Below are 262,752 nucleotides of genomic sequence, written 5' to 3'. Positions count from 1 at the left end.
TTGAAGTAGTTAAGGATTAAGAGACACAGTGTTTAACACGTTCGCTACCAGGCGGCGCATATTTGCGCCGCCCGGGTCACCGTAACAGACCAACGTTACAAAATGTGGTTGTTCTACACAGACCGAGAATAATTGGTGTGAGACTAACCACAGACCAAGGATAAAATATTGTTGAATTGAGCTATAGTTCAACAAAATAACCTAAAATGTACGTCTGTACTGTTCTTATTTGATATATTGCTGATTTGCGTAATTTTTACGGCGGCGCATATGTGGGACGCTCGGTCTATAGCATCAAAATCTTAACACAGACCAAGTGTCCCATATATGAGCCACTATTTATTTGCTCAGTTACTGTAGGTTTTAGGGTAAGTTTCAATCAAACATGCATATCTTATTATGAGAGTATTTAATTTCATGGTACAAAAGCTCAAACAACAGAGTCATATAAATATAGATCCATTTAATGTTTTATAATACATACCTTATTCGGCTATAGGCCTACAAGAATTTTAATTTTAGAAATAAAAAAAGTAGCATATAAGAAAATAAAGTTTATTTTATTTCGTGGTACCAAAACACAAATGGGATTCTTTTTACTCTACAATACATAATACACGACTTAACCCATATCTTATAACTATCTTACAAAATAAGTGAACATTTATATAAGTTATTAAATTTACACAAATATTCAGAATGTACCACGTTACATTATATTTAAGTGCTCACACATTCATATTCTAATTATTGTGCCACTGGTTATAACAAGTTGGCATGCATAGGCCAAACGGTTTGTTATTTGAGTCTCTGCAGACGGAGCAGGTATAAAATGTTTGCTTCCTCCTCTGGTTTCTCTCTCTGCAAACATGGCATCTCAGACGCTTGTACAGCTTCACGGGAGTATGGGCAGACTGTGAAGAGTGGCTGGAGCGAGGATTCCTTGGCATGGGCTCTATCTGAATGTAATTTTTTATTACGATGTCCCTGAACTTCAGGTAGGTTGTTTTGGTGGCAAGCCTTGAGAAAATGTAGACACCGTTCGACAGGGAGACGTCTAGCAGGTGGAAAAAAATTTAACAAAACTTAACCTCAACCCTAGTTCAGAAGAAAGAAGCCCGTGGTGTGAGGTTTTCAACAAGAACAGTGTTGGCTGCAATGAACAAGTTTATCAACTGTGCGGGACGTAATTTTTAAGATATCCAGAGACCAAGCGTCCCACATGTGAGCCAGACATCCCCATAGACCAATACAAAAGTATCAAGCCTCTAAAATAGACCAGTGAATTTTCAAGGCAATAATAGTGGCATGCAAACAGCGGCGCAAATATGGGACGTCAGTCTATTTGAGGTGCCCCAAGCGGCGCATATTTGGGACGCCGGTGCACGGGTAGAAACCGCGCGGCTCATATTTGAGCCGGCTGGTCTATGGGTATACGAATTTTCTTCACATGGTGGTAGCGAACGTGTTAAATAGTCCTCTGCTTCTAGCGAGTGTAAAGGAGATTCTGTAGCAAATTTTGCAGTGCAGTCTTCAGAGATATCCCATTCTTGAGTCACAGCTCTGGTGGGTGGTGGTTGTGGCTTTTCCTCCTCATTTAGGACGGTTTTCTTTCATACATCAAATGAAGGTGATGACTTAGGAGATTGTAAAGTCAAGCATGTCTTATGTGGTATTGATGGATATCTCCATTGTTGGAGAGTTCTGTGCTGTCCACATATAACACCACTTCTTGGATGTAAAGAACAGCAACTGTGAGAATTCACAAGATCTAGAATGCTCTGCAGCTTTCTCTCCGTCCAAGTACAGCCAGGGCCCTTTTGAAGGAAACGTAGGATGTTACTGCCAACCTATCTGCTGACCTTTCTTGCAGCATGAGAGTGGCGTCATCTACATATATAAGAGTTTTGCACAGGTCTCTTAAGTACCTGTTATGTTGTTTATACACAGGGTAAGCAGAACTGATCCCTATGGTATGCCTCGCTGTACTGGGAGAAGATGGAACTGAACTTCTTTTGCAATTTCTGTAGTGGTGTTTTTGAGTTCCATCAGTTGTTTCCTGCCCTCCAGATAGCTTCTGAACTATTTCATTGCTATATCAGTCATGCCTAATGACTCCAGTTTCTTAGCTATTCATTCTTGGCTATGGCAGTCAAATGCCTTGCTTAGGTCGAGTAAGCTGGCTGTAGTCAAATTGCCTTCTCCTAAGCTGTCATTTATAGTTTTGACCAATGCAATCATTGTTGTAGTGGTTGATTTACCATTTTTGAACCCATGCTGGTTGTCTGTAAGCAGGTTGTTTTGGGTACAATGATTTAAAATTCTATTTGCTCTATTTTTCACACACTTTTGAAATGGTTGAGATAAGTAAAATAGGTCCTTAATTGCCAACTGCAGTGGTGTCTCCTTTCTTGAATTTTGGATAGACTTTGGACACCTTTATGTTTTATGGAACGATTCCTTCTCTAAATAATTTATTGAACATGGCTGTAAGAGGTGTAGCCAGGTGTAGTTTACTCATGAAATACTGCTGAATGAGCTTCGTACAAATGAACCCAATGATTTTAAGAACTTTGTCAGATTAGATACAGAGTCATTTGATCAGTTATTGCAATTGGTTGAGCCTCATATTAGAAAAAAAGATACTGCTATGAAAGATGCTATTCCCCCAAGCCAACGTTTGTCAATAACTTTACACTATCTTGCTACAGGAAATTCGTTTGAAGACCTCAAATTTACAAGTGCTATTTCTCCACAAGCTATTTTGGGAGAATTGCTGTTGAAACCTGTGATGCTATTACCACGATGCATAACTACCTAAGACAAAAAGCTACAAGTATTTACATTTGTAGAGGCAATGTTGATACAGAGGTCCTCGAATCGAGCCAAATTGTTAATGGGTCCTGGAGGGACGTTATTCAACCAGTAGCACTACAAGGTATCCGACATCGGAATGCAAGTAACTATGCTAAATCTGTGAGAGATCAGTTTTGTGATTACTTTAATAACGAGGGTGAAGTTTCTTGGCAGTATAACTTCATATGAAACACTATAGGACCCTATTATAACTGTATGCACAATTTGTTCACTTGCATAATACAGTAATAAACAGTTGTACTACTTACCCGTGTTGTATTTAATTCATTTCCATCTATCTCTTCATCGTCTAACATGGTATTTGTGGTTCTTCTAAATCAATCAAGAATTTCATTTCATCAAAGTACCACAATGTAGGCTCAAGTACTTCGTCTGTACCAGCACCACTTTTTCTTTTTTCAGAGTTTTTTATGCGTCTGAACTCTTTCCGGAAATTAGTTCGAAGAGAATTTATTTTCTTCACCAGTGCCTTCCTGTCAGCTTCCGGATATCTTTCGTTGTACTTCTGTAGTAGTTCGTCGTACTGCTCGTTTTTCTTTATCCTGTTTGAATAATCCTTCCACTTATTATCCCACAATGCCGGTAACGAATGGTACACTTCAATAACCTCCAATAAAAACTTCCTTTCATCAGTGTTCGCCATCGCTGCCTCAGAACTAGACTGGATCAGAACAAGATAACCACCCGAGAATCCACAGGATATTGCGCAATACTGCTCATACACAGCTCAATATTTTCAAGATTGTGCAATAGATTTATAAACTTTTTGACTTCATTCAATATATTACACAACCAGTTTTTGGCTTTCAATATAACTCATACACGGTCAATATTATTGTGCAATATAAATATTGCACAATAATATTGACCATGTATGGGCCCCTTTAGTTCTTATTTTCCCAGTTGTGCTCTGTTTTAACCACCTGGAATGAAACACTGAAGATATTCTATTTAGTTTTTGTTTAATTTATTCTCACGTTTTTACCTTTTAAGAAGTCAGATGGGGTCTTTGAGGAGACTTTGTGTTATGTGTTAGCTCTAGTGGGATTGCTACCTTTGTTTAACTGCCTTTCCCTACGAGTTGTTCTTGTAGTGCTTTGAGACAGGTCTCCTTTCTTCTTGGTAGGTCTTCAGCTGAACTAGATCCAATAGGAAAGGCTTAGAGTGGTTGTACGGAGGTGACTCTGTACTGTAAATTTGTGTTTTCTGAGTTTTTCTTTAATTTAAATTCTTGTTTTGTAACTCTATTTGTACATTCCTATTGTTTCGTTTTTACCTATTTTTATCATTAGTTGTTTTATTTCTCTTCATTTTCACTCTCCAGTATTTTGGTTTTTTTCTTTAGCAACTTCTAGCTCTGAACAGTGTTTTTCATCGCTAATGTGTTGCTCTAGTATGGAGTTTTTAGTATCAAATCATACACTTATTGCTTCAGTTTACTATTTTCTACCAACAGTGCATTTCCCGCTTCGGCAGCCAGTGTGAGTGACGTTTTTAAGTCGTCAACCTCCTGAATATTTTGTTTTTTTGTTTGGAATGTCACCAATTGTGCTTTGAGACTGATGAGTTGTAGCATTTTCCTTGGTTTCCATCCTATTTTGCGTGTTTAATGGTAATATTTTGTAGGTAAGATTAGCCTCCTTCAGAGCCAGATTGAATTTCATATTTCTGTAGCTGTCTACTAGTGGATTTCTGTAGATGAAATGAAATATGTCTTTATTTTTTGAGGCAGAGTTGGGGTTGCTTAGCCCTGTCCTACACTCAACCTCAAAATAATATGAATAATACTAACAACACAACACAATATAAAGCTACTAACAATACTGTAAATGTGTATATTTTCTAAGTAGAGAGCCAGGTTAGATTCTTTAATGTCAGCCGTGGTGTTGTCTCCAAAGAATGTAACCTTGTACTATAAAGGTTTGCTTTATTTTCAACTACATCTGTTGATATTCTGGCTGGCTTTGCTAAATTGAAAGCATGTGTTCTTTAATTTACCAAATACAAGAGGGCAGTCCGAGCACTCATTTTTCTGTGCCTTAATTTATAGCATTGGATGAGTTATATTTTTTGTAACTAATACAATCAAAGTTGTTTTCCAATGTTGCCTAGGCAATGACATGGTGCATTGCGTCAATGAATTTTGGAACTTGAGTGTGTTTATTTCTATTCATCAGCCTTAAGACATTGGTATTCACATGGATTAGCTTTTCTTTGTTGATTACAGGAGCTAATAAAATACAATGTAAATATATAAGTGTATTTATTTACATGCACATAAAAACAATGAAACAAACATACACAACAAAATAAAACATCAACTGAACCAGGTAACTTAAGACTAGAGTTTAAACAACTTATTAAAAATATGAAGCGATTATCTGTTTGTAAAAATAATGATCAGATATGCCTGATTTCACTGTGAACTGGGCATAACCATATTAAACAAACATGTTTAAAATTTTGCGCCTAGGTCCCTTTACACTTCTACACAGTCTACAACAATACACATTAACTAATTAACTAGAAGTAAATTAAATCACAGTTTGTTCTTGTATAGGGCAATTCTGGGCTATTGTTACGATTATGGTGGTGTTACATATATGTAAAGTATACAAAAACATTAAACTTTTATAACATCAATATTGATATTTGAATTACTAAACTGTACAAACCAATACCAGATATACAAAACAAACACTACTATTTTTCATACATATTAAAATTACCTATAAAATGTTCTCATAAACCTTAAAAAAAGTTATCTTGTTTACGATAGAAAAAATTCTTCAAATTTAATATTATTATGAAAATTTAGTATTTAAAGTTAACATAATAACCCTCTATCTGGATTTCATGTTTGTTTATAGTATTACAGATATAATCAGTTTATTTTAAAGTTTTCCTTTGGTGGGAAGTTGAAGGAGGGGTAAGCTCTAAAAAGACAACCTGTTTCCTATCTCTTTGAAAGGTCTAATTTGTAAATGATCACACTACAGTTTGTATAGCATCTACAGCTACCGATGTACTAACATTGTGTGGTACAAGACAATGCAACATAGATCATAAGAAAATAGGTGTACAATAGTCAATGGCTACTGAAAGAAATTCACAAAAAATTATATGAATTGAATTTTTCTGAAATTGTATGTCAAGCAACACCTTTATTATTTTTACTTTTAATATTCCAGCAGTGTTAAAAAAGGGTAGAGATATTGTAATAGACCTTTCTTACAAATTTTTAGATCTTTTAAGCCACTATTGTGACTATTTGCTAGTATTGAAACCATGCAGCAGTGACGATGTGAAGGAATTTACCTAATATCAGAATAATTGATTCACAAAAACTTAAGATTTGGTGCAATAGTTGACATTATTATTATTCTATGAACTGTCTGTCAGGAAGGCAATAAAAGATCTGAACTAGAGCATCCAGCATACTGTAGTTGAGTCACGAGACGAACCCTGTCCCAGTACACGGTGCAGCTATGTCTTGTAGTGGTATTACCTTATTTTGCAGGCACTTAAGTCAGTAATTATGTCTGCAATATTAGTGCACACGATTATAGTTATAGGCTCAAGAGAGGCGAATAGTGCCTTGAATTTGCTGGTATACACAGAGACCAAGGGTCATCTCGTGACTCGCCTACAGTACAGATCTTGACTGAAAATCAAACCTGTGTTTTTACTGTTTATAAAGTCTTTTACACAATTATTTTCACACAAAAAGATTAATACTGGAAGGTTGAAAACCACGCTAAATGTAAAAAATTAGATATACCAGGAAAAAAGAAGATATTGTCAGAACAGAATAATTAAGTTAGAATGGTCTAATTGGATTTTTATACTATAAACATCTTTGTTGAGTTCATATATTACGATGACAGTTGGAAACATTTTTATTTTGGGAAAATACTTTTTTGTAAATAACTCATTTAATGTACAACCATGATTTTATTTATTTAAACCCATTCACCCCTATCTGAGTGATGCTTTCGCGTAATAGACAACATAACTTTACAGTAATCTACAAGTGAAAATAGACAAAACAATTTAAATAAACCAGCTTTCTGCCTAGAGGTATTGTACCATTGAATTTACATAAACCTTCTTTTTTGTATATGGTATAGAATTCCCTATTTTTACTAGCAACAAATTATGGGGTTAAATAATCTCTTATACCTATTGAAATTCAGTAGCAACAGATAAAAATATGTAAATACTTAATGTTGAATAACAATACATGCCTCGGAACATATATTTTTAGCGCTCAGCTATCTCTGCCAGACAGAGGGTTAATAAAAAAAGTCAATAAATGAAAGTACAAAAATTAAGCACAAAAATAAACATGCTGCAGTGGAAGCTCTGGGCACTCGTAGTTTCAGGGAAATAAACAGGTAAAACAAAACTTAGAAAACATTGCTTTGTTTGTAAAACATATCCCCTAACTATTTTTGCTCTCAAAGATTATTGGCTTGAAAATTTATGATCAAGTTATAAAATTCTAAAGTTATTATATTAATGTCATAAGCACCTTGTTTTTATACAAATGTAACATATGTTAAACTAGCTAACCAAATTCGATCTACTGTACTAATGATAAGTTTTCACAGGTAGCATCAACCATATTCTATTTTGTGCACATAAGAGACAATTTAATTTATTGCTAATAATGTTTTACAATTTATGTGTAGGAATAGACCTTATACTATATTAAAAAAAGAGGAGACACTGACTTTTTTGCCTTATTATGTCCACCCTCATAGGCCACTAGCCTGTGCGAGGATCTTATCAAAGTACATAAGAGAATCTGTACAGTACAAGGTAGACAATACTGATAAAAAGTGCTTTGGTCAGAGGCAGGATTTGAACTTATGGTATTTCAAATTCAGATCCTAAGTCTGATGCCATAGACCATGTGGCAACCAGTTCTCCCATGATTATGATGGTATACTATAATAAAGAACTAATTTAGTAAAATAAATACTAATCTCAACAACATCACATAAAAAATAAAGCTGTTTTTACTTTAACTTTATATTTTGCCTCAGAGTAACTTATTACTTACTTAATAATGATTAACATAATTAGTCAATGATTATTCATATTTACATACTTGAAGTCATAAAGCTGTATTGCAATGAATTAACAGTAATTAGTGCTCAACACATTATTTTAACATGCCTAGAAAAAATTAAATTGAAGTAACATAAACAGTACTGCAAGATCTCAATAATAAATAATAGAAGATTAAGAGTTTGATTATATTACTTTTATTTAGTCAAATCTCATATATGGGTGTTTGGTCCGTCAGTATTGAGTGAAGGTTTGAGCAGTTGAAATTCTTTTGAAACATGACTATTATTATTGTTACATGATCTACTTATTTTTTTAAATTGTTTTTACGTTGAATAATTAAATATATCAATCTAAGTTTTTGTGTAAGTGTTTAAACCAAACATCCACAAATTATTAATATGGGTGAATGCTTAGAAATTTTAACAATATACTGAATTAGATACTACTATTATTTATCTCTAAAAGAACTCACAAACTCTTACAAAAACAAACAAATTCTGCATCAAATAAACATATTTCACACAAATATAAACCCAGTGTTTTGTCTCACAGATAGTCAAAAACAGCTATAACTTAGTAAAAGCAATAAAACTATAAAGGGGTGACAAATCAGGTTCATTTTGACTTGTGAAAATGTATCAAACTTGGCTTTATTTTGTCAATATTTTTTTGTTGGTTATAACATGTGTATTTCCACAATCTGTAATCAAAAACTTATTGGCAAATTAAGGAGAATTAACCTCTTTAACTCTTAGTGCACATGGTCCTGGATATGTTTCCACTCACGGTGTTGGAAATACAGCTTAAATACAAGAAGAGACTATTAAATTGTGTCACATAACATATATAAAATAACTACAAATAATTTTTAAAAATTCTGCATTTCAATATAAAAAAATATAAGGTTTTTACAATAATCACAATACATAAGTAGCAAGTTTAAGCTGAATAACTATGTCAGTAAATATATATTTTAGAAGTATTGATAAATAAAAATATCAGCCACATACAGAAACAAAATTTTTTACTCCCCTCAAATACATACTAATATAAAATACTATGGTTACTTGCTAGGGCGGAAAATAAATTCTATAATTCATCTAGACAAGAAAGACATGCTGCTGACCCAAAAAGCAGTGGAAAAAATTCCTGATTCCTGGAATCACAGACTGTGTGCGATAAAGGGCTACTTTTACATTACTACACAGGTTTGGTGATAGCCTAGTGCATAAGGCATGAGAACAGTTTGAACCATTACAGTAGCAATGTTCATTATACTTCATCTGCAAACTAAACAAGGAGATGAAATAATCATGTACATTATTGGAATACTATTTACAATGGTGTAAAACGTATGAAATATAAATTCTGGTTTGCCATTCACAGTTTTGTCTTGATAATATAAATAATTCTAACCATTTACATCATGATATTCACTGTTTAAAAATATATTTTCTATTTAACATCCAGGTGGCCAAAAGGAAGCATAAATATTTCAGTCAGTTGCCTCTTTAATTCAAGTCTTACTCTGTCTAGAGAACCGTGGTCCCCTAAGGATTATAGACCTTTACTATTACATACAACACTGTTCTACTACTATCGACCTGCCTTGAGTCATCCATCAACTGCATATAGGTACTACTTTCTTTTTATTTAACGCACTTAAACAATTTCATGAAATGTGTTTTCTCCAAGAAAGGCTAAATAGAAATAAGTCTAAACACAGCTGTAAGTGCGCCATGTAAAATTATTAGAATTATGATTTTAATATAGCCTTATAAGTTTAGAAGTTAGCTTTATTATTTCATAAGTAGATTATATTTGGAGAGGACTTATCTTCTTTATTTTGATATGATGTTGCAAATTAATAAAATTAGCTGAATTAAATAAGAATAAATCAAAGTGATCAATGCAACACAGCTGATGATTGACCATTAGAGTGAGTGCACGTAAAAGAGCACTTGGGCCCCTAATCTCAGGGTCCAGGCTCTCTTACTGGACAGAGTATCCGTACAAAGAAAACTTAAGGCGGTGCAATCAATTTTGGGGTTGGGAAAGTATTTTTTTTTTTAATCAAATTCAAAGCTCTTTATTAAAATAATTGCACTGAATACAGAAAAAGTAGAAACATCGTTTGTTCAAGGCCAAATAAAAATGGTTGAGGATAAAAATGTTAAATTTTTACAGTAAGTACATGTGTTGCAGTCAGAAATTAATATATATTTTAGCTATACAAATATTTTAGAAGATTTTCTTAAATTATACTGAATAAAAATGTTTTTTCTTAAGACATGAATAAATGAAAATATTTCACTCCCTGAAGCTATAACTCATGTTACATACTGTAAACATTTCATATATGTTTCTTCAGCCATTTTTATTTAGGCCTAATTACAAAATAACCTAAATTTCATACTTTGAATGTTTTTTAAATTTTATGTGCATTGGTCAAAATAAATGTTTTCTACTTTCTCATATCCAGGAAAGTTATCTCAAAGAGCTATAAATTTATCATACAAAATTTTTCCAATCCCAAAATTGATTGATTGCATCACCATAATATGTAGTTTTACTCATTTTGTTGTTATTATTGTCAGGTTATAAATAAAACATTTGTACAAATAAAAGTTATGAAAGTTAGTAGTTAACATTTTTAATTGTTTGAAAACACTATGTCTAAAATTTGTTTTACATGATTAAATTAGTTAAGTAATTGATAAAGTTAAACCTATCATATAATAATATTGAAAATGGTAATAAAAAAATTAAACATAAATCATTATATGCAAATATGTTTTAGCATTTTTAACTGTTTCAATATATCCAAAAGAGTTTGCATGCTATACAGTGGAGTATTTATGTCTAAAATGTGGCCAGAAGGAAAATTTTATATTTACCTAACATTAACATTCATAGCTTCATAGTTCACCTTCCTCTTAGAGCAGCGTCTGGAATCTGATTGCTGTCACAGACTTGACTCCTGAAATCTGGAGTCACATTTGTCTGAAGAGATCCAAAAACATCACTGACGAACTCTTTACAACGTTTAGACATCGGAGACCTAGACTATAAAATAACTCCCTCAGAAATCATATTTGGTAGTATCTGTCAACAGAGAATGCCACCAAAAACCTCTGAATAAGATCATAGTAGTGTTTTAACCCATTGCGGATCACTGATGAGCTGGGCTCGTCACGCAGCGGCCGGGCCTAACGGCACGGTGACGAGCTCAGGTCGCATAAGCGGTTTGCTTTTAAATTTCCCTCCGAATAGTTCTGTTAATGTCTGTTAGATCGGGCGATCGTCTTCACTTGTCTACTAAGAGTGTTTAACAACGGTCTACGTTTAGAATTTTCAAAAGTTTTATAGATATCCTACAGATCGCAGTTGTATGTCGTTGAAAAATCATTCATATGAGTTTACTCTCTGCTTTTTAGCGCTTCTGATTGGGTGTTTTCCTAAGTTGTTATTATAATACTTTTGAGGTTAATGACACAATTAAACGACGCAGACGTACATGTTGGTGGGTTTAGTCTAGACAATGGCCGGGATGTTGCAATCGATTCGCCCGAGCCGCTTTATTTAGACTATGATTCAGACATCATCCCTGCCACGCCGTAACCTTGCTCGCGTGTTATCGTTCCTACATCACGGATAACCCAGCATGCCCATGTTCCATCTGAACGAATACCTTTGCAGCTGAATTTTCTAGTATACAATAGCGAGAGATACGATGTGGCGCACCATTGCTGTTCGTGCGGCCGCTGACCGTGAATTAATTCGCGCCCGCTGGTGCCCGCGCGCCAAAAAAATACGATCCGCAATGGGTTAAGCCTTTATACTCCACTGTGTCGATTAAACTAACAGATCAGTAATTAAGTAAACAACAACTTAACCATCAATTTAGCCTGAGCAAAATTGTGGGATTCCAATTCCTTACCTAACTGCATAGGTACATAAATTTGTTCAGATTTTAGAATCTTTATTTCCTATTTTGGAGATAATACAATTTTAAAATCTATAAAACATAAATGTTCTGTATGGACCTACATTTATAAAGCACTTCATCTTTTAAATATTAATTTATGTAGTATGTTTTATGAAAAAAAAAATAGAACTGTACACTGTTTGATTAATAACCCATGTTTCCATTGGTTAATAAGAGGGATTAATAACATCCCTGACTACATTATGAATCAGAAACAAAAAAGTAATACTGAAAATTAATTAATTTATAAGTAAATAACAAGGAAACCCAAAATTTTAACTTAGTGAGTGTCCATTATGATCGGAACACCTGACAAAAGATTCGGCCACAGAGCCAGTAGTGTAGGGGAGGTTTGGGGGGCAAAAAGGGTCACGTGGCATGATGGAATTTGACGAAAGCGATAGCAGCCAGCTCCTTACATACCTCCTCTAACACCACCACACTTTCGAGTAGACTGCAGTACTCTTCCCTGAAAACATCATAAGAAAACAGGTTAAATACTAAAGTTCACATTTGTGATTTTAAAATTGTTTCAATTCTCAATTTGTATCCGATTGTTGTTACTGTACAAAGTACGATTTTTAACAATCAAAACACTTTTAAAAATTGTACATATTAGTGTAATACATTTTGTTTGTAAGCAACATTGCAACAAACAAATGCAAGTTACATGGTATATTACTATTTGACTAAAAATCCTTTCAAAACTATGTTTCTACACTATTATGGATTTGATTATGGCATGACATGACAACAGGACTCTTTGTCATGGTTTAATGCAGCATAGTTTTGGTTTATAAAATGGAGAGATTAACTTCAATCCCCAGATTAGTTTACTCCCCATTTTAAAGGAGTATAGGTCACTGAGGATAGTTGCCTCTATTAATTTATAGATTGTCATTACAATAGCTACATATATTAATTCAAACTAACCACATAATGAGTCTGATTAGTAAAGGTGTTCAAGGTTGACATTTTTAAACGTTAGATTGAACAAATATGAGTCCAAATAACTTTTTTTGTTGGATATTCACACTGCAACAGATGTTGGACTGAGTTTTTCTTTGGATCATAAATGTTCATCAGTAAATAAATGACATTAATAATGCAGTAATTGAAAGTATGACAAAGAGATGACTAAACAATGTTCCTCACTTAAACCAACCAATTATTGTTTTAGCATATAATTCAATAACATTGATTTTAATTTAGTTTTGAAAAATTGTTACTAATAAAGGGTGTCTTATTTTACTAAGTGAAAATAAATTAGCTTTCTCTAACATAACCTGAGGACCAATGGCTTAACGGTTACTTCCAAACTACCACCAATGGCTGGGCAGGTGGACTGCTTGTAAGGATAGGATTGTTTAACGGTCACCCATCCAAGGAGCAGCCACATTCAAGATTCCTTGACTCGGTTATTATGTGAGAACTGCTGCTAGATTGCACCAATGACAACACAATAATTTTGGTTTACTGAGTACATATTCAAACACTATACTGATGACCCATTGACAACTTTCTGTACAGTTTAAATAAATTTTGCAATATTTTTCCAGTCACCATGATCCAATTTGATATTTTCTACATACATGAAAACATAAAATAATACAATATTTCTTAAGTTTTGTGAGGCTTTGAATTTTTAAGGAAATACTGTCAGACCCAGATAAACTGAACAAAAATATCAACATAAATCAATAAGAAGGAGAGATTTAAATAACCCTAACTTGAGGAGGCTGAACTGCTCATATTAAGAAGCAGTAGTTTATTCCCCATTTTAAAGGAGTATAGTTTTATATTGTTTTCAAATTTAAAGTAGCTTGATAAAGAATCTTATTTGAGGTCTTATAAAAAAGAGATTTGAAAGTAGTTTGTCTTCTTTGAAAAACTTGTGTTTTTTCCAAAAGAAAATATTTGTCACTCCACATAGTGTAAACTATGTAGTAACCAACCTCTTGTCTTGTGTGTGGCCCAGCAGCCGGTGCCTAGTCTCCTGCAGCAGTCCCTTGTAGCCGGGCAGGCTAGTGACCTGGGCATGTAGCCGGGTAGCAGTGTCACTCAGAGCTGCCAATAGACAGTCTGTGTCCGGTCGCCGTGGTACCCCAGTGTTCAGCAAGTACTCGTGTAGGTAAGGGTGTGGCAGCAGTGCTAGTCGGGATATCACAGCAGTCAGTTGTAGGTTCACTTCATATGCCTGATAACAGCACATTTCTTGTTTGGTAACAGTAGCTTCACATAGTAACCACTAATTATAATTAACTTTGGACATTAGTGTGTGTAATATGATTTCCAAAAAGTTTATCTTCTGTTTCACAGTTATTTATGAAACATACTAAAATTTTTACTTGTGGCAAAATACTAAATATATTTTTACTGCATTGCTGTTGATGTTTTATAAGTGCATTGACATTTTGAATAATCAGTAGTCCATAAATAAAATAGCCCTGTAAATATTTATATTTTTTTCTACACAAAAATGTTGTTCCTGTGTATAACTCTCTGATATGCTATAGAATGGAATGTAAGGCTCATTGAGGAGAGTGGTGCAGGTTTTTGCTATATATATAAATTACTGCCTTAGAATGTGAGTTTTTAGTGAGGTGGGAGGAAGATTAGAAAGACAATTTAATAAAATCATAATATACTTAATTTTTTCAGTACATCTACATTTAATAACAATATGAATAGTAAAATATTCAAGAACTCCAAAGTAAAAATAAAACATAATTTAATTTTGAATCAAAATTTAAATATCAAAATGATGTTTATAAATACAATGAATAAATCAATCAATCAATTATAAAAACCAAGCCAAAATGTAAATTTATCTATCAACACTAATGGTTTTATATATTAAAGCACTGACCTGGTTCGGCAGATCTCTGATCCTGTTAAAGATCATGCGGAGAAAAGGCCCCTCATAGAATTGGCGAGCGTCAGCCTCAGGCCGAGAGTCAGAGCTTAGGTTATCATCTGACACCGCCTCTATGGGCCAAGAGAAGCCAGCACAAGCTGCCACCACCAGCGAGTACTGACGCTGTGACTCACTCACATACTGGTGGTATCCTCCTGTCTCAGCACTGGGTGCAGACCGGAGCATCGGCGGCACCACGTTCAAGAAACTGCAACACTCTCACAATTACACTAAACTTTACAACAATAGGATTTCATAAAGGAAAACTTAAAACTCAATGTCTTAAACTCTACAGGAAAATTGGAAACAATATTTTAAGCCATTGACTATTGAAATTTATTGCAGTGTTAAATGAAGTGTTAAGAAAACCTCCTAATTAAATATGGCTAATTAAATACTAGGTTGTGTGCTTATACAACGCATATTATTGAAGTATTTAGACAGTATAAAGTTAATAAAATCTCTTGAGAGTAAGGTTTCAGAAGATGAAATGCTTATCCATCAGATGTGGAAAATAGGTGAAAGAATATTTATGTAGAGAAATAGTTATATTCAGCATAACTTATCTATTACGAAAAACTTGTTTCTTAAGTTAAAATAACTTTATTATGCATATGTCAACAAAATTAAAGGAGCTCTTAGTCTGTCAAGCATCTTTAAGTTGTCCTATAACACTATTGTTGTTTAAAATTATAATTACAGTTGAACATAGGTTTACCTGTGAATGATTTTGTCTATGTGAGATGGTGCCATAGTTCGGCTTACAAGTCCATTTGGGTCTGTTTCTGGAAAAAATGTATGCAAACTGAAAAAACTATAAACATTTTATTTAGTAGTTAAGTTATATGAAAGTTTGCTGATTCTTCACATAACGGGAAAAGTTCACACACAGGGTCTGTTCAATATGTATTGGGACTGGGTTTGCTGTATCTTCAACGGAGAGGTGGAGAGGGTCCCCCACCACTCAGGGGGACCAATCTACCTGACTACCTAAGAAAGCTTCCAGAGAAGAACTTCAAGACCTCCTTAAGAAGCTGGCTGCTGGAGCATCCATACTAGTGTCCAGGAGTTCCTTCAGTGGAGGACAAGCGCTTTGTAATTTACATACACTGACTCATACACTGATTGTGACAAACACTGACCTTTGTTCTATTCTCTAAGAATATGTTCAATAAAGATATATTCTATTGTATATTCTATTCTAAAGCTCTGCCGAGAAAACCTGGGCATCGAGCTGCCAGCAGAGGCCATATGTCGCTCCCATCGTGTCGGTAAGCAGCTGGAACCAGCAGCGGATGGACGAATACGACATCGGCCCATCATTGTCCGTTTCATCAGCTACAGATTTACCGGCGGTTGGTGTATGACGCAAAAAAGAAGTTGAAGAGCACAGGAGTCCACCATTCGCGAGGACTTAACATCTCGTCATCTGGAGCTGTACCGGAGGGCTGTGGCGCTGTAATGGTGTTAGAAACACTTGGACTAGAGATGGCAGAGTGTTTGTGGGTCGACGGAACTGGGGGGAGGGGTTCGGCGACTCGGCTGTCGGATCTACCCGGCAACAAATCTGCGCACCTCCAATAGCTAGTAAGTTTTAACATATGCAGTACATAATGGTAGTCTGTATGTGTATATGTATGTATATATGTATATTATGTGTGTGTGTGTGTATATATATATATGTATAAATCGATATGTTTAGTTTATTTATTACATGTATATATTTATTTTTTCATTTAATAATTAAGGGTATTATTAATTTATATAATAACGTATTAACTCCTTATTTAATCAGTTTTATTTGTTTTTATATTAATTGCATGTAATATATATATATGTATATATTTTTTTTTATTTAAAAATTAAGGGTATTATTAATTTATATAATAAAGTATTAACTCCTTATTTAATCAGTTTATTTAGTTTTTATATTAAATATTGTTTATTTTGTTGTTTCTGGTTATATGTTGTAGAACTGAATATTTCATCGAATTTAATTTTTTATTTAATACTATTATAGTTCATATTGGCTATTTATTTCCTTCTCAGAACATTTGCTTTTAATTTTATCATTGAAAGACATCCTAAATTGATACTATTAACATTTTGTACTCATTAACTTTAAGGAGCCGAAATTGTCATGGCATGTGTTTGGTTAATGTATTAGGCCTATTGCGTAGAATTAGAGTATTGGTATGTGTGTGTGCGTGTGTGTGAGTCAGTCAGTGTCGCGGCTGCGGTCCGGAGCGGGTCGTGTCACGGCGCCGTTGATTGTGGACCCGGGATAGTGGGTCCACACAGTCCTCGCCACGCCGGTCGCCTCCCCGCCTTCACCAACTCCTCCTCGCCTCCATCCACAGCTGATGTCCTCTCTTTTCCTTATCTCCCTATCCTAGACATTTGAAAGCCGCTCATATCAATGCGCAATCGCTGAGGGGGCATGTTTATGAGCTTAGAGAAATTTTTGGGCCTTCAACAGTTTGATTTAATTGGAATTTTCAGAATCCTGGCTTAAGCCGAGTATTCAGTCAAGCGAAGTTTTCCTTCCCGGTTATGTTTTGCAACGGAACGATAGAACAGGAAAAAATGGCGGAGGTGTTGCAGTGTATAATTAGGGAGGGCTTAAATTTTAAAACCAGCTTCTTTTTTCGCCTTCTGAGTACTCGGCTGGGCCAGAATTTATGTTTATTGAAATTGGTTTGTCTGGTTCGGATGTACTACTACTGGGAGTGTGTTATCGCCCACCCAGAGTTGGACATATGACAGATTTTGAAAATGCTCTCTTGCACCACATGCACAGATATAGTCGTATATTGATCATGGGCGATTTTCAACACTGATTTGATGAAAAACAATCAACACTATAACTACAGACAGCTGACTTCCATGTTTGACTCGTGTAATCTAAACAATACTGCCACTGGAGCCAACTCATCACACTGCCGAGTCTGACACACTTCTTGACCTCATGGTGGTTTCGGAACCACAAGATATCGTCCTTCATGCGCAGCTTCCAGTCCCTGCCATAATCAAAAACATGACCTAATCTATTGTGTTTTATTCAGTAAATATACCTAAGATTAAAACTAGGTTTTATCAAGTATAGAGACTTTTAAAAACATGAATGAGGCTGAATTTATGTCCGATATTTTATTGCTCCCATGGCATAACCTAGAGAATCTTGACTCTGTTGATGACATGGGTGGATGGTTTTTAATAAACAAATTTTATCTGTTTATGATAAACATGCTCCTTATGTGACAAAACGAATAAATAAGAGGCACCCAGTGCCATGGATGAGAAAGGATATTCTTAGCCTGATGGCCCATCGCGATAGCTTATATCGAAGAGCGAGGCGCTCTAATGACCAGATACTTATGGATCAGTACCGTTTAATTCGAAACAGGGTTAAACAACTTCTGCGTAATTCCAGGCTGAGATATACTCGAGGTCTTTTTGAGAATAGGAAACAGTCGTCAAGCGACTTATGGCGTAAGGTTAAAAGCCTTGAAATAGGAAAACAACGTATTTCACAGCCAGTTCTTATACCTCTGAATGAGTTGAACCAATTTTTTACATCTTGTAGTCAAAGTTTCAGTCAGGAAAAAGTGGAGAGGACTACTTAAAACATCTTCAAAACCTACCTCGCCGTAGTTGTGGTTTTATCCTGAGTTTACTTTTAAACCTGTGATACAAGGTGACGTGTTGAAAGCTATACGCCGTATTCGCAGTAATGCTGTTGGGTACGATGGCATCCCAATACGCCTCATAAAGAATATTCTATTTGCTGTCCTTCCAATAGTCACATTTATTTTCAACACGTCTCTTAGGAGTGGTATTTTCCCATCACAATGGAAAGTCTGCTTTTGTCCGTCCTCTTAATAAGATTTCAGCACCAGTATCATGTTCAGATTATAGGCCGATAAATATTCTTCCTGCATTATCTAAAGGCCTAGAGAGAATTGTGCACTGCCAATTCACTGAATATCTATCTTACAACAACATATTTAGTGACTATCAATCTGGTTTTCGGGACCAACCACAGTACAGAAACTGCACTTTTAAAAGTGACGGATGACATTAGGCTTGCTATGGATCACAGACAGGGCACAATTCTCACTCTTTTCGATTTCTCAAAAGCTTTCGACAGCGTAAAACCACAAAGTATTGCTAGCTAAACTAAGGCTAATAGGGTTTTTCTAGTCATGTATTAACTTGGCTGAGATCTTATCTGTCAGGGAGACGGCAGTGTGTTAAAGGTGGATGACATGACTTCGGACTGGGAAATTGTTACTTGTGGGGTGCCACAGGGATCGATTCTTGGTCCTTTATTATTTGTACGTACGTGAACGACATTCATTCTGTACTTAAACATAGCTCATATCACATGTATGCTGATGACCTGCAAATCTATTCACACTTTAAAATTGACTCCATTAATGAATGTATCACCAAAATCAATAGTGACATTACAAATATCGTTATGTGGTCCAAAAATCATGGCCCTGAGACTAAAACCATGCAAAAACGAAACCAATCATTATTTGTCACTCTCGTTTACGAAACTCAATAAACTTCAATACTATTGAAACGTTAACTGTAAAATGGTAACAGCCTGCCATACTACGACAAGGTGAAGGATCTTGGTTTGACTATAAACTCGACTTTGACTTGGACTGACGCTGTTGCGGAGATTTGTAAACGGGTTTTCGCATCTATTCACTCACTGAAACGTTTACAACGATTTTTACCAGAACATATCAAGCTGCTCTTGACTAAATCACTCGTACTTCCACATTTCAATTACTGTAACTCCGTGATCAATGATATGACCATAGTGCTGAGTGAGAAGCTGCAAAGAACTCAAAACTACTGTATACGTTACGTTTACGATGTGAGACCGGGAGCAGCACATCACACCGTACTATATTCAGTCAAATATTCTAAAATTAATAGATCAAAAGATCCATCAAAATTTTAAAACTAGTTCATTCAATATTGAAATTTGGTTTTCCAAGATATTTTTTCTGAATATTTTAAATCTGTGTCTCATGTAGGTGTAAGAAGCACTCGCTCTGGCTCATACATTTTGAGAATGCCTCAGCACAGGACTGCAGTGTTTGATAAGTCATTCCATGTAATGGCTTGTAGGTTGTGGAATGCCCTTCCCCAAACAATTACTTCCATCGATAGCAGTTCCCGGTTTGTGGCGAAACTGAAAGATATGTACCTTGAGCGGTTAGCTGGGGGCAGTTCCGGTCTGAGATGCTGTGGGCGTGACACTGGCAGAGGGATTGAATGTGAGAATTGTGTGTGAAAAAGTTCATTTAGCAATAAATACTTTAATTTAATTTGTATATTAAAAATATAAATTTATATTATGTTTTAAGAATAGTAAGAGATGGTTAATTTATTATTGTGTTAAATTTTAATTATTACACGTTATAATATTGCATTAATTTCACCACTTTGAGTAAATGTAATTATTTCTTTATTTTATTATCTTTATTATGTTTTGTTTTTATTCTTAAATACTATTTATTTAATGTTTTAAATATTACATTGCAACAGGTTAAGTGTAAGAAAGGGCCATGCGGCCCTAACTTTTGCCTGTAAAAATAAAGAATTTTTCATTTCATTTCATTCATTTCATTTCATTTCATTTCATTTCATTTCATTTCTATTCTATTCTATTCTAGGTGCACTTTAATTCAGTCACCTGAAGATATGCGTTGAGACAGGAGGTGGGTTTTTATGACGTGAGTTTTTTTATGGTGTCATCACACATAGAGTTATAATAGATGAGAAATGTTATGCATAAATACGGCAATCATTTAAAATTCTTATTTCAAAATGAAGAGCATCCTAATTTTTTTCTTAATCTTACTGAAAGAAATTCTTTTAAACACATGTATTGTACTCACAATGTATAAAATCTTTATTCCCTGTAAGTTATTGTGGAATTTACAATATTTCAATCTGAGAAATACATAATAAATATATTTTTTGTTTATTTTTACAGTCTAATGATAAAATTGCACATTCTTTTGCATATTATCTATCATATTAAACTTCAAACTTCTTATATCTATTGCCACATTACATCTCTCTGTCATATAGAAGTTACCAGGACTCTCACGATGCCTCTCCCGCTCATCCTCTTCATCACTCCAGGACTCGATGTGGTTGGGTGACAGTGTGTTGTCGTAATAGCCTCGGCCCTCTACGTACGTCAGCAGCAGACAGTGTATCACATGTTCTATGTTCTTCTCCAGGACTACCTGCACACACACATAACATTTACATATGTGATGGAATTCTATAACGGTTCAATATTGGTATAGAAAAGTAATATATTTCAATTCTTTTTAATGTAAAATTATTAAACTACTTCTTTCAGAGTATGTGGAATACAGTAAAAAGCCCATTCAACTAATTTATACAGAAAGTATTGTCAGAAAATATTGAAAATTGTCACTTTAGATCTTAACTTGAAGAGGCAAGGTAAATACAATTGGGTGTTAGAAAATAGTGGACATCATATTATGCTACAGTATTGTTGAAATCAGTTGGTATAAGTACTGTAATGGGCAAAATTACTGAAAATCAAAATAAAAAGCCACGCAAATATCTGACCTTCAGTCAGTACAGCGCCTTTGTACTATCCAATTCTACTCGTTAGTGAGCACGATTAGTTCATCTACGAACTATTTGCGTTACATTTTTTACTGATCTTTTGCTTTGTGTAAGATTTTTCAGTTTTATTTTGTGTTTGGTACTATGATTGATAATAAACTAGTAGAGAGGTTACAAAAAGAATCAGAAATAGAAGATAATTCAGTCTTAGGTGAAAATCTGTCTGGTAATGATGAGGTTGGCAAGATCATAAACAGTGACCAAAGCAGTAAAAATGAACAATCGGCCGAAGGAAATGTTGACAACCATCATTCTTACTATATTGGTCATGACATCATAAACAAGTGGAATATTCACGAGCCCAACCAGAGAAATAGCTGAGCTGATTGGGGAAGCTAGAAATGCTACAACAGTCTTGGAAGTATAGAGCATTTTTTCCAATTTAGGTTTGAGAGGAAATAACACAGTACACTAAAGATGAAGGTAGGAAAATTAGACTAAAGTACAGTTGTGAATCACATGTAAATTATACTAATTTGAAAGCAATAACTGGATTGTTTTATTTGAGTGGGTTAATTTAAATCTTGTATATATAACAGATCTTAGAGCAATTGATGGAACTGCACCTGAAATATTTCTGTTTGTTATGAGCCACAGACGATTTATCTAATGAGCTCTGTGCTTTGATAATGCACAAACAAGAGTGAGAAGACAAGCTCTTGACAAACTTGCATCAGTAAAGGGGCTTATTTGAAGGGTGTGTCCAAAAATATAAATACTCCTACAGCATTGGGGAATACCTAACACTGGATAAAATGTTGGATTACTTCAGGGGGCCTTTTCTTTTAGGCAGAACATACGAAGAAAACCAGGAAAGTATGGTTTGAAGATGTTTACAAACGAATGCTAAAATGTTTTATATGAATAATTTAGAGGTGTACTGTCCAAAACAACCACTATTTCTTGAATCCACAAGTTATTTCTTTTTATAATAGTACCAAGGGAGGTGTCAATGTGGTTGATGCATTGAAGTCCTATTATTCAGTGGGCAGAATATCGTTTAGATGGCCTCTGCACATATTTTACTCTATTCTTGATATTGGTGAAATCAATGCCCTATTCATACTAAATGGCAACACTAAATACTAAATGGAGAAAAGCTCTCTCAAAGAAAGTTTCTCAAAACTCTGACCCTAGACCTATGATCAAGTGACCTTCTAGCAATGACCTGAAAAATGATTTCAACAGAAGAACTAAGACCCAGAGAATGATAACAAACATTTACATTCATGTCGATCCCTTATGTGCCGGGATTATCGGAAAAAATTAGAAGAGTAGGCACAAAATAAGAGCCGTGTTCAGAAAGTAAGTAGTTTTGTTCTACTGCTGCTATAGCACTGCAATCGGTGTTCCGTTCATGCACACTACTCGTCCTTGTTCACTGGTTATCGACTCACGCTATTTTAGTTGTTCTACGTTGTGTTTTCAGTTTTCTCTGAACGTTTAAAATGTTTAAGACAATTAGTGATCCTGCTGATTGTGAGATTTGTTCTGTAAAGATTATTGAACGCAAGGAATGTGAAACCAGCTGAAATTTATCGTCAACTTCGAGATGTGTACGGGGAAGATGTGATGAGTGAAGGAATGATGAGAAAGTGGGTTAGAATGTTCAATGGCGGTTGAACGAATGTGCATGATAGGAATCGGAGTGGTCGGCTTTCTTTCGTCACCAATGATCTGGTACGGGTAGTTGACAAAAAATCCAAGAGAACAGACGTTTCACTATGACAACGCTATCTGACAATTTCCAACAAATTTCATGCACTCTTTTGTACAAAATTGTTACGGACCACTTATGTTATCGCAAGCTGTGTTCCCAGTGGATTCCAAAAATGCTCACTGACCTGCACAAGACCAAGAAACTCGGAAGTGCTTTGACTTTTCTCACACGGTACAGTGATGATGGTGAGGATTTTTAAAATAAAATTGTAACAGGGGATGAAACTTGGGTCCGTCATGTCACACTGGAATCCAAATAGCAGTCAATGGAGTGGCAATCCCTGAAGAAATGAAAATTCAAGACGACAATGTCTGCACAAAAATCATGTGCACTGTCTTTTGGAATCGGAAAGGTATTTTGCTGATTGATTTTCTCCCAAGAGGTGAAACCATTAATGCGGCAAGGTTTTGAAAAACCTTAAGAGAACTAAGGTGGGCAATTCAAAACAAACGGAGAGGAATGCTCAGTAATGGAATAGTGTTGCTCCATGACAATGCTCGGCCCCTACTGTTGGTGACACTCAAACATTGGTTTGACAATATCTTTGGGAGCAGTTCGATCAAGTGCCCTACTGCTCATACTTGGCACCGTCTGACTACCACTTGTTTCTGCACATAAAGCGCGATCTAGGCGGCCAACGTTTTAAAACCAACGATGAAGTGAAAACTGCCGTGGAGTCATGGCTACATTAGTTGGCGAAGCTTTCTACGAAGAAGGTATAGACAAATTGATCACCCGCTATGACAAGTGTTTGAACATCAGTGGAAACTATGTTGAAAAATAGTTTAAGGTTTGGGCTTTCATGTAGAAATAAAAGTGTTGAAAAAAATTATTTTACTGGTTTTTTTTAAACGTTAATTGCTTTCAGAACACAAAACACTCTTAGACAAAATCTCATAAAAAAATAGCACACAGGAATCAAAATGTGGGAATTAAAGAACATAAAGAAAATACGAAAAAAGGACTAGTAGACAAATCAAAATTGTTCCACATTGCTGGTCTAAAAACGATCACATGAAATGGGATAAAGCCAAAAAAATACAACGTAAGGAGAATTTTTTAATGCACTTGTTGAGGCTTCATACATAAAATTAACAAACCAACTGCTAAATCAACCTTCAGTTGAGGTTAGACCACTTTGGGTACCAATCTTAAAAAAAGAGCTAACTAGGAAACCAAAAAAAGTTTTTGGTTTCCAACAATTAAACAAACTTCAACCAACAAAATTCGTACACACCATGACACTAAGGTCTAGGACCAAAACGTAGCCTGTGTGATGTAAGATTGTGATTCTCGTACTCGTAAACTGTGCTCGGGACTTGCACTCTGTGAAGTGACAACGACTGGGCTGGACTCCAAGTAGCTTTTAGGTATGTTTGAACCCTATTCTTTCCCTTCTTATATTCTTTCAGTTCTTTATTTTTGTACATTAATACCTTCCCCACATGACGAAGAGGATAGATTCCAATCTTCGAAAACGTTGTGTTATACCTTTTGTAACATATAACAATGGCAAATTTTTTAAACAGGAATTATGAAATAAATTAGGTATGTGCAGTGTTTTCAAAACAAAGGTAGACTTTTCTATTTATCGTCCATTCAAAATCTTTCCTTTTCCACAATTTTTTTTATTTAGATGTTTACAAGCAGCAAATATTTTCTGAAATGATAATTGAGACCATAAGTACCTCAAACAGCCTCAGTGCCTCGAGACTGACCGCTGGGTCTCCATGACTACAGATGTCCAGCAGAGTCTGACGCGTGCGACAAGTGACTACTCCTGGCAACTCCGGACCTCTGCCCTCCCCTACCAGCCACTCACTCATCTCTGTCCACAACACATTATAGAAACATATATAAAAAATACAGTATCAAAAAATTTGTATTCATACAAATAAATTATTGCAATACATACCATCGGGTTTAGTTTTAAAAAGTATGACATTGTGGTCTAATAAAACTTTTTGAATAAATTAATTACTCAGATTATTTGTTATTACTGATTAATTTTCAATACTCTTTGTGTAAGCAAAACATAATTTGAACACCTTAGTACAATTTAACCGTTGTATTGAATTAACAAATTATGCCTATCGGAGTTAAATTTGCTATTTAAAAGTGTTTGTTTTCCAAATTTCAAACATGGTACAATCACCAAATAAGTTATAGTTAAACTAAAAATTACGGATAGGTCAATTCTGATACCAATATTTTCAAAGTATTTTAGGCCTATTACAAAATAATGAATAAAATGAACTGAAGTGTTTAAAATATGCTTGGAAAGTCACAATTCAATATAATGACTAATGATGTGTTGAGGCTCAATCTCAAATCCACTGAATCTTCGAATAAGTCTATTCATGGACAACAGCTGATCAGCATTATACAAATTACTGACTTTTATAACATATTGTTGTTATACTTTCTGTAAAAATAATCGTAGATATATAGCCAAATTAAAAACCTACCTTATTTTTAAACATACTATTTTGTTTACAGTTCTTATTTTCATGCATCACCGCAAGTCTGCTGCATATCTTTGTGGACAACGTCTAATCGACAGTACTCAAATTACTAATTGCTAAAACGTGTTTTTGTTGTATGTTGTGTATGAAAACTTCTTGATAGATTACTAAATTAATAAATTATTGTAGTTTAGTAAATAATATTTAACTTGCATAAAACCTAATTTCTATGTTTGTTCAATGCCACTCGTCCACTGTGTCTATGTACGGACATCCGCCACTCAGGGGTAAACAGACGCTCACTAATTTTTGTCTATATTATAATTTGTATAGTTGTATAAACATGTCATCTATACAAATATATTTTTCTTTATATCTTAACCCCTCGCACGCCACTAATAAATCCATCGATTTCTCTATGACATAAAAAAATCTATAAAATATATTTCTCTTTAAGTTTAAAGTTATTTTTTATTATAAATAGGCTATAAGAAGTAAACTTAAAAAGCTATAAAATAGGGTATTTTAGTTAAAACTAGCATATATATTCATAAAAATTAAAAATAACGAATTGCCATACCGTTAATTTCATCTAAATTCAAATTCACGGTACAATCACTACTAAAAGCGGACAATTATATAAACTATTAAATTTTAGAGCATTTCTTATTTAAGGCTTCATAGATCAAGTTTATCATCTGGGCAAACTATGAATATATTTGGTTATGGCTCTGTAGGACATGCAGAACAGACGAGCAGGTGGACGAAGCTAGACAAAGGGGGCACCTAGGTCATTTATAAATACTTCCTTGCCAAACGCAATAAGCATGGAGCATGCACCGGCCATGAATATATTTGGTTATGGCTCTGTAGGACATGCAGAACAGATGAGCAGGTGGACGAAGCTAGACAAAGGAGGCACCTAGGTCATTTATAAATACTTCCTTGCCAAACGCAATAAGCATGGAGCATGCACCGGCCATGAATATATTTGGTTATGGCTCTGTAGGACATGCAGAACAGATGAGCAGGTGGACGAAGCTAGACAAAGGAGGCACCTAGGTCATTTATAAATACTTCCTTGCCAAACGCAATAAGCATGGAGCGTGCACCGGCCATGAACTAAAAAACTTTCCAAGAGACACAATGTATAATATCGGATATACTTGTATTGGGCATTTTGGTCAAAGTCTGCCATTCCAATATATCCGTCTACGACGTGGGATGGGTTAAAATGTTTTATAAAGGGTAAGGGTTGTCTTAAATTTTTTGATTGGCTACTCCTATTTATCAGATTTGCTTTAAATGTAACAAAACAAAATCATATAGTGTATAATATTCTTTACAAATAATACAAAAATCCATATTGTATACAGAATTTAGAATCAACAACTCAATTTTGGTAACAGATTTGGATTGGAATTCTTTTGATTTTGGGACACTCCTATTAAAAATATTCTGCTTAGAGAATATTTGTTATTAAAATGTTCTTAAACATAAAGTAATATTATTCTAACTTGTATAAAATAAATTAAGGGGACACTTTATTTTATTGCTGAAATTAAACAAAGTTGTGTATAATGAATTAATTTAAACCCACATTACAAAAACTAGTATTTCTCAAATTTCACTTTAGGTTTCCTCTTCTCATACACGTGGGAAAGAAAGAGTTTTACTACTTCTGTGACTACTCTATACACATTGACTATAACTAGAAGATATTCAAAATAGTACAATTCAATAAAAATTGAAGCATGTGGTACATTTTTTCTACTGATAATTTTTTTGTAAAATAAAATCTACTTCCACCATACTACTTGACCATTATCATTAAGACATCTTAACAAAACCTATGCAGAAAGGGTATGATAACCAATAATTATAGTCTGCTTAAGTTGAGCAGCATACAGAACCTAACTAACACAGTCAATATGTTAATAAACATGTAGAATTTAATGCATTGTAATTGATAATAAAATTGGTTTTAGTACTTTTCCATAAAGTTAATTTAGTTTTCTTTTATGGGCCATCTTTTAATCTTAAAATATAAAAATAACAATACATTTTTCCAATATTCTACACAGTAATACTTTGTCTTAGTATTATTTAAAGTAAATACTGAATATTGCTTTAGAAGGTTGAATATTATTATTTAGAGGTTAAGAGGAAGAAAGGACTTTTACGTTCTAATTTCGCCTCTATAAATAAAGACATTTTTCATTTCATTTTGATAATACTATAATAGTGGGTGTAAAAAATTGCACAGAAAATGTCAAAGACATATATTCTTTCTTATCTAATTTTCCCTATGTTATTTAGTTTGTTTATTACCATAGCTAACATCTAGTGGTTCATATCGTACAATGATATTTGTATTTGCTACCTTTGACGAGGTGTGTGGAAGTGATGACCTTGAAACACTTGGTGAGCAGAGCAATAACTAGACTGTTGGGTAGCAGTTCTGGCTCAAACTCTTGCTCTAGGAACAGTTCCCTGACAGACTGTGCTAGTGCCATCCCTATACTTGGTCTGCCTTCTACTGCCACCTATACAGTGATCACATATTATACATGTACCACATTAAGCTAGATTTTGTTGTTTGATTCAACACATTACACACACGTATGAATTCTTCAATTGGTTCAACTAAAATGGAGTGATACTGTGTTGGAGGATTCCTTCTGAGCAACTGTACAACAATAAATGTAATTTATGTGAGGATAATGGTTTATTACGGTAATCAGAAACCTTACACTATAATGTTATTTGGATCAATATTGAACTAAGAAGTAAACCAAATAAACTAGAAACTAGGAACAATCCAAATGAAAGTGCCTTAATATAGTCTTTTATGAACCACTCAGATAAGTCCTTTTTTCTGAGTATTTTTTTAAATTTTCTGCTAACAAGTGAACACTTATTATTTATAATGTTACACTGCTAAAATTATACTTAATTCATTTTCTATGTTCTATTATTTTCTCTCCTATTCACAATATACAAGAACGCATTGTGACAAAAAAAATGTATACAATATATGATGTGAATGGAGATATTTGGACCAAATTGGGCTTGCATATGTATTATTAAATACTCTTTTATTAATTAAATATTACATTTATTTTAAGTTTTTGTTAATAACCATGTTTTTAATTTTTAGTAAACATGACTAAAACAATGATATAGACCAAATGGATTGTCTGATTTTTATGAAATCCAGCATGTAAGTCTAATTTCTAAATATTCCCAGTAATTATTATAGTTATTAACCTTTCCACTGCAGGCTATTTGCTCACAGCCTGTTTTAAACCTGCCAAGCAGTTTTAGATATTTCACATAAAAATGTATATTGTTATTACAAATCCTATAAAACTAGAACTTTATTTATTGTTTTTTTAAAGAATCTTAGTATAAGAAATGGAATTAAAATGCCAGCGGTGTAGTGGCAAGTTTTCCAGTATGGGAACACTAGGTACATTTGACAAATTATAAGGAAATGTGAATTTATATGATTTCCTAGAATGCCTACAATAGCTAAGAGCATAAAATTAAATGTATCTAAGCTCAAATAATAACACTGAGTCATCAGGAAGTTTACATTAACTTTAAAAAAATTAGAGAAAAAAGAAAATAAAGAATTAGTAATCTTATTTTTATGGATTTTAATTATTTATTTTACAATACATTATTAAACGTTATTAAGAATTGTTATGAAGGATGAACTAACTTTAATATCATAAACCTCTTTCTTCAAATGAAACATATATTCCAAAAATCACAAGGAGAGAGGTAAAACAAAAATATAATTAATTATTGATAAATAGTCAGTAAATACATCCTTTTCCACTTCTTTTCTGTCAGGTTGAGCTCATTGAGTTCTAGTGTCATCGGCTGAGCGGTGTTGTCATAGCCATGTCCTGACATAATCCTCTGGTTTCCATGTCCAGGATGTTTGGTCCATTCAGTTTGATAAACATCAGCGCTGATACATTGAAATTGGAAGCAGGGAAATCCAAACAATCCCTTGACATTACATGTCATGAAAGAAATCAAGTTTGCTCCTATCTTGGCACTAAGTATTCTAGAAATTTAAAATAATTTTGAATTAAAACCCCCAAAGAAAATTCCAACAATCATGGTAAAATACTATAAAGCTTCAATTGGGTGGTTTTAGTCAGACCTGATCACAGAAGTCGAGCCATCCTAGAAACGTAGCAGCTTGTCTACAACCTTCGCAGCTCTCCTCCACCTCTAGTGGGATGGGAGTGTCCAGCCTGCAACAAGTTAAAATTGTCTGATCATGATAATTTATGCCTGAAAAATTATAATCCATAGCCCTCCTTTACCTCTAGTGGGATGGGAGTGTCCAGCCTGCAACAAAGTTAAAATTGTGTGATCATGATAATTTATGGCTAAAAAATGATAATCCATAGCTCTCCTCTATCTCTAGTGGGATGGGAGTGTCTAGCCTGCAACAAAGTTAAAATTGTCTGATCATGATAATTTATGGCTGAAAAATGACAATCCATAGGTCTCCTCCACCTCTAGTGGGATTGGAGTGTCTAGCCTGCAACAAAGTTAAAATTGTCTGATCATGATAATTTATGGCTGAAAAATGATAATCCATAGCTCTTCTCCACCTCTAGTGGGATGGGAGTGTCCAGCCTGCAACAAGTTAAAATTGTCTGATCATGATAATTTATGGCTGAAAAATTATAATCCATAGCTCTCCTTTACCTCTAGTGGGATGGGAGTTTCCAGCCTGCAACAAAGTTAAAATTGTCTGATCATGATAATTTATGGCTGAAAAATGATAATCCATAGCTCTCCTCTACCTCTAGTGGGATGGGACTGCTACAGGTCATATTTTACACGCTTTTCAATACACAAACTAAATAGAAATACACAATATTATTAAAAATCTCAAACAAAAAACTTCTGCAGCAACAGACATTTTTTTAAAGTATGTAAACACTGCAATGAATCACTCACAATCTCTCTTACAAGAATTATTAACAAATCATTGAGTCAAGGTTAAATTCCCAAAGGCCTTACAACTTGCAAAAATGTACCCTAAACATAAAAAATACAATAAAACAGTCGTATTGATAGACCAAAATCAATAATTCCAATATTCTTTGAGAAGCCTTATGGACCATTATGAGATGTCCAATTTATTTAACGACAGACAACATGGTTTCATCAAGGAAAAATCAACCACAACAGACATCATTGACTTTGCAGAGTACACCATTGACAATCTAGAAGAAGGAAAACTTGTTACAAGTCTCTTCCTAGACCTGAGCAAAGCATTTGATTGCTTGAGCCATGAACTCATATTACCAAGATTGAACCAAGATAAGGGTTCGAACACTATCTTGAAGAACGGAAAAAATAATAGAAATCAAGCACGCATAAAGTGGAGTTACAAAAATAATCAGATCATTACCTCTACCTGTAAATCGAGAAGTGTCCCAAGGGTCCATATTAGTACCAGTACTGTTTATACTGTTCATAAATAGCATACCAGAACATCTTGAAAATTTTTGCACAGTTTCAATGTATGCCGATGTCACCACCTTGCTCCTGAGTGTTCATAAAGATGATCTAGGTCTCGTGTAAATCAGTCAACATTTATATCACCTAATAAAAGGATGGGGTGATTTTCTGCTTTTGTGTCTTCTAGCATCTCTGAGATTAGACTAAGTGCAGGCTGCCAGATGAAGGTCTATAAATTCCTCCAATATATAACTGTTTTTATTCAACGTTAGCTTAATCATAACCATTTAACAGATTAATTATAGATATTATTTTGTAACAGGGATTGTCTGTCAAGTGGACTAAGTTTTCCTCAACATATATTGCTACCCCTCCTTTAGTATGGTTAGTTCTACTACAGTAAGAGACTAAGTATAACCAGGTTTAATATTTTGTAAAATTTCGTTTTCGAGTCCATGCTCTGTAAGTAGATTATTGGCTGTAATTCTTCAAGAAAGTGAGAGAGTCTGTTTATTTTTCCCAGTAGCTGTTTTGATATATAAGTTATTTTTAGGTTAGCCTGTTTGTGTGATAAAGGGAGTTTACACAGATTCTGGTTTTGTATTTTTGTTTGAATGTTTGTATTGTCCTTGGGTGTTTGGCTAAAAATAATTTCTGGATGAAAATTGTTAACAATTTTTTGTTTTGGTGGTGAATAATCAACCTGAAAATGTACTTGCCCTTTCACAACTATCTTATGACTATTGAGTACTGGAGTATCTGGAGTGTTTACATTTTGTTTGTTTACGAGTTTGTCTTGCTCCCCCACTCTTCTGTAAAGGCTGGTCAGTTATCAGGTTGAGAGTCTGTGTCACAAGAAAGCTTATAAGTTTTTTTGTAGTTTGTTTGGCTCCTCTCTCTTCTTTAATAGATTTGTCAGATGTAAATAGGTAAAACTGCTGTCTTATGGTCTCTCAATTTCTTTACTTACAGTGAAACACTGAAATAGTTGGATTTCCAAGTTTGATTTTCCCAAGCAGTTTTTACTTTTTAGATCTGGAACATGTCTTTAACCCTTTTCATGCTGTAGACGGATATATTTCCTATGATAGAATTCAAACGCCAAACACAATTATATCTGAAATTATACATTGTGTCTCTTGGAGTACATTTTAGTCCACAAAAAGCCTTCAAAATGGCAAGCTTACAATCCATGCTTATCGCAGTTGATTAGAAAGAATATTTAGATGACCTACATGCAAAATAAACCTATATAAACAATTGCAATATGTTTCAAAAATTTTTTTTAATAGGTGGCACAATTTTCACACAACTCGAGAAATTGTACATTTTTAAATTCGAAAGGATAGTCCAATAAAATAAGAGGCTAGATTATATTTCCTTAAATTTGGAATACAAAACACAATTCAATCTTTGATTGTTATCTGATATTTTTAAAACGTTGTTGTATGAAATTTGCAATGAATATTTAGGTATACTTTAATTCCACTGTTTAATTAGTTGCCTCTTTCTTATAGCACTGGCATAACTTACAAGCATTTTTCTTTATTATTCTTATTTCAAACCTTTAAATTACTTTCTAACTGATCATTATTATTGAAGAAAGTTTGTTCATTATATGCATACATTGTATGATTGTATCCTTTTATTACATTTCTGCTAAAACGCAACTATTCTCATAAATATAACCATTATAAATAAGCTTCAAATTAAAGTTGAAATATTTTTCCACAGTTAATAGTTTACATTAATTCACCATAAAATAAGTTCATGGAATAAGTTAAGTTATTAAAATACTAACACTTGTGTTAATATAACCAATTTTATTAGAGGTATTGCTGACTGACCTGTTGAATGCCAAATTATTTTTTTACTATGATACATAATGTAATAAAGTGTTTGATACAGCAAACATCATTTTCAAATATAAGATAGCAATACCATTGAGTAAAAAATATTTATTAACAAATTGAGTACAGCCTGCAAGTTTACAAATATGAATTAAATCTATTTATTTGCACTTAGTAAATATTTTCTTTACCTAAATACAAGTTTATAATATTTGTAGCCAAATCCATACTAGTTTGGCTTAATTTACTATGATATTAGCATTCTATGAAAGATTATTAAGTGATTTCAGCATTAAAATACAATTACTGAAATTAATTTTATCTTAAGAAATTAAAAGTGCATTCTATTTTTTACATATTTATGTAAATTAGATGTATAATATCTGTTAATAATGTTGGTGTGAGTGTTGTGGTAGAATTTGTAATTGAGCTATTAGGCTTAGACTGTTAATTACCATTCAGCAACTGGTGAACGATTGAACTGAATAGAATTTTGCATGAGTGTCTCATGGGGCTCATTAGACTCTGAGCAAAAGTGTGGTGAGGCAGAGCCAAGCAGTTCCGACTAGCACTGACAAAACCCGAATATATGTAAGACACTCTCGGGTGCTTGTGAATTTTTCGGGTTGGCAAGGGATTAGTGGAGGGAGGAATAGATGGAGGAAGACATGGTTCAACTCTGGCCATAAGTAGCCTACGTGAACCATGTCAAATAACGTACACTGGCTATTCACAATCATCCTGTAAAGATGATACATCTTCAGAACGTTTCATAATAAAGGGTATAATATAACTTATAATCACATAAAAAACTGACCTTTGGCTGAATTACAGCATTACCGCTTTTGCCAATCAATACTCACTCAAAGAATCAGAAAATCGGTTTCCGTACATCTTCCCTAACATTCGATTACACAAATCACTTGGAAAACTGCTACTCACCCCCAGGTAGCGTGCATGTCATCTATATGATTTGGATCCGTGTCTGGTGGTATTTCTAAGTATTGGGCTGTTAATTTGATTGCCAAACTCTCGCAGAGTGGTGAGTGCTGTGCTATCAGCTGGGCGAACTTGTCATCTGGCACTGATGTCACAAGCATGATGGCCTGACATGCCTTCACACGCACTGCACTGTCCTGTACATGTAAAGATCCTGTACTGAAGTATTAGAAGAAAATTTCATGAAAGAATGCTTATCCATGTTATAAAATTAGCAAGTTTAGTGAATATTTCTGAGCCAGTATAACATTGTTTCTTAAGTAAATGATGGAAATATTTTTCATCTTGCATGCAATAGAGTCTGCAATTCTATTTTACACAATAGAAAATTCTCTATTTCTTTGAGACAGCCACTAAAGATTAAATGTTAGAGTGTACATCTCACTCACAGCGCTGTTGATGTAACTGATGAGAGCATTCAGAAGAGGGAATTGTGGTAAGGAAGAATCGGGGTCATCAGGCGGGGGCTGTGGGGGCGGTAATGTTGTTGTTTCCACTTCCACAGGTACTAACTTGGGCTCCTCAGCTAGGGCGGGGGTGACCAAGGGTCGAAACAGGGGATTGTTGGGGGGTGGAGAACTTCTGGTATGGACCATTGGAAGATCGGCAGGAACAATATTCGCAGAACTGGTAAGAGTCTTGAGGCTGGAAGAACTGTGGTTACTGGTAGTACTGCACTCACTTAACTTGCGCTCTCTCAGTTCCCACTAAATAAACAAATATTGAAGTCATCATCATTAATTTGTTTGTCTAAGACTTTTTTACACATTTGCAATCTGTAGATTATGTAGTACTTAGCAAATGTGTGATTCATTCAGCAAACAATCTTGAAACAGCTGTGATTAACCACTACAGTAAATGTAAACAGTAGTTCTAGAAAATATTTATCAATAGTTATATTCAGATTGTTTTGAAATATCCTATCTAATACAGTTGTAGGCTACATAAGATAACGTACACACAGAACTACCACGTTATAGACCATAACACCCCTCATTGAAGTTTATAGCACTTGCAATGGTTCATACTGTACATTTCACTTAATCTCTTGTGGTGTGGCCAATAATTGTGAAAACTACTATAACACAAAATAAACTTATGTGCTGCAAGGAAGACATTCTCCCAGAGGAATTGGTCAGTACTTATGATATAGAACTCTACTGTAATCTATAAAACAAACTCTGCCTGTAGAGTTTTTAAATTCAATGAATAAAACAACAGTGTACAAGAATGTTCACATAACAGTTGTGATAAAATACTGGAAGATTACTTTTGGAATGTGTGCTACTTCATTTTTGTCACAGACAATTTTGATCTCGTCCAAGAAATTGTGTCCATTGACAGATGAATATAGCTATTGCCTCTGAACTTGGAATTTCACATGGAAATCTTCACAAAATTCACTGTCCATGAGGATTCTAGATCACACTCAATATTACAACCTGGATAAAAGAGTATTGATAACGGGGGATAAGAGTATTGATAAAAGAGTATTGTAAGGGTATTGTTATTTTATTGAATCATTTCTGTTTGTTTTCTTCAAAACACCAAGTGTCTCAAATAATAGTTCTCAACAAAAATACAAAATTTGATGTTGGCACTCTGTTTTGAAGACAACATTTCAAAAGCTGATGAATGACCACAGTTCTTTGTTAATTAACATTACAAGCTTTTGATACTAGTATTGAAAATACTGTCAGACAGCATTATTCTTTACTTCACCAGGAATGTTACTATTTGCAGGAAGGAATATCTCCCATTCAGTGAATCCATGCTTTGATATGTGTAACAATTCCAAGAATTTTTTTTCTAGTTAATATGCTGAATTTACATCTTTAATCTAATTGACTTGTAAAAGATTATAGTTACTCTTTGAACATGACCTGTAACTTACATCCTTTTAGATTCATTAATCAGTATATTATTTACAGCTATGTGAAACAAATGCATGTGATGATATCAGTATTTTTGCTTCTGCTAATCAATTTTAAAAAATAAATTAAATGCATAAAGCCTAATATTTTCATACTTTAGCAATTTGGACTTTTACCTTACCTGATTCATATAGACATAGACGAGGTGGGGATGTTTCCGCAACTGTGCAGTCAATGCAAAGAGAAATTTTATCTCATCTGTCTCACTTGGAGTTGGACAATGGCCATTACACATCTCGATAAGACGCTAAACATAACAAATAGGAAAGAGAACCTTAAAATGATATCTAGTCATATATTACATCCTAAAAACAATTAGCAACAACCCAAAGCTGTCTCCCAGGGAGGTTTCACTTCTGGCTGGTTTAAACTTCCAGTTGAACCTACACTGGGTACAACAAAAATCATTGTATCAGCTAAATCTGTGCAACCCTATGGAAGTCTAGGAGCGGCACATCTCTAACTGCAAATGTCGAGATATTGAGATGTAAGGGTAGATCGATAGGTCTAGTCTACTGCGGGAGATGACTGTTGGAGTTGGTAGGTCTCTCCACGTGTTAAGGGACTGTTGCTAGACATAAGGGCGTGCCATCCTCTGTCTGCTTTGACTAGAGGAGCTAGTAAAGAGCTGGCTTCTCCTTCTTCCAAGGAGACATGACTAAGATTAATGCCCAAAATCTTTCCACATAGATCTTGAAAGGAGGCAGCCCCGACCCCTAACCTTGCCCATTCAGAATATCCTGTCACTCTAGAAGCAGCACAAAGGTCTTTTTAAGACTAAGTGCAATTTCTTAGCTTCTTTTCTAAGAGAACAAAAAGAAGAAAGAAAACAACTGAAAGCTTTAAGATTATATTAGTGATAATGACACTGATCAATAATAGTGATCAATTATCAAGGTACAAAGCCATTGAGACTACTTCTATCTCAAAAGTACACGTTTTATAGCCCAATAACATAATGCAAAATTACTTGGCACAATATTGGGGTTTGTGATTGTTAGTAAGTTTGAGGAATTACTTCTAGGCTATTTAGGATAGCCACAACTAAATAGAATCACAAAATTAGAGGTACAAAATATGAATCTATAGGTACACAAAAAGTACTGTAGTATTTGTAGGAGATATATGTGTGAAAATACTAACTTGACATATCACATTAAACACCTCTTTTCACGTAATGGTGACAATGATTATGGCTATTTCTTTACCCATATGAAAAATATTTACTGTATATTATGTGTCAGAATTGTAATATTACATAATGTGTTGTAATTCTAAACCTGTTCACTCTATTACTGAAAACATATTTTTAAAATAAATTTTTCTGAGATACTCACCTGTAGTGAAGGGAAGACAGCATTGTGGGCCAGTATCGGAGCTTGCAGGTGGGTGAGAGTGTTTGTAACAAACCGGAGTACATACTGACGCATACCAGGAGGGTCGTCACTCACAGCCAGTGTCGCCAACAAATCTAGCAGATTGTGTTTCAACAGGTACTCCAGGCAGGGACCAGTGCTGCCATCTGCTATAGGACTAGTGTCCTCCTTCAGTAGGATCTAAATAAAGCATATGGTATTTGCAATAAATGGTATTTCCTTAGGGTTTTCCAAACAGCTATGAAATGTTTGATCGTCAAATAATTGTATCTTAAAATATCAATTTCCTAGCCAGACAAGTGTCAAATTCAATTGCATTTCAATAAATAACCAAATATTTCTATTTATTATTTCTTTATTTCATATTTTATACACTCTATGCACCTGAAAACAAAAATTATTGTACCAATGTTAAAAATAAATTAACAGCTATTTATTAAATATCATATATTTATTATTTCTTTAATAATTCTAATTTCAATACATAATTTCATAGACAACCAATTCACTCGTTCCTTTTCTCATCTGTAATTGACTCTTTTTCACAAAGTAAAAATAAAACCACCTGTTTTCTTTTTGTTTGTTTCTATGAGATAAAAGACTTAAGAACTTAGTCAAGACATGGAAAAAAATGAGAGGTCTTGTTATTTATTTCAATTTGTATAAAAGAGAAAAAGAATATTTTAAAATTTAGGTAGAATTTAACGTTATTTAAAAAAAGAAGTATGTCTTAATGTTTTTCCTATTGAATTTGCTCAGAAAATCATTATTTTTCCAAATATTTTACAACAATTTGAAAAATTCAATTTATTTATTTACCTGACAAGTTGAAGTAGTGTAGTCATTGAAGCGAAAAAAAACGGTCTTACCTCCGAATTTTTTTACTGTGAACCGATTTGCATGAAATTTTGGAATTAGGCTCATCTTACCCTTAACTTCAAAAGTGAAAATGATCTGAACTCCGCCTATTATTTTTAAAGGGGTGTAAACAACCCCTTAATGGAAAAATTGACATTGAGCCATTTTATCGCTAGAAAACATGTCTAATAGTAAGTGGTGAAATTGTAAACTGTTTTCTAACACAATTACCTCATATTTAAATCATTTTCGACCCCTTGAAAATCTTACAACCCTTGCAAACAACCCCTAAATTGAAAAAATCACAAAAACATACTTTGGTATGACACAAAAAATGTAAGTATAGAGTAAATAATAGTTTATATTCTCTAAAATAATTATCAAATTTTTAGCCCCCTTTCAACCCTTGAAAACTACCCCTTGATACAAAATTGTTAAAAACGATTTAAATATTATCCCACAATCTCGAAAATGATTATCATATTTTAAAGTTTTTCTACCCTTAAAACTACCCCTAAATTAAAACAGTGAATATATGATTATATATTAAAAAAAATTAATTTAGAGTAAAAAATTGCCATTTGTTGAATAAAATATTTACAAATTATATAAAATTCACTCAAATGTGTTATATATAGCCTGCATATAACGTTGGTATGTATTCATGCCTACGTTTCCAAAATATATGAGCCATATTATGTATATAGATACACATTACAATAGATACACATTGCTCCAAATATTCACACTCCAAAATGTTCAGTTACTAGGTAGAAAAAAATATGGATAAAAGTTTTTGGACCATAACTCCTTCAATTTTCATGCTATCACAATCTATAAAAAAACCACTGTAAAGGTAATTAAGAGAGCTACAACATCCTTTATTGCAATATATAGTAAAAAACCTTTTTCTAAAACGGTGAAGGGTTAAAAGGCTTAAGAGAGGCTGTGATTGCGCTGCCACACGCTCTTTAAACAATCATATCTCCGTCAATTTTTGTTTGACATAAAAAACAAAGAGACCAAATTGTTTGTCAGAAAAATACATAAATTTGTCATCCCTATACTTTTATACGTATCTGTCGTCATTTTTTAGATATAATGAAAAAAGGTTTTTTTTTTAATTTGAATTTTTTTTTAATCGTGACTTTTTTGAAAAATATGTGTCCTGAAACAGCCAAACTGATAAAATCTATCAAAATCTTCATAATAAAGTTGATTCTAGGCGGAATACGATTACTTTTAATTTTGGTGGAAATGGCACTTATGAAACCCATTGATTTAAAAGAAAAAAACATTAGATGCTCCTCTTATTTGCAATACAGCTCACTTATTTTACGTGCAAAAGACTTTTAATAGTGCTCATTTTAAAGCTTATTTCAAGCACTACAAAACCCTTTTTTATTAGAACGCCTAAAATGCATCTGCTTGCCGCTAGATGGCATTGACCACATCGATTAAATTTCAGACAAAATAAAAATCGGCTTTGATCTTTAATATCTGGCTTAATATTGCACTTACAATACTTTATAAAAAACCAAATTGTTCATTTTTTAACCTGGTAAAGTTTTGTTCTTTATACAATTTTCGATAAAACGTTTATTTTTGGAGATATTTGCAAAAGACCGATGAAAAACGTGAAAAAATTGTGAATTTTAAATTGCCAATAACTTAAAAAGTATTGGATTTTTCGAAAAACTTTATAGAAGATTTTATGCTTAAAATTAGACCTTCTATCGATATCCGAGGTTATTTTTAAAAAGAAAAAATGCACCCCTGAGAAGGGGTGGCAACCACCCCCAGAGTGGTTGCGGAGTTTAAATCATTTTCACTTTTGAAGTTAAGGGTAAGATGTACCTAATTCCAAAATTGTATGCAATTCAGTTCACAGTAAAAAAATTCGGAGCAATAATGCTTCAATGACTGCACTAAAAGAGCTGTTGAGCAATGTGTTAGCCGTGATGAATGAAAAAGAAACAGTAAGTTATGATTTAAACTATCATGGAAAACTTCTTGTGAATATTTTAATTTTCAAGAAATTAATTCTTAGAAAGGATGGATCTAAAGATTTACTATGCCTAGGAGTACGACAGGGCCAACTAAGCTAGGATAGCTGCTTCCACACTGTCACAATAAAAACATTCTTCACTGCCACATAAGAATATAAAAGTTTATTTATAAAATAAGTAGAAATACAAGAAATGTATGCCTAATTGCACATTATCTATATTCCTTTTTAATTATTAATATGTATAACATGGAAACAATTTCATAATTTCTTTGCACATGCACTTATTTTAAATCAAATTTTGAGGAAATATCAGTATAATATGTACCAAATATAAACTGTCTTAGTTCAGAAAATGACAAACTTTTTATCTTTATAGGTATGTCTGAATCACAGTGGATCACTTATATTGCTATCCTTAACACATTATGTATATTTCCTTATCAGCTTGCATTGGCGTAAATACCAATGACGGGCACTGCCCATCATGCTAAATTCATTATGTTGTAGTTGAAAAATATTCTTGACATTGATTATTTTGGCATTTGTCTATACTATTATATTAATTGTCAGTCTATTAAAACATAACAAGTTCAATTTTGAAGCTGGCTAACTCTCTTGAAATCGATCGTTGTATACTGTTTCATCTGTTGATTGTTTGTTTTGATTTTTACTGTCTAAAACAGCGAAATAGCGAGGCAAGATCGAATTCTACTTTCTGAGTTTTAGTAATTTTGTAGAGAACATACTAAATGAAAGTGAAAATGAAGTAAGTGATCATCATCATCAAAAACTAAATACTGAATCTACAGAATTTTTTGTTGTGTGCAAATTTCTCAAAAATACTTTTTTGACACATGTTACCAATAAAACCAATGAATATGCTAATAAGAGTTTGGGCATATACCTAGCTGCTGGAGATATCCATGATGTCCCTGTCTCTGTGGATGAAATGAAATCATTTTTTGCTATTATAATATTGATGGCACAAAACCAAAAATATATTATTGGTCTACAAGATGTATTGTTCACTCCTCAATATATGGGGAAACTATGGTTCACAACAGGTTTTCTACTATTAATAAAAACCTACACTTTTCTTCGTAATAATCCAAATGCTAAAGGTTAGGCCTACAATAGATTTGTTTTTGGAATAATGTACATAAATATTTAAACTAGGGCAGTCCATATGCATTGATGAAAGCTTTCAGAGGTAGGCTAGCCTATATCTAATTCAACCATTTCAAGAGACCCTGGTTCAGAGTCAAGATTTATGTGATTCAGTAACTGGGTGTTGTCACACATTCAAGATTTATACTGACAAGAGACAATGAATACAGATATGTTTTAAGTAAGTAAACAGGCAGTACTAAATTTGTGTAAAAGTTTACTTGATGAGGATAGAATTTGATCATTGATAACAGGAATAGCTCTCCCAAACTTTTTCATGAGTTTACACATAAAACAACTCATACCATTGTTACACTAAGAGCCATTAGGAAAAATTTCCCTAATGAATTAAAACCTTCTAAGCTAAAAAAAAGTTATTCCACATTTTTGTCTAGTAATAAAATTCTTTGCTTGAAATGGAAAGATAGAAAAGATGTGTCAATGCTCTCAACCTATCACAAAAGCCCAGATTTTGAAGAAGTGATTTCACAAAAATCACTTCTTCAAATCAAGCAAATCAGAAGCAGGAAAGACCCAAAGAATATATTGAAACGCAATGTTGTTGTACAGTACAATAACTCAATGAGTGGTATAGACAAACAGGGTCAAAAACTGTAATCCTTTCCTATAATGCGGTTTAGTGTAAAGGGGTATTAAAATGTTGTTTTATCTCTATGATGTTGTTTTATTCAATGCTAGTGTAGTTCAAAAACTAGTCACAATAAAAAAAGAAACACCTATCAGATTTCAAGTTAAATTTTGCAGAGCAAATTTTGACAACTGTTTTGTTTCCAGTAAAAGCAAGTAGAGGTTGACCATCAGCCAGTGGTGATACTCCTGTGATACCATAGAGTAGAAACTGGGGCCATTTTATTAGCAAAATACCTCTTTCAATTAAAGATAGACCTTCCAAACTCAGTAAAATATGCAATGCTCATGGGAAAATATCAGAAATGGTTTTTGAGTGCAAAAAATTTAAATTGTCTTTCCATATGGAACAATGTTTTGAATCTTTCCACACAAAACCTAACTACTAACTGACATTTATATTCATATTGTATATTCACACATTCATATATGTAGAAAATACACATGTTTTTGCAAATATATCTAAACAAGAAAGTAAACTTAAATATAAGAATAAAGTAGAATTTTAACATGTTGTATGGTAGTTTTATATTTATAAATTACTCTAAGCACTCTCTCATGTGCCACTGAAAAATGAATTCGGTACTGAGTGAAAAGATTTTAATTTTAATAGGTGGTCAATGAATTAATAAATGAGTTAAATGAGTATTTTAACACTAAAAGATATATTTTTTATCACAGAACACTGTTTTTGCAAAGAAACTAACATGAAGGGGAGAAAGGTGACTCATACATTAATGAGTTAGAATGTCAGTTCATGAGTGGGCTTATAGAAAATGTCAGAACCATGTAATGATCAAATGGTGCTAATAAAGTTAGTAACAGGTATCTTGGATAGAAGTTTATCTAAAAATCTTCAACTTTAGGAAGATTTAAAATTGAACAAGGCAGTTCAGATGGAGTGTCAGACAAAGGCACTTTAAAATCAAATCCAATTTGGAAGGTGATAGCAATGATAGTGGCATGGAGCTGATGGAGAAAAAAATGAGAATCTTATGGGAAGAGGAGAGTAACTCTACAACATAGTATGACCTCTCATACTTCTTCTACTGGGTTTTATACCAGTTGTGGTTATCATAGAACATATACACACACAAAAATGCCTGGTTAAAATAAATAGCTAATAATATATGCTATAACTGTGGTTTAAAAAATTGTAATAAAGTCTGTACAAACCGATGAAGAGTCAGCAATCACAACAAGAGGGGGAAATTATGTACTTAGTTATGTTTCAATGGCTAAAAATATTAACTCTATGTAGAATTAAAAACCGTTCTTTGTACAACTTAAAGTTAATAACGATTACTTTTAAAATGAGCACAAAGCACAAGGTTCATAGAAGTGAGGACTCAGGATAAAAAGGACCTCTGTTGATAAAAAGGAACATGAAATACGTGGCTGAATGTTTTTAGAAAATTCAATTTTTAGGAATTAATGCATTTTAATTGATTACATCTATTAACTCTTTCCACCTGTGTCGAGTGAGATCCAACATTGCCAAATTGTTGTTCTGATCAGGTGTCGAGCTTAATCTAAGACATACGTACTGTATCTGTCTGGTTTCTAATGTAGTTTGTTATTTTACCGTTAGAGTGTATGCATAACTTCTTTTATTTACAACCGTTCAAAAAACAGAAACCCTCACTGTAAGATGGGCCTATGAGAAATGTCCTACTTTTATTCTAGGTAAGAAAATCATGTTGTGACAACTGTAAACCTTTTTTACTGGTTTGGAACAGATCTATTTTCAAACCACCACCAATAATAACCTTTTTTCATTTAAATTTTTTTAATAAATTGTGAATTTTTAAATGACCACATCTCCATGCAGAATTTTGTCATTTTACTCCAATTTTAATTATTTTTCCATTATCTAAAAGTTGTATTCATAAGCAATCCAAATATACAGATTATATACATACGGATAATTCATTGCTTGTTTCAACATGTGTAGCACTCCTGCATTAGTTTTTAATTAACTTTAAAAGTTGCTGTGCCATACATTTTCACCTCCTATCTACAAAAACTATTTAGTAATAAATTTTAATGATGAATTTACATTGTGTTTAATTTTTGCTTAAAGTTTTATTATTGATAACAGATGATTTGAAAGGAAAATAGTATTTCAGGCATTCGTCAATATTATATTTTAAAACAACATATAAAATGGCAAATGTCTAAAATCCTGCTACCCAAGTTTAAATTTTTATTCTCAAATCCATGTTTGTTTACTAAAAAGAAATATAATTTGTCTAATTTAAAAATCATTTTATTAGGGGATTTTATTTAGTCCTCTGACATTTAAGTGGGTAACATTGCATTTAGACTTGTTAATAAAAGAACATATAGATCTATTTGTTCTTTTATTAGTTACAGGCTTATTTCTTTAGTGCTGTTTTTCTCTACTTTTCACTAGGCATGATTCAACTTTGTACTTATCCCTGTTTTTCCATTTATACCTATAAGCATTTCGGTTATACTATTTTATCTATACAGGAGAACGCAATATATGAAATTTATTAATAAACTGAATAGGATATCTTTGCCTCTCCAGTTCATGTGAAGACCATGTCTGGTAAAGGAAGACTTGTCCATTACAGAACTCTTGTCTTAACAAGTTACCAACTTGCCTCCCACACCCAAAAACATAACCCTTCATTGGTTCAAGACAGACAACAAATATCATACTTATCAATGCATAGATAATAAACTAAGAACACTTAATTGACAATTACAATACGTAAGTACAAGGGCTATCCAGAAAGTAGATTACGTTTTGATATAAACAAAAACAAAGAACAAGAAAGAAATTGTATTATATACATATGAAAGAGACATTAAAATACTATTTTTCAAAAGTCACCATAAAAATTTAGGCACTTATCATAGTGGTAAACTAGTTTTTAAATTCCATCATTATAAAATTCTGCCACCAGGTTCAACTATGCAAGTCAGGTCTTCATTGCTGGAAACAGGTGATAGTCGCTGGATGCAAGGTCCGAAGTGTAAGGCGGATGTGAAAAGGTATTCAGGACTTCTCGAGTCCGATTTGCTGTGTGTGGTCAGTACCCATCTTGCACAAAATTTATGGTAACTTAACTTCAAATTAGCAATTTCGTGTAACAAACGCCTTGAAATTTGAGGTAACTAAGTGAGAGTTCTGTTATTGTGATCTGGCAGTCTTCTTTAATGCTCTCAATGAGTTTGGAGACAATTTCATCAATTACAATGTTTTGCCGGCCATTTTATTCGTTATCATGCACATTAGTTCAGCCATTTTAAAACCTAATGCACCACTGATGCACTCCACCTTCAGTAATCATATTGTTCTCATAAACTTCACAGAGTTGGCGATAAATCTCAATTAGTTTATTGGCTTAACCAACAAAACCCGTATTAACGACTTCACAACTCCTGGGATTTCAAATTGTGTGCCATACATGTTAAACTGCGATTTTAAAAGTACAAGGAGCGACAGTAACCTCTCATTAGCATGGCTGGATGTCCACTGAACAGAAAAATGCCCTGACATCAAAATGGTCTTGATAGTCCCGTCCTTAGCGGCTAAAGAGCGAAAAGTAATCTACTTTGTGGACAGCCCTCGTATAATTTAATTGTGGACAAGCAGATTTAAAGTATATGTATACTGAACCTTCTCTAGCTGATCTAGATGGGCAGGAATGTTTGTCATTTCAATAGCCACCTTACTTGTAGTAGCAACATCCAGATAGTGCTTCATCAAACGTTTCCAATGGTACACAAAATCTTCATGAAGAGGAGCTGGTGGCGCTAACTACAAATAAAATAAATAAAATTTGAGAAAGAGTTCCAGAATAAAAAATAAACAATTGAAGATCCTAAGGAAAAACAAGATACAAGGTCTGTTCAATAAGTATCTGGAACTAGTTCCAAAAAATAAAATAACTTAATTCCAGGTATCATTACTTTAACTTAAAAATCTTCAAAATAATTTAGTTTGGCGCATTTGCCACACGTCAAAAGCCCATTAGAAGTCGGTTTCCGGAATACTGTTGAGAACCTTTGTTTTCGCCTCTTGAACCGCCTCAATAGAGTAGAACCGAAGTCCTTTGAAATTCTTTATCATTCGCGGAAACAAGAAAAATGAATTGAGTTGATGAATTGTTGTCTGGGAGACCAACAATTCATCACCGCATCAGTTTTTCTTTCTTGCTAAAGATTTTCAGTGCCAGTTTCGCACAAGCTTTTCTTACAGCGATTCTCTGTTACAATGGTGTGGAAGGTTACGACTGAAAGGCCGGTCTCCTAACTAATACAGGAGATGGTTAAACGCCTGTCAGGGTCCTAAACTGTTATCACTTTAGCCACCTGAACATCAGTTCGAGCGGTTATCGGGCGTCCGATACAGTGGCCACCTTTGACAGGCTCCCGGCTTTCCTCATTTTATGTCACTCAAAAACTTTTGAGCAGCTTATGGCATCATCCTCATAAGTATGTTTAATGAGTTCTAAAGCCTCGGACGTGGATTTCAAAACTTGACAGCGTAGCGTTGCTTGACGGTCTGCTCCATGCTGGCGCGATGACACCATAAAAATTACACATTACAAAAATCCACCACCTGTCTCAACGCATGCCCTCGACTGAATTAAAGTGCACCTGAGTAGTGGTAGACCCCTCTACCGAGGCCAAATGTTCGGTCACCCCTCCATGATGGTACAGCGAACCAGTCCTGATACTAATTGAACAGACCCTGTAAGTTCAAGAAATTACATTTATACATTATGATGTATACTATCTCTGATAATGCATATTAAATTACATTAAAGTAATGTAAGGAGTCACTGAGATACAGCCGTTTTTGAAAGGTTGGATTTAGTTTGATCCAGTAATGTTTTTTCTACAGCCTTGAATGTTAAAGTTTATTTTTTATAAGAAACCATAAGAATATATTTCATCACCTAAAGAATTTACTGATTGTGAATTATTCCTTTCTAATTAGCATCTTTAATTGGTTTTTTATCTTTGTTTATTTTTGAGCTAAACATAACATGTTGTATTATTACATTACTAATGTAATTATAATACAATACAAATACAGAAATTGTATTATTGTCTTCTTGCACATGTAATTTCAAATAAAACTGTGCAAGTTACATTTGAAAATAACATTTTGTTACTGATTTATGATTTTTATGATTATTGTGGGTTTTCAGAACTTGTATACTATAGTAAAAAATAAAACAGACCATAGAAATTTGTTATATTCATAACAGCACAATTCATCCCGAATACAATGTCATGAGGTTCATCGAAATTTAATAGAAAATAGCTTTGTAATAGTCACAAGCCTATATAGGCTCTTGGTGTTCAACGCTTGTGTGGAGCTTGGCTTTACATAGGGCCTTGGTGTTTTAGGAACACACCGCTAATTTTTTTTGCATTTTTTCCAGAGCCTATATATAGGCCTAGGCTTCTGGCAGTGAAAGGGTTAAAGTGTGTTGCACAATAACACCCAGAAACCAATTTTTAACTAAGTGTAAAACCATGAATAAAGTATATTCAATATTTGGTTAGAAAAACCCTCTTGATTAGTTAGGTTAAATATTCACTAGGAAATTATTATTAAAAACAAACTCTGCCTAAGTGTTTTAACAGACTTAGGCTTAGGTTAAACTACATAAAATATTCAGTCTATCCATCATAATATTACCTATTAGCTATTTTGTGATTTGTAATGTATACGTATTGCAAACTAACCTTATCAGTAAAAACATTATTGAAAATGTACGGAAACTAACACATTAGAAATTATCGCAAATTAAAACTATAGCAATAGGTAAAGTTTTGCTACTAGGCCTATTATAAGTATTTGATAATAAGTCAAAAATACTAACTAAATGTTTAAAATCGTAATCTAATTATTTTGACTTGGAATACTCACAGCATCAAACGCGTTTTGCAAAACAACTGAGAATCGGTTCATTTTTATTTTGTTTGTATTCGAGTTTAAAAGTGTATAAACGTCAAACTGATCATTACATCAAGTTATATAAAGAATTGATAAAATAAAAATGTATTATTATTGTTATTATAAATTTTGTCAGTAGTTTAATAAACTAACAGACGACGAGCTTTATCACAAAAGTCATATACAAACATCAAGGCCTTCTAAGTGAGCTACGTGTTCATTCTCCGTAAAAGAACTTTATTTACAAAACTACTATATTAGATACCGCAATTTATTAACTGTACAGAATGTCCGAAAAAGAATGCCGGGATTTTGAACGGCTGTTACTTAAAAAATAATTAATACAAGTAAATCGTTTAAACTTCAAATTGGATTTTAAATCAATAACGTTTGTTTTCCGTGTGGCATGAGAGGAAATGTTGACCATTGCATTCGCAGAACAGCAACAGGTGCGCGGTGGCATCCCGATATTGTGATTGACATTCTCAGAGCCAGTCCCGAGTTCGATATTTACGGCGCAACAGAAGACACACCAGTGTGTTCTGTGGTATATAACGCGCCTGAAAGCGGATAATTGAATTTTGTTGCTACCGCTTTCACCATCCCATAATCCGGAAAAATAAATGAATTTTTTTACCAAATTTTAAACTTCAAAAATCACTGTTTATTCCATGGGTTGATTTAAAAACTGTTACGATTCTAAATAATTTAAATAGAAGAACACTTCTGATTTAAAAGATGATGTTAAACTACATAGCTTAAGGAATTTAAAAAGTATTATAATGAAACAACAGAGAATCAGATGTTACCGAGTCAGAGGCCTGATCTAGACTGCCTTCCATCACACGCAAGTGCTGAATCTGCATTGTCAGCAGTCTTGCTGCTGCCTTACAACAGCTGTCAACGCTGCTTCTCGTTTAATAATTATTATGTCTTTAGTTAAATATGAAGACATTTACATGAATGATGAAAATATAAAGCATAATTTTTGTATAACCTATTATATATAAGTTTAATTTAATGAGCAATATTATTTGAACTATAATTCATATTGGGTACAGGACGTTACAGTACGCAGAATTAAAATCGATTGTTAGTATGTAGCGTCAGTTTTAAATTACGTATCGAGGTAAAAATTCGCTGGGTGATAAAGCAATTCATTGCTGGTTTAACCAGTCTCGTGACACGGGATGTGTGTGAAAGGACATTGAACAGTAAAAGTGATGACAGAGTCGAAGAAAGCCTACCAGCTATTGAAAAATAAAAAAGGGGAAGAAGTCATTTTGATGCAAGACGCTGTCCGCCTCATTAACTTCGGGAATTGTGTGACACCTTAACAACAGATTTCCAATTGGTTGGATTTTCAGAAGTGCGCACATTCCCTGACCTCTCAGAGTCCAGATTAGACCCCACTGGACTCTTTTGTAAAATTACGTGAAGAAAATGGTTTATGCTGTAAATATTCGTGATTTGGCACATCTCCGTGGGTGAATTTCGGAAACGATTACAACTGTGACACCAGATATGCTACATAACACTTGTCAATAAATCGAATATCGCTTTGATATCTGCAGAGCAACAAATGGAGCTTATATCAAAACGTATTAAGGTATGAAAACAAAACTTTGTCTTTTCTTTTTAATTTGTCGTGTAGTTACCTTAATAGTTTTTAAGCAACGGCCTTTCTAATTCCCATCATTAATTTGACCATTCTTAAAAATAACAAAAAAGGTAAAGGTTTTGGCAATATCTTAACAAATTTTAGATTCTTAAAAATAATTAAGAAACCAAAGCATGTCACAGTGAGCTCTGAGATATGTATCTATAATTTTATTACAAACATTCCTGATAATCTTTCAACAGATAACATTGTAGAATCATTGGTATCTTACGACTGTATTATTAATGTTAATACACACACATATTTTACAATATCTTAAACAACAAAAAATGAAAATGACACGCTCAATTAATTCTCAAAACTATAATAAACTTGTTTACAGACTAAAAAACGTAGTGACGGAGATATTAATTTGAAGTATAATATATCGATTAAAGTAGGACTGAAGCTTCTTGGGATATATTGACACTCATTTTAAGATTTGTTACTCTCTGTAAGTAAACTAAAGTAATGAAATAACATTAAGTGGAAATCTGTTTTTGTTGTTGCAGAAACCACGTTCTCGTAAGAGCAGACTCGTCCTACAGGGTGATGCCATAAAAATACAAGGTCTCTCAATATAGGCATAATTAAGAAACTAAAGAGTATTATGCGTCACACTTGACCTCAAGGATAATAACATAAATATCCCCTTAGCTATTGGCAGCACAATTAATTATCCACGTGAGTTGTTATGTCAAATTTGACTACAGAAAGTAACAATGCTTATGGCAATGTGTGTTTTTGATTCTTTAAAATTTAAAAATAAATCTAGTATTAGCGTCCTATCTTTATTATTTATTCTTGCTGTTTTGAAATGAATATAGGCCTATTCTTATTTCGAAAATCCTTTCGCTCTTCATCCTACTGGTCTTTAAAGTAATGAAAAATCCCATTTTGGTTTCTAAATTTGTGTAATATTAAATGTTATAAAATATTTAAAAACTTTTACTATAAATTTAAAGACGAACAAAAACCCCGTTTTAGTTCTCTTTTGTCAGAAGTAAGTTTCTCTGATCTGTATTATATATTTTCTTGATTGGAAAACAAAACAAAATGAACTATGGAACAAAACATACTAAGAACGAAATAAATTACAAAGTCCATAGTTTTAACCCTTTTACGTATTTTACTGACGTGGTAACAAAGCACTCTTTTTTCCTATCTCATTGATACCTCTTGGCTTCGGGAAATCCCATGCCGCCTTAACGTATTATTTGATACTTCGTGTAGGAGTTTTGAAAAGATCTAGGATAACTTCTCGCTAAGGGTCCATCAGGCATCCTAGGATGAAGCATCTTATCCAGATTACATTTATGTTACCAGTCTGCAGAGCGTTATTTTGTTTGAAATAAATTTTTTAATTGAGCTCAAAAATTCAAGCCATTCTTAAAAAAAGGAAAAAGGCAAACTTAAAATTGGCGTAAATATAATTCAATCGAATCAGCGGTGGTCATAAACATGAAATGCCTACTAAATTGAGTTCGAAGCAGCGGGTAGTGCAGATATGAGACGATGTAGTCTAACTTGTACAGTACTGTACATTTAAAGACTGGTATGAAACTGATCTAAGTTGTCTTTTGACAAAGTATGTGTATGTATTTTTGGTTGGGAGAGAGGTAAAATCAGCGTTGGAACAAAAAAATTTTTTTTTGATTGGAGTAAATTAAAATTACTATAAAAATATACACGTGTTAACATATTTTCTTGATCAAGCTCAACATTGGCGTTGGAAATAAAATTCACTCAAATCAGAGGTGCTCATACAGGTACAAAACCTTCGAAATTGCGTGCGAAGTAGCGGGTAACTGGTAGTTACATTATAAAACTCTTGAGAAATTCTGTTAATCAAGAAATGTAACCAGAATTTGAAAATTTTCAAGCTGCACATATTTATCTCTAACTAGTTTCTAAACAAATGAAGTAGAAAAGAAGAAAAAAATCTCAAAGATTTTATTCTTGAATACTACAATCAGCTGTGTAGCGGTTAAAAATAGTAAACATTTGACACTAGGTAAGTTTACGTGGTCTCGGCTCTCGGTACGTCAAAGTTGAAATCGGGCATCGAACTGAAATTTCAACATATAGGCCTACAATGGCTGGAAAGAATACAAAAAATCCTCTGTTGACTGGTGCAAGTATAAGTTTTCCGTTCGAAAATTTTGCTAACAACACTATTCTCGTTCCTGTTTCCCAAAACGAGCCGCCCTTGATACCAGAAGGTGAGATACCATATTGCATCAATTGGTGTATTTCATAATGATAAGCGTGCTAAATTGTAAGTTTTTATTAAGAAAAAAATCTTAGTTGTACTGCAACAAATTATCTTAAAGAATGCAATGGAATAGTCATTAACTCTTTCTGATATTTCATTAAGTAGATCTGGAAGGGTTGAATAGGTTAGGTCAACACTGTTAAAACATTGAAAATTGTCCATGTTGCAATTAATGGGTAGATTAAGATAAGCAGACCTGGTTTTTTTTATTGACATTGTCAGCCGATAATACTAAATTGTAATCATCAATATAATAAACTGGTACTAATTTTTGAACAATAACTTTATCAACTTTTCATATAATAAACGTATTGTCTTTTATAGACAAAAACAAAGTTGAAAGCTCGGAAATTAAAGATTAAAGGTCTAGGTGGCAAATCACGAATTTGATGTTATCAACGTATTCTGCTCATCCTCCTGAACAAAAAATATATATGGTTTTAGGGGGTACAAATGACAAATAACATGATTTTAGAGGGCATATACATAAATAGTTAAGTTCTTAATGTTTTAATGTTCTGTTAGTGTGGTGTGTCTGGATATCTGTAAATATTATCTGCAGGTGGGACTGATAGCGTATCTGTTATCTGAGCGCTCTGGGGCAGAAGTCAGAGATAACGTGTACTGTAGCTTGGATCGAGTGAGTGCGTGACAATCATGGATCAACCATCCACTAGCTCGACCAATCGTAGTGAACTGATGTGTAGTAAATATTATCTACGGCTGGGACTGATAGCGTATCTGTTATCTGAACGCTCCGGGGCAGAAGTCAGTGCTTCGCTAGATATCGTGTACTGTACATCAGTTGTGGTAGTTTGGATCGAGTGAGTGCGTGACGATCATGGATGAACCATCCACTAGTTCGACCAATCGTAGTGAATTGGTGTGTCGGAGTGTTTTGTCGGGTATGTTAAGAGGTTACGTTTCGATCGAAACGAGATTATTTAGTTTCTGTACATTCTGTGGAACACACTAATGGTAAGTGTTCTCTATTAATGTCCTTTTATATACGTATTCATATTAGGGGTAATCAAGATTTATTAAGTTTTTTTACACGGTACATAATTGCCTTTCCATTACAGTTCAATTTATATTTCTGATCAGCTCCTCTAGAATTTGATATTTGACTGATAAGTACTATCTCGAGGGATGTCTTTCTTTCCGAAGCCCGTGCTGATGGCCGAAGGCACTCGTCTCATTTCGATAACAACTAATTAATTTGTAGCTCGAAATTTAAGAAAAACATTGTTCTTTCGGATCAAAATTCTGCTCATTTCAGTATTATTTTTCATTTACATTTGCAAAGATGGCACCGCATCCAATGACGTCATCACGAGGTTGAATCATGGTCACAAAAGGTCATGTGGATGTAGAACATGGAAATATTGCTCCGCGCTTGAAAAGTTGTTCCATTTTTTATGTTCTAGAACTTCGTTATTTCTCATTTCCACCCCGTCAAATGTTATATTGTTTTGTTCTGTAGGACGATTCCAATAAGTTAATAATGCGAAACTCGTATTTTGCCGTTCCGGCCGTTAATGTGACAATTACCGAAAGTTCATAGAGGAGTGTAAAACGAAGTTTAACAAATCAGCCAACCTGCATGGAGATCATCTATGTGAGTATTTGTACAGAAGAAAAGTTTGGTTTTCTAGAGAGGATGCTTTCAACAATTTCTTGAAAGCGGTTAATCATTACTACCCAGGAGAAAACAAATTGTTTGCATGTTTCGTATTTTCTGTCATAAATGTTTGTTAACTAGTTATAATTTCTTTATTATGTATGAGTTTTTCTTATTTCCTTTTCTAATTGTTTGTTTGCTCTTTATATCTTCTTTATTATTTATGAGATTGTCACTATGTGTATTATATTGGGGTAAAGTATGATAAGCGGACCCAGTTTATTATATTGAAATTATCAACTATATTGAATTCTTATAGACATTGATGTAATCATCGAATCTTAATTAATCTGAACAATACATAAATTTCTGTAACAACTGTATACATATTTTCATATTCCAAATACATAAGATGGTATTCCTCTTCTGTACGTTCTTGTAAAAACCTCAGCCATAGAGCATCATCAACTAACTCATTGTTAGGTTTCTTTGAATTAAAATGAGATGCAAGAACTTTGTCATCTCAATCTGAGTACAAAGAGTCACAATGTATTTTCTGTTTTTACGCCAATCATTTACCGTGCTTGTACCGACACCAAGTTCCCTACAAATACTTTGAACCAATTAACCTTTGTACACTCTAGTGTTTTCAGCCGTTGTTCCATTGTCACAAAAGTATGCTTACATTTAGCACTCATAACAAAAATCAATCCAAAACATCAGCGCACATGCATCAACACGAAACACACACACAAACATTCACTCATGAAAAGAATACTGTTGTAGGTAGTGCTGACCTATAATTTAAACAAACTAACCTATTTAAACAAAGGAATGAGCGTTGCCGTCTTAGATAAACTTGTGACAACCTGTACCCAGTCGTGTACCCAGAAAATCACTATGTTTTCTGTCTAGCATTAATAGAATTCTGATTAGTACAATTATTTTATCCTGTTTGTATAATCAGGAAAAATAAAAAATGTATCAAATCTTTGTAATGTGTTTATTGCTTATTATTACATGTAATAACATAAATATAAAGTACAACACATTTTTCTTCAAGTTCAAGTATTTACAGTGGAGTGAAATATTATTTTATCATTTTAAAAACATTTCAAGTTAACCAAACTATAAATTTGTTCCGCAAACACTACAGTCATCACTAGGACACTGTCATGAGTGCATAGTGAACGTGCTAGTCCTGCGTTGTCTGCGAATACAGAATATGATGGCACAACAAATGAGGATGAGTAGTACCAATAACAGGATGCAACCCAAGACTATTGCTGTAATTGCTCCTGTGGATAACCAGACTGAAACATATTTATTTTGCATTAGATTACTGTTGGGACTTTCTATTGTGAGATTGAGCTATTAATTAATGTTGATAATTTGTGTTTGGCACAAAATGGTTTGGTTTGTCTTAATTTTCCATATTTCAACAACAACTTGATTTGTTTATCTTAATTTCATACTTGTTTTAGAATGTTCTATAATTCATTACAGTATATTGTAAGTACTGCTTAATCAATATCAAACAATGTTTTATTGATCGGCCTAGTTTTATTTTTACTCTTCGTTTGATTTGTTAATCACACAATTTTATTGTAAATAGAGTTACAAAATATGTGTATAGATTCTTTTTGTTAATCTCAGTTACCATTTTGAGTTATTTTTAATCTTACCTTGATTTTATGGTATGCAAATATATATGGAAAAGATTACCATAGTTAATATCAATGGAGGTCTTGTACTGATTGCCGTTAAGGTCTGTAGCAATGAGATCCACTAGGTTAAGGCAGCACGAGGCACTGTACCGCCCACTCACTTGGTCTTTAGTGCCAGACGTGAAGTCCGATGTGAACATAAATCCTGCTGGAACAGTTATCACAGAGAGCAGCCCTGCACAGCAAAGATTTCACCTTTATTAAGTTTCTCTTGGATTTATCTTATAAATTCATTCTGTCAGATGAAAAAAAACAGCCTTTCTTCTGACAGTCATTTCATTTCTTGTTGAGAGGCCATTTCTGAGTGTCTTAGAAGAGTATTTTTTATAAAATAACAAAATGTAGAAACCTAAACAAATACATCATGTTATATAGTATTAATTTCAGAAAGTGTCATAAAATAGTGTTTTATGATTAGTTTAAAATATGTTCATTATGTACGTAAATTATTTTGTTTACTGGCAAAATTTGTTGAAAAACATTCCTCCTGGTAATAAAAAATCAGGGGTAGGTTTTGGATGTCAAATATAATGTGGTGTGTAACAAACATTAAGTTTTTATATTTCATAGAATTTAAAATAAAATACATATATAATGGAATACATGTGTGATAAAGTACAAAATTGTTTTAAGTATGTATTATAGTGCATTACATAACAAGTAATAAATTATAGACAAAACATAATGTGACAGTCTTATTTTTATCATAATTAATTGAAAAAGTTATTTTGACCAGAGTTTAAATTGTGTAATTAAAAAAAAGTATTTATTGTGTTTATTTTTATTTGTCAAGAAATATATTTTAAGAAGAAGGCCATGTTTTAGAAAGAATAATTGTGAAGAAATAAAATATCTTAGACAGCCATTAGGTATAACAAATCATACAGAATAAGTAGAGTAAAATGAAGTTAGAACTAAATTTGAAAAAGCGTATAAAATAAAAAAAGTTAATATTCTATGATGTTGATGGTATGTGATTGACTTGAAATAATCATTCAAACAATCACTATTGAATTTAAGCAAATAATGATTAAATCAGTATTTTGCAATAATTAAAGCCAAATGCCACTAAATGACTCATCACAAAATCATGAAACTACAGAACTGATTTACATGGAACATGGTACTCATATTTTGTCTTATTACTTAGGTGCTTGCTGAAAATTTCACAGCTTCACTTTGGAAATAAGGGAAAACCTCTGATACTTTTAATAACAATGTTATAACATTCACAATTGTTAAAACATTAAAATTAGTGTTTTCCTCATAAATCATCTTTAGACATGCTCAAGACAAGTTTTTTTTGCATGTTTCCATAACTAAGTTCAATTGGGAGAACTGTGAAAACCACGATATCACTCACACAAACTGAACAATCTTTTGTAAAAATTAGATAACGAGGCTTGAAGTGTAGATTGAAAATTAAAAACAATGATGATTGTAATGATACTTGATAATTACGGGCCTGGTCCAGTGGTGAAAGTTAGGGTGGGATAACAGTGGCTTATTTTAATGGCTCGCACAGATTTTAGCGGTGTTTGGGAACAGGTCAACACCAACATGTAAAAGTTCCTGTTAATACTATAATTGCAACCACAGCAGGCCTCTATTGTGTATAAAAAATCATGATTAAAAATACAATAATTACCACAGCATACATGCACATGCCAGTTAGTCGATTTTTTACACCTGTTGACTTCATGGCATCATTGACGAGGATGAAAAACACCTTGTACAGTTATAACAAAAGATTACAAACGTGGGATAAAGAAGATAGAAATTTTATAACATGGAATTTTAGGTTTCCAATAGCACCTCAGTGATATTAATATATGGACATTTTGCATTATAACAATTTAAAAGTGAATGTTTGTTAATAAGCTGGAAATCCAATGCTTTCCAGAGAGAGTGTTCACTGAGATTTTTCCACTATTTTCTTTACTTTACTCATAATGTTACCTTTACAGACTTAGTATAGGGTTTTCATTGAAATCTGGGGCTACCAGAAAGAACCATTAGCAAGGTTCTGTGTGGTTAACAAACCCTATCTTGCAAACATTTCTGTGCAATATAATCATTTAGCTAATACAAGACTAGATAATACTGTTATCTGGTTTATTCATAGTAACTTCCTGTAAAGTATGTTTGCAGCATCTTCGGTAACATTATCATAGTTTGATAATCTTATCTGTTTTAGCATATGAGTACTATATAGGTGAAAATATTTGTTATGTATATAATTATACATTGGATAAAGTTTGTAAATTATTTGATACTTCTTTACTACTTTATACAACGGTATAAACAATTTACTTGTATTGTATTATTTGAAGTAATTATTGTTGAAAGTGCTAATCAACTCCTGCAGCGGCTTAATTTAAACCACTTATTACTGTCCACACTTTTTTGTGTTTTTCTTGTTTTATTGTAAAAATAAATAAATAATTTTTTATAACTCTGTTTACTGTAGATAACAAATTCAGACCTTATTCATAGTACAAACAAATTAAAGCCTAGTAACTCATTTCCATTTGAATGGTTTGCTCTTTTAAATTGAAAAACAACACCCAAAAACAACCATTAGTTGAACAATAAAAATGTACATAAAAAAGCAAGTGGTGCTGTCATTTTTGGTAACTAGACATAGTGGTAGTTCAACTGAATGAACTCTTTGCAGAAACTCCATGCAATGGAGATCAACCAACTCATTGTACAATCTCCTTAAAGATAGCAATGTAAAAAGAGGCACGTTTCTTTATGTTATCACATAAAAATTGATTTTAATCAATTGTAATAGAATAGGATTAATCCAACTACTTGGGAGTGGGATTTTGAGGGTAATTTGATGCTGGAATGTATCATTTGAACTTTACACTAGCCTCTTCAATGTCTAGGTTGCCATTGGCTGGAGAAAGGATTAAATGAAACAGTTTATCAATAAAAAAGGTCAGAATCTCTGTGGTTCATACTCAATATATAAATGTATGACTCTTATTTGTCATAGTTATTATGGATTATTGATACTTGTTAAGAAACATTTGAAATAAATTAAACGTCTTTTATCCATTACATGCATACTCCAGCAATATTAATTTTAAAATATCTTCCGAAGTATTATAGAGTCAATTAGTTCTAGAATTGGTTCTCACCTACGTTCAAGGTAAACAGAATCTGCGCTCTAATTATTGTGCAATATTTGGAAGGAGACATTTATCTTTCTGTTGTTGACAGCAGTGCTGAGGGTAAAAATGCCAGAAAGTCTTAACATTCATTACTGGCTTCAAAATCTGCTGGTAGTTGTTTCTCACATAATTTTTTGGCTTTTGAAATGCTGTCTATAAATCACCATGAAAATATGCAATTCTGCATTGTTTAGATGCCAAAGTTGATGGTGTTTGAAAAATTGTGCATGTGGTATCATTTGGATGACTATTGATGCTATTGCCTCTTAACCTGGAATTCTACATTGGAATGTTTATTATTTTATTAAAAATTTAACATGCATCACATATTTATACATATGGTTCAGAAAATGCTATTTTCTTAACAAAAAATGTGAGGGCAAACCATAAATATGTTCAGGAACATGTGGTTGCTGATAACGATAACAGTTTCTTCAACAATTTGTGAAAGACAATGAATAATTAAACCTTTAACTGCTGCGTTCCTGGATTAATTTATCAGGTCCTCACTGCAGATTTCGACATAAGTAACAAAAAATGTAAGGTGACACATTTCTGCCAATCACAGGAATAGAAACTTTTCCTTCAGCAAATCTCTGCTTGAATGTTGGTATTAATTCCAGGATCTTTTCATTATATATTGTATGTTGGAGCCTCAAATTGGTATCTGGGAGTAATAATTTCTGGGTTTAGAACCCCAAGTACTTTTGTTAGGAGAACGCAAACTTCTGTAGTTTGCTGTTCCTCCTGATTTAACTTTCTCCTTCAAACCAGTTTGACTTCTAAGAGAAATTCTGATTGGTATGAGAATAAGTCTACAAAGTCATCCTCCTCACTAGCTCAAAACATCAACCTGGCTATAATTGCTCTGCCTGAGCATAACAATAGTTTTTTTATTTCAAATACTCATTCTCTTGAAATAACAACTACTCTTGTCTATTAATCATGTATTATATTTACATGTGTTTTACTAAGAAGTAAAAATAAGTAACATTTTGGATTATTATAACATAGAGTTTGATGAAACTGTTCTCTCATAAACTGAAGAATTCTAGCTAAGGTGTAGTACCTTAGATCATCTACAAAAGATTCTTCAATCTCTATTAATTTTGTCTATTAATTGTTTATTTCTGAAATTCAACTAATAATATTTACATTTCATATTGGATTTTATATACAGTTTCAACTGTGAAATAATCTAGTGGTTGGCATTTTCCTCTTACTGTAGTGTTAGGCTGTTTGTTTGCAAGGGATGGAACTGTTGATATTTTTGTATCTAAGTGCTCGTAGATCAGTTTGTAGGTGGTTGACTTAAACCTCCAGACCAGGTTGTGTATATTGAGTCTCATATTGCTGAAGATCTTTTAGATTTTAGGCAGGTAACAAGTCTTTCACATCCTTCTGTGTGTATTATTTAGATATTTGTAGTGCAATAATGTAACTCTTGTTTTGTGTCAGTCACTGTGTTAATACTGACCTTATCAAAGGTTAGTCACTGAAAGATATTGTGCCTATCCTTTCATATTATTTCTGTATGATTGCTCATAGTGTGAGATTGTGCTGCTAATTAAAAAAAAAATAATGATACTGTTTTAAAGAAACATATAGTTACCAGATTGTCTGTCTTGAATGTTTGCCTGGAGGCTCCAGCCTGTAGAACTGCATGTGGAAGGAGTGTTGGCATTCCTGCAGTCTCCAGTGATACTGTAGCTGAGGTCTGGACTGCTGGAGTCACTCGGCTGTAACAATAGGTTATTATGAGAGCCATTTGATTTTCAACCTCTGATCTCATGCCTAGATAGCCAGACATATGGCAGGTCTGCAATGTGCGCAGTAGTCAATCACACATCTTTCCCGCTGCAACATTTATCACAGCCGAGTTCAAGTAGCTAGTTTGCGCTGTCCTGCATAAACATGGTTGTTTTTGTAGACTCTTGGAGCAATTGGAAAATTCTTTAAATATTACTAAATGTTAATAAACACACTACTTTTTCCAAATTATTTATTTTTTGGACGAGGCTTTTCGAAACCAAAGGTTTCATCTTCAGGCAACTCCACAAATAAATATTTACACATTGTTACAATTAATATTAAAATAATATATGGTGTAAAAATGTAAATACAAAAATTTTGGAAATATTTCAGCCAGTATGAAAAATTAGATTTGACTAGAGTTTAATTTTTGAATAAATTGAGAAGAAAGAAGATTGGAATTTTCAATAGGGCTCTCTTCATTGTTCATGAGTTTTTCTTTATTTCTGTTTATGTATAGTGTTTCCCAAGCATTCAAGTTCATTGGTTTTGTTATTTCTTTTATTAATTTTAGATTTTTAATCGATGTTCTGTGTCCTGATTCAATGCAATGCTTGGCTACAGCAGATTTGTCAACTCTTCCATATTTTGTGTGTGATAAATGCTCTTTAAATCATGTTTTTATTGTTCTTTTTGTTTGTCCAATATATATAGTCCAATAAAAAAGTAGTGTTTTTATTAACATTTAGTAATATGGTTGTCTTTATTGATTCTCCCACCAAATGTAAGTTGAGGAGTGTTATTCGTTTTCTGCAAGCAGAAGGGAATAGTGCAGCAGAAAGCCATTAGAGAATGTGCCATGGAATCAAATGATATGGAATCATCGATATTCATGACCGACCATCCAAAGGACTGAAAGCAAAATGTCATACCAAATAACATAATAGATATTTCAAAGAACAATGTGTTTTAGCTAGTTTTCAATCTTAGAAACTAATGTATAAAATATTAATATAATTACAACAAAACAATAACATTTACTCACCTTACTTGTTTTCAAAAATAAACGTGACTGCTTGTGAAACAAAGAAAACATGTACTTCACTGTTTTTGCTGCCATTAAAATGAAATAAAAAATGTCTTTATAAGAGGCGAAGTTAGGACTATAAAGTCCTCTCTACCACTTAACCTCGAGACAATTTTATTACATATTTCAAAAGGAGATTTTAAGATTCTCTAGTGTTCAAAAACTGAATTGGGGGATGAGAATTTTGGTTTATTTGTATACATTTACATTGTCAAGTTCTTACCTGTTGACCAACATACAGGAAGGCTTTGACATATATAGCGTCATCTCCTGAAGCGGAAGGGGTGGCTGCAACAAACGTAATAGTTTCTGTTGCAGTTCCTGAGTTTCCAACTGCTACAGAGTTTGTAACAACAAGTTTCACTGCCACTGTTACAGTATCCAGACCTGCAATCCATCTCCTGTAAATATAATAGTAATTACTTTCTTTAGTACATGATTTAGTTCAAGATTATTAAATTTCTTATGTGTTCAATAGATTTGGAGGTTTTAGATAGATAAAAAATAATTCAGGGTAAGTCAAGGAATATTTTCATCAAACTCTTGTTTAGCTTCTTCATCTTATTTTTAATTTTAAAATGGTAATAGATACAAAATTTCATACTTTATTACTTATTAGTTGTTCTTTGTTCAAGTATTTGTAAGAAAGTTGAATCTAAAACACTTAATTACAGGATTGTTAAGAACATTCACCCTTGGTGTGTTATCAAAATATCAAAACATACATATTTCATCTTTTTTTGATATCATTATGAAATTTAATAATACTTAATAATTTCACGACAACAAGGTTAAGATGGTGCAATCAATGTTTGGTTTGAAAAATATTTTCTACTTCAAAATGATAGCTTTTGATAACTACCCTGAAGATAGAAAAAGATTTTTGTGATCACTCCATCATGAATTACAAGCATTCAATGTTAGAAATTAAGAGAATTTTGTGATGAAGGCCAACTAAAACCAGCTAAAGATAAAATTGTGAACTTTTTATAGTATATAAATGAGTTTATATATTCAGAGAGTGACATGTTTCTTGTAGATATTTTACCTATAAATTTATATTTAAAAATGAATAAATGAATATATTGTATTAAAATACCATGTTTGTACTAAGTTTTTTTAAGGAAACTAATATTTTATAAATAAAAATACACATCGTCCTTTTTAGTAATATTTTATGTTAATGCTATAAAATTGTATGTCCTTCTACTATTTTCTGTGGGTTTGATTATAAAATATCCCAAATTCTGTTCCAAACGCCTACCACTCCACATTTAACATTTTTTTTTTTAATTTTCTTGCTAGTAAATATAATATTCTAAGGGGCTGTAAATATAATTTTCTAAAAAAATACTTGAATTAAAAAAATAACAACATAACAATTCCAGACATACATGGTCGTAATGCTTCACTTGAAGGAATCTACAATCACACAAACGAGTTGTGATCACATGGAAAAGAGATCAGTGTAATGAGATTTGTTAATGATAAGCTCTGTTTCATGTCCTCCTTTTTGTGTATATTAATGACCTTTTCTCCAGATCTGAAGCATTTTAAGTTTTTTTAAAGAAATCACTGGATTTTATTTTTTTAATTATGTGCCTGTACTTTAAAAAATGTAATTACAAATATATAATAATCTTACTAATTATAAACACATTAATTGATTATTATATTCATTTAGATTTGTAACTCACTCTATTGGTTGAATGGACTGCACAATGCTTGTCTGAGTGTTGCAGTAAAAGTAGAAGTAGGAGTTCCAGTTGTTGTTGTTGGTGACATCGAAGTAGAGGGATACGGGTTGTCCTAGCTGAACGTACAAGCTAGTTTGTGAATTGACATTGGCAGTAGCAGAACTATGAGCCTGGTTCACTATCCGCTGAGTCCGGAACGGTCCTAGATCTACAACAGTAAAAGTAGAAATAGAGAGGAATACAGATTGCCCTGTCTGAACATACAAGCTGGTCTGTGGGTTGACAAAGTTGACATTGGTATAGCAGAACTATGAGCCTGGTTTAAGTCCAGAACGGTCCTATACAAAAGTAGAAGTATGAGTTCCAATTGTTGGTAACATCGAAGTAGAGGGATATGGCATGTACTGACTGAACATACAAGCTGGTCTTTGAGTTGACATTGGCATAGCAGAACTATGAGCCTGGTTTACTATCTGTTGAGTCCGGAACGGTCCTAGATATACAACAGTAAAAATAGAAGTAAGAGTTCCAATTGTTGTTGGTAACATCGAAGTAGAGAGAGAGATATAAGTCATAAGTCATAAGTCATAAGTTCTTTATTGTCATTAAACATTACAAAAATGTGATAGACATAGTCAATTTGTAACAATAAGTTAGGCTATTACAATAATTTAAATGTATGAAACATAAGTAGCCTAAAATAATAGTCTATATAACAAGTAGGCCCTAGTTAAATTATAATATTATCAAACTTTAAAAAATCTTTTAAGTCATAAAAAGGGTTAGCAATTAACCATTTGTGAAATCTGACCTTAAATAGACTAAGAGGTAAGGACTTGGATGCAATATGTAGTTTATTGTACAACTTGAGGCCAACAACATTGTAACTATTTGTACTCTTACTTAATCTGCAAAGTGGGATTACTGCCTTAGACTGATTGCGAGTGTCATGATTGTGAACATCACTATGTACGGAAACTAAATTTGAGTTATTTTTCACATTTACCACACAGACAAATATATACAGGTTTATCACAGTTAAAATTCTACTATCTACAAAAAGGGGTTTGCAATGAGCTTTGACTAGAGATTTGGTAACAATCCTAATGGCCTTCTTTTGAAGCAATAAAATATTATTTACATGACTGCTGTTTCCCCACAGGAGAACACCATAACATATCACAGAATGAAAAAAGGCAAAATAAACTATACGTAAATATTGTAATGGTAACATGGAAGAAAGACTCTTGAGCAAGTAAATTACTTTGGCTAACTTTGTGCACATTGATTCTATTTGGGGAGTCCAAGTTAACTTATTATCTACTATTATTCCTAATATTTTAATTTCTGTGATGGATTCAATATGGCCTAGGCTTACACTATTTTTTAAGCTACATAAAAGATTTTGGGTTTTGCCCTGATTCAGTGTTAAACTGTTTGCTGCAAACCAATCTACTGCTTGCTTCATGGTGTTTTCTACTACTAATGAAAGACTATTTACATCACTGTCAACACTTAAAAAAGTAGTGTCGTCCGCAAACATAGCGGTAAAGGATCGACTAATATTATTTGGCAGATCATTCATAATCAAAAGAAACAATGTTGGGCCTAATATAGATCCCTGAGGCACACCTTCATTTACCTCAACTTTTTTAGATTGATCCTTACCATTATCTACATATTGCGACCTTCCAAGTAAGTACGATTTAAAGAAATCTAATTGGTGACCACAAACACCATAATAATTAAGTTTCTCCAAAAGAATCTGGTGGTCAATACAGTCAAACGCCTTACTCAGATCACAAGCTGTGATCTGAGCAAGGCGTCTGTCTTCGAAAGCCTGTAACATTTTTGAAATTAAGGACTCAAGGGCATCAACTGTCGATCTATTTTTACGGAAACCAAATTGTGAGTTTGAAAAAATATCATTCTCACTTAAAAAGGTACACAATTGCCTATGTACAACATGTTCTATGATTTTACCAATACAAGGCACAAGAGATACAGGACGGTAGTTACAGACCTGGTTTCTGTCATTCTTCTTGAACACCGGCACAACTCTGGACACTTTCTGTGAAGTAGGAAACACACCCTCTTTAAGGCAAGCGTTTATGCACAGCATAAGAGGCAGCATTATTTCACTAATCACCATTTTCAAAATATAACTAGACAGGCCATATACATCTTTGCTTTTGGTGCACTTCATTTTATTCACTGTACACAACAAGTTTTTTTCAGATACAGTTTCCCAATGAAGTTGCTGCTGAGGTTGCACGATGTTCCGCAGAAAGTGGCTTGAAGTCGCAACAGGTTTTGACTCCGCAGCCTTGATAGCGTGTACTGACTCGATGAAGAAGTTGTTGAACTCATCAGCGGAAATGTTTGTTGTCTCGTTTACGGCTGGGGATGTCTTCTTTTTTATAAGAGACCAGGCTGCCTGACAAGGGTTGCTCGCAGACTCAATAAAGTTGACATTGGCTACTAGTTTGGCTTGATTTACTGATTTCCTGTACCGACATCTGATCTCCTTATAGGCCCTAAGAGCCTGTTCGCTCCCAGTAGTTTTGAAAACTGTTCGGTAACCCATCACCCTCTTCCTTAAAATTTCCAGCTCCGGAGTATACCACGCAAGATGTGATTTAATAGACCGTTTCTTCACGGTATGAGCTTTAGCTTTTACACACTTCAAAGGGCAACAATCATTGAATATTTCTAAAAACTTGTTGAAGAACTGGTCAAACATGGTTTCTGCTGTCATTGTTTTGCACTTGAGAAGTTCTAGCCAGTTCATTTCACTTAAGCAAAATTTAAAATACAAAATGCTATTTACAGAAATGTTTCTAACCATTTTTACTACAGGAGTTTCTTTGGGCGCAACTTCCAGCAAACAATTACATTTTATTTCCATCTCGACACCCTCATGATCTGCTATGTCAGGGCATACAACTTTGTACTCATAAGCAGATGTCTCAATATCTGTGAAAATATTATCCAGACAGTTGTTATTCCTTGTGGGTTGATTGTTGACGTAGTGACAGTTAAACTGAGCAAGAACAATTTTCAACTTCTTAACTGTAGGCGAGTTTATAGTGACGTCAAATTTAGCATTAACATCCCCACCTATAACTATGTAAGCCTTGAAGCGACCCAAATAAATTAAAAGCTGCTCCAGTTTTTCTAAAAATATATTTGCATCACCAGCTGGAGAGTGATAAAGAGTTATTGTGAGTAGGTTGAGGTAAGAAAGCAAAACTGCTGTACATTCAAAATGGAGCTCTTCACAGAATTGATCCACCGCTATACGCTCATACCTTAAGCTACTAGTAGCTGAAATAAATATGCCTGTTCCACCTCTAATGTGATTACTTCTGCAGAATAAAGATGCTCGCACATAGCCCTCCACATCCACACAATCCTGTTCCTGATCACTGAGCCAATGTTCACAAAAACACAGCAGGTCATAATGATTTTCATCACCCAGGACACTTAAAATATTTTCTTTTTCTTGCAAACCTTGTACATTTAAGAACAGTAACTTTAGGTTAGGCTTTGAGGTAGGCCTATATATGACGTCTTGTGTCGGCGACCCTGGGTAGGCACCGTCGCACCTAATCGTAGTAGTGATATGGCATGTACTGACTGAACATACAAGCTGGTCTGTGAGTTGACATTGGCAGTTGTAGCGGAACTAAGAGCCTGGTTTTCTATCCGCTGTCTAGAACGGTCCTAGGGAGAATAGGGAGTTAGGGAGATTGGCTAGTTCCAATTGGCTGTACAAACTTCATTGACAGGAAATAATGAAACTGTGTTCCGCATTTGTTGAAAGCCTTATTTATTATGCAATTGTCTGTGCTTTTCAAGTTTGTTATGTATTCTTTGTTTAATTGTTTTTGCGGTGGTATTTTGCCCTAATTCGTTCAAGATAATTTTTCTATATCTTATAAGAACAGTTTGTGACTAGACCATTGTCCTCCATCAAGTTGTATGTTTATTTCACTATCACTAACGTCACTTAAAGGTTCTCTTTAGTGAACTATGGTTATTTGTTCTATGTATAATTGATGAGCTTCTTTGTGGCGCAAACTTCTTAAAGTTATGTATGTATACTGTGTCAAAGTCCTCCTTTGTGCACTATGATATACTTGTTCCATGTAATTAACAGGTTTTTTTATTACACAGACTTCTGTACTTTATCAAGTGGTATGGTTATTAGGTATGGTAATTGTTTTGTATGGTAATAATTTGTTTTTCATTGCTTTGATCTGTGTCATTTGTTAACTTTAGCTATGTTATAGTTTCAAATTGATCATTCTCTTATCTGCACTGTGCTAGCTTAAAAAAAATTGTATTTCTTGTATAAATGATTTATTGTTATATATAGCTTTTCCTGTAAAGAAATCTGTATTTTGCTATTACAGTATACTACAGTTTTCTTCTAATGTATAATTTATTTGTATTTGTAAAGTGAAAATTTCAACCTCTTGTACATTAAACAAATAATAATTTTTAAAAATATCCAAGATATACAAAATTTTTAGCGGTTTAAAATTATATATTTCAAAATTTTTTATTACTTTAAAATATTCTGCTTTGGAACTAATACACGGAAAATGTGCAAACATTAAATTCCATTAGTAATTTGTTTTATAGAAAACAAAACATACTATGTGATAATATGTTTATTTTATTACTAATCAACTAGCGAATTTTACATAAACAATCTAATTACGCATTTTAGTAGAAAATCTGTTTCCTGTAAAAGTTGATCAAAACCAAAAATTAATGAATTAAAAAATGTGTTCTATTTATATAAATCAATATTATAAATATTAGCTGATATTTATAGACACTATTGCTTATCTGGGTTTTAAAAGCTGCCAGATAAGATAAAATGTACAAAAATATATCAAAATAAAAATGTTGAAAGTAAAAACATAGGTCAATTTATGAAGTTGGCCTATTATAAGTGCTAAAATCAACAAAACTTATTTTAAAATTTTGTTTTTTTTTTCATCCCACTCAGTTATTACTACAATTTATCAGGAAAAACTACACATAATAAATGTTTAAATCACTGTATTAGTATGTGTATGTCATCAACTCCTGGCACTGGATTCTGCTACCACATTCATCAACTACAGTAATCAATGCACCAGATCTATGGTTAAAATAGTGTTGTAATGTACATTCAACATTCTTGCCATATCACATCATGATTGGACTATACCGAAAAACTGGAGTTCTTACATAACGATACTATTCTATCCTAGGATGGTTAAGCAAACCTCACACTATTAATATAGCATTTGTACATGATATGAGCTTGAAATTTGAAAATGGTTTTGAAAGTTCCAAGCACTGTAGTAGGGTGACAATGGTAGTGAAAGAGAATAAATACTAATTTTTGTTGTTGACGTCTCTTCTTGCAGCTACCTGGTTGAACTCAAATTACATATTTTGTCTAATGAGATAAAATATTATTTATCATACTTGTTTGATTAAGCCATCATTTAGTAAATAATTCCTGACCAAGCTTTCAATTCATGAAGTTTTTTTTCTTTTCCTAAGTAATATACTGTTTTATGAATTTTACGAGAGTAAACAATTTGATAGAACACAAGTTTTATTTTGAGTTTGATCTAATGTTTTTCAGTCATATTACACGTTTTGTTTACAGCTTCTGTACAAAGTCTGTAGTTATTTATGTTGAGTTTGGGAATATCTCTAGACAGCTTATATGTGAATGCGGATTGCAATTGTTGCCAAATGCTTATCACACATGGCGGTCAAGGTTTCTGTATGTGCGTAATCAGAACTACTTTGACGTGAAACACTTGCTTATCTACAGTGGATAAACTTTTAACAAAAGAGGAGAGCAATCCTGGTCAGTCAGTCAGTCATTGATCTGTAGTATCTAAAACTTGTGTTTGTTTACCATCAGACAACTCTACTAGCAAAGCTATTTTAACTGAGGTAATATCGCATTATTAAATTCTTAGAAAATAAGAGTGAATTTTTTGTAGCTAATTTAATTATCAAAGAGAACTAAAATGGGTTACCTATTACTCAGTAATGGCAAAAATTAAAGTTTGACTTTTTAATCTTTTCTAAAGGATGTTTTTGGATTCAATGTCCTTTGTTTAATAATTATTCAGGATTAATCTTAAAATAATTTCATGAACACTCTGAGTAGTTTTATGAAAGGTTTTAAAATTAAAATGTATTACCATTTAGATCATGGTGTGTGTATGAATTAAATTCAATTACATTGGAGCTTTTCTTTAAACAACTAAATATTTAGGTACTTAATCTAATATGACTGGAGTCTGATTTATCATCTTCAGTTTTCCTCTTTATACATGTTGAGACATTGCTCACAAAATTGAATGAAGATGATTATCTACAGTGAACCCAAAATATATTGACTTTAGTTGTAGTAGGAATGTTTTGTCGTGGTAAGAGCCAGAACACTTTGATACTAGTCAAGGATTTTTGTTCCATAAAGAGAATCAAAACTGTAACTAGTACTGTTTATCTTAACAGCTACAATTTGTTAATTTCTAATTTCTAAATTCAACCCAAAAAATGTAATTAATTTGTTCTTTAATACTATTTATATTGTTGGAATGAACGTGATAAGAACTGACAAGTCATATGGGTTGAAATGAATGATCACTAGTAAAAAGAATATTTATAAATACAATAATTGTAACATGTTTCTAAAAATTTAATAAAGATACTAAAGAAATTCTATTAAAGATTTTTAAAAGAGTTTTTCATTTAATTGTAATTTAATTTCTAACTGTAGTCTATTAAACCCTACCTAAGCTGGTGGAAGTTTTGTGTAGTAAATTCGTAATAACACCAAATTATAATGCAATTTTATGAGTGAAATATTGGATTTCTAATAGACAATTATGATGTAATCATAATGAGGTATTTTTTAAGAAGGATCCACACGTGTGTGAAGTCACACAAAGACTTGAGAACAATGTTTTGGTTGGGTAACAAGGCTGCTCTGATAACCTCTGTACAAGGAATCGATGATAGCTTGGTTTCATAATATCTAGTGGAATGTGGATATCAATAACAGATAGTTCACTTCTCATTTTAAGTCTTACCATCTAGCCGCACATCTGTATGGCGCATTAACACGCCCCTGAAGTAAGTCATAATAACACATTTCTTAAAAAAAAATGTAGTAAAACTACATGTTTACCTTGTAATGCAGCAGTTTATTAAATCAATGAGTACTTTAAACTTAAAAACTATTAAGTTATAAATGTTTCTAAATATAAGAAAAATAAATTCTACAAGATTAATAAACAGCATTCTTTCTGCAGAAAGTCAATAATCACAAGTAGTTTGTAACAGGTCAAATTACGACATTTGAATATTCGCGGGGAATTGGCAGACTGTGACGTCAATGAATCGGCAGACTGTGACGTCAGTGAATCACATGTTGTCGGAATTGAGATTTATTTAATTAATAACGAAGAAATATATTAAACTTTATACGGGAAAAAATTTAATTAATTAAAATGAATTAAACATAACCAAAATTCGTGTTTTACAAAAGTACTAAATAAAATTACGCAGAAAAGCCAATTGTGGGATAAATGACTTGTATATTGATGACGTCATAAAGCACATGTTGCCAAATAATTAAATAAAAAGCTTTGAAAAAATAATAAAAAGAAAATAGAAAGACTTCAATTGATTAATTATAGTGAACGTGATAAATTTCGACAATTATAAGAAAAGAATCAAATTATATTTATTCGTGAAGACGCTGATTTAAACGGGAGAGGGGATGAGTATTGTTTTGAGCCGGTATGTGTAGTTTTATACGGAGATTCCTTCTTCTCTTTCTAGACTTGAAGCAAGGAGGTTGTGTTCATGTGGATCCTCCTGGGACAGTAGTGATGAAATTAATAGGAAACTGTATTATGGTGTAGTATTGAAATTTTAATGAGGGATGGGATATTATGTTAGATTCTCAAGTTATCAAAGCAAGGTGAGTGGAATTATATGTGTATGGACAGTGTAATATGGAATAAATTGACGTCAAGGTCATTTGGTTTGACTTTTATTTGAGTATCCCATTTATAAAGAAGTGTGATAGGAACTTTAATGGAGTGATATTGAATTTTTTAACCACTACTCAACCTATTTAAAAACCTGAGATAGATATAGACTTGTTGTTGGTGACAACACCACAGACATTCAATTTTGATAGTAATTTGGTATTAACTTGGAATAGTATGAGTTAGCCAACACGAAGTAATTTACATAACCAATCAGAGGGAGCACATTTTGAATAGTGATTGGGAGAGGATTGGGACAGCAAACTGTTTATCTGGAAGGTGGCAGAGTTTCAAGCAGTACCAAGGGGACGCAGCTAGCTTTGGGCAGATTTTGAGCAAGATGGCGACCAACGCCATCCGGAGCAAAATGGTACAGCAACGTGGGACTCGTAACAAAATGGCGCACAACTACATGGGGCGTCAACAACACTAAAAAACCAATACGCAGCAAGTTTACAAATTTGCATAAAATTATTTTGAATTAAATGGACACAATATTTTTATATTCTTAACGTTCAACTTGGATCATGTTGCCTTTCATTAATTACTTGTATTATTAAACGTAGTTGTTCTAAAACATTCGTTGTCTAGTAAATACTAAAAATATATCTAGTTTTTTAAAGCAGATTCACCAAATTAATTTAAAATAATTGTAAGAGTGATGGTTTTTTTTTTATTAAGTTGAACCAATTAATACATTTTGGATTTACCATTGGATGCATGCTTGTACAAGTAAACCGAAAGCACATGCTTAGACAAGCATGCCTGGATTAGGCGTATGGTCACACTATGCGCATTTATAGATAAGTGAACGCTTCCAGTTTCAGTCACAACGAAATCGTCAGATTGTGGTGAAATTTTTCTTGAAACCAGTATTTTAAAGTTATTAGTGTTAGATGCTGACCATTTAGGGAAAAATGGTTAAATTAATACTTTTCAGACAGAGTAGAGAAAGGGAAATATCCTAGAATTTTCCCGGACCCATAACATAGTCTCTGTTGGTATGCAACTTTCAAGTTGCATCCTTCATTGCTCTTTTTCCTTGGATTAACACCAAGGAATTCTGTATTCATCAACAGAAAATATGAATAACAAATAAAGAATAAACTAAGCACACTAGTAATAATGTTACTGTTTCACTGCTCTCTGAAGAATGAGCACGCTTGCCTGTAGAAACAATTGTTTTTGTTTCCTGAAAGAAGCATGCAAGCTTGTCCAAACATGTGCTTGCCAGTAGTAATCAATGTAAATGATACAGGGCTGTCACTACTAGTAGAGTATATGCACATCTACAAATTTTTTTCTTCTTTCTTAGCCAAGCGTAGACTTCCAGTTTACTTGCCAAGCGTGCTTCCAAAGTAAATGCAGCCTCATAATATAACTAATTTATCTTTTTATTTCTTACTACTTTTAACACTATTTAGTTCATTTAAAATTATGAGTTATACTTCATTACTATGAGAAGAGCTTAATTATTTTACTACGTAATAAGGGTTGTTTGATGAGACCATGCAAAGTCTAAACAAGAGTAAGTTAGCCTGTATTGAAGTTATCTTTTAGTTAGTACTGATGTAAAAAATACTAATCTTTATCCATATTGTATCATTATACTGTATTCAGTACTCGTTTCAATCATGCAAGTGGAATGATTTCCAAAACATTTGAAATCTTTCAAAAAAAGTTTATCATGTGTTCCAAGATTAGTTTGTATCTATTTGATTTAAATCCTGAGTATTTTCATTGTAAGTGAAACCTGAAAAAATGTTTGATCAATAGCATGTGTACACCAAAAGAGGAAAATACCTATTCTTCACCTGGAAAGTTTATAGATACTGTTATATTGAATGATCGAGGAATAATCTTCTTAGATTATTATTTGGAAGGAAGAAAAGAATTACAAGCATGTATATTGAGACAAGAGGGCCCCAAGTTGTGTCTTGAGAAGGAAAACTAAGAAGAATTTCACTTAAGTAAATTACATATTTTGTACAGGCCTTTCAATTTCAATGATTTCATCTTCAGGCAACTCCATGAAAATGTTTACATGTTTTTACGTAAATAATTTATAATAATATATGGTGTAAGTAGAAGGTTCCAAAAGTAATATTGATTAAGTTTTTATCTTTTGTTGTTTCTAAGCCTCTTTGTTCTGTTTTATATGATATGTTCACATGCTGTTTTTATTTCATTGCCTAATCCGATTAATAATAATATAGAACATGGAGACTATGAGAGTTTACCATGTAATGTTGACATACCGTAATTAGAAATTATTATATTCCCTTCAAATTGAAATTTAAAGATATATATAAATGATTCTATTCTCGCCAACTGGTAATGGAATTATTTGACATTAACTGGTACTTGTTGTGGTGGAATAGAAAAGAGGCAAGAGAATTGTAGTTATATTAGGTGAGATGAACCATTCATTGTTGACAGAAGCCCGATCAATATTGGCCCAGACCCAAGTAGTTGCTTTACCTGTTAGTCGTCTTGAGACATTGAGCTTGCTTGCTGCTTCCTCCACTAGCCCTGAGAGATCAACAAATCACAATTTTTTGGTTAGTGGACTGTAAGGACAAGTTTTAAAATCAATTAGTAAACATTAGACGAAGATTCTCCGCTATTTTAATTGCAATTACAGCCTTATCATGGGCTAATTTCAAACTGTTATTTATCATTTGTTACATTTAATTTCCTATATTACAATCATATATTCATATCATTATCATATATTACAAATTATACTATACATAATTTATATAATCTAGAAAATTGTATGCACTTTTAAACGTTTTAAGAGGAATAATTTTTTATTTCAGTCTGTAAGCTTCGTTCCATAAAACTGTTTGAAATTTTAATGAACATATTTCTCTATTTAAGACATTATTTATGTTTAAATTAATTGAAATAGTAATTTACTACATTGCCAAAAAAATAGCTTCATGTTGTATCAACTTGTGTTGCTTCATTTATATTGTTATGTGCATATTTCTAAAGCATTTTCTGGTATCGAAACGCTAAACTGCAAAAATCATTATATTATCATTAATTATTAATAATATAAATAAAATTATTGCTTATTTAAAGTTATCTATTAAAATAATAGAAGTTTTGTAGTGTTTTAAACAATGAATTGTCAAATTCATCAGTCTGTGCTTTAAAACTATTTCTATACTTCGTGAAAATTGAACAAACACTTTAAACGGTTTCAATAATAATTTTAAATATGCTGATCTTGTAAAAATAAGAAGGGAAATAAAGTGTTATTGTTTATTACTATATTGAAATTTTAAATATCATACAGCTATGAAATCATCACAATTTGTATGTTTATTTACACTAAAATGTTAATGTTTATTTAAACTAACATGTTAGTTAATAGAAATGTTATAATGCACAAACTGTTGATTTTTAATATCAAATATTTAAAAATAATTTGTAACTGTTATAAGTTATTATTAGTTTTAAAATAAAGTAGAAATGGAAGTAAGTTATTTTTAACTGCATCTGATTTACTGTTACTATAAATGTATTTAAGTGTTAATAGTTAAATAGAAAATAAATTTTACAATCTTTATTTATGTTGTATATTGTATAAACTATTAGTGTACATTGTTTGAAGATTTTACTATTTAAAAATTTTTATTATTATTTTCTATAGGAGGATGTAAAATACATTTAGAATTATATTTATATTTAGATAAAATTAGTGTCAGTTTGTAATTTTGTATATCAGTATCCGAAAGAAAATCTGTTTTCGATATTTGAAACTTTAATAAATCAGAGTTATACAAAGTTAATGAAAACAGCACATATGTAATATAATTTAAAAATCCTTAATGTTATACTGTCTAGAACAATAGATGATTGGTAAAAAAATATTTCATGTAATTTAAAACTTAGCACTAGTTGATAATAACACTATATATTAGACAATAGTGCATACACTGGCAACCAATAGATTTGTTTTGTTCCCAGAATAATCATTGCTTGGCATTCAACTCCCTGGTCTTTTGTATAGTTAAAAGAGAACTTTTTTCTTTGCTTGTAATAATTTCTATTTGAAACCATTTTTGTGTACATTTAATATTGAATAAAAAAATTGTTAAGTTTGTTATGTGCTGAGGCAGATATTTGGAATTTATAAAAATGTCATGTATTGAAAATCTCAGTTTGCATGTATGATCAATATAGTTGGAAAGAGACACATGTTTTACAGGTTTTATCATGTTATACTGATCTGTGTACAAAATGTTATTCTAAAAACACACACAGACACTTACAGTACTTTGAATTTTTTTGTTTCAGTTTTGATTTTCTATATTTTAATTTAATATTGGCAGGGCAACTAATGTTATAGTATTTTATAAATAAATGGCATTAAAAAATTAAGAGTTATTTATAAAAATGATATTTAAAAATAAATTGAATTATTGGAGTGTTTGATTTTTATCATATTGAAAAATAAATCAATTTGTTGTATTTTATTAATCACTTAGTTATTGATTATCAATGACAATATAACTTTTTAAGACCATTTGAAATGTTATCTATTTACCTGTTAATAGCTGTTTGAGTATAGAATAAACATATGAAAAATTTGTCTCGTATCTCAGAAGTACTGGTAATATTGTAACACAAGTTATAAAAGCCTAGTTATTGACTTCTAAGATTTAAACTTTATAACTGGAAGAATGTTTCAAAATCTGATCTCTAGAACTATTCAGACTAAACTGATACAATGATGATCTGTGACTCTTCTCTTTTAAGGGAATCCAAAGGGTGTTTTCTCATATAAAAAATAATTCCCAAACACTATAATACACTAGATAAAATAAAATGTATGTTCTTATGTACAAATACATTAAATGTCTTCGAACAAAAATAAAAACCAAATATGATAAAACTCTTATGAATTTTCTTCAACAGGAATAATTAAGAAAAAAGTCACCTAGTCCATAATCTTCTTGAAGACGATTCGGACAGGAGAGTGGAATTTTGTTCTCGTATCATTGAGTTTCATGAGCTAGATCCTAATTGGTATACTCAAATAAAAGCAATATTCTTCAATCAGACAACTGTTTTCAACAATGAGTGTTATTAAATAGCTGTTCTTTAAAACTCCAATGCAGTAATCAAATCAGGTAATTCAAGAAATGAATTTTTACAGAAAGCACAATGGTAACATTTTCAATATGTCACCATTTTGTTTCTTCAACTGTCAGGGAGCTTTAATTTTCACAGAATATTTTTAAAACCTACTTTATTAATTTTGTAGATTTTGAAAATGTTTGGTGCATAAATTGGCAAGTAATATAAAATCAAATGTTTCAACCTCTTTGTGAGACACTCTGTATATAAACTCAAAAGTTAAAAATATTGTTGTTAAATGTAATGTATAATTTAGGTTTTGCCTGACAAATCAGATAGATATTTTTATTTTACAAGTAGTTGTTTCATTTTTGAGCTAATATATTTGTACAAAATAAGAAAAAAAATGTTTTGGTATGTAATTGTAATTTATTTTACTTAAATACCAAATTTCCTTTAAGGTGTCTTGGTAGTTTATCAGAGAGTTATATAACTTTATCACAGACACTGGATAATAAATGTAGTTTAGTTAATAATGCTAGAGTATTAGGCTACCTGTAGTATTGGGCACACAGTTGCAGATGCAGACCAGAGTAGAGAAGAGAGCAAGAACCAGAGATTGTTCAAGAGAAGACCCCATGGCAAGTGAGAAGCAAGAATAGGCGAGTCTAGGCTAGGCCAGGTGTCTGGACAAACAGGCAGGTACTTCCTCTTCCATCAGTCAATATTGGTTACCGATAACTTGATTGCTTCATAGACAGATGGAAATCCGAATGCGTCAAATATGTGTCAATGGTTTCGTCACATCCCAGAATTTAGATTTACGTAGCAATCTAGTAGGCAGTGTATGTAAATAAGCAAGTTTTAGTTCAAATACTAGGCTAAATACTACTCTGCTATTTTTAGCTTTTTAGTATTTCAACACAAAATGTATTATGTGACATAACTAATTGTAGTAAAAAGTTATTAAATTATGTAATCCTTGATGTAGTTTGTTACAAAAGATCATTTTAATTGTAATTATTATAGTAATTAGTTATTTAATACTATCATTAATTGTGACAAAATGTATAAGTTGATTTTGTAAATATTGCTGTTACTAATAAGGCCTGATAAGGCAATGTAATTGTAAAATAGTTAATAGTAATATATTTTATAAATATATCATTTTATCACTTCATATTTAAAGTTTTAGACTTGGAGTTTGTATGTCATGTTAGGTTTTATTGTCACTAAGTAAAATAATAACGTACATCTTATTATTAAAGTAAATTAATAATTTCTATTTAATAACTATATTTTATTACATTTGAGCAAGTTAAATAATAATCATACAATTTTTATAATAACCCACACTAACAGAATCTGTGCATTATTTGAAATGAACATTATTTTGGTGCAAAGATCACTTGCACAGAAAAACAAAGGTTATTGACTTCTTTAGAATGCCAGGGCACCACCAAGTTCTATCCAAAGAGATAACATTTCCTTTAAAACGTTTATGTAAGCATATAAATTAATTCTTAAATTAAACTAATATGACAACCTAAAGGGTGCAAGTTACTTGGTATTGCTGTGAATCTTTTTACACTTTTAAAGCTATGATTAAGGTGATTACTTGCTTAATCATTACAGTCAGCTTAATTGGAAAGTCATGTATGTGTAAGAGATAAGAAAAAACAATATTGTATTTGATTAGTTTAAAAAAACTTGGAAGACAATGAAAAACAGTCTCTTAAAGAGTCAAAATGTTAGCAAACACTCTTTTTAAGCAATCTTATGTTTTTATCAAACACAAACAAATATGAGAATTTTACAAGTGTACTAACCAAAGTTCAAAATTCAAGGTGTAAACATTATATTACTAAAAATAACTATTAATAACCACTATTAATTTTATAGATAAAAACTTTCATTTCAATTGATTAAAGTCTATATTTTAAAATTTGCTAAACGATCAATTATGCAATATAATGTCAAGCATTAACTTTACTAAGGCTTGTGTACAGACAAGAATTTGTCTCTGCCATTAGGAACATTCAAAACACCCATCAAAGTTGAGAAGAAAATGTTTAAACTAACATAAAAAAATGAGAGTGCATGCTGTAATATAAAATAAAATAGATTTTAATATTAACTGTCAACTAATAGAATAATAAATCATGATTAACCCTAGATTACTTAAGCCTTTTTATTGTTACATTATTACTTAAGTGTCGTAATTTTGACGACTCACATATATTTTTTTTATATAAGGCCTTAAACATGTTTTTTAATTATATAAATATTCCTGTGTTGGTTTACAACTCTTAAAGCTTTGGTGAAAAAATTTTGAAAGGTTTATCATTGCCACATCCTGTGAAAAAAATTCATTTCGTACCTAGATTTGACAAACATTTTCAAAATACAGGGTTTGAAAAAAAAAATGTTGTATACAAGAAAATTGTTATATTGAATTAAACACACATTTATATCAAAATATACAAGTTGGAGACTACTTTATTGGTATTGGAAAAATTTTTACATTTGTATTTATTGTTTAGGTAGATTGATAAACATTAGGTTTTCAGTTCATTGGGTACTTATTTGTCACAGTCTAAGCAGCATACGGCCCGGTGCTGTCCACATTGGATGGCCGCAGTGAACACAATATGTAGTAGTCATTCTTCTGAGGGCAGCTGGACAGTAAAAACATGTTTTTCTGGCTCCTTGAGCTCTTGGGGCTTGTGGTGCTACTGCAATTCCAAGCAGCTCACAAATTTCAGTTCGAGTGTTCCTCCTCAGTTGAGGTATTTGAAGGCGCGATCTCATATGTGGTTCTGTTAGCTCCTTACACAACTGCTTCATGTAAGCTTTTCTTTGGAGTGATTTGTTTCCCAGCCGAAGATTGTTCATGCAGTAAATCACATATGAGTTCACAAAGGCAATGTTCAATATGCCATAAAAAATGCAGAGGGGCCATCGACGGGTTTTTCTACTGCATGACATGTCTCCACACATTTTGTCTAGCGTATCAACTGCTCCTTTTGTTGAGTTGTATGTGTGGATAATTTCAGGTTTCTTTGTGTTGGAATTAAGTGTCGGACCACTGTGCATGGTAGATAAGAGTACTACTACCTTGTTTCGTTTAGGTTTGTAAGAAACCAAAGTTGTCTCTCGGTCAAAGAGAAACATCGATGACTCTACAGGCTTTTCTTTTCGATTTCCAAGCTCACTTGGGACACCTTTTCTTTTTAGACGGATTGTCCCAACAGTTGTCAATTTGAAGGGATCCTGCAACAAGTCCTCTGCCAGCTTGATGTTCGTGAACCAGTTGTCAGTGGTTATACTTCTGTTAGAGCCGTGGATGCTTGTTGTCAACTTTTTCACAAAGTAATCAGCTGCCAGCTGGTTTCCTGTGAGAGTTTTCTTTCCCAAATATGGTTCACTATCAATCATGTAGTATGTAGTGTTGTCACAGCAACATACAAGTTTGATCCCATATTTGGCGGGCTTGTTAGGAATGTACATCCTAAAAGGACATTTCCCACGAAACGCAAGGAGCTGCTCATCAATCGTTACGTAGCTGCCTGGCTTGTACTTTGTTCGGCAGTTCAAAATAAATGCTTCCCACACATCTCGTATTGGAGCAAAAGGATCAGTGCGTTTGCGCTCATTGCGCGTTGCTTTGTCGTCAAATCTAAGACAAAGTATTAGAAACTGAAAACGATCGCAAGTCATTACACACTTGTACCTGGAGCCACTCCATTCACTGTCGAACATCTCTCTTGCAGCAAGATGGTTGTCTTTGCTCCATGCAGAGTTTACAAGGAGTCCGACAAAAGCTTTCATTTCATCTAAGTTAGTAGGTTGAATGGTATTTATTGTAGGGTCATTGTAGTTGTTACTCACCCGCTCAATTTCTTCGTTGGTATATCTGACAACTGTATTGAACATATGTTCATCAAAAATTTCCATAAAACAAGACAAGGGTAAAATAGAGTTACGGGCATTACCAACAACCTCTCGTCTTGAGAAAACGAGGTTTCTCATTGGTGTTCGAGTATTGTTAGGCTGAGGTCGAGTGTTCCACACATGGCCATTCTTAGCTCGGATAAGTCTGGCATTGGGGATGAACAGATGTGGATCAGGCGTAGGTTGATCAGAAATTGGTTGATCAGGCATAAGTTGACCAGGCGTAGGTTGGTCAGGTGTAGGTTGGTCAGGTGTAGGTCGTTCAGGGCTAAGCAACGTTTCGGAGTTTTTATTATGTGTGTTTGGTATAGGCCTAAGTAAGTCATCATTAGGAGGAACATCAGGAGAAGCTGAGCTACCTGCAGTAGCTGGAGAGTCAGTATTAGGTAGGTCTAGTGAATTAGTTTTAGGTACTGGGCCGTTATCAGATGATTGACGTAAAGGCAAACTTTTAGGCCTACGTCGTTTTTTACTTGTAACCGACTGAACCTCAATGTCACTATCAGACGATTCACTCACGTAAACTCGCTTTCGGTCCCGTAGTGGAGGTTGGTAAGTTTCATCAGCATCCGTGTCGTCTGCGTCAGTGCTTTCCACGTCATCGGTCTCTAAAATATCTTCTTGTTCACTGCCACCATTTTCACTGTCAGGATCACTATCCTCTTCTAAATATTTCCTTATTTGTGCACTCACACGGTCATTTTCATCACCCATGGTGTATGAAAACTGATATTTACAACTTTGAAAAACTAACTACTACAATTAACTACAAATAATTACTGCTAAAACGCGTATACTATGAAATAAAACCAATCTAACAGGATAAAAACAATCAACAACTTTCAGGGAAAAAAGTTACGTTACTACTTAAGTGTCGTCAAATTGACGAGACAGATATAAATGCGTAATGATAGAACTGACCGGTTGGCGTGCCACTCCGCGACTGGTGTTGTCTACTGGCGGGAGGAAGGTACTAGGAGTGGGGGGACGGGGGGCGCGCTATTTGTCTAGATACAGCATTTTTGGAAACGGCGAGTCGTAATTTTTATGACACATAAGTAATCTAGGGTTAAAGAAGTAGTGATTGAAATATAACAAAATGTATAAAAGGTGTATAAATTAGAGCAGTAGGAGTGCTCAGGACGTATATTCTCTGCAGTGACAACTATACTCCAAGCAGCTTTTGAGTATGTTTAAACCCTTTTATTTCCCTTCTTTTCTTCTTTCTGTTCTTTATGTTTGTATGAACTAATACCTCCCCCTCCTGACGAAGAGGATAGATTCCAATCCTCGTTTAAAACATAGTGTTGTACCTTTTGTAACATATAACAATGGCAAAAGTCCGAAATCCTGGTATCTTGTCAAACCTTCCATCGCCAATAATAAATTAAATTTTCATAATTTTTTAAATTTATAATTTTAAAATCATTTTGATATTTTTATGTTTCAGAAATAGAAGCTGACAGTTTTCTTGGACAAGATCCCCAGAGTGGATCCAACAGCTTCAAGCAATTTGCCTTATCCAGACCATCAATTGGCAAATCATTTTCTTCCCAGTCACTGGCCTCTGTTGGACACTCAGAGCCGTTGACTCCAGACCTCAGGACTCAGTTTCCATCTGAACCTCAGCTGCCTCTCCCCAACCCCAGTCCTATCCCTGAGTTCACCCAGAGTTTCACAGGGGTTTCCCACCCCACCAAACCCACTCCTGTGTATGCCGATGCCTTGAGCCAGCAGTTTACCCCATTGAGCATCCACTCCCACACTTCCAGCGATGTGGTACAGCCTCCTCCATCTCTGAACACAGTCCAGAACTCTCAGTTCTCGGGTCAGATTCCGACCTTTTACACACCATCCCCAGAGGCTCCTGTTGCTCCTCAACAGCAGTCACTATTCAGCTATTTCTCAACCCTTGAACCTCCTCAATATAACACCCCTCCAGCTGTTGGGAATGTGACACCATCGGCGGCCATTACTCCACCTGTGTCTCACCCCCCTCAGCGGCCACCAGAGGCAACACTTCCCCCTCCTTCAGGTATATTTTTTTCTAGCATACACATTGATAGTTTTGTATCCAAATAATATATTTATCCTTAAAAGTAAAATTATATAAGGTAAATTTGTGTTTTTTTTTTGTGAATACGAAGTATATTTTTTAAATACTGATTGATATATAAAAATTAATTTTTTTTTAATGTTATTTTTATATGGAAGTTTATTTTATCTCCTCATAGATAATTGCCACCGATATTAAAAAAGTTTATAGAAAAACAACCTTTTACATACAGTTTTTATGTAAGTTTGCTGCCTGATATAACACCAATTTCAATATTACAGTATTGTTTTGATGCTATTGTCGTCATCATGGCATTGACCTTCAAGATGCATCCTCAGTTACAGAAACACTGGGTGTTAGATTGGGGCTGTATAGTGGATTATAGCAATTTCCTAGCCAGGTGTTGTGACAAGATCTTGAGTTTTTTGTGGCATGTGTACAAGCATTGTCATGCATCAAAACAATCCTTTTTTTTGACAATTTAAACATTAAATAATAAATTTATAAAGAACACTTCTTGAAACTTAAGAAACTCCTCAAATAATGAAGAAATCATGAAACATATTCATTTTCCTCCTTTTATTGACTCTCTCTCTCTCTGCACCAAATCATCAGTGATGACTGAGTGTCATCCACTCCATTTTCATCATAAACATTTTTTCGGACATCATTTAAAGCCCTTATCTTTTGCATGCCATTCCATCAGTCATAATGCTTTGTCCATACACTTCACAATTCAGGCAGTGAATTTTGAGTGCTTTCATACCTTTAGCACTTAGAAGACAAATAACAGTCTGTATATCACAGTTGGCAGGATACTCAATCGATGGAGGCATTTTAATATGCAAAATCAACAAATGTAAATAAAATTGACTCTTGCACAATGACATTTGTGGCTTGCCAACAGTGATGATGGTAGATAGTGTGTAAGTGTTAGGATACTGACTACAGTGCTACAGTGGCAAATTTCATAACAGTACTTACTTTTAAAAAAATCTTATATTAATAATTTATAAAATATAGTAGTGATGTACTTTAGTACACGAAGCACATTCCTCTAGTATTTATGGCATATTTTTAAGGTATATATATATATATATATATATATATATATATATATATATTTCTGAGTAAGCCATGGATAGTATTTTCAAAACTATCAAAGCATTCTAAGTTTCTGCAGAGTATTGTGATTTTCAAGTGTTTATTTTTTTATGTAAATAATAATTTTAATCAAAATTTTAAGTTTTTTTACACTGTAATACTGTTTTGTACCATACGCAGGAGGCCAACAAAACTCGTACCGTCTTGGGAATATCAAACGACCCACCTACACACGTCCCCCGGAGTTACCTGTTGCTGTCCCGCCCATGGCTGCCATGCCTACGCCCTTGGCTCCCACCCAGGCCCCAGCCACCCTCTTTACACCTTGCAGTGTGGACAGTCTCGGCTCTAGTGGTGCCACCGCAACTGTACCTCAAACGTTCCTAAAGTTTTCTGAAATGACACCATCCTCAGCTTCTCCTAGCCCTCCTTCTGTTCTACCCCCATCATTTGCTAGTCTGGTAAGTTTGTTATATTATGTTAAATGATAATTTTTATGTAAGTGTTCAAGCTTTTTCTCAATAATAGCAAATTTTAGAATCTTCAAATAAAAATTTATGGGATTTCTTTAATTGACTTTCATCACTAATCAGGACTTGCTAAGAAATTGTTGATCTTAATTACTCAGATACTCCTTGTACATTCTTTACTAACATCATACTCTTCTATTGATACTCCTTTATCCAATTTATCTTAAAATACAGGGTTAGGCAGACCACCCGTCCGCAATGTGTAGCGGCTGAACCGAGAAACCTACCTTCTTTATTTTGATGAAAACTCATAATTCAACCCCAAAGAATTCAGGAAAATTTTTCAACATCCGAAAAACCCCAAAAATAGCACTTTTGGGTGGTAGGGGTTATTCTTGAAAGATTTTGAAATGTAAAGGTAGATTGAGCCATATCTCATTTTGAAGGTCTCTATTCACTGATTATTTTGAAGAGAGTTTTAATTTATTTCATTTCTTGTATACAATATGCACTTAGTTGAGGTCCAAAATGTCATAGTTGTATGGTTTCACATTTTCTTTACTGTTACCTTGTTAAAAAGTTTAGCAAATTCCAGTATTTACCCAAGGTTACCAAAGAAGTATTATTTCTAAAAATATGCTATAGTTGTCATTTCTTAACACATTTCCAAGTATTTTAAATAGTTCAAATTTAGGGTATTTTAAACTCATACAACTTAAAAAAATTAAAATAGCTGGGTATGACTTTCACTATACCTATCAATATTGCTCTCTTAAAAACTAAAATTGGTTGTATTTAACTTGAATGGTTGAAAAATGGCACCAAAAATACTAAATAGCTGTACAACCTAAAAGTTTTGGGTATTTACAGGTAAATACATTACTGGTAATCCCAAATTGCTGCTTGCAATGTTAAAAAGAGGTAGGCTCACTGAATGATTTTAAAAATGTTTTAAATCCGTGTCCTTCTTTGTGTATGTGTTCATTTTTGTGTTATGTTCCGTCTTTAGTTTTCATTTAGGTTATAATGGTGCTCAGTGCTGAAATATTTTAATAATTTTTGTACTTTGATGATAATGTTTTAACTTTATATAGAACACACAAGCACAATTATGAATTGCTGACTAGGTATTTAAACACCCAATACAGTATTTTAATTTTGAATTATAAACATTTGAATTATTTCAAAAGTTTAATGAATGCAACTTTGGAGCTACTGTGTTACTCTGTGTAACATAAATCATTCCTTTTAAACTTCCTCAAAACATAACAAGTCCAGTCATTAAAAAACGTGTTCGCTTCTAAACTTTTCTAGAAATACCGTAGTTAGTTTACTTAACTCAATATTATTTCTTATGGGTAAGTTAGTTAAATTCGTAATTACAATATACCCTACTAAAAGTAATGTGTAGTATCCGCATAATAGGCTCTTTACTTTTAAGAGATTCATGGTCATATTATAGACTTTTACAGACTTAAAATTACATAATGGGATTTAGGTAAAAAGAAAAAATTGAAGCAGGGGATATGAGAAATATTTTATGGAATTCAGATCTATAACTGACTAGAGTAGGTGACGGTATTTATTCTACCTGGACTAGAAGCAGACAAAACCTACCAGTTATTACCTTCAAACGGGAATAGGATAGTAACTCATCTTTCTCCTATGAACACTAATTCTCATAGTTGGATTGGATCCATGATCTCCCTCTACTTCTTGCGATCTTCTTCATTGATCCTCATGTTTTTCATATCAATAAGCACTTGGTCTTTCCAGCTTTTTTTTGGGCGTCCAGGTCTTCTCCTGACAGGGTTTTCTTTCCATACTTGCTTGATTAGAATATCATCTTCCTGTCTTATTGTGTGCTCGGCCCATTGCAAACAACAGCGTTTGGCTTCATCTAGAATGCCTGATACTTTCAAGTGATTTCCAAATTCTTTGTTATTTTTTATCCTCCACATTCCCATTTCTCTTTTGGAACCAAAGACTTTTTCAGTACTTTATTTTCAAAAGCTTTTTCTCTGAGTATTCATCCAGAACCCATGATAGCTCTATACTAAAGGAAGGGTCTTATTAATGTTTTGTAAATTTTAAATTTTGTATGGCTATATACAAACTTAGATTACATAAGATTATTCAAGGATATATACAAACTTAGATTACATAAGATTATTCAAGGTTAACATGTATCTTTTGGCTGAATTTGCTCTACTATGGACTTCATTTTATTCACTATTGTTGGTAACACAAAATTAATGTAAGACCTAAAACTGTATCTATCATATTTTCAGGCTCAAGGGGCTACCTATAGACCTGTCTACCATCACTGGTTCTACAAGAAGATGGTAGAGGGCAAGGTTCTCTGGCAGCCCTTCAGCATGAGTGACTCCCTTGCTTTAGAGGAGGCATTTACTTCCGGTATATATAAAAAAATATTCTTTCTCCTATGTATTTTTTATTTTTAATCAAATTAATGCCTGTGAACGGATGGTCACATTTTTCTTTGGCACATGTTTTCTAGTAATTTTTAGCATTTTTATACACCTTTTGTGTACCAATACTTCAACCAATATAAATATTTTTATTGCTTGGGAATTAGTTTAAACACATTTTATATTATATTTTCAAACAATAAAATTATTTAATGGCGTTTATGAGGGGTTTTTAAAGTTATAATTTCATAAAACAAAAGATTCACTTCAATAAAAAAAGAAATGCTAAATTTACTTAAATAGTAGGCTTAAATACATATTTCTTTAGTTATATATTGTATTCAAGAAATTATTATTTATTTTTACTCAAAATGTTTTTGTTTTATTGCAATTATTATTTCTAAGTAAGATATTTTGAAAACTAAAAATCAATATTATCTTGAACCTGTAGTATTATATCTGAATCACATAACAAACAGAGAAAAACAACTCATATTGATTGATCTGTTTATAACAATACAACGTAAACAGCATATCACTAACATGTGATATATTTTTTATAGCTACAAAGTAAAAGTATCGAAATGAATTTAGTATACAATGTATTTAATAAATACTTTAAATGTTATTGCTACTAGTTAGGATGACTAAAGCTAGGTATTCCACTAAGTTTTATTAGGAGGTTTTGATAATCGTCTGTCATAATAGCAATTTAAATTAATTTTAATTTAAACTAAATAAGTTATTTTCAGCATAGCAGAACAAAGATAACAGCAACAAGTATATTAAAATAAAGTATTCAGTACCAAAAATGATTGATGGTTGTTTGTTTTTGACATATGAGGAGAATATTAACCCTTAAAGTGCTAATTTAAATGACTGTCAAACGCTAAGACATAATTTTTTTTTTTTTTAATTTCCCAATGCTAATTTTTGTTTCATATTCCTTGGTATTACCTTTATAAGAAAAAATAATAAACATGTAATATTACATATTTTTGAGAATTTTATACGCACGAAAACATTTGAAACTTTGAGTAAACTGCATTGCAGGATAATAATAAATATATGAAAAAAATATACTAAATGTTAAGAAAAACAGACTAAAACACTATTAGAATAACAACGGAATGATTCAAAACACTTTGTTACAATATAACCAACATATGACCAACACACACGTAGTTAAACAGCTGAATGAAACGAACGCGTCTGTAGGCGTATGCCGCGTCACAGGCCATACAAAAAATGGCGGCGATTGCTTTCAACCCGAGTAGATACCGTTACAACGTCCACCAACGGTGACAAAGCGTTTTGTCTAGTCCCGACAGTCGAAAGGAACATCGACCTGCTCTCTTACGGAAGTTTTAACAACTAATTCTTCGCCATTTCAAAAGTAAAACTTTTGCGTTTGTAGACGTTATCCGCGTTTAAAGCATCGGCAGTTCCGCGTCTACAGGCGTTAGCCGCATTGGAAGGGTTAAAGCTCATCCTATATATTTGTGTGCTTATGGTTTTTATTTAAAGTTTAGTTGTGAGGGTAACTCCACTAAGATTATGGCATAAACCTGCCAAAATATGTGTTGATTTATAAAAATGTTAGCTGGTTTTCTTGTTATATCAAATAGATCTTGGTTTTGAAATAATATGAAGCCACTGCACATACAAAAATAAGTGCTAATTTGTAAAAAAAACTAATGTACTTATCTAATGTAATCGAGGTTAAGTGGTAGAGAGAACTTTATAGTCCTAACTTCGCCTCTAAGAAAGACATTTTTCTTTTCATTTCATTTCATGTACTTAGCAAGACAGACAATTCCCTTATTAAAGGCTTTCCATACTACAAGGTGTTTACAAATTTATTTATTGTAATGAAACAAAGGTATTAGATGTTATTTATTTCTAAAACTATATTCTAGTGGGCCATCAAAAAATTAAATCTCAATGTCACTGTCTCTTTGATAATAATGTTGATATCTGGTGGATTTGACTGGAACCTCAATTGTACCAGGTTTGATTTTTTCCATGTAGTCAGGTATTTTGTTTTCTCATTTTTACCATTGTGATTGTATAAGGAGAAATAATTTGAATAGGCAATACAATATTTAATAATCTTGAATTTATATTAATGTTAATTTGATTTCATATTGCTCAATGCCATGCTGTTTTGGTGTGTTTCTGTAGTTCTTGTAATACTTAAGTACTTCTTGTTGATGGATTCTTTCATGTTGACAAAAATACTCTGTGATTGCAGCAACAATATCGCCTGACACAAAGGTGGCCACTGATGGTGGTCGCTATGATGTTGAGGTGCTACGGCGACGTCGATCAGCTGCGTACTGGGCCGAGGAGCCAAGTGAAGTCCGACGTTGTTCCTGGTTTGTAAAAGGATCCCTGGATATCCGATATGTGCCTTATGAGGAGAATGTGGCAACTATGCTTGAGGTACGAGTTTCTTGAAGTAGGAAAATAATATTTTTATTACCGTATGTGAGAAAAACTAAATATTGCTCTTTATAGTGTATTGCTGCTTTCCACTTCAACTTTTGCATTGATAAGCCAATCATAGATCTAAGGTAGTCTTTCAGATCAAATTTACCACAGATTGGTAACTCTTAGATTGGCCCGAATGGGGGGGTCCTGGAGATGGAGAACTAAACCTTCTCTTAATGAGAATCAAGAGGTAATATGAATGCACTTACAAAATTTCATGCAATTTGGTTCAGTAATTTTGTATATTTTCTGTTTTTTAGTAAAATTTTGAAAATACATACGTGTTAAGGTACATAATCTAACTTATAATATGTTTTATAAGTTTTTTTTTCATCAGTGAAACTATTTTGTATACTAGAAATAAACTGTGCAATTACCTTTTGCAATTCTGTATGACTAGACTAATGGGATAATAAAACATAGTTAATGCATAACTTCTTAACAATTTGGGAAAGTAATTAACTAATAATTTTGGGAACATAATTATCATCAATTTTTGATGGCAAATTTAAACATACTGTTTTTCTTGCCATTCAATAGGAGCAATAATAGGATGTTCAACATTTTGTAAAATCAGTAAAAAAGATCTTTTACGTAAAAATCTGTTGTAAAAATACTTTCTCTCTATTTGAGTGGATATGATGTCTACAGGAGGAGTATCGGATAGCTAGCACCACCAACGAGTGGAATCGTCATGTGCCATTGCCTGACGGAGAGGTGATTGTTATCCACAGTCCCAACGCCATTGCCCACCACACTCGCTCTGTCTCGCCTGACGTTTGGGGCACTAACTCTCCTGTAGGTATCTCCTAATACTCAACTTCATTAGGAGATTTTTTATGTCAAAATGAGGATTAATTCTCACAACTGGGTCCAAAAATTGGTGGTGGGAAAATAGCTTGGATAAAAACCCATATAGCATAGTTAGTTTTACAATATATTTTGCTGTTTTACATAAATTGTGTAGGCTATGTTACACTACATGGAAATAGGAGAAAATTAATTATAATTCTGTACTGTAACTAATGAGTTGTTGCCATAATATAACACTATCACTCCTCTGTCCAATAAGTTTAATGGTGCTAATAATTATTTTAATATTAGGTACAACATTTATATAAAAAATTTTTAACTATTATTTCATTTCAAAGATGTGATGAGAGCTGGTTATACTCAGGCAAGACATTAATTTTTGTAGTGTTTGAAAGATTAGGTCTTTTTATTTTGCATTAGCTAATATTTCTTCATTGGTCTTTTGGGTAACCATGATGGCAATGAGAAAATAGCAGAATAAATAAATTTTTAGAAAGGCTGAGTACTTTATTTGAATTTTGTTTTTGGCGATGGAAGGATTGTAAAGAATTGTCATTGTTCAGTGATACAATACAATCACTAACACTACAGCACAATTGTATGAGATTTTAACATGTGACGTATTAACACATTCATAGTATTCACCTGACATAGTAGCTTATTCATACAGTATATAGGAAAAATAATACAAATGGAAAGTCAATGTAAAAAGTCGGTGACAAGATTTTATTTCACCAAACTCTTGCGTTATATTACCCTCCCTATTTTACCTTTTATTTAAACACTGCTATGAAACCTAACAACTTAAAAAAATGTGAATGTATGACAAGAAATCATGAGAAAGACTTCATCTGTAGACTTGAAATTTTACATGAAACTTCATTTCTACGTAAACAAGAATGAGTTCTATGATGGTGCCTGTCCAACCATGGAATTTGACTGATTGTTGAATCTTATAACTCAGTAGGCTGACACAATTTCCATTTGTTTCTGCCAGGGTGATATACAAATGTCTGTTCTGTATGATGTCTGTCTCCGTCTACAGGACATCTTTAGTATGAAATTTGCTATAGATTTCAAATTTTGCATGCAACCTCAGCGAAGCTATGTACTATGTGATATATGGTGGGATGTACTCCTACTTTGTTCTATATTTCAGTACGCTTAGGGGTATTACATTTATAAGTCTACAGAAAAACACACACAAGTCTAAAATAAAAGTACAAGTGATTATGAAAAGTACCTTTCTATGAATGAGTACCAACAGAAAAAATTACTCTTTTACAAAGTAATTTTATAAAATAGTTTTACATATAATTTGTATGTTATAATATTTAAACTAATTTTGAATAAATAAAGCTTAAGGAACTGATTTTTATGCTACAGCAAATGCAGCAGAAGCCTCGAGTAGTCAAGCGAGGAATGGACGAATTCGATATCAGTGATGGGGAACCTGAAAAAGTTGATCACCTTCTCTTTCTTGTTCATGGAATCGGAAAGTTTTGTGATCTGAAATTCCGTCCCGTAACTGAAGTTGGTAAGTTTCATTTAGTTCAGCTATGATGATATGAGGTTTCTCTTGGAGCACTCTTCCAAAACCTCAATTTTTGTTTGATTATTTGAAAATATAAATACTTAATTTTTAATATTGAAATATGTGTATAGTTTAGAATTGATTTATTCTCTATCTTCCTACTATAGCTCAAAGAAAAAAGTGTATCGTGTGTGTAATATCTATTTATTCATACAGAATTAGTTTCTGTAGTTTCTTAGTTTCAAGTATAAATCTAGTGATTTATTTCTTTTAAGTTTGGTTATTTTATAAAAACATATGTAAAATGTTAAAAGGACTCAATGCAAAATTTTTATTTTGGATTCCTTGGGATTATCTTTACAATAAAAAGTATAAAAATGTAGTATTATATATTTTTTAAATTTGTATATTCAATAAAAACCTTTGAAACTGGGAATAAACTTCATTACGAGGTAATAAACAAAGAAACCCTACATGACAGGTTACACTACATTTATATAGGTTATTTATAAACCCCACTTTAAAAAAAAGGGACACTACGTCCCCCCCCAATGCAAAAATTTTGATTGAGTAAATTTTAGCATAGTTTCTGCATAATTAGTACACAAAAATAAATAAATTCTGTAAAAATGCGCATAAATGCTTACATGTAAAAATAAAGGAAAACAAGTATTGTAACTTAATTATTTAGAATAAATAGAGTTGTATAATAAAATTGTTATAACATACAACACATAAAATATTTCACATAAAATGCCCTCAAACTATAATGTTCATAGTAAAATTATAACAATTGAAAAATCTGACTTACTATAGTTTGTTTATTTTTTAAACAGGTCTATCATTAACATTACTTTCACTTAGGTTATGAAGAATTATATTTTTGTTCTCTTCATTGTCTACAGCATCAAAAAAATCTTACTTGAGAATGAAGTGTTTATAATATTACTTAAAAATTCATTAAAATCAAATCAAATTTCATCAAATTTGGATTGTCTGAATTAGTCATTATAACAAACAACTATACAACTCAGTATAAACAAACTAATACATCATTAGAATAACAACAATTTGCTTCAGAAGCGACGAAAACTTTGTTTACTAACATACACACGATTTAGCAACTGAATAAAACTAACTTGTCTATAGGCGTATACCGTGGCACAGACCATACGAGAAATGGTGGCAGTTGCTTTCTAGCCAACTCTGTCGACTGTTACATGTATCAACAACGATGAAAAAGTGCTTTGTCTAGTCCTGACAGTTGAAAGGAACATCAACCTACTCTCTAGAGATGTTTTTAGAACTATTTTGCCATCTCAAAAGTAAAGCTTTTGCTTTAGTAGATGCTATCTGCATCGCCAGTTTCACGTTTGTAGGCTCTAGCTGCACTGGAACAGTTAATTCCTTCTTACTGTTATTTTTATGGAGAAGCCTCCCTGAATTATAAGTAAAATTTTGTAGACATTTCTATTATGTTAGAATTCCAAACATAATACATTCAAATTAGCACAAATGTATAGTATACTTTAGGTTTAATAGAACTTTAAAAAAATGTTAAGTTAAATCATATCCAATAGTCAATAGCACTATAAGGATAAGCTAAGAAAGGTGATGTTCAAATTCACCAGAGTATAACAGTAATTTTTACTATAGCATATTTCATCTACATTGTTCATGATCTAAAACCTAGCCATCATGGTAAGTTGTAAATTCATTGCTGATTTCCTTCTTATTGTCTGGGGTTAAAGCATCAGGATATTTTAAGCTGGTAAGTGTATGGTATTAATCTTGCATTTATTAGGTGTTATTTAACCCTTTTAGGACGACAAAAATTTTGGTTATTTTTTAGGTACGCATTTTTTGACGTGACCATATTTCATAGCGAACATACCAAAGAAGACGACGGTGAAATTGGGCAAAATGTAGTAGTTTGATAAATATATTATAAGTCCATTATTTTAAATTGTCCTTACACCATTTTTTATCCACATGTACATAATTAAATTGTCTACAATATGGTAGCATTTATTACTATTTACAATAACCAGAAAAATTAAAAATTAAATAAAATTTTAGAATTTTTATTTTATTTTTTTATTTTATTAGTTTGGCTTCAGTTTACTATGATAAAAAAAAATTTTTTTACTGTGGGAACTAATATTACTATGTTTCTTACATAGTTTTCAGTTTAAATACAAAATTTTATTAACATTGGTTGAGAAATAATTGTTTTACAACAAAAAAACTTACATTACTACAAAGTACCAAATTATATAAAACGGACTAAAATAAAAGTCAAACAATTAAAGTGGTTTTACTTACCATATAATGTGGTTAACAGGTCAAATTTATCCACAGGTATTGAAATATGTAGTATTGCTAAGAAACACTATAAAACACTCACAAAAATATATACACTATATACAACAATGGTCTAATTAGTTAGCACATGTATGTTTTGGAAAGCAAATCGGGTGACACCCTTCCTTGCAAATTGAACAAATATAGGAGGCTCGTTTCAATGTCAAAACACATTTCACTATAAATCTATAAACACTAAGTTTATAACTGATCTGAAACAATCAACTATAGTCAACGCGACCGCACTGTGACTGACTGAATGTAAACAAACTAGACGGAATTGGCGCGCTCCGCCGACTGGCACTACAATAGGCGCTCACGTGCAGCTGTTCTAAAAATAGACATATGTTGTATTGTTTGGCCAAGATAAGTTCCGAAATACTCCATTTCCTGTCTCAGGATGTGCCTCTACAAGGAAAACTAATTTTGTTCATCGTATTTTCGATATTACGTGAGTATTATGCAAACGTAAACCGGCGGGCACATAAAAGTCCGCTCGTCTTCTTCGGTAAAACTAGTGCGGACTATTGAAAGCCCGCATCGTCTTCTTCGGCAAAACTAGTGCGGACTATTAATAGTCCGCTCGTCCTAAAAGGGTTAAATAAAACAAAGATTACTCCAATTTAAGTTTTTAATGGTCTTCCAATTAACTTGAAGTATGAACAACATTTAAATCAAATACAAACTAGACAAACTAGTAACATCCGTCACTTGAAACCTCTCAAACATTTAAAAATGCTCACAGTATTAAAAGTATTGAATTATTGTAGAATCTTCATGTTAGATTGTTCACTATAAAATATTAGTCCAAACATTAGATATAAAATTTTGTTCTTAAAACATACAATAATATATTTTTGTCTAAAATTTTAAATTGACCATTAACCTTTTTTAACAGCCATACTCGATAAATATCATGCAGTATTAGTTTTGTGCAAAACCCAATTCAACACGTTTTTAAGTTATCAACTGTTTTGCTAATGTTTTTGTGGGGTTTCAAGTGACTAAGATGTTACTAGTTAGTATTTAACTTAAATTTTGTTTGTATTTTAACTTAATACGTTGTTTATTTGGTTGTTTGGTTCTCTGTTAGGTTGGAAACGATTTGAAGATTGCTGTCTGGTCAGTGTTGTAATCTTGTTGATATTAAATAAACTTCTTGGATACCATGTGTATCATATCGTGAGTATTTGTGTTTTTCTTGCTGACGTACAGAGCAATTTGTAGTTATTTATTGGTATTTGACTAAATAAAGGAATGATTTAAGTATAAACTTATATTTTAACCCCTAATTGACATCAAAAATATTTGTAACCCTCTGTAAAGTTTTTCTAGGTCTAAAAAAATAATTTAAAATAACTCTTCAATAGTATTTTAAAGAATTGCTACAAGTTGGAAAAATACTTGGTGCTTAGGATCTCGACACTATACTACACTTATCACTTGTGTTTTGGTGTGAAACTGAGCTTGCTATGTTTAAAAGGTCAAAAGAAATAAATATCGTGATTTGTTTGTGATTTGTGTCCTATACTATTTAGGTGAATGAATTCTAATTTTACTTCCTATTGTTTAAATTAGAAATTACACAATATTTATGTGTTTTTTTTTACATATTTATGTGCTGATAGTAAAGCAAATTATACTAAAACAATTAAATTAGGTTTCTCTATCATTAGTGCTATCTGACTGCCAATAAATCTGCACAAATTCTTAGTATTCTTCTCTCAATATTAAATTATATTGAAACCACAGAACAAATTCAGTATGACTGAACATCTTATGGGAAACATGTTACTCCCCTGCTTCTTGAGTTTTGTCTAGCTTCCACACTCATTCTGCCCATAATGCCAGTTATAACCAGTTAATGATAAAATGTTTTTGAAGACATAAGTGATTACACGCATATTGATACTTCTTTGTCAGCTAAAATAGATAATAATATTGAACAAATCTGTAACCTTGTTCAACTATATCACCATTTAACTATTAAAGCAATGTCTGAGTTAACAGGAGTTGACAAGAAAAGTCTTAGGTAGATTCTTTATGAAAGTTTCACCATGAACAAAGTGTATCCAAAAATGCTTTCAAAGTGTCTCACACCTGAACAGGAGGAATGCCTAATAATGATTTGTTCTTACATCTTAGAAAACATGTAAAACGATCCTACCTTTTTACAAAATTTAATTACTTACAATTCGTGGTTTTTTTTACGTATGATCATGAAAAGAAATGTCAGTTAATGCATTGGAAATCATCCGGTTCTAATAACAGAATAAAAATTCAAGGCAATGATGATTTTTTTTTAATCAGTGGGATTGTACATATTAATCGGATACACACACATTAGACGGACAAACATTAAAATGGCATTACTACACTAATTTCCTAACTACCTTAAGCGTCTAAGGAGAAAACTGAATAATTTTTGGAAAAACAGTCAGATATTCCACCAGGATAATGACCTCGCTCACAATGCTCTGTCAAGATTCTTATCAGTCAGGATGATTTAACCAAACACAACATCTCTGTCTTAGACCATCCACCCTACTCACTTGACTTGGCCACCTGTGATCTTTTTATTCCCTAAAGTGAAGTCAACTTTTAAAGGAACTATATTTGAGACTGTCGAATCAGTAAAAGAAAAAGCAGAATTCATGAGGAGGATTATGGAACATGATTTACAGCATTGCTACGGACAGTCGAAAATTCACATGGAACTGTGCAGAGACCAAGGAGGAGAGTGCATTGAAGGGGTTAATATCAAATTCTAAATATTTTTAAATACAATTTTTTCACCCTCAGTCCGGTTTTTGTAGCATAGCTGGCAATGAGATTGCCCCCCCTCCCCCGCCCCAGGTTTGGATAAAGAGTGTGTACACTCTGTACATTCTTCACTCCAGTAAACGTTTTGTAAATAATTTATGAAATATTATTTTTTGAAAATTTTGGAAATAAAGGAATACTAAACACTTAATGTTTAATGTTACAGTGGATGACTTCCGCAATGTGTCACTGCAGCTGCTGCATTCACACTTTAAAGAGGCAGTGGAGATGGGTCGGGCCGGCCGGGTGGAGGTGCTGCCTGTCTCCTGGCACCAGGCACTGCACAACGAGAACATTGACAAGCGGCTGAACAACATAACACTTCAGAGCATTCCCCGTCTGCGTCACTTCACCAATGATACCCTGCTTGATATCTTGTTCTACACCAGCCCCGTTTTCTGTGAAGTAAGTTGATCTGAACACTACTGTGATATAATTTGAACTCAAAACACCTGGATTTGAAGAGTCAAGTGAAGATAATATTAGCCACTACTTTAGCACAGGACAGAGTATTTATTGTAAATGTTTAGTTACATGGCACAGTAACTGTTGTGTTAAAATTTTCATTACCAACGTCATTCATGTGACTATTATGCTCTTTATGTCACTTCTTCAACACCCTCCTTGATATCTTGTTCTACACCACAGATATTACACATGTATTCATCCTCTGTGAAGTAAGACGAACTGAACACTGATAATTAAATCAAAAGTCCTGGATATGAAGATTCAAGTGAAGATAACATTAGCCACTACTTTAGCACAGGACAGAGTATTTATTGTAAATGTTCAGTTACATTGCACAGTAACTGTTGTGTTAAAATGTTCATTACCAACGTCATTCATGTCACTATTATGCTCATTATGTCACTTCTTCTACACCCTCCTTGATATCTTGTTCTACACGACAGATATTACATATGTATTCATCCTCTGTGAAGTAAGACGAACTGAGCACTGATAATTAAATCAAAAGTCCTGGATATGAAGATTCAAGTGAAGATAACATTAGCCACTACTTTAGCACAGGACAGAGTATTTATTGTAAATGTTCAGTTACAAGGCACAGTAACTGCTGTGTTAAAATGTTCATTACCAACGTCATTCATGTCACTATTATGCTCATTATGTCACTTCTTCTACACCCTCCTTGATATCTTGTTTTACACCACAGATATTACACATGTATTCATCCTCTGTGAAGTAAGACGAACTGAACACTGATAATTAAATCAAAAGTCCTGGATATGAAGATTCAAGTGAAGATAACATTAGCCACTACTTTAGCACAGGACAGAGTATTTATTGTAAATGTTCAGTTACAAGGCACAGTAACTGCTGTGTTAAAATGTTCATTACCAACGTCATTCATGTCACTATTATGCTCATTATGTCACTTCTTCTACACCCTCCTTGATATCTTGTTTTACACCACAGATATTACACATGTATTCATCCTCTGTGAAGTAAGACGAACTGAACACTGATAATTAAATCAAAAGTCCTGGATATGAAAATTCAAGTGGAGATAATATTAACCGCTACTTTAGCAGAGGACGGAGTATTATAAATGTTCAGTAATATGGCACAGTAACTGTTAGTATTATTTGCTCATTTAATTTATTCTCATTGAACAGGTCCAAATGTTTTAAAAATCAAGGAAAACTACTGAACCTATTTAGATTTACAATTATTTTTCACTTAAATGTAATACATTACGTATTACAACTAGATTACATTGTAAATAGTCAGTGTAATCTAGTTGTAGAACTTTAGGATATACCATGCATATTTTTTACAGTACTATTTCAAGTAATTCAGCTGTTACTTTGTTGAAGCACTCAATGGGATTTGGAGTCTTGAACATCTTGCTGAATTTGAATTTGACTTGTACTTTTCTTAACTCAATTCCATAACATTTTGATGCCATTGTAATTCTAAAAAAATATACAAATAAAGATATATTTTCTATTGTCATTTGAAAACTGGAGGGAATAATAATAAATGCACTTTTAAATATATTCAGTTAATTGTATTTAAACTAACATTTCTAGGTATTATCAGCAAATATTACTTCATTATTGTGTGTGTAGAAGACGTAATTATTTCCATTGCTTAAAAATCTTATTCCGATTCATGGTTTGTGCGAAGATGAAGAACTTGAACGTCAAGATGAAAGTTATTCGGGTTATTTTATAATTGTACATTATTTATTATTATTTTTAAAGTAATTTTGTGTACAGTGAATCAAACTAATCTGAATTTCCTTAGAAACAAAAAGTTTAAGTAAATGTCCAGTAAATGTCTTAAAAAATCATTCATTACTCATAATATTTTCCTTTTTTATTTTTGAGCTTATTATTTTACATATATGAATAAAACTTTGTATTTTTGTAAAATTATCATAATTTAGATAAAGTATGTTAAAGTTAGTTAGAAATTAAATTAATAATATTAGTACAAATATAGTATTTAAAAAAGTATATTAAATGAAGATTTTGCTATAAAGGCAATGGTAAGAAAAATATTGCTCTATCTCTTATGGGTTTTGTTTTAGGTAGCTTTAATCAAGGTCTTACATCTTGGCCAATTTAATTGCTGCTACCAGTCCTTCAGAGGCCCCAATGGGTTAATGGTTTGAGGAAACTTGATTTTATCTAATTGACTATGTTAACTCCTCAAAAATTGTATCTTTGCTAAGGTCAGAAAGGCAGACTATTCTGGTGATGCCATATTGACTGGGATTGGCACTTCAATGTCAATTTATATTAGATTGTAACACAAAATCAAACATAAATAAATGATTACTTGTGGGTTAATGAGAATTTATACCTTTTTAATATCTCAAATTGGTTTTATTTCATTTCCAAATTAAAATAGAAATAAAATGCAAGACTTTTTAATTAGTCGCTTTTGGCAACCAAAAGGCTTTCATTTTGCTTTTAGGATAAAAACTTCTTTAAGTTTTAAAATTTATTTCAGTAGAATATGTGAAAAGTAATTAATTGAAATGTTGCAGACAATTGTCCAAGCTGTGGGAAGTGAGCTGAACCGTCTCTACAACCTATTTTTGTCACGCAACCCCTCGTTCTGTGGCGGCGTGTCGCTGGGCGGACACTCACTTGGCTCGCTCATCCTGTTTGACATGTTGTGTCACCAGATGCCTGTGTCCACACCGTCCCCTGCCCCCACTCCCACCACACCCACTCCCACCAACGATGGCCTGGTGAGTCACCTGTTATCTGGTTGGTTCAGTCTGGTACAAAAGTTTCTAATAAGGAATCTAAAAATATTATTCCTTTATTCAAAAAGTAATTGAGTAAGTCTGCAATCAAAACTACATGGCAATGGCTATTTGAATGAATTAAATTATTCCAGTAAATTAGAGATAATATATAATTACAAAGATGTTTTTTTGCAAATAAAGTTTTGTACATGCAAAACAAATAAATATCTTGCGCATAATCGTAATATAAAGTTGATTTAGCAATTTTTTTACTACATCTAGCAGGTATTTCTTCAATTTTAGGGGCTGTAAATTTTATTACCAAGGTTGTAGTTTTTTATCATTTTTTTTTGTAAAGTTATTAAATTTCTCTTTCTTATATTTTCAAAATAAAACAAAGTAAAGATTAAAAATACCATGCAAAACATAGTACTAAACTTAGGCCTCAGGAATAAGCCTACATGGGCGGATGCCTGTGCGTAAGCCTGAATTATATCGAGATTTGTCTAAGTTAATAACCAAGAATATGTTTCAGTAATTTCTAATCTGAAAGCCTAGATAAATGTAGATTAATTTTAGAAATGCAAATTATAAACTGTGATACAGCAACTAATTTATGAGAGATAAAATTATTAAAAGGAACAAAAGTTAAAGGAGATATTGTGTAGAAAAAAAACGAAATGAGAGAAAAATCAGCTCATTAGCAGCAATACTAATTTGAAATGTTATGATAACTTGTGACTAGTCTAGATGTACAAGGGCTATTTAGAAAGTAAGGAACGTTTCCACCTGATGCCGCCAATCGCATATCGCGTGCTCATGCTTGACACCTCAGTCAGTGTCCAGCCATGATAACGGGTATATCTCCGTGCTGCCTGTTTTTTATATTCAAATTTGAAATTTGTGCTGCAATCGAAAATCCCACCAGCTTTAAAGTGCAGTCTGAGATTAGTTTTTTGTTGGCAAAAAATATAAAATCAATAGAAATTTATCGGGAACTGTGTGAAGTGTATGGGAACAACGTAATGACTAAAAGTTCAGTCAAGAAGTGGTGCATTCAGTTTACAAATGGCAGTACAAACATTCATGATCAAGAGAAGAGTTGACGTCCAAGCATTGTGACTGACGATCTGGTAGCCAAAGTTGACAAAAAGATTGTAAAAACCGCCCTTTCACTATGAGCTTTCTCTATGGTTCCCACAAGTTTTACAGACTTTATTGTTTCACAGAAGCTAGGCTATCACAAATTTTGTGCAAGATGGGTGTCAAAAATGCTTACAGATCACCATAAAGAAACACAAATGGGGGCAGCTTTGACATTTTTGGAGGCCTACCATAGTCAAGATGGGTGATGCACTAATTGATCGAATTGTAACAGGAGACAAAACTTAGGTGAAGCATGTGCATTGTAAGACAAAATTACAGTCCATGGAGGGGGCACACAAGTATCCCTAAAAAACCAAGGAAGTGTCTGCAAACTTTGTCGGCAAGAAAAATCATGACACCGGTTTTTGGGACAAGTAAGGTGTTCTTCTTACTGATTTTCTCAAGCTTGGTGCAACAATAAACTCTCAGTAGTACTGGCAAACATTGCAAAATCTTAGAAGAGCTGTCCAAAATAAGTGCCGAGGAAAATGTCACCCAAAATTTTGCTTTTGCATGACAATGCCCGATCTCACACAGCAAACTATACGCAAGAACTCTTGAACTGATTCAACTTGGAAGTTTTCCTCATCCCCCTACTGTCCTGATCTTACTCGAAAGTGATTTTCACTTGTTCCCAAAAATGAAGACCTGGCTAGCGACACAGTGTTTTGACAATGGTACATGATACTGAGTGGATGAGAACACAGGCAGACTAAGACAGAATTCTATGACACATGAATTTCAAAGTTTGACCACCGCTATGATAAGTATCAGAATTTATGATTATGTAAAGAAGTAATATTTTAGTCTCGCTGTCACATGTATATAATAAAATGATTTTTTTGTACTTGATTTATTTATTAATTCCAAAATGTTTTTTACTTTTTGAGTAGCTCTCATAGATAATAAAAACCAAACAAACAATTGGCCTTGATGAGGAGGAGAGGAGCAAGTGGAAGTACTGTCACTGTGCCAGGTTACTGTTACTTCTCTACTAAAGTTTGCCGGCTTCATCTACACCAATGACAGATTGTAAAATTTCATTTATGAATTGAAAATTGACAATGATGGCAACTGAAAGAGATTATAGTTATTTAAATTTTGGTAGAGATTTTGGTACAATGTGTAAACAATATAAAATGGATTTGTCAACAAATGTTTTTGAATATGTACGTTGTGAGCGTATAGTGTTGTGTTCATGAGTAATTGTTTCAAAGAATTGCTCATAATCGAGACATTTTGTGAAAAGTGAAATTGGTGAAGTACTCTCTCCCTCCTCCTCCCCCCCTCTTAATACAATGCTGAATTTGTATTTTCCCCTGGTTGAAGCAGTGCTGGAAGTCAATGCACTCAGTCCCATTGTGCCGGTTGGGAAGCTGACGATTGTCTCGTTTTTAAAAAGCCATCCCTTGTAATAATCTGATCAGTTATCAAAGTAAGTCAGATCTCTCAATTGGACTTTAAATTGAAATTGAATTCATTGTTTAGTCCAGGGTTGCCCAACCTTTTTTTACCCAAGGGCCACATTGTAAAGCCTTTATGGCCAGGCGGGCCAACATCCCAGGGGATTTGGAACCCCAAACAAAACGTATTGCCCGGGGTTTGTTCCAGAAATCTTGTGCAAAATATGAGTTTTAAGGTTATTTGGCCCTTGTTTCCTGATTATTGTAATTTCTTATTATTTATTAGTTGTTAGGTAAGGGTTTATAATATATTATGTTTTTATGTTCTTTTAGTAGAAATAAATATAAACCCAGACTTTTGGATGTTTGCTCTAATTCTGAGGGAACAATAAAAAAGTCACCAATAAATTGAATACATTGATTTTAATTAAGCCTCCTAGGATACTAGGACATACAAATTACGTGGCGAGTGGTGACCTTGAGTTGGGTAGGGGTTATGTCGCCGCACCGCGCGCTGTGCCGTGCTTTACGCGCGCTCTATTCGCCAGCCGGCAGCCACCACCGTAGTCAGTGAAATCTGTCTGTAACTACTTTACTTCTTTCAACACTCATACTCCACCAAATGAATACGGCTCGTTCTACGTGAAATCGGCTGGACTCAAAATTTGTATTTATTTAATATTTTAAATGCTTGTAAACAAATTTGGTTGTTTTGGCAACAAGGCGGGCCACATAAAACTGACTCGCGGGCCGGATCCGGCCCGCGGGCCGTAGGTTGGGCAGCCCTGGTTTAGTCCATGATTAGTATTGAAACGAATACAGTTAATGTGCAGTTTCATATTAAGTCTAATTAAAATTACTTATTTATTTTTTCACTTTAAGTTTCACAGTGGTTGCTTTTACACAACTTAACTGAAAAATGTCTCAAATGGCCAACAGTGAGAGTTGAATCAAATTAAATATTAATATTTGCCTGCAAGTTGATTGCATAGCAAGTAGTAAAAGCTGACTCTTATCATGTAGTGTGTGTTGGGTAAATGTTTCAAATAATTAATTATCCCAACTGGCCCAATGAATATTTCGTTTCTATTATCTAAGTAAGAGCTTTTAATCAATTAACCTTTACACAAAGTTGTCATTTTCTTATAACCTTATTTAAACAGAAGTATATTTAAACTGTAATTGTGAGGCATTAGTTAAATACAAATCGTTTATAAAATACTATTATGACAAATGAATTGTATGAGGCTTTGTAGTAACCTGTATCTTGCAAGTCACTAATTATACTGTACTCCAATGTTTCTACTGGTCACAGGATGTGGTTGCGGACGAGGAGATGAAAACTCTGGGATGCCTTAAGACTAGAAAAGCTCGACTGAGCAGGTCAGTGAGCTATGTGACCATCGGCACAGCCGGTACAGGTCAGCCATACATCTCCTATCCACAGTTGGTGTTCAGACCTAAGGCCTTCTTCGCTCTGGGCTCACCCATTGGTAAGTGATATTATGTGCCTCATTCAGTCGTGCTGTCAGGTCATTTTGATGATGTAAGCTTTCTTGAAAATAATTGAACGTTCTCAGACTAACTTAACTTGAAGAGAACTCTATACCTTTTAATGTTAGCAATTTTTAATCCCATCCAAGTTGTTTGCTTAACCCTTTTATGACCGCGCGCGTTTTCAGATTTTCTATGCCTAAAAGACCGCCTTGTATTTATAAAAAGTGTAAGAGTTTGGGGAAAAAATTGTATATTCTAAAGTAGTCGAGATATTCAATAATTTTTTCAACAATTTTTTCTGCATGAAGTGACTAACAATAAGAAAATAGGTTTTACTTTGTGCAAATCAAAAAAAGGTTTGTTAACACCTATAAATAAAAAGTTTTTTGAAAAAAAAATTTTTTTTTGGTTTACAGGAATTTTGTGTAATCTAAAAAAAATAGAACAGTCCACACATATAGATACATGTATTTACAAGTTATTGCTTAGGAGATTGCAACTTATTTCAATACTTTTCTTCAATAAATGGCTGAGATACAAGGAAAAATAATAATAATGGTAAAAATTAGAAAATAGATAGAAGCAGAAAAAGATAACTTAACGACAGAGAACAGGCCAATTAAGCAGTAATGAAACAATATTTTGTCTCTAACTCAGTTATTTCATGGTCTTATTAAGTTTGAAAGTTCATGAGAACTATTCTAAAACTTACTCATACTAAAAAACTAAAAATAAAGTATTTTGCACACAGAAGAAATGTTACAGAACTGCTGACAAGTCTAACAAACATGTTTGGTGAGGCACACTCCATGTAAGCCTTTATTACATTTGACACAGGCAGTTCTGGATCTCTTCATCTTGTCTTTTAGTAATTTTGAAGCACGATAATCGTCTAAACACAATGAACAAAACGTAAACAAACTCGGCAGGCCGCGTCAGTCAGCTGGTGCTGGCGATCGCGTGTAGGTCGTGGCTGAGAGCTAGCGCTACCAACTGCTCAATTTATTATTTCCCACTCCTCCGTGGATTAAAATTTTACTAAATTCAAAGACAATTGTGAATGTAGAAACTATCAATAGATGTGGAGTCAAAATTTGATTGAATCAAAGTTATTAATTATTTTCTTATACCCATAAAACCAAACTACTGATAAATCGTTAGTTGGTATTTTTAGCCTAAGAGACAAACTAACGATCGTTGGTCCTAAAAGGGTTAAGCTTATTCAACATTGTTACTGACCCCTAGCTTGTTTCAACCCATACTTTGGTTAGTGACAAAATTTATACTCGTTCAGATTTAAATAACGTACAAAGTTTTAAGTGTTCATCAAATATTTCTAAAGAATAAAAATAAATAAAATAATTGAATTTTTTCAATTCTTTATAGTTAAAAGGTAATTTTTAGTTAGGTCATAGGTAGTACGTTTTTAGTATTATCTGTGTTACAAAAAGTTCAATATTGTGTTTCAACACAGTGTGAACTGGAAAACTTAGATGACATTCATGACATCAGCTGTGTAAGCCAAAGAACTAAGATAACTTAATGCGGACTCTTAGGAAAACAGCTTAGATTCTTTCCCAGCTTAAAATAACATGAAATTTATATGAACTGTGTGAAGTAGAGGGTTTTTTTTAGGTTTTAATCATCATAATGATTAGTCTTCATGTTTATTCTTGTAGTAATCACAATCATAACAAAATCTGCTTGGAACAATTTGTGTTTGTACAGTATATTATTGAATTTGTTCTAACACGTTTTATATTTTTTGTACAGGAATGTTTGTAACAGTACGGGGTATTGAGTCCCTGGGAGAGGACTTTTCTCTACCCACATGCCCCTTGTTCTTTAACATCTTCCATCCCTTCGATCCGGTGGCGTACCGTGTAGAGTCACTCATCAACTCAGACTTCGCCAAGTACTCCCCTGTCCTTATCCCCCACCACAAGGGCCGCAAGCGAATGCACTTAGGTAAGTCTTTTGTTCTTTGTTGAGACACTTCTTAGAATAAATCACAGACAGAGACTAATGAAGGTGCCTGGATAAATTTCAGGTGTTTGCTATTTATAGTCTTTGAATGTAAATAATTTCTTATGGGAAACAAGCTAATAGAGTGATATATATATATATATATATATATATATATATATATATATATATATATATATTTATATTTATATGCAACATCAAGTTTGAGTGTATGTAAGAAAGTTACAAAGTAACATATAACAATGTTTAATCTGTAAAAATAGTTTGGTGCGTGCAAAAAAACGCCTGTATGGCTGACAACATAGTCTGGGTTTTAGCAGCATTCACTTATGACTTTTTCGTTGTTGTAACAAAATCGCTAATGATTTTAGTAATCACACAGTGTGGTTTTTATGCTCTCTCTATATTTAAAACAGTTTAATTTAATTAACTACCTGATTTAATTTGGGTTTACACCCTTATGTTAAGAATGCAAACAAATTAATATAGTGTACTTTGGGAGACCAAAAGCTTGGAAACCATATTCCGTATAATCGTGTCCTCAGTGTATTTGTGTGGTTCATACTCCAAGTGCACATACGACTTATGGAATCCTTTCAGGATTGATTTGTTTATTGAGTTTCTAAGGAACAATCTATATATATATATATATATATATATATATATATATATATATATATATGTATGTGTATATATATATATATCTATATATATAAAAATGAATGTTTGTATGTTTGTCCTTTATGGAATCGTGAACTATTGGACCGATCATGATGAAAATTTGTACGTATATGTATTTTTCCACGGAGAAGGTTTATAAGCTACGCCCATCCCTTTCCCGATTCAGGATTCCGCCCCACTGGTTACAGAAATACCCATAAGAAATTCATTGCAGCAAACATATGTTAACGTCTTTTAAAATTTTTAATCAGCTGTTCTTTGTAAACATATATTACACTTATAGTTTTAAAGCATAGAGTAAGCTTAAGAGAAACGACAAATTTTGTTTAAACTGTTTTTGCAATCACTGTTAAACATAGACTTTACTATCCAGATAATACAATTCAAATTTGACGTAAAAATTCACCTTTAACTGCAATATTTATTTAATATAAACCATGCTCATGCTTGATCAGAAGAGTAATGCAGATATCATAATTACTATCTTACGTTGGCTACAAATATAAAGAATGTTATAAAATCAACCTTAGTTGTTTTTTTTGACAGAAGTATGGTTCTCAAAACTCCGTGTGTACATATTCTCTCGATCGAGACAACAAAGCAAGCTCAATCGTGGCATCGGAGATATAACTAATTTAATCTAAAATTTATTATAGTAAAAAAAAAATTTACTAAGTAATATAAGGACTTCGGTTCTTAAGATTTGCGTGCGAAGCCGTGGGTAACAGCTAGATAGAGGCAGGAATATGGTACATACCTTCATAATACGCCCAAGAGGCTCACGATGGAACGACTATCAATTATCTCAGCAATGTTTAGAATGTGATAGAAAAAGAATAAGTGAATATAGTGTACTGTTTTCAACGGGAAATTGCGTGCGAAGCCGCGGGCAACTTTTGCAAAAAATTATTGAAATGCGCAGCAAAGCGCGCCGGGCCCGCTAGTATATATATATAAATTAATGTTTGTGTGTTTGTCCTTTATGGAATCGTGAACTATTTGAACGATCATTATGAAAATTTGTATATATATGTATTTTTCCACGGAGAAGGTTTATATGCTATGCCCATTGATGTAACTCGCCACCAAGTGACGCTGCAAAAGATAATAGTCTTTAAAGCGCCTGCACATTATTAACTGCAATTACCTGACAGTTATGTATATTAAATAACCAAATACAATTTGAAAGCGCTAAGTTATGATGGGGAATTTTTATTTAAGATAAATTTCTGGTTGAACGTAAAGCTTGAGTGTTAGACTACCTTATAATAAAGTATGACCTATACTCAGGCTCCGTATTCAATGTGTTAAATCTAAAAACAGGCTTAAAACATTCAGACAACTGCTTATTATGGCAATTTCGGTTTGACATGTGTTGACTGAAGGTGGCTCTCCAAAGTGAGGCTAAAATATTTCAAGAAGTTAACTGTGTAAGCAATGTTTTGATGTGGTGTGAACTAGAAGATTTTGATGTTAGTTATGACACCGACCATGTAAGCATAAGAACTATGATAAAGTCAGTAGATCAAAATGTTTTAGTTACACCAATAATTTTTTTTAATCAGCTTCTGAATAGTTTCCTTTGATAGCAAATGATATTGGACTTAATGTGTATAAGCAAAAATCTTCTGATAATAAACTTATATGTTGATAAACCAATGTTCTTTAGTTTTTTCATATCTTTTGTTGACACAGCTCATTTTATGAAATGTTAGAACTACACAATAATAGTGGGAAAAGTAAAAATTTGTTTACACCTAAAGTAAGTGTAATGAGCTGCTATATCGTTTAACTAACTGCATACAACTGATAACAGTATCAGACTATAATATTCTGTTTGTAAGAATAAATATAAATTACAGTAGAGTATAGATAATCCAGATCAACTGGGATAAGCATACATCCAGATAGTCAACTTGTCCAGGTTATTAAAAATATTCTCAAAATACTTTTTTAATCAAACATATAATTTGTGCACCTAATACAGACCAAAACTGAAATAAATAAGTTATCTGCAACTTAAATTCATGTATAAAAAGTTTTTCTGTACAAAGTGTAAATAACAGTCAAGCCATCGATGTTCTGCACTTCAGTATGAGTATTTATCTGGATTTTATTTGTAAACTATCATATTTTAATTTAAAAAATTATAAATTTGTCCTTTTTCAGTTTCTTTTATTTATTACCATTACTATTGTTATTTATTGTTTAATCATCTTCATTAGACATTCCAAAATAATTTGTTTTATTATATCGTAAAATATTTAGTGTTGTCTCATGTAAACTAAAAATTAATTTGAAATATAATAAATTAACACTACATAACGCTTGTTGGTATAAGTTGTAAAAAAACTGTGAAGTATTAACACAAATTAACCATAACCGAACAAAATTCTGGAAACAAACAAATAGGTACTTTAACCTTGATATTACAAACAAATTAGACATATTGATCTGTAAAAATATAATTAAAACTTACTGTTTCACTGTAGTGATCCATTTCATATGTAAACTATTAACACAATAGCTGCTTGAGCAAAACCTTATAACTGGCACATTCTTTGTTTTGTTATTTGACTTATCAAAGTAGGTTGGATATCAGTAATGAGGAGAATCTACAGTTTTTGTTGATAAAAATATGTTGTGTGTTTCTAAATTATGGTAAGGCCTTGAATTATTACATATTAACTATGTAATAAATAGAATGCTCAATTCAGGTAAATGTATTCTTTATTCTTACTGTATACATATTTTACAAAGGAATAAATTGTTTAAATATTAAAAAAAAAAACACAGTGTTTCATGTCACAAAAGTTCCACAGTTTACATTTAAAATTATTACAAAAGTAGTAATGGATCTTAAAGATAAGAAAAACCAAAGTAATACACATTACTAAGTATAAAATCATAAATGTTACACATGTGCCTTATTATGCACAAAACTATTGTTTAGCGTTTTACTTATTGAAATAAAATCTTCACATTTTTCAAATTTATTATAATTTTGTTCTTTGTCGAACATAGTTGATCTGCCAATCAGTTTTAATTCCATATAAATAGTTTTTAAAAAGTAAAAGCTTAAATTTGTTCAGTTAAGAATTGCATTTCTTATACCATTATAATGATCAAAGTGTTAAGTAAAAGAATTCGCTAGATTTTTTAGTACTGGACTGTCACAAGAGTCCATAAATTGTTAAAATACTAAATTCTCCAAAACAACTTTAAAGGATCTGTGCAAGGTTATTATTATTACACAATGAGTTTTTATTATAATAAATATACTTCATTTCAAGCTTTTTCTGACGGTATATTATGTGTTTTTTACAACTTTTATTTCTTGACAAAATACTTCTTAGGATTTTTAACAAACCTTTTTAGATATAAAAGTGTACAAAAAAACAAACAAAAATATTATTATTTTTTGAACTTTTTATTCACTACAATATAGAAAAGGTCTTAAAATATAATAAACATACAGAAAAAAAAAATGTTAGAATGTGAATATGTAATTTTTTGTAAAAACACATTTTACTATTTACCAAAAACGAAATATAAATTTTGGTGAAAGTGGATTTTTATTCTGTTTTGCATAAAAAAACCCTCTTTTTAAACATAGTTCATATTTTGAAAAGTAATAAAAAATATTTCTATATTTTATAAGGATTTACTTTTGGATATTTTTGTTTTACTTTTCATTTTTTCCACTCATAATGAAAAACAAAACGTAAATTTAAATAAAAAAATTAATCCAACTACATATAAATGTTCCTTGTTTTGTAATGAAAAATAAAATATATAATAGTGTTTACTTTACTTCAATAATAAATATTGTGCATAGATTTGAATGAAGGTGTGCACAAATAGCAAACTAGTGTCTGTCATTATAGGAATTTCAACTGCCAGATGCAGGGTTAATACAGGACCAGAATGCATAGGGAGAATACTGTTGAGTGAGTTGTTTATTTGTTCCACAGAACTGAAGGACACACTGGAACATGTGGGAACAGCCCTAAAGCAGCGGTTGGTGGAGTCTGTCAAGAACACATGGAATACTGTTTACCAACTCGCCATGTTCCACCGAACCGATGATCATGCCATTGAACAAGAAGTCAATAAGGTAGTGTGTTAAAGAATTCCTTTTCCTGTTGATAAGGAATTCCATACTTTTGTCATTTTATTTATTTATGTACATTAACCCTAGAAGTGGCAGTCAGAATTTTTGTGGGTGGCAAGCCGATCTTTGCCTTTGTTCAGAGGTTCACTAAAAATTTTGTAGAGAATCCACATAATAAGCTAGACCCATAGAGTGTTATATATTATTGCAATATTTATATTCTATGGATTATAATCTGGCACAACAAAATTTTTAGAATATATGTTGTAATATCACTGTCTGAAGAAAAATCCAATTTTTCCAATGGCAAAATCAGATGGCCTTAAAAACAGTAAGAACTTGTTCTAATTAATTCCAACACATATAGCAATTTTGAAATTTATTTGTTTCCACAAAAACTCTTTATTTTTATAAATACCCATATTAGTTTTTTTACTATGTTGATATTAATTGAAACATTACAAAAATTCCAAATGTCACTTTTATTTAAACATTTTTAGAGAATCTTAAATCACGTATATTGCTTTTAAATAACTCTCAATAACATAGGAAATTGAGAGGACAGTAGATTAATATGATTGTTTGAATTGTTATTAATTGCAAAACCTATAACCTATCAATAGTGTTGAATAATTCGTGTTTTTTATACTAAAAAAAAAAAAAAAAAAAAACGCTTAAAAAGCAGTAAAGACGATATAAATTTTCAAAATAACCAATTATAATTTCAATTTATATATTATGTAGGAAATTTTCTCGTAAAAACAAACAAGTTGTTATTTTTATTTTAACAAGAAAAGGTAGTAAAAATAAAATCCAAAAATGTACTGATTTTACTTATCAATGCCTTATAAGTATGAAGAGAGTCATAATTTATTTACTTATTCTAAAATTTAATTGAATTCAAAATAGGTTAGTACTTTACTGGTCATCCTAGAGCTAAATTAATTGATAAATTGTGATGAATGAAAACATAAACCACAAACTATTATATTATTTCACAATCACTTATCAACTATCTGATATAAGTAATACCATAATCAATATTATATTTACAGTTAATGTAAGTGTATTAATTTTACACTTCAAATTATGGATATGTGCCGACAGTCACGGTAGAGATTTGTCATGGGAAATAAATCAACAAGTATCCTCTTATGAGGCTGTTGGCTTTGTGAGACCAGGTGCTCGGACTAAACAAGTGGCTGAAATTTACAATAACCTAAATGAAGTTGAAAGTGAAGATGTAGTAGTTCTTATAACAGGTACGAATGATGTATCAAAAAATGAATCATTGGAAGCTGTTCAAGAAATTTCCAGTCTATTAGAATTTAATGGTAGGCCTACTTGCAATATTATACTTGTAGACTTGCCAAAAAGGCATGACTTAGTGAACTGGTCATGTGTTAACACTGAAGTCAACAATACAAATTTTGCTCTAAAAGAACTGTGTGACAAACATAAAAATGTTACTCTAGTTAAGGCTAGCACGGCAGAGAGAACACTACATACAAGACATGGGTCGCACTTGAATTTAAAAGGGAAAAAGTGGCTGGCTAATAAAATTGTGGAAAGTGTTGGGCGTATGTCAGTAGGCCTGGTTTGTCCCAACCCTAGTGAAACTACTCATTCGGAAAACTCCAGACATTCTGTAAGGAGCCCTCTAAAATAACTTCAATTAATTTCTTACATCAGAATGTACAGTCTTTATCAAATAAAGTTCAGCTGCTTGAACAGATTTTATCTGAGTATGACATAGATTTTCTGTGCATAACAGAACACTGGATGTCGGAAGACGAGTTAAACGAGTACTTACTTATTAATGATAGGCTACTAGTGTCTAATTTTTGTAGAACAACTATTGGTCATGGAGGGACTGCTATTTACTCAAGATACTCTTCTCAACAAGTAAAGGTAAATCAAGCAATTAATAGTTTGTCAGTTGAATTGGACTGTGATCTGTGCTGTGTTGAAGTTGTTGACCTGGACCTAGTGCTGGTTACAGTTTACAGGAGTATGAATGGAGATTTTATTTCTTTTCTCAATACAATGGAAAAAGTACTATCATATATTAATAGACTTGACAAAAAATCTATAATTTGTGGAGATTTTAATCTAAAATTTTTAACTAGTGATAAAGACGCAGACCAGTTTGTGAACCTGTGTCTTACTTATGGCCTACAACTGACCATTCACGAACCTACTCGAGGTAAAAACTGCTTAGATAATTTTTTTACTTCTTTGACCTTACAAAATTGTACTGCTACAGTTATTAACTGTCATGTGAGTGACCATTTGGGACAGCTATTAATTGTTAACAATACTTATAAGGAAAATAGCTCTTATCTTGCTAAAAAAGAACTGTCATATATGGGTCCTAGCTTAAAGACTGTTCCTATTCTAAGTGACTCTAACATCAATGTATTCAGATTTTACCTTGCCAAAGAAAAATGGAGTGATATTTTATTTGCTAAAACTAGTGTAAATGAAATGTTCAATGCTTTTATGCTCACAGTTCGGTATTACTTTAATTTAAGCTTTAATAAACAGGTTAAGATTAAAAGGAAAAATACAGTAAATATTGGTTCTAAGGCTAATGTAGAGTGGTACACTGATGAGCTGTGTGCTAAAAAAGATAGGCTTCACTTACTTTATGAACATTTAAAATCTTCAAAAGGGCATGAGTTTGAAATGTATAATGTATTGTACAAATCTGAAAAAAAAGATTATCGCAAGCAAATTAAACACACAAAAAAACAATATAATTCTAAACTAGTAAAGGAGTCAGGAAATCAGAGCAAAACCCTTTGGCAGATTGTAAATAAAAGTAGGAAAGGTGAAACTAAAACAAAAGACCCAAATATTTTTTCATCAGATGAATATAACAGGTTTTTTATTAACATTGCCAGTAATGTAAAGCCGAAATTAAACAGTGTAGCAGCTAATGGGCTTAAAGCAATGCAGTATGTAAATAATTGCAAGGTACCTGAGCATATGGTAGGGTTAAGTTTTAGCTATGTAACTGAAAAAATTGTCTTGGATGCAGTTAGTCATTTGTCTAGTAAGTATAGTAAGGACCATTATGGCTTGAGTAACGTTTTACTGAAAAAAATAATAGATTGTATTTTGAATCCTTTGACAAGGCTAATCAATTTATGTTTGGCCCAAGGAATTTTCCCAGATTGTTTAAAAATAAGCAAGGTCATTCCTATATTTAAGAAAGGTAAAAAAGATGACTTGAATAATTATAGGCCTATAACGGTAGTTCCTGTCTTTTCTAAGGTCTTAGAGTTAATCATAGGCAAACAATTAATGTTTTATTTTGAATTGAATAGGCTAATATGTAACAATCAGTTTGGCTATAGAAATGGGTTATCTACCACACATGCCCTTATAAAGCTAGTTGAGGGTATACATGATTGTTTTGAGGGTAAGGACCTTGCTGCGGTCACGTTCTGTGACCTCAGCAAGGCCTTTGATTGTGTTTCACACGATCTTATAGTTTCTAAGCTTGAGTATTTTAGGGTAAAGGGTGTGGCTCTTCAAATCTTTCAATCCTACCTTGAGAACAGAGTACAATATGTACAAGACAGTAATGAATCCTCATGTCTCTTGCCTGTCACGTGCGGTGTTCCGCAGGGATCTGTTTTGGGTCCTTTATTATTTATTATTATGGTTAACGACCTCAGTAGTAATATTCCTGCGGAGATTATTCTCTATGCAGATGACACTACTGTCTTAAATAGGCATGATAGTGAAAGTCTGGCATTAGAAAATGCTAAATATAATCAAACCCTCATTGAGAATTGGTTGGCTGCTAACGAACTAGTGTTAAACAAGGAAAAAACCAAAACTGTACTTTTTTCTCTTAAAGAAAAAAATATGAACTTAGATAGTCCAATGTTCTTGGGATTAACTTTAGACCCAACCCTTAATTGGCACCAACACATATCTGTCCTCAAAAGTAGGCTTAGTAAAAGCATTTACGCTTTAAAAAGGTTAAGTGGTGAGTTGGAAAGGGAAGGCCTAAGGCAGGCCTATTTTGGTTTATTTCATGCCCATATGTCTTATGGTTTAATAGTATGGGGTGGTGCTCCCAAGTCAGAAGATATATTTGTTGCACAAAAAAAAGCTATAAGAGTAATTACTGGTTCCCATAGATTAGCCCATTGTAAACAATTATTTATTGAATTAAGAATATTGACTTTACATTCCCTATACATATTTCAGTGTCTCATGTACTTGAGAGCTAATTTAGACAAGGTACATACAAGAAGCTCCATTCATTCCCACAATACTAGATCTGCAAATTTAATTAATTTACCACAAAATAGGCTATTAAAAAGTGAAAGAAATCCCATAGTTATATCAAGCCGATTAATGAATAAGTTACCCGACCCAGTCAAGAATTTAGAAAATGATAAATTTAAAATCTGTATCATAAATTTTTTATTAAAAAATCCGTTTTATAAAGTGGAAGAATTTCTTTCTGAGAGTTGGTCCGAATTGGATTTTAGCCTGACCTGACGCTTTCAAAGAATCTTTTGTCACTTTGTGCTAAACAAATATATGTTTAAGTAAAATAATATCTATTTATTGTAATGTCCAATGTGTTGTTTATTATAATGTTTAAGTTAGGCCTGTTGTAATTTATAAAATGCTATTTTGATTAAAATATTTACTAGTATTGTAATACTATATTGCTGTTATTTATATTATAGGGCCTACTGTAGTCTTAAAATAGTCCATTGGCTTGGGTTATATTTATGTAAGCAATGGCTTGTGTGTAGAAATATTAATCTCATAGTTACATGACTTGCCTATGTATTCTATGGAATATCTTGTGGTGAATAAAGATTCTATTCTATTCTATTCTATTCTATTCTATTCTATGTATTATAATAAATGAGTCATATACAGAAGAATGATTTTATTTCTTGAGAACACATTTTTACAACAAATACAAAATACAGCACTGATCAAGAATTAGTTACATTTGAGTATTTAACTACACACTAATAACAATGTATACTTATAAACTACTAATACGTATTTTTTAAAAACACTGCAATTTTTCTCAAGAAAATATAGGGCCTCTAAGGCAGAGCCTGATTAGAGGTTCCTTCTGCTCACATTAAACATTGAAAATTGAGCGTTCAGAAAGCAATAGTTTACAATGTTGTCGGTTTTTCAAAAAAGCCTCTAATTACTAAAGATATGGCAATAATATGTGTTCTTTACTTAAACTAACTTTAGCTTGAACAAACTGTTGCATTTGTGTGTAAGAAAAACTTTGAGCTAAATTGGTTTTATTAAATAAATTGTGACCAAAATATTAACTAGGACAAACCTATTGTTGAATTGTAAATAGAAAACTTATATCTTCTAATTTAATAAGCCATTTTTTCAATCTGAACTGAAAAAAATACTTGTTTTTTGCAACCTTAATTTTTTTAGGTAGCAAATTGAACATTCTAGGCGCAAGAAAACTGTAGGTTTTAGTAAAAAAGACATTTCTAGGTTTAGGTACTATGAAAGTATCAACATTTCTTAGTTTTTGTTTATAAGCATTGTCGTTTTGGGGCATGTTCCCACTTTTTAAATAAAACAGTTTAAGAACTTTATATACAAACAAATACTTAAGAGGCAATATTCTTAGGGATACAAACAAAGGTTGTGTGTGTTCAAATTTAGACTTGTACAAAATTAATCTTACTATATGTTTTTGTTGAATTAAAATTGGGTTTAGATATGTGTTAAATGTGTTACCCCATAGTATAATTCCGTACTCTAACCTACTTTGCACCAAAGCAAAATACAAAGTTCGTAAAACATCACTGTTACTTAAATGTTTCAAGAAATAAAAGTACCTTAAAATATTATTGATTTTACCCTTAAGTTTATTCAAATGAATTTTCCAAGAAACCTCCTTGTCCACAAAAACCCCTAGGTACTTGATTTCATTGGTTCTACTTATGTATGTACATTTATTATTCACACAAACACCTTGTTGATCGAGGCAATCAGCACATGAGTATTTTACTTGTTCAAAAGCGTTAAAACTACCCTTAAGACTAAATAAAATGAACTTAGTTTTTTCTGCGCTCAGCAGCATATGGTTTGTGGTAAACCACCACTGCAAAGCCCGAAGGTCGTTTGTCATATCTGACTGCACTAAGTCCCAGTTGGATTTATCATAGCAAAAAGCAGTATCATCTGCAAAGGAAGTTAACTTTCCTTTAAGCCTAGCATTACACAAATCATTAATGTATATGATAAACAAAATGGCTCCCAAGACCGAGCCCTGGGGCACGCCACTCTGTATATCACCCACCTCACTAAAAACTGAGCCTATTTTAACGCATTGCTTTCTTCCTACTAAATAACTTTGAAACCACTTAAATACATTGCCTCTGATCCCACAACTATACAACTTATCTAGTAAAACTTTATGATTGACGGTATCAAACGCTTTCTTGATATCGAGAAACAGACCCGCAACACATTTACCTTCATTCAATCCAACAAATACATTAGTCATGAAATTTATCAATGCATTTTCTGTATTCATCCCAGATCGAAATCCAAATTGTTTATCACTAAAAAAGTTTGTGCTATGTAAAAATTTAAGGAGCCTATGTTTCATAAGTTTTTCAAAAACCTTCGAAAAACATGACAGTAAAGAAATTGGTCTATAGTTATTGCAAAGGCTTTTGGATCCATTTTTATGAATAGGTATTACAACAGCAACCTTAAGTTTTGCAGGAAAAACTCCACTTTTAAAACTTAAATTAATAATGTAAAGAAGGACGCCAATTATTTTCAAATAAACTCTTTTAACTAACTGCGTACTGATACCATCAATGCCTGGGGCTGTGTTACTCTTTAAACTATTTACTACAGCAATAAGTTCTTCAGATAAAACTGGCTCAAGAAAAATTGATTTTCTTTCTAATTTTACAGGAAAATTGGTTTTATACTGCAATTCTAAAAACTGATTTGTAACATTACTGCCTAAGTTTAAACTATTTACTATACCTAAGAAAAAGTTATTTAGCTCATTGGCTACTTCTTTATGATCAGAAATTATGGTATTATTAACCTCTATTTTGACTTGACTATCTACTTCTCTAGTCTGACCTGTTAAGTCATTAATCAATTTCCACATAGTCCTTGAATTACCACTACATTGTTCAAACCTTCTTTTGTAATAGTCTTCTTTTAACTGAGCGATACTTTTCTGTAATTTATTTCTGTATGAGTTGTAATAATTTCTTAAATTTATATTAGCTGGGTGTTTTTTTACAGTTTTAAATAAATTATTCCTTCTTTTAATTTTCTTACATATAAAATCATTAATCCAAGGTTTGAGATGTTTGAATGTGCAATCGTTTTCAGTGATCAATGTCTTGCTCCGTTCAATCAAGTTTAAAAATATTTCAAAGAAAGTGTCGAAAGCAGACGACGCGTCATTATTTCTATAAACAGCTGTCCAGTCAGCCGTATCTATCAGCTGTTCCAACAATGTATAGTCTGTGCGGAAGCGCGGAGTGGGAGGGGGAGGGCACCCACCCTTCCCCCCATCCACACGCTCCACGACACCGACTGTGATTTGACAAAGACTATGATCCGTTATACCCAGATGCCTTACATGTGCATTTACCGATACGCAACTTCTATTTGCTACTCTAGCAAACACATGGTCAATACATGTTTCAGACTGCTCTGTTATTCTAGTTGGCTCGTTAATCATACTTTCCAACCCATAGCTTGCCATTAAAGATTTATACTCGTCAATTGTGGTATTATTTCCATCTAAAATATTAAGATTTATGTCTCCAATAAAAAGAAAATTTGGTGTATTCCCGAAAACTCTTTCCTTAAATAATTTACTTATTTCATTATTAAATAAATATAAATTGAAATGTGAAAAATACAGTATAACTGTTTTATCACAACGTCAACAGGCCCAACAAACAATGAACCACTCAGTCTGACTCGGGAGTTCTCATGTCGGGTGATATAACAACCAACAAAATGGTTACTTTTGAAACAGCTGCGTCGTGAAATGCTGACTGACAACAACTATTATAAAGACAGTCAAATGAGATTACAGATCTTAGGCTTTTGTGTAGTGTGTGTGTGTGTGTGTGCGTGCGTGCGTGCGGGCGCGTGTGTGTGTGTAAAAATAAAATAATATTCATCAGTTTTCTGACTTATAAAACTTATGTTTGTTTGTAATTTTTCAAATTAAATCATAATTTCATTAATCTTTTACAAGGAACTATAACTCCTATGTAAAAACACTTAATTAACCATAACTCCAGAAATGGAACTTTTCATTGGTGCATCTTTGAAGTTTCTATAAAAAATAATAACACGTCTGGTCAACTGCAGCAAATTGTAACTTTTACAAATTATTGTGCATTATCATTTACTGTTCTTTATTTATTGCTAAAAAAGAAGGGATAGTTATGTTATGTGTAAATGAACGTTCAAAATCTTGTCTTTTCATTTATGAATGTTCAAATAAATAAATAAATCAAATCACGTTTATTTCCACAAAAAACTGAAAAACAGAAGTAAATATTTACATTGAAAAAGAAAACAAATGTTTGGATTTTGTGTATATTTTGTGCGTAGTTCGTCTTCTTATTAAAATAATTCTTAAAAACTTTTTGGGAATCAACAAACTTTTTGTATGTTGCAAAATTGAGTTTTAAATATTTTTTGAGAAATGATATTTTGTTGTTTCCAGAGTTAAATATTTTTATTATCAGATACTGAGTTGTTTAGCCATACTGTTAATTTACACTATCTGCATAAGTATTTTTTTGACATTTCATAGACTGTTAGTAAAATTGTTAGTTGTGTAGCATGATTGGTGCCCAAGTCTCAAAACTGTCAACAAATCTTGGCAGACACGGACTTTGTCTAGTCTGTATCTTGGATCATATGTATCAAACAGGGTCATAGATAAGAGTAAATAATTCAATTACACGTACATCTAGACTCTTAGAGATTTTCAAGGATTTGTTTACCATATTTTTTTTTTTCCATATTCACATTTTTTCTCCACTTTTTGGTTGGTAAATTGAAAGTAACAAATTCAAGTATTAATATCTAATGTTTTTGACAGGTCATTGAGAACGAGATAAGGCAATCGTGTCCAAGTGATAGTGACGCAACTAGAAGTCACTCACCTGACACCCACCCTGGTCCTGAGGTGCGGATGGGACAGCTCAATGGTGGTGGTCGCAGGATAGACTACGTGCTGCAAGAGGCACCTTTGGAAAGCTTCAACGAGTACCTGTTCGCTCTCAGTAGCCACGTCTGCTACTGGTGAGTAGTGCACTCCTCACTCCAAGGGGGTGTGCCGATGGCCGAGTGGTCTAAGACGTTGGGCTTTGAGTCTGAGTTAGAGATAACGCAGATTCAAATCCTGTCGGTGACCGTTGCACTTTTTATCAGTACCATTGACCTTGTACTGTATCGACTCTCCCCCTTATTCTGTTTGATAAGATCCTCGCACAGGCCAGTGGCCCAAGAGGACGGGCAGAATAAGGCATAAGAGATCGGCTTCTCCTTTTATTAAAAAAACAAAACAAAACAAAAACACTACATATATTTCCAGAAAAACTTTTATGTTAATGAACGTTTCTAACATAGAATGGAATAGTTTATAACTCATTTGTGTCAAACGTTACTACAATATTCCTTTAGCTACCAAGGTCCCTGAAACTGCCTGCAAACTCTTTCAGTACCATGCAAAAATATTCTGTCACACAAATTTTTTCACTTGAAATATACTTGTATGTATGCCCACTTCTTGAGGTGTCAGAGGCCAAACAACAGTACTTTGCAGTAGTTCATGACTAAGTTATAAAATAAGTTACATTAAATATAACTTAACGTATTTGGTATAAAAACGTTCAGAGAGATACTGATATAGAGTTTGTCTTGTTGCCACGATCAAGAAAATCTGTCAGAAGTGTATGTGTATAGCTATTGAACACATGTACTTTATTATAAAGTGGTCTAACCACTAAAGCTTTAACACTTTGAGTGCTGGCCCTAAATGACATGTAACTCTGTAGAATGCTGGGCGTTTTTAGTGGTTTTCAAAAATTTATTTAAAAAAAAGTATTTAAGGTATGAAAAAAATACTTACATTCCTTAATTCAGCTTACTTTCGTCTTTCTTTTAACGTGAGATTGTTAGTGGTTTTTTAAAAAACTACACACAAAAAATGTTTTTTAAAAACATATATTTTTGGAAAAAAAATTATTTTTTGAGACAGTTTTTTTATCTAACTTACTAAACTAAGCATGTATACAATTATTTACAATGACCATTTACAAATATAAACTGTCCTTTGAATAATACAAATCATGTTTTTATGTTTTGTAGTTTTTTGACAAAAAACTATGCCGTCATATTGATGCGTCGGCATCACTTTCGCTGTCAGCACTGTTTTCAGCATCTGTAACATAATAATATACTATGTAAAATATGAATATATTTTCATTTTATTCATAAGAATAAAATATTAGTTGAATAAAGTTAATTTATTATAATACAAATATTATAGTTTGATTCACGAAAACAATAACATAACCAAACTTTTAGACTGATGTTTATATGATAAATAGACTTACTTATTCTTACCTGAAGTATGTGTCTAATCTTCTTCTATTAAATCAGGATCAATGTCAGAATCGTCAAAAATACTATCTACACCAATAAAACTATCTTCATCTAATACCTCACTGATCGCAACGTCGTTCAAGCTGCGAGAAGCCATGATTGCGACATCGACTGCCGGTTGCAACGAACGTCACGTCAGCGGCACGTAAACAACGCGGCCGAAGTTGCTTTGTCATTAAGCTCAAACAATACATCTGACGCTTTCTAGCGGTAAATTGTGTTACTAGAAACCCAAATAACATTGTAGAGTAGGTAAAACCCGTTTAAATACGGACAATGTAATATAATGCCAATTGAAATGACAACCACGTAAAACTACGGGATTAGCATTCTTCGGAAGTTTCGCCGTTCCGTAAAATTACGGGATTAGCACTCTAAGTGTTAAGTTCAACCAGAAATATATTTTAAAGACAAATATACATCATAACTTAGCGCTTTCAAATAGAGTAGACTATATTTGTTGTGTTGACAATATATATTACATTGTATTGCAATAGTCAATAACACCAATTTTTCTCAGTATTTATCTTTAAAACTAAATCCATTCACTCGACTTTCCATGTGCTCCATGAACTCGCCAACTGAGTAAATAGCAAAGATACCAGGTAGTGGTTTAATTGGGTTTTAAATGTTTTTGGATTTGTTTCTAAATCTATTGTTTTAGGGAAACTGTTAATGAATTTTATCTTGAGCTTGAAAAGGGAGGCGTTCAAATGCTGCTGTTCTATGGTGTCGGGCTTGAAAGCGCTCCTGAACTCTTGTCTCATAATATACACTGAAATTAACAGTAAAATGAAGTCTTTAAAATATACTAACTGTGTAGAGTTAGCAAGTTGACCTCCCTGAAGGCACTTCGACATGACTCTCTGTCGTTCTATTTTGCGATGATTCGAACAGCTTTTTTGCAGTCTGAATACTCTTTCCAAGTTTGATACGCCACAATTGCCCCACAGATAAATTCCATACAACAGGTATGGAGTTATTAATCCGTAGTAAACCATTATTGAAACATCAAACATACAAAGCTTTAATAAATTTCTAAGAACAAAAATCCTGGTTACCAATTTTGCACATACACTTACAATGTGAACTTCCCAGGTTAACCCCTTATCTGAGTGTATTCCTAGAAATTAAGCAGAATAAGTTTCCTCCAGAACAATGTTATCCATTACTGTTAACCATTACTGTTGGGGTTCATAAGTATTCAAACCCATATATACAGAAGTTTATGTAATTTGTCTTTTCATGATTAGTTTTCAGGTTACTTACCAGAAAATTTCGAATGCAGGAATTAAAATCAATTAAGGTCAGAATCTCCAAAGAAGTCAGAGAATCAGCCCGGAAATGGAGAGTCATGTCATTTGTGTATGGAATGATTTTCTCATATAAGGCTGAAGCATGGATGTTATCCACATATATCAAGAAAAGGACAGGTCCCAAGATGATCCCTGTGGGACTCCTTTGGTATATTCTAATAGTACTTGATACTGCATTCTGGACCTGAACACATTGACTTCTGCTGCTCAAGTATGAGTAGAGCCACTGGTGTTCTGCCCCCTGTACACCACAGCCTTCCAGCTTGTGTAGCAATAAATATACCATGATTAACAGTATCAAATGCTTTTGAGAGATCAAGAAAGACACTGTGTTCTTTGATGAATCTCAAAGCCTTCCACAATAAAATTTACAAGTTGTGTGATTGCTACAAAAGTTGATTTTCCTGGTCTGAAACCAAATTGTTGATCAGACAAAAAGTTGTGTTTTTCAAGAAAATTAAAAAGTCGATCCAGGAACAGTTTTTCAGAAATTTTGCTAAAAACGGGTAAAATTGAAATAGGTCAATAGTTATCTTTGGATTGCCTTTTTTGAAAACGGGCACGACTTTTGCCAATTGGAGTGCAGATGGGAAGGTGCCAGTTTTGAAAGAAGCATTTATGATTTTTGTCAATGGAGTTAAAATGTGCTGATAACATTGTTTTATAAGCCTCATTGATACGCAATTATAACATTGAAAGTTTTAGCTGAGACACTTTGTACAATACGTCCCACTTGGTCCTCACACACAGAAGCCAGAACCATAGATGAAGCAGGGGTATGTGTGGTGATTGTATACAGTTCCAATTCACAGTCACCATCAAGAGAAATAGCCACTGAGGAGAAACATTTGTTAAATTACAAAGCTATTGTATTTGGATCGGTTAATTTTATCCCATCAGCATCAAGCTGAATGGATTTTGAAAATGCTATATTTGTTCAATTTTTTATAATGTTCCAGGCTATCTTAGAGAAGTTTGATGTTATAGTTTATTGTTTATTTCATATGATTTTGCAACAGTTATTACTTTTTTATACATTTTTTGTAATTTCTATAGAAAGATTTGAATTTATAATCATTAGTGTTCCTGAATATTTCATTATAGAATTTTAGTTATTTCTAGAAATAAGAATTCCAGGTATTAGGTTGATTTTAACAGTCATAGAGTGCATTAACATTTTATGCATATCATTTTGGTGATGACAGATTGTCAGTATGGCTCTCAAAGAGTTAATTGTGGTCATTATCCCAGAGGATTTAGTCTGGGACCTTAATTTGCTTTACCCTATTGGTTATTTACTTTTGAGACATGAACACTGCTTATTTAATTTTAAAGTACTATGAATGTACTAGCCTCAAACTTCTGATGTCTCTGACTAATGTGCTGATACAATCCATAGGGAGTCGGAAGATACAATGCTGATGATGCTGAAGGAGATCTACAGCACGATGGACATATCGCCTGACAGTCAAGTGGTGCAGCAAATTCTACCTTTTGAAGTGCCAGACAGTGTAGAGCCACAGTACGTGCCACTGGCTGCTGGATCCAGCTCTGCATCAGTTGGTATGGACCCGACCGCTCCCATCTCAGACAACGTCAATATCGGACCCCCACCCATCTCCGGCTTCGTCAGAAAGTAGGCTAGGCTTGCATTGAGCCAGCAATTGTTACCAATCAGCCAATAAGATAATTTAAAAACAGCAAAGTCAGTCTGTCAATTAAATGGTGCTACAAAGTGGAATACATCTTCAAACTAACTGCAGAACTGTGATTAAATTGAATCTAATTTGGACACGTGATTTGTAATTATATATTGTAAAATTTAATACTGTACATGTATTTTCTTATACTGAATTATATCTCCACTGTTATAACTACAGTAAATACTTGAGAAAACATTAAGGTGGATCTGATAGTTTTTTACTTCTTTAATTTTATCATTTTGTGAAATAGATTCAATTTTGTACTATATAATGAAATTCTCAGTAAATGTTTTCGAAATATTTACATAAAAATAATATATTTAATAAAACTAATTATTGTATTCTGTATCCTTATCAAATAGCTTAAGATTATCATTATAATAAATTGTACAGAAGTTTACCTCCTATCCAATGAGTTTAGAAAAACTGTAATAACTTTTCGAACAAATATGATTTTTCTGTGGGGTTTATATGTACTGTTAGCTTACACATGAGCATGTCATTGTGTAAATTATTGGAAGCTATTCTTTTAGAAGCAATAAATAATGAAAAGTGCCAACTGATTTCTTTTATGTAGCAAAAATGTTGATAATTTGTTTTGTTACGCCTGGACCATTATTTTTTTAGTTTATTATTGATTATTGATTTGTTATTACTGTGTAATCTGTGAGCCTAATTCCATCCATAATTTTATGTTAAAAGAAACGTGAAAACACAACTTTACTTCTTATGTTTTTAAAGAATTTTTAATTTTTTGTACCTTTGGTAATTATTATGTCCATATTTTGAAGTAATTTTTTCTTCATGTTACTCTCATATTTTAATACACTATAAACTAAACTAGTAAACCAAAACTAAACTGCCAATTTTTATTCCTATAATTTTCACAATGTTCCATGGGTAAATAAGCATGTGTAAAAGGTGCTGTATGTCTGAAAGATTGACGTAAACTGACAAGGCTTTATCCTGAATTATAAAAAGTGCCTTGCATCACAATGCTGAGTAAATAGCTAATTAATCTGTGAGTTTGGATATATTTTGATAATTGTTTATAATGTTTAAATAATTATTCTGAATTGGCATCACAAACCATTTAAATTTATGGTTAGTAATTATTAGTCTCCAACTAATTGGCAGTATGTTCATCCTGGTCTGAAACTTTAAACCCACTACAGTCCTGATCCAAGAGCACAATACTGAAACTATAATCTTGTCTGTAATCAGAATTGTTGCAATCTTTTCCAAATTATAATACACAACAATAGCCAGTTTGAAGTTAGTGGAGATATGGAAGAATTAAAAATCAACTATAGTTTTGCTGTTAATAATTGATTAATTTGAAAATAAAGATTTCCCAATTTCAACAACTAATAAATTAACAGTAGATAGCAAATTGTTGAATTTGCCCCAGAGTTTTGATTTTAGGTCGTTGTTAGCTAATTAGAACTACCACTTGAAGCATACATTTTGAAGACAGTAAAAATAATTTTCCATGTTTTCCAATTTTTCAGAAAATATAATTTAATATAAAATCAATGATTTATTGATTTTATGTATTTTTTTGTATTAAACAATACAATGTATATTTTAATTTGGATTAAGTAAACAATTTGTTGTTTTATGTATTAAGTGATAAAATTAAACAAAAAGTGTAAGTAGTGTTGTGTACAAATAAAATTAATTTTTGAAAACTACAGTAATGACACAATAGAACCAATTGAATTGTGTGGTTTATTGTGGTTTTAATGTTACATTTTACCATAAATATTTTACTGTGTGTTATATTTTTACTTACTTTTATAGTACAATAATAGTTGTTATTTACAGTATATCTAATACCAGTCGCCCAAAAATTATTTTACTTATTTTGTGATATAGAGGTGTTAAGAGTTTCGGAAGATACTGTAAAGGCATAAAAACCCTTCAGTTTTAAGTTTTACGTGTTTTCAGATGAATGTTTTATTTGATGTTTGGTTATGGCGTTTATTTTACTGTTACATATTTGTTAACATCATATTTTTGTATTTGTTTCAGATAATATAATTTGTTAATAAATACAATTGTTGAATTTTTTTAATCCAAAATTTCTTCTATCTGGAACGTTGTGTTTGATCATAATTAAAATTTATCAGCTGAATATAAGGAAAGCCTCTCCCATGGGTTGTTTGGAGTATTCATTGTTTGTCATCATGTCTACATGACATATCACAAGGTCGACTTACAAACTTCAAACTTTACACAAATCTCCTTGTACAAGGAATACACCAATTTGATTTTGGTGGTAGCTAATAGCAGATTCATGATTTTATTGTGGAGGCAGTTTAAAGCGATAATGTACTAAACAAGAGTCCTTCCTCTTGTGACATTGTCTTATGGGTAATTATGATGGCAACAAAATAATTGCAAAATAAATACATTTTTAAAATAAATAACACATGTAGCCTAATAAAATATAGCTATAGACTGTTGCATGCAATCTCAGTGAAACCTGTTCGTGCCACATGGTGTGGACAGACAAACAGAACAAAATTTGTCCAGTCCCTCAAGTGATAGGCTTTGCTAATAGGCTTCGAGTCCTTACTCTTGTGACAGACCATAGTGAAAGATTTGAGATTTAAGTGCTAAATTCTTTTTATTTAACCCTTTAAGGAGTATGGACGTCATATGACGTCTCCTTTTGATAGGCTAAAATTAATAATAGATGAAATTTAAAAAAATACAGAAAAATTAAAATCTCTTAAAAAATGTTTATTTACATTTTAAAGCTTAATAAAAAAGGACTACGTGTTATACAAGTCAATTTTTCAGTACTTTTTCTAAATCAAATGTATTATTTCCTCACTGCAGCAGACTCGATCAATATTGTCTGCTATTTGGGCAACAGTAACATACTGGATGGTTGCTCAACAAATATAAGTCACACTCACAAGACAAATATGGCCACAGTATTCAGTATACAAGGAATGGCTAGTATAATGTGGCGGCATATTCTGACAGTAAAATGATGCGCGTGCAACACGACCTTGAGTCAGTGGCTACCGATCTGGTGGTAAAATCAGATTACAAGTGAATGCGAGCACAAACATGGAAGTTAAGTATGTTGCCGATAGATTGAACCACTTAACAGACAAATCTACTTAATGGCAATCAGTAATAATAATGCATTTACAATGATACAAAAATACAGCGGCTAACATCATATGACATCCTTACTCATTATGTAGAGTTTACACGCACTCCTTAAAGGGTTAATAATGGTAAGCTGCCAATTTATGAGTACAAGAAGTATAAGTTGAGCAATAAATATATTACATTCACAATACGATAAGAATAATATTAACAGCAGTAAAATATAGTCTTGTAATACGAAGTATAAATTAACAACAAACTTTGTCATGCTGCATAGATAATATATGTATTAGCAGTTAAAAATAATCAATATTACCAATTTTTAAAGAGTGAGTAACAAGAGATAAAAAATTATCTGCATTATGGTTGAGAGTACTCTGTAATAACGTCAGTCACATTGTGAGAAAATACAAGAGGTCTGCTGTTGAATTTGTTGGAAACTGATCTAGCTGGTTGAAAGAATCTGGCTGTTGAGTAGAAATTTGTAGTGTGGTATTTGTGATTAAAAAGCTCAGAGGATCTGGTGGTCATAGGGACTTTGTTAATCTCAGCTAGGAGGTATGAGCATTAGATGTGACCATTCACAATTTTTCATAGCAAGAGCACTTCTGTCTCATCTCCTCAAAAAAGCAAGAAATAGAAGATTTAGTTCTTCAGATAGTGCTTCTATAGTCTTTTAAATTGTATCCTTAACTTATTTAATTTAAATCGGCTGTTCATAAACTGCAACAATCAACATTTCTTGAGTAATTATTGAGTGATCAAGAAAACCTTTTTGATTTTAGATTTGCTAGTGTATGTTACTTGAAATATAACAGAAAAAGTCTCTTATCCAACAGTGAAGCTGCATTGAGATCTCTCAGCAGCTGCACTCCTGTGTCCAAGTTGATCTGGGACTGTCTAATACTAAATAAATTGTGGTTACTTGTAACAATGTTACCCTGATATGGGCACTGGGGTATGAAAGGATTGCAGGAAATGAAAAGGCAGACAGGTTGGAGAGAACTCATAGGGCCAGCTTTAGTGAAGCGATTGCCCTGAGTAGGTGGAGACACCTCATAAAAACCTATTGAAGTGGGACTTCTAGCTCCTAGGATGGACGTTTAAAGATGGCCTAGGTTGTCTAGATATCAGGGTTAAGTAACAATAGTTCTTTAGGGTTTGGTAATAGGGGTATTCTCTTACCCAATTGACCGTATTGTATTTTGAAACGTAAAATACTCTAAACACTTCATTATTCTTTTTTGATATGCTTATAATCTTGAGTGATAGTTTTAAAACTGTATATTGCTGAGAGATTACATCTAATGATTTCCCAATCGACTGCATCAGTAATAAAACAATTTTGAAACGGAGATTGTTATTCGAGAAATGTTAATTCTTGCAATTTTGTAAACAGCTGACTTAAATATATTATTATCCGAGCGTTAATTGAAGTGCCCCTTCTACAAGTTTCTGATGAACAAAATTCAATTTCTGTCTGTCTGTTCGCAGGTTAACAGTCAAACGAGTTGATCTAAAGGGTTAAATTTCTTGTGAAACTAAACCTCTACTACCTCTGCCAATTGAATGTTTTTCTTTGTGTTCAATAAAGACATTTTTCATTTCATTACCTCTACATCAGAATTGCAAATGGTACACAGTGGTTTATCGGGAGTCTTAATTTCTGTCGGTCAAAAAATGATATTGGTTATATTACTCTAATGAATAAACCATGTTAGCAATGATGACAAAAACAGAGTAATCAAATTAATAAACAGTCCATGGTGAAGGTTAATCGTATGAATTATTCTAGTAACTTATCAACATGTGATGAAGTTTGTTGGATTGGTTGATTTAATTCAAAGTTTGGACATTTAGCTTAACCTGCAATGTCATCTTCATAGCAAGCTAAATGGTAAAGGACTATTTTTGCTGTGTCTGTTTTACTGGGATTACTGATGAAAAATGAGATGAACAGATCACGTATCTCATATGTGGTAGTTCAAAATTGCCTATTGATTCGCTTTCATATCTGTACATTAAGTACAAATATTTATCAACTTTAAACTATGTGCAGAAATTTGGAACATAACTCAGAACTGGAAGACAGTGCTATATATAATATGCAATCTACTACTTTACATAATAAACACTTGTATACAACTTAAATGAGCAAGGTATATTATATAGTGGATCTTGATTTATTATCAGTGCTCAAGAGTCAAGATGAATGTTAAGCGAGTTAATTATCCTGAGGAGATGGTCTGACTGAGTGAACGTCAACCAGAGCATGAAGCTACTGTAGTCTGTCTAGTCCGTTGCTCCAAGTCTGTGTATCCACTTCTCTCAGATGGGACACAGCTATGTTCTTACATATCATCCTGTGAGTATCAATCTTCATATAAAGAAAATACATTTCATTGGTTTTAATTTTTAAAATCTAAATTCCACTTCAACAACACACATATATATATTTTTAACAACCAAATTATTAGTTTGTTTTATTAATTGAATGATAATTTGTGTTGTAATGATTTAATTTTATTATAACCTGATATATAAACAAATATTTTACATGTTGATATGTATGATAGTATTGAAAGAGGAGCTCTTCTTATAATAAAAACTATTTTCTTTTATAGAAAATAATAGAATGTTTATGACAGTAGTTGATTATTAAATTGGTTAGATATGGAAAGTTCAAAAAAGTTTGATAAATTTCATAATTGGAAAACCTGTATTGTTTACTGCCTTGTACAAAACTAATAATTACATATCTCATTGTGAACAATATTGCAACAACTTAACCAAATAAAATTCTGATTAAATTTGGACTTATTAAAGTATAGTTATCTAGTTTTATATAATATATATAGTGATCAAAGTTGACAGCGTTTAATATTCAGCAGACTACATTAACTTAAAAATGCAATGTATTCTTTCTTTATCTTCCAAACTGGAATATATTTGAAACTGGCGGTTTTAATTAAGAACCCCCAGCTGCCTGACAGATTAAGAAGGCTTCCAGAAAAGGAACTCATCCCCCCACTAAAAACCTGGTTTCTACAACGTCCATTCTACACTATACAAGAGTTTCTACAGTGGAGGACTGGAACCCACAGCTAACAAACATACACTCCTACATAATTGTAACATAAACACGTGACCTTTACTCTGTTCTCTAAGAATATGAATAATAAAGATATTTATTAGTATTTTCTTTAAAATTGTACTGCAAATTATATTTTTGTAAATTTGGTGTGTTTACAACATACTTGCAACTAGGATTTATGTTTACAATGATCGTTGCCTGCATTTTTGTCAGTTAGTTATAATTATTTAATTTTTATTCCAGTTTTTTGCACTCTTTCATGTGGATTGTAAGGACCTCAAAAATGGACAATCTTTTGGAAGAAAACTTTGACAAAGTTGAATCATCTAAAACTACAATGGGTAAGCCCAGCAGATAATTGTTTATATGTTTAACAAGTTAACTCCCAACTGTAAAAGTTATGTGTTAGTGATAAAGTGCCAAAATGTTAATTGTTCCGTTTACTGTTACATTGTTGTCATATTTGTCATTACTAAGTTTTAAAGTGTTATTGTACTAGCCCAACACCACTATTTAGAAATAAAAATGTTCGTGCAAAATTTACTGTTGGGCTAAAATGCCTCATAGTAGAGAAATTTCATTTTCTGCACATAAACTATTTAATATTATATTCATTTTAGAAGATTTATGTCACATAACTCAAATTAGAATATTAAGCCTTAAGTAATAATTTATCTTTGTAGTTATCTGTATGATTTTTGTTTGAGATTTGTAACTTAAAATACTGATGTGTTCATTTTTCTTGCTTTAAACTTTTCCTACCAATGTCTGTGATGGTAAGTTTATGCACTAAGTGTTTCTGTTGTTAATTTACACCATTGGTATTTGTCATTGTAGTGTTTAAATTACGTTATGTGCAGCAACTCACATTAGCATTCTAACTTGTGTTATTATCGCATGTATAACACAAATTACACTGTTTCAAATTTCCAACGTTGTTTGTAAAATTTGTATTATAATAATGTATAGGTTTGATTAACTACATAAGCATTTTACAATATCCTAGTATAATAAATAAATTTGTTTAGTGTACCATAAAATTAATACATTAAGTAGCTAAAAAAAATTGTTAGCAATTATTTCTAGGACATACAATTTTCGTAGCTAGGACATTAAATAGTGCACAGTTGAAAATAGTAATATAACATAAGAAATATTTATTTATTAGCTATCATTGCTGACACATGTTGTTATTGTTTACTTAGGCTTATGTTTACCTTTTACATTCAGGCTACCATATTTAATGGATTAACATATTACTGAGAGGTGATAACTTTTCTCATAAGACAGCAAGTGCTCCAGCTGCAGTCAACGTATTAACTTGTAATAAAATAATTGTGAAATATATTTCAAGAGTGTTTTACCATAGAATTCTGACATGAGGATGAACGTCTACTTTTTATTTATTACAATGATGATTTTTGTATTAAAGATATCGAGGAATTAGTCTATGAGCTCGTAGCAGTGAAACTTTAGATAAAGAAAAAGCAACTGCTTTATATTATTGGAATCTACTGTCCTCCTAGCTCCCTGCTTGATTATGCATTGCCAATTTTATCTGACTGCCCCGATAATATTCCCATGAAGAATGACAGTATTTGTATTTTGGGTGATTTCAATGTTGATATACTAGAAAAGAGAAAAAAGGAAAGAACTTTGTTGGATGATATGCTCGCTTCTTTTGATATAACTCAAATGGACCTTACAACTAAAATCACCAATACATTAATGTTATCTATTGAAATTATCTGTACAAACCTTAACCATAACTCCATAGCTGAGAAAGTAAATCCATACAGGGCTCTTTGACCAAAACTAAACATTCCTTCAAAACGTGTAGTTATTTCATCAACAAGGAGACACCTCAATTCTCAAAACATTACATGTTTCAAGGTACTTTTTGTTCTTCAGAGCTGGGACAGAGTGTACCAGTCAGCTGACGTGGAAAAAGCAGATTCCAATTTCATACAAACATTGCCAACTGGAAATTGTCTGCCCTAAGACCTCATTTGAATCGGTATTTGTTAAAAGGGCATCAGTCACTTTTTTTCACAATTCCACTTTTTGGTGGATTTGGATTCTTTATTTCTAGATCTACATTCTGTGTTAATAGGGCATCAGTCAGTCAAGTAATAAGCCCACAGCATAAGGTTGAATATTGTGTAATTTGTTAAAAAGGCATCAGTCTATGACTCATGCCCTTTTAAACTAAAAATGTTGGCTGTACTTTTGTTTAGCTACAGCTGTTAACATGGAAACAGCTGTCTAGCAGCTTGAATATTGTGAGCAGGTTTTAAGGTTATAGTTTTCAGATTCTTTGGTTAATTCAACAGAGTAAACGAGTAGAAAAATATGATAGAAAATATGGAAAGTGTTGATCTCTTAAAAGGAAGTTTACAGATCCTAGTGAGTACAAAAGGAATCAAATAAGGAAAGCCATTATCAAAGGGGAGAAATATGTGAACCATAAAGGCAATGAAACTCCAGCTAAGAAGCCTTCATTTACTTGTGGGTAAGTAATAATTTAAATGAGGTTATCAACATAAACTTATAAACTTTGTTTACCAATATAATTGGTGTGTGTCTTTTTAAATAACTTATGTAATAAAATCCTCAAGCTACATCAAGTTACAAGTCTGAGCCCTAAGTAGGCTATTAACTGAAAAAATTGGTTTACATTAGCCCTAAAACTCTCTTTTTGTTACAGATGCAAGAGAAATTGCTTGGGAGAGTTTCCAGAGGACAACGTGACTGAGATTTTTGCTAGGTTTCACGACCTCGGTACGAAAAATGAACAAGACATGTTACTATAGTGGACTTATTGATGTGGAGGAAGTGGCAATACGTAGACCAAGAAATGAAAATCCAAGAATAAACAGTGCTAGTTTCAAATATCACCTTTTGATTGGAACTTCAAGACATATAGTATGTTTGAATGCTTTTGTCAATGCTTTTGGTGTTTACAACTAAAAGAGTCCGGCGAATCAGAGAACTCAAGAAGGCCTGCAAAACTCCCGAAGATAAAAGAGGAAAGGTAGTGTCTTTTTCCATGTCCGATGAAATAAAAAGCTTGGTTAGAGAACATATTAGTTCATTTCCTATGAAGGAATCCCACTATTTGGGAGGAACCAAATTTTACCTGAATGCGGAATTAAATTTAAAAATAATGTATAACTTGTTTTGTGAGAAGTACCCTGAAAAGAAGGTGAGTTATAGTTTTTTACTACACGTTTTTTTAAAGATAATTTTAATCTCAGATTTGGTCGGTTCTCAAGTCGACACATGTGAGGAGATTAAGCTAAAAATTAAATCTCCGCACTTTGAATGAAGCTGCAAAAACGGAGTGCTGTGGCCGAGCTTCTTGTATATAAGCGACGAAGCCAAAAGTTTTATTCTGCGCTAAAGTATGAGGCCTCAGAAGATGCTAAGGAAGAAAACAATATTCTTTCAATTGCATTTTATTACATGCAAAACATTTCCCTCCCGAAGGTGCCTGTGCAGGAACTGTTTTATTTGCGCCAACAGTGAATGTGTTTTGTATAACAGACTTAAAAGTAGAAACAGCAACATCTACCTCTATCATGAAAGAGAAGGTCACAAGGGGCCTAACGAAGTTTGCTCCTTTTTGGATGACTACCTTAAACATGTTCCGGAAAGTGTGACAGAGCTCCGTATTTTTTTCGGACAATTGCGCTGGTCAAAATAAGAACCAGACATTGACTAGGTTTTTTCTTATTTTTAACTGACAGTAAAAGGTTCTTAAAAATTCAGCACTTTTTATCCTGTCAGAGGTCACAGTTTTCCTTCCTTGTGACAGAGAGTTCGGCTTAATCAAAAGGATGCTTAATAAGCATGACAGAATAATTCAGTATGTATGAAATCATTGAGGTAATAATAAAAAGTGCCAAACCTGGAAAGTTTCTTGTGAAGGAGGTGAGAAGCTTCAGAGATTTCTAACTTCAAATCTTGGTGGATAAAGTATTACAAAAATACTCCAGTTTCAGAGGAAACAAAAAAAAAACCAAGCAAAGAAAAAGTCAAATTTGGGATCAGTAAGCTGTTTCATTTTGTATTTGAATCTACTTTAAAAGGCTACATAAAGGCATACACCACCATTAATGGTCTCCATTGCCATACCTTTTTCATGTCTTTAACAAACAGGGATTACTGGTCCCAGCGAACTTGCTTACCCAGAAGGTAAAGTGCCTATAAAAAAATGAAAACTCCAAGATTTAAGAAAAGTTCATTCAGTATGTACCTCATGAGAACAGACAATTTTATAATAATATTTTAGAATGGCCTGTAATGGAAAATATTAATATGCAAGAAGAAGATGAGTGATAAGTATCAACAAAAACCTACAGTAGGGCACAAATTTAGTTTCTTTTCAATGATAAGGAGTTTTAAAAAAATTGTTTAAGTAACATAATTTAAGCTTAGGCCTATACTAATAATTCTGTACTCATTGTATCTTTAAAAATTAAATGTTTTTTTATAAATATGAGTGTTAACACTATTTTTTTTCATGTGAAATATTGAAAATTTGTTAAGAGGGCATAAGTCACACATTTTTAAAAATTCATAAAAATTTGAAATTTTTGATAAAAATTTTGAAATCTTTATATTGGGATGTTAAAAATAAGGCAGAAAATGCAATGCATATTTATTTAGGAATTTTATATTTTCCTATATAATATATTAATAATCGGTTTTATCAAGTTTTCCCGAAAGTTTACTTTTCATGACTGATGCCCTTTTAACAAATACCGATTCATTTAGAGACAACTCTCACAAACATAAGAAGCATGAACTGGTACACCCTGATGCTAATTTTCTGAGGAGACAGAGGAAATGCCAATTCCTTGAAGCTAAAGGCAGATTTGTTTCAACTAAATGTAACATGGACAGAGAAGAAACTGTAGTAAGGAAGAAAGCTCATGACTTTAAGCTGAAAGAGCTGAGAAGATCTGCAAATGAATTTTATATCAATAGAGTTACCAACAAAAGCAAAACTGTTTGCAGACAATAAATAATGAAAGGTACTCTAGAAAGAACCCTCAACACATAGTATGAAAATAAATAATAGGAGTGAGGTGGTGGATGACATTGACATGATAGCCAGTAACTTCAATGAGTACTTTACAACAATTGTTGAGGAGACCTTGAAGAAAAACAATCAACAACCATCTTACCAGACCTCGCAGTAAGCTCTGTCAACTCTTCCACCAACTAATCATCGCGAATGTTTCTGGTTCAATATTATCTGCACTCTGAAATTTATTTTCTTCTGCTGGAGTAGATGAAACTTGAGCTATTCTTTTAAAATTTTGTGAGCTTGATATATGCCACCCAATAGCTAATATTTCTAATAAGTCAATGGCCCAAGGTTATTTTCTTTTAAAGTTAAAGACTTTCAGCAAGTAAGTAAACATAAACTCAATAATTTCTGACCCATCTCTTTAGTACCAACTGTCTCCAAAATAATATGAGAGAAAATTATTGTATCCAGACTTCTTAATCGTCTTAGCTCCAACAGCCTTCTTCCTGAAAGATAACATGGTTTCCTCGCTGGAAAATCAACTATTATGGCTCTGAATGACTTGGTTAAGCACTTAATTAATAGGATTAACTCAATAATACAGTTACCAGTGTTTTATAGATCTGAACAGGGCATTTGATTACCTGGACCACACACTACACTTGTCCAAGTTGAGCTCAATAGGCATAAAGGACACTGCCCTAAAATGGTTTTGCAGATATTTAAATGATTGAAAACCAATAGTAATAATTAAACAATCCTTACATGGTTAAACGAAAACTGGAACATTGGCTCCTTTACCTATCAAAAGAGGAGTGCCCAAGGCTTTGTAATGGACCCAGTACTAGTTGTTTTATTTATATCAGAACTGTCTCATCACATTGATCACTACAGTTATTGTGTTATTTATGCTGACGATACAGTTCTTTTGCCCAGCAAAAGATCAATATAGCAACTGTCAATATAATAACACATTTATTTCAGTCAGTTTGGCCCAGCAATATTGTGAAAATAATGACCTAGTATTCAATGAAGTTAAAACAAAACAACTGACACAAGGATGTTGTTTGTGGAGTTCCTGGAAACATCAGGTAATCACCTTAAATTAGAAATTTACCTGGAATAACCATGTTGATGAGTTAACCTATCAACTCAACTTGCTATTTTTACTCTCAAATGAGTGAAATCGATTAATACTCCTGAGGCAACAATGATGGCTTATTATGCACTGTTTGAGTCACGTATAAAGTATGGTATAGTCCTATGGGGAAACTGTTCTTGCAAAAATCTGCAAAGAATCATGGTTCTACAGAAGAAATCTCTGAGAATCATAGCTAACTTACTGTCATACGACAACTCTAGAGACACTTACAAGAATCTTAATATACTGACTGTTACATCCCTGTATATACTTGATGTCATTTCACTTGCCTGCAGTTTTGACTTACCAAAAAACAAAGATTTCCATGGACGGCCTACACAACATGCAGAAGACTTCATTATTTCATCCCACAGAAATGCCCCCATTCGAAAAGAAACCTTCATATGCGTAGGTAAAGCTCCTCGATCTACTTCCTGCGGAGCTGAAGACACAGAATGTTAAGGTGCTGGAGACAATGCTGCGGAAATGGCTTGTGGAAAGATCAATTTACATGATGAACAAGTTCCTGGCTTACTGCTCACCTTAAATGATATCAAACATTGTTTGTAATCATGTTTTTTTTACATTAATTATTTATTGACACTAATTCTGTACTCTATGTTCAAGAATAAAGCTTTCTGATTCTGATACTCATATGTAACATGTTATCCTTGGTGAGTCAACAAATTGGCAAAGTAAAAAACCCGAAACGTTGTACACTACACATTTATTAATAATTTAATTAATTTCAAATATCCTCCATGTTTCGAGGGAATTTACTGAACTTTTACTTTAGTATTAAAATGTTTATATGTTTGAATTAATTTGTTCAATAAGCCATGTGTTATTATGGCCCATGTACTAAATCAGATAATAATTTTAAATCCTCTTACAGTAAAAACCATAAAATATAAAATAAATTGTATGTTAATTTGAATTACCCATAGTTCCAAGGTTGTTTTGAAGTATTCAGTTACTTTCCTCTGTGAATAAACTTCTGAATTTCAGTGTAAAGATACAGAATCAATAAATGTTATGTAGCACACATTAAAAGTGCTAAATTCCTAAATCATATTGACATTGATATTACACTTATATTGATTATTTAATAGTCTTGATTTAATTTGAATATTATCTATTGTGCAATAATATATAATATTAAATATTTAAAATTAAATATTTTATATAATTTTATTAGAACTTTAATATCTATTAAGAATTAATAGTATATTCATTTTATTTAACAGTTTGTAATAACCTTGTAAAATAATTATGGTTGGCAGCAAATTGACATTTTTACCAGGAGCACTCAATAACCAAGATCATCTGTGTATAGAATTAAAAAAAGTTTTTATTTCGATTTTTAAATACATCCTATGGGCATATGTCAAATTTGAGCTGTAATTCAGTTGCTTATTTAGAAAAAATATCATTGTCGGAATGTAAACAATTAGATGTTTATATTATCTTTAAACCACCATTCACAAAAGCTAGTGAAAAATAAATGTACATGTTTCTGTCCCAGAAGTGCACAGTCCAAATCCAAGTGCTGAAACGCTCTCAAGGAAAGAGAAGCGGAAAGTGTGCAAGGATGGAAGTATTGAGGGAACTTGCATGTCAGGAGAGAGATGCTTTGCTCTTGGTGGCGAAGTAGGTCATGTTTGTAGCAATCACCTCAATTGTTGCACATGTAAGTACTACTATGTAATAAACACTGTTTTCTCATGTTCATTGCTCATATGGATTGTTAGGTGAGTATTTGTCAACCCTGCACAAAGGAAGTATTCAATGTAGCACAATGTTGTGCAACTAAATGTACAGGCCATTATATCCCAGATGGTTGAAAATTAATTTTAAAAAAAATACCTGAAAGAGTTTGGATATGGTACTAGGGTAGGTGTGTATGATAAGATGGTAAAAAAAGTGAATTGGAGACATACTGTTTTTGCAATCAGTGCAAGTTATTTAAAACCTCTTTCAGATAATTAGAAATATGCTACATTAATGAATAGACTATAGGACTTTATGCAAATGCAGTTTTACTTCTCAGCTTCCATGCAATTTTGGTAAGAAATAGGTTCTAATGTCACTCAAAATTGTTTTAATTCAACAGAGGGTACATCGACTATATGCACAGTGCAGTAGTATATAGCATGAACATGTTTTAATTCTTGTTAGTTTCTGTGGCTGTCAGTATGTAAACAATAATTAACTGTAGGATTCAGTCTCTTCAATACTATCAATACTCACTCCTTTAGTCGAAAGTTCTTAATACTTGTACTAATGGGTAAAAGTATATAGTTGCTCCACAACATTTATCTCATCCCCTATCCAGGCCTGGATTTACAAATGCCTGGTTATGTGCATGTTCACAGGCCAATAATAAATTTGGATGCTAAAACATTTAAATCAAGAAAATTAAAAAGAATTTTTGAGTTAAATGAATAATATTTTTGGAAAAATAAATTAATGTAATATATCATATTGTACAACAACAGTAATTATTTACCAGCAAATTATATTTTATATAAATAACAGAATTAGATAAAGATATCTTATACACTACAAAGATTTTTTTAAATAATTTTTAATCATCCAATCTTAGTCAACCAGTTTTAGCTGACCTGCTGTGTATCGCTGTTAAGTTTATTTTGTTACAAGGTTGATGATTTCCCATTAACTGAAAATAGTCAATTACATACAATATTTGATACCTAAATACAGAACAGATCTAAATAAGTGTATATATAAATTGCTTTTTACAATTTTTTATTTGTACTTATTTACGGTGTGTTATATAAAGTTTTCTTTTTAAAAACTGCATATTGTTGATTTCTGTTATTTTTTTAAATTGTTATTTATTTATATTATGTATTACTGTTAAAATTCAGTATTTTATGTTACTGTTTTTAATCTGTGAATTATTACATTGATGAAGGAAACAGGATATTTTCAGACAGTTGCCATCGTTCAGTGATACAAAAGATTATATATATATAAATATCTTGTAATTTTTTTTACATATTTATATACTGTTAACTCAATTTTGTTAATCTTTATAGTTGGTTATGATATTTTCCGTTATATATGCAGACAGTTTATTTATTAAATATGACTTAACCACAGTATTAATTTGAAGAATGAACTAGAAGTGTTAATGTAATAGCTATTAAATAGTAATTTATTTATGACGAAGTCTAATACATCATTGTATGTCTAATGATTAATAAAGTTCTTGATTCTATTAAGTTAATGTCTTTTATTTACTTATTGAAGAACAGTTATATGAATCAGATTGTTATTGTTTGAATCAGAGTATGTAGTTTGTGCTACAGCATTTTCGTAACTGTTTCATGAGTTGTAGCTTGCAAGTATGACAGGTTAATTAGAATAAATATTACAAGAAAAATAAAGATAAACTATGAAAAATTGTGTAAAGTCAATAATTTTGTTTGAAATTCAGCTAACATACTAATGACGATGAAAGTGGATCGGGGGATCTCATGGAATACATTGTGTTGCATATCACTGGAAATAGATTCATCTGAAATTTCCAAGGTCTGTTTATTTGGTATAAACAGTAACTAACTATTCAAAATAATTATTTTACAAGATATTTTGTGTTGTGCAGAAATTTGAAATGTTCAAAATATTGTGTTTCTAGTTGTTCACTCATGTGGGGATGCAACTTCCGAAAGAGTTTCCTATTTCCAGTCTCCAAACTATCCACAGAAATCATCTGGTTCCCTGGCTTGCGACTTTGACATACTTATTCAAAAAAATGTCTGTGCAATCAGGTATAGTGGAGGCTATTTTTATCATTAAAAATATCATTATTGCAACTGTTTTTATTGTGTAATTTACATATAAAGTGTGGTATGTATAAGATTAGCACAAAAAATAAGATGAATTACTTGTATAAGATTATAAAATTATCGAAAACCTTCATTGCACTTAATCCTAAAAGGATAAATTTAAAAATGTGTTTGATAATTATTTGTGAACCACACCCTTTGAACAAAGTTTAAAAATGCAATGATCTGTAAGGTAAGACATATCCTTTACCAAAAATGTTTTGTTAAATATCACAAACCTCATGATATTTATGGCTGTCTCAACCCTTTAACATTATTTTGTGATGGTTTGTGCCAATACCCTAGCACATGTATTTTTGATATGGATATTTGAAATGTATAATTTTGGTACTTTTGAACTTGGCTATCCTGTTTTACTTTTTCCTAATATTCTATTTTCATATTTTTAGAGTGAGAAATAATAAAATTTATAATACATACTTGACATTTAATATATATGTATTGAACTCGTGTTTATATAAACTACTGAATTATCAGTACATTCTTGTTTAAAACCTGTATGCCTTGTTTTGTGCAGTACAGCTCATCTGACAAGGATTTTTAACTTGAGATCCTCTTAATGTAATCCTCATGAATACCAAAACTGTTAAGAAATATAAATTCCTAGTTGATCTGTGTTGAAAAAAAATTATGGTTGCCTGTAAAGTCGGTTTTACGGGCGAAGATTTTACGTGAAAACGTCTTTTTCTCGGTAGAATATTTATTGATATGAATATTATTAAATTGCACAATAGGAACAAGGAATTGAATGAAAATAAGAATTGCACAAATTTTAACTATAGAAATATATTTTGTTTACTAAAACATTGTACATAATTTGAAATTAATTAAAATTTGTTATTGTAAATGGTAAAGTTGAATAAAACATTTACTAAAATTGGAATTTGAAATTCTTGCTAAACACAGTTAAATTCTAACTCCGCGCGTGGTGATTGGTCGGTTTAATTCGTTTGTTTGGTCGCACTGTTATGACAGGTTAGAGGTTATAATTTGTTATTTTAAATGTTTGACTAGCAATACGCGCTGTTTCTTCTCAATCGACTGAATTACGATTGATTGCAGAGTGATTTAAACTAATAATTTACTTAACACTATCAACATTTGTCAATAGTTGACATAACCTATAAACTCAGTTTCTCAACTTTTGTGTCAATCTAACAATTAATCAATCAATCATAGTTTACGATAATGAAATATCAGTGTACAATTATTTACCTTTATTGTTGTAGTAGTTGTAAATGACGAATCTAAGCACTCCACATTTTCACGAATAAACATAGTTATCTGCTTTATCCCGTGCGGCGGACCCACTGGACGGGCATCGTAACGTTACCGGGCGTTACACTTTTTCATGAGTGACTCCGAGCCGCAACCTAATTTAAGACGTTGTCACGTCAAAAGTATTACATGTTGATTTAATAATATTACTTTCAATTTATATCTCATTACAAACATCAACAAAGTTCATCAAAATATGTATTTAATGTTTATGAAGATGTAGTTTGGTGGAAAATGGCCATTGCCTGACAATAAGGATTAGAATGATATGAGTGTTGTTGTGCCGACACCTATTTTTAATGTTCTATAACAAATACATACTGTGGGTCAGCTGAGACACATTAGTAAATATAAATCAATTACATGTCAAAAGTAGGTTTGTTATTGTTAATTCTAATTGTTTTGAACTAAATTTTTGATAATGTCATAGGAGTGTCAGAGATTTTCTTATCTGATGGACATGTTAAAGCAGTATTCCTAAGCCTCAATAACATATATTAAAATATATAATTAGTGAATATAATGTAGTATAGCTGAATTTCATATATTTAATTAATTAAAATTTCAGGATAGACTTTGAATCAGTCAATTTAGCCGGCAAGCTGGGAGGTGTTTGTGACATCGATCAACTCTTTATTCTCAACTCCGTGGATGGTCCAACTAGTGGGCAGTGTGGACTTTTGTCAGGTTATTCAAGTATGTTTGTGTACTATTAGTGTTTTTGTGTTTAATTAATGAAACTTGCTAGAAATCAGTTGACCTCTGTTATAGTAAGATACAGTAACAACTTATTAAACACACTCATACTTACCTCATATATGCCTAAGTGCCAGCTGTACTATCAGCCATCTTGATTTTAGCCCCATAAAAACAATGTTAAACTTCAAACACTTTTATGCCCGTATATTTAGTTATAGAAATATGAGAAATATCTTATTTTAAGATATGATAAATACACATCCAAACACTTGTATGGATTTTTCAATATTTTTATTAGTAATTAAAAAATAAATACCAACATTTTAAAATTTATCTTTTAAATAATCATCAATTTGAGTTTCATTACATAATCAAATATGACAAAACACAAAAGATCATGGCACAAATACCCGCAGTGTTTGCATTATTTATTATTCAAAGAATTGTTAAGTGATACATTTTGATAAATGGTTTCTTCATATACATTAATTTTTATTGGTTTATAAATGTTATTTGTAAATAATCTTCTGATCGAATTAATTTTAAGTGTTAATTAATTTTTAGGTTATCTTTGGTAATGTACTTTAAACTGTCAAGAGTTATTGAAGTTATTCCGCATACCATTACATAATCATACTGGTGTCTATCACAGTTCCAATCTTCAATCAAAGGTCTTATTACAAAATTATACATATTATTCTATTCATTTTGGTAATAAAGAAGGAGTTAAAGTGTCTTACATTTGAGAAAAAAATCCAAAATAACCTAAGAAAGAAGTTGAATGGACTTTTATTTTAACTGCTCCACTTCTTCTATAGTTTTTTGGAAAAATACTGGTAACTCTAAAATATTATTTCAATAAGAAATACACCTATAGAATGTTATTTCTTCTTCTTTTAAATAAAAAAACTGGATTTAAAAAAATAGAAAGGCAGAAAATATTACATCTATATTTATTTTTGAACAGTAGGAGAAAATCATTGTTACTGCCTGATCCTGTCAAACCTAATTTAAATCAAGTCATCATTTGAAACATGTAATTATGAAATGTATGCAATTTGAGTTGTTTTTATTAATTATTTTAATCTCCAAAATGAATGAGTACTTATTCAAGAAGTTTACAATTTTGTAACACTAAACATGACATCTTTTTATAAAACATTTTAAGAAATGCGCTTAAAAAAAATAAAAATTTTGCTTATTTGAATAAGAAGAAAATTCTTTACAAAAAATCTCTATGCGTTATATTTTAGTAACCACTACAGATAAAACTGTACACAATTACAAAGTTTTATTGGTTTTACAATAAGACTACAATTTTTATGACAATTAAAAAAATGTATACAGTATGTTTGATTTTTAACACATTTCTTATGTTGAAAATTTATACTTTATTTACAACTACAAATGCCAGTGGAAACCCATATTTCAAAGATATAGTACAAGTTATGTTCAAATAGTAACAAGAATTTTAGTTTTTTGAAGAAAATAATTATTTGTTTGCCTACATTAATGTTGTTACCTTCAAAATACTCCCACTTAGATATTATGCACTTGTGCCAGCACTCCTTCTAATTTTCAAAACACTTCCCAAGCATTTATGTCTTTCAGTGATGCATTTTTCATGCCATATATGCTTATAAAACAACGGCCCCTTAAGTTTCTCTTTATTTTTGGAAATAAAAAAGTCGCACAGAGTAATGTCCTGAGAGTATGGAGGCTGAGACATTATTACAGTATTGTTTTTGGCCAAAAATTCACTACCCAGCAATGAAATGTGAGTAGGTGCATTGCCATGGTGCACAAGCCATAAATTGTTCTGCCAGAAGATTTTCGGGTGTTTTTTCATATTGCTTCATGCAATCAGCATTGAACTTATAGGTAGTACTCCTTATTGACATTTGTGGCAAGAATTCATGATGCACTATGCCATTAAAATTGTAGAACACAGTAAGCATAACCTTCACATTCAACTGCACTTTTTTAAGTCTTGGCGATTCAGAATATCTCCACTTGGATGAATGACCCTTAGTTTCAACATCATATCCATAAACCCATGTTTCGTAAACCTGTTATAACACGTTTCAGTAATTGACTCCTGAGCAGCTTCAATTTGCCACTGTTTTTGTACAAAATTCAACAATTTTTGAATGAATTCTGCTGCCACACAATTTATACCCAAAACATTTGAAAAAATTTCATGGCATGAGCCAACTGATTTGGAAAAATCAGCTACTTCTCTGATCGTAATATAGCAATTGTTCATGGCCATTTCTTCCACTGTTTTCGTGTTTTCATCTGTAGATGTGCTGGGGCATCCATAGTCGCTATCTTCATTGTCTTCATGGCCATCTTTGAAATGTTTATACCACTCTCATTATAACACCCTTGTTCACACAAATTCTTTGATCCATTTTTTTTAACAAATAATAAAGAATAAAGAATAAAGAATGATTTATTTTCTCATTTTCTTACAGGCTACATACATACATCAGTACGTAACGGTAAATTAATATAATGGGGTTATAATTTCCTAAATCTTGCCAGGTCTGACTGCACCATTACAAAAGACTGGAAATAAAAAATTACTTCTTCAAAATACCTATAAACTAAATTTATAGTTAAAATATAACCTACATCTAAATGCGCTTAGGCCTATACTATACAATAAATGAGAAAATATAGGGCCTCCAAGGCTAAGCCTGTTTGGAGGTTCCTTATTATATTTTAACACATAAAAAAACATCAGCAAACAACTTAATTTAACAATTTAGATCTCTCTTGAGGATATAAATTAATATATTATTTAATCAAAACATAATATAATAATAGTTATAATCAACCTGCTTGTTTGAGTAGATTAGATTTTTCAAATTATTTGAAAATATATATAAATATGGGCCGTGAGGTAAAAAACCAGTTACTATGTCTGAATATATAAAATTGAATTTATATCCTCTAGTTCAAACAACCACCTTCCCAATTTTTTTAAAAATACTAATTTGTTATTTGAGTTTTTTATATTGTTAGGTAATTTATTAAAAATCCACGGTGACATAAAAATGAATGATTTAGTAAAAAAAGTATTGTTTGGTTTTGGAACTCTTATATTTCCTGAATTTCTTAGTTTTAAGCTGTATTCATTTGCTTCTAAGTTGGTAGTATTTATCAAATCATAGTATTGTTTTAATACTTTATATATAAATAACATCTTGATAGGGAAAATCCTAAGCTGATTAAATAATGGTCGTGAGTGTTCAAATATATGACTGTGGGTTATTAATCTGACAAAGTGCTTTTGCTGCATAAGTAATGAGTTTAAATTTGAATCATACGCACTTCCCCAAAGAAATATGCCGTATTCAATTCGACTTTGTACAAGCGCAAAATATAACATTCTAAGTATTTTTAAATTGCAAATGTTTCTTAAAAAATAAAAAATTCTTATAATATTATTGAGTTTTTTTGTAATTTTCGATATGTGAATTTTCCAATTAAATTCACTATCCATATGAATTCCCAAATATTTTATAATATCCGATTTTTGTATCGTTGAACAATCCATTGTTAAGCAATTATTGATTTGGCTTGATTTCAAAATACAGTCAGCACATCTATAGAAAACAGGTTCAAATATAATGTCATTTTTTCTGAGACTGAAATTGACATATTTTGTTTTTTTCGTACTTAAAAGCATATGGTTCATTGTGAACCACCACTGAATTATTTCTAGATCTTTGCTCATAGCAACGTGGATATCAGTCCAGCTATCTTTGACATAGCTAAGGGCTGTATCATCAGCAAATGATGTTAGTGTTCCTTGAAATCTGGCATCGCATAGATCATTTATATATATAATGAAAAGGATTGCTCCCAATACTGACCCTTGGGGCACGCCATATAAGATTTTACCCATTTCACTATATGTGGAGTGCATTCTGACACACTGATACCTATCCCGTAAATAACTTTCAAACCAAGAATAAGCTATTCCTCGAATACCACACCTATAAAGTTTTTTTAATAAAATTGTATGATCTACAGTGTCGAATGCTTTTTTTATATCTAAGAATAAACCACTTATACATTTACTTGAATTTAGGCCATTGTATACATTTTTGGTAAAATTAAATAGAGCGCTTTCGGTATTCATATTTTCTCTGAAGCCAAATTGATTTTTACTAAAAAAATCGGTCTTATTTAAAAAATTAACAATTTTCTTTTTCATGAGTTTTTCATAGATTTTTGAGAAACAAGAAAGCAATGAGATTGGGCGATAGCTATTACACGTACTGCTTAGTCCACCTTTATATATAGGAACTACAACGGCTGTTTTTAATTGTGTTGGAAAAATTCCTTTTTGAAAACTAAAATTGATCAAATATGAGAGAATAGTGACTATTTCTGGTGCGACAGTTTTTATAGTGTATGAACTAATTTCATCTATACCTGGAGAAGTATTATTTTTCAATAAATTAATTATACCAAGGATTTCTTCCTCATATACAGTTTCTAAAAATATAGTTCTTTGTTGGTGTTTATCTATAAAGTAATTTCTTATGTTTAATTTAGAAAAATCAGATGGAACATTATCGAACAATTTTAATCCACTTACTACATTAAGAAAATACTGATTAAATTCATTTGCTACATACTCTGAATCATATTCAAGTTTGCCATTTACATCTAAGACTATGGTTTTGCTATTTTTTGTTCTTTGGTTTGTAATGTCATTCAAAACTTTCCAAGTGTTTTTAGTATTGCCTTCACACCTTTCTAATTTATTTTTATAATAATCATTTTTCAATATCCTAATTTCCTCTAATAGCTTATTTCTAAAACGTATATAATGATTTTTCAATTGAATGTTTTGAGGATGATTTTTGACTAATTTGAATAATGAATTTCTTTTTTAATCTTGTAACAGATTGTATCATTAATCCAAGGTTTTAGTTTCTTGAATTTATTTTTTTGTAATATTGATTCTCTGCTACAACTTATACAATTTTTAAATGTTTTAATAAACGAATCAAAAGCTGACGACGGATCAAGTTTATTGTAAACACAAGACCAATCCTCAGCGGCTATCAGCTGCTTTAGATTCACATAATTGATACGCTGGCCGTCCCGGTGGGGCGGAGGAGGAGGCCGGGTCTCCCCCTCCGCCACCCCACCAAGAGCAATGCATACCAGAGAGTGGTCTGTGATACCAGCGTGTATTGTTGTGACATCGATTGTTACCGAGCGCTTATCATATAAACGCGCATAGACATGATCAATACATGTTGCTGAATCTACTGTAATTCTTGTAGGTTCATTAACAAGACTTTCTAAACCATTTACTGCCATTAACCTTTGATAATTATCTACAAGATAATGATTTTCCAAAATATTTATGTTAATGTCGCCTACAACTAAAAAACTTTTTTACTTCTTAAAACCATCTAAAATATTAGTAAACTCTTTAATAAACGAATCTATTGTATATGAATATAATCTAGATAGAGCCAAAATACAAAGGTCAAAGTTACATAATTTTAATGATATTTTTAATGCGTCAGCTGTTTGCATTTCTACTATTGTTGAATTTATAACAGTTATTGAATTTTTAACATAAATGATAACGCCACCAGCTCTGTAGGTATCATTACAGTTTGAATATAAAACATAATTTGGTATTTCATAAAAATTTATTTCATTACTGTTGATCCATATTTCAGATAAAATAATTATATCGGGAAAAGTATTTCTCTGTTCAATTTCAAGTATAAAAAGATCAAAGTTTTTACGAAGGCTTCTTATGTTTTGATGGATTATTTTTACAGAATGTTGATTAGTCATAATTAAAGATTTTATGTTTATATTTACTTAATACTGAATACAAAATAACTAGTATACTTTTTATTCAAAGTTGACCTACATAATATAATAATAAAATAAAAAAATAACACTTAATGTATTAACATACAAAAGAAATAGATACTGGTACTGAGTTTAACCTTCATACATAAGCTATTTATTTACATTTACCTTTGGCAGGTCAGCCTGGCAAGTTACATGAATAACTTTAGAAGTCTCCTCTTTTCGTAAAAAGATCCTTCCATCCCGCACCCAAACGAACTGATAATTGTTCTCACGCTTAAACTTCCGTGCCTCTGCCATGAGCTTCCTCTTCATCGGTGTCAGGGACTCGTTGATATAGACCGGCTTGTCCATTTCCAGGTTCATGTGCCGCGTCGAGAAGTTACTTTTGACACGTCTTTTTCTTAGCAGCTCTTCTTTATCTAGTCGGCTTACAAACTTCAGCACTATTCCAGGCGGAGGACTGTTGGGCTCAGATCTTTTTCCCAGACGATGGCAGGCATCAATCATTGTATTGGATATATTGAAGTCCAACGCTTTTCCCACCTCCTTTACGACAGACACCACGTCTTCATTTTTTTCCTGTGGGATACCATGGATTTCAACAGTGTTCCTTCTTGAATACTGCTCCTGCTCCTCGATGCGTGCTTCCAGAGAACTGATTTTCTCCCTGAGTATTTTATTCTCATTTACTAGGCCATCAACTATTGCGAGGCATTTTTCCACTTCCTCAGTTTGTATCTTGACGGCTTCGGTACTCTCGTCGATTTTACTGTAGAGTGTTTCATACGACTTATTGAAGTTTTTCTCCATTTCTTTTTGGCTTTCTGCCACTTCAATAATCTTCTTCATAACGTCTTCTATGGTGAGTTTCCCCTCCGTTGCTTGAGACTCGAACCTCATACTCTTTCGCCGTTCTGAAGCACAAGGTTGGCATCTCCACACTAGGTTATCCGCTGTCACACACTCTACATCAGCCTTGCTCATTTTCAGACAACTTGCGTGAAAATCCTTAACACAGTCTTTGCACGACAACCTTATCTGCTTAACCGTAATTGTTTTCAGGCACATCCCACACATAGACATTTAAAAAAATTTAATTATGTGGCAGTCACCAAAATAAAACTCTCCAAAAACCAATAGTATTAACACAGCGCGGCAGGTTGACAATTGATTCACTCGCGAATTTAAGACTCCCAAGAGAGACGTGAGCTCTTATCAGACACAACCTTCCTCAACGAGCGCTGACTCATTAATGAAGTTGTTGAGTTCATAAAACACATCTAATCTTAGAAGCTGCCACTGAAAAAGTAAACAATGAATAGAGCTGGAAATGTTATTATACTACAGGAGCATGAGTATCATCACAATATACAAAATTTTAACAATCGGAGTCTTCAAACCTTTGAAACTTGAAACTTCCCGTTAATTTTTGAACACACCTCATATATAGCAATAATTAACCATAATTGATTGAATTAAACAATAAAACATACAAAAATAAAATTCGTATCATCCCAATATTTCAATTAATATTTTTGAACAGTTACAGGACGTTAGTACCCAAAGGGTTAATGACTGATTTCAGCTACTGTGGCAGTTCAGCCAAGTCAAGTGAAACCACTGAAACTTGCCCTGCTTATACAGAATGAGTTGTTCTACCATTGGTTTATCAAGATTACCCAGTTGCCTTGTGAAGCCTTGGAACAATTCAAAGGTAAAATTGTTAATTATTTTTCTATTATAAATAACAGGCTCATTGGTTCTAAAAATATTGTCTCGATGAGTATTTAAATGTGTATAAATAAGATTCTTTATATAAGATTTTTTTACCTTGTAAATGCCATCAGGTGTAACAAATAAAGTTTTCATCAAATCATATTTTTATTATACATTTTAAATATGTATGTTAGAAACTTAGAAAACTTAAAAGATAAGGATGATGAAAAATTAAAAATGGCAGAAAATAGGAGCAGCTTTCCTAGAGAGAACAATTTTTTCTAAACTGGAATTTTTAGAAGAAAGCATTTTAAAGTTGAAAACTGAAGAAAATAAGTACATCAGTAAAATAAAAGACTTGCTGCGGAATATTTCTGAAACACAAAGGAAAATAAACTTTGCTTGGATGCACAAAGTTTCTTTGAAGAAGGTGACGACAGCCAAGAAGGTCAACTTGTTGATGATTATGTCAAGATGATATACCAATTGAAGAATACAATTAGTGCTATTAAAAAATGAACTCTGAAAAATCTGAGTTGAAACTTTCTTACAGTTCACCCCTCAGCCTACAACTGCCTCCTGTAGGCATGCTTTCTAATCGATCTTGTACAACTAAAGGATAGGCAAGATAGTTTGAAACATGCTGTTAAGGCCTTTACGAGACAAATTCAAGATATATACATACTAAAGTACCTCTAAACTCAGATCTATATTACCTGTGTCTAGAGGTGTCCCTCAGGGATCAGTGTTGGGGCCAATTTTGTTCATATTGTTTATAAACAATTTACCATCCTGTATCAACCTCTATGGCATGCTTCTTTGACATGTACGCTGATAATACTCTCATCTTATCTTCACACAAATCTGTGAACAATTTTGAGATCAACTCTGTCATGGCAGTGAATAATGGCCCTTGACTACTGCAACAGCAATTACTTGGTCCTCACTGAAGAAAAGATGAAGCAGCTGATATTTGGAGGAAAGAAAAATGAAGTAGCAGGTATACCTAATCTTGAAACCACTGACCACACCAAACATCTGGGAGTTATTGTGGATCTTAACTTCTCTTAGAAGAATCATCCTCTGTAAAAAAACTCAGCAGTTCATTGTATGCTATAAGGAGAACTGTTGCTACTTGTACAGCAGGGACTGTAAGAGTTTCTTACCGTACCCTTTTTTAGAGCCATATGACCTATGGAATCACCTTATGGGGGGGATGCTCATCCTGTGGCAACCTAAAAAGGGTGTAACTTCTCCAAAAGAGAGCAATAAGAACATTGGCCGGATTGGGAATACGTGATAGCTGCAGAAACACTTTTCAAGATATGGAAATTTTGACAATGGTTTCTCACTACGTCTTGGAAGTGATTTCATTTGCTGGTACAAATGTACTTCAAAGACGTGCTGCTATTCATCAACACAATACCAGCTTTGCAAACAACTGCAATCTTCCGTTTCACTGTACAGCATTGTACGCAAAGAAACCAGCATACACCGGCACCAAGTTTTACTTCCTTCTCCCAGTTGAGTTGAAGAGTCGAAACAATCATAATCTCAGGCTCCATTTGAACAAATGGCTTGCTCAATGACCATTCTACACAGTGGATGAGTTCCTGTCCTGGAGAAACTTTAACAGATATATTTAATGTAACTTTGTTCTTGTAAAAATGTGACCTCATGTAATTTTTTGAGACCTTTCAAATCTTAAAGATTTTAGATAAAGTTATTCTCTCTCTCTTACTCCACAGTTCTTCTCATTATATTTGCTTTTGGCTCAAGAAGGTCTTAACATCATAACTTAAAAAAATTAAATTTATCTTGTGGTTTCCCCTCAGTTAGTTTTGTTCTGAATTTCTCATGTTCCCAGTTCATGGAGAAGAGTTCAAAGTATTTTGTTGGTGAGGTAATCATTGTGTCAGCATCTTCATACTTATTTTATAGTAATTAATGTTTTATTCACCTGGAAATGTTTTAGGCCCATCATTTTGTGGCAGAGTCTTTGGAGATCCAAACGAAATTGAAGAAAATAACTACATACCAAGTTCCACAGATCCAGTCTGGTGGAGACATCCAGAGCCTACTGTAAACACTTACTATTATGGCAAGTGGTACTTCAAAGTGTTGAAATTAAAATTGAATTTTATATTCTGTACATATACTTGAGATATCCAATTCAATGATTCGTTCCAAATAATTATGGTTTGATTGAACTATTACTGCTCATATTTGTTACAGACAACCAGAAGATTAAATTGCGTATATCTTACCAGTGACGTAATAGATTTAAGTTTTGTCTTTTTTTGAAATTTAAGTGTTTGTAGAAATTTATTAATGTCATAGATTCATATTGGGTTAGGTGAACAAGAAACCTGACAGAGTTTACAATCACATCTTCACTGACATACAAGTAAACTCATATTGGAAATCAATTTATATGAAAAGTGAAAAAATTACAATCTTCATTCTGGTGTGTTTTGCGTATTTCCTAAATTGTTTTATTTAAATAAAAGTTATTGTTTGAAGAAAGCTACTCTTTTAAAATCATACTTTTAATCATAAACACCTAACTTGAACACATGCACTTTTTACATGTATTTAAACATGTTTAATAGTTTAAAAGTGAAAAACGTATATTTTATCACAAACATTGGTTTACTCACACACACTGCTCTGAAGCTGTAACTTCATACAGTTTTTATTTCGGTGCAACCATAGTCATTTATTTGGTCATAGTCATTTATTTGCACGTAAACATTTCACACAATGACATGAGAAATAGCAAACAGGTGCATCATCAAAATATTAAACAATTACAGAAGAAATAACTGCAGAAAGTTAACACCAATCAAAGTCATTCAGTTCAAACATTCCCAAAAATGTTGGTAAAAACCAGGGGCGGTTCCAGGGCTGATTTTCAGGGGGGCTATCTTGTTTTTATGTAGCTCATTGGTCATTGAAAAGTCCTCTTTTATGCTGTATTGCTGTAACCACAATTATAATTTACAGAGAAATTTTCGCTACGTCAAAGTCCTTGTAAATCAAGAAAAACTTGAAAAATGTTTAATTCTAACATTTTAAAATTGTAATTTTAAACAATTTAAAGTCAAAGAGGTTTAATATTCTAACGTAAATTGGATGGTTACAGAGAAACTGCTACTGTTTACTGAAAACGAGTTTATTGTGTACAAGATGGCTTTTAAAACAAATACTGGTTCAAAATACAAAACTTATAACACAAACTCAAGCCTTCTTGCACCTTTCTTTGCAAATCGTTCTATTATTTTATCTGTGTCCACTTGAAGATGCCTGTGAACGTGAAGCATGCAAAGGCCCGTGAGACGTGTTTCTCCCATTCTTGATCTCAGCCAAGTCTTTACTCTTCTTAAAGTGGAGAAAGTCCTTTCTGCCGAAGCCACACTGACTGGAAATAAAATCACTCATGGAACTGAAATAGTTATTATAAAATATAGACTACATATTAATTTTAATGAATTTACTTATTTTGTGTTCATGAATGAAAAAATTACTATTACTTGCTTGTGTGTTACATTTATATTTATTTAAGTTAAACTTGGAAAACAATTTAATTCTTAGGTTAGTTCTTATAGTATACTCTTCAGGTAATACAGTACCCATTCTGTGTGCTTTTCCATTTAAACCCACATATCTAAAGTATGTAAAGTCACCCAGCCAGCCCATACCTATATGACTAATTTTATTTATTAATTTACGTATCTGGAAGTGTGGCCAAGATTTTGAGAACATCATGGATAATTGGAAATATATTTGGGTCACAGGAGTCTAACACTTTCAATATATCTTCAGGGAGTTTTACATTTTGCTCTTTCTCCTTCTTCATCTTCCAGTGATTTTTCCACAGGTCCACTTCACCTTCAAACTGAATTTTATTACTTAGGGTATCTCCATCACCGATAATAGGTGCAAACTGTTCAAAACCTTTTTTTAAAATTGACAATGAGATCATTTTTTTCTCTGGCATCCTCAACTATATTGGTGGGAATTATTCCTCGTAGGCCAAAACATTCCAGTGAGCTATAACTTAACCTGGATGTTAAGTCAGCACAAACATTATCAAGAAGAGGTATATAGATCGTCTGTAGTACTCTTCTACGTCTCCTGGGTGATTTGATCTCTTAGTTTGACTGCCCGTACGTCTTGGTAACTTCAATTCAACATCCAGCTCCTCTGCTAGCGCTTTGGTTTCAAAAAATATTTGTTTGAATATATCATCACATTTAATCCTTCTTTCTTTTAATGTTGCCATGGTGTTGGTGACTGCGGTAGATGCCCGGTTAGTGTCAAGTGATGGTGTTTGTAGAAGTCGACTGAGCGGCAATGAGACTTTTAGAACGTCAATCAATGACATCATTGATATTAAAAACTCAGCCGTGCATAAAGAGTTGAGCAAAGTCGCTGTAACTGACGAAGTTGTGCGATCTTGCCATGATGAGATAGATGTGAGTGCTTCAACTATCTGACGAATCCCAGATCTGAACTGAATTACTCCTTCATGTCGCTCTACCCATCTAGTTTCACACAAACTACTTAACTGACGCCCTAGTGTTAATTTTAAAACTTGATTTCTCTTGGCCGACACATTGAAAAACGACACTACTGATTTCATTATCCCTACTGTATTTCGGATACAAGCAATATTTACAGAAGTTGAAAGAGAGTTGTTCAAGGCGTGATTTAAACACGGACATCTACATGCATGTTTTGCAACCTTTTGTATTTCAGATACTGCACCCGCTGCTTCAGACGACATTACACTACAACTGTCTGTGCCAATTCCTACACAGTTGTTCAGATCTAAGGATAAATCATGAAGTAATTTAACAACAATCTTTCCTAGAGCCTCTCCACTTAAACGTTGCTCACTATGCACATCTTGATCTGGACTGATGGATTTTATGTTTTCATAAGCATCAATAAATTTAACAAAATCTTCCCGAATTTTATTGTTGTGTACATATCTTAAGTTCAAAGACAGTTGTTCGACATGTGAAATATCTGTCGTCTCGTCAAAAATCATCGAATAATACTTTGCGTTTCAGACTTGATTTAATATTGTTTCCGTTATCTCTTCACCGCAGCATGTGATCAATTGGTTTTGAGTGGTATTACCAATATAGGTTGCTCTTGAAGACGCTGCGGCTAAGTGCCGTTTTAGTGTCTCATCTCCTGAAGAGATTTTGAATCTTAACAGTTCTCTAAAATTCCCCTCGTTACTCGGACCAGCCTCTTCATCCAGTCGTCCATCATCTCGATGACCTCTTAAAGGTATATTTTGTCTGCCTAAGAATACGATTGATTCTATTATTGGGCGTAACCTCTCTCTATTTTCTTGTACCTGCTGTAGTCGTTGAGAGTTTACTTGGTTGTCAATGGATTTGTCCGGATTGTGATAACTTTGAAGGAAGTCTAGACCAGCCTGCACGCATATTTTATGATAAGCCGTGTTTTCATGTGTTTGTATGAAGCCGTCTTTACCCAATAGCTTGGCATATGAAGTCAAGGGTTGGGTTACAAGGTTCTGAGCTAACATCCCTTTATTGTGCCCACACTTTTTATCGGAAAACAAAACGCAGAACTTACAAAATAACCCCTTTTTAACGTCGGAAAAAAACTAGCCAATTTCTTTGTTCCAGGTGTTGATGACCTAAGTAACGTTTTACTTCCTTGCCATTTTTAGTGTGAATTGAATGTGGTAATTCATATGATTTGGGCGGTGTCCAATGTCGTTCTAACAATTGACACTTTGTAAATTCATCTGTCTTTTTATTCACAAAAAGCCCTATGTCATTGGCACAACTACCATCTCTACCTAATTCTAGGGATGTATTTTGGTTTTCATTGTGCTCTTCAGTGTTCACAATAGTGGTGTTGTTAGATGCAGCATCGGTAAGAGAAATTGATAAAGTATTTATGCATGAGTCAGGATCAGGTTGTGATGAAGATGTATTAGTCTTTTTTACACGTGGTTCATTGTCATCTGTTATTTTCCCAACTTTTTGAAAATATGAACTAATAATTGATTTTGGATTCGGTCGTTTTCGATTATTTTGAGATGCCTGAAACAATTAGGAAGTTATTAATTATCATTTAAAAAATTAAGGTTGAGTATTTATTTTAAAGCCAAGCGCCTGTCTCGTGATTTTGTTATTTGTTTATAGTTCCTTTCCTAACCTAAACAAGACCGTATTATGCTTCCAAATAGTTACCGGTACGTATTCACTAATTAGTTATTATATTTTACCTTTAAACATAGAAAAGTCTTAATAAAATTGTACTTATACTTGAGATGAGAGATGGTCCCGACTCCTGACGGGATTCGAACTGGGCCACTTCATGATAGGTATTCCAAAAAGCTACTGCTTATTTAGCAACGCCACGGAATACATATATTGAAACATTGTGCAAAAATAAATTCCACGATAATGAATTGTCAAAAATATAGGTCTGAAGATGCTCATTCCACAAAATTGAATAATATATCCATATTAATTTACATAGGTCAGCAACTTTAAATATGTAAAGGGCCAAAAGAATATAGCTTTAGAAAAAAGTCGAATGTAGATGAAAATTTGTTTTCATTTTGGCGTTATTTGTTGAATGCTGTTTCTGTCAAATACAAGAACAAATTCTGAATCTTTTTTATCTTATAGTCAGGTTGTTTCCAAGGGGTATTAAATACTTGAAAATAAACACATAGTGGCGCGCGTTTCTGGCGTCTTTCCGTTTCTTAGTCATTAAATTCAATTTAAAAGAAATAAATATGTGATTATGTGCACCTATTTCTTTTACAAAGAAGAAGTATATGAATATCGTGCACTCATACATGAGCATAAAATAAATGCATAAATATTAATTACTTTTGAGTTTGTTTTCCTCGTTTAATGTAAATGCAATACTACTTTGTAAATACACTATTTAGGCCTATAGTCTACACAATTACACATAAACAGTATAGCCTATAACATTTGTCTGTGTTCGTACTTACCATTTTTTTAGAACTGCAGATTAAACTAAACATTAAACAAATCAGTGGAGGCAACGAATACAGAAAACACAAACGAGCTCCTCACGCCTGAGATTTAATGGGGTGATCAACCGAGGCGGAGAGAAAGAGTGGGGATGGAGGGGCCCCTCCTGCCAACTACAGATAGCCCGTGTATTAGAATAGTGGAATGGGCAGTCCGCGCGTTCTCGCTCTTTACTCATCTGAATTTAATTTAGTTCAGTACCTGGCAAACCTATTAAAATGTATCACTGTATTTTCAAACCCCTTTCCGTAGTTTAGTACAGCATACATATATTTAAATTACATTTTCAAAGCTGGATGTTGCAGGATGCAGCACAATTTAATTGCAGGCAATCAATGTGACAAGCCTCTTAAAATGTACCACTGTGTTTTTAGCTTCTACTCGAAAATTCTGTCAAATTTATCGAATTTATGTTTTAGGAAGAAGAGTGTAACAGAAGGCAATCAGGCAATACCAATATTACCAAACAGAGGAGTTATTTTTCTACGAAAAAGAACAAAAAATCCTCGCAGAGAGGCCTCACAGAGGAGGAAAAGTTAGAAATTTGCCTAGACTTAATTAAGCCTTCTGAGTAACAATAGCAGACTTCAATAAATTATATAAATTTGTGTAATTGTAATTGTATCATAAATCTTTATATTCGTAGCATTAGAGATCAGTAGGACTAAATTATTTTCATCATCCGTATTACATAAAATTTCTGTAATATAAGTGTAATATTTCTTACATAAATATAAGTGTTTAAAATTGTAAACCAAAAATATACTCATATATGATCTTAAACTGAATTTGTCAGTTACAGTAATATAATATAATTAGCAAAATTTTGTATTTATTAATGATGTCACGTGCTATGTTAGGTATTTAAGTCAGGTAGTTGTCATTGATTTTGTCATATTTCTATAATTATGTTTTTGGTTGAATATTTACTCGCAAGTATCTTTTTTAATCTTTTTTAATACCCTTAGTTTATTACAGCTATTACATAACTCTTATTACAGATTTTGTAGTGTAATTATTAATTTATTTACTACCAATTAAGGACTCCACATTATAATAGGTTGCTTTTGCCCTATTAATTTGAATATATTCCAATAGCACAAAAAGATTATGACATTTTATTCGTTGTGCACCATCTCACATTTTGTAAAGTGTCTTTGGAGTTATAAAGAAAGTTCAATAATAATATAATTAATTCGATATAATTTCTATGTTGTGCAGATATGTTCGTGTAAAGTGTCTTTGGAGTTATAAAGAAAGTTCTATATTAATATAATTAATTCGATATAATTTCTATGTTTTGCAGGTATGTTCGGATATAAAACGACTCATTAATTCGTAAGATAATAGAAATCAGAACCGTTCCGAACTGAGGTCGCTATCAGCCGCATGTACAGTTTGTCAGGAATTTTCGGGATTTATCGGTACTGCTCGGCTCTGTCCCCACTCTTTCTCTCCGCCTCGGTTGATCACCCCATTAAATCTCAGGCGTGAGGAGCTCGTGAAAACACAACACTATTAGTGTACAAGTCGGCGGATGAGTACAGACTACGTGATACGCGAGTCGCGACGAGCGTGGGCCGTGAGTCACTACAATAACAAGATGACGGTTGGGAGGGGCGCGGCTGCACTGTTGCCAGATTTCTTTGTGTTCTAAAGGCGCCAACTAGATGCGAGTGCCTTTTGACCACTGAAACTGATTGTTAACTTAATACTATTTAAAAATAAATACTTTCTGTTTGACTCCTTTTTATACTAAAATAATTATTGTTAATTGATATGTACGAGTATTGGGATTCAATTTTGTTAGAACTTATAGATTATAGAAAATATTACACTAAGCTTTCCTAGTATTTCGGGGGGGAGGGCCATGGCCCCCATGGCCCCTTCCCTGAAACCGCCCCTGGTAAAAACACCAACAATGTTGGTGTTTTTATCTTGTGTCAATATTTCGGGATGTAATTTACAAATAGGATATTTTTATTCACACTTTACTTTTATGTGTAACTAGCGGGCCCGGCGCGCTTTGCTGCGCATTTCAATAATTTTTTGCAAAAGTTGCCCGCGGCTTCGCACGCAATTTCCCGTTGAAAACAGTACACTATATTCACTTATTCTTTTTCTATCACATTCTAAACATTGCTGAGATAATTGATAGTCGTTCCATCGTGAGCCTCTTGGGCGTATTATGAAGGTATGTACCATATTCCTGCCTCTATCTAGCTGTTACCCACGGCTTCGCACGCAAATCTTAAGAACCGAAGTCCTTATATTACTTAGTAAATTTTTATTTTTACTATAATAAATTTTAGATTAAATTAGTTATATCTCCGATGCCACGATTGAGCTTGCTTTGTTGTCTCGATCGAGAGAATATGTACACACGGAGTTTTGAGAACCATACTTCTGTCAAAAAAAACAACTAAGGTTGATTTTATAACATTCTTTATATTTGTAGCCAACGTAAGATAGTAATTATGATATCTGCATTACTCTTCTGATCAAGCATGAGCATGGTTTATATTAAATAAATATTGCAGTTAAAGGTGAAATTTTACGTCAAATTTGAATTGTATTATCTGGATAGTAAAGTCTATGTTTAACAGTGATTGCAAAAACAGTTTAAACAAAATTTGTCGTTTCTCTTAAGCTTACTCTATGCTTTAAAACTATAAGTGTAATATATGTTTACAAAGAACAGCTGATTAAAAATTTGAAAAGACGTTAACATATGTTTGCTGCAATGCATTTCTTATGGGTATTTCTGTAACCAGTGGGGCGGAATCCTGAATCGGGAAAGGGATGGGCATAGCTTATAAACCTTCTCCGTGGAAAAATACATATACGTACAAATTTTCATCATGATCGGTCCAATAGTTCACGATTCCATAAAGGACAAACATACAAACATTCATTTTTATATATATAGATTAGTAATCAGGCACTAGTTTCATGATGAACAAATTCTCCTGCTGACAAGCCATATTGGCAATAAGAATGTAATAGTGCTGCCAAAGTCCTGTCAAGAAGGAGCTAAAATTAAGAGAGTGCATCTTGAAATTTCTAGCAACTAACACTAATATGTATTGTCTTACATAACTCTTAATACATTACAGTGGCCACTAAGAAACACATGGCACTGGCATTCCAGAACAAGCTCCAGAGGTCAAGTGACAGACGAATTATCAATGGCTTGGAGACAAGACCAGGAGAGTTTCCTTGGGCAGCCGCTATTGGAATGGATGGAATATTCTTCTGTGGGGGAGCAGTCATCAACAGTCAGTTTGTGTTGACTGCAGCTCACTGCCTCTTGACGTAAGTTGCATGTAGTATACAATAATAGTCATAGTCATATTTGATATCTAAAACATTAGTATGATGCAAACGCATTTTGAATTTAATATATTTCAATATTTGAAAAGCAAATCTGTTCAAATATGACTTCTTGTAATTGTGACACTACTGTGATGACAGTGTATAACAAAATGTTAATCAAATTATGTTTTACACATTCTTCTGCTAAAGAACTTATGAGATTTACAAAAGCTAATGAATTCTCGCTTATCTGCAAATAATTTTAAAACAGGCTTAAACTCTATAATTTTTGAGAGTATTTAAAAATGCCACTTTACAATAATCATAATTTATTTTCAATTTCATTAGCCAAAAGTTGACTCTCTACATAAGTCAGTATAACAAGGGTCCACTACAGGCTAGTTTATATCTTTTAGGTTCAACTGAAGTGGCTTCTGTAAATACTGATGTTACTTACATCTGAAACCCAATGCTGTCCAGTGATGCAGAACACTAATCACAAATGTTAAGATATTAGGATAAAAGGGTTTATTGATAGGTGTTTACTTAGATTTTGTTGGATTCATGTTCATTACTCACTTCAATTCATTTAAATTCTAAAAATTCCCAAACTTTTTAGATGCATTTACTAGACATATTATTCTGCAGATCTGTAAATTCTAAAAATTCCCAAACTTTTTAGATGCATTTAGTAGACATATTATTCTGCAGATCCGATTAGGTGTCCAATAATGAAATACAAATTTAATTATCAACAAATTCCCTTATGTTTTAACAGATTTATCATCCAACTTTAAATGTGTATGTCATACTTTGTTAAAATGTATGTTTTAGACGAGATTCTCCGATAGAAACGTTAGCTGTCCACATTGGAGATTATGACCTGACAATAGAGAATGAGACAGAACATGTGATCCGAGGAGTACGGCGCGTGTTGTTCCACTCACACTTCCATCCGTTCCTGCTTGCTAATGACATTGCTCTCCTTCACCTCAGTAGTCCAGTACAGTTTAACATCTTCATCCAACCAATCTGCTTGCCACAATCAGGTACAATACAACTGATCAGGAATGAACTCGCACTTCCATCCGTTCCTGCTTGATAACGATATTCTCTCCTTCACCTCAGTAGTCCAGTACAGTTTAACACATTGATCCAACCAATCTGCTTGCCACAATCAGGTACAGCTGCTCAGGAATGAACAGATCCCTGGGCTGGAGATACTCAAATAAAAATAAGGAAAGAGTAGGTATAAACCAAGAGCCCTATTGAATTATGACAAATATAAATCCATGATTGAGACAATCCATGAAACTGCCTTCTTTACTCACAGAGGCCAGGGATCAGACCATATTTGCTCAGCGTTCTTGCATTGTTTTTTTAGGTTATCTACATTTTTTTAAACCTCCAGTATAGACGTTTTGGAACTACGAAATTAGATGTCCCAACTAATGAGACGATATACAAATCTGTCTATTCATATGTTTATTAACATCCAAATTAACATCAACCATTTGTACAGTAATAATTAGAAAGAAAAATTATTACACGAAAACAAACTGTGGATATAACTTTGAGTTCATCACAGGTGTGCTACCCTTGCTCTGTGAAGGCTATGGATATATGGTTTCTAACACGAGCTAAGTCTACAGTCTTCTCTCAAAGAAAAGTGTCTACTGTATATCAGCTTGTATATTCTTTCATATATATATATATATATATATATATATATATATATATATATATATATAATATTACCTCCAATATTACGTAATATATTTAAAACACAAACACATCAAACAAATTTTATTCTTGAACTGAAACCTTACATCGCCGCTCGCACACCCACAGCAAACCATCAGGGAAGCGCGCCCATGGCGGCGAACGGGATGCCGGATCAAAACTAACTAGGAGAAAATAAGAACACCGTGGTCAGTATACTCAGGTTCATTCACTAAGACAACATAACATAGGCCTATCCAGTCAATATAAAAAGGTATATAATTATACTATAAATAAAAAAAAATAAATAAATAAAAGTGCCTGCAGTTGTATATACCTCGAACAATTCTTGTCAGGTGCACCTGCATACAAAAATTGGAAACGCCATAATTTGAAACAAGAAATGCCAATTCCACCCGGTATCCTTCGGCTAAGGGCGGGCTCCTAATGAAATCCAAGAAATAACTAAATAATATCTAAAACTAACTTAAAATTAAATAACAAAATATAAACTATATAAATGGCAACAATAACAATAACAAATAAATAAAGAATATGAGCAGGGTATCACAGATGTTGACTAGCAGTAATGTCCATCATGGTGGCCGTCCTTCAGCAGAGCGCAAAAGAGAAGGTTCTCTGCGACCACGCATGATGGAGAGATGACAGGAGAAAAACAGCTCATCTCTTGGACCTCATCAGTGAGGGGCCGTAAACTTAGCCGCACATGTCAGAAGGAGAACAGCTCAGCAAAAACAAAATAAACACTTAGTTAAACAAAATTTTAAATTGGAGCTACTCCTAACTTGTACACCACGGCTCGGAGTCTCAACCACTCTACCGGAAAGGCCAAACGCCTTCAAAAGGTCAGTGGGCTCTGCAGCCAATAAACCACACACACATACACTATATAAAACACACATGAGCCGGGGAGATATAGGTATTGAACCGGCTCAGAACATATTTAATATTCCTTAAGAGCTGGCTGTAGTGGCAGCCATCCTGATTGCAGCTCCGTAAGAAAAGTGTTATACCTCAGGAATTTTTCATCCTTTATGTTATTCAAAGAATTATGGGAGACGTCGAATTTTAAATATATCATTAATATGAATCCAGATTCTTTTTAGTTTTTCAATATTTTTATAGGTTATTTAGAAAAAAATTTCAAAACTATTTTACTTCATTGTTTATATGTTTAAAAAATGTACACTTTACAAAAACACTAAAAGGCATTTAAATGCCTCTTTATTATATATTTCAAATGAGATATCTCCCATAATGTTATGATACAAAATAAGAGCATAAAGGTGCATGAGGTTTAACTTTGTTCTTATCGGGAAAAACCCAAGATCATTTCACTTTAGCCAGCTCTTAAAGTTACGAGATGGGGGCCATTCAAGTTTAAGTTATATACTTTTATATTTTATTCATATCTTGTGAGTTTTCAATGTTGAACAGATTTAGAGAAGTACTATACGATAACACAACCAATACAACAATTTTTAACTGATTACAAGAACTGACAATTGTACTACGAACGATAACAATCCATATTTATTCAATTCGTTATTGCGGCTCACTTTATTTATTTGTGAAATATTGTATCTTGGTTAATTCAAAATAATTTTAGAAAAAGTTTAAACGTTCTGGTTTCACATTTATTCTTTTTTTATTTACCTGATTCGGAGGACACTAACAATATTTTGTGGGTTTTGGGACAATATTTGCACATTGACTTTCATTATACTTTGGGAGATGGGAGGGTATTGAAAGGGTTAAAAATATGAATAGATTCATTTCCTCCGATTATTTTTTCCTAGCTTGGACTGAAAGTTGCTACTTTAAGGGTCTGCATACATTCAGCTGACACTGATTTAAGGTGTATTAATGTGTCTGATGATTGGTTTGAAGTGTTTCAAGCTACAAAAAATATGATCTGAGAAAAAAATTATCATTTAATATTTTTAAATCTTTTGATACCCTCCCATTTTATCCTCCATCAAAATAAGTGCGGCTGATGATCAATCTCTATCTTAGAAGAAATTTCTCTATCAATTATAAGATAAACTAGTATTTGTGCTTATACTATGCAAATTGACTCTAGGCTCTTGGACTATTATGACAAGGTCAATTACATTTATGACTTTGTTCATATAAGTTTTCTCAGAATTAAATTTTCTACAATTTTTGTTCATGGATTTTATGCATTTGTTAGCTATTTAATGAAATTATAGCACCTCAGACTTAAAAAACGTATTTTTTGTTAGTAAATGTTTGGTTTTTAAGTAAGTTATTTTATAAACTAAGGAATTTAAAATTTTGGGATCTAGTTTTTTTTATTTTTCAGCTTAAAATTTATATGAAACGATTCAATTTTTGTCTTAATTACCGTCCAAATGTTTCAGTCCAGTTTCATTTAATCCCTGGAGTGGAAATCTAGGTGAAACCATTCCCTAGCTTTATCTCATTAACAAAGCATTTCCAGATATATTTTTAAATGAACTTTTTGTCTTGTTTCTAGGTCTATAATCACCTGTTAAAACATTTTCCTTTCCTCCTGGACTACCCTGAAGTAAAGATTAGTTTCAGTGAAATTTTTTGAATATTTTCTGATTACTCTACAACTACCTCTAAAGCATCATTCATAAGTAGTAAACAAAACTTTTTGAATCATTGTTCAATTAGAATCAGAGAAACTGAAAACCACCATGTCACACACTAAAGTCACGTATTATACAATGTTTCTTTTGTAAATGTAGATCTACTACAAACCAATCTTATCTTTGTGCCAACAGGTGAGAAGTTATCCTGGAAGGATGCCACAGTTGTTGGCTGGGGCTTCACATCGTTCCCGGGAGGAACGCCAAGCCCGAGACTCCAAAAGCTACAAGTCCAGACAATTTCTAACTCAGAATGCGCCACACTGATAGAAGAGCCTGTGTCGCCTGGAATGATATGTGCTTCATCTGGTCACACACAAGGAACTTGCTTTGTAACCATTTATATCTACTTGCTTTGAATCCTGTTAGCTGTGAATACAATTAACAAAATAATGTAAAAATTTGAAAAGTGTATAAATACGAGGGCTATCCAGAAAGTTGGCGGGGCTCCAGCCACCATCTTGATGTCAAAACATTCTGGTGTTCAGAACACATCAAGCTGTGGTCGCATGCAGTCTTTATCTCTTTTACTTTTCTCACTGTGATTAATTAAAATGTGTGTTGGAGTTGAAAATCCTGCCACTTGTGAACTGTGTTCAGTGAAAGGTTTGTGTTGGTTAAAACCCATAAACCAATTTAAATCTATCACCAAGTGTGTGAAATTTATGGAAATGGAATAATGAGTGAAAGCAAAGTAAGGCAGTGGTGTATTGACTGTTAAAAATGGCCACACCAATGTTCATGACGGCAGTCATAGTGGTTGGCCTAGCCTAGCGACTGAAGATTGGACGTTGAAAATCAATGACAAAGTACGTGAAAATTGCTGTTTCACAATGACTGAACTATCAGATCATTTCCCACAAATTTTACAAATTTTTTATGAAATTGTTGTAGGGAAGCTTGGACACCACAAATTTTGTGCCAGGTGGGTTCCAAAAATCCTTATGGAGGATCACAAAAAAAAAGACTTGCTGCATTGTTAACTTTCCTTGATGAATACAATAAACATAGTAACGAACTTCTCGATTGTATCGTTGCTGGTGATGAAACATGGGTGAAGCATGTCAATTGTGAAACAAAAATGCAGCTATGGAATGGGAGCATACACATTCTCCAAAAAAACCCAGAAAAAGTCTACAAACTCTGTCAGCAAGAAAGATTATGACAACCGTTTTTTGGGATGCTAAGAGTGTAATTCTGGTTTATTTCTTAGGACGAGGATCAACAATCAATGAAGAGAGGTACTGTCAAACATTGCAGAAGCTACAGCAAGCAATACAAAACAAGAAGAAAATTAAGCTCAAAACTTTTGTTTTTACACAACAATGCACGTCCCCATACAGCCAATTGTACACGACAAGTCTTAGATGATTTGTTTGGGAAGTATTTGATCATCCGCCTTATAGCCCAGATCTGGCACTAAGCGACTACCACCTCTTTCCAGCAATGAAGACCTGGCTTGTAACACAGCGCTTCAATAGTGACACTGAACTTCACGCTGGCAATAAATGTCTCAATGTGAACATTGAAAAATAACCTAGGGGTGTAGTTTTTAAATTTATATAATAAAATGTTCCTATTTTAGTTGGCTAATTTTTTTTCAAAACATCTGTTACTTTCTGGACAGCCCTCGTACAACGAGGATATTGAAAAAACATTGTGTAAAGAAGAAAATCCCAGATTTCCTGCTTACTGTTGCTGGTGAAAGGAAAATATTACATTTAGCATTAAAAAGTTGTTCAACTTATAATTCTAACATGTTTAACAGCAAAATCTTTTAAATTTAGATTACAGTTTATCAAATTTATAATGAACTGCTACTAATCAGTAGCCAACAACTGCTACTTACATTCAGGATCCATCTCATTTATTCATTACACTCACATTCCAAATGTGCTTCAAAATACATTAATTATACTAGCCAAAGACATGCCCATTGTAATAATACCCACATAACTTTTTCTATAAGTCAAGATTATGAAAAAAAAACTATCACAACATGAATATAATGAATTGAGATCAGGTGGCCCACTTCAGAAACAGTTACAGTTTGCTTACACAGTAAGAACTTATCTGAGAGGGAGTTTTGTTTAGCAGCCTTTAAAGAACTAGAAATGTGTAAGAATTAAAATCAATCAGTCATTCTTTTTAATATTACAGACAAGTTAGGTAACTTCTATAAAGCTATAGCAATAAAAAACTATAACATAATTGTGTCACATTTAGTTAAAGTTTACAATTTTCAAAATCTACTTCTAATACTAATATTTAATTTTATTACTTGTATTGTTTTTAATATTAACAAAGTATGTTGTTATCTAATGAAAATATAGGATCTTGAATGTTGAACCCTTTGACTAGTAATCCCACAACGAAGTCATGAGCGCACTACATACCACCTGCAGTAATCCCATTGCTCCAAGTAATCAGCTGATTCTATTTCTATTTTTGTTCAATCCTGTTGTTATATCTGATATAATTATATTGTAACCTTATTTGTACATTACCGGTTGACCTGATAATTTGTAAACAATTTGTTGTGATTACTGTGAGTAAATAAACAAGGGTGTTTGTGCAATTACTGATTGTGCAAAATGCGTGAGTGTAGTTATTGCAAGTGTTTGTGTAGGTATTGAGTGTGTAAAATGGCAAGAGAAAGACTTTTAGCTGAGATTTTTATGAACAAGGAAAGTGACTCTGACAGTAATGAAAATAGTTACATACAAATTCACTTTTTAGGGCACTCTTACAGAGAAAAAACCCACTAGTAAATGGGTTAATCTAATTCAGTGTTAGTAATTCTGGTGTTGAAAATGTATAAAATACGTCTTTGACATATTATGTTGTACCATTTTTGAATCAATGTAATCTATACTTGCATGGAATATTCTCCTCTTCATAGTAGTGGTAACAAGGAAATGAATGTGTATTCAAGTGATACTGTGGGCTATATTCTTTTGTCAGTGACCACAACGTAAAGTACATAATTCCAAAATCTGGCTTACAATCAGTGCCCCCGCTGCCTTAAGCTAGGATTAAGTAAAGAGTAATATTTCTTTGAGAAACATTGGCAAGTTCGTGGGAGGTCATTAACTTCGTTTTGTGTGTCACTGTCAAAGGATACTTCTCAATCATGGTTTGAAGTAACGTATTGAGGGTGCAACAAAACATACTGATTTGTAGCTTCATATTGATGTAATGTTTGAAGTAAACAAGTTCATTTCTCCTGTAATCCTAGGTTTTTAAGTACATATTTAGAAAAATCTGTATTGTAATTTTACTGATTTTTAAGATCGTTACTTTTGCAGGGTGACAGTGGAGGTCCTCTCAGCATCACCAGCAAGGATGGAGTTAACACAGTTATCGGAGTGGTCAGCTTTGGCATTAGTGGGTGTGCCATGTTGCCCGGTGTACCGGACTTGTATACCCGTGTCTCAGAATACATCATTTGGATCAGTGTTAATACATGGATGTGATATACCTCTTTCGTTGGCAAAGTGTAGATTAAAAAATCATTTAATTATTAAACGTGAATGCAATGATATGGCTTTTATTTGACCTTTTTATTTATAGATTTTAAAGATTAAAGTAACAGGATTTTTTCAAACATTTGCCACCATTGAATGATACTAAAAATAAATAACACTTTATTTCAAGGTGTGCAATCTAATCTCTTTCTCAGATAGATAACTTACTTAACACATAACTAAAATCTAGGTTTTAATAAAGGTTTTGAGGCTATTCATGAAGACAGGCTATATGGCAGTGATCGTCAACATGATTGATCAACAAACCTTTCTGGAAGGGTGAGTTATGCACTAACTTCTGTCAACTAATTAGTGATATGGTAACTCTCAGCAGATTTTATTGTAAAATCTTGTTGATTGCTTCTCGGTCCAGAATCTCTTTTGCAGATTTGGTGGATTCGAGATTTGTCTCAGACACACCACTAGGTCTATCTTCTTGGTTAATTAGGGAAATCACAACAGGGATGAAGGGGCTCGGCAGTATCAGGCTATATATATATTTCCATTTCTCTAACGCGTGAGAATTGAGTGAATAATGCGAGTCAATGTTTAGGTACTAGTGCCCATCCTATCACTGCTTTCCTTTTGTGAAAAAAGGAGAGGCCTGGAATATGGGGTCATGTTTGTCTGAAGAGATCCAATAAAAGTCCCTGACAAAGAAGCTACAAATGAACTCTGTACATTGTTTTAACATCAGTGATACCTAGTCCAAAAAATATAGTACAGTCTAGGTTAAGAGGTATTCTCATTAGTAGCACAATTGATGCTATTCAATTAATGCAATTCATCAGGTGCTTTTGCTTGTCTTACGACCTGGCAGGCCTTCCCAATAAACAGGTCTCCGGGACTACAAGTGGTGACATAGTTTAGCTCTCACCATCCTGTCCACCAACTCATTTCCAGCAATCTCCTCATGCCCTAGTACCAACATCAGAGTGTCTTAAGAATAGCCAGGGCTTTAAGTAATATTAGACAGTCCCAGACCTCCCAAAGAGCACACAAAGGTGCAGCTGTTGAGAGATCTGTGTAGCTTGACTGTCTGATATGATACAGATCTCTTAACACTTCTGCTTGAATGACAATTAGGAAGAATCCTAGAGCCCTAGAGGTTATGTCCTGTCTGGGTACTCCCAGACCCAAACATAGCATATCAATGTAGCAGATGTAAGTTGCAAATATTATTATGACTGAGAAGGCAATTTGATAATATTGCATAGGCATAAATGGTCCCTTCAAAATCAGAGCCAACATAACCCTTATCTTGATAATATTAACGAAAGTTGACACTACTGGTGCAGTGCAGTGATGTAGGCTTATGTTTTGCTTCAAAGTATTTTACACTGAAAAGATTATTAACTCTTAACACTTGTTACAAAATTATGGGATTGTCCTCCCAGCTCATGGGGCCCCATGGCTGTTCTCTGTGTCAGCTTGAAGATTTATGATCATGCCATGTCCTTCAGCTCGCTGGGCAACTTATAATGGTCCTCGCTGTTTTCTAGTTAAGTTTGTCAGACCACTACGTGTAGCTCGCTGATTTGCACATTTATAACATTCAATTTTTATACGGGTACTGCTGCACTCTCTCAACAAAATAAGGAATTCAATTAATATTTAACTATTTACAGCATGTTAATTATCCATAATTTAGAATGGTTTTTAATTTGAAAATCAGTGCTACTAGCTGCTATAATGCATCCTATCAATTTATTGAAATAATAAGGGATTTCGTGGATCCAAACATCGAAAAATAAGTTTACATTCTGTTGATGTAAGACTTACTTGAGACTAATTCTATTTCTGTATTGCAAATAAAAATACTTTTAAGTAGATAAAACCATACATTAAATTTCATACTACACAGTTCTTTTACGAGACAATAATAAATAACCAATCAAGAAAGTCAGTATGGATGAGTTTAGGAGAAAGGATTTTCAACGTTATTTACATTAGTGGTACCTCTCTTTACACTAGTAGTACAGAGAACACAGGTATAATCATGCTTCTACATTCAAGTTGTATAAATATTTATTGTAACGGAGAAATGTGAAGTACACTAAAACATATACCATACAAGACTTAACATTATTATTTACAGAACAGCACTATAATACTAAGTATTACACTGCTTATAATAGTGAGATTAACATTGTTATGTTAACAGTTAATGCTGACAGGCAGTCTGATGTGCAAGTGATAAACAGTTACACAACAATTCACAATTACTATAAATTATGAGGCCATGTTTTTTTTAACTGATTTGAAAACAATAAACACCCATACAAATTATTGACTGTAGACAATAAATTAGTTTAGGAAATGTATCCAAAGGCACACATCTTCCACAGGCAAAGTTTGAAAACATTGTAAATTGAGAAATATTGATACAATACACTTATTTTTACACTAATCTTAATAAATTCAGTCTTACAAATTGACCCAATAGATCGTATTATATTTATATAAATCATATATCTTGCACATCTTTTTGCAACATTAACTTTACCAAGTATAGTTACCTTTTACCAAACCTACATTTAACTACATATTTACACAGTTTTGTTTCAGAAATAAAGTAAAGGAATACAAACTTGGGGAACATAAAAACTTGATATCTTGAAGGTTTTCACACTATCGTTGCATACAACACAACTCTATGGATATATTTATGTATTGGATGCAATTTCCTAAATATTTAGGAATTACATGATCAAATAGCTAATAGTAAGATACGTATATTTCCTAAGCAGGTAATAATATGGCATAAACTAGATTAACTGTCATATTACTCTTTTAAAGTAAAAGAGGACAAGTATTATCTCAGTTAGTAGTTAATTACTGCATAATTTCATGAAATAAAAATGTAATAAATTACAAGAAATAACTAAATAGAACACAAATAGTTTTAAAATTATATTAGTTATACATTCTAAAAATACCATACTTTATGGTAACAAAATAAAATCAAAAGTAACACAAGTTTTCAAATAAAAATCAAGGAAATTTAGACAAATTAATTTTGGTTTAAGTAAAGCATATCTACTTCAAAAGACATTGATTGTCAAGGAACTAAAAAGAAAAACCCCTTACAAAAAATGTTCTCTCCTTTTCTCTTAAAATATTCTTTGTTAAAAAAAAGTTACTTTTGAAGTTTGTACTATAGAAAAAGAAATAAAATTCATAACAATTGTATAAATATACAAACATGTTGGCCTAAAATAATGATAATATATACCCTTTTTTGTTAAAAAGAGTATAAATTGTACAAAGTAATCATATACCATAATTCTACCACCATTGTAATTATTATCTTAAGGACTATTTAGCAAATACATACTTACTCTACAGGGAAAATAATAATAACAATATACATTCCTAATGAGGTTTTGCAGAGAAGTTGACTCTTTCTATTCCTTAATCAGATAAAAACTAAACTAAATAAATAATACTACATTGATCATCTTTTGTAACATTTTAAAATGGTTAACATATAGAATATAGAGAATAAAATAAATATGCCCAATATTACTTCTAGTGTTACTAATCTCATCCAAAGATGGTGTTAATAAACATCAAAAATTCCATTCTATAATGAAATAAAATGATATAAATTTACAATACAACAAGAAGGACATATATTTCAATAAAAAAGATTGTAATACCAATTTTCTCAAACATAACTAATCAAATTTAAATTAGCAATGAATAATTAATGTTATTAAATTAAAAATTAGTACTAATTTAAGTTCATTTATATAGAAAAAGTTTTATTTTATCATACTTTTCAAGTTCTAATTAATTAATTTAATCAGTAGCTTAGAAGAACTTTGCACAAATCATTGGATGGGAATAATTTTTTTGTAAAACTAACCTGTAATAAAACTTTAATTTTTAAATAAGTGGACAATAGCTAGACAAGATTTAAATATGATAAATACTTGATAACTTAATAAACTGTGTACAAATAATAAAACTATTATAGTTTTTTGATACATTTTTTATAGCTTAAGAAACAACAATAATAATAAAATAGCAACAAAAAATTAAGTACTTGTATAAAAAAGTCTATTAAGACGTATCTAACATGTTTATTATTGGATGCAAATTTAATACAAAGAAATTACAGAGATGTTTCACTTATGGTCAAAACCTTTCTGAGATTTTGATTTAATGGATTTATGGTGTACCACAAGCACAGTTAATACTTATTCTCAAAACTAAATTATCTAAAAAATAATATCAAGAGTTATTAAATCTGCAATATATATTATATTATCCAATCTACTATTTGTATTTTGAATTAAAGAAATAATAATTTCTAGACATATTTATTTGTAAAACAAATATCAACATTTTGTTAGTACCATTAGCTTTCTAAAAATAATTTATCTTTAATTCTTAAATAAAAATATTTAAATAAATATATTATTTGAAAGCACAATAAACTCTGTCTGAACATTGCTTATATTTATTATCTACAGAAAAATAAAAATAAAATTATATTTATCTGTACATTATTTTACAACTATGCTCATCAAGAAAAGATTTGGAAGAGAAAACAATAAAAATATAATTTTAATTAACTATTCATTGAAATATACACTGTACAACTTCATAAATCTCACTTAGTTTAAAATATCACAACAATCATTTGGTCACATAGTGGATGTGTCTCATTCAGTCCAATAATCTATCAATATGGCTGCTCTCATAGAACAGAATGTATGCTGCCGATGTCTTGATTTCATTAGGCGACAGTTCGTTGACATCTTGATCATCGAACTTGTACCACCTGTAAAAATGCAATCAATAAATGATCAACGTTCTTCAGACTGGTTAGTGTTAACATATGAACTTATCTTTGTACATTTACTGCATAGTGTGGCTGTCTTTTATATACTGCTTATTGTAAAGAATCATCAAGCAACAATAGGCACAAAAAGAGAAAAATGTTATTTTAATGTCTTAAAAGTATTTAAACATGAAGTAAAACAACAACAAAAGTGCTTATTAAGCTTCAAATTACACCTGTTAATAAGGTAAACATGTGAAAATAGAGAAACAAATTTAATTTTAGATGCATAAATGAAAATAATTAACTTTTTACGTCTTCATTGTTTTTTCAATGGCTAGCAATGGTTTATCACATCTTTCAAATTATGAAGCACCAAAGTATATTAAAATATTGTACACAATATATAACAACTAATCCAGAACACCGATTTTAATATTTCTTTCAGTGTGAAACACATTTTAACTAAGGCAGGTGTAATATGTCAAATGAAAACACGTAGTAGATAGATTCTCTACCAACAGGAAGTCTGACATGGGCATCGGAATTTATATCAATCAGATCCACCTCTATAACTAAATGGCTGTATTTTGATCTCTGGTTGAATTTCCATTGAAGAACCTACGTATATGATAAAACATGCATTGATATGGTGTAGCATTTGCTGCAGTACAGAGAATAGATTATACAGAATGTAGGATAATGTTTAAAAATACATTTCCATTAAACCTTTCACACTTTGTGGGTTGTATGGAGTAGTTCTCAAACCATTCAAAGAGAAAAAAGAGTTTTCAATTCAAAGGACATAAATAATGAACTTATATCAGTGCCAGCTTTGATAAGATGAAGTCAAGTCAAAAAGTTCCTGGAATCAATTTAAATATACCCCCAGTGAACTGGCTGGTAGGAAATTTGTTTTGCAGCAGTTGGTACTGCCCCTGGAGAGATAATACATGTAGTGCTGGTACCACTCAGTTCCTATTGTCACTTGTGGAGAGTATTTTTGTGCCTACAAGATTACTTCCTCAGTAAAAAAAGACAATTAGTGATCAACGATCAAACATTAAATTCTGTATTATGCTTCAAAAGTCACCTAGAGAGAGTCTTGAGTTGTTAATTCATGCTTACAGAAACAAGGTGATGAAGAGGAGTCGAGTTTATGAATAGCACAAATGTTTTTGTGTAGGTCACATAAGAATTGAAGACGGCCCTCATAGTTGACGACCTTCAACTGCAAACAGTGATGAAACATTAAACGAGTATGGCAAGTTGTACAAACAAACAGGATTCTAATGAATGACAAAATTGCATTTGAGATAAATTTATCACATGGTAGTATAGCCAGCTAGCATCTTTCATGATCTTTTGAATATGATCAAATTTGAGTGATTCCAAAAATGGTAATAAAAAACACAAAGAAAATCGAATTTTAATGTCTGGTGAGTTAATCGATATAGCCGATGCAATGTGCATTGTTTTCTCTATGACCATGACACTCAAATAAAGCATGAGTCCTCTGAATGGAAAACGCATCTCAAGGAAAGAAAAATTTTGCTTGGACGAAAGCAAGGGAAAAGTTTGCTGGAAGTGTTTTTTTATTCCAAAGGTTTAATTCACTACAAGTTCATTCCACAGGGACAAACAGTGAACAAACTTTATGTGAAAATTCTTAGGCAGTTAAAAGATACCAACAGGAGGAAACGTTCTGGAAAATGGGTGGAAAATAATTGGTTTTAGCTTCATGACAACACCCCTGCACATCGGTCTTTGTTAGTGCACAATTATCTAGCCAAGAACAGAGATACCACACTAGAACATCTACCCTATTCACCTATCTGGCACCAGCCGATTTCTTCCTTTCCTGCAGTTGAAAACTTTGTTAAAGGGAAAACGATTTGCAGATGCAGAGGCCATCAAGGAAATGGTGAGAAAAAAGTTAAAGAACTTTCAACTAATGATTTCCAAAAGTGTTTTGAAAAACTGTATAAACGTTGGGACATGTGTTGTTGCAGAAGGTTATTTTAGGGAGTATAGATTTGCAAGTTTTTAACTTTATTCCATATATATATACAAATATATTAAAAGTTGACAAAACTTACTTGTTTAGTAAATAATTCTTGCAGTAGGCTGTGTAGTGGCCACTGTCCATGCTGCCGTAATGGTTGGAGACAGCATATAGATTGTAGTTGTGGAACCTGAGGGCAAGTGTACTGTATGAATTGCATTGAAATATACTAAGGATTGTCTCTTAGTTTTAATAACTGTTCGAGAGAGCTTATAAAAATTAGACAACGATACAAATGAAAGTAACTGAAAATATTGGCCTGTCAAAACAATAGCTATAGCTGTGTGCTGCCCTTAGTTTATTTGAACTAAAGGCGTGTTTCTTTGTTAATTTTTAGTTCTTATAGAAGTTTTTGTGAAATATGGCACAAATACTTTAAAATGGACACCAATACGAAGCAACAATAAAATATTTATACTTGCGCTCTTATATTTACAGGTGCCTTTTCCTTCTTTTGATCCAAAGAATAACATTTTTAACTTTTGGAATGTTGTTTGGAAACACCTTGTTCTTATAAATGAGGATGGTTTTGGGAGGTTCATTAATTACAAATATATACAAACATTTTCCAAAAATTCTCTCTTGACAAGTTTACCTCAAAATTATAAATGCACAATAATGTTTTGTGTCCAGAGTCCAGTGATCAGTTGCTTAATATTTCTTATTAGCTTTCATCAATAAAGGCACTGAATTCAGAACATTTTCACAGTGTAATATTTTAGTTGCAAGTTCTAGCTTCCATTTTTTACACAAAGTAAAAATTACTAAGATCCTCAGTTCTTTCAATCCAGATAAAATTAGTTTTCAAACATATAAAATACCTACTACTATTAACATACTTTTAATGCTCACCTCAATTCACTTTCTTGGTGTGTGTAAGGCTTCATGTCAAAATCAACGACAGGAAATTCAACCATGTTCATGCGCTTGCGACACCAGCCCACACCCACCATGTCATTCATGAACCTGCACAATCACGCATAGTATACATTACAAATCACATTTTGTCATTATAAACCAATTTATTCTTGTCCTTATTATATCCAGTAACTCTTATATATGTATGACTATTACTACTTATTTGTTACATAGGTTTACAATAGAATGTGGCAATGCAACTGTAAACATATAACATCATTTTTAGTATCTAATATAAAATTTATAGTATTACAATATTTTTGACAAATTACAATAACAGTTAAAATAATAAAATACAGTTTTATACAATGAAATCAGGACAACAATCTGAAATTTTATAAGGACAGACATCAGTAAGAAATTTTTCAAGTCACTTTCTAAAAATTCAGGAGTTCTTTTCTAAAGTTAAATTTAGAGACAAATTGTGAAATAATTGAATTCCTTTATAAAATGGTCCAGTTTATAAAAGAGTGAGATGATGAGAAGGGTACTGGTACTTGTTTTTGTTTCTCGTACTGTAATCATGTTGATGATTGAGTTGTATAAAACTAGATTTATGTTTTTTTTTACAAATACAGCTAATTCTAAAATATAGAGAGCAGGTAATGTTTAAATTTTTAACTGTTTGAAGAATGGGTGGCATGACTGTCTAAAATTAATGTTGGCAATAGTACTTACTGCTCTTTTTTGCAGAATAAAGATTTTGTGGCTGTAATTACATGTCCCCAAAATATAATATCATAAGATAAAAGCAATTGAAAATACCTATGATAGACTGCCTTGGTCGTAGGAAAAGTCACAACTCTTGTAATATGCCTAATGGCATTATTCAGTCTTATTGAGCACAAATCATTAATGTGTCCATTTGTAAAATGAACATTACACTTTAAATCATCCTGGTTAATACTCCTAAGATTTTTGTCCAATTAATTAATTTCAATAGTTTATTCTGTTTTAATTGATAAGTTATGTTGTAGTTGGTTTTTATTTTTCTAAAATTGATCATGTTAGTTTTAGAAAAATTGAAATTGAAACCACTATATGTACCCAATGTTTCACTAATCATTGAGATTCTTATTTACCTCATTTTAACTACTGTGGCATTATGATCAATAAGAAAGTTTACAAATAAATTTTACTTGGCATATAACAATGCAATTAATTGTCACCAGTGATAAAACAAACATCACTCAACTTTATAAGCTGTTATCCCTGTTAAATCTCCATTGAAAATTTCCATCTATTCAATCTTCTGAATGTTTTAATTTAAACTTGCAGTCGTGGCTAATCATCACAAAACAATCTTTACATTTTAAATTATTCAACAAATCACTCATTGGTAACATTTTTATTGCCAAGCACACATAATCATAATATTGTTTCTTGACAAAATACTTTACGCTGTACGCTTATCTGAGGTAATGGATTTTTTCTTATTTTGTAATCATGCTTATGAGTAATGACTAATTGTTTGTTGAGTAAATGGTGGCTGAAAGTAAAAAATGTGAAGGGTCCTTCATATTTATTAATATGTATATTGAATTGGTTGATTTTAATTTTAACCTTCAATTATGTGGATTGCGAATGAATAAATAAATATATTTTATATGTATTCCATTCCATTTCACTAGATTAAAGTTTAATTTTATTTGTAAAAATAGAATTTCATATTTTTGAAGGTAAAAGTTTATGATCTGATTTAAGCCATGACCACAAAATGTCCAGGGATGATGTTTCAAAACTTTGTTATTTTTTTATAAAATTCTTACCTCTCAGAAGCCAATGATCATAGTGTACCTCAGGGATTGATTTTAGGATCTTTTGCTATTTTAAATTTATGCAATGAACTCCCAACTGGCTTTAAATGTTCCACGCTTGTTCTCTATGCCAAAGATATTTTACCAGAATAGTACAAAAATATCCTAGAACTCAATAATTCTTTAAAATTTACTCTCATAAAATAAAAATATATTATTGTATATATAAAATTTAGTTTTTAAAGTCTGTGTCATAAGACTTTATCCAGAAAACTATAAACATATTAGATGAAAAAAACTTCGGTTCAAACTTAATTTTTATAAAGTTTGCTAAAATATTTTCTTATTAATCTCCACCGTGATAGGACAAGTGTCAAATTCTTCTCTTTATTGCTTAGAAACAAAAAAGAATTGTGTAGATGTGTTAATTATGTATTATACAACAGCTTTCTCTCCAAATGATTAAAAGCAACTTTATGAGAAATAAGACTGGTACTTTATGGATGTGACTTTTAGAAATTGCATGACACTCAAAAGGTTAAATAAAAACACAGAGAAATCTTTGCTTGAAGTTATAATTTCTTAGAGATTTCTAAAATATATTTTCCAATGGAGTGGAATGTAAAATGTTACATATGAACCATTATATTGAGTATCTGACTGAAGTGGTATTAATATTGAATTGATATTTTAACACACTGAATTGGGTATTCAACCCAATGATTCATAAAACAGTGTAACTAAAATTGGAAGTGAGAATTGCTATCATAGGCTACTCTTTTAATTTCTCAGACTACTGTGGACCAAAAATACACTAAACAAGAACTCTTAATTTTGGAAATAGTCACAGTTTGAGCTTTTACCTCTTGAGGTGAATTATCAGGACAGGAGGCAGCCTCGTAATGTCGAGTTTCTTGGTTGCCTCTCTTGGTGTATTGCAAGAGGGACACTTCCATCCGCTGATATTCTCTCCTTTCAGATAAAGCCTTAGACATTCCTGCAACATTAGTGGTACTTCTGCTGTAAGATACACGTTGACTTGCAAATGTGGAGAGGATATAGCAACAAGAATAGATTTATTAATACCGGGTGATTCTGATGAAAGTGCAAATTTTTTCAGGGTTGACAAAGGATGTGAATACAAACACTTTTTGTACAATACACATAGGGGTCACAAAGGTTTAATTAATTAGTTAAAAAACAGTATTCATTAAAAAGTATTACTAAGCAGCAGAAGTGGGAGAAAAACCATGACTCATTCACAATGTAAAACAATCTATGTTTTGAAGAGCTTAGCTTTGCATTGACACAAACAAAAGAAATTTGGAACATTTTCTGTAATAATAATTTATTTCTACATTCTTGTTCACATTTGGTAGTTCTTTTATGTGTTATTACAAAAGGAAATACAGGTTTCTATCAGCAGCGTTGTGTTTTTTGGCCTTATCTCAAAGGAAACACTACATGTTGTCTACAAGGAGGTGTTTCACAAATTTTCAATTTTCTTGGAAACAAAACATGTGTATTGGACAAAAAATGTTTGTATTCACATACTCTATCAACTCTGAAAGAATGCACACTTTTATCGGAATCATCCTGTATAGTGTAAAAGAAATTCAGTTCAACTTATCTATTTGTAGTTAGCTATATTATTGACATAATGAGATTTCAATATGAGGAAACTATATAACTCTTGAAATATAAACAAAACACATGGAACAGGTTGTGTTTCAAAATCTGAGGCTAAAATTAAAATTTTAATCACTGCCATTTAACCCTTCACATGCCACTAATAAATCCATTAACTCTCTCCTATAATGCTAATAAGACAAGTACAAAAATTTTGTTTCTTTAAGTTCAAAGCTAATTTTTGGTATAACTAAATTATAAGAGGTAAAAGCAAACAAAGTATAAAACAGGGCATTTTAATTACAATTAGCGTATTTATTAATAAAAATAAAAAAGAACTATTTACAAAACTGTTTATTTAAATTAAATTTAAATTTAATTTAAAAATGTAAACTAAAAACTCCCCCTGCTGCAGAGTGAAGGTTGTTTCTAAACACTTTGTTGGCAACCGTGATAAGCACTGAGCTTCACTGGGCATTTTGAAGGCCTTTGGGAACTAAAAAACTCTCCAAGAAACATAATCTATAATATTGGATATAACTGTATATTTTGTCGTTTTGGTCAAAGTCTACCATTCTAAGATATATCCGTCCACAGCATGGTAAGGGTTAAAAACCAGAAGCAAATTTCATATCTTTTGACTATGTGTTAGGTAAGCCTATTCATTAAAAAAATCAAGTGCTGGAAAATACTATACAAATTTAACTGTTTTTGTATTAACAATTTAACAGTGAATCATAAAGAGATGCTAAATGAAGCAACATAACTTAATGCTTACTTGCAAGGTGCACCTTCTGTCCTTATCATGGGGTGTGTCCTGGGGTGTGGGCAAGGGGATGGAGAGGTTAGAGAAAGGCTCAAAGAGCACCGACTGTTTCTGGCAATGGTTGCAAGTCACTGTAGATTTGAGTTGACCATAGAACAGATTCAGGATCAAGGAGTTGTTTTTTTTCTGGAATTCTCCCCACGCTTTCTCTCCTGTGTCCTCTACCGCTCCCTCCAGTGACTTGATATGTGAAGGCTAGAGCAGACATAATCAGTAATCTTAAAATATGAGCAGCTAATTTTAGATTAGTTATTCAATCATATTTTTGAACAAAAAGACAATTCTGATTTGTTTCAATATGATTTTTTACATTGATCTACAACAAGGCAAATGTGAATTAATTTTTGCAAACAGCTAGTCATTTTCAAATGTAAACAATTTAATCAATTCAGCTGACCTTCAAGATAATTAGTTTTTATATTAATGGAGAACAAATTTACAAACCAAAATGTAGAGATCTCAAATTTATTTAAACCAAACTTCTTGATCATAAATACAGACATTGAAAAGATTACTTTGTTTTAATTCAGGTATAGATCTATAAAAAAAAAACACACCAACAAAGTACATACATAATTTTCCCTTTGGAACATGACCTGTCATCTATATTAGACATCTTTCTGGTCTGAGCCAGAAAGATCAGATGTGAAGTGGTATTCCTGTATTTTGCACTTCTGATTTTGGATCAAACTAAATTATTTATAAAATGTGTTGGTCCAAGAATTAGGCATCAGTTTTTTAAGCATGATGGTTTTTTTTAAGTATGCCCAATCGTCTTGTATACACTTGGATTTCAGGCAAAACTGCAACAAGCATTTCTTGACATCCCTTGGGAACAAGCACGTGTCCTACAGTTAATCTACATGCTTTATTGTGTGTCTTTAAAATGTTCCAATATTATTAACCCTTTTAACCCCGGCCATTAAATCAAGTGATGTGCCAGAAATCCCAAGCCATTTTCAGACAAAATGTAAGGGTTTTGTAAAAAATTCATAACTCAGTTATTTTTTAAGATATTTAGGTAATTCTTTTTTTGTTTTACTTGTTTATACATGTAGCTAACAGAAATATACAAATAAAATTATTATTTTGAAAGTAATTTTTTTACATACATATACATATATAAAAAATAAATAAAAATGAAAACATTTCAAGTTTGATCATGGAAACCATATAGATAAAAAAATAATTGACACAAAAATACCCATTTACTTTATGGTATATTTAATCCTTAATAAAAGGAAACAAAAATTATAGGCCTACCTTATTTACAAGTGGAGTAACATCATTTTTTGTAAAGCCGTGTAAATTTTTCTTTTTGCCATTTCTGGGCAAGGCAATGTAACAAGACCTTTGAAATTCACAGTACTTAAAATAAACATAAAACCAAAGTTATTTCTGACAAAATAACTAAAACTGTTCATAATCTAAATTTAAAAAAAGTTTTAAAACAATATTTTCAAGACAAAACAATATGTTTTCAAGATATCTATCACTCAAATCGTCGTCACTAATCACATCCACACCATTTGCAACTAGGTTACTAATTAGTGTATTTTCACTTGCGGGAGACTTTGAACATGTCTTTTACTCATTTTGAAATCAAACAAATAATAAACTAAACTTTAACTGCCGTACTTTACACTGCTTTAACCTAAAACTGTGAAGAAAACGGAATATTCACAACCACGTGATATACAGCTATCTGCAACAAGCGTGAGCAGTCAGTCGAGACGAACTGCAATTGCTCAGTCACAGACTGACAAAATACGAAGTCAAACCATTACAAACTACAAAATATCTTTGTGCATAAGTCTGTGAAATTTCAAAGCATTTGGTGAAATAGGTGGCCAGTAAAGTAATAAAAAGTGCACGTCCGCACTATACGGACGTCGGGAGTTGACGCCATTTTTACGACGTTCGTATAGTACGGACGTCGGGGTTAAAAGGGTTAAATATCCTATCGCAAGTGAGGTATTGTAGGTTTTTTAATATACGCAACATGTTAGCTGCAGACAGTTATTTTATTTATTTATTTTAAAGTATCACATCACATCATGTACATGACTAGTGACTTGTTAATCAAGATCTTATAATTTCATTGTCAGCTTTGTTAAGTTTATGGCAATAGTGCAATGACAGAATATAAAGTGTTAAAAGGGTCTCAAATAGTTCAAAGGCCAGTATGGAAACGTTTGACCATCACAGAGGTTGTGGAGATTGCAAATGATACAAAAATTCACGAGGGTAGAAGATTTAATATATCTCATATCACCCCTGAATCTAAGCAACAGTTCAAGGAATGGTAACAAACCTCTCCTGTTAAGGTCAAAGCTAAACAATCGCTGTCAGACTGCAAGATTACAGAATCTGTAGTGTTTAGGATCAGGCTGTTTTGCTGGTAGACTGTATATGATGATAAACTGAAGCTTCCAACATAATACTGACCAAGCTTCATCAAGTGGTTCAGACTAGAGATAAATCATTCATACAGATATAGGAGATTAGTTCAGTAGTGAGGACTGACAATAGAACTGTGCCACATGTGCATTTGGGTCTCTTTCCACAATATTAGCAAGCTTTCCAGAAAAACAATAGTTAATGAAGTGTTATGCAAAGTGATAGCGCTAGGGTTGTGATTATTCCTTGCTTCATCTTCATTCCTCTTCCATCGAAAGCAGCACTGCACTTGGAAAGTGGATTGTAGTTTAATTGATTCTAGTGAGCCAACTCTTCACTTGCTACCTCATCAATGATATGAATGAGAGATTATAAGTTCATATCAGCAGCCTGAGCGAGCGACCATACCATCTGTCACCCCACAGAAAGCATACGAGTGCTCACTTTTACTGTGTCTCAATTTATAGCATTGAATGGATTATCTTTTGTTTAACTACTACAATTAAAGCTTATAGTAAACAAAAGTAAAAATGTTTATGAAGTTAGGTCAAACATAAAAAAGTTACGGTGCAAGCAGTGTTCATTCTTTTAGTTAATCTTTTAAGAGTAATCACTCGTGCCCTGGGTATGTTGCCTTCTTTAGGAAACTCTCTATTGATATTAAAAGCCCTTCAGGATCATTATCAATATTGTCATAATAAAATAACCAACAGAGGATTCACCAATAAATAAATCTGAATCATTATGTTTAGCTCCATATTTACTTGAGAGTAAATTTTCACAATCAATTGTATAGTAACATTCACAACTCACTGTTAGTTGTTCATAATCAGATGCTACAAATACACAACTATAGAACTATAAGACATATTTAATATGACTTCTGTAAGAATATAGCTTTAACAAATAGTTTACAAATGGGATAAACAGGTGCTACTAGCTTATGGAACGTTAATTGTGATGTACCTCATTAAGATCTTCATGAAGCCAGTCTATGAGTAGAGTTAAAAACTCATGTGAGTCTTGCTGCTCTGATGTTGAGAAGCTTTGACGCAACGCTCCTACCTTTCCCTACAACACAATCAAGATGTAGGTGTTAACTTATCAGTAATTTAACTCGAGTAAAATTAATAATGAACTGAAAGAAAGAGGTGGTGTTTTTAAAATATCTGTCAATTTTTTTTTATACTGAATGCATAAAATATTAATTCCAGCAATATAATTAATTTACTAATATTCTTTGTTTGAAGGTCATGAAACAGTTTGTTACATAAAATCTTGGAGCCTGGTCTTAAATAATCACTGGAAAACATAGGCAAAACACGATTGCTGCACATAAAACATTAAGAATTGTAACTATAACGCGTTTTGATGTAAAATAATTTTTTAAATATCATAAAGTATAACAATTATTTTAATACGCCTCAAAACACTTTTTAAGACAGTTTTAAAAATGAGTAATAAATGCTTGTACATGATTTGAAACGTAATTTTTAATCAGTTCTGACATAATAAAACAATAATTTCAGTTGAATAACTACTGTAAACATTTTTCGATCTATTCAATATTAATAACAATAAAATTACTATAAGATATAAAAATAATATAATCAGGAAACAGAAATAATAAAATCAGATCTGAACTAATGATTCATTAAAAAACTAAGGGGATTCTAAAATTCAATTGAAATAAAAAAAGGATAGTGTAGTGTAGATTGACAACTCTTATAATATTATATTATTAGCAAATAGTGACTACAGCTATGTTCATGTAGTTTGACATGCACACATACAAGTGCAGGGGATTATGTCCGGCTGCATTACCACCCTGTTAGCCACCAAGTACACTTCCCCAACCAAAACCAGATTTTCGTTATTTGTAATGTTATTCTTAAGTGATTAGTACATATATAGATAGTAAACATCATAACTAAAAAAATGATACCAAACAGTATATAATACACTGACACTGTCATAGAGTATTACTCAGTCATGAGTCTCAAGATGTTACTGATTAACCCGGGACAGAAAACCTCAGGTGTTGGGCTGGCCCCAACCTCTGTGCGTGTAAATATGGGACGATGAGCATTTGAGTCGTTATACCTAACGATTTAGCCACAATCCTATTTTCTAATACTTTATAGTGAACATTTCTCACTGCACAGAACCTGAGATTGTATGTGACTAATACAAGGTTAACAATGGATGATCTGAAAAGAAAACACAATTTCGGCTATTTGCCCTCTCAATAGGATTTCTTAGGATAACCAGTATGCAGCTTTTTATGAAATTTTATAAAAATGATGTAGTATCTGTTACCTTGAGACTACGACAGGATGTGATGCGGGCGTCGTTCAACCAGAGTATTCTCAACAGAGAGCTGACCTCACTGGCGATCTGACGCCGGCCGCTGACCTCCTTTGGGTTGAACTTGGTCAGTTCCTTGGTCAGTTCCACTGTATTACTGATGCACTGCATTATTGAGTTCATGTAACACAGGTTGCCCAAATTCTTGAGCCCTGTCAGCCCCCGGCCCTGAACACAACAGAATCTTCAGTATACTACCAAAACGACTCCATAATGCTACACTTATAATATGTTCATTTCTATCCAAATTCTACTTGATATATTATCATTGCTTGAAATTTAAAATTGAATTCACCAAATGCTGCATATTTTTTGTTATAACCTTTCTTTGTACCTACAGGTGTTAAGAACCGACCGATGATAGTAAAATAACAAATTTTTAAAAGCTAACACAACCAAAGAGTTCATACATTCTTTTGGGTAAAATTTGTTTAATGGGAAAAAAACACTAGTTTTTGCCCAAAACAACACTGTGTGATAAGTTCACAGAAACATGCACTATATGACGAGATGTTAGACCATAAAGTGGGTAATATGGTATCACCAAGTGATGGGCCAATTGAAAAATGTCTGAGGCATTTTTCTAAAGGGTGTCTTGTGACAAGTTTTTTCTTAAGCATCACATTTGTTCTATTGATGTATGTGCTTAAAGAATGTATTATTTTCAAAAGAAATTGTGGTTTTAAAGTAACCCAAAAATATCTCTGTTGGTGCTCGTTACTAGTTCAGTAATTTTACTTATAAATATTTTGCTGATGTTAAAACAAATAAAAATGTATGAATGCAACAAATAATAAGTAAGTAAGTAATGGTAAGTTGACTTTGGAACTTGTACAAATATACTGAATACTATTTCATGTTATTTCAAAATAAGTACCTTAGCTACATTTACTATATTTTAACCTTTAGGCCAATATACTGTACAATGAAAAATATACAATCTAAATTCATATGTTCTAAAACTGTATAAGAAAAGATATTTGTTAGGTTTTTTTTTTTAATTTCACTTCAAATGAGAAAAAGCTATACATTTTTCCGTTAGTGAAAATACTTTGACAACTAACTTAATTGAATTTTGTTAGCCCCATGATAGTAATAGTTACTTCTAGTTGTAATATTTAGGGTAAACCTTTCTTGTAAATACGGGTTATGAACAGTTTTAGTTACTTTATTATAAAAGATTTTGGTTTGATGTTTTATTATAAGTGTTTTATTATATGTTTTATTATGATGTTTTATTATAAGCACTTGCTATGAAACTGAAAGTTAGTGTTCTGTTTACTATAAAAAAAACAAGATGACTTGTACTTACAAAAATGTATGTTACTTTACTTGTAAAAAAGGCCTGTAATTTCTTTTTCCTTAGAATACCAATAAAATTTAAACTGAGATGACTAACAACTATATGTGTGGCAAATTTCTTTTTATGTATATGGTTTTCATGGACTAATTTGATTTATGAAATTGTTGTTTTATATAAATAAATCTTTATACATAAAAATCTTGTGTCACAGTGTTTGTTTACGTTAATCTTTGAAACCACATAACCGATTTCAATGACATTTTGTTGCTACGTATTGTTTGGTCCATATGATAATTTTTATCTCAATTTTTTCTTTTTTTTCTTCTATGGGGCGGCCTACTGCCATGCACTTAAGCCTTAAGGGCCTTTTGCGCACCCCGGAAGCACATCATGAGGCCTATAGACAATAGACAATATACTTTAATGACATATTCTTTGAGAACAGTACATCGAGTCAGTAGTCATTAGATTCATAAAAATAAACATGTTTAATTGTCACAAAATTCCTTTTCTGTATAGTAAGGGTTGTCTTGTAGCCATAGATTTAGCTCACTACCAGTCTATGATTTCAGCAGTTCACAAACTGCCAAAAACAACCTATCAGGTCCTCCTGAAGGATGCCGACTCTGTGAAGATGCTTCCTCAAGTGACCATGTCCCGTGATCAGACCTATAACCCGGGAAGACATTGATCTATTTAGTGAGAGAAGGTCAGATGCCACTCTGGAGGAAGGCTACTGTTGTCTTTATCTCGATTAATAATCGTCAATTTTTTAACTGTAAATTTAAGGATTTTCAATAGATAAAAGGTTGAATACACTTCTAGAGGCTGTTAAATGTAATCAACTGCGTAAACATGGTTAAGACAGTAGAACCAATTTTTAATTAATTTGATAACAATCTTCAATTTGTTTACATTTATAGTATTGAAAAAAAACAGAGTAAGCTTGATAGTATCATCACTTCTTAAATCAACCTCTTCTGAAGAAAATTAAAAATTTTAATACCAGGTCATCGAAAAAGGTGGCCTTAATTTTGATACTTTACTGTAAAAGAAATAGTTAAGCGATGTGTGCGAATCAAACGTCATATTGCAAACAAATTATTCAAGTTTTAATTCCGCCATTGCGCTGACCTTGAAGTGAGCTCTGTGCATTCACAGGCTTGGCGCACATCAACTGTCGCCATTCCAGTCAGTAGAGGATTCGCAGTCATGGCGAGTGTGCAGCAAAAAGCTCAGTGTGTTTTGTGGTGTGCTGAATTAGTCAGTGATTCTTATGCAACGACATTTTTGCCAAACTTATGGACAAAACCCACCTACTAATAAACCTATTCTTCATTGGTATAGGCAGTTCAAAGACACAGGAAGTGTAGACATAGAGAAATCGACCGGCCGGCCTAGAGCATCTGAAGAAAATGTGGAACGTTTGAGGCAGTTGTGCTTGCATAGCTCTTAGAAGTCTATAGCTCGATGCAGTTTAGAACTAGGTATACCAAAAACCACAATTCAAATGTGATTCATAAACGTCTGAGACTACATGCGTACAAAATTCAATTGCAGCATCAAATTAAGCCCGCAGACCAACCTAAACATGTTGACTTTGCTGCTAAGATGCTAAAACGCATGATAATCCAAATTATTTCAACGGGATTTGTTTTAGTGATGAGGCAACCTTTCACTTTAATGGCAGTGTTAACCGACATAATTTATTGTAGAATCTGGGGTTCTCAACAACCCAATGAAGTGTTTGAGTACGTCCGTGATTCACCCAAGGTAAACGTGTGGTGCGGTCTCATGCAGGATTGTGTTGTTGGCCCATTTTTTTTTCACTAAAGACACAATCCGTGGAACTAACTACTTGGACATGTTAGAACTCTATGTTTTTCCACGAATTGATGATGCTGAAAGGGAAAAAGGAATAACTGTTACTTTCCAACAAGATGGAGCACTGCCTCACTACAGTCTTATTGTGCGTGAAGCTCTCTACAGAAGATTCCCTAATCAGTGGATTGGTAGAGATGGTCCTCTTGCGTGGCCGCCAAGGAGCCTTGACTTAACTCCTTTAGATTTTTTCTTTTGGGGTTACATAAAAAGCGTTGTCTATCGTCAAAATATCCAGTGCCTGCAACATCTATAGGACCGAATCACCGATGCAATAACAACTATGATTCCTGACATGATAAAGAGGACCTGGACTGAGGTGGAGTATTGCTTTGATGTGTGTCGTGCCACAGGTGGAGCTCACATTGAAACATACTAAATATGTAAATAGAACTTAATGATTTTGTTAAAATAATTAAATTATTTTTATTGCATTCTGAGTTATTGAAGGCACTAGTGTTTTTTTATATATTAATATAATATAATTTTTTTAACAAATACATTATGATATAAAATTTAAAAACGTTAGCTTCGTAATTAGAAAAATAGTAGAGTTAAAAACGTTTTACAACACTTTAGTTTTGTCCAAAATTGACTTAAGATACTTCACATATTCCTTAAAGAAATGGCTGGGTTTAAAAGAACTAATGGAAATAAACTAAGGATATGTAATTTTAAAATAATTTTATATAAGTATTATTTTAATTTTAAACTAACTGAATAACAATGTTCTGGATAGATACACAAAGTATTCTTTATATTACTGGCAAAGTGTTAAGTTCTCTCAGTTTATAGAAATTGTATGCCATTCAACTATACTTTGTCTAGTAATTTACATAACAATTTTTACGTGATATATTTTTTCATATAATTTATATATAATTAAAACTGGTATCTAATCCTGGCTTCTGAATTCGAAACATTCAAATCGATCTCTCAAATCACTGTACTATCTCTACATATTCTAGAAACCCTTTTACTATTTAAAATTAATAACAACTCTTTAAAAAATCAAGTATTGCACCATTATAACATTAGAAATCAACCCTTATAATACCCCATACACAGATTAAAACTATTCCTGCAGGGTCCTTCTGCTCTAAAAATCTATAATAAATTATCTCTAAATCTAAAGAGGGAGAACTCCATAAATGCATTTAAAACTGATCTAAAATGCTACCTCATTAACCAGGCATACTATTTATTTAATGAATACTTAAATGAATAATTTTTACAAGTACTTATTATTAAATTTTTAGACTAAGCTCACTAAGCTTTGCAAATATGTAATTATTTCTTGATTGGTTTAGTTTAATTTATTTTTAAACAGTGACAATTCAAATTATCTTTAGCTATGCTGAAAATTATAAACCTATGTGAAGCTTATAATTTTTTTTTAATAAATAATATTTAAAGCATTCCTATTTCTTGGCTTACGTGGCTGTTACGTTTACAAGTTCAACTCTATGGACTGAAGATAACTCTACACAGCAAAGGCCTCAAAACCCCAAGTTTTGGTGTGAACCCCAAAAATTAAATTATATTCAGGTAATGTGTCCAAGCTAATTTTTGGACGTTTTAGGCCTCACATCTACATCCTCCTGTCTTGTGATCATCTATTAAAACACAGACTATGTGGATTTCTGTATTGTTTAAATGTTAGATGTCTAAACCTTTTTGAGTACTAAGACCAAAAGTTCTATAGCAGATCAACAATTTTAACCTATTAAAATGTTATAGTAAGTTATCTATAATTAATAGGTTAGAATAATGTATTTCCAGACATTGGTGTTGTTATTTCTATTTGGCGTATCAACAATGTAATTTTATATACATAGTTTGATCTTTTTCCAACTACATTATAATTGATTAATTTTAAGTAGTCATATTAAAAAACTTAATTTTTGTTCACAATTTGGCTGTGGATAGTGTACATATGTTAAATGTCTAAGTTGTACATGAATGAAATATTTTTGTACCAAACATCAAAATCTGGTTTCTCCCACTTTTCATATTTTTCACGTCATGCGGTATAGTTTTCTTAACCGTTAGAGGTTTCTGGTAACTTTGTGTATAGGATAAAATAGAATTATGATCTTTCCATAATTTTAACACTGGAGATATGATTTATATTGTAAAAATTATCAGCAATTAATACATTAAAATATTGTTCTAGAGCTTAAAAATCACTATTGCCTTGTTTATGATTTTGATGTTCCCATGTATTTGCTCAAATAGTAAATATTTTAAGCCAATCTCTCAACATGTGTCTGCAATAATAAATGGGAAATAACTAATATAGTATTGCTTGAATTATGGTACACTGAAGATTTGTAAAAAATGTAGATATTCATACACAGATTATTACATCACAGAATAAATGATACCTTCTTGAATATGAAGAATAATGTAAAATGTAGCCGCAGTATGAGGCCCATGCTGGAGCGATGGCAAGACACAGACACAGGCGACTGCTGCTACACATGGAAGCCCTAGGTTGTCGACTGACAGACCTCACGTGGACCGACACTGCTCTCACACCCCAACCCCCTCATTGATTCTCTTCTAAATCCAATTAGGTACAAAAAAATAAAAAGCCCATTTGTTTGAAAAAAAAGTATAAGATTTTACTGAAATTTTTTCTATAGATAAAAAAATATTACTATAAATATTTATATAAAGGGTTCTTCATATAAGGTTTTTGCACTTGATTTTGAGAAAACAGATTATCCTAGAATGGTGAACTAAATTTTTCCAATAAACCCAACCCTTGATAATATTTTTAAAATGTATTAACGAATGTTTAAGTATAGAGAGAGTATGCCAGAGTTTTGAAGTTAGATTCTTCAGTTTTTCAAATGTGAACATATTGTTATACACCATTTCAATGGTTTTTGTAAGCCACATTGTTGTTACACATCACAAAATTTTGACTATTGGAGTAAAGGTAAAAAATGTTTTAACGAATGTTTAAGTATAGAGAGAGTATGCCAGAGTTTTGAAGTTAGATTCTTCAGTTTTTCAAATGTGAACATATTGTTATACACCATTTCAATGGTTTTTGTAAGCCACATTGTTGTTACACATCACAAAATTTTGACTATTGGAGTAAAGGTAAAAAATGTTTTAACGAATGTTTAAGTATAGAGAGAGTATGCCAGAGTTTTGAAGTTAGATTCTTCAGTTTTTCAAATGTGAACATATTGTTATACACCATTTCAATGGTTTTTGTAAGCCACATTGTTGTTACACATCACAAAATGTTGACTATTGGAGTAAAGGTAAAAAAATCTTTGAGAATCATGAAAAATTTAAGATATACAGATTCTGTTAAACATATTTTTTCTGAACTTGGAATTCTGACAGTATATGGTTTATACATATTTGAATCAATAATTTGTGTAAAACAATTTTTTGATCCGATACTACAAACCAATAAACATACATATAATACCCGTTTTAATAGACATGTCGATCAACACAATCTTGAATTTTACAAAAAGAAAACATATTACAGAGGTGTTAGATATCTACATAATTTAACAACAAAATTTATAATGGAAACAAATCTGTTAAAATTTAAAAAAGAAGTCAAAGATTATTTAACTAATTTGTCTCTATATTCTTTTGAGGAATATTTCAATACAAAAACCAATTAATTCATTTAAAGAAGAATTGAAGATAAATTGTTAAGATGTTACGATTGTATTTTTTTTACTTATATTTTAAAATTAATATTAGTATTTAGTTTCATTGTAGTGACGCTATTCTTTGTACCTTGTACATATTACAGAATAAAGTAGTTTGACTATTGACTATTGACTATGCTTCTTTTAAAACTTACATTTCAGGATTATTTTATTATGTAACGTGATCATTTTGCTTGTACTTCAAGCCCATATGTTGTAAAATTCAAAATGTTTAAGGTTAAAAAAAAATTAACACAACATACAGTTTTGTACATCTTTTAAAATCAAACAACACTTTAACATTTGACATTTTTCCTAGCTCTAATATTATTCACATTGAAATAAAGGATGTGTTTATCAGCATAATTTTAACTTTCTCCCAGACAATCATAAAGAATGGCCATGGCAGGGAGCCTGGCCCTAACGCCCAATCACCACCAACTACTTTATCATTGCTCTTTGCTTTGTGCTGCCTCCATACGGCTACTTCTGGAATTGCTAATGGAAATATCTATTGGCAGTACTGTTGTCCTAGTTCAATACATGTTCTATACCTATTGGTGCTATCTAGGAATAATATGTGAAATGTTTTATCGATTTCTTCATTAATAATGATTTAGCCATTTTTATCAGAGTTCCTTCCAACTTCTTTTCCTATTTTGAAGAATTACTAGACCTGTTTGTAACCTCCTGCAGCTACTGTTTTACTGACATACTGTTGTGTTTTTATTACAGTTCTTTGTACAAGACATATAATTTTATTTTAATTTAACAATACAAACAAACATTTCTTGTACTAATGAGTATTCATTTAGATTTATTTTACTTTATAATCCTATAGGCTTAATAATTTTCAAATACCATCATATTATAGAAAATTTAATAACAATGAGAATGATGTATATAATATATAATAGTTTTGTTCAGAGTTGTTAAAATAATAAGCACACAATTGTTTTCTTCTGCGACAGAGTGGCCCTTGGCGTTTCATCCTTGTAGTGCCCGAGGCGTGTCATGGTAATTCGACTGGGAGAGTGTTTATACAATTTAAATTTTATAATAATATGTTTAGACAATCACATTTTAGTTAACTAATATAATCTCAGAAATAAAATAAAAAAATACTTTCAATATATACTGGTTTATACTGCTTGATCAGATCTTTTGCCTTACACTTGTGTATAGAAACTTTTAAACCCCTTGAAGTTTGAAACCAATAAAGTTCTAATTGGTTTTAAAGCCCTTCGGAATATGACTAGCCTTAAGTGATTTGTAAATGATTGTAGTGTATGATTATATATTTATATATTTTTAATTGGCAAGAAAAATCACAGAGGTTATAAAACCGGTACTAGTAAATCGAGAAATTAATGCACTGCCAACAAAAAAAGTTTCGATCAAACCATGGACAACAAACGAGAGTAGTGTTGTATCAATATCAACATTGTCAATCTTTTGCTAAAACAATGTCAAAAACAGTTCATCTAATGGTTTTGTTCTATTGAATTATAAAAATAAAAAGATCCGTAGAAATCCATATATTAGAATATTACATTTTATTTCCTTACATTTACATATGTTTAGTTACATCCATTCATGGAAGTGAGACAATTTTTGAATAATCAGTTTCCTCAACAATGGGATTCCACATAGAAACTGACAGCTTTGTAGTACTGATCTCCAAGTTGCTTGAGCAAACCATGTGAATTTTTTCTTGCGATTGTTTATAAAAGATTCCATTGACATGCCCTACTTTTTTCTACTTTTTAAAAATAGTTTTTTTAGAGTACAAAACTAATTTTTGAATTAGCAACCCTAATTTTGTCACCATCAAAGGACATTAAAATAAGAATCCCAAACCACTCACAAAATATTTCTATTTTATGCCAATAAAATATCCCTTCTCGCTCAGTCAACAGAAAGGTAATATTATGTGTAGCTATTACTCTGTAATATCATATTTGAGATACAATAATATTTTTTAAGGTTAATTCATTCAAAGTTATAGCTGTTGTAAGTTATTAATGGTCTATCAATGTAATAATATTTAAAATTGTATATCTTAACAATAATTTGAAATATTGCGCATACTGTGGTTTCTAAATATGTATAGTTTTTGGAAAATTAATTTTTCTCAATATAACTGAGATACAAATTTTGTGTGGACATAAAAGCTCGCCATATATAAATATTTAATTGAATACTCTGTATTGTACTATCATATCTGTATCAATTTTGGCCTAAATTAGTTACAAATTGTGGTATCAGAAATCAGAAATCAGAAATTCTTTATTGATAATCTTTAAGATTACAAGTAGCGTCAATTAACAAAAAGTTTACATAGTTATAAAATATAAAAGTTCATGTTTGTCTCTGTCAAGTTGTCAGTCTCCATAAGTAAAATTCCTCCACTGTGTAGATGGTTCTTTGCAAGAGCCAGTTCTTTATTGCAGTCTTCATGTTAATGTGATTGTTTCCTATTTTCTTAATTTCTTCTGGCAGAGCATTAAAAAGTTTTTTCCCAGCATAGGTTGGTTTTTTCTCAAATACAGCTGTTCTGTGAAGAGGTAGTGGAAAGTCTTGACCATGTCTTGTGTTATGTTCATGAAGATTACTATTTCGAGGAAAGTCTTTTAATAAGCAGTACAATATCGTTTCTAGAATATATAGAGAAGTCACTGTCAGTATATTCAATTCTTTAAAAGTAGCTCTGCAGCTTTCTCTAGGTCCTAGCTTCCCCATTAACCGGATTGCTTTCTTCTGAATTTTGAGGACTTTTAGTAGGTTAAATTGAGTTGTGCCCCCCCATGCTGCTATCCCATACCTGAGATGACTTTCAAATAGGGCATAGTACGCTATTTTGGTAGATTCAAGAGTGCTTGTTGCATGGGTCCTTCGCAAAGCATAGAGTGATGAATTTAGCTTCAGGCATAAGTTGTCAATGTGATTTGTCCATGTCAATGTATTATTTAGTGTTATTCCTAAATAATTCATGTCCTCTGTTTCTTGAATACCAGGGATTTCGGACACATAGTTTTTATTAGTTCCTAGAGTGAGTTGTTTAGTTTTCAAGCTGTTTAAGACCAGATCATTGTATTTGCAATATTGTTGGGCCATATTGAATGAGATGTAGGAGTTTATTTCTAGCTGTTCAACATCCTTCTGGGCTGAGAGTAGTACGGTATCGTCTGCGTACATGATGGAATTTGTGTAGTTTTCCAAGAATATTGGCAGGTCATTGGTGAATAAAATATATAACACTGGTCCTAAGACGGAGCCTTGGGGAACCCCTCGAGTCATAGGTAGTTTTTCAGATTTAACAGTACAGGTCTCTCCCATTCTTCTCTGTTTAACCTCTACAACTTGGTATCTTTCGTTCAAATAACTCTCAAACCATTTTAAGGCTGACTGTTGGACGCCAAGAGTTTGTAGTTTGGCTAGGATGAGCTTATGGCCAAGACAGTCGAAAGCTTTGCTCAAGTCTAAAAAGATACTAGTGATGGTGTTGCCCTCTTCCAGGTTGTCTGTAATATATTCAACAAGGTCTATTATTGCAGTTGATGTAGATCTTTCTTTTCTGAAGCCATGTTGATTATTGGATAGGAGGTTATTGTCTTGTAGGTGAGTGAGTAGTCTAGAAAGAGTGATCTTCTCTATTATTTTTGATACAGTTGGTAGTAGTGAAATGGGACGGTAGTTTGTTGCTTCATCTTTGTTTCCTTGTTTATATTTAGGGTATACTTTGGCCTGTTTTAAGTTTTTTGGAAATATGCTCTGTATAAAGGATATGTTAGTGATGTGAAGGATTGGTTTCAGAAGTTCAGCTTCGCAAAATTTTATGATTTTTGATGAAATCTCGTCCAAACCCGAGGAGGTTTTACTTTTCAATGAACGGATTGTTTGTTTAATTTCTTTGGCTGTGGTTGGGGTCATTTCTGTCATTGTGGTATCTATATTGTAGCATGGACTATACAGTAAGTTGTCATTCGATATTTGGTGTTGCTTTAGCGTGCTTTACCAAGTATCTTATTAAATTACTAAGTCCTTGAGGATGTGCAGGCTATTTCCCCTTTTTTACCTTTTTCTTCTTAGTAGGCTCTTTAAGAAAATGTTATTTCAAAGTTTGTATAGGAAAACATAACATAAACTGTTTTTGTCACTCTAAGGTTTCAAATTAAAACAGTACATTTTTACTAATTGGATAAGCAAGGGTTCTGTGTAAATTTTCTTAAAAGTAGTTTTATAAGAGTGGGTCTATGATCAACTACCCTATTAATTAGACCTTCAAGTTACTATTTTTCATAAATGATTACGAATAAAATAAGAAAGAATATAACAAAAAAAGATTTCCTTTATGATACTGTGAATAATCAACTTTTGCAACCCCTTTACTGTAGCTGCATATACTTTGTGATTTAAATGTATCATGATACGATCTTGTGTAGACTGGTCACATAGTGTTTTCTGCAGTCAATGTGTAAAAGTTTTCTTAACTTGTAAATCAATACTTTTAAATTATAAAACATTACTATAAAATTTATAAGACTACAGTTGTACATGCTATTGACACTTAATAATGGTCACAATTTTACACTAAATATATTACAAGGTTTTGTGAACCAAATGAAACAAGGAAGGGCATTACTAACAAATCTCTCTAGCCAGTCGTATAGCCCAACAACTGTAACAATCCTATTAAGTGGTGGCTGTGGCTTATAATAAGTGTCCACTTTGACGTGTTCGCTGACGTTTCATATTGATTTCTGACATCTTTCTCACAAATATATTTATAGCTCAAGAATATGCAAATCTCATTCTTTAACTTCAGTCAGTTCTACTTCCGTGCAAACCTTCTAACATAGTTTTCCATATAATTATTATTATGCATAATAATTAGTCATAATATATACAATAATTACAAAACAGTAATGTTTACTTCTATTGCCTTATTATAGTCATCTTTATTCATTGTCAAGCCCATTAAATGTAATAGATGTAGTCAAAATATGTATGTAATTAAAATAATATTTACTTAACACTAAATCCCTACAACATTATAAATTCGAATGTAAGTTTGTTTGTTACGCTTTTACATGAAAACTACTTAACCGATCATCATGAAACTTTGTACACATATTCTAGGAGGTATTAGAATTAACATAAGATAATTTTTATTAATAAACAAAATTTATTTTTTTACAAACAATAACAAACATTTTTGTAAAAAAAAACTAAAAATCTAGCTAATTCAACGCCATCTAGCATTCCAGTAATAAAGTTCCAACCCTGAGTACTGTAATACCGCCACACTGTATTATCGATGGTCACGTTAACATCTAATCTAATCCAATTCATCCATCCAATTGACTATAATTTCAGTGGTTTGGAATTCTTCTATATTTAATGTTATTTTCTTCTATCATTATTACATGCAGTGTAAAACTATTTAAATTTTTGAGGTTAGGTGTTATTTTTGTGTTTCGATGCCATTTCATTATTTTAGATCTTACTCACTGATTCCAATTCTTACTCCACTCTTCTTTAAAAATGCTTTGGAAGCGGAAATCTGCTCTATCCAAAAATTTGTCGTGGGCCTGTGCAGCAAAAGTTGCACGGAATCAAGAATCTTCGGTTCACACAAAGCTGAGAAGACAACAGCAAGCACAGCGACAAAGTGTTTTGGGAGCAGCCGAAACGCCTCTTCAGGCACAAGTTCGTTCAGAAAGACAAGCTGTGCTGCAGGCAGCTAGGAGAGCGATAGAAACACCAGAACAATCACAGGCGAGAAGAATTCATAATGCAGAAATGCAGACCACGCGCCGTCAAAATTTCATGTGTAAGGACTAGTCTGTATTTAATAGTACTGATTTCAATATCACCCTTCAATTGATCTCCGATGCTTATTTAATAGCTTAAATGCGAGTGAAGCCACGGGTAGTTGTATATACTAATATTATTCAGGCTCACTTTGTTACTAACTTGCAGCACCACAACACTACTGAAGAAGAAATAGGAACAATTATTGACTCCATGAAAGCTAAAACATCTGCTGGAGAGGACGACATTTCTTCAAAGCTAATTAAACATTGTAAAAGTGAACTTTTAACCCCACTGACAACTCTTATAAACAAATCTCTGGACGAAGGAATTTTCCCTAACAGTCTAAAAGTGGCTAAAGTCTATCCCAAGTACAAAAGTGGCCAAATAAATGACGCTGTTAACTATCGACCAATATCTCTGATATCAAATTTTTCTAAGATCCTAGAGCGAGTAATATTGAACAGACTTATAGCACATCTGCAGCAACACAACCTCCTGACCTCTAGACAACATGGATTTATCAAGAACAGATCAACAACAACTGCAGTAGTACAACTAATTGAATACATTATTGATAAACTAGACCAGGGATGTGTTGCAACAAGTGTCATGCTCGATTTCAGCAAGGCATTCGACTGCCTGGACCACAACCTGTTAATTGGAAAGCTCAAAGCACTTGGGATAATTGGAAAAGAAGCCAGTTGGTTCACAAGTTATCTCAGCAATAGGAAACAATTGGTTGAGCTCAGCTACAAGGATAACAACACCCTTCTCACAGTAAAATCTGAAACCCTCCCAATGAAAAGAGGAGGACCACAAGGATCTGTCCTTGGCCCTGTACTTTATATACTCCTCACCAATGATTTTCCAAGTTACCTTTCAGAGTTTTGTGAGACAGTGATGTTTGCTGATGACACAGCACTACTTGTTGCCACCAAAAATCGACAAGAGCTTGAAATAAACTCCTATGTGGCATACAACATGGCAAAACAGTACTGCCTTCAAAATGATCTGGTCCTGAATGAAAGTAAAACCTATCAACTGATATACACATCACTTCCCAATGACTACCAAGGCCTTCCAGAACTAACAACACTAAACTCGAATAAATATCTAGGCATAGTCCTTGACAACAATCTCTCATGGACACCTCATGTGACCCAACTTTGTAAAAAACTGAACATGGGTCTCTATGCTATACGAAGGCTAAAGCAGGTCAGTGATAACAGAACAGCCATCATAGCCTACTACTCTTTATTTGAAACCCACCTAAGATATGGTTTAGTGGCCTGGGGTGGGACAAGCGCTTCAAACCTCCAAAGAGTATTGGTAATTCAGAAAAGAGCCATAAGAACACTGAAAGGACTAAGACCGCAAGAGACATGTAGAGAAGCCTTCAAGGAGCTCAGGATCAGTCACTGCACTCTATATTCTTGAAACAGTAATGCATGCAGTAAAAATAGGCCGAGCCAGATTAGGAGACCACCACACATACAACACAAGGCATCGGCACAACTTCACACTCGACACTCATCATCTCTGTCTATTCGAGAAGAAACCATCTTATCGAGGAGCTGCCTTCTACAACTGTCTGCCAGAAGAAATGAAGAGAATCCCTGAGAAGAATCTGAAGAGAAGACTCATATTAGATATATATATATATATATATAGTTTACAAGCAGCAATGTCACACTATTTTTATTTATTTATTTTAGTCATTATTAAACATTCCAACAATTTTATTTTAGTTAACTTAATTTAGTCTCTGTTCCTACTTCCTGTATAACATCCTGTAAAATGATTCAATATATGCAAGAATTTCTTCACTGCCTATTTAAATAATAATTTTTTTTCATTATTTACTAAAATAATTTAAACTGTTGTTGTTTCTTTAATGCTTAATCATGACTAGTTCTAATGCTTTATTAATCTTAATCTGGTAATTACTTATTGCATATTCTACATTTAATTAATATTATACAATTCTAAATTAATTTTTTTTCCTTCTTTAAACGTGCTGAGGTAGTTTAAGCATATTATTACGCAAATAATCTTTGTTCACTCAATTTGTCTAAAAATGTGTACTTCACTAAAACATGATATCTGATTAACTCCAGTGAAAGCTATTTCCTATAAATCATCTCTTATCTGTGATTAGTGATTGTGGTTTATCCTAATTAAATTACTTTGAAGAGGTAATTAAGTGAAGTTAAGTAGCCGCATGCAACTTGGTATAAAACAGAAACAACAGGTTGCCAGAAATCAAACTGTAATTGTGGTTTCACGATGAAGAAATTGTGAGCATGCATTACATATATGGCTTGGCGAATGGCACGTAGCATATAAAACATTAGAGGCGTGTTGCCTATGCAATGCCCCAGACTACTCAATGCACAGACTGCTGGGCTCATGGCTTGTTAGTTAAACTTCAAAATTGTAATGTCAACCCAAACACATCCCAGAATTTAACAAATGTCACCAGAAACTTTCCAGAAAATATTTAAAACTTGAGTATTGAAAAATTGAAATTTGTTACATGCCTGTAACACTCCCTTTCAAAATTAATATATTTTAGTATTTTACCATAGAGGTTGCTCTATGTTTTTGTATTTAAAACTTTCAGACGCAGGCATCTGTGTTACTCTACAGTAAGTATAAATACCATTATCAAGAAAACTCATGTGGGCCTGAAGGTGTTAAACCACTGAGGGTTGACTTCGTTTTATTGAATTGAATAATGTTTCTGGAAAAAATATTTAAACAGGCTTATTAATTTCCATTGAGTACGAATATCATTATTATGTAACAATGTCCGTAGGGATGTTAGTAGCACAATTCACTGCTTTAATGCAATAGATATGTTATTTGAACTTGTAGAAAATCTCAGCTTGCATTATTGTTTTTCTTTAGGTCAAAATAATAAGTCTTACAAAAGTTGCAAAACCTAGCATAATTATTTCATAAAGTATTTTGACAGTTGTTATGTGCACACAGCACTTGTTAATATGTTTGAATATTTTAGATTATACTGATATAAGATTATAAGTGATTTGTCATGAGACTTAAAATGCTAACCTGCATTCAAATCCTTAAAATATAGATTAAAATTAAATAAAAATAAGTATAATAAATGAAAAACAATTTGAGAATAATATGATACATTAAAAATTATATTAAATAAACCAATAAAGTAGAACAATAAATTAAAATATGTCAAGTAAAAACGATAAATAACTAGAGTATAATAAAATAAATAAAACAGCAATTGAAACTTATTAGTCAATTAATTATTTTGAAAATAGGACATATTCTTATTAGCATACTAAAACTACCAGATTGATGAAACTGGTTTTGCAATGGGCACCGGAGGCATGTCTAGAGACATACTGATAAACCATAATTCATATGTGAGGAGAAATAAGCGTGGTAAAAACGAAATAGAGTTTTTAATGTTGTCTATTTATGGATTCTTAAAAAAATTATGAAAGAAAGTTTTTTTGTTAAATTTGAAATATGCGAATACCAATTTCATTTATGATCAATTTAAGTACCAAGAAATGTTACTGATTTTTTGGTCTGATATTTCAATTCTATTAGAGTTTAAAGATTTGAAGATACTATTAGGATTAGAATTCACTGTTTTAAATTCAATTACTTGGGTCTTGGACCTATTCATGGAGAGCTCATTGACAGTGAACCAATCCCGCAAACAATCAAGTTCTGTCTCTACAATGTTTTTCATAGAGACATATGGCAAAGATGCATATGAAAATCAATAATAAGAGCTTTACGATTTGAATACAAACATCCAGAACCTCAGTATCAATCGTATTCGACACTTGTTTTCATATTTGTAAAAGATATTATAAATGAAGGTACTGGACTGCGTAGTGACCCGAGTAGGTTCAAAAAAATGTATTTTGAACCCATAACAATCACGAATCTCTAACATTTTTTGTGATGACTTGTAAGTTCACATCATAATAATGTTAATATCAGAAGCAATAAAAATATGCTTTATTCTTCATTCTTTTTGTAACTTTTCTAATACATTTTTAAACTAATCTAAAACAATTTTATTGACTGCGTAACCTGGAATGCTGTAAATTGAAATAAAAATACTATTATGTTTGTAAGTTATATAAATGATCCCTCATAGCTATGAACCACATTTAAATATTTTAAGTCACTGTGGATTATGAATTCTAATTCTTTTCCGACTGATAAACAGGAACCCCCTCTGGCAGTAACAGACATAGCAAATAAATCCGCTTTCTTGTATCAGGTTTTCTTGTAAGGCACTGTATAAACATTATAATAAATGGTATTATGTGATTTTGTAAACAATAAGAATTTCATCATATATACAATACATCATTCATCCTATTATTGAAAATAAAATATAAAACGTACAGAAATATTATTTATCCAGCTGTAATGAATGTATTTTAAAACATACAAATATTAAATATACTATAAAATAACATTGTTAAGTAATGAAAAAAAAAATGAATACTGTGTTGTTTAAGGTACCCAGCTAATTATTTATAAATTTGTTGTATTAAAACTGCAAGGTGATCAACTTAATTTCTTAAATCTGGAACATTTTACTCAGAAAGAAACTGAAGCTTTCTGTCCAGGAAGTGTGAAAAGGTGTGACAACTGACAGCTCAGCCAGACGCACATGTGCTGGTAGCAGTCACATGGGAGAACATGAGCAACCCCCTCCAAAACTGCTGCATCTTAATACAATAATGCAAGTGGGCCTGTTGTGTCATAAGCTTATTACTACAGCAGTGCGTAACACTACTACATTATATGTCACTGCTTGTGTTTAATACAAAATTTGTGAACAATTCTATAAACACACCACTTCAAGAATTATATTACTGGTTAACAATTAGTATAGTTTGTCTATAGAAGAATAAGGTTGTCTTTCATATAAAATGAATATATTTTTCTCAATAACTGAAAATCAGGCTACATATTAATGTAATTAAAAAATATATTTTAATCATACGTTATTTTTATGTTTATGTATATAGAAAAAAATAGCAAAAAAAATATTTATTGAAAGAAATCTTTTTACTTTCTCAAATCAAATGCGATTAATTTTACCTTATTTGCATAGGAAATTTAATGAACAACAAGAAAACAGTTTTTATTTTATCCGAATTAATCTTCTTGCATTCATATAAATAAAAATAAAAATATCAATGAACAGATTTATTCCCCTCTATAACGACATAACTAAACTGAAGCTACTTGAAAATTAATGTTCGCTACATTGTCGGGGCTTTATATTTTTCAATATTTAATCATTTATGTTAAGAAGTGAAAATTTAAACATTACTTAGTTTGATAATTTTTATGTTAACATTTTTTAAATCTAAAAATTTACAAATTAAAAAATGTGTATACTGTAACAATAAATTTAACAAAACAAAACATAAACACGAAAACTGACAAGTGAAACTTAAGAGTTACAAAACCAATGCTAACAATAAATATAATGAGATAATATATTTCACAAACTTGATAAAAGAAAATTACAAGTAGCCTTCACTGTCTAGTGAAGCCTAAACAGGTCTGAAACAATTGTCAAAATGTAGGTAGAGTCACACCCCACTGCTTGCACAACCACCTTGTCCAATCTCTTATTATGTGCATATAACATATTTTGCAATTTTAAATCATTAGACACATGTTATTACACAACAAATAAATTAGATGATTATTTAAAAGCGTGATGTCATTACAGATCAGCTAGCTCTGTGTTAGTATGTGAATGGTTTTAATTAACTGTTATAACATCCCTTAAAAAGGAAACATACATATGTATGCTCGCACACGTGTGCACACACATATGTACACACACGTGCGCACACACACACAAAATTTGTATAAAAAGCAATAAATAACCTAATTTAATCATAACATTTTCCTAATAATTTAGCAAAAAATTTAGGTGACAAAGTTTAAACACTTGTAGGAAAATATTATGTAATGATGTTACAAGTGGGTTGCACGTCTGAGAGAGAGAGACATAAGATGTGGCATCAATGTAAGCTCCACAACATCAAATTACTTATTCATCTGTTTCCATATAGCCTTATCAGCAAAGATTAGTTTTAAGTGCTGGTGTATTCTTAATTCATTACACATAGTTTCACCAAGCTACCTCCACAGTAGTTCCCATAGTAAATCTACCAATTATGCAACTTATATACCAATTCCTGTGAATGTCACATAAAGATGTGACATATATTGTTAGTTCTTCAATTTATAACAAATGATAGTTTAATATAATAATTTCTTACTTTATGCTTTATATTATTTAATAATTACTAGCAGTTACCCGTGGCTTTGCATGCAATTTCTTAGGTTTTGCACCTCTACGAGCACTTCTTGTTCGAGTGAATTATATATTTCCGATGCAAATGTTGAGTTAGCCTTCTTGCTACAATCAAGAAAATACATCAAAAAGTTTATTGTTATGACCATTGTAATTTACATTGTTCTTAGTATGTTTTGTTCCATAGTTGAATTTGTTTTGTTTTCCGATCAAAAAAATATATATTGCAGATCAGAGAAGCCTACTTCTATCAACAGAGAACTTAAATGGGTTTTATATCAGTCCTTAAATGTACGGCAAAAATTTTTTTAAATATTTGACAATAATTAGAGCTTGAATTAGTATATTAGTTAAAAAAAAAACAGTCCAGCAAATTTTCATTTAGCATATTTCTTTTCAACTGCTTCAAAGGGAGTTTTCAGAGTTAAATTCTGACCTTCTTATTTTTTAGAACATTTTATATGGTAGATTAGTACTTATCTAATCGCTGTAATCTAAAACAGTGTGGAAAATTATGGTTACTGTTTAGACCATTAACTCACTATAAATGTAAACAAATTGAAAATAACAAACAATATTTATACAGAACAGTTGATTACATTTGACAGGCTCATTCAATTAATATTACACAACTTTAGAGACCCAGATGAAATTTTTCGCAACTTTAAAGTCCAGTGGGGGGAGGGGTGGGCGTAGCCCAGAGGGATTTCCAAGATTAGAATACAATTGAACTATTAAAACATACAACATACATTTTTAGATTACATCATTTTCTATATTCATTCCAGGAACTGTAAGGACATTCCATGAAAAATTACTGTACAATCAGTTGAGTAGTTTACGCATGAAAACAAAACAAATATACAAAGGCACCTTCGTATTTATAATTTATTAGGATTAATTCTTATCATCATTTCAATCAAATATTTACTTACATCAATCAATATATAATAATCTTTAATTCTCTCTGTTAAAAGTACATTCTTTATTTTAAATTACCTCTTATGTCATTGGCTGAGCTTGGTTAGCGAAGCCTATTAGTTGAGAGGCTGGAAATATTTAATTTCTGTCTGTCTGTGTATAACAAATATTTTTACATTGGTCTTATGGGTAACTATGATGGTAATGATAAAATAGCAAAATAAACAACAATTTTTTACATTTTTTTTATTACCTAAATACCTTACGGCTGACTTGGAATTACACCATAAAGTCAATTTTCACTTAATAAAACTTATGCACTGATTTCCTCTGTGATTGCCTTCAATCATTCTCCCTCGATTAGGCTATATATTTTTTATGGTTGTCAGAAATCGATTTATTTCCTTATATAATGTTGTGTCAAAACTGGATAAAATTTTTTTTAGTTTTACTGAGGTATCGTCATCCGGTATTCTCCTAATTTGTTGGAAACATGAGTTCCTTGCAAAGTCAAATTGTGGGCATTTTATTAGTAGATGCTCTGTAGTCCCATTCACTCCTGCAGTGCAATTTATGCACAGAGGAATGATATAAAATTTCATTTGATGAAGAGTCTTGTTCACTGTGACATTTCCTATTCTTAGTCTGAATATATTTACTATTTCCCATCAGCTAAGTACCCTGGCAGTAAAGGACTGATAGGTTGTAACTCCTATACCATCTGGCCTTTGTTGTATTTAGTAACAAGTTGCTTTTCCTTCAAGTATATTCCTTTTTTGAAACGATTTGAGGTCAGATAGTGGAAGGGCCATGTCTTAAACAGATATTCCATTCACCACTGCCTCTTTTGCAATCTTGTGAACCATTTCATCATATTTCAAACCTACATGGCTAGGTATACACTGAAAGGTTATTCTGTTATTGGAGTCTACACAGTTTTGATTTTTTCTAGGGACATGCTATCTTCTATTATGCCATCATATGTACTTTGTAGTGATTTGATGGCAGAAAGAGAATCACTGCAAATTAATATGTCACAGCTGAGAGCACTTGTACAGAGCAAAAAGCTCAGCTGTATAAATCAACGCATTTGGTGAAAGTTTATATTTCTTTTCCATATTCATTTGTGGTATCAAAATTGCTGCGCCTGTACCTTTCCTTGTTTTAGACCCGCCTGTAAATATTTTGATTCTGTCCCTATTGGTTAAGTTTATCATTTGGTTAACTATCTGTTGGAAAACTTCCAAAGAATTATCTTTCTTAGTTACAATTTTGTCATCTGTATTGAAATGTTTGCTAGCTTTTCCCTACTGAATTATTTTACGCTATTGAATTTCCCAATCAGTAGTTCTGAAGTCTGGGATGAAGTTTACCATGGAATCTATGGCTTCAATATAGAGTGGAGTTTTTTTACAGTTCCAATAAGGGTGGGAGTAACACCATTTCTTCCAAAGGTAATCATCTTGAAGATATTCAGGTCTTTACTGCATTGATTCGTTTAGTTGTAATAAACAGGCGTGATTCTTCTTTTCCTCTTTATATTCAGCTTGGAATACTTCCGCTTAGATATTTGTACATTTATAGGGTACTCAGGATATTTTTCTCAAGAGGCGGCCACACACTGGGAAATGTAAATGTTCACTCGATTAGGTTACAAATTTTAAACCGAGTAACTATTCTTTTTCCTAAATTAGAAGTTTACAAACGTTTTTATACATTCCTAGCTCCGAAGCTCTATCTTTCGATGTGTCCTCATCGAAAACATTGGGTGCATTCATATGAAGTTTGAAATGCTTTTTACAATTGTTGATGTAGAGCGGCTCATAAATTAGATATTTTGTTGAAGACTTGTTTTATTGTATGAGTGTGTAATGGTTATATCTTTATCTATTGTGTCTAAGTATCTTTGTAGTGTGTTTGTATGTGTGTTATATGTTTCAGTAATGTATGTGTTTGTAAATTTATGTTTATATGGTGTATTTGTATGTATGTGTGTATTTGTATATGTATTTGTATGTATGTGAATTTATGTAGTAATTTAATTATTTTTTATTTGTTGTGGTAATGTAATGTATTGCATTTCATTATGAAATACAACTTAATTGTGTGCTTTGTATTAAATATTTGTATGGTTTATTCATTACTCTAATTATGTATATTTTACTCTGAAAGAGGAGATGCCAGGTCCATCTGCCTTAAATTAACTAGTGATGGCAACCTCAACTCAGCTAATAGCTCAGAGTTGCCTATCCATTGTACTTTTATCTACTTTTTTATGTAATTTTTGTGTGAACGATTGTAATGTACTTTGGAAATAAAGATTCTTGATTCTTGAAACAAAATTGTAAACAAACTGAGTACAATCATATAAGATTTCAATGTGTCATTTTTATTCATAGAGGTAACAGAAATAAAAACAATAGAGTGGATAGTCAATGTTTTAAATTGATGACAAGAATAGATTTTAGCACACTCTTGTGTTGTTATACACTCCCTAGCTCATTGAAACTTTTATTATTTGAGTAGTCATAGTCATAGTCATAGATCTTTATTCAAAGCTGTAATATTATAAATACAGTCAGAATAGTGTCACAAATACAGATAGACTAATATCATCACAGATACTCAATTTTTATTTTTGTTTGATGGCCCATTTGTAGTACTGCTATGAAAACTAACTAAATGAACACAAATGTGAATCCATCATGTGGCAAGACATCTCGGCAAAGATTTCATCTGCAAACTTATAAATTTGCTTGAAACTTCATTTTTACAGTAGGAATGAGTGTTCTATGATTGTGCATGGAATTTGGCTAAACATTATTAAAGCCTATCATTCAGGAGGCTGACAAAATTTCTCTTTTGTCTGCCAGGGTGATGTACAAATTGATTGATGTATGTTTGTTGATCTGTCCGCAGGACATCTCAAGAATAAAATGGGCTATAGATTTGATATTTTGCAAGCAATATCAGCAGCCTGTTACATGACACATAGTGTGGTATACACCTACCCTGTATAGGGCTTATGAAAACTTATGACTAGCTTGTAGATGATAAGGGCTTATGGCCTGTTTAATATTTTCCAATTCCAGCTTCACATTCCTTCTTGCAATTCTTGATTTAACAATGCTTACATTAAGGCACAATTATTGGTACTGCTCCAAATCTTTGGTGAAAATTATTCAAGGAGGTATTTTAATTTAATTATTAAATCAAATAAAATCTTTTTTATTGCAACGACAATATTTACAATGTATGGCAAACGTCATGGGTTTTTTAAATTTCAAACATTCATACAACAATACATACTCACACATACAATTTTACAGTTACGCCCCTTTTATCCATCGTCAATGCTACCCACTTAGTACAGCGGGTCTGTCTTCTAATTGGGCAGTCTCCCAGTCGAATACCAAAAACTCACCTGCATTATAGAATGCTTGTGATACCAAGATCTAACAAGCATCTAACAAAATGGTAGGCCCACACTGGTTGCCTGCAGTGCGCAAGGCAAAATTCAAAACGTTGGTTTTTGAAGAGTTTGTTGTAAGATTGAGGCTGTGAAAGTATTGGACACAGTTGTTGATGGCAAAAAAAGCCTGTTGTTCTAACACTTCACTTGATGTTGCATAGAAAAAGAGAGTGGTATCATCGGCAAACTGCACTAATTTTCCATGCAGAAGCGATGATTTTAGATCATTGACGTAAAGCAGGAAAAGCATAGGACTGAGGATGGATCCCTGAGGGACTCCGTAACTCAGTTCTATTTGTTTGGACGACTTACTAGATATCTGAATAACTTGAGATCTGTGAGTTAGAAACGAGCTAAGCCATTTAAGAGGCACGCCTCGAATAAAGTGAGACTCAAGTTTGTCAAGCAGTGTACCGTGATCAACGCAGTCGAGTGCTTTGGACAGGTCTAAGAACATACTCATTGAGTGGTTACGACATTCAAATCCCTTATCAACACATACAAGACCACTCATTTTGTTTGATATGCAGCCTATTTTCATTTATACATCACTATCTCAATTATTAAAAGCAAGGTCTTCTTGCCAACGTTTTATGCAATGTAGTTCAAAATTCAACCACTAAATAGCAGTGGAATTTACTTCAGACAGTTCCTGTTGTATTTTGCTTACATGGTTAGTGTTTTATGCTGTTTTACACAGAATTTACGCTAAACTGTACATTGATAGTAATTTTATATTATGGCCGATAATAAATAATGACAGTTCCTTTATCTTTGGTCATTCTGTTTTCACAGCAGTAGTTTTGCCATATTGGCAACAGTGAAAAACATAACAAGTCAATCAATAAAATAATTGGAAGAAAAATATCAGTTTGGTGATGCTTATGTTAACACACAAGGTTAAGTACAGTTAAGTTTGTTTGGTCTGTGTACCACTAGTTTTATATTGTTCATTTTGTGAACATGGAATAAAGATATTACTCAATCCGAAGTTGGCAAATGTAATTAGGCAGTGGTTATGAAGGTACAGACTTTGAATTTATTTATTGTTGTGTATGTCACTTTTAAAACGTTTGATTTGATGTAAAAGATTATATGTATATTCGGTAGAGCCATCAATACAAATGCAAAAAACAGTTTTTATACACAAAAACTATAGTTAAAAAATGTTCATGTACTTATTAAACATGCATCTTTAACTTAGCAATAAAATTGTACTGGTATTAAAAATATTGTATCTTATTTGTATAGAATTTAATTATGATAAAGAATGAGGAAACCAATCATTTCAATAAAATACTGTAACTTTAGTGCAGATACTCAGTTTACAAAAACCAGCTAGACATGACCACTTAATAGTAGACTTTTAATCAAGCTAAAAGTTAATGAACTTTTCAAAATTAAAAATAATAAATGGCACAGCTTAAATAACCACTCCATAGATTGAGGCCTTCAAGATACTATCTATCACCCCACAAGAATATTATATTTATTCTCATAAATTAATATTAACATATTATTTTTATTTCTCATCCCAATATTTTTAAATATTTGATTAAAGAACCACCCCCTTAATTTTATCTTTTAAATGTAGTATCAAATTACATTGTATGAAATCTACATAAAAACAGAAGAAAAGAATTTAGTAATTTGGTGATAGGAAAAAACATGTTGTCAATCTATTATTAGTATTAGCCTAATTTAACTCTTTTAAAATAGTACTAAGTTAGTAAATTTATATGCATCCTATAATTAGTTTTACAATCACTAAAACAATTAATTCATTTAAAACATGGTCAGATCAACAGATTCAAGATAACAAACTGGTAGTATGAGGTTCTGATCTTTATTGACATAACCCAAAAAACCAAGAGAAATAATGACTTCAGATGACACTTTATAAGACAAAAATATATAACATACTTTCAGGAATTTACAATTGCTGTATCAAAGCAATTGATGTTTTCAATTTGAATTTGTGACATAGCTGCCACATAAACCATTATGTCTGATACACAAGGTAAGTACACAGTGGCACCGGGCAGTATAGTGTAAATCTGCTCTTTGTGCTTCTGCGCCGTAACCTTACTACAGCTTGTTCATTACACAGCTAGTTAAATCTATCATTTTTGTAAATCATGTTGAGAGGTAGGATTAATAATATAATTTATTAAACTGTTCCAATTCAATTTTAAATCAAATTAAAAGTAAACACACAACTGATACTCCATTAATTACATGAGGAAGTAATAAATTTAACCCTACACCACATTAATGAGTTGGTTTAGATTACCGGCTCTTAAAAGGAATTTTACAAAGATTCAATTATGAATTTATTCTTTAAATCCAACATAGTACATGTTTGGAACAGCCCTATGGGTACTTAGTCTAAGATGTCAGACTTTGGATTTGAGTTAGAGATAGTACGGGTTCAAATGTTGTCTATGAACTTAGCACTTTTTTCAGTACCATAGACCTTGTACTTTTTTTACAAAGTCAAAGACGGTAAGGCATGCGGGTTTAGTTTAGGTAAAAGGTATTTTCTTACCATCCACATCCTGTCCTAAGGTGTGTGTGTTGCAGCACCAGCTGTTCAAGGCTTTCCAAATTCCATGGCTACTTCACCATGCTGATGAGTTCCAAAAATAGAACGAAAACAGGATCATACGCAAACTGGGTCATAAATCATTTCCCCATTTTGCAAGACACTTTGTCCAGGCGACAAAGCTTTGTCACAAAGTCAAAGATGGTGTCCAGGCGACAAGGCTTTGTCACAAAGAGATCGGTTACCCTTTTGGGATGCGTTACTCCGTGACAGCCAAAACTCTTTTGGATTGTGTGTCAATGCAAACTTATTCTTTGAGCTAACGCTCTTGACATATTTGTGGATTTTCTGTTTCGACTTCGATTCGTCTCTTCAGCTAAGGAGTTCGTGCGTAGAAGCAGCAGATTTTCGCTGCAACACACACACACCTTAGGACAGGATGTGGATGGTAAGAAAATACCTTTTACCTAAACCTTGTACTGTATTAACAACTCTATTCCTTATTCTGCTTGTTCTGTTTCTGATATGGCCCAGTGACCAATAAGGACAGGCAGAATGAAACTAAAAAGGGGGCCAGACTCTCCTGTTATATAAAAATAAAAAGAGAGAAACAACTTTTGAGAAAATTTAACTGTTTGTGTATCTATTTGTATTAGAACAGTTAAGAAAATGTTTAAAACTGAATACAAAAGTAAGACCTCTTGGAGTGCTTGCTACCCAATTTATAAATTTGGTTTGCATTCAATATTTTACATTACAAGAGTGGATGGATTTCCTCTTTCCCATGAGACAGTTTGTAATCCCTCCGTTTCATTTTCTGTTTTCCATTTGTTAGTTGATATTTTTATTTAATATTTTCCACTTTACACAACTGTTTACTTATAACAGATGATTTGTTGAAATTGGGTTATATTGTACCAATAAACAGATACAACAAAGTATCAAAGGACATGACAGGACATAACTGTGAAAGAGTAACACAAAAATGGATAGATTGTCCTTTTACCTTCCGAAACCAAAAATTATCGTACTGGTGAACAGACAAACAGACAGACAAATGCCTTTAAGCTCTTGACCCCAAAATCAACTGAGTTCTTCCTTGGTTCAAGAAACATATGAATCTAAGAAAAATCAGGTCTCTAGGACATTCTAACAAAAGTTGTAGCGCAGATTAACACACAGGCTAAATCTGACCACTCTAATAAGCACAATAGTTTTTACCAGGTGAAACATCCAGCAGAATGTGTTATGTTGTTTTCAATGTATGTCTGAAAAGACACATTGAATAGTAAAGGGTAACCCATTTGAAGATATGAATTAAATCTCTCCTTAATTTAAAAAACATTAATAGTTATTGTCTGCTATTGCAGTTTTATTGTACTCACATTTTTGTTGTTGGCAAGGTAGACAATGTCATTGTCAGCGTTCCTGGGAGTGTAACTCTCATACGTGGGTGCAGGCTTGGGTTTGTTGCTTCTGTCGAACTTTGGACTGGGCGATAAGGAAGAGTGAGTGGCATCCATATCTTCATTGGCCAACTGAAAACCACAAACTTTTGAGTTTTGTTTCATGAAGTGAGTTTTTTTAACAACCAAGAAGATTGTAACAATAGTAACTTTTTATGCTTCTCAGAACTTATTACCAAAAAACTATTTATTGCACCGTAATGACGATTATAACAGACTTGCCAGATGTAGCCTTCTAACCTCAAAGTCTAGCACTGAACAATTTCCCCAAACTGCAAACTAGTTGTAGTAGTTACCTGCTTATCAGATCACAATATACAAATTTAATTTTTGAAATTTATATATGAGCGACTCAAAAATATGGCAAAAAGGGAAACTTTAATATTTTCCTGAAAATATTGTATATTTTTCAAAGCTTTTAACCCTTTGACTTGTAGGGTTTTCCTCAGTAAGAGTATATATTAGGTAAAAGTTAGTAACTGTACACAAGTTTCCTCATAAATCTTTGATGGTAATAAAGGCGTGAAAGCAGTTGGACACACAAAGCGGAACGGCACAATCCCTGCACATTGTGTCCCGGCACTGCTGCTTGCCGATGCTGGTCTATCTGCACACGTGGCATGTTCTCTTCGGCTTGTCCTTCTTATCTGCAGCAGGGACGGTGGTGGGAAAACGCCAAGCAATAAGTCTCAGGGGAGCATCCTAAAATTCGACTGTAAGTCTTTCTTGAGCCATTTTACGTAATTAGCGATTACACAAACAGCCAGGTTTATTTATTCACTGTAAACACAACAAAACGTTTACAATCAAGGCAACCGGTAACGTAAAAGTAATGCCTGTAATGCACTACACAAACAGAAATAGAATCAGCTGATTACTTGGAACAACTGATTGAATATCGTCAATTGGATCTGAAAGAAATAAATAAAAGAACAATTGAGATCTAGTGGGAACAATGAAAACTACTTGTTTATTTATTCCACTAGTTCGCATTCGTACTCAAGAGAGAACACTATTCACGATCATGAAACACTATTATGAAGACTGTTTAGTGTATTACTGCAGGTGGCATGTAGGGCGCTTCTGAATCCGTTGTATGATAACATTGTCAAAGGGTTAAAATTAGATCTTGAAAAGAAATATATTTTACTCCCTTGGAAGCACAATGGATGCTTTTTAAAGAATAATGATTACTTTCGAGAGCTCTTTTCTAAAACATTAATAATAAAAAAAAGTTATTTTATCATCAATTGGTTAACTAAAGAAATAAAAACCAAAAAGAAGAACTAGACTAAGGAATGCAGACAACATTCAAATTCCAGATTAAATAAAGATTGAAAATAAATAATTGAAGTTTATATAAACAAAATTAAAGCAGAAAGTTTTTAAAATAAAATAAATAAATCATTAAATGTTAAAAAAAGTTTGGAATATAATAAATCTGAAGGTGGGAAAAAAGAATAAAAAATTAAATAATTAGATTTTAAATCAAGGTTTGAATGACATAACTAATTCTATAGATTTAAAATATGTTTTGTAAATATTTCACAAAATTTTAAGATATAGCACCACATAATATCACAAACCAAATAAGACGTCAGAAAAAAGCCATAAGAGCAGTTGCCAGCCTCACCCTAATGAAAAGCTGTAGGGAGACTTACAAAACACTTAAAATCTTGACAGTAACGGTTCTGTATATTCACACAGTGGTTTCCTCTTCTTCATAGTACTAAATACTCCAAAAACACCAAGCAGGACAGAAATTCTACAGCTCACTACCAGAAAACTTGAAATGCCTATAAGGAACACCGCTTTGAAGACAACTGTACAACTGGCTTATGGAACAACCAGTCTAAACGATTCAAAAGTTCTTTCCTCTAACATTGTCATTCAAGATTCCAATCTATTTTATTGTAATTTTCTTCCATGACATTTCTTCAAGATTTTGTAAATAAAGATATTCTGATTTCTGATATAACCTAAAGAAATTAATAACAAACATATGGACCAACTTTTCAAAGGAAAGTTTAAACTAAATTCTTTAGATGGACAGGAGGTGGGAAATACATTATTGGCCTAAATAATAAAATTATTTATAGTGGTTACAGTGAGGTTACAAACTGACACATTAATAAAAGGAACGGGATTGTATTTAAGCAGAATGTTAAATCACTAATTAACCCCTATTTGATTGCTGTCTTGTCCGCTGCTGGTTTCATAAGTTTTAGATTTTAGCCAATGTAATTAATTGCACTGGAAGGGACATTTATAAGAGAAATTCTAAAATAGTAAAAACAGATGTTACATAAAAATGCCCAAAAAGAACAGTTATAAAATAGAAAAGGTACTGTCTATCAGATGTTTTCATGTTAGCACATTAACAATAATAAGAAAAACGCATCCTTCAAATTTTAATTTTAAGAGGAAAACAAATTATTATTTCTTTTAAAACTATGGTAAGAGTTAGGTCATTGTTACAATGTTATACAGGACATTACTGTAATAGTGTGTTTATACTGGGTTGTTCCTCGAAAAAACCCTTAGTAGTTTGAACATGGACTGCACCAGAAATAGGGTCTGCCAGGAGCAGAATGGCACACTGTGATTTGTACATGAGAATAAATAATAATAGCCTAATCTATTAGGTCTGAAAGCCAAAATTTTCCGTAGTAAACTTCACATCAGTGACTGCCTTTCGAAAATTTATCACAATTACAATTTATTTCATTAAATCTAACTTTATTTGTCTACAACATTAAACTGTACTTCATATTTTCATCTTCTAATCAGAAGATTTTGGTATGTTATGTTTTAAAGTATTTTCTTTACTGACATTTAGCACATTCAATTAACCTCTGATGATGTTATTCATCCCACTGATTGCTAAGAAACATGTTACAAATAAATTCTAAAGTAATTGTTACAAAATGTTAATGGACTTATAAATATAACAGGATAAATCTGAGACTTGTTACATCCCTCTTAATCAATCACTAATAAACATTTGAACGTATGTAATTATCTAAATGAAATAAAATAGCAAATATTCTACTATTATAAGAGTCTGCTTTCTTTCTTATTTATAACTAGCATAATATTTTAATCTGTTTAGTGGAAGAAGTACATAACACATACCCCTCCCCGAGCTCATTATCACTCCAGAAATGTTTTTAGTACTCTTTGGTATTATTACTTGGAAGCATGAGGAATGTTGTTTTTTCTACAATACAAGTTGTAATGTACCTTATTGATGTTGGGTGAAGAAATAGATCTCTTAAGTCCTCCGCTGCGTGACACGCTATCAGATTTGAGTCTCTCAAAACTAGTACCTATATCACCATCTCCTGCAACATCATTTAGAAACATTATTGTAATGAGATTCCACTACTGAGATCAAGCCTGTCACAGATTGAACTTTCTTATGTCAGAAAATATCACTCTGTGAACATAATAACCCTCAAAGCCTGTCAGAACTAAATCTTAAATCCGATGGTACATTTAATAAACACCTCTTTGTACTACGATGTCTTTCCAGATGGTTGTGGGATTGCCAAGCTCAGGCCACTTTTCTAAAAGGGGGATGAGTCGGAGATGTAATTAATGTCCAGTCTTACTTTTGACTGCTGATTCTAAATTAATTGAGAAGGTTATCTGGGGCCAGCTGACTGCCCTAAAAGGAAATAAACTCGGGTGCGAGCGGCAGTAAAAAAAAGCAGGCAATACAAATCCACCAAACTCACTTTGATTGATTTTATAAATGGCAATATCTATGGAATGGAAACTGGAGAGGCGGTTGTAGGGTGCTTTGCCGACTTTAGCAAATCTTTCAATTGTGCCGATGGGATTTGGATTGGGTATTTCCTATCTTAGCGGCAAACGCCAGATGATTAAGATCAAACATGTTTCAAAATTCAAAATAGAATTCATCAAATCAAATGAAAGGCAAATAACAAATGGTAACCCGCAGGGATGTTTTGGGGCCTCTGATTTTTCTCATTTATATAAATGATATTGCAAAGGTCTTCCCGGAGAATGAACTATTTATGTTTGCTGATGATACCTCAATCATCATCATGTATAAGAATTGTGATTTGCTCAAAGCCAATGCATTTACAAAAATAAATAACATGGCTCAATTTTTCACAATAAATTTCTTGAATTTGAATCCTTAAAAATAAAAAAGTGTTTGTATTCAAACCAATGAAAAGCTCTTTTTGAAATTCTATTGGAAATTTCTCTATTGGAAATTAAGTGATCTTTAAAGAAGGTCATTTGGTATTTCCTCGTATTTCTATATCTCGTCCCGAAAATAGCTCTTAAAGTAAAATACTTTAGTAAATTCTTACCAATTTTAAAACTTAAACAATTCTTTTCCGTTATTATACTACTACATTTCGTCTCATTAGATTCGGTGTTGAGATTAAGTTAATTTTTCTATCAAGAAATTCATTGATAATTGTTATATATCACACATCATTTGACTGAGCGTTAGCGAATCGTAACTCGTAAATAAGGACAGAATAGATTTTATTTATATTTTCTCCAGAAATGGCTGAGTATAAGTGAATCGTCATTAGTAGACAGAGTACATTTTATTTGTTCCTCGGAAATAGCTGATAGTAAACGAATTATCACGAGTAGATAAAGACAGAGTAGATTTTATTTATGTTCCCCAAAAATTGCTGATAAGTAAGCGTATTGTAACTATTAGATAGAGACAGAATAGATTTTATTTATGTTCTGTTATATTAAGTTGTATTTTATGTTATTGTTATATAACTTTGCGAACATAGTCCCTGGTAAAAAAGTTTCTAGCATTAGTAGACAGGGGCAGAGTGATTTAGGAGTATAAACAAAACACTTTCATGATTATTCTGACCTACTTATGCCTATAACAAATACAACTCCCACCAGGAAAGTAACCTCTGTCCTTTCAAACTCTTGTAATTTTGTCCCTCTGAGAACCTTTCCAGTTTTCCCAAATTCTATCTTGGTTGAATTAAATCCCTTGATCAACTTATACTGCTGATACAGATTACTGTATACTTATTCTCATAACAGACACAATACCTGCAGAAAAGAACCACATGTTCTTTTAATCTCCTGTTTTACTACAATCCCCCCCCCCCTCACCACCAGAACTTCCTAGTATAGCCTGATAATCTCCTGTGTAAATTAAATACCCTGATCTAGTTATTCTGCTGATAAAGATTAACTGTATATTTATCCTCATAGCAAAGACACAACTACCTCTAGGAAAAAACCTTTATTTTTTCAACCCCTGGAATTTTACCCCCTTGGGATCCTCTCTGGTTTTCCCATATTATACCCTGGTATAATCTCCCGATAAAGATTACTAACTTAGATTAAATCCTCCTGAGTGTGGTACGTAGGCTCTAACCCACTTCTTGGTATGTTAGAAAATTTTAAATCGGTATGGTTGTACTTTAGACTGTGTAATTACCAGAAGAAGATAATGTTTTCATTTTAAACTACACTAAGCAATTCATAATCACTGACCAGTACAGCCTTTTCTCTCAAGCTCTGCACAGGGAAAACCAGAGGCCTTAGCTGAAATCCGTTGTTAAAACTGTTAGATCATGCAGATTTTTCCTTGCCTCGTAATTTGTGTACTTTATGAGGTAATGTAGAAGGACCGGTGGAGAGGGGCGGAATTCCATGAACACTTTGCTAGGGTGCTGGGTTGTCGGCAGTGGTTGCAGAGCGGTGGACCAGGATTTCAATTTCCTGTCAGTTTTGGTTCGTGAGGTGGATTACCCTTTAAGGCTCTTGGAGAATACTTTCATTATGCAAAAACTTAGAATCCGTCATGAGAAAAATAAACAAAACTCAAGAGCGCAAAGCCGAGCTTCACAAATCGATTTGAACATGAGCACTAAAAGACCAATGTATTTTTGGTTAAATGTAAAATAGATATTATAAGCAGAAAAACATTATATGTGGGAAACGCTATAACAGTGTTTCACTGTATTTTATTTGAAAGAAAAATATTTGTTGGAACTCTTCAGAGTGTAGGTAGTTCAATCTTTTTCTAATCTAGTAGTGCAGTCTTCTTTTTAAAGTCTTGGAGTCACTATTTTTAATGTTTTGAGGAAGCATGTTAGGCAATCTTGCTCCAAAAGAGGAAGGTTTCTTGAAGAAAAGTTTAGTTTCATGCCACCGGTAATGACTGATGTAGCCAGATACCATTGTGAAATTCCAAGGATCCAGCAAAAACCTACATAGCGCACTTTTGTGTGACAAGGACTCTTTTGAGACTGCCAACTGAAGAGCCTCCCCAGAGGATTATCCTACGATAATTAATGGGGGATTTAAAGAGATGTTATATGCCATTCCTAAGTTCATGTATTCTTTGTAAAATTTTTAAATAAGTCAATATTTTAATGAAATTTAAATTTTACATTTATGTTAAAATATTTTGTATGTTTAAACTTATATAGATTGTTACTGTATATGTCACACACTCTAATGTAACCAGTGTTTCTAATAATTAATATAGGAATTTCAATTAAAATAAATTGAATCATGATGTCAATTTATTACACACAATTCTTCTATAATGGTAATTAATGATTTCATTGTTGTATATGCATACACATATTTGTTCTGATAATCAGGTGCTCATCTCATTAGGCAACCAAGCAATGCAAAATTAAATTTTTATCATGAAATATTGTTAAAACCCCATATAATACAAACATCCCTTTTTCAAGCAGCTTTACATTCTACGCCAAAGAATTTTCACTATATCACTCTGTCGATAATTCAACACTTTTATTTACCTTTGTCCGCAGACTTTTTTGGAGTGGTAGGGTAAAACTTCTCTAGCCGGGGAGGTGTTTTGGGGCGCACAGGAGAACTCACCACTTGAGGGTAGGAAATATTTGGAGTCTTTGTTCCAATGCTATAAATATAAACAAGTAAACATTAGAAAAATCAGTATTGTATTTATAAGTATTTAATACAGTTATATTTAGTTTTATAGTAACATTTGTTTCTTCGTTAACACTGCTTCTTCTAAGCTCTTATTTAAAATAGTTATTGCCATTTAACTTGAATTGCTTAACTTATATTTTTAACTTAAATTTTAACTTTTTTAATTATTGCCCACCTATATTATCTAATTTTATTCATTTTTATTAATCTTTTTAATGGTTTTGTGATCGGCACTCCTTATGTTATTTCTTGTTGACTTAGTATGTTTTGTTACTTTTTTTGCACTATTGTTGTTTATTTATTTATTTATCTTTCATAATGTCAAACAAGAGGAATGGGCTCATGGCATAAACTCATTTAAAAAAAATTGACAAATAGGTTTAGATTTTTATAATTTGGAGTGTATTACACATACTGTTATGTAAACGGACAAACAAAGAGTGCATTGAAAACATTTAAGTCTTGTTAATCTAGAAACTTTTAGCTATACATGAGATGTATTCAAGCTGTTAAAACTGTACAGTCACAAAATTTGAATATCATTTATAAAAATTATAAATTTATATCTGCTATAAAAAAAACATAGAGCTTATGCTTTCTTGTACAAATTGTATTACATGTTTTATAGGTAATATTTTAGTACTCAAATTTGATGTATGATCAGATCTGCAATGGATTGTTTTATATTGTACATAAATAGAAATAAAATATTTTACTTGTCTTTCGAAGCTGAGACTGAAGATGTTGAGGAAAACTCTGGCTTCACAGGGACCTGAAATATTTTTACAAACTCAGTTTCAAATGGAATATGTTTAAAACTTGTATACTATTAAGTATTTCTTGTTATTTTACGTACTATTAGATGGTAGTATTCAGAAACCTGCAAATGTAAAATAAGACATTTAACATTTTAGTCTACCATTATGAAAAGAGACTACATTGACTGTAGATGTTATGAATGGCTGCTCTCCTGAATTATCAAATAGAATAGTGTGTTATTAATTATGGTAGTTAATTAATTCGTTAGATGGTATAATGACTCTTTCATGGTTGGCATGTTAATATACATCCAACACTGTAAAAAATGTGGAGTCATTCTATCTTGAAACCTTATAAATAATCATAAACATATAAAGGAGTTCTAAAACAAGGACTTGGTTTGGTTGCAAGAAGAGACATTATTGGCTGAGACTTCAGCGAAGCCTCTACCACCACTTGTGATGACGAAATCCAATTCCTGTCTGTCTGTATGCATGATGCACGATAACTGTAGAATAAGTTGATCTAGGATTAAAATTTAATGTGAAACTCTACCTATACTTCATCTACATCAGTATTTACAATGGTACACATTGATCAATGGGGAATCTCAATTCTGTATGCCAAAAATTGACTCGATACATTGGTCTCATGGTTAATTGTGCTGTCAGCGAGGAAACACAGAATACAATAATTAGTGAACACCGTATATTGTGAAGGTTAATCATATGAAACTTTCCAGTAACACGTGATGAAGTTACTTAGTTGGATTGGCTGCTTTTATACAAATCTTGGAACATTTCAGCTTCACTTTCAATGTTCAGTTCATATGAAGCTAAGTGGTGAAGAGGTTTCTACTGTTAATACTGATAAAAAAATGGAGTGGCTGGAATTTGGATCCCATGTATGGTAGTTTGAAAGTTTCTATGACTCAATTGATGTCTGTCTGTTAATTACGAATATTTTATCGATTTTAAACTGACTTGGCAAAGACCTAGTCTTAAAATTTGGAAACATATATAAATGATGTATAAAATGTATGTAAACAACTTAATATTTTTTTAGACACAGCAGATAAAGTATACAAACTTTGCACAATATTATACGGTTATCTTAATACAATAACCATTACATGCCTGCATTTGGGGGATGGCTTGTGGGGAGTATTATAGTAATATTAAATGCTTAATATAAAATGTCTAGGTCAATATGCATATCATTTTAAAGGTCATTATTATTAGAATAACTTTACTTCATAAGGTTGATTGATTTCAAAATAGTGGCTGTAGAAATATGATCAATATGGAACCTTTATATGGCCGCAATTTCGTATAGGATGAATGTTTTAGGAATTACTACCAGAAAAAAGAGCACTTTGAGTATGTATTCAAGTAGTAAATTCAATTAACTAAGTATTTTTGTTCACCATAAAAAATAAGTACACTTTATTTGGACTTATTAGACTGCCCTTGTACACGTCCTGTAAAATTACTAACAAATTTATTTCCTTCAGAATGGTTGCTGGCTGAGACAAATTATTTATTAAAAAGACAGAGTTATTAATAATTTTAAAGCATATAATTCAAAATCTGAATTTCTTAATCACAAGTTTATGTATTATAAGCCTCCTAAACCTGATGCAACATAACTGTGATTTTATTGAATGTCATGATTGTGACTACTGATGGAAGATATACCTAGTGTCGGACTTCTATATCTTTTAATGATTTTATTTGTTTTTTTAAGTTGTCATTACAAGTTATGAAAGGATTGATAAGATATTTGAAGGGATATGCTTATGCTTACATGATGATTGTTTTTGTGGAAGTTTCATAATGCGTTCATCTGAGCTTAAGGTAAGTATTAGAAAGTGCCACTTTGTATGTGTGCTCACGTGCATATGTAATCTGGTGCTACGTACTATTTAACTACCACAATGCTCTAATATATATAACAATGTATCTTGCCAGAAATAAACTTATTGTATTGAATTGTAAATTACTTATAAAATACATTCAGTTAAAAACAGTATCTCCGGATTTTGAACCAAACACCCACTTAGTTCTCAGTTTAAATTACTCACCTTATCTTCTTCCATGGGTTCAAATTCAGGATGTACGACAGTTAAGCCACTTGTAACCTCCTTGTTGAGTTTGAATGATGGGTCAGGTTTGTCCACCACTCCCAGAATCTTCTCTGGCTGTAGATAAAACATTACAAATTACTGATTTAAACAAATGTTAACATAATAATGAAATAATCTGACAATGATTCATTTGCGCATAATTTGACACTTCAACATAAACTAGGAACTCCATGTAGTACATTGCTAAACCATTTATTTAAATGAATTTTGTTAGTTTTTTTTATAATTTAATGAAATAAATAATTTTGTATATGTTCATTTAAAAGTAATCTATATTTTACTATTCTTATAAAGTTTTCATAAAATATTAAGTTTTTTGTGTCTTTACAGTTTGACAATTTTGCATGGCCGCTATCACTCATACACTGGCTGGGATGGTTCTTGAAGATCTTCAACTGAGAACATTGTAACACAGTGACAGCTGGAATCTGCTGTCTATCTGTGTCTGAAGAGACAAAACAACGTTGAAACAGCTTTCACTAGACAGAGTACCTCCTTTGCTCAGATTTGGTTCCCAAGCAAGCCAAGTGCATAACAGGGGTGGTGGTTTTAGGTACTACAATATATGGGAGCAGCTCTGTTTTTGAAAATGGAACAGATTGTTTTAACTCTGAAGATGTAATCCTCAATTAGATTGCAGTGAAAATCCTTACTAGTAATCAAGTACTTGCATCAGGCGTATCAGCAGATTCCAGCTTTTACTGTGTTACAGCGTTCTACGTTGAAGATCGAGAGCTTTGCTTTCTCTTCGAGAACCATCCCAGCCAGTGTAGGAGATAAAAGTCAACTACTAAAACTTTCCTAGCTAAGAAAATCTGATAGACTACAACGTGTCTATCTCTTCATATTATTATGCTAGAAATCTCAGAATAAGAAATATTTCTGGTATCTGTCAGCTTAAGTTTTAAACAAGCAATTAAGTTTAACTGAAGGTAATATCTTTGAATCCTGTTCTAACAAATTCAGACTTGATCATTTTTAATTTGTAGTAACTGGCCTTTATAGGACACCCTTCGATAATGGTGATAGAATTCTTACACAGGTACATTGAGTCAAATTTAAAATAGGAAACTTTGCTAGTCCAATATAAACTGTATTACAATAGGATATCTACATATAGGTATTTTTGATGATGTGTGTAAACCAATATAGTTTTGTATTATAATTACCTATACAAAATTAATTACAATATAACAATATGTACTGCATGAATACTTGTAAGTTGTTTCAAATAAATAACTATGTTTGTTAGATTTACCAAGCTTTTTACAAATGTAACCTGACTGATCTAGTTAATATTGCATTCAATACTCACTTTAGTAGACCTGTCCACAATTGGTATAGCTGGTGTTGGTATCTCCCGTCTTTCAGGCTTGGAAACAATTGTTTTATCCAGATCACTAATGGGGTACTCAATAGAGTGGTCACCTAAAATAAAGTACTGTTACTGGAACTACAAAGAATTTAAAAACTCATTCCTTATTCAACAGTTTAAAATAAACTTAAATGATTTCAAATACTGTTTATACGCCTTCAGATTTGGAAGATTTTGTGAAAACTCTTTCATTATTATTGTTTGATGAAATTGAAATTTGGACTTTAAGTTCACTGGTTCTAGTACAGTTCACGGAGAGATGGGACAAGAGTTATTAAGTAAGAGAAGGGAAGGCCCTCAATTGCTCAACATTCATGAATGTTAGATACCTAACTATCTGCCATGGTTTTTACGCACAGTAGACAGTAGACGAACTATTTAAAAATGGTAAATGAGCACACCGTCAACTTTAAGAATGTCACTATACAATAAAGATTTCTCTTCTCTATAAACACACCTGCATTATTCGTGTAATGCACTATTTCCTGCCTCGTAAATGTTGTTTCCAAAACAATAACTATTGTGTAAGAGTTTTAAAAAAAACTAGTTTTGTGTACAAAAGAAGCATTTAAGTTGTTAGGTATGTATGGATTTTATTGTAATGCCAATGTGAATCTGTAATGAATCATTACAAAACATATTTATGTGGCAGATTGCGTATAAATGAATCAACTGATATTTAATGTTTAAATGCAATATACAGAGTGTCCCATTTAATAGGGCTCCCTTTTAACGGTGACACTGAAATCTGGGTGAAATCTTTCACCCTGTATAGCTCGCTACCTAAGCGTTTCTGGACCTATGTGTATATGAACTTTTTTCATTATTTTCACCGTAAGAACAAGTCCAGACAGTTTCTCCGTTTCTTCATGGGACACCCTGTATAAACAAGTACATTTCATGTAGCCAATTATTCTTCTCTCTTCAGGAGAGTCTAGATAAGAGTTCCACAGGGTTCTGTCTCTGGTCCTCTTTTATTTATTTTATATATAAATGGCTTGTCAAATAATTTATGTGTAACATCATATTACATGCTAATTATATTGTTTATAGCACAACACAGCTGTTTTGATAATATTTTAATTAATATTAAAACAATAAAAAAGCTGCAAATTTATGGTTCAAATCGTAACTTTTTAAAATCTAAACGCATATAAAACAGAGCAAATATTCTACCCCCTAAGAGCTTTTGAGCATAGGATCAGTGTGAAGTCAGTTAAACTGTTACTCTAGAAAGTAAATTCATACATAAAGACCACACAAATAATATTACAGTAGTCTTCAATAATCCAAAGCAATTCAGACCAGACATGTATCGGATTAGTCAAAAAGCCGGATTACTGGAGTTCAATTGAACAACACGTTTAAATGACAATATATAATGTATTGTTACTCAAAAAGTTAATTCTTACCATGAATATGTACAATAGTCTTAAAATAAAAAAAGTTAGCACATGAAATAAATTTTATTCTTTCGTTTGAAACTTTTGTATCTGGATCACTAACTTCAGACTTATGCACAAGTGTTTTTTTGGTAAAAGCCTCCAAAAAGTCCACTTTCGCCGGCATTATACACCTGGTCCAGACCAAGTTTCAAATCACTGACAACTTTTAGAGACTTTTGTTTATAAGGCTCAACTACTGATTCATACAAAAATAGTAATAAAATGCTGATTCCAACATCAGATATTATTTCAAACTACAATTAAAGTTACAGTACAGCACAACCTCACTCACTGTGCCACTAGCATTAACTATACAGTACAAAATGTATCAACTTAACACAAAACAAATACTAACCACCATAAATTATGAACAATACAATAGGCAGAAAAAATTAAATTACCACAAAGATATTTCACAAACTCCCTCTGGTATATGTACACTATTCAGAAATGGGAAGACAATGCTGTTAAATACACTGTAGTTATGAGCTGTGATTGCAAATTGACGGCTATGATGACACCCTGCCTTTGTCCACTGGCCGGATTACTGGGGGGACCGGACTGGCACAGGGCTGGACTATAGAGGGACTAATGTATCTCAATATTACATAAAGAGTTTATAAGAAACTTAAGATAGTTTTGAATGGGAGAACATTATTTCAGTGTTTTCTACTTTCACTTAATATTTTTTGATGTAACAGAGTGGGTACAGAGAGTTCTTTTTTGTGGTATAAGGGGGTCATATGATGTCTGTTTAGTTTGGGATGGTTTAGTAGAGGAATAGTTGTATGCCATACTTTATTACACAATATTATTACTGTTTCTTTTATATTTATTTTACAAAATATTCTTTAAGAGAAAATATAAACAAATTGATCTGAAACAATAATATTTATAAGTACCAAACTAGACACTCCAAAGATTTTAGTTTTCTCCTCTGTAAGATTAAAAACAAAAAAGGCAAAAATACTTACAAATTGAATATGATTACCGTTTTCCTGAGACACAGATTGTTAAAACTATAATCTTTCATTAAAATAATCTCAAAATGGCATGTCAAACATGCCATTTATTCAGTGAATAAACTATTTTTTAACTGAAGTTACCATAGTTTAGGGATGATTATTCAGTAGTAATAACAATCTATTAAGACAAATTTTTATACATATTTTAAATTCTAAATTTATTAACTATAATTGTTTTGAAAATGTCCAGACTGTAAGGAAAAAGACAAAAAATACTCTATTGTGATAAATATAGTATATTTCATTTTGTATGTTGCTGTTCTTTTTCTTCTCGTTACTTTATTTGTCTGGTTATTTACTATATTCAACAGGTTGTTGTCGTCAGCTGACTGCAGTAATGGTGTTGTGAGTAAAGAAAGCGGCGTGACTACCGGGACGTTTTTGCTTGTGTTTTACGTTGGCTGGTTTAGTTATTTGATAGAAAAGTGTTTGTTATTGTAATATGTGATTTTAGTAGTGTAATTAGTTGTAAAAATGACGGCACGGGATAGTCAAATTGACCGCTGGGTGGGCTATGATTCTGATGATAGTGTTGATATTGATTATGCTCAGTTGCAAGGAACACCAAATTGTGAGGGAAGTGGTGAAGATGACATTCTTGGCTGCTTTTCACCTAGGCCTACAGGTAATCAACTACTTGTACTTATGGATATTGACCATGACAATGTTAATGAACATGAGTTTATACTATATAGGCCTACTCAAAATGAGTTTGACCTACCTTGGTCACAAAGTACCGCCGTAGGGGTTAGCATGTATACTATAAGTACCGCATCAAAGGGTTAAATGAGGCCTAATACCTCATACAGTTTTAGTAACTGCTTAAAAACATTCTTAGGTAGATTTTGTATGTAATTGTCCTTATAGTAGCACTATTATATACAATTTTTCGGATTGTTTCACTATTATAAGATTGAATCACAAAATGTTCTTGCACCACCACCGGGACTCGAAACCGTGAACTTTTCTGAAAAGTCTTGAAAAAGAAAAAGACAAGTATAAACTAGAGCTTTTTATCTCAATCCAGTACAAAATGGCAGCTCACTGAAATTAATTAAAAATTAATTGAGACAAAACATGAATGTCTACATTCAGAAGGTAATCACTTCAATAGACAACCACTTTCCTTACAAACTCAAACCTGTTTTACAGTTATTACCTGCTGCAGGGCAGGCCTCCCTTATCTTATCAGTTTTGAGGAAGTCCAGTGTCATGTTCAGTTTCTGGTTGGAATTAACAAAGTTAAGATATGTATTTTTGTGATTATTTATGTTGAGATGGAGCGTTTAAGTGAAAAAGAGCGTATTATGATCCTGATGATGAGAGGCTACGGAGACCGGGTGAGATCTTAATCTTATGATGAAGTAAGGAATTTATTTAATGGCACTTATCCCAATCAAAACCCTGTATCTAAATCAGGAGTTTAAAAAACAAGCCAACATTTCCAGGAAACAAGCAGTGTTAAAGACCACCCCAAACCTGGATGACCAAAATCGGCTACAAATGAAGCATTGTCACTTGATGTTTTACAGTCTGTTGTAGAAGATCCTCATGCCTTCAACAAGAAATTTTTCTCAAATATTAGGTATATCTCAAACATGAGTTTATAAAGTTTTACATGACAGTAGATATAAAGTGTACAAAATTCGTTTAGTTCATGAGCTAAGTGAGGACGATTTTGATTGTTGAGTGCAATTTTGTGAAATAATGATGTGGAAAATTGATAATAATACAATTAGATTAAACAAAATTGCTTTCTCGGATGAAGCAACTTTCAAGTTAAACAGTAATGTTAATAGACACAATGCTCGTTATGGGCTGATGTTAACCCTCATTGGATGAGAGAGCAACATACCCAGCATCCTGAAAAATTTAATGTTTGGCTTGGCATTGTGAGGGATCAGTTTATTGAGACCTTTTTTATTGATGGAAACCTTAATGCCGAGATATACTAGGAAATGTTACAAAATCAGGTTTATCCAGCTATCCAAATAGCAACCAAAAACTTTAATGAAGTTTGGTTCCAACAGGATCGAGTACCTCCACATTATGGCTAGCATGTCAGCAAGTATTATAACAATATTTTTCAACATTGCTGGAGAGGCAGAAGAGGAAGTATAGAATGATCACCAAGATCGCTATTAATATCTATCTCCACTTGACCACTTTGTGTGGGGTCACATTAAAAACATCTATAAAACGAAACCCCAGTGCATTAATGACCTTAGGGACAGAATAGTAAATAGAAAAAACTCAAAAACTCCCGTGTGAATCCATACAGCGTGCCATTTTAAGTTTCTACAACAGGCTTGGACATTGTCAAACTGTCCTGTGACAGCAGTTTGAACATCTTAGTAAGTTTCAACAGGTTCAGTAAAACAGGTTAGTAAGTTTTAGCGTTCCATTGCTAAACGTAATTGTAATTACTAGTGCTACTGTAACTTTACATTTAAAAATTTTAAACTGCCCCCCAAAAAGCCCATTTTGGGGGAATGGTTTGATTTTGTTTCCTAGAGAGGAGTCCTGAGTTAAATTTTTCTATCTTTGCCCATTAAAGGTAAAGCTGGATCTATCCATGCTTTTAACTTAATTAATTTCAATGAGCTGCCATTTTGTACTGGGTTGAGTAGAAAGCTCTAGTTTCCACTGTTCTTCTTCTTATATACCTTTCAAATGAGGTGTCACTTAATGGGTCTTTATGTTTAAAAATTTTGAGCCGTCCCGCCCCCCAAATCCCATTTTGGGGAAATATACAAAGTTGTAACAGTGACTAAAAATTCTATTTCCTAGCAAGGTGTCCCGAGTTCCATCCCTCCATATTTATCCATCAAAAACTAAACTGAGTGTATTCATACTTTAACTCACACTGTACAATTAGTTATTCAACGATACAATTTAAGTTCTATCAAAGTTCAGGAACTGCAATTAATTATTGGAAATGTAATACCATATATTAATAACTCTAATCATTTGTTTAACTATAAAATGTTGGCCTGTAATTTTTATAATAATGAAGTAAATTATATACTTTAAACGTTATAGACACAAATAAATTATATTGATCTTGAAGCCAATTATCGTTCCTGCCCTCTATTTCCTTATCAGCACAGTACCACTTAGAAACACATCCTCGACGTTCACCAGAGCTTTCTAGGTTCAACAGAGATATGACTTGACATGATATATATGATAGGATATGATATGACAGAGATAAGACCCAAACATCTCTCTTTCTCTGTCCCTCCTTCTGCTCCGCTGTGGAGAGCCATCTCAGTCAAAAGATGATAGTCATGATACCAACCATGTAAGCCTAAGAAATAAAGTTGGCTAAAGCTGTCAGTTTGTGCACAGAGTACTTCTGACTATCATCAATATATTGCTCAGCTTTATACCACAAAGAAAGCCTCTATATGTGTATTTTAATATTATTACTAAAATATTTATTGAAATTGATACAATATATAAAATTAGTTGCAGAACATCACCACCTACAGCTTACATGTCAACTGTGAATATTAAAAACAATGACAGCCTTTAAATTTGTATTCACATCCCAAAATAATGTCATAATAAAATACTGATATTTTCGGTATGTTCTGGTAAATTATATATTTAGTGCAACATACAATAAAAAACAAATTAAATAAAATTTCATCAAATCTTAGATTTTATATAAATCTGAATATTCCCCGTATATTTCCGGGCTATGAGACCAAGGACAAGGAAGGATGCACATGAACAAGGTGTAGGTGGAGAGCTCAATCTAATATTGTTAAAATTGACCACTTATGAAAAAAGCTTACTGAGGGGGATGAATGTGTCGTGGGCATGTTTCGGCGGACATTCAATCTTGGAATTGGTAGTCAGAACTGGATACATGTCCAGCCAACGCTCATACCCTCCAACTAGGATCAGAGGGTCATTTTTATATTTAACTTGTGGATCCCACTGAAACCCAGGAAAAATATGATTAGAAAATCTTATAAATACTACATTACTTAATACAAATAGTGGCATTATAATTTTAAGATTATACAAAAGCTACAAAAATATAGTTATTGTTATTGAAACTACCCAGTGGTTAAAAATTTGTTTCAAACAACAATAACTAAAAATAAAATTAATTCCTCTAATGACAATAAATTGCTCGCTCATAGGTTTGAATTAATAACTTCTTTCTTTTGAAAAAAAAAACTCAAGAATTATAAAATGATTGTTAGGAACATCAGTAACAAAATTTTAATCAACCTCGGAAAACCTCACAGTACTAAGGTCACTTACTACAAATAAACTACTATGTAAAGAAATCTTGCTTCATGAATTCAATCCTCTTTGCTAAAATAAATATCCTGATTTGTCCACAAAAGAGGAACACAAGGACTAACGAAAGCTCAGTGACGTAAAAATTCTATTCCAACTATGAATAGACTTTTTTAAGACGTTAACATGTGAGGTTACTTAACTCTTTGACCACTAAAGGTTGTGCAGCCAGCCGAGTCAGTTGCGCTGTTTTTCTTAGCCGAAATTGCTCAAGTGGTTCAGCACCGCAATCTTTTTATTCACCTTTGGTAACCATATATGTTGTATACAACTATTTAATTGCTTTTGTTAATTATTTTAGTATATTTAGATTTCACCCCTAAAAAAGATACTTTCAAAGTGTCTTGGCCTATTGTGATCAGGATATAAATAAGACAGTTTATTAAAAAGTTGTTTTACTATAGGACAATTTTAGAATACAATCCTATCAGTTTTATAGTTCATAGTATTCTGAAAAACAAAGGAACAAAACATAAAGCGATGTCACAACTCTCACACATGTAGCGGGATTCATGTATGGTTTTTCCCGCCAATCCCCTCCTACCAGCCCTCTCTCCCCACGCCACACAAGATCTCGCTTCGGCTCTCGGCCAATTAGAGCACACAACAGACAGCTGATTGGCACGGCAAGATAGCTCACGTGACTATCACACGTCATACTGATAGCACGGTGTGAGAACACTCGGCAGTAAAATGATGATAAGTGCTCTACTTGCGAGTATACTTGACCACAATGTCAAAGGGTTAAAAGAGTTACATTAAAAAATGTTTACTTACACCTAATATTATTCATTTTTGGAGGACACTCAATATTTTCAAAAACATAAAATAATTACTTCCCCTAATAGTTATAACTCTAGCCAAACTAGTAATTAATTTGATGATAGTAATGATACCTTGAGTAGGATGTTTCGCAGGATATCCAGCCTGCTGGCAGGGATCACATCTTTCTCTTCAGAATGCCAGTCCAAGAGAATCAGCTGCTGATATTCTTCACGGTGATTCCAGTAGAACTTCTCTGAGTTGTCTGTTATAAGTTCACCTAACTTGTTTGCACTCAAGCTACGGACAAAAGAAATCACTTTACAAAACAATGTTTAAACTTAACACAGTTTCCACAGATGTTAATGCCTTCACTGCTCATACAATTTTTGTTGCTAAAACTTATAACATCTCTGCAAATCAAGTTTTTAAGTAACACAAATTCATGATTTTTATAGGCTATTTTTAGTAAAGGTTAGGTTATTTAATTTAAAAACTGTTACAAAAATGTTTCACAGCAAATTAGTTCTAAATAAGATAAATACAATTTTTTTCATTTCTTTGTTCTATCCAGTACGACAGAAAAAAAAACTACATAAAATTACTGGAAAATAATAATTTATTCAATGTTAAACTAAAAAAATATTTAACTAACCTTCCCCTGTATTCGTTTTCTGAATTTTTTGAAATCCATGGTGGAAAACATGGATAAAAACAGTTTTATTACATTTTTTTTCTTTAACTTTAATTTTTAAATTTTCATTTGTAATTTTAATAATTTTAGTATGAAACTATTGTATTATATAATGAATTGTGACTTGTTACTATTGTTAACAATGATGTTAATGTTAATAATGTTATTATTATAGTATTATATTGGATTGACACCATTCTTATGTACACCATGTGTATTAATATGAATAAAGATGTTTCTGATTCTGACAATTTTTTCATTTCTTTGTTCTATCCAGTACGACAGAAAAAAAAGTCAAATCCCAACAAATTAATAAATTATACCTGTTTTGATCAAGTTTATAATTCAAAAACTTCTCATGCACATGTTTTTTTTAGGACAACAAAATCATGTTTTACCAATCATCTGTTTGTTTACTGCTGAGCAGCATTTGTCTAGCACAGACACGACGTATGAATGAAAACAAGTGTAGAAATTATCAATTGTAAGTTAAACATTATTTACAAAACCATGATAGTTCATTAATTTGTTTATCTAGCTATGAATTTTTAACATGTCAAGTACAACAAAAACAAGTTTTTCAGTTGGTAATGTTATTTACTTACTGCTTATCAATTGTTAACACATTGGAGTCTGGCTCGCTATTTGCTGTTTTTATAACCCGGTCTGCATAAATTAATTGGTTTTCAGATTTTTCTTTTAGAAAACTGTTAAATATTATGTATAAGATATTATATTTTCTTGAAAGTTCTATCTTTCCTCTTTAAAATGATATGTAAAACTGTATTCCTATAAAATCTAATTAATTTTTTTTTAATTTCAAAACATACATTTTTTTAAGAAAAATAAAAACTCCCGCATGTTTTGTGTTACTTGAAAACTAACTTTTGAATAAATAAAACAAGTAATTTCAATATTTTTAAAGGCATTTACTATATACATATTTACAAATAATTATTTCAATTGCCAAAAAAATTTCAAATGCTAAAAAAATTATTGTTGTCGTAGACAGACTGACGACGCGCCAGGCCACGTCAATGGATAAACAAAAGCCTCAAGCGGGTATGACGTAGTAGCGCCTAGCGGAATTTTTCTGAACTAACCATTAAAGCTGGCTTTCTAATGCAGCAGACGGCACTCGAATATCACTCGAGCAACTCCGTATATCAATCGGCAAAGCTGTGCTCGAGTCACGCTCGAGCGCCGGCCGGGGGTTTAAACACCTGCGCTCGCGTCTGGCTCGAGCGTAGACTCGAATGTGTTAATATATGGGTGTCATCTACACAGGTGATATCATACACAGACATCAATATAAAAAATACAAATTTTCAAAAAGACAAAATATTAAAAACCATAATATTTTCTTATTTTGTCATTCTACCAACATTGTTTGAGCATTTCATTCAAATATTAAGTAAATAAATGTAAATGTACTATCTGTATGAAGAATTTAAAAAATCTTGATTTACTCCAATTATTGTAGTTTTAGTTACGTTATTTATTATACTCTTGTGCATAGTATAAAGAAGGATTTACTTTAAATTCCAGTGTTTTATGAATACGTGTTCATTAACAATAACACTTTTTATTGGAAATGTTTTTTTTTTTTTTTTTTAATTTGTGCTGTGTAATTATGTATAAGTAATTATTACGCAGACATCCAAAAGTCAGTGCCCATCCGTGTCATTTCTAGACAGTTAGTCCAATTGAAGTAAAAATTTGGGGATCTTTGTAGGTTAATCAGACCTGGCATACAAAAGAAAATTTTGGGGGTAGGCCCCCCTAGGGAGGTGCTCACCCCAACTCAAAATTTTGTAATGTTAACACCCCCACATGTGACAAATTGTTGGAAAGGGAATAAAAAGAGAAACATTTTGGTGCAAACCACTTTCAATATGGTTAAGACCTGCTCTCCTGCCCTACCAAAACTACCTTATATCACAACAGATATTCTAATATAAGTACCCAGCATTTATTGATGTCGCAGGTATGTTGACACAATTCATTTGACTGATCTTAGACTTCTTAAAGTCATCACTGGGCCGAATATCCAGTATGAGTACACCTTTATTTGTGGGCAACATTTTCTTCAGCTCTGCACAAAGTATGAACTTTTTCTCCTCTGTAAAATTAAACATGACTTTATGAACTAAACTTGATAACATCAATATGGAAAATTATCAAAAATATATACATAGAACCAAATGATGGTGGTACCATGCAAATTTATTGACCGTGAGTTTACAAAGAGTAATGAATACTTGCAAAATAAACAAAGGAATTAAATATACTTATTTGATTAAACACACTGAAGAACTGAAGTTCAACAAAGTTAAAAATTGATAAGAAGACAGAATCATTCTTGACTAATTTAACCTTAAAACTATCCCGTCATTTTTCTAAAATGTTAAAGATTTTCTCTACTATTGCAAGCTTTTTTTTTAAATTCACTAAAACATAAGTCATTTGATAATAAAATTGTTTTGTATATTTGGTTTTTAAGCTTAAGGCACAGATTCTAATGGTTTTAGTCTCATACCAAAATAGTGTAAAGCGTAATAGTGTATAGTGTAATAGTGTGTGGGTGGTGTGTGTGTGTATATATTTAAAAAAAGTATAATGTAATTTTTTATTCAAAACATTTTTTCAAGTTTTTGATTACCTTAAGAGTATGAAATGTAGTAAATATCATGTACTTTTTGGACTAGTAATCAATTAAAAGGATTTTACACAAATAAGAAAATATTTTTTCATAGTATGTTGGCTCAGCTAAAAAAATTAGTATTAGGCACACTCATAAAAATAGTACAAAAATGTAAAAACTATGACTTAACACGCTTAAGTTTTAATTTCTTAAGATATGAAACACATATCAACAACAACAGTAAGACAATTTATATATATCATTTTGCTTATTTCGGCACTATAACCTAGAGCATGGCTTCAACACTTGAATGCATCTTAGACTACACGGCATCACAGCTGATCAAATATTGGACTCGTAATCACAAATTCAGGTCATAGACAACGGAATATAAACTTGAATAACAGTGGCCTGTAAAGTATGTATCTGAGAGTTACTATACAAAAATGTTGATGTATGTTAGGATAAATAATAAAAATATGAGTCAGTACCAACTGACTGCTCCAGGATTATTCATAATTAGTGGACAGATTAGAACACATATTTTACCATTACTGACGGTTTTTTTGGTAGTAAAGGAGGAGAAAGTTCAAGTTATAACTGTCCTTTCAAACCTTTGTAAAAAATCTTCTGGCTACTGATATCTGATCAGTACCTGAAGCATTGGACTGAGTTTCAAAATCTGTTATATCTCTTTTACTGAACCTTGTTATAGACTCTGGAGACTTCTTGACAATCTTTTAGTTAGTAAAATAATTTACATTGTGAAAGGTCCAAAAGCCGACCAATGTTAGCATTATGTCAGTGATCGTCAGATATTTTCTCAAGACCTTGACTTAGTATTATTGCTAGTGTTTAGCCAACGTTTTGACGGCCGTATGGTTTCAAAAATTATGTGATGAGGCTCTGTGAGTAAAGAATGAGGACTGTGCCTGTGAGATGTTAACTTAGATGAATATTCTGCTGGCAATTCATGTGGGGTCTATACGCAAGTATGGATCAGTTGGAGCAGGAGATGTCAGCGCAGGACTAACATTCAGTCAAGCCACTAATCCATTGTCCCGGCCAGCACAAAAAGCAACATCTGGATGTCCGATGATATCATGTGTCAAAGACTGTCGATACAAAGCTGTCACTAAATTCATAGTGATCACATCAAACTGCATAATGTTATATGCCACAGAGTACCTGCAAATTTGTGAGGTTAGACTCATTAGACTACAGTACAGAACCACAGGACGTGGGATTTAGTCGTCAGATAACAGAGTTCTTTATGTTTGAACCAAACATCTCTAATGCTTATGGAAACTATGAAACTGGTTCTCTTACCCCCCTCTCCCCCCATTAACTTCTGAAAGCGGAATAAAATGAGTCAGTGCTGTAAGAGCTGTGCAGAGTTGGGTTTATTATCTACCTCTTCCACATATGGCAGTCAGGTAAATTAAATAAATTTGTGAGTACCAGCCCCAATCCTGCATTTCCTTCATATTTTCCATATCCATATACCTAGCTAGAAACGTGAAATTGGTACAATAAATTTCCATTAAACAGTGAGTGCTACATAATGTGATTTTCAGTCAAATTCTCTCTACGGTGTTCAAAATTGTTCCTGCCATGTGCTGTCTATTATAAAGTGAGAATTTATATAAATTCAAGAGTGTGGTAATGAATTTATTTTATATATTTCTTCTGAAAAGTATGTTTACATTTCATTATTCAACCACAAGCAACTATAAGGTACAATTTTAAATAATTTTATAGTTTGAAAACACAGTAAATTTGAGTTTGAAATCAAATGAAGAAACGTTATAAATTATTTCCATTGTGGTTTATTTACCCCATTGAGGTATATTTAAAAATATCAACAGTGAATAAACTGACAAAAAATACCAATTTTCAAACTTCAAAATGTTTATCAGAAGCACCACAAATGATACAACTAACTAGATCATAAATTCATCTGAACCTCTTCAAATCTATATTATTCACCCTGGTACCAATGACACCAATATGTGGCCAGTAGTCTTTCTCAGTAACAAATTATCATCAAATTAATCAAATTTAAACACATCAAATACTGACCTACTAATGGGGTAATTATTCATGATTTTCAAAATTAAACGACTAAGTGCAAAATAGTCCATTAGTGGTTAGTGTCCATTAAGTTACAATATTTTAAAAACATATTAAACGGTTTTGTATATATTTGAGGTATTTAAAAAAAGTTTAGAACTTACTTTATGTTTTAAATTTTGTTAACATAAAATATTATAATGGGTACCATGGATAATAAAGCACCATGGGTACCATGGATTCATTGAGTGGTCACTGTGTGTGCAAGTTGTATGCAGGATCTGCTCTATCATTTTCAGTGAATATAATTGGTTTTTTCGTTGCATTATGGTATAAATTTTGCATTAATGTGATCAGTAAGTAATGCTCAACATTTTTGTATAGTGTATGTTTTTGCAATTCACAAGAAGGTGCAAAATTTAAGTTTTTTATACAATTATTTTCATACTTCTATTTGGTCTGTATTCTTAAAAGCAGATAAGAAGGGTCTAGAGATAAGGCCTGAGGAACTGATAAGTGCAGTGACCAGAACTGACCTTTGTATTGTTTATATTGCAAACTTCTTATCTCACATGTCATTGTAATGATTTTGTTATGCACCTGTAACTAAAGTGTATCAGATCTGATAGCTCATTGATATAGTTGAGGACTTCTACACTGAACGTTCTGGGTTCAAATCCAACTGTTGTCATTATATTTTTGCATCAAAAGTTAATTATTGTTGTTATTAAGTAACCAGTATTTATATAGAGAAATACATTTTCTTTTTTTTCCTGAATTCATACTTATAATTTCTAACAATTTTATATAAATGAATAAGAAAAAATTACAGTACCCATGTGGTATATGTTCTAAAAATATAACCAAAGGCTGTCATGCTATACTTTGTACAGGAACATGTTCTAAATGGTTCCACAGAAAATGTACTTCTCTAACTATTGAGGAATATAAAAGTATAGCACAGTTACCAAGAAAATGGCTCTGTGAAAAATGTACATCTGTTGATTTCCATTTGGGACATAAAAAAGAAACTATAGGTATCAATCAAGATGTAACTCAAGAACTAATAAATCAACATGAAATTATAAATTCACTTAATGATGACATTAACCAAGGAAGAAAAGAAATTATTAGTCCTAAGAATCATAATATACAACTAGAAACTTTAGTAATAAAAAAAGGAAGAAACAATTATACAGCTGGAAGAAGAAGTAAATATACAACGTACTAAATTGAACCAAAAAGAAAATTTAAAATCTCTACAATAAAGAAAGTAAATTCGGATGTACATCATAGTCTGTCTCCTTTGAATTCCACACCTTTCCATAATAACACTGGACTGAAAAAAAGTTTATGGAGCTCTGAAAAAACAAAGCTGGAGGGTTTTTCAGTGGTTTTAAAAAGTAAAAAAAAAAAAAATATACCTAACCCTATACCCAAGCCGTATAATGGAAACCAAAATCCCATTGAATTAAGGAACCAGTTTGAGGTTTTACAAGTTGATGAAGATGAGACTTCAAATGTTAGTGATCTCAGTACTGATGGAAGCCAGTGAGACACACATGAATAAGGTGCTAATTTGTGCTGATAGTCATGGACGAGATTTAGTCTAGCACCTTAATAAAATACATAAAGATCATGAAGCAGTAGGTTTTGTGAGGCCTGGGGGGCATACAAGACAAATTTTAAATTATAAAAATATAGAAAATGTAAATTTAAATAAAAATGATTACTTGGTGATGATATGCGGCACAAACGATGTGGCAAAAAATGAAGCAAATGAAGCTTTGACTTTAATAACTGAAACCTTGGACAGAGCTACAAATACAAATATCATTTTAGTAGACCTCCCACACCGTTATGACCTGGCTAGTTGGTCCTGTGTCAACAAAGAAGTTGAAAAGACAAATAAGCGCCTCGAAGAGCTCAGTGGCAGGTACTCCAACGTCACACTAGTGAAATCTAGTAAAGCAGAGAGAGCTTTACACACTCGTCAAGGTCTCCACTTAAATTTTTGGGGAAAGAAGTGGTTAGCTGAAGCAGTAGCAAAAGCCATTACTGCCAAGAAGGATCCTAACCACAGGCTGGGCCTACGAGACGTGCAACCTCCTCCTCCAGGTACTTATGATATGTCAGGGAACTGCCTACCAATTGGAAAAACTACAGTGCACAAGTAGAAGCTCACCAGAATCTAAGGACTCATGCCTCATTGTTTATCACTTAAATATTCAATGTATAAGAAATAAATTAGAAGAATTAAATCTATGGTCAAATAAATTAAATATACATGTATTAACTATAAATGAACACTGGCTTTGTCCAGAAGAGTCTTTGTTATATGTGCCAGCAGGTTTTTGTGTAGGTAGTGTTCATTGCCGAAAGCCTCCCCTTAGAAGAGGGGGTTGTAGTAAAGGGTGCGGCAAAACAAACAGTGCAGTTGTGATGGGCTTCTACATCCGCTGTGGTAGGGGTAGGAGCCGGGGAGGGGGCTCACTGCATTCGGTCACTCACCCCGTTTTCAGTCGTAGCAATGGTTTGGAGCGGAGAGCATCGCGGCTTTGCCGTTCGCACGTTTTTTGAAAGTGGCCGTTCTTACATCACGACTCAACGAGCGTTCCGAGTGCACTTTAACATTCCGCGTAATGATCCCGTTCCACATCGCAATGTTATTGCAAGTTGGTTCGTGCGTTGGAAGAAACTGGTTCAACACAAAGGCCTAAAGGTATGGGAAGACCGAAAACAGCGAGAACTCCCGAAAACGTCGCAGTAGTGAGGGCAGCTGTTGAACAATCACCAACACGCTCTGCCCGGAAACACGCAACTGCGTTAAACATGTCTGATCGCTCTGTTAGGAGGATTTTACACAAAGATTTATTCTTCCACCCCTATAAAATTATGTTGGTTCAGAAGTTAATGCCTCCAGACTTTCAACACTGCGTGAATTGCGCTCAAGAAATTTTAGAACGTATCCCACCAAGGTCAACCTTCTTCAGTAGTGATGAAGCCCATTTCCACCTGTCAGGTTCAGTTAATACACAGAATTTCCGTTATTGGTCGGACAGAAACCCACAACAAGTTAATGAGCGACCTCTCCATTCCCCGAAAGTGACTGTATGGTGTGCGATTTCCAAATTTGGTGTTATTGGACCCTACTTCTTTGAGGAGGATGGGCTTACAACAACCGTGACCGCTCAGCATTACGTTTCGATGCTGCAAGATTTTTTGAGCCAGAATTGAATCAGTTGGTTGAAGAACAACATCTTGAGGATATTTGGGTCCAACAAGATGGGGATACGGCCCACACAGCACATGTTTCAAGGACGAAATTGCGGCAGATGTTTCCTGCGCGTCTCGTGTCTCTGAGGGGTGGCCTGCAAGATCACCTGATTTGAGCATTTGCGATTTTTTCCTGTGGGGTTATCTCAAGGACAAGGTTTTTCGGCATCGTCCTCACAACTTGGAAGAACTCAAGATCCGTATTAGAGAGGAAATCACCGCCATTCCAATCAATATGTGCCAAAATGCAGTGGAAACTTCAGAAATCGCCTACATCAGTGCATTGCTTCTGGAAGACGCCATCTTTCTGATGTGATATTCAAATCTTAACAGAAAAAATGGGGTAATGTACTTATTTAAGCAAAATAAACCACATTTTCATAACTCGTACCGATTTTCTTTAATACCACTTCAAAACTGCACTGTTTGTTTTGCCGCACCCTGTATATATGTTAAAAGAGATATAATGTATAAAACTATTGAATTAGAACATTTATGTGTAGATTTCGTTTTTGAGGTTTCAGGTATATTTTTAGTTAGTTTGAATGCTATCATTATAACAATTTATCGAACACCAAATTCTATCATTAATGATTTCTTAAGTTTTTTTGATGAGCTACTTGGTTATATAAATAAAAAATATTCTAAAGTGAAGTTGATCATATCAGGTGATTTTAATATCAATATAAACAAAAGTAATGTCGAGGTAGATTCTTTTTTCCAATTTACTGCGTTCCCACAACATGCATTGCTTAAATCTAGAAAACACCAGGGGTGAGGCATGCCTTGATAATATAGTTACTAATGTAAAAAAGGGTACCGTAACTTGTAATGTTATTGAACCTCATTTATCAGATCACGCAGCAGTTTGTGCAAATTTTCACACAATTGGTGCTCCAAACGCAGGTATAAAAAAAGGTATTTCAACTAAAACCATTAGAACGTTAACGCCATATGCTATTAAAAATTTTAGGGAAAATTTGACTCATGTAGACTGGTCACAGCTACAACGTTTTACTAATGTAGATGCAGCATTTGATTATTTTAACTTTGTATTGACAAGCACTTTTAATGTGTGCTGTCCTTTTAAAGATATTAAATTAGGCAATAGTGACAATACTAATAGGTTAAGTAGTAAATGGTATACAAAAGAATTGGAAAACATTAGGAAAATAGTAGTTGCATTGTATGGTAAGCTTAAGAACAGTAAGGGTACAGTTCATGAACTACAATGTAAAAATGTGTATACAAGAGCAAAAAATCTGTATTGATCTGAAATTAAAAGACAGAAAAAATTATTCAATGAGAAATATATTACCAATTCAAAAAATAAATGTAAAGCTGCTTGAAAAATAATTAATACAGAAACAAGGTTGAAGAAAAAAATCATGAAACTTTTATTGATTCTAGGACTTTTAATCACTTCTTTACACTTTCACCTTCTAATATTATTAACACTTCTGACCAGCAGAATGACAATAACCTTGCTCTTAAATATTTAGAAAAGTACATAAGAAATAAGGGTGTATTAAAAAATTATTTTAAATGGAAAAATATTGAAAGAAATGATGTTTTATATTGTACATCTAGGTTGAGTACCTCAAAAAGTGAGGATTATTATGGTTTTTCAAATGAAATTATGAAAGACATCATTGACATAATATTAGAGCCAGTTACTTATTTATTTAACAAGATGCTAGACCAAGGAACATTTCCTCAAGCATTAAAAGTAACAAAAGTAGTGCCAATTTTTAAAAAAGGAGATAGGACTGACCCCTCTAGCTATCGACCAATCTCATTAGTTCCTATTCTTAGTAAAATATTTGAGTTTTGTATCAAAGAACAATTGTATAACTTTTTTGTTGTAAATAATCTTTTTTGTCCGGACCAATTTGGTTTTCTCCCATGTTTAAACACAGTAAAAGCGGTTGAAACTGTAACAGAACAGGTTATTCTGAATTTTGAAAACAAAATGATGACATCTACTACCTTAATTGACTTAAGTAAAGCTTTTGATTGTACTCCTCATGACCTGCTTGTAAAAAAGTTACATTTTTATGGCATAAAAAATAATGAATTAAGTTTATTTTCATCATATTTACAAAATAGGAAGCAGATGGTTTCACAAAATAAAGATGTATCTGGTTTCCAAAATGTTTTACAAGAAGTACCACAAGGCTCAGTACTTGGTTCTTTTCTGTTTATAGTAGCAATAAATGATTTTTCATTTAATATGCCTTGTAGGTCTGTTCTATATGCAGATGATACAACTGTTTTAAATAGCAATAAACATCTGGAAACTTTAATTTTAGAACAGGAGCAGGCAATGACTGAAGCTATTAAGTGGTTTAAAGCCAACCTACTGGTGGTAAATAATAGTAAAACAGAAAATTTAATTTTTACTCTTGATGGAAACTGTGTCTTTGATAGTAAGTACACAGAACCTATTAGGCTATTAGGAATATACATGGATAATCGATTAAATTGGGATGCACATGTAAGTTTTCTTTGTAAAAAATTAGCTAGGGTTACATACCTTATCAGGAAACTAAAGTATAGTATCAGTAGTGAAATGTTAATCACAGCATATTATGCCTTTTACCATTCCCAGCTCAGATATGGTGTAACACTTTGGGGGAATAGTACTAGTGCTAAAACTGCTTTCATTTGGCAAAAGAAAGTAATTAGAATTATTGCAAATGTTGGCAATAGAGTTTCTTGTGTCCCAATTTTTAAAAAATTTAGAATTATGACACTTCCATCCCTGTATATTTATTGTACTTTACTTAATATCAAAGAACAATTAGACAGTTTTATTAGTAGACAAGAAATACACTCCTACTGTACAAGAAAAAAATATATGCTTGAACAGATGAATGTTCGATTGGAGAAAACCAAAGGCACTTTTATCTATATGAAGATTAAACTTTTTAATAAACTTCCTGAAAAAGCATGGAATGTGTCCATTAGTAGATTTAAAAGTGTTGTGAGTAATTGGCTTGTTGATAATACATTTTATTCTTTAAATGGCTACTTAACCTGTGATATTAGTACTTTAATTTTTTATTAGTTATGTTTTTGTTAATAGTTATATCTACTGTTATTTATTTATTGTTGTTAAACCTATTTTATTGTAAATTTCTATTTGTTGCATTGTTATCTATTTATTGTTACTTTTTATTTGTTTTATTGTTATATATTTATTGTTTTTATTTACTATTTAATTTATTCTATATATATATATATATATATATATATATATATATATATATATATAATGTTTTGGATATGTTTTATATTTAACGAGATGCTGCTAAAACCATTTTTACTTTTATTTTCTTTTTAATGACCAAATTGTGGCGTTATTCACAACTACCATGTATATATAACATTTACTTTGACTTACTGTCTAATCATTACACTTGTATTATAGGATTTTAAAGGTGTGATAGGAGTAGGCCTTTTAGATATAAGAAAAAGTGACGTTGTCCATTGCATTGTCAAGTGCTTACAGACAATAAAGATTTCTTGATTTCTATCTCAGATGGCTGTGGCGAGAAGTCAGTCGTTAAAGAGTTGTCCTTCCATCACTCCCAAAGCAGATGTGTATTATAATAAAATTAATCATATGATTTTACTGAATTGTATTAAATACTTTGTACTTTGTTTTTGTAGTATAAACATGAAAAAGCCATAGGTTCGATACTTTACAAAGCCAAAATTGAAAACTGGTGAAGATACCTGAAAAATGGCATTATTAAAATTTACTTTTCAATGTAATTATTTGTTACACTATAAAAAATTACAGAATTTACTAACCAACGTAATTCAAATCATTGTTTGTATCTGATATCTCTTGTTTGTGATTATCTTTGTCTCGAAAGCCTTTATCCTGAATGAAAATGTGGTTTTTACCACCATTGATAACTGGGTTATCTTTAGCATCCTTGATTTCTATTTTCTTTTTTTTCATGGTAATACTGGACTCCAGTTTATATGATGATAAATCATATGTGACTTTGCCACTGTCTTCTTCCACACTTTCATTCAATTCAGCATACCTAAAATCAATACAGTAAACAATATTACATAGTAAACCTACTCGTGGATTAGTTTTAGGTTTTAAAAAGTATTGGTAAACCTTTACAAATGTTCAACTATGAATAAGTAAAATTATTATTTTCAAAGTAATACTGAAATATCTTATAGTATAGTATATCTTATAATACACAGCTTAAACATGTTTAAATAGTGATGTGAAGCTAAGGCCAGGAACTCTAGTCATGCACAGGAAAGAAACAATGAAAGTTATGTATTAATGATAACCGCATCAGTAACGATGACTAAAACTTAAACATGTTTAAATAGTGATGTGAAGCTAAGGCCAGGAACTCTAGTCATGCACAGGAAAGAAACAATGAAAGTTATGTATTAATGATAACCGCATCAGTAACGATGACTAAAACTTAAACATGTTTAAATAGTGATGTGAAGCTAAGGCCAGGAACTCTAGTCATGCACAGAAAGAAACAATGAAAGTTATGCCGCATCAGTAACGATGACTAAAACTTAAACATGATGTGAAGCTCATCTAGTCATGCACAGGAAAGAAACAATGAAAGTTATGTATTAATGATAACCGCATCAGTAACGATGACTAAAACTTAAACATGCAACTCTAGTCATGCACAGGAAAGAAACAATGAAAGTTATGTATTAATGATAACCGCATCAGTAACGATGACTAAAACTTAAACATGTTTAAATAGTGATGTGAAGCTAAGGCCTCTAGTCATGCACAGGAAAGAAACAATGAAAGTTATGTATTAATGATAACCGCATCAGTAACGATGACTTAAACATGAAATAGTGATGTGAAGCTAAGGCCAGGAACTCTAGTCATGCACAGGAAAGAAACAATGAAAGTTATGTATTAATGATAACCGCATCAGTAACGATGACTAAAACTTAAACATGTTTAAATAGTGATGTGAAGCTAAGGCCAGGAACTCTAGTCATGCACAGGAAAGAAACAATGAAAGTTATGTATTAATGATAACCGCATCAGTAACGATGACTAAAACTTAAACATGTTTAAATAGTGATGTGAAGCTAAGGCCAGGAACTCTAGTCATGCACAGGAAAGAAACAATGAAAGTTATGTATTAATGATAACCGCATCAGTAACGATGACTAAAACTTAAACATGTTTAAATAGTGATGTGAAGCTAAGGCCAGGAACTCTAGTCATGCACAGGAAAGAAACAATGAAAGTTATGTATTAATGATAACCGCATCAGTAACGATGACTAAAACTTAAACATGTTTAAATAGTGATGTGAAGCTAAGGCCAGGAACTCTAGTCATGCACAGGAAAGAAACAATGAAAGTTATGTATTAATGATAACCGCATCAGTAACGATGACTAAAACTTAAACATGTTTAAATAGTGATGTGAAGCTAAGGCCAGGAACTCTAGTCATGCACAGGAAAGAAACAATGAAAGTTATGTATTAATGATAACCGCATCAGTAACGATGACTAAAACTTAAACATGTTTTAAATAGTGATGTGAAGCTAAGGCCAGGAACTCTAGTCATGCACAGGAAAGAAACAATGAAAGTTATGTATTAATGATAACCGCATCAGTAACGATGACTAAAACTTAAACATGTTTAAATAGTGATGTGAAGCTAAGGCCAGGAACTCTAGTCATGCACAGGAAAGAAACAATGAAAGTTATGTATTAATGATAACCGCATCAGTAACGATGACTAAAACTTAAACATGTTTAAATAGTGATGTGAAGCTAAGGCCAGGAACTCTAGTCATGCACAGGAAAGAAACAATGAAAGTTATGTATTAATGATAACCGCATCAGTAACGATGACTAAAACTTAAACATGTTTAAATAGTGATGTGAAGCTAAGGCCAGGAACTCTAGTCATGCACAGGAAAGAAACAATGAAAGTTATGTATTAATGATAACCGCATCAGTAACGATGACTAAAACTTAAACATGTTTAAATAGTGATGTGAAGCTAAGGCCAGGAACTCTAGTCATGCACAGGAAAGAAACAATGAAAGTTATGTATTAATGATAACCGCATCAGTAACGATGACTAAAACTTAAACATGTTTAAATAGTGATGTGAAGCTAAGGCCAGGAACTCTAGTCATGCACAGGAAAGAAACAATGAAAGTTATGTATTAATGATAACCGCATCAGTAACGATGACTAAAACTTAAAATGCAAGATGAAAGAAAAAAGTTCCTTAGGTAACTCCCAAGCCCTTAGTCTTTATCTATACAAATTAATGTTTTAATTTAATTATGACAAGGTAGAAGTTATCAAACTCCATGTCATGTAACGGGCTTTACAGAGATTGCATGCTAAATTTCAAATCTATATTTCATTTGATTGTCAAGTTGTTCTATGCAAAGGAATTGTATCAGCCTATTGAGTGATAGGCTTCAATGACGCTTAGACAAATTTCTTGGTTAGACATTGAACTACAACATAAAACTCATTCTTGCAGAGCATTCTTACAGAAAGCATTCCTTATTGAATTTGTACTTTTATTAATTAGCAAGTGATAAGTTCTTCGTATCCTGAAATATTATTTTGTATCCAATAAAAAGACTGAAAAAGAAGATGACTTTTCATGTCATTCACAATTCTGCCATTCTTCTACCAAAACTCCCTGAAATCAACTTTAAATTTTTAAAAACACAAAAATCATCAAGGTTTTTTTCTGTAACTCGAAATATATTATTGGATGTAGATTCTTATTAATATCCAAATTATCTACAGTACTGACACTATTGTGCACGATACCATTTAATATGGATAAAACAAATCATCATCAAGAAAAATTTTCAAGGATATTATAACAAATTAGTCACTGCCCCTTGAAAACAAGAGCAAATTTAATTATTAATAAATAATAGTAGATTTTGAAATATTGGATAAAATAATAGAGTACAACTAAATTATGGTAAAATATTAATTGTGAAATAGGAAGCAAAATTATAATAATGCATAAGCAGTAAATAAACACATTTATTTCCTTGTTTAGAAAGAATAAATAAAACCTGTGTATAGGAAGTGATAAAAATATTAAACTATTTTCATGAGTAACTCATAGATGGATTAAAAATGTATTTTATATTTGTCAGAGAACAGGATTAATCCTTACCTTAGTTGAAGTTTTTCTGTATATTTCTCTAATAGTTCAAAAACTTTCTTTATATTATCACCATATATCTCCTTGTAATATTTTTGATGTTTTAAGTATTCTTCAGATTTGAAAATTACAGATGTCCACAACTCCATGTACCTAAAGAGATATATAAATGTCTTCTCTTCATCTTTTTCGGCTTCATTTAGTTCAGCTAATGCGGAATCGTATAGCTTTTTTGTCACTTCCACCAGACTGTAAAAGTAACATAGTAATTAAAATTTTCTCCAAGAGTGAAATTAATGAAGAAAGAAACAATATATATACAAGAACTTGAAATGTTAAGCCACAAACATTGGATATTCATGATTGATTATTTGATGCAATCATAATGAACTTTGGCGATGGAATATGATGATTGGTGCCACTGGGGATTTATATATAGTTAGGTGAAAGGTTTGGGACAAATCACAGACCATTCACTGACAATGACTCACCATCTAAAAAACTAAAAATGGAAGAACTTCTGCTTTCCTCTTCTCTATAACCATATCCACACGTATTTGACAAGATTGCATTCAAGATGATCAGTCAGTTGACTCAGAACAAATCAGACCTTCTCAAAGACTTTTGAAAGGGTACAAAAAAGTCTGTAATTATCAGGGAAAGTTATTTCCTTTCTCTTAAATAAAGGCTTTAAAATAGCATATTTCAATAAAGTAGAAAAAACATCTTTCTCAAAGGATAGGGGATAGGTTGACTAGATATGTGATTTGATTAATTAAGAATGTGAGGAATTTCTTCAACAAGAAAAGTTGTGAAGGAAACAGAATTTTTCCAGACATTTGCCATCGTTTAGTGAAACAAAAAATCAGAAACACTACGTTTCGAGATCTGCAACCTGATCTCTTCTTCATGTTAATACTATATTTATGCATGAGCATTTATGAAGAAGAGAAAGAACTCAGCTTTACAAAAATGTAAGTTCCACGGCTTTTTTATAATTGGTCAAAACAAATTTCATTTAAAAATCATTAAAACAGGCGGCAGAGTAAGAAAGTTGTCAAAATTAGGAGGTGGCAGTAAAAGTGTTAAAAGTACTTAATTTTGTTAACTTCATATTCTGTTAAAAATGATAAACTAACAATAGTGTTAAGATTATATAGCATGTTTAAAAAAAAAAATGTTTTGCCAATTCAAGGTCTCGAATAAGATTTTGTCTTAGTGATGCAGTTGATTACTAAGAATTGAAACATGAAGATATTGCCGTTTGGTTTATCATACTTATAATGATTGTAGACAAACTTCTGAATACCATTTTGTGGTTTAAATACACCAGTTTTTTCACCACATCTCATAAAGTTTTGATTTTACTACTAGAGCCATCCCCAAATATAAAGTCACTTTTGTGCCTCCTTTTGGCAGTTCCAATGCTTTTGAACATTTTTAATAATTTGCAGTTGTTCTCTTTTAACACTTACTCATGGTGATAAACATTCTTTTTAGAAGGTTTTCTTCTTTTTAATATGAACAGAACTTATGATTCAAAATATAACATTAACCAATTTGTTGAGAGGTGGTATTTTTAAATTAACACTAGTGATTGAACTAAAGCAAATCAATCCAATTTTATTTTCAACAAAATCATGAATTTATTGTTAATTAATATTGGGTTTTGAGGAAACTCATGTTTTGAAATCTAACTGTTTAGGTTTATCTAGTTTAGTTGAATTTTACTGTATTGTTACTAACTGTAACAGATAAGTTAGAATGGTTTTTGCATTAATAACTTTAAAATTGGTGAATATTTTATCTTGCAAATTCGAATATTAAATGTAGTTGTCATCGGTTTATTAAATTTACAGTGAAGTTGTATGATTCTAAAATGTTACAGAAATCTCTTTTAAGATTGTTGTTTATAATACAGTAGAACCTCGATAGCAGGCGTCTCAAGTGAGTTCATGGGAGACATTCTATTACTAAGGGATTCTTCTAATTGAATTCCTACTACCAAGGCTGTGTAGACTTCAAGTCGTCCTTTCAAGGACATAAAGAATTACTGTTTTAAAACTCCTTTACAGCAAGGGTGTTTTGGACCAACTCTCACCACAAGTTTTGTCTCAAATAGTACATTAACAGTCAAATAGTATACAGTACATTACTACTGTAATAGGATTAGTAATATAACTCATATATTAATGGAAAACATAGTTTAGTTATTCACTACTACAGTATCAATGGTAGTTACAAAATAATACTTAACAATGATAGATGAAAATTAGAAAAAAAAAAACACGAGCGTAATTAAACAACTTTAAGTTTTTGCTACAGCTACTGTACAGACTGTATTTTGTAAACACTTAAATATAAATCGCAACACTGTTTTGACCAAAAACGTGATCGCAACTAATTGGTGCAAAAGACAGTAAAGGCCGGTATCGACAGTGCGAGGCTGCTCGCTGCCAATGCCTCGTGGCGAATGCTCGGCTTTGCCTCGGACTGTGGATACTGGGGTTGCTCGCTATGAGGCGTTCCCGTCGCACAATGTGAGGTGAGCCGTGTGCTTGTCGGTTTTAGAGCAGTGCTCAAAGGTGCCTCGCTCCGAGCTGTGCGTCAAGTGGATACCTGCGCTGTCTGCCTTGCACCATACAAGACACAATTCTGCACTGTAAACCAACAAATTTCCACACTGTCATCATGGATAATCATGAAATTATCAGACAAACGTTTACTGTAGGACTCGAAACACCCTGAATATTATAATAAAAACAAGAGAGAAGACTTGTGGCGCGAAATATCACAGTCAATGAATGTTTCAGTGAAAGATCTGAAAAAGAAGATGACTCTGTTGGAGTCTTACCGACGTGAAAGGTCAAGGGAAAAGAAAAGTCAAGTTACAGGATCAGGTATGTTTGTATGTATGGATCACATACTTCTGGAATAATCACAGATATTCGATGTTTGAATTTACGAAAGTGGTATTGCAAACTTGTAAATGAGTCTCCAGTAGCTAACAATCTCAGAGTAACAGCTAATCTTACCTTGGTGGTAATAGCACTTCACATGTACGTGTCACGTTTCTTCACGGCAGGTTCTATCAATGTAATTAAATGTTCAAAATCTTGCTTGGACATTCGCAAGAAATTTGGAACGTCTTCTTCGAACCTCACGTCTTCTAGGAGTCTGTTCCCATATTCGAACTGATTTCAATAAATCTTTTTGACCCACCAACGGGGTTTACGTCGCTTTTCCTGTTGTTTTTTCCTAATAATCGTCACCATCACAATAAAAGCAGCGACAGACACTTGCACATTTCTAGAAAAAAAACCATATTGTCCTGACTATCTTCACTACAAATGCGGGTGGTTCGCGTGCTCGCATTGAGCACTCGTGGTTACAACCTAGCTGCTAGCTGAAGAGCTCACCCTGAGGCAGATGGCACGAGGCATTCGCAGCGAGCAGCCTCGCACTGTCGATACCGACCTTAATTCACACGACTCATGTACAGTGTTGTGGCAGAGGTGGGTTTCACGACTAGACTTATACCAAAGACATCATTTCCTACATAACACATGTCACTGATGATGTGAAATATACATTATAAAAGATTAATTTAGTACTATAAAGGTTTTAATACGTACTACTCAGTGTAACTCGTACTGTGAAGATTCGGTTTAGCAAAAAGACTTGTTTTAGGGAGTTAGTTTTGATCTGAATGTGAAAAAAAAATTTTATTGAGTTCTAAAGGCAAATAAAACTCATCTTTATAAGTACTTTTAAAATTGCGTTATTACGATTTCAAGTAGGTTCCCAGAACCCAATTTATGTACCTATGATAACTAATTTATGGAAAAATCAAAATATTCTTGGTTAGACTCTGGTGGCCGATAAATACATAAATAAAAATGGAAACAGGGCCAATTACCTGTACACCATAGTGCACAAATATCATTTCTTTAGTAAACTTGCACAGATCACTTCACGCATTCACTGCCATTCCCATCTTCATTCACCCCTAATATCCTCTGTTCTAGAGAATGAAGCCACTGATGTACAAGCAATTTTATTGGATAAGAATTAATTTAGCCAATGCTCTGTGAAACATAATATACTAGGTTTAAATGGATAAGCTTAATCTACCAAGAATAAACACAAAAAAGTTAAACGCTCTGTTTCAAGAAATTACAACAGAGAACATTATACAGGGTGATTCATGAAGTTCTCCCCCCACTTCTACAGCACATTGTACTAGTAAAAATAATGAAAAAATGTTATATAAACATAGGTCCGAAAACGCTTCGTTAGCGAGTTACAGCTAGCGAAAGATTTCGCCTAAATTCCTGGGTAAAGAGTAAAATAAAGCCATACTGAACTTTTGGAAAGGTTAATTAAGTAAGAAATATCGTGGATTCTTGTGTATTTTTACCTGATAAAGTTAACAAAATAGGTTTCAGAACTGTACCTGTAGTAGTTTTTGAGGAATCAGGGTTAAATGCAAAAAATTGGGGCACGAAACAATGTTTTTTTAAGTTTGATGTACAATAACTTTGTTAAATTGGTAATAAATACATAAAATCAACAAACATTAATTGTAAAGAATTTAATTCTGAGAAAATTGATATAATCAAAGTCTAAAATGAAACAGAAATAAGTACCAAAAAATCGATTTTATTCAGTATAATACATTACTAGCTGTAAAGAAATGCCGTACGGTATTTAGTTAAAATAAAACAAAAACAAAATATTTGTTCCTTAATGATGAGATAAATTGAGAAAACAAGATTAACTGTTAAATAAATTTGTTTGTAAATAAAAATATCATGTTTTATTACGTTGTATTTTTTTTTTTTAATAAAAATTTACATCAAATGTTCGAAAATAAATGAAGCAAACATTTTCCCATTATTGTTTACTAGCCATCGAAATGCAGTTTTTTGTTTTAATAATTTCTAAGTTGGTAACGCACGAATAACAGCTGATCAACAATGGTATTCTGTACTGTTACGTTAGAACTGTGTATTAGTGGTGTTTTGCAAGCTACAGCAGGAGATCGGGTTCTGTGAATCGTGTTATTAAATGCAATTTTTCTGTGAGTTATAATTCGATTGTTTATTCAGTGAAAAAATGCCTTACTTATTTACATCAGAGGAATACGCTGATATGGTTTTTATTTTGGGTTACTGTAATGGTAATGCTAGAGCTGCTGTAGAAGAATATGAACTACGTTACCCTAATAGGAGGATTCCAGATACCAAAACAATTTCAGGAACTTTTCGTACTCTTCGGAAAACAGGATCACTACCAAATACTAGAACCAATTATGAACGAGCTGTCCAACTTGATGATGATATTGTTATTAATGCTGTTTTCATCGCAGTCCAGGTGTAAGTACACGACGTATTTCTAGGCGGATAGGAGTTTCGCAGTCAACGGTGTGGAGGTCACTTAATCGAAACAAATTTTATCCGTTTCATAAACAAAAGGTTCAACATCTACAGCTAGGGGATGGTCCGCTTCGCTTGGAGTTTTGCAACTTTTTGAATATTAATAATCAACTCTACAAGCGTATTTTGTTTACGGATGAGGCACAATTCACTCGGGATGGTGTCAATAACTTGCACAATGAACACTCATGGGCAGAAGAAAATCCACATGAGGTAGTTGAACAGAACTTTCAACACCGATTTAGCGTCAATGTCTGGTGTGGCCTTTTGCACAATCGGCTGATTGAACCTTTCATATTACCTGGACGCCTAAATGCTGAGTTCTATTTGCATTTCCTTCAAGAAGAGTTGCCGCATCTGTTAGAGAATGTTCCTTTACATCTCAGACAAAATTATTTTGTACTTCCAGCATGACGGAGCACCTCCCCACTTTTCACGTGCCGTTTCTGCTTACTTAAATCATCAATTTCCTGGACACTGGATTGGTCGTGGAGGGCCTCACCCTTGGCCACCAAGATCACCAGATCTATCTCCATTGGATTATTGCATCTGGGGATGGATGAAAGACATTGTATACAAGACAAAAGTGAATTCTCGTGATGAATTAATTGCCCGTATTATGGATTCGGCTGTGCAGATACAGGGAAGTCCTGAAAAATTAAGAAACGCAACAAAAGCAATACACGTGCTGCAAAATGTATTGATAATGATGGCCTCATTTTCGAACATCTATTATAAAAAGGTGCGTACGGTTGGCCCAACCTGATTAATTTTGCTTAAAACTAGTAATGTATTATACTGAATAAAATCGATTTTTTGGTACTTATTTCTGTTTTATTTTAGACTTTGATTATATCAATTTTCTCAGAATTAAATTCTCTACAATTAATGTTTGTTGATTTTATGTATTTATTACCAATTTAACAAAGTTATTGTACATCAAACTTAAAAAAACATTGTTTCGTGCCCCAATTTTTTGCATTTAACCCTGAATCCCTCAAAAACTACTACAGGTACAGTTCTGAAACCTATTTTATTAGCTTTATCAGGTAAAAATACATAAGAATCCATGATATTTCTTACATAATTAACCTTTCCAAAAGTTCAGTATGGCTTTATTTTACTCTTTACCCAGGAATTCAGGCGAAATCTTTCGCTAGCTGTAACTCGCTAACGAAGCGTTTTCGGACCTATGTTTATATAACATTTTTTCATTATTTTTACTAGTACAATGTGCTGTAGAAGTGGGGGGAGAACTTCATGAATCACCCTGTATATGATTCTAATGTGATGAAATTACTGGAAAAAACTGATAAGACAAAAAGTATATATTAAATCAAATTTTAAAAATATACACAATCTTAAGGTTAATGCCAAAAGTTACTTATTTATAAATTATTATTTCAAACACAAATAAAACACCAAATATGGTTAAACTTTTTAAATGTTCATATATCTAAGTATACTTCTTCAGAAATTGTATATAAATATTTACAGATATAAAAATAACAAGAAAACATATTTATACAGATCCAGAAGTTAGAAAAATATGTTTCTTCTTCAGGTGTCATATCACTATTCAACAAATCACTATATGGTGATTTACTCGCCAAACTGAGCTAAAAGTTGGCTTTGACAAATCTGTTGTCATATATTTATTTGTGTTTGCTTCTCTATATATTATAGTTTTTTACACCTGAAGAAAAAGGCAGATTCCTCTTCTATGACTTGTAACATTTAATGATAGAAAATGTCTGAAAATTAGAACCTATAACGAAGTCTAAAAGTTGGAATTGCATTGTAGGTTACATTTTATTCTCATATTATGTTTTTTATGTACATATAATTTATATTATTTCACTCTTTAATTTTTCAGTATTACTATTGTTTTGGCATGTGTGTGTTTGTTTTGGTAATTGTTATGAAAATTAATTTTACTTTTTAAACCAATATTATTTTAACCGTGAAAATTCATGGTTGATTTAAAACATTATCTGGGCTTAACATTTTATTAGTAAAAAGACTGATTAGACTACTTACTGAACTATTTTATCAGATTCATTATTTGATAAAATGTTTGACATGTTTGCTATTGAATTCTTCTCTTTGAGTTCACTTAGTCCCTTGGCAATATGTAGTTTCTTTACTGACACAGGCATGTTGGATACAGGAAGCACTGAAAAATAAAGAGTTGATTAAAATGTTAAATTTGTAACAGTTTTAAACATTCATATTAATTTAGAAGCTTCTTTAATATATAGGCAACATTGAGTTTGATGATGGTACATGTCACTTCAAGGAATTTGACCATGTGTAAGTGAAAATTTTTACATGGGTCTTATGAGTAACCATGATGGCAAAAAGAAAATCGCAGAATAAATAAATTTGGAAACAAACTTAGTACTCTGTAAAATTCAATTAATATTGTAGTGTTTGTTTTTTAATTAAGTAAACTAAATACAATTGCATTTTGTCATGTAATGTAGTAAATCACAGCCTTAAAATATAAAAAAGAGGTAAAACTTGAAACTTTGCATGCAACCTCAGCAAAGCTTGCTATGCCAACATGTGGTGTGGCAATCTTATGCATAGTATTATGAATAACAGGCATACTTTGTTTAATATGATAAAACAATAGTTTATAATCACTGGATCCGTAAATTTGAAGGGCGCTCAGCAAATGCCATGGACATCAATGAACACCTATCCTATCTGGGCCTATTTAAAAATGAAGTTTCATGCACAACATAAGGTATACGACTTACCTTTTTCTCAAGTTAATCTGCCAATAACTTAGTTATTATCTTCCCAATAAACTTCATCACAGGACTTTACCAACTTACAAAGTAATTGCATAGTTAGCACCAGGAGCAAAGTTGCAAGTATATAAAAAGCTTAGATTATAGCCTATTTGAAATCAATATTGAATTTACAAAAGAATACTAACATAAATATAGCTATTTATATTTCTAAAATTCAACTTCTATTACTTTTTCTCTTTTTTACTATGACATAAATTTGCACTTACTTAATATAATATATATTTTGGATTACTATTATATAACTATGTTGTGTATGTCTGTATGTAAAACAATATTTTTACTGACATACCAAAAAACTTTATTTTTAGTCAACTTTTTGTATACATGTTAGTATTGTATGCAAATAATATATTTTTACACAGTGTTTCATATTGTATGATAACTTATACATTTTTTGTTTGAAGTTTATTTTTAACAATGGATGGATTGTGAAGGAAACAGGATTTTTCCGGAAATTTGCCATTGTTCAGTGAAACAAAAAATCAGTAACACTACGTTTCGAGATCTGCAATCTGATCACGAAGGACCGGAGTCCGAAATTCATGTATAATGCATGCCTTTCCAGATTCTCATCGTTGGCGGTAAAGGCCCCGCCAAAGTTAGAGTCCCTCTAAAATATCGTAGCTCTCAATATGTTTAAGTGGCTCAGACAGCTGACAATGAATTAAGAATTTCTATATGTCAGATGTGATTATTTGATAGTATCGATAATCATCATCCGATTGTGTTGGTGGCCGCTTATTATACTACAGCTAAAATAGTTAACATCCCTCGAGATAGTACCCAAACATCACTTGAGCACTTGTTAAGGTTAACTTTAACTTTGGTACTACTAGTAACCAAAATAATTTTACTTTGTTTAACTTAATTATAATCAATATTGTTATTTTGTAAATAAAAACAGCTGTCAATTAGCCTATTAACTATGAATAATTAAGTTATAAGTCAAGTGTATTTATATTCAATAGTTTAGATATTTCTTAACGAGAATTGTTTTGATTGTGATGGTGGCCGCTTGTTTTATTGCAGCTATCAATGGTTCCAATCTTAAACTATTGTTTGAAACTATTGATATAAAAACTGGGTACACAGCCTATTGTACTCTACCCATAAAGAATAAGGGTAGACTTTAATAAGTAGCCTACTCTCGTTATTTGGATGTTTTATCGAATGGTTCGATTTGAAGGAATAATTCAATATTACAATTTATTTAACTTAGCATATCATTTAAACTTATCAGTTATAGTAATTTTAATGTAAACAATAAACAACAAGAAGTAACTAATATTGCAGACTTTGAAAATGGCGATAAGTGTGATGAAAATATGTAAGATATTTCTCACAAGTGAAGAGATTTGTTTTTAAAAGTGGCTTCAACATGTAGGTTTGGCTCCTGGTAACCCATGGGGAGAATTCTTCCCTCCATTTCACAAAAGCGGTTACTCATTGATATCAAGCTGGCGAAGTTATAAATATTGTAAGGTTTCTTTGATATATAAGTCTAGGCCATAGTTGGTTTTTTTGGGTTTTTAGTGTTATTGTTAAATTTACGTTTTTAAAATTGTAATGTACGAGATTCTTCTTGTTACAGTAATTTATAACTCATTGTGTATGAATTTTACATATCAAAGTTGAATAATAATGAATTGTTCGATAATAGCAATCAAAGAATGAGTGTACACCGCTTATTAAGGTCGGGTAAGGTACGATGAGCGGACCCAGTTATTATATCAAAGAATGTAATAATCGATACCTAATATTCGCATCTCAAATCCTAGTCTATCAATCGATATAAAAGTGTATCTATAGTCCTCAATAACAATAATATGTTTTAAATTATACTATGAATTTAATTTTTTCAGTAATGAAATAAATTATTATAACCAACATTAGGAAAACTAAAGACGACCATATTTGCTCCTCTCACAGTTGCCTAACTAGTTGTTTCTTTCCCACAACTTTCACATAATGGGTTTTTCGGTACGAACCCAACATGTTGAAGTCACGAAAAACATGTCATCATCTTTCAGAGCAATGTCATGTAGTTTTCTAAAATTGACTGCCATTTTTAATAATCAAATGTTACTTATGTAAAATTTAAATATTATATTACAAGTATTATTTGAAAGTGTTTATAGCTGTTGATATAGATTATTTAAGTTAATTGTTCAAAATAATAAATCAGTATCGATTGATTATATTGATGGTTATGATTAAGTAATATCGTTTGCCAATTTCGTTATAAAAAACGGGTCCGTTTATCATACCCTACCCTTAAGGTCTCTCCAGGAATAAACATATAGGATTAATTTTACCAAAGTATGTTGTTCACGACAAATATCTGTAATTATGTTATCATTTCAAATCCTCCATTTGTAAATAATGAGTTTATACTATTATCATCAAAGAAGAGATTTATATTCTTATTTCAATGTCCTTGAACATAGCCTAACTACTTACCTGGCAGTGTCAACCTATGACAAGAACTAACAAATCAATCTTGTTGCTAATAAATCCAAAAGAACACAATTTAAAATAAGTAGTAAAAACATTGATAGAATTGCGTTTTTAATACGTTGTAATGTATTAAAATACACTTTTATTATTTATTACACTTGTAAATTCATGTAAAACAAGCTGGTTATGACAAAAATGTTAAAGTATAGTGCTAGGATTGAAGAATAAGGTTATAACTTACATATTATAATACACACTCCTTCTTGAAACTGTCAAACTGACTGAAAATTATGCTATCAATTGTTTTTAATTTACTAAATATTGCCAACAAAATCATTCGGAACCTAATTCAATTTAGGTTACACACAATCTTTTCCTGATAAATAGTTCAATACAAAGAGTAAATAGTTTGTTGCTGATAAGTACATATAGACCATGACACAGACTAATAAATAAATGACAAGTAAAGGTTATAAAATCCCGATTCATGTTCACTACTGCGTATATAGGATAGTGACGTATTAACGGTGGCGATCGATCTCGGATCTCCCCTCCTCCCAAAAAAAATTCAAATAGAATCACGTTTTCTTTAGTCTATTTTTATACTGTTTGTTCAACATAACTTTTTGTTAATCTTTAAAAGTAATATTTACTAAAACTGAAATTAAAAAAAAAATTTTTTGATGAATTTTATGAGAAACTAAAACGACATACGTTTTTATAGCAGACATTTTTTCGCTGTTTTACGACGTCTAAATATGAAAAACAAATTATACTCTTATATTAAACAAACAAATTATACGTACTTAATGTTTCTGCAGGTCAATCTACCCTTGATGGGAATAAGAGTTAGCTAGATATCGTTAAAAATATCTTCCACTCTATAGAAACTGTTTTTTATAAACAATATTTAATCCACTCTTAAATTTTCATACAATTAAATCTTTTTTTAATTATTTACAGGGAGAATTAAAAAGTTTGTATTACCATAAAAGTATAGTTATGCAAAAAAAGAATGAGTACCTACTTAAACTATAATAGGTAAAAAAATGTATGACACAAGACACATGCTTAATAATTGTTCTAAATGACAAGTCTATCAGTAACCCAGCCAGCGAATACAATACAGCCATTCACTGTCGCTTCCATTCTTCCCGTGTTTCAAGCAAAAGAGGTAGCGAATAAAGGAATGCTCACCTATTGATCATCGCGTTGAATAGCTATAATTTTTAATAGTCTTAACATTGCTTTCGTTGACACTTGTCTTGTATTAGTGACTTTTGTAAACAATGAGTCCAGATAGTGGTAATAGTCGTGAATAAATAAGAGTAAAACGCCTTTTGTTTGATGGTTGTATTATTTTAATATATTTTATTTAATCAAAATGAAAAAATTTCATTCAATGTTACGATTAATTTCTAGATATTGATTTTATAAAATCGTTTGACGTACCATATAGAAAACGAGATGACTTTTGTAAATAATTTTACAAAACCTGATTTTAAGATTGTTCCACCTACAAAAATAAAATAATTAAGCATTTAACCATTTAGCGGAGAACTTCTGATATATTTCAGCTTATGCAATAATCTGATTTAATTCATTCTATAGTACATTTTAATTAAATGCTTTTGGAATTTCTCTTCGTTCCTCGGACTGACGTTTCGTTGGCGTGCCAAGGCCGTATGTACACAACCAAAGAAAGGAAATATAGTGAGATATTAAAGCTCATTTGATTCAATGGAAGCCATTGCCTATCGGAAAAAATAAAGAAAAAGCATAAATTGTGAAGAAATCCAAATTGAACATATTATGTTATAGGTTTCAAAGAGTAGTACAGTACAGTTATGAACCTAAGCAATTTATTGTAATATAGTAATGCACATTAGATTCTATGCTATGCAGAAACGTGCAATTTTCTCAAATATTTTTGAAAAAATTAAGTAACTGACATTGGCCTAAAGATATCAAGGATTAAATTTCTATCTTTAGAATAGCTACAATAGAATAGAGATTATTTTACTAATCTTCAAATCAGTCACACTCTGAGTGATTCAGAGATCTTCCTTGCTGTCAAAAACATACTTACGTTTTTACACCTCTAAATCGATAGGCATTACTTGCAAAGACTTGAACCGCTGGTTCACAGACTATCCGGTACGAGCTAATGACCTTCAAAGCAGCTTCCCTCTGAACAGAAGCCATTCTCTTTCGATATTTTCCTTTCCTTATAGTGTCGGCCCAATCCTCACATCCATAGAGTAGGATGGAGTCAGTAATTGACATCAAGAATGGCTTTCGCCCTGCGGTTGGCCTCCCGATATAGGCCATAAATCTGCTCAACACCGCTGTTATTTTGTTATCTTTTTTATACATACCGGATATACTCTCAAAATGAAAGCTTGGTATCCAGATAGACACCAAGGTATTTCACTGCAGGCTTTGTACGTAAGTCAACGCTTTCAACTTGTAGTTGGATGTAGTAGGAATTCTTTTCCACGTGACAAAGCATCTCAGTCTTTTAAGTTGCCAGTGTTAACCCAGTTCTTGGAATTCTGAGCTCCATTACCAAATTACCACGTTCACTATCAACTGTTCATCTTCTGTGCTACGAGCAACAATGACTGCAGCAATTTCATCTGCACATTGCACCAGGCAAACCTCTGGGGGCATCAGCAAACGCAAAATTCCATCGTAGGTAATGTTCCACATGTTGGGGCACAAGATTGAACCCATTAGCAGCCCCCTTGTGATCTCCCTCCTGTGTTCGCAATCTGATATCATAAACACCGGTTACCGATATATCAGGTAGTTGCGTCACCAGATACTCCTAGATCCTGGAATGTTTCTCCAAAGCCTCGAGTATGTTAATACATCTTGCCGAATTCAAAGCATTCTTGATGTTCAGAGTGGCCAGCAGTACTATCTCCCTGGAGTAGTGGTTCCTCTGTTGTACCACCTGAAATGACTTTACCACTTCTTTGATGGTACCAAAGGTTGACTTCCCTTGCCGGAAGCCATACTGCGTCCAGAGAGGTGACAAGCTTCCTGAATCTCCTTTGTGAGACGTGGCTGAGGAGATTCTTTAATGGTTTTCCTGCAAAATAAAGCATAAAGAGAGGCCTGTATGCTTTATTGTTTGGACCCCTCTTTACCTTTACCTATCAAGTTTAGACACTGGTTTTCCTAGATTTGTGGAAACACTCTCATCCAAGCAGTGGCTGTACATCCTCAAAAAAACTTCCGGACACACCTCCACAGCCACATCCAGCAATTCACAAGGATTGCCCTCTGGCCCTGGAGCCTTTTTTTTTCAATGTGTTCTTGCAGCTTTCTTTAACTCTTCTTCTGTAAACAGTGGCACATCTGGAAACGGCTCCACATGCACCTCCAATTCTCTCATAGGATGAGTTGGAAAGAGAATGTCGACGACGTCACCCATCCTTTTAAGATCCATCATGAGGCTTGGTGACAAAGATCCGAGATTTCGCATTATAATTCTGTATCCCAGAACCCATGGATCTGAGTTAGTGGTCTAAGCTCTTCTTATCTGAAACGCTTGCTCTCATTTATTGCAAACTTAAGTTCTACTCTTGCACGCCTGTATACCAAGTAAACTTCACCTGCTCTCTTCCTTACCCAAGTCAGGACCCTACACCAATGCAGACATCGTCTCCGCAGACATGCGCTCTCATCTGTCCACCAATACACGGCTTCTCTCCATCATGATCGATTTCTTGCGCATGGAGGCATCAGAGGCCCGTAATAAGGCCATTAGTGCTTCCAACAGGTCCTCGGCTGCACCTTCCAATCCAAAACCTCATTCTTACCTGCATCGAGTACCTCCAAAAGCACTTTATTAATTATCTTTCTCGTGTTCTAATCAGCGGACGATGAGTTCACAGACTGAAAGAGATCATTGTTTTGGTCGAACCGCAAGATGAAAGTGAATGCTACCCGTATAGTCCTTCACTTACCCTCCAACCTACAATATTACATACAAATACCTCCGTTACAAAAGTTAATGTCTGGGTACAACCTGATCTGCTAAAAGTGAATACACTCACCTCGTTGATCACAGCGAGTCCTGTTCTTGCAACCATTTCAAGAATGTATCTCCCTCTGGCATCTATATGGGTTAAACCCCACACCAAAGTTTTCACATTGGTCACCAACAACCACGACATTACCATCAAACGTTCACAGGGTGTACTCCAGTTTGTAAATATTTTTTTCGGAAGACTAGGATATTCTCGTTGGGAGTGCAGTAGTAGCTTACCAAAGTGAAATCAGCACATAACACTCAAACAAATCCAATTTACTTCTTGTATCTGGAGTATAAATAGCTAACGTTCCAAGGTCATCCTGAAACAACCCAGGATCATTCATATTTCGATAATCTTGCTGAATATCAGAATGTCTATATGTTTTTCAACCACATTTGATCTAAAACAATATGAGCTACTTCTGTGAAGCTTCATCTGGAAAATGCACACCATTGTATTTTTAGGTTTTGCATGTGCCAGAGCCCGTATGAAAACAGAAAGCTCCAGTCCTTGGGAGATTCTTGAGTTCAGCAGGCCTCACATTATACTCCTTGCAGAGAAAATAATGTTAATTGGCCTTTCATTTCCTCTTTAATATTTCTAAATACATACAGAAAAATACAGATATACATAAACCTATGTACGTTAAGGTGCGCCGCCCTTATACAGACAACGTTACAGTGGCATGACTAACAAGTAATATAACATAAAGTATTATATATTTTTTTATACTTTGAAATATTTTATTATTAATATGATAAGTAAAATTTAAATTTATGCCGTCCCTAAAATTTTGCCGCCCTGTACGTGAGCTCAGAATAGCCAAAATACGGGTTAGGGAATTTTTGTCCTCAGATGCCTTTCTAGACTCAACAACCAAAAGTAGTGTATCTAGAAAGGATTGAGTAGCACTGCCCACCAGAGTCACACATATCCTATTGAGGCATCCTCTGGTGGGGCAA

The 262,752-nt window shown here is 32.5% G+C and overlaps 5 protein-coding genes and 1 long non-coding RNA gene across 7 annotated transcripts; 2 read left to right on the top strand and 4 right to left on the bottom strand.

The window, feature by feature from the left end:
• Positions 1 to 11,678: 11,678 nt before the first annotated feature.
• On the bottom strand, positions 11,679 to 48,213 carry LOC124352677 (FHF complex subunit HOOK interacting protein 2A-like). The gene is made up of 14 exons (XM_046802256.1): positions 48,005 to 48,213; positions 45,737 to 45,877; positions 37,362 to 37,580; positions 36,146 to 36,271; positions 34,480 to 34,797; positions 34,034 to 34,227; positions 29,923 to 30,016; positions 28,126 to 28,288; positions 24,966 to 25,105; positions 20,989 to 21,142; positions 15,580 to 15,646; positions 14,814 to 15,069; positions 13,900 to 14,141; positions 11,679 to 12,413 (listed from the first exon to the last, which is right to left on the bottom strand). Exons 1-14 carry the CDS (start codon positions 48,044 to 48,046, stop codon positions 12,314 to 12,316), a joined length of 2,256 nt encoding a protein of 751 aa, XP_046658212.1. The 5' UTR covers positions 48,047 to 48,213; the 3' UTR covers positions 11,679 to 12,313.
• A 3,468-nt stretch (positions 48,214 to 51,681) lies between these two features.
• Positions 51,682 to 125,286, top strand: LOC124352673 (phospholipase DDHD2). The gene is made up of 14 exons (XM_046802252.1): positions 51,682 to 51,913; positions 81,618 to 82,202; positions 83,508 to 83,788; positions 86,089 to 86,215; positions 88,484 to 88,674; positions 89,374 to 89,520; positions 90,922 to 91,072; positions 96,423 to 96,661; positions 99,276 to 99,482; positions 103,347 to 103,524; positions 105,302 to 105,496; positions 110,170 to 110,312; positions 119,446 to 119,648; positions 123,729 to 125,286. The coding sequence occupies exons 1-14, from the start codon at positions 51,787 to 51,789 to the stop codon at positions 123,967 to 123,969; spliced, it is 3,015 nt and encodes a 1,004-aa protein (XP_046658208.1). The 5' UTR covers positions 51,682 to 51,786; the 3' UTR covers positions 123,970 to 125,286.
• LOC124352675 lies at positions 54,577 to 142,448 on the bottom strand. 2 transcript variants are annotated; one of them, XM_046802255.1, is made up of 8 exons: positions 142,399 to 142,448; positions 76,769 to 76,962; positions 73,601 to 73,651; positions 63,033 to 63,240; positions 61,559 to 61,736; positions 60,109 to 60,235; positions 55,313 to 55,489; positions 54,577 to 54,900 (listed from the first exon to the last, which is right to left on the bottom strand). In XM_046802255.1, the coding sequence occupies exons 2-8, from the start codon at positions 76,851 to 76,853 to the stop codon at positions 54,761 to 54,763; spliced, it is 966 nt and encodes a 321-aa protein (XP_046658211.1). In that variant the 5' UTR covers positions 76,854 to 76,962; positions 142,399 to 142,448; the 3' UTR covers positions 54,577 to 54,760. The 2 variants fall into 2 exon arrangements, with proteins under 2 accessions (XP_046658211.1, XP_046658210.1); XM_046802254.1 differs by lacking the exon at positions 142,399 to 142,448 and adding an exon at positions 93,395 to 94,319.
• LOC124352674 (transmembrane protease serine 9-like) lies at positions 129,362 to 168,171 on the top strand. The gene is made up of 11 exons (XM_046802253.1): positions 129,362 to 129,526; positions 130,499 to 130,596; positions 137,960 to 138,124; positions 140,099 to 140,231; positions 142,156 to 142,283; positions 149,737 to 149,865; positions 151,843 to 151,968; positions 160,051 to 160,249; positions 161,084 to 161,298; positions 164,767 to 164,963; positions 167,940 to 168,171. The coding sequence occupies exons 1-11, from the start codon at positions 129,507 to 129,509 to the stop codon at positions 168,105 to 168,107; spliced, it is 1,578 nt and encodes a 525-aa protein (XP_046658209.1). The 5' UTR covers positions 129,362 to 129,506; the 3' UTR covers positions 168,108 to 168,171.
• On the bottom strand, positions 153,027 to 157,042 carry LOC124352676. The gene is made up of 2 exons (XR_006921525.1): positions 156,892 to 157,042; positions 153,027 to 153,288 (listed from the first exon to the last, which is right to left on the bottom strand). It is a non-coding gene; the product is annotated as an uncharacterized LOC124352676 (long non-coding RNA).
• Positions 168,172 to 170,168: 1,997 nt separating the features above from the next.
• On the bottom strand, positions 170,169 to 258,230 carry LOC124352672 (ubiquitin carboxyl-terminal hydrolase 8-like). Its single transcript, XM_046802251.1, has 20 exons — positions 257,986 to 258,230; positions 254,506 to 254,641; positions 247,040 to 247,276; positions 243,660 to 243,901; positions 233,813 to 233,969; positions 231,288 to 231,453; positions 229,875 to 230,019; positions 223,542 to 223,654; positions 222,164 to 222,280; positions 220,038 to 220,093; positions 219,168 to 219,289; positions 215,608 to 215,708; positions 212,284 to 212,436; positions 184,865 to 185,080; positions 183,512 to 183,616; positions 180,098 to 180,340; positions 178,554 to 178,687; positions 175,868 to 175,981; positions 175,050 to 175,145; positions 170,169 to 172,950 (listed from the first exon to the last, which is right to left on the bottom strand). Exons 2-20 carry the CDS (start codon positions 254,622 to 254,624, stop codon positions 172,836 to 172,838), a joined length of 2,751 nt encoding a protein of 916 aa, XP_046658207.1. The 5' UTR covers positions 254,625 to 254,641; positions 257,986 to 258,230; the 3' UTR covers positions 170,169 to 172,835.
• Positions 258,231 to 262,752: the final 4,522 nt, after the last annotated feature.

The sequence above is a fragment of the Homalodisca vitripennis genome, chromosome 1, assembly GCF_021130785.1.
Source record: "Homalodisca vitripennis isolate AUS2020 chromosome 1, UT_GWSS_2.1, whole genome shotgun sequence".
Taxonomy (NCBI): Eukaryota; Metazoa; Arthropoda; class Insecta; order Hemiptera; family Cicadellidae; genus Homalodisca; species Homalodisca vitripennis.
The sequence above is the reverse complement of the archived record's forward strand: the minus strand, read 5'-3'. Positions and strand labels throughout refer to the sequence as shown.

Bases quoted from the DNA above. Each gene is read 5' to 3' on its own strand.
- LOC124352677 (XM_046802256.1), bottom strand. From the start codon at position 48,046: ATGAACCGATTCTCAGTTGTTTTGCAAAACGCGTTTGATGCT. The intron at 25,106-28,125 runs GTAGCAAATACA...TGTTGTGGACAG, and splicing joins TTCCACACACCTCGTCAAAG to AGATGAGTGAGTGGCTGGTA. The intron at 21,143-24,965 runs GTACTTATGGTC...GTGTGTGTGCAG, and splicing joins AGGCACTGAGGCTGTTTGAG to GTAGTCCTGGAGAAGAACAT.
- LOC124352673 (XM_046802252.1), top strand. From the start codon at position 51,787: ATGGCTGGAAAGAATACAAAAAATCCTCTGTTGACTGGTGCAAGTATA. The intron at 96,662-99,275 runs GTAAGTTGATCT...GAAATGTTGCAG, and splicing joins CCAGCCCCGTTTTCTGTGAA to ACAATTGTCCAAGCTGTGGG. The intron at 99,483-103,346 runs GTGAGTCACCTG...TACTGGTCACAG, and splicing joins CTCCCACCAACGATGGCCTG to GATGTGGTTGCGGACGAGGA.
- LOC124352675 (XM_046802255.1), bottom strand. From the start codon at position 76,853: ATGGGGTCTTCTCTTGAACAATCTCTGGTTCTTGCTCTCTTCTCTACT. The intron at 73,652-76,768 runs GTAGCCTAATAC...TTGATCTCTCAG, and splicing joins CTGTGTGCCCAATACTACAG to GGCTAGTGGAGGAAGCAGCA. The intron at 61,737-63,032 runs GTGAGTTACAAA...TTATATTTACAG, and splicing joins CAGTCCATTCAACCAATAGA to GAGATGGATTGCAGGTCTGG.
- LOC124352674 (XM_046802253.1), top strand. From the start codon at position 129,507: ATGTTCTTACATATCATCCT. The intron at 151,969-160,050 runs GCAAGTGGTACT...AATACATTACAG, and splicing joins TGTAAACACTTACTATTATG to TGGCCACTAAGAAACACATG. The intron at 161,299-164,766 runs GTACAATACAAC...TTGTGCCAACAG, and splicing joins AATCTGCTTGCCACAATCAG to GTGAGAAGTTATCCTGGAAG.
- LOC124352672 (XM_046802251.1), bottom strand. From the start codon at position 254,624: ATGCCTGTGTCAGTAAAGAAACTACATATTGCCAAGGGACTAAGTGAA. The intron at 215,709-219,167 runs GTAAATAAAAGT...ATGATGTTGCAG, and splicing joins AAAAAAGTCTGCGGACAAAG to GAGATGGTGATATAGGTACT. The intron at 178,688-180,097 runs GTAAGCATTAAG...CTAATGTTGCAG, and splicing joins ACAGAAGGTGCACCTTGCAA to GAATGTCTAAGGCTTTATCT.